Source organism: Toxorhynchites rutilus, chromosome 2, assembly GCF_029784135.1.
Source record: "Toxorhynchites rutilus septentrionalis strain SRP chromosome 2, ASM2978413v1, whole genome shotgun sequence".
Classification (NCBI taxonomy): Eukaryota; Metazoa; Arthropoda; class Insecta; order Diptera; family Culicidae; genus Toxorhynchites; species Toxorhynchites rutilus.
In genome coordinates this window covers 287,000,541-287,288,898 of record NC_073745.1, presented here as the reverse complement: position 1 = coordinate 287,288,898, position 288,358 = coordinate 287,000,541, and the positions used below count along the sequence as shown (strand labels likewise).

General features: G+C 38.2%; 2 protein-coding genes across 5 annotated transcripts; one reads left to right on the top strand and one right to left on the bottom strand.

Moving 5' to 3' along the window:
- Nucleotides 1-100,875: 100,875 nt before the first annotated feature.
- Nucleotides 100,876-258,562, top strand: LOC129764347 (gamma-1-syntrophin). 3 transcript variants are annotated; one of them, XM_055763333.1, is made up of 11 exons: nt 100,876-101,423; nt 132,844-132,873; nt 209,415-209,485; nt 209,564-209,719; nt 220,869-221,027; nt 231,366-231,492; nt 231,937-232,077; nt 243,652-243,836; nt 243,940-244,323; nt 244,398-244,601; nt 244,789-258,562. In XM_055763333.1, the coding sequence occupies exons 3-11, from the start codon at nt 209,420-209,422 to the stop codon at nt 244,897-244,899; spliced, it is 1,533 nt and encodes a 510-aa protein (XP_055619308.1). In that variant the 5' UTR covers nt 100,876-101,423; nt 132,844-132,873; nt 209,415-209,419; the 3' UTR covers nt 244,900-258,562. The 3 variants fall into 3 exon arrangements, with proteins under 3 accessions (XP_055619308.1, XP_055619306.1, XP_055619307.1); XM_055763331.1 differs by lacking the exon at nt 132,844-132,873 and having other exon boundaries at nt 100,880-101,823; XM_055763332.1 differs by lacking the exons at nt 100,876-101,423; nt 132,844-132,873 and adding an exon at nt 177,879-177,897.
- LOC129764346 (mitotic spindle assembly checkpoint protein MAD1) lies at nt 206,307-284,306 on the bottom strand. 2 transcript variants are annotated; one of them, XM_055763330.1, is made up of 6 exons: nt 283,930-284,306; nt 283,694-283,875; nt 282,547-283,636; nt 282,224-282,370; nt 272,494-273,205; nt 206,307-206,331 (listed from the first exon to the last, which is right to left on the bottom strand). In XM_055763330.1, exons 1-6 carry the CDS (start codon nt 284,045-284,047, stop codon nt 206,322-206,324), a joined length of 2,259 nt encoding a protein of 752 aa, XP_055619305.1. In that variant the 5' UTR covers nt 284,048-284,306; the 3' UTR covers nt 206,307-206,321. The 2 variants fall into 2 exon arrangements, with proteins under 2 accessions (XP_055619305.1, XP_055619304.1); XM_055763329.1 differs by lacking the exon at nt 206,307-206,331 and adding an exon at nt 266,420-266,562.
- Between the last annotated feature and the right edge of the window lie 4,052 nt (nt 284,307-288,358).

The following is a 288,358-nucleotide window of genomic DNA, read 5'->3' as shown; positions in this document are numbered from 1 at the left end:
CTAGGAATTTTTCAGTAAAAGGTATATTCGATGAGCTCGATTAGACGATCAATCAATGAACAGTTCTGCGATTGGACTCATGAACTTGCGCTTAGTAAGAAAACGTGAATGCTGATAACAAAAAACAAATTTTGGGCGGGACGAAGTTTGCCGGGTCAGCTAGTCTACTATAAATGGATGAAAAAAAAAGATCTTTTATGCAGAAATCTTCATTCAATTAGCATTCAAGTAGTGTTCGGAATTTGAATCAAGTTTGGACGCATGCTTCAAATTTCGAACACACTGTTTTCAGGCAAATACAGCAATAGTTTACAATTTGAGACACCTTCAAAAAATCAGAGGTGTGATTTTTATCGTTTTTGAATTATGATTTTTCATTAACCTTTGATCCGAAAAATAAATTTTCCCCCTTTTTCCAAAAACATTTTTTTTAAATTCATATCTATTGAACTGCTGGACCGATTAAGATGATCCACATGTTAAATTGAAGCTAATTCTTTGAAAAAATATGAGACTTGCAGAAAAAAAATGGATTTCCTACGTTCTTATCTTCTGTCCAATAAGTTACCGCAACCAAAACATCTCAACTTTGGAGAATCATAACTCATAAACAAAAAAAACAATCAGATCTCTGATTTCTGGATATGTCAAAAAAACATAAAAAATACAGCACCCTTAGTCCCTAAACCATGTAAACTATAAAAAACAAATACAATCAATAATACAAAAAAAAATCCAACTTTTTAATAGAATAATATTTTTTCAAAAAAGACTAGCTTTGGCTTTAATTTGATATACCGATTCGGTGCAGTATTTCAAAAGTTATGATTTAAAAAAAAATAATGTTCGCTGTTCGGATTTTGAGACAAAAGTGTTCGGAATATGAGTCAGTGACAAACATGGTGTTCGGAATATGAGACAAATGTGATTGAACATTTCTGTAGTTTTTCACCGTGAATATGAATTTGAAAATCAATTTCATTGAAGCCAAATGAAAATGAAGGCTCTATTGTATCCAAAAATCAAATTACGTTCCCGAAAAAGTACCATTTTGAGTAATGAGACACTTTTTAATGGCCATCAAAGCTTAAATGTTCGGAATTTGAGACAAAACGGCATATTGAATCATTATATATTTTCAAAAAACAAGGCCGCAGCAATGAACTAGAAGTATGATCAAGAATCAAGCAGCAGGCCAAAACTCAACTATGATTCCACGAAACATAGAACTCATTCGTGGCTGATAGAGACAAAAAATCATATTTATTTTTGTAATATCATAGCGTTCTTACGACTCGTTCTGGATTGCTCTGACTTCTACATACAAGCAAGTCCCATTTGATCGCATTTGGCGGCGCAGATATACACTATGTGATTGCTATGCGATTATTCTTTACGGTTTTTCACAGTTCACGATTCCAGTTAGATGAAACCGTGACGTCTCGTTTATATCGCTGTGCGTTTATATTGTATCTCGTTTATATCACTCTTGAATTTATCACTGAAAATGTTTCGCTTTCATCACGTTAAATAAAAACAAAATTATGATATGAAGAAAATATGAGAAATAATATGTAAAGTTCCATTCGACATTAAATTTGTGGACAAAACATGAGACTTAAGCAGAAAAAATGTTTTTAAGGATTTTGCCGCCTCTAGTGATAAGTTGTATTCACGGAAATTTTTTTTTTTTGCTGTGGAATTTATAGTGTATACCACTGTACAAATGAAGCATACAATTCCGCATAATTCAAGAACTAATCAAGCAGACGGAACTAAATTTGGCATTTGGAGATTTTAGGATGCAATAAATGTTTCTATGGTGGTTAGACACTTCTCCCCCTCTCTAAGGGGGGACTGCAATACAAATGAAACATAAATTTCTGCATTACTCAAGAACTAATCAAGTAAATGAAACGAAATTTGGCATGTGGAGTTTTTATGATGCAATAAATGTTTCTATGGTGGTTCGATACTCCTCCCCCCTTTCTTAGGGTGGGCTGTCATACAAATGAAAAACAAATTTCTGCATAACTCGAAAACTAATCAAGCAAATGGAACCAAATTTGGCATGTGAAGATTTTAGGGGAAACAAAACGTTTCTATTGTGAATAGACACTCCTCCCCCTCTGTAAGGGGAGAAGTGAGGAGGGATCATGTCATCATATTTTCTGTATCAAACATTTTTCCCATGTAACGGAGAAACATGTTATTTGCAAGTGGTTGAAAAATTTTAAACGAGAATTGTGTCTGAAAATAATCTGATATTGTAATGATGAGTTTTAGTAGAAGTACTAGGAATTTTTCAGTAAAAGGTATATTCGATGAGCTCGATTAGACGATCAATCAATGAACAGTTCTGCGATTGGACTCATGAACTTGCGCTTAGTAAGAAAACGTGAATGCTGATAACAAAAAACAAATTTTGGGCGGGACGAAGTTTGCCGGGTCAGCTAGTCTACTATAAATGGATGAAAAAAAAAGATCTTTTATGCAGAAATCTTCATTCAATTAGCATTCAAGTAGTGTTCGGAATTTGAATCAAGTTTGGACGCATGCTTCAAATTTCGAACACACTGTTTTCAGGCAAATACAGCAATAGTTTACAATTTGAGACACCTTCAAAAAATCAGAGGTGTGATTTTTATCGTTTTTGAATTATGATTTTTCATTAACCTTTGATCCGAAAAATAAATTTTCCCCCTTTTTCCAAAAACATTTTTTTTAAATTCATATCTATTGAACTGCTGGACCGATTAAGATGATCCACATGTTAAATTGAAGCTAATTATTTGAAAAAATATGAGACTTGCAGAAAAAAAATGGATTTCCTACGTTCTTATCTTCTGTCCAATAAGTTACCGCAACCAAAACATCTCAACTTTGGAGAATCATAACTCATAAACAAAAAAAAACAATCAGATCTCTGATTTCTGGATATGTCAAAAAAACATAAAAAATACAGCACCCTTAGTCCCTAAACCATGTAAACTATAAAAAACAAATACAATCAATAATACAAAAAAAAATCCAACTTTTTAATAGAATAATATTTTTTCAAAAAAGACTAGCTTTGGCTTTAATTTGATATACCGATTCGGTGCAGTATTTCAAAAGTTATGATTTAAAAAAAAATAATGTTCGCTGTTCGGATTTTGAGACAAAAGTGTTCGGAATATGAGTCAGTGACAAACATGGTGTTCGGAATATGAGACAAATGTGATTGAACATTTCTGTAGTTTTTCACCGTGAATATGAATTTGAAAATCAATTTCATTGAAGCCAAATGAAAATGAAGGCTCTATTGTATCCAAAAATCAAATTACGTTCCCGAAAAAGTACCATTTTGAGTAATGAGACACTTTTTAATGGCCATCAAAGCTTAAATGTTCGGAATTTGAGACAAAACGGCATATTGAATCATTATATATTTTCAAAAAACAAGGCCGCAGCAATGAACTAGAAGTATGATCAAGAATCAAGCAGCAGGCCAAAACTCAACTATGATTCCACGAAACATAGAACTCATTCGTGGCTGATAGAGACAAAAAATCATATTTATTTTTGTAATATCATAGCGTTCTTACGACTCGTTCTGGATTGCTCTGACTTCTACATACAAGCAAGTCCCATTTGATCGCATTTGGCGGCGCAGATATACACTATGTGATTGCTATGCGATTATTCTTTACGGTTTTTCACAGTTCACGATTCCAGTTAGATGAAACCGTGACGTCTCGTTTATATCGCTGTGCGTTTATATTGTATCTCGTTTATATCACTCTTGAATTTATCACTGAAAATGTTTCGCTTTCATCACGTTAAATAAAAACAAAATTATGATATGAAGAAAATATGAGAAATAATATGTAAAGTTCCATTCGACATTAAATTTGTGGACAAAACATGAGACTTAAGCAGAAAAAATGTTTTTAAGGATTTTGCCGCCTCTAGTGATAAGTTGTATTCACGGAAATTTTTTTTTTTTTTGCTGTGGAATTTATAGTGTATACCACGCGCCTCAAAATAATTTCATTGGCTCAGAATCAACAACTATGGGTGATTCTGAGTGACTTTCTCTTTGATAAGGTGAAATTAGATGCACGCCTTATGCCGTTTCATCAGTTTATGGGGGTATTCTAGTGTAGAAACACGAATTTTGGACGTTTTTTCTTACGTTTCCCGATTTTTTAAAAATAGTAAAATTTAAAAATTATCATTTTTCAGAGGTTCATGCGATAGAGAGATGCAAGCAAATTGTATTCATATAAATTCGTTTCAGTAGAACTTGAGATATCGTGTACGCCAGTTTGAAAAAACTTGTTTCGAGAAAAACGCGTTTGAAGTTCATTGTTATGGCCGTACCAGATTAGATACCGTGTCACTCAAATGGCTCTAACTCGGTAAATAATTGGATTTTCGATAAGTCCTTTCTAGTGTATATTCTTGAATCCCTAAACTACAGAAATATGAAGAAAAAAAATTTGATTTTTTCAAATTTCTAGACTAGAATACAGCCTTAAACCGTGGAGGAGGCATTGGTGGAATATTAGGTATAGTAAATTGTTGAAGTTCCGTTTCAGATGGTTATCCAAAACCCTGTTTTTGGCTCTTCTTTAAAATTGATGAAAAAATGAAATGAATTTGTTTTCGTCAAAGCATAAAATTAAATTTGTATAGAATTTATTTGAGTTTTGAAAACTACATGTCGGTTTCCGGTGCGATCATCTTTTATTGAAATATTCATCATCAAAGACGAAGGGTAATTTATCATTCAAATAAAAATATCTTTATATGGATAGGTCTTACATGAACGTTAAAGGAACCAAATTAAAGCTGATTTTATTTTTTTATTTCTTCCCGAATTTTTTGTTCACTACATCTACACACATTAAGATAAAAATATGTTTGTAAAATACACGCATAGTTGTCCCATGTTCCAAAATCAGCAACTGAGAAAAACGCATTCAATGTTTTCTAGCATATTTGTCTACCAGAAGTTTCAAGCATTTCGGTTTAGCAATACACTGGATTTTCTATAAGCAGAGAACTCTTGTGTAGTGAAATGTGAAAAGATCTCCTCATTTGGATCAATCAATCTTTGTTAGGGGTAGTGGGGGCAAATTGATCATGGGAGGCAAAGTGGTCACCCGCTTGTTTGGTAGTATAACTATTGACTATAGATGCTGTGTTGATAGTCTCCTTATGTTTGAAGAATTTAATGACTTTTGAGCCACCCTGTACTTCAGTAGAGCTGTCGCTTGTCAAAATATAAATATAAACAGAAATTACTCTCTCGATAGCCATTAGGCCGTAGTTCTGTGCGCATATATAAGGAATTTCTCGTGAAATATTGTTTATGCATTCTGATATATTGGACAAATCATCAGTTTGAACGACTGTTGACATATTCTAGGAGGGGTGAACAGATATTTTGTTTAATACCAGCGATAAATTGGCATAGAAATTAAGGGGCGAACACGAAAATGTCATGCCAATTTTCTTATAATGTTTAGAATCAAACCAAAATTTTAGAGTATTTTTATACATATATTTACTTCAAAAATCAAAAGAAAAATTAATCGATGGAGCCTTGAGTGTAAAATTGAACGCATTTTCGCTTGATGCCCTCCATCAAAATCTTTACAGTTTCATCCGGTACCAGTTTCTCTGTTTTATGACGTAGGACTACGTCTTTCATTTCTATACCGGGGTGTAAAATCAAAGTTTCGAAAACGAAAGCGTTACGCCGGAAACCGAGATTTTGGGCGTTCATAGCTCCTAAACAACTGAGCGAAATGGTGTCATAAACACTTCATTCGAAAGATAAAATGTCTACGCGTTATATACTTGTTACTTTTTGATCCAAAAACTTGTTTCAATAGTCTTAAAGTTGCTTTCAAAACAGGCATTGCAGGCAAAACATTGAAATCACCAATCGGTATATAAGCGAGCGCCGCTCGGAAACCCACTCAGTTATAATTAAACAGCGATTGGAGCATGTTGTCGTTGTTGTGGTGAAGCTCTTCGTTTATCATGAAAGCGTGGATGAACGGTGTCACCAAGAGCCTGTTTGTGCACCTTAAAGGGTGTGTCACATCAAATTGCATCACGGAAAAAACGCTGTAGAAATTTAATTTTTTAGGAATTATATCTTCAGCTTTCGCTTATAATCAGATAAGAGTGTATAGATCACGTTGGTCATGCTTCACTGTCAATTTTTCGTAAATTTGGAAAAATGTCGTCGAACGAAAAAGAGCGTCGTGAATTAATCCTGCGCACTCATTTCGAGAATCCGGAGTTGTCACATCGGGACATCGGTAAGATGCTGGGAATCGTCCAATCCACGGTCAGCGGAGTACTAAAACGATACTTCGAGAACCTAACCATCAACCGGAAGGTGAAGAACGGCAAAAATGGATGCTCCGTCGGTGAAAATGATCACAAGCGTGATTTAGACGTGATCCGAGAAGTTCGGTCCGTGATGTCGCCAATAAGCTGAATTTGTCAAGTTCATTCGTCCAGCGGAGCAAGCAGCGGGAGGGCCTGCGTACATACAAGGTTCAGAAGGCTCCTAACCGCGACGAAAGGCAAAACATGGTGTGGAAGACGCGAGCCCGGAAGCTGTACACCGAAATGCTGACGAAGCCGCATTGCCTGGTAATGGACGACGAAACCTACGTCAAAGCGGACTTTCGTCAGCGGCCGGGCCTGTTGTTCTTCTCCGCAGAGGACAAATTCTGCGTTCCGGAGGAGATTCGCAAGCAGAAACTATCCAAGTTTGCCAAAAAGTACATGGTGTGGCAAGCGATCTGCTCTTGCGGAAAGCGGAGCGCCCCCTTCGTGATGACCGGCACGGTAAACGGGCAGGTTTACCTTAAGGAGTGCCTACAGAAGCGCTTACTACCACTATTGAAGCAGCACGAGGGCCCGACCATCTTCTGGCCGGATCTCGCTTCGTACCACTATTCAAAGGACGTGTTGGAGTGGTACGGAGCCAACGGGGTCACCTTCGTGCCAAAGGAAATGAACCCGCCCAACGCGCCGAAGCTTCGCCCAATAGAGAAATATTGGGCGATTATGAAGCAGGCCCTCCGGAAGAACCCAAAAGTTGTCAAATCGGAGGCGGACTTCAAGAGAAAATGGATTTCTGTTAAAAAAAAACTACAACCTGACGTTGTACAGAACCTTATGGACGGGGTAAAGAGGAAGGTGCGAGCATACGGGCTTGGGCTCGAAGTATGATTAAAAACAAAATGCCAAAAGTTGTTTAATAGTTTTTATTTTACTGTCTAAAATTTTCAAAAGGATCGGTCTACTGGGCGAATTTCTACAGCGTTTTTTTCCGTGATGCAATTTGATGTGACACACCCTTTAGGCCAGAAGTTTATGAAAAATACATTGATGCGAAAGAGTTTATTCTAATGTTTTCTATCCATATAACACTGCAACCAAATACATTTAGTTCTGTGATTTTTCAATCAAGTGCAATTAGCAGGAAAGCTTCTGAAGATTATTCTTCCCCATCAGTAGGATATTTTCGTATCCAATATTGGATGCATAAAACCTTGTACCTCCAACGTAACGCTCTCGTTTCGAAGTCCCCCAAATATTAATTTATTCATTCATTCAGAATGAATTCAGATTCAACTTCAAACAAATGATCACTAAATCAACGATAGTCCTTCGTCACCATTGCGGTTATACCATAGATATAACTCACTTCCTGTTTTTTTCCATTTTCTTAACATGTCCTTCTCGTCTTTGACTGTGTTCTTGCTCTTCCGAAGTTCCCGCTTCATTTTTGCCCAGTACTGCTCCACCGGGCGCAGCTCCGGACATTTTGGCGGGTTCATGTTCTTTGGAAAAAAAAAAATGGACAGAATTGGCCTCATACCACTCCAGGACACTTTTAGAATAGTAGCATGATGCCAAATCTGGTCTAAATAGCGGAGCTTCGTCGTGCTGCTGCAAGAACGATAAAAGGCGCTTTTCGAGGTACTCAGATTTGTAGATCTCGCCATTTACTGTGCCCTTTTTCACGAAAGGCTCACTCCGCAACAGCAGATGGCCTGCCAAACGAGATATTTGGAGGTGAACCTCGACATTTTCTTCTTCTTAAATTTGTCGTCCACATCGAACTTGCTCTTGCTGGTGAAAAACTCCAACCCCGGAATTTGATTAAAATCGGCTTTTATATACGTATCGTCGTCCATCACACAGCAGCCATATTTTGACAGCATTTTCTCGTAGAGATTCCGTGCCCGAGTTTTAGCCGTCGATTGTTGCCGCTCATCGCGGTTTGGGAAGTTCTGTACCTTGTATGTATGTAGTCCAGCTCTCTTCTTTGCATTCTGGACGTAGCTCTGCGACATGCCGATCTTTTTAGCCAAATCACGGCTTGAGACGTTGGGATTTGCTTTAATCATCCGCTTCACCTTTCCCTCCGTCTTTTTGTTCTCCGGTCCCGGTTTTCTTCCAGCTCCTTTGCCGTGGTCCAACGTCAACCGCTCCTGGATCCGCTTCAACACTCTGGAGACGGTTGAATGGTGAATGTTCAACATTTTTCCCAACTGCCGTTGCGACAGGTCAGGAAAATCCAGGTGTTTGGAAAGAATTTGTTCTCTCGACTCGCGTTGGTTCTCCTCCATTTTCGTTGAATCGAAAAACACGACTTAGAGTTTGACAGCATGTAGACAATACACATCAATGAGAAAGTGTGCACAATTTGGTTGATTTTTACCCAATGGTAAAAAAGTTACGCCCTGTTGAATGTGTCGCAATAATTCCGTGTTCGCCCTTTACTTTGATGTTTTGGGGGCAAAGTGGTCATAGGTGAATAACAACTTACAATGTTCTGTTTACTAAATCTGATATACATCATCACATTCTGCTCTTAAAGAGGTTCCTTTTGAGGCTTTGACCCTGAAAAAATATGCCACTCCAACTAAACCATGCATCATTATGCAGAACGTTATGTGTTTCTTACCACGTTTTTGTATGCATGAGAACATTTAAATTGAGACTCTAGGTGAATAGGCCAAGCTTATTCCATACATGCACCTACTATATAAATATCCCATTTAGCATGATATGTGCGAGTGACCACTTTGCCCCCACAAGGTGACAACTTTACCTCCAAGCAAAAAAAAAAAGTTCGTTTATTCATCTTTTTTTCTAATGATGAAAAGTATACTATATTGAATTTTTGTAGTAAAAGCCGTTTGCTATCTTGAACAACAATGAGTTCAACTATAATATTCTTCTAGAAACGGGAATTGAAGCGGTATGTGGACGCTGGAAATGGGCATATTCCTTAGGGTGACCACTATGTCCCCACTTCCCCTACATGTTTAAAAATTCATGGTGGGACTGTTATACCTAGAATATCAACATGGGACAATTGAACTTGATGTTGTTTTTTGAAATACTGGGATCAAACAATATTTTGTTTGTGTATTTCCGAAAGATTATGCATAAAAACATCAATTTTTGAAAAAGGGAGTGATCTGCAATACTATGCAGAATATAAATCTCGTTGTTATTAGGCATTCGCAAGCAAGGTGTACGTTAGGGTGCCAATGAAAATGGCCATCTCTAATTTCAAAAAGTTACCTCATAAAAAATGTTCACCACCTCGAAAAAACACCCAATGCCGAATTTCAGCTCAATCGGACTTAAGGGAGAGTGGCGCAAAGCGGTCAAAGTTTGAGTTTTTTGAAAGTCGAGAAATCACCCAAGGGGGAGTAAAGGAGATCGAGGTTTTCGAAAAATTTATAGGAGGTTGTGTTCAAGACACGACCGCATTGTTGCGTAGAACTAAGCTGGGGTTCAATTCAAGTCGCTTGTTTATAACTACGGATATTATTTTATAATGCTACGAACATTTTAAAATAACAATTCTACCGGTTTGGTCGCCCTGAAATGTTTTTTTTTTTTATTGTAGAATCATTTGACGATAATTGTTTGATGATTCATTCTTGTGCTCGCAGAACAGTACATGCTCGAAATAAGCGCAGCTGTCATCCTCGATGGAAAAAGTTTTGCTACTGGCAAGCGAAACCAAATCACATACAAAATTCCAGAACGACATTTACTTTCTTGGTGACTTAATAAACGAAATAAACTCTATCTGTTGATCTCCATAACCTCGAAAAAAGTAACACTGCTTCATTATGATCAAGATTAGCGTAAATACAATCCTAGTTGGAAGCAGTTTTGCGACTGACAAGCGAGCCCAAATAAATTAATAACTTAATATAACTTATTGAATAACTTGGTATTCCCAAAAAAAAACATTTGGTGCACAATTCAATGCATTGATGACAGAAACAAACAAGGTTAACTGCTTAGACAAAGGCTGAATATTTGCCTCAGCAGAGATTTATCACTAATACCCTAGCGTAAATATTTTTTCCCCGCTATCTCTCCACCTTGTTTATATTTACCATTACGACTGCATAATTTGCAACAGCAAACAATCGTCAATCACAGCATAAAAAAATTAGGCGGTTGTTGCATCGTTACAGGGCCAATGCACACGGGAGCAGATACAATTGGGGTTTCAGCGTAGCGAAGATGCACTATTTTTACGTATGGCACACAAATATCCATGTATCGATGGCTTGAAGCAACTAAATATACACACACACACTTATCTCCGTTTAGCGCTCTTCTCAACAAAAGCCTTTTCTGCTAATATTGCCAGTCTAGATTAGCTATCATCCTTTTTTGAGAGAGTTTTCCTACCGTAATGCGAAACCAAATCACTAGCAAAATTCCAGAACATTTATTTTCTTGGTGAGCTGACGAAAGCCTAGTTTGATAATTCCCCACATAATTGTATAGCTCAGAACCTTAATGCAATGGTGTCAGTTTAATGCATTGATTGCAATGCTAGAGACATCAGCGAGTGAGTAATTTGGTCGCGTCTACAGCTCAGTCCGTAACGAAGACATGTGATAGCGCAAAACAAGGAAGAACAAGCAATATTCATTGCTTTGAAAACAGAACGATAATAGAAGTTAGCCTTCCTTCCTTGCTTGAGACTTTAAACTTCTTCAGTTCATTCGTCTCTAACTTTCAAAAGGGCCCTTGGAAAACTTCACTTTATCCATCCCTCGCCGTCCAGCTCGCCTGGCAAAGATGTTGTTCAGTCGATTTCCTCACGAAGAATGAAAGTTTGCCTCAGCGAGATCCACAGTTTATACTCTAGGCAAATATTCCCCTTCGTTCTTCTTCTTTTCCTTTGTTCACTGAGTCTTTACATCTTACGATTAGAGACGTCGGTTAATCGTTCGATTAATTCAAATAATCGAATATCTGAAGTTATAATCGATTTATTTTGTATCGAATAATTAGAAATCAAAATATGAATACATCGAATAATTGTCACTGTAATCGTGATTAATAAAAGAAGGAATCTTTCTCAAGGTTAATGCATTTTTAGGCTAAGAATTATATATATTTTTTTTCATCCAACATTTTTTATCCAACCCGATAGACCACGCGACCAGAATGACAACGCGATACGTGATTATTTCAAAAAATAAATATTCGTTCGATTAATTGAATATTGAAAGAAAATTATTCGAATGAATTGAATATTGAAACATGTTCCAACGAATAGTCGATAATCGAAGAAATGAAAAATTTAGACATCACTACTTACGATTTCACCTTGGTTTCTCGTCGATAAATTGCTCGTTATTGACAGCTCTGTTCGGGAAAGCACACAAATGGACAGAACAAATGTATGAGGAAATGGGAATGCTTCCAATTTTCTTCAATTTAAACTATATACAGACTATGGGATTGTAATGTATAGCATATCAAACAAATCTTAGGGAATTTCCGATTCGTTTGATAATTAAATCGCCAAAATCCGTTCACGGCAAAAATAGTTATTAACGTTAACTTTATTTCATAAAAACGTGACCTCTTTTCTGATTTGGCACCCTTAATGAAAGACGCAGTTCTACGTCAAAAAAATAATTTTTATGTCAAATGTCTTGAAACTGCATGAAACTTCGAAATCTAGTGTCATCTCGAAAATGTTTTCTTAACGAAAATCGGCATTCTGGGATTTTAAGACATTTGGCATAATTTTTTTTTTTCGAAAACCCCGATCTCCTTTACTCCTCCCTTGGGTGATTTTTCGATTTTCGAAAAAACTCAAACCTTGCGCCACTCTCCCTTAAGTCTGATTGAGCTGAAATTCGGCATTGGGTGTTTTTTCGAGTTGGTGAACATTGTGTATAGGGTAACTTTTTGAAATTTTAGGGTCGATTTTTTCCCATACATTCATTGGCACCCTAGTGAGTATGCCCTTTCTATCTTCTAAATCAGAATCTTTATTTGCATTTTGCATTACCAAACAAAATGCTCGATATTATGACATCCTGGACCACAATTACATAAATTGTTAGTAGCAAGACCTACACGTTAAAAACGTGAATTGAGCACGAATTAGTTGGGCAACATATAATAAAATAACTGATAAATGCCTATTATCGGTAAATGAAGAATTCATTATACGCATCAACTCACATTATGAGCTAACGCCCGAATTCAGGCAAAAAGATTGCTCGTTGCGTCGGGGAGGAAAGCGAGTGGTTAGTACTATCGAAAGAAAACATACTCATTTTAATCGTCAAATTGTTAACTTTTTACTATATTCACTGTTGATGCTTTAAGTAAAAAAAAATGGTGGATACATTTCCTGTTTAATGATATATAACACAACATATGTCGCAATAACGATTTTGAGTAATATGCGTTTGAAAAATCTTAATGAACCGTTACATTTTTCGTAGAGTGACCCCCCTATATAGAAATCAAAGACACAGTCCTATGTCAATAGAAACACAATTAAATAAAAAGCTTTACAAAAATCAATAACTAATCTCTCTCATAGAAAAAAATGTGAAAAAAGTGTTCGGATCTTGAATCACGACACAGTTGAGAAATTTTCAAATTTTGAGCAAATATAACATGATTTTGTAGAAGTCTGTGATTTAGAACTTACATGAAATGATATTGTTTCATGCAATGCTATAGTAATATTTTTTAGTAGTTGATGAATCCTAGTAAACACTTAAGTGTCCGGATTTCGATTTCGTTACGATACCACAACAAAGATAGCTTAACGTCAGTTTTTGACACTCGTCAAAATTGAGCCTATGAAATATACCACTGCCAAAAACACAGCCCACTTCCAAACGCCAGGCCATATCTGTCACGCAAATTAAAAACTTTTGTCAGAGGCCCTCGTTTTCGCGAGCGAATTGCCACTACTCAACACTCAAGCTATTTCATCATCAAACGAAACCTCTGCTGATGGGAAGTGCTTCCGTGCCCTGTTGATTATCCACTCGAAAATCTCCCCCACCGTCACCTACACCAACCCCATCCTCACGCCGAATGCATTACAATGAGCTTATTACATCGCTAGTGGTGTGAAAGTCACTCTTAACTGTCACCACCAGACTCGGTACTTACCAGAATAAGTTGACAGTATTTGGAAATTATGAATGCCCTTGTAATTTGAAGTTTCCCTTTTGCTACCTGGATGCCATTGTTATCAGCAGATATGCCCCGGCAACATGAATTCTTCGACAACCTCTGCTTTTAGTTTGTAAAGCGAAAAATTATGTTGAAAAGCATTAAACTTTGTTAATATTTCACGATGCAATCCTTAAGCTAATAGATACAAATGCATTCCTTAACCAAACATTAGGAAAAACCGCACCCGGATGCTGTCATTTCGAGTTACTACCAACGATTTTGTGCCTTTGGTAGACATTATTACATTTGTATGCCAGACTGATTTTAATGAAACTTATCCTGACAGCCGCTGTCAGCCGGATTGAATTTAAATGTATATCACAAAAACTTTAAAATAATGTGCTTTCACATTTAATTAAATCTTTTGGTGTATCTCTCGCAGGTACCGCTTTCCCCATGGCGGAAGTGCGCCAGAATACCACCCAAGACCCCTCCTGGCCGGGGCTTCCCGAATCCCACTGAAAGCATATCACGTTAGGTTACCATATACTTCGAACAGGGCGCACATGGCAGACAAGTAACAATAATTGTTTTCACCATAACTTTAACAGGGTGAATATGTGGGCGCTAGGGAAGATCGATCTTTCAACACTAATCACGGTACAGGTTCCTCCGTGAGGGGAGTTTGGGCATCCCTAGCGTCATACACTTGATGGCTGCCAGTTTCAACAGTAACAAAGTGAAGGCTGGCAAAAATTTTACAATATTAAAAGCTTTTAAATTACCACCCCCGCTCTCGTCAGATGCGACGCTGGGGTGAGTCTAAAACATGGAAGAGAGTGTCCTGAGAGGATGATTTCGTACGCTGGTTTGATACTAATGCAAGTTGATGTTAGTTTCTAGGCGCCTCACCGTTCACATTAACTCGGAAATGATTCGTTTCTTTTTTTGGTGTGTTGTCTCCAGTTTCCTGCTTTGATCAAAAGATACATTGGAATGCATTTATCTCTGCTATGAATCGAGTTTTCAAGACGCAATTTATACCAATGGTGTTCGTTTGATCTGTTTGGTTCACCAAAAATAAAATAAAAAAATAAAGTTTTATTGTATGAGTTTTATCGTAAAAAGAAAATATATCCTTGAATGTGTTCATTCACATATTTGAACAATTGTACCTAAATTGGTTGCAGTTCTGATTAAAAACAGAATATAGTACTATTTGTATCAGTCCTAACATAATTACCACTCCTACGCCAAATCTGAGTGACATACATGGAAATGTGCATATACCGATCCCAGTCTGAAGAACTTTTATTGTCGAAAAAACAGAGTTCTGTCATACATCCGATATTATGCTATTTATCTACTAAAATATCTTCTAATTATGATTAACGTTCAATTGCTCTTGGTGAAGCTAACGATAGAATTGACACTATTTTTTTGTAGATCCACGACTAAGAAAAATCTCAATAATAGCGAATGAATAAAAACATAGATTTGTATCATACAGCATGAAGCTGTAAACATTAGAATCACTTTCGCGCCATGGATTCGTCTCGAGTTCGTGTTTTGAAAGACACAGCCAGTAACCAAAAAATACCGGTTTCCTGCGCCCCACAACTGCATGGGACGCGTTCTGTATATTTTTCCCCGTATACCAGCATCCTATTTTTCAACGCTAAAGAAACCCCACGGAGAGAACAACAGCAGGAAAAAATCCCATCCAGCTATTTTCTCCCTTCACTCACGCATATCACTTTCAAATCTGTTCTTTGACGTCGAGGAAAACAAGATGTTCAACATCTTAAGTTTCGTTGTTGTTTCCTCGCCTTTGTGTCCTGTTTGAAATTTGTTCGTCGAAAGCGATAGCGCACCGCCGGATGCCAGATTTCCACAATGTATCTGAGCTGCTTCTCACATTCCATTCGATGTCGGTTAGTAACTATGATGGCTCAGAGTGATAGTGGCAAAGCAGAGTGGGTGTCGGGCGGCGAATATCATACTAACATTCCTTCCCTTCCTGTAACTGTAGGGTCCTTTGACTGTAAGGACGTGGCCGGCGTCGTTATTGACTATTTAAAGTTCGATTCACCGAAACTTGTACAATGCGAATGATTTGCTACTTCCAAGCGTCATTCAGTGTGTTCTTTGTGCAATTTCGCTGGTTCAGGTCATTCACGAAGAGCAACTACGAAGTGTACAGTCTACCCAAGCTCAAGCTCAACGAATAGAAGTTACAAAACGAAAGACCCGGATAATGCTTTGGATGTTCTAGCACTGGGTTTTTGATGGAGAAACCATTACCAATTCTTCCAGAATTACGCACACCGTGCTTTACCGTATGTCAAACGAACCATATTTCCGATTTTTTTAAAGTTTTCATCCATAATTGACGTGGACGGTCCGATTGTGCTCAAACAATGCCTCGACAACTCAAACAAAACATTTCAAAATCAAAACGATTCTCCCCCGAACAAAGTTTATGACACCACGGATTCGTTCACAGATGATTTCAAACATTGAGAATTTTGACGTTTGCTCTCCAGTTCTCAAAATGGCATCCCAGCAAGAGGATCAACACTTGCAAAAATTCCTTGCTAAATGTGAAAATCCAAGCGGTAGTGCGCAAAGCTGGAAAAATAGGTCTTCAAGCATCTTCTGGAACATTAGTTAATACGGCTACGGGAAGGGGAAAGGGGACAGACATCTTCAAAACATTTATTAAATTTCAAAAAGGACGACAAATAATCCGACTCACAGAAATGTCGCAGCGAAAGATGCTGATTGGCGTGACTTATCTTGTTATATTCCAATTGTATTGACTTGAAATGAAAAAAAGAAGTTCAAAATTCTAAAAAAATTTTTACATGTTTGTTCTGAAAATATTATTTTTTCAACGATTTTTTTAAAACAAATAGATTCACGTAGAAAGTAATATAATCGAGAAGATATTTAATGAATCAAAGAACGATTGTCTTGGTTGAATACATTCCGATATTGCCCTAGTTTTTTGAAAGCTAAAATGAAGGTATATCTGTTGCCCCGGCATGAGTGTTGATCAATGAATCGACACCCAGCCATCAAGCTCTCTATGTAGCGGGAATTTAAAAAAACATATTTCTAATATTGATATTTCGATTTGAAGAGGATACAATTTGAATACACCAATACCACTGCGAAGGCAATCGTAGCTATCCACCGTACAATCACCGTGCCAGCGAGCTATTGTCTGTTATCCTTATCATTCCAAATGCTGCTAGTACATACGACGGTTTTTTTTTTCAATACAATGGAAATCTGAAAAGAAACCAAACATTGCGTCGCAAGCCACACTGTGTGTGATTCTACAGCCAGTCAAATCGAATAAATTTAACTCGCTCCGTTCCAAAGTGACCATTCATTTTCTAACCGGAAAGCAAATCACACCAGGAGGAGCGAGAGCATAGCAACAGCACCAATATCGTCGCAGAGTCGGCGGCAGTAAAGGAGTTTTTGCAAGTTTGAGCAATTCCACGCCGAGTTAGCCGAAAGAAAGTTTTGATGCATTTAAACTGTATTTTTTCCCTAATAGTTCATCAATTTCCCAACACACTTTGTGAATCATCACATTTTAATCAGATATCTGGATTTTTAGTTACGATTTTTTGAAACAAAGATCAATGATTTTGAATACCACCTTTTAAAAAATCAGTCGTAATTTAAAGGAATCATATAATAATGAAAATTGTGATAGTTTCCATCATATGGTCGGTGTTAAGTCAGACCGGACCATGAACATTTCTGATTTCGAGAAAAACGAGTTTGAAGTTTGGTGCTATAAGGGGTTTTCATTGGGCGTTCAAAACAATTTCGACATGTTATTCCTTCTGTACGCGTAATTTTCCAAATCTGATAAATGTGAAATGTAGCTTACAAAATGTTTAACGTAATGCAATCAATAACTCGAAATTTTAAATTTTGCGACTTGGTCCGCTCTGACTTAACACCGACCATATATTAGGCTGTCAAAAAAATCCTGCGGTTTTTTTTTTGAATTTTCATTTGTTCATAAAATTAGTTACAATCATCTGTTTTAAGTCGAATATGCGCCGTTTTGTTCGATGACTTGTTCCCAACGAGATGCCAACTTCATAATACCCCTGTTATAGAAGCTCGCTTCCTTATTGGCAAAAAACTCGGATAGTCAATTTTCACAGGCCTCTTTTGTGTCTAACTTCTGACTACCTAGCTCGTTCGCCATGGACAAAAACAGGTGGTAGTCACTTGGTGCATGGTCCGGACTATACGGCGGATGCAAAAGAACCTCTCATCCGAGCTCCCGGAGCTTCTGGCGCGTCACCAAAGAAGTGTGTGGCCTGACGTTGTCCTGTATCCGAACAAGGTACGATGGAATCTATTTTGCAGCAAAGATCTCTGACGAAGAGCTCGTTGACCAGCATGAAGGTCCAATAGTGAGAGTAACTGAGGAGAATCAACTTCTCCATTCAACAGCTTTGATACGTAAACCGCTTGTTGTATTCTGCGCCTACTCTCAAGGGTGTCCAGGTTTAGAAGCTTGCATCGATCCGGGTAGGCAGGAAGATTCAATGGATCGCGCCAAGGTAAATGGCGCAAGGCCAACCGGATGAATCTTCGCTGTACACGCTCTATTCTCAAGCTCCAGAAAACCACATTTGGTGTCCAAACAACGGAGGCAGTTTCGAGAATTGGTCGTACTAGTGCACAATATACTGACCTCAAGCAGTATGGACCAATAAAATCCTTCGCAATCTTCGAGATAAATCCGAGCTGTCGGTTAGCCTTAGCAATCATTGAGGTGTAATGGGCGTTAAACGTCAATTTTGGATCCAGCATGACTCCAAGATCAGTAACTTTATATGGCAACACTTAAACATATCTTGTGTTGTACTTATCGCAATTCAGTTGTAACAGAGCGTGTACATTTTCATCTAGTGATAATTTTGTTGTATATACAGTAGCCATTTCTGGCCTAAGAGTATTCCTATCTTATCAATACATATATCGCCTTTTTTCGGCGTGAGAATACACCTATTGTTCGAATTTTCACAGTTGGACCGACCACAGCGGGACTGTTGATATGAGGCTTCTGTTGTTGTGTTATAAATAGCACAAATTACCGATGCAGCAGACCGTAATGTGAGCGGTAAGGGACTGGAATTACCGTCACAAGATGATTGTTGCGTGGACGTAGTAACTAGAATAAAACACAAAAATGGGTAGTTATGGATCCTGAGCTATGAGCTCACATTGTTGATTTTATGTGTAGTCAAAGGTAAAATAGTCTAAATAGGTAGACAGTGTCAGCTACTGCTGCTGCAGAGGTGAACCCATGACACGAAATTTGTGGCACGGATTTAATGTATGTTGTGACTCGTTCGTGTAAAAACAGGGAAAACCGAAGAACCGGAAATTATTACAATGTTGATGATCACACTCAATTCTTAAATCTATTCGTATATCTAATGTGTATTTACATTTCAACTTATTCTACTGTTTATAGCAAGGGGACCAATTACTCGCACAAGAAGAAAAGGAGGGTATAAGGATATAGGGACAATCACAAACTAAAATCGATAGCTTTAAGGGAAACATATATTTGGGACATGTAATCAAGGTCTAACCGAGCCAATACATCTCTCATCGGCACATTGGGTTGTCTTCCTCGGGCCCGCAGGGAGTTTTCTAAATTCGATCTGTCGACAAGATACACCTCGCACGACCAAACAACGTGCTCGTGATAACCTCGGCCACAAACGCAGAGATTGTTGCTGGCAAGATTGAAACCAAAGAGTAGCGCGTCTAACGAACAGTGATTGCACATGAGTCGGGAGAAGGTGCGAATAAAGTCCCGACTCAAGTCCAAACTTTTGAATTACAGTTTGAGGCGATGCAGGAATGTTTTGTATTAAATGCCGTAACCAAGCTTATTTTAAAATTTATTGTTTTTTTTTTGTGAATAAAATCCCCAAAATAGAATCAAAGAGTTTAACCGCATGATAGTGTGCGCACTGTTCGGTCTTGACGTTTTCTCGGGAATGATTTCAAATTTGCTAAGAGGGGAGAATGGCAACAACTGCTGTTGTTGCGTGCTTGAAGAACAACATCGGAGATTGAGCTTCGTTACATTGACCTTCACAGATACGGTTTTATTCTGTTTTCATTCGTACTTGTGTATTTCTTCATTGGTTTCAAGTAACAATACTGAGAAAAAAATCTGTAATCTGTACCGTACAGAATTAGTACAAAAACAAACATTCAGTACCTTTCCGGATAAATCTGAAAAAGGAGAACGTAATACATCCCCGGTGCAATTTTGATCGCAACTTCAAATCCAAGGTGGAGTTTTATTGAAATGATTTCCCGCGTCGGTTCCCATGCTGTCTGTTGGAGCATTTTTGTGTATTATTATATCACACGCACATATTGTTCTTGTTTTTATGCATTGTCAAAGGTAGATTAACATGGTTGCTATAATATTACCTTTTGGTGGAATAACTTGTGGTTTTGACGTGGTGGATTATGGTGGAACAAATATATAATTACCTTCGGCAGCAGCTTTGAAAAAGACAGCCGTCATAACTGTTGCGGGTAAACCGTGTGCCATCAGCCTGAAATCTAGAAGAGAGTCGGTTTTGATCTACTATATCTATAACATCCATACCTCTCACGCAATCGCAATCACGCAATCGTAGTACATATGATGAAGTCGCTAATTGTGGATAATGGAAATCCAACGTGCCCCACGATTTTATTTTAGTCTTATCAATGCCCTAGACTAATGAAGGAGAGGTGTGATAACTGCTAACTGCTACTTGCCGTATTATTTTTTAGCTTTTAGTACATTATTATGTTTAATCACAATTAAACCGTTTAACTTAAAAATTTTTTTTTACTCATTTTATTTTCTAGTTCTAGTACATTATATGTTTCATAAGAGTATTTATCTACAATAAAACCATTGTACTGTATTATATCAGTCAAAAAAATTCATTTGATGCCGATATTGAGTGGATTGTAGAAAATACATAGAGTGTGTTCTCCAAGTCAAGTTCGTTCGTTTGATACACATATCTCAATCAACCTTTTTTTTTTTGAGATGATATGGAATCAGCTATTTTATAGCGGCGGCCAAATTGGATTTTTCAAAATAAGCAGTTTTAAAATGACAGCAGAGATAGAGGTGTTTTATAAATTCGGTCAGCTCCTATTGATCAAATTTCTATTAATACAGACAACCATACAGACATACAAACATACATACAAACAGTTCAAGCTAAATAAAACCGTTTAATAAAGTAATTTGCTATTTTGCGATTGCGGCCATCTTGGATTTGGTTTTTGCATGATCTACTGTGTCCTTCTATTCAAGCCCTTTCATTTGATACCCATATTAATCAGGCTTTGAGAAAATATGTAGTCCGCCATTTTGTAGTGGCAGCCATCTTGGATTTACATTTTTCATAAATAACCGTATTCTACTAGTCAAGCCTTTTCATTTGATACCCATATTAACGGGTTTTTGACATAATATGTAGTCCGCCGTTTAGTAGTGGCAGCCATCTTGGATTTGCATTTTTCATAAATAACTGTATTCTACTAGTCAAGCTCTTTCTTTTGATACCCATATTAACGGGGTTTTGACAAAATATGTAGTCCGCCATTTTGTAGTGGCAGCCATTTTGAATTTTCATTTTTCATAAATAACTGTGTTCTACTAATCAAGCCCTTTCATTTGATACCCATATTGTTGGAGTTTTGAAAAAATATATATATATATATATGACGCCATTCTGTGGTGGCGGCCATTTTGGATTTCCATTTTTCATAAAAAACTACATATTGACGGGGTTTTGGAAAACCCATATCGATGAGGTTTTGAGAAAATATGTGATCCACCATTTTGTAGCGGCCGCCATCTTGGATTTTCAAGATCATGAAATACACAGTTTTATAATGACTACAGAGATAAAGATGTGTTCCAAATTTCAGATCAATTGGTCAACAGAAAGGGGGTCAATTTTCTATTAATGTGGGTCAGCGCTACAGACAAACATGTTACAAACATACAAACATACAAACAGATTACAGGGCAAGCTAAATAAAACCGTTTAAAACACGCGGTTTATGTGGTTGGATGCTATTACGTCATCGCATCAAAAGTTCTCTGTATGGTATTACTACGCGTGCACAATTGGTCAAATCCAACTTTTTTCGTAATTGGTTCCGTCACGAGAATGTTCAAAAGGCCCATATTTCTGCAATATTCAAGCATCTTCAGGAGCAAGGATGGAAAACAAGGGAGCATGATGTGATTTACGATTAATCGCAAACTGCAGATCGCAATCTGAGCAAACTGCGACTAACTATTAATCCTCACCCATCATAACCAAATGATTTTCTCTTGGTAACTCTGAGTTGACCAAAGCATTGTAGACTGAAACTAGTTCGAATAATTGAGTTACTCTCCTTCCTCGTTTTGTTTTCAACTCCTAACAAGAATTTGCTCTCTTGCTCTGCTTTCATGTAACAATTCTGCTCCGGGATCGGATAGAATTAAGTTCAACTTGTTGAAAAACCTCCCTGATGTGGCGGAACATCGCTTGTTGAATTTATTCAATCGGTTTCTGGAGAATAATATTGTTCCAGATGATTGGAGACAAGTAGGGTAACACGGGGTGAGTTGGACATATGGGGTGATTTGGACCACCCCTTTATCTCAAAAAGTACGGCTCAACTTAGATTTTTTATAATGCCATCTCCTTCTATTGTTGAACCATATGTACCTAGTGTAAAAAAAACTTTGCTAAAATTCGACAGGTGGAAGGAAACGGTAGCATGAACACAACAAGCACTTTGATTGTCAAAAAATGTGAGTTTTCCGATCGTGGTTTTAAGGTTTTTCCCGCTGATTAAACAAACTTTTCGTGTATTATACAGTTAAGTTCTGTTCGTCTACAGAAGAGGAACAATTTGATGCAGCGAAACTGTCAGTTTGATAACAATATATGGAATTAATTGCATTTCAATTTTTGAATGTTGTGTGGGGTGACATGGACACGTTTCTGTGGGGTGAATTGGTCCTATAGGTTTGAGGCTTTTCTTTTGTCTAATTGATTCCAGATGCCACTGAATTACAAAAAGAAGATGGGCAGACAACGTTGGAAGAAGGGAGAGCTTGAAAGAGCAACGCAGGCCATCAAGAACGGATTTTCTTTGACCAAGCATCGAAAGTGTTTGAAAATGCTCGAAAAACAGAGAAAAGATCCATGCAGAATTCGAGATGGTCTCAATCCAATTTTTCTGGTCTGGAATCTGACCAAGACACCTGGTATCGATCCCAGAACACTGTTACTGATTGTAACATTATCCCAAAATACTTTACATAAACATAAGTACGTTTTTTTTCGATGAAACACACACTGGACCAAATCACCCCACAGACGGTCCAGATCACCCCGCATCAAATTTTAATGTCCAAAAATCATCTCTTTTATTTTACGATATATTTGGTAATTTGAAGCTTGATATAATGATTAAACATTTTTGATTGAGAGAAAACAAGTGTAGCTCAGTATACAATGTGACATTTTTTTATTTGGACCGTATTGGTTTGGAAATATTAGGCGATTTGCTTAGGTGGTCCAAATTCCCCCCTTTTCCCCTACGAGTTATTGCTATTCAAAAACCCGGAAAACCCGCGTCCGACTTCAATTCGTACCGCCCAATAGCAATGCTGTCTTGTATACGAAAATTGTTGGAGAAAATTATCTTGTTTCGCCTTGATCGATGGGTTGAAACGAATGGCCTACTCTCAGATACACAATATGGGTTCCGCAGGGGCAAGGGGACGAATGATTGTCTTGCGTTGCTTTCTTCAGAAATTCAAATGGCTTACGCCGAAAAAAAACAAATGGCTTCAGTATTCTTGGACATAAAGGGGGCCTTAGATTCAGTTTCAATAGAGGTCCTGTCAGACAAATTACACTCTCGGGGTCTGCCGCCTCTATTGAATAATATGTTATATAACTTGCTTTGTGAGAAACATTTGAATTTTTCTCACGGGGATTCGACAGTAAGTCGAGTCTCCTACATGGGGCTCCCCCAGGGCTCACATTTAAGCCCCCTTTTGTACAACTTCTATTTAAGCGACATCGACAATTGCCTTACACAAAATTGCAGCCTAAGACAACTTGCAGATGATGGAGTGGTGTCTGTCGTAGCGTCAAACGAATCCGACCTGCAAGGACCCTTACAAGATACTTTGAACAATTTTTCAACCTAGGCCATTGGGCTAGGGATCGAATTCTCCACGGAGAAAACAGAGATGGTGTTTTTTTCTAGGAAGCATAGACCAGCAAAACCAAAGCTTCAACTTTTGGGTAAACCGATCACTCATGCTATGTCATTCAAGTATCTTGGGGTCTGGTTCGACTCCAAATGTACTTGGGGGGCCCATAGTAGGTATCTGAGTAAAACATGTCAACAAAGAATAAACTTTCTCCGTACAATTACCGGCACCTGGTGGGGAGCCCATCCCGAAGATCTTATTATGTTGTATCGAACAACTATTCTCTCAGTGATGGAGTATGGCAGTTTCTGTTTTCAATCAGCTGCCAAAACACACCTCATTAAACTCGAGCAAATTCAGTATCTTTGTCTCCGTATCGCGTTGGGATGTATGCCCTCAACGCATACCATGAGTCTCGAGGTTTTGGCAGGCGTACTCCCACTAAAAGATCGCTTCAATTTATTATTATTAATTTTGAGCAGCTGATCGAGCTAAATTTTCACTCCGGATTCATGAGTTCATACCATGAATTCATCTCCATGCAGGTTGATCCTTCTTCGTATATTCCCAACCGTGTTTGTTTTCCTGACTACATCAATTCCTCTGTGCATTTTGATCTGTCCATGAAGCAGGATATCCATGGAATTCCAGATTATCATCGATCGGGGATCGTTCCTACGATTTTCGAAGCAAAGTATGGGCGTGTCAATTGTGATAATATGTACTTTACTGATGGGTCCTCTATGAATAAGTCCACAGGATTTGGAGTGTTCAACAAATTTTTTAGCACCTCCCACAGTCTTCAGAATCCTTGCTCAGTGTATATTGCTGAATTGGCAGCAATACATTGGGCGCTGGACACCGTCGCCTCACGACCTGTTAAACACTATTACATTGTAACGGATAGTCTTAGCTCTGTCGAAGCTATCCGTTCAGTGAGGCCGGAAAAGCACTCGCCGTACTTCCTTGAGAGAATACGAGAAATTTTGAGTGCTTTATCCAGACGCTGTTATGTCATTACCTTTGTCTGGGTCCCTTCACATTGCTCAATTCCGGGTAATGAGAGGGCTGACTCATTAGCAAAGGTAGGTGCAATTGAAGGCGAAATTTATCAGCGTCAAATCGCCTTCAATGAATTTTATTCTTTAGTTCGTAGAAATACCATCGCTAACTGGCATCGCAAATGGAACGAAGATGAATTGGGCCGGTGGCTCCACTCGATTATCCCTAAGGTTAGCCTCAATCCGTGGTTCAAAAGTCTGGACTTGAGTCGGGACTTTATTCGCACCTTCTCCCGACTCATGTCCAATCACTGTTCGTTAGACGCGCTGCTTTTTCGTTTTAATCTTGCCGACAGCAATCTCTGCGGTTGTGGCCATGGTTACCACGACATCGAACACGTTGTTTGGTCGTGCGAGTTGTATCTTGTCGCCAGATCGAATTTAGAAAACTCCCTTCGGGCTGGAGGAAAGCAGTCCAATGTGCCGGTGAGAGATGTGTTGGCTCGGTTAGACCTTGATTACATGTCCCAAATATATGTTTTCCTTAAAGCTATCGATCTTCGAGGGTGATTGTTCATACATCCTTTTCCCCTCCTTTTTCGTCCTTCGCGAGCTATCGGTTCCCTTCCTACTAACATTAGAATAAGTTAAATTGTAAATACATATTAGATGTAAGGATAGTTTTAAGAATTGAGTGTGAAGTGTCAGTGTGAATGAGAATGTGAATGTGAATGTGAGTGCGAGTGTAAACACACATCTCCTTACATCCCATCCTTTTCCTAATGAAAATGTGTCACCCTTCTAAACTCGAGTCGACCGCGAGTAATTGGTTTCCTATTTCATTAACCATAGAATTAAGGAAACAACATGTTGATATATGCTATTTGAAATATAGTTAAGAGTTTGGCTCCATTAAACTTATGTAACTGAGCCTGTAAAAATAAACGGATTAATAAAAAAAAAAAAAGAATTTGCTCCATGGGAATGAGTGTCTCTATAACGTACGTTTTACGATTCTCGCTCTCTCGTCCGGGCGTTCAATTTTCCATTCCGAGCGCGTTTACTTCGATGAAACTGGGTAAAATAAAAAAAAAATGCGCTACAGCAGATACGACGACTTTAATGTTTAATGTTTCACAGAGGATTTCTCAGATGGTGTTTAAATTAATCTACAAGAGACTACAAACAATAATCCCCCTCATATCACTAATTTTATGAGTTAATGTAAATGCGTTATTGGCCAAGGCTATTACGACATCGAACACGTGGTCTTGCGAGATATATTTTTTCGCCAGCCCAAATATAGACCTCGTTTTTCGGGCCCGAGTAAACTGGTGGCTATAAAAGACCTTGATTACCTTGAATTAATCAAAAAACATAAATTAGCGCAAATATGTGAACATGTGTTTTTTTGTGTAAGCACGTAAATATTTGCTCATAATTTTCTTGGATTGTGGAACTCTACATAATTTGTATGCAGATAGACTATCCACAGTTTGTGGGGGGGAATACTCATACAACTCAAATGGATAATGATTATCTGCTATCACAAAGGTGAGAAATTTTTTGACGTTTTGTTTTACTATTGATTCATTCAAAAAAAAAGCTTTATTTTTCAATGTTTTCTTATCCTGAGATTGGCTCACCATATTGCACTGCTACTAAAACCGTAGGCTAAATTCAAGGATATTTTTTATTCATTTTCGGCGAATAATCAATAGAGTGCCATGTTATGAAACATCAGAATAATAGCAAAAACAATATTACGATCGTAAGGTGTGGGACCTGTCCAACAGGTTTTTTCCAGACCACATTGGAATATATTCCATCTGATCATCTTTAGGAAGGTTAATGACCTTCAAAGGATAAATTTATCTTGGGCACATTGAATTGATGTTCATGACTTCCAGTCGAACGTTTATTCGCTCTGATAATAATTGTGTGGTCCTCACAAAGCATATATTCCAATGCCGTCAGTTCACTGAAATTCTTCGCATACCGTTTGATGATAAGGTAGGATGTTGATAATCATTTGCTGCGATACCTATTGTTCCAACAGTATTCATTCGACAATACCATAACCAGATTCAACCATGCAAATCTGCGGTCAAAGCAGTATGTACACTTGAAAGATGCAACAAGTTTGAAGGGATATAAAAAACATTAGTCATTCGATAAATCTACTGCCACATATGTCGGAAGTCCACGATATATGACTAACATAGGGTAAATGATCTTGGTTTGTCCAGTCGAAAATATGATCATGGTTTGCCCACTTTTTTGAATGCTCTAATTCAACGCTCCTGTGTCAAATAAGGCCTTCGAATGTTTCGAAACATATAAATGAAATTGCCTTTTACATGATTTATAGTAGTTTGATAGTATATTTTACGAAATCACATGTTTTAAAGGATTATAAAATACACCTTCTATTTGTGTTAATGCGCCCCTCATTCGAGCTAACTTTTAATCGATCACCAGATGATTATTTGGTACGTATTCAGACCTTTTCTGGATTACAATACTTATAAATATTGTAAACATCATGCTTGCTCACCATTTGTATCGGATTTACATAGCTAAACCATTAAATTAACGCATTTTGATGAACTCAATTTTGATCATGAGTTGTCCAATTCAATAATGTTGTTTTGTCCACATGATTTCTATGGCAACCGCTTGGCGCGCTGCAGTTTGTTTATGTTTGTTTATGGTGTGCTTCGCGCATAGCAGAAGTATGGTTTTTCTGTGTTGATTGTGTTGAGGTGAACACTTCTAAAATGCCCAAGAAAAGGCAATATTCTGAAGAAAGCCTAAATTATGAATGAATCAATATGATGACAGTAAACTCAAGCAATGATAAATGCAACATCTAATTGTGAATTCGAATGTTTTCATTCAAAAATGGAGATTTCTAAAACCGGACAAACCATGATCTTTTTTTTGGGCAAACCATGATCAGAGGTGGTCAAACCATGATCATAATTCTTCTTTAAGGAAAATCGTTAAAAAACATAAAAATTTGAATAATTTCAACACCTTATGGTAGTATTAGCAACTAGAGACTTGGGGCTTTTCAACAAACCCAAACTCGTATCGATTGTGTGATTTTCATGAAGAAAAATCGATTTGCATTTACTAGTTGCGTAGAAAATTGGACCCCAAATTGGACAAACCAAGATCATTTACCCTACGTCCATACTAATTCATGACATTTATTCGCAGCGAAGAACGTAACCACACAAATTGAATTAATCAAATATGTGATCCGTTTTATCTACAAAATAAAAAGGGTCTGAAATTCAATCGAATTCGAAAGGTGTTTCGTGAAGTCACTAATTGGATTACTATTGGAAAAATTATTTGGAGAAAAATGTGAATGTTCAGAATTATTGGAATCTAAAAAACGATTTTGAGCGGGATGATATTCGCCCAAATCTACTGGTAATAAAATTAATCAATTGCATCCATTACCCGTCTGCTGTTTATCGGGCGAGAGACGACAGCAAAATAAAATCGACACGAGACTGAGTCAGCCACTCACTGCGGTCAGTGCAATAGAGAATTAAAAATCCCTCGATGAGTGTCGTAAGATTTCAGTTGATCGTCTCTTGTTACACTTTCCGATCAAGAACTCATCATCCGCTCTATGGGATGGGATTAATCGTTTGTGGCTTGCACTCACGATAAAACTTGAGTAGTAGAAGTAATGCTTCGAGAGTGCAAGCAGTGGGGATTCCGCTTTCATATTGCTTTTTTGAGATCTTGGTAGCTCACCGTTCCAAGTATTCTCTCTGTGTACATATGAAGAACAAAAGAGCATCGCCTGCTGGGGGTGATTTAAAAACATCCGACTAGAGGGATATACTTATTCATTGATCGTTGAATGTGATTTTTTACCATCCCTGTTCAGGATCCACACTAAACTACCACTTTATCACAGAACCGATTAAGTAGTAGAGAGTAACTCAATCGAACACGTTATTTTCCTTACCAACAAAGAGAAAAGCAGTAATCCTTTTAACGGATAAAAAAAACTGATCAGCATTGATTCAACGTCTTGGTTGAACATATTGGTTGCTGATTGCACGGAAGTTGAGGCTCGTCGGAAAACCTCGTCGAGGTGATGAACAAAAATTGAAATGATATCGAATCACTTCTTTGGATAAACCAAATCAATATGTTTTCACTAAATAAAAATGAATTAAACAGAAGCAAATGGCATTTAATGAAACAAAGTAAAAAATCGCGAAAATCGCTGGCGCACCTTGTAGTTCGAATACTTTTAGACTCATCTTCTTCTGTTTTTCTTAGTTTTTCCAGTCCTTCAGAGACTAAGAATGGTGTGTTTTTGTGTTGGCTTGTTGAGATTGACCGGAAGGAATGATCCCGAACTTCCTTCGTTCCTTGTTGGAGGTCACGGAAACTATTAAGGGTGTGCAAACTAAACCACGGATACTCAAAGTCGACTCACTATCCTCGAGAATTTGAATCCAGCGGACTTTTGTTTGTTACTCTCATCGTGCAGAAACTTGGAAATTTTCGTACAACCGTCCCCTCTAACTACCCTTATTGTAAATATATCCAAATATGGAGTCGGTGAGAGTGAGACGAAGAATTCTCGGTAGATCGCTTTTCCCGAATTAGTCTTATATGAAAATTATCTTATATGAAAGTCAACCAATTATTATTATGTATTCCAAAAAAATAATTCATAAGCAAACCAGACATCGTAACACTGTAAGTAAAATTCATCAATCTGTGTTTAATACTTACGAAGTAGAGGTATTATTTCCAGGCGAAGCGTATGTACTCTCCGCCCAAATTAAACGCCAAACCAGTTGAAGCCTTTTGTATAGTTAGGATTTTGAGTACCGTTTCGGTTACAATATTATAACAAATTTCGATTCAATGGTTGGTCGGCTCTCTTATACTCACACATACCGCTCACCACGAGATCCGTACACCGGAATGAGGCCAGCCGATTTTAATCCTTACGGAATGGTTTCTACTTCGAACATTTTTCGTGGGTTATGTAGTTTTTATGATAATGCTGCTGCTACTTGCGAGCATTTTCTCTTCACACACTGCTACTTGCTGCTACTCTATTCTTTGCTATTAGGTCAACCCAAATTAGCATCCTGTTGTGTTTGCCGTCGAAAGGGCACTGCCCAAAAACAAAAAAAAAAAAAAGAGAACATGTTTAACTTTTTTCGGGATATTTTTATTACGCTCAGCTTTCCATGCTGCAAAATTAAATGAAAGTGGATAATGTTGGGTAAATTCAATAATGTGGTGGTGCTCGTGGATGCTCTCATGGACGTGAAAACAAAACCGTATGCGGGAAGGTAAATAACAGGAATTGTTTTGGTTGCTCACAGTTTGAGCGAATTTTGGCTGCTAAATTTAGCTTTCGTTCTGCCAGCTTTCCGGTTTATTTTAAAGCTGCTTCGAATAATCCCGACCCCAAGGCCCTTGAAACGGTTGAGTATTTAATTTTTGGCTGTAAATAATTAATCGAGAGAGGAAACGGGTTGATTGCTCGAATATTTTATTGCTGTTTGTGTGTTCTGTACCACTGTATCAAACGGATAATAAACGAATATCAAAATATGATATGATCTTTATATAAAAACATTTATTTTATTGAATTTGGAAACTCGTTGAGTCATAAGTATGTTTATTTATTTTATTTTCTATTATTTTTCAAATATTTTTCATCACTATGAACCTCTACTAAAACGAAATATAATTGCGCCAAATGTTTCAGTAAATGATGCAATGGTAACAAAGTCAGCATATGCACTCGATAAAAAAGTCGAAATTTTAATGTGATTTTTGAAATGGTGTAACTTTATGAAAAACAACGTGTGAAGATTATATGCACATCATTTTATAGCTTCAATTATCATGTTTTGGGATATTCTACGAATACATTTTTGTCTAGGTATGTGTAGATGTAGTGGACAACAATATCGGGATGAAATCAAAAATACGATTATATAGGATTCGTTAGTATTCATACATTACTATAAATATCTTTTTATCAAGATTTATAATTATTTATGTTATTGCAACTGACAGTTTCTGATGCTATCACGCATTTCTAATATATTACTAATTATTATATATTTTTTCATAATATTTTTATTCACCCACTTCATGCCAAATCGATATAGTGGCTCTCAGTTTTTGGGGAAAAAGTTTCTAATCGCAGTATATTTTGACGTAGGACTACGTCTAACCGGAAGATATAGGGGGTGAAATGGAAATCTAGGCACTGAACAAGTAGGAAAAAATGCAAGATTTGGAACGCTTATAACTCGAGCATTTCTCAATAGATCGCAAAGGTTTTTGCATCAATTGATAGGAAATATATCTACGCATCTATCATAACGAATAACATTTAATTTTTCTTGAGATAAATAATTGAATAATTGTGAAATATCAAGCATTGTCAAAATGCACTATGTGCCCATTTTTGATTGGTCCATTTTGTGCTCCTCAAATCGTACCGACCAAAACGGGCAACCAGAGCAGCAGCGAAATAGAATGAAGCACGATTGGAAAGGAACAAGAAAAAAATTAACGAAACATTGGTCGCAGTCTCACACATGCGTAATTCTCGAGCCAGCCAGTCAGCTTAAAACATCCCCGCTCCGCTGCCGTAACGATCATTCTCATTCAAGCCGTACACCACATCGGTTCGCATCACACACATCAACAAACCAACACAAGCAGCCATGTCTGGACATGGTAAATGAGGAAAAGTGAAGGGAAAGGCAAAATCCCGCTCGAACCGTGTTGATCTGGAGTTTCCCGCAAGGGTAGCTGGCCGAGCGCGTTAGTACCAGTGCACCAGTCCACCTAGCCGGCGTTATATAGTTTCGGCCGCCGAAGTGATCGAGTTAGCTGGTAAAGCTGCTCGCGACGATAAGAAAACCCGCATTCGGAACAGAACACATTCGGTTCGGTGGACATCAAGACAACAGGCAGTTGCAGCGAGTGGCGAGTGGCAAACGCAATCGCAAAACGGCATCAGGTAGCAGAAGAAAAAAGTTTGTTCTTTATACAAACTGATATAGTGGCAAATCCAGAACAAGGCGGCATCGAGGGCGTTCGAAATAGTTTTTTTTCAAAACCACGAGTACTAAGTTTTCTAAATTGGAACCATTCCATAAAACAACGCGCTTTTCAGGGCCATTAAACCTTCCAAAAAAGAGTTTAGGAAATACAGTTCAATGCTTTCTAAAACAATATCCAAAATAATAATAAAACACAAATTGATTTTTTCATAATTTGTTTGCCAGGATATGATGAGTATGTGAATTTGGCAGTTGTTCTGGGCTTATTGATTTTCACCAATTCTTAAATTGCTTCTAGATTGAAAGTACAGTAATTTACACTTATCTCGACATTTAGCTAATTGGACGGACCTGTAATGCGACTTATTTAGTTGGACATTTTTGTAAACATAGAGTTCGGGGTCCAAATTATGACCCCACATTGAAAGTCGACACTGTACCACTGTCATCACAAATGTTCAATTACAGGTTAAAATTACCTCCAATCCGACACTGAGTGGTGGTAATGTGACGTGCCATTGAAAGTAATTTACTGTACAATATGTCACAAGCTGGATGGGAAGAAATTTTCCAACTGTGAAAACTGTGGCGAGTGGCAAATGCAATCGATAAACAGAAAGGTTTAGCCGAACAAGATGGGGATATCGAGTGATAACAAAACAATAAACTCTTTAGAATGAAGATAATTTTGTGATCCTGAAAAGGACCCTTTTTAGCCTGCATGTTAATCCAACGAGCGAACAAATCGTAATGAATGTATTTTTTTGCCATCGCTCCCTTTTAACGCTCATTCGTTCGTCTCGTTGGACTCCCCCTCTGGCTGAGTCTGCTGATTTGTCCCTATCCCGTGAGTGTGTACCGCTAGAGTATAAAACACGAGGACCCCAAAAAAATATCTTATTTTCTTTCAAACCGCAAACCCGTGTGGTTGTACGGCATCGGCATCGTGGATGTAACAAAGGAGGACAAGTTAAGGGAAAGGCAAAGTCTCACTCGAACCGTGCAGGTCTCTAGTTCCCTGTTGGTCGCAGTCACTGATTGCTCTGCAAGGGTAACTAGGCCGAACGGATTGGTGGCGGAGCACCAGTATACCTAACAGCGATTATAGAGTTTCGGCCGTTGGAGTGCTCGAGTTGGCTTGCAAAGCTGCTCACGACAATCAGAAAACCCGCATCAAGAACAGAGCAGCTTCGGTTCGGCGCTCATCAAGGCAACAATTAGTTTCAGTGAGTGGCAAAGTGTTTCTCCGGCACGTCGCATTACATTTAATTTACTGAACAACATGTCACAAGCTGGATGGGAAGAAATTTTCCAACTGTGAAAGCTGTGGCGAGTGGCAAACGCAATAGCTAAACAGGAAGGTTTAACCGAACAAGATGAGAATATCGAGTGATAACAAAAACACAACACCAAAGGTTCTTTTCAGAACCATCAACATATTCATAAAGAGTAAACAGTAACCTAATCCATTTTTCAGGTAGATAGGTAGGTATTCACGTAGGAGAAGAAAATAAAACAATATATTTAAAATATATATTTAACAAAAGCTGTCCCCTTTGTACAGTCCTACGTCACTCCGGTTATGTCCCCGACATTACCCACCCGTCTTTTTTATCCCATTTATTTATTTAGGGCTCATTAGCAGTCTAGCTGTAACAAAGCCGAGTTTTAATCGTGTACATGTCACATGGTTATCATATATCTAAAATTAGCACATTACACAGTTGCCATTCGCCAGTATTCCTTCTATACCATTACATACGGTACATTCACACAGTAGCCATTTAGGCGTAAGAGTATTCTTTCTGTTCTTCCATTATCCAGTTGGACCACCGGACAGCGGAGACAGTTGATTGATCATTGTTGAGTTATTTATAGAACAGCAGCCCGATGTTTCTTGCAGAGCAGAGCAGTTGTATGGATGAATCGAATTTCGACCGTGGATCGATCTCCATCGCTGATGATTGTTGCGTGGACGTAGTTATTCTGTAACAACACAAAGATGGTCAATGAGGGCCCTGAGTTTTGAACTCACGATCGATCGCTTACTAAGCGAACGCGCAACCAATGTGGCTACGAAGACCCCCTGAGAATACATATTTGATATGGGAAAGTTTATTTTGAAGTAAGTAATTTTGAATTCACACGAAAATCCATTGTGTTCGTTGTTTCACAAAAGTTCCAGAACCAGCGTCTGTCATTTCACGATGACAGACAAAACTTAACGATAGCTGTCAATTTCGAGTTACTCTGTGTGCGGATCGAAGTTAAGCTCAAGTTTGACAGCAGAAGTAAAGACAAGTTAAGGTTGAGTTTCAGTTGACCCGTGTGAGGACGGCCATTAGTTTTGTAAGTCGTGTATTAGATATACATTGTTTGACTTCTGCCTTTATTGACGTAGGATTATGTCTTTCGGGAACATATCGAGGTAAAAGTTGAAAATCGAAAATCGAGCACATCGTGAAAATTGCCAATTTCAAATGCTTATTGCTCAGTCATTTCATGATGGATTGATGAAATTTTCGATTTCACAATCGATTTCGGCACTCCATAACAATTTTTTATATTGAAGAAAATAATATATGTCATGAAACTAACTATCGAACAATTGAAAAATCTCAACCCCTATCGTAATGGAAATACCCACTGCTGATTGATCGAAATTGACGACACATGCGGCGGGTTCCTAACAAAGACTTCAAAACCAAGCTGCTTGGGGGAAATCGGAATTGCAAATATATGCAAGTCGGGGACATTTTTATATTGTAAGTAAGGTGTGTGATACGATTTATTCTAGCAAATAAAATTTAAATTTGGAACTTTAAAATCGGTTGCATCGTGAAATTTGATATCAATATATTTTTATATTGTGAAAAATTTAGCACAAGTGTAAGTGTAAAATTGTATATGGTAGCAGTTGTGTTAAAAATAACTTGAAATAAGAAACGATTCATTTCAATTAGCAAAAATAAAAACCAAGGTTTGTTCCCACTCGAGAACGGGTCATTCGGTTTAAGTTGTTTGTTTTGTTGTGTTCATTTTAACCCAAGGAATGTTCATACGGTGAGAAAAATTGGAAACGTGGAGAAATATTCGAAAAAATGATTTCCCATATGCTCTACATATAGTATTAGGTGTTGTTAGTCCAATTAAAATTCGCATTGGGTTGAATTAACACTCAGAAAGTGAAAATCATAAAAGAAAATTACCTTTTCCATTTCAAATACGAGGGCGGTTCGATAAGTACTTGGCATCGTCGCCCGATGGTGCCAGTATCGCAGAGAGATTACTTATTGTGTAGTACATTCTCGTAAACGACTACTGTCAAAATTTCAGCTGAATCGGACTCGTAGTTTTGTTTTGACCGTGTGTGAAAGCGGACATGTCCACGGATTTTAGAAAAATGGGAAAAAAAATTCCGCCGTCGGCCACGGCCAAATTGGTCCGTATTCTCCAGATTTGGCCACGTGCGACTTTTTTTTGACGAAGGATTACGTCTTTCGGGAACATATTGGGGTACAAATTGAAAATCGAAAATCGAGCACATCGTAAAAATTGTCCAATTTCAAACGCTTATTGCTCAGTCATTTCATGATGGATTGATGAAATTTTTGCGTCAATCGATTTCGGCGCTCCATAACAATTGTTCATATTGAATAAAATAATATATGTGATGAAACTAACTATCGAACAATTGAAACTATGGAAATATCAACTTCTAATTGGTCGAAATTGACGACACATGCGGCGGTTCCCTAACAGAGACATCAAAACCAAGCTGCCTGGGGGAAATCGACATTGCAAATACATGAAAGTAGGGGGAGCTTTTGTTCCCACCGAAATGTGTTCCCTAACAGAGATATCAAAACCAAGGTGCTCATGGGGAATCGGCATTGCAAATATATGCAAGTTAGGAGCATTTTTTTATTACAAGTAGGGTGAGTGATATGATTAACTCTAGCAAATAAAATTTAAACTTGGAAATTTAATGTTGGTTGCTTCGTGAAATTTAATATCAATGACCGATCGTGTCTCGTGAAAAATTTAGCACAAGTGTAATTGTAATATTATATATGGTAACAGTTGTGTTAAAAATGATTGGATATATGAAACGATTTATTTCAATTTTCATAAATAAAAACCAAGGTTTGTTCCGCTCGAGAGCGGGTCATTCGGTTGGGGCTGTCTGTTTTGACGTAGGACTACGTCTAACCGTAAGATATAGGGGGTGGAATGGAAATCTAGGCACTGAACAAGTAGGAAAAAATGCAAGATTTGGAACGCTTATAACTCGAGCATTTCTCAATAGATCGCAAAAGTTTTTGCATCAATTGATAGGAAATATCTCTACGCATCTATCATAACGAATAACATTTCATTTTTCTTGAGATAAATAATTGAATAATTGTGAAATATCAAGCATTGTCAAAATGCACTATGTGCCCATTTTTGATTGGTCCATTTTGTGCTCCTCAAATCGTGCCGACCAAAACGGGCAACCAGAGCAGCAGCGAAATAGAATGAAGCACGATTGGAAAGGAAAAAGAAAAAAATTAACGAAACATTGGTCGCAGTCTCACACATGCCTAATTCTCGAGCCAGCCAGTCAGCTTAAAAATCCCCGCTCCGCTGCCGTAACGATCATTCTCATTCAAACCGTACACCACATCGGTTCGCATCACAACTCATCAACAAACCAACTCAAGCAGCCATTTCTGGACATGGTAAAGGAGGAAAAGTGAAGGGAAAGGCAAAATCCCGCTCGAACCGTGTTGATCTGGAGTTCCCCGCAAGGGTAGCTAGACCGAGCGCGTTAGTACCAGTGCACCAGTCCACCTAGCCGGCGTTATATAGTTTCGGCCGCCGAAGTGATCGAGTTAGCTGGCAAAGCTGCTCGCGACGATAAGAAAACCCGCATTCGGAACAGAACACATTCGGTTCGGTGGACATCAAGACAACAGGCAGTTGCAGCGAGTGGCGAGTGGCAAACGCAATTGCAAAACGGCATCAGGTAGCAGAAGAAAAAAGTTTGTTCTATATACAAACTGCTTTGGTGGCAAATCCAGAACAAGGCGGCATCGAGGGCGTTCGAAATGGTTTTTTTCAAAACCACGAGTACAAAGTTTTCTAAATTGGAACCATTCCATAAAACAACGCGCTTTTCAGGACCATTGAACCTTCCAAAATAGAGTTTAGGAAATACAGTTCAATGCTTTCTAAAACATTATCCAAAATAATAATAAAACACAAATTGATTTTTTCATAATTTGTTTGCCAGAATCTGATGAGTATGTTAATTTGGCAGTTGTTCTGAGCTTATTGATAGTTGGGTACATTCCTGATTATTCAATTTTCACCAATTCTTAAATTGTTTCCAGATTGAAAGTATAGTAATTTACAATTAGTTCGACATTTAGCTAATTGGACGGACATGTAATGCGACTTATTTAGTTGGACATTTTTGTAGACATAGAGATCCAAATTATGACCCCACATTGAAAGTCGACACTGTACCACTGTCATCGCAAATGTTCAATTACAGGTTAAAATCGCCTCCAATGCGACACTGAGTGGTGCTTCGGCACGTCGCATTGAATGTAATTCACTGTACAACATGTCACAAAGCTGGATGGGAAGAAATTTTCCAACTGTGAAAGCTGTGGCGAGTGGCAACAAATCGCTAAACAGGAAGGTTTAGCCGAACAAGATGGGGATATCGAGTGATAACAAAACAATAAACTCTTTAGATTGAAGATAATTTTGTGATCCTGAAAAGGATCCCTTTTATCTTTTCAGCCCTTTTTAGCCTGCATGTGAATTCAACGAGCGAACAAATCGTAACGAATGTATTTTTTTGCCATCGCTCCCTTTTAACGCTCATTCGTTCATCTCGTTGGACTCGCCCCTCTGGCTGAGTCTGCCGATTTGTCCCTATCCCGTGAGTGTGTACCGCTAGAGTATAAAACACGAGGACCCCAAAAAAATATCTTATTTTCTTTCAAACCGTAAACCCGTGTGGTTGTACGGCATCGGCATCGTGGACGTAACAAAGGAGGACAAGTTAAGGGAGAGGCAAAGTCTCACTCGAACCGTGCAGGTCTCCAGTTCCCTGTTGGTCGCATTCACTGATTGTTCCGCAAGGGTAACTAGGCCGAACGGATTGGTGCCGGAGCACCAGTATACCTAACAGCGATTATAGAGTTTCGGCCGTCGGAGTGCTCGAGTTGGCTTGCAAAGCTGCTCACGACAATCAGAAAACCCGCATCAAGAACAGAGCAGCTTCGGTTCGGCGCTCATCAAGGCAACAATTAGTTTCAGTGAGTGGCAAAGTGTTTCTCCGGCACGTCGCATTAAATGTAATTTACTGAACAACATGTCACAAGGTTCTTTTCAGAACCATCAACATATTCATAAAGAGTAAACAGTAAACTAATCCATTTTTCAGGTAGATAGGTAGGTATTCACGTAGGAGAAGAAAATAAAACAATATATTTAAAATATATATTTAACAAAAGCTGTCCCCTTTGTATAGTCCTACGTCACTCCGGTTATGTCCCCGACATTACCCACCCGTCTTTTGATGTGTTCATTTTCACCCAAGAAAAGTTCATGCGGCAAGAAAAAATTGAAAAAGTGAAGAAATATTCGAAAAAGTAATTTCCCATATACTCTACATATAGTATTAGGTGTTGTAAGTCCAATTAAAATTCGCATTGGGTTGAATGAACACTCAGGAAGTAAAAATTATAAAACAAAATTACCCTTTCCTTTTAAAATATGTTTTCTCTATATTAAAGTAACATGTTTGCACTGATGAGAGAAATTGATAATTGTGTTCGGTATTGCTAATTATCTTATATTACATTGTTGAGTTTTTTTTTCCTTATTTCATCCATACATCTAGGGTTACAGAGGGCGGTTTTCATCATATCTCATTCCACTTCGGCATCTTCGATCTGATACGCATCACCCAACGACTCGACTGACCACCATATCATTATCAAAGAGTTTAACGATGTAATTCTTCAAACATATCCAAAATCAACAGATAGCCTAACGGAATCCTACGTCAACTATGCGGTCGTGTCTCGGACACAGCCATCCTGTGACTTTTTGTTTCCAAACTTGAAAAATTCACTCGCCGGGACGAAATTTGAGTTGAATGAGGATGTCATTGCCTTCACGGAGGCCTACTTTGCAGACCTCGAGAAAACGTATTTTCAGATGAATCAAAGAAATTGGAGCATCACTGGTCAAGTGTATCGAGCTAAAAGGAGACTATGTTGAGAAATAAATCGCCACTTTTGACAAAAATTGATAATTGTGTTCGGTATTGATAATTATTATATATTACATTGGTGAGTTTTTTTTCTTTATTTCATCTCTACATAACATAGGAGGCATCTCGTCTAGCGTTACAGAGGGCGGTTTTCATCATATCTCATTTGACATATTTTTCAGCGCCACCAAATCAAAGAGTTTAACGATGTAATTCTTCAAGCATATCCAAAATCAACACATAGCCTAACGGAGGTTTGTGTCTCGGACACAACCCTTCTGTGACTTTTTGATTTTCTATTTTTTTTCATGAAACTCTTCCACACACCGTTTAATTAAGGCTAACCTCGATCATATCTATGTGTCATAGACAATTGGATGCATTCCATTTCCATGTCATTTTATTGACGGAATGGTCATCGGAGTTCCATTACAAATGGCCCCTGGGTAGCAATTTAATTCAACCGAGAATCACTAACCCTTTCCGCCCATTTGGGAAACGTGTGTTGCAATTTAAATAAAGCTTATTTAATTAATTTCAAATTCAAACGAACAAATCTAATTGTACGGCGCATGAATCGTAATTGCTATTTCAAACAGCAGCAGCAATCTTTTCGGCTTGCATTGTTGGATGGGCCTCTCTCTCTGTCGACCAACTGGAAAAATGTATCAGTCTCCAAAAACCCACGGGAATAGGTGAAATCAGTGCTAGAGGATAGACATGGCTCCTTTGGGGGGGACGAACAAATATTCCACAGCTAGAACCGGGATCCTGTTTGGAGTGACATGCATCACGTCCGCACATGATGCTACTTCAGCTGGCTGCGTGTAGGTGCACAATTGCTCCGACAGAGGATGTTAGCATTGCATATGACAATATTTTACTGGTATGCTCTGCACGATCCGGTTCATGCAATAGAAGTTTAATGTGTTTTGCATGTTGTGCCACCGCTGCGCCTTGACATCAGGTACATGTTGATTCTTTGTTTTGCATTGTCATTGTCCGTTTGCGGCGCCGACCATTGCAATGTTTCGAAGGTGGATACAACCTTCTCCAGCAGTTTTACATCCGTTGGGGCTATATTCGGGTGAACAGTAGCAGCAGCAGCAGGTGTTGCGTGCTTATAGTTGTTCGCGGATTGTTTTCACTCCGAGCGAGGATTGAATTGCTCGTTGAACAAATAGCTTTCTTTTTGGAATGTGCAGATATTTTTTTTACTCGTTGCTAAATTAATGAATGGATTAATATTTATAGTTTCTTCTATTAACGACTACCACTGTTACTTCCACGTAATGCGCCGTGAAAATCGTTATTTTTTTTTATCGTTAAATGCTTTTACTCATTCTTTTTCGACGGCCGGATTCTGTTTGACGGTTTGCTTCACATCTCAACCGACCGGAAGTCGTTCTGCACTATATCTTCAGCAGATAATGATGACAGTTATTGAAGTAATAACACAAATGCCAACATATGTAGTTTGATGTAGTGGCTCCAATGGGTAGGCGGACCAAACCTGTTCCACCCACCGCCCATTAGACGCCAGCCAGGACGAGAGAGAGAGAACACGGTAGACTTTTCTATTTTCGGTTTGTTTGTCGATGGGGTGATTTGTTGGGACGCAAAACAACACAATCAAGCGCGCGGTCCGATTCGTACGTCGGATCAAGGGTTCGGTGAAAGCCGGGAAGCACAAGCAGGCATCCTATATCAATCATGGGCACGCTGGCAAACAAAACGGGGATGCCCTTCGTGTGATGTGGGGTGTTCGATTACGGTGGCATCATTTTCTTTTCTCGGATGTTCGAATGTTCCCCCCATAGCCAGGGTGGAGAAAACAAAATGACATTCATTAGGGCTCCAGGACTGATTTTTATGATTATTGGCTCAAGAGATTTACTGCTGTTTATAGATTAGTTTTCTGTTGGAACAGGATTATATGTCTTTCCGATATGCTTTTGTGCAGCTGGGTTGATTTACGAGATAGTGCTGTTTGCATTGGGAATGTATCGGCAGGAAGTCGTAAATGTAATTACGAACGCTTCTTCTTCTTCTGCTGACTGTGGTTCTGAAAAATTCTATTTAAGATAATGGAGAGCATGATGCCGATAATATGCAAAAACTATTCCAACAAAGCGCACATTTTGGTCTAAATCAAAACAACTCATTCACCAGATTCATTCTGTTGCAGTTAGAAGGACAAAAGGTCAAATCTAAAATCAGCGCAAGATAGTTTCACGTATTCTCTAACATACGCATTTAAAACATTTCGATATCCAACGCCGTTTGCGTTGTGACGTGGATCTGAAAAAAAAATCTGGGTAAGAAAAGAGAACACTTCCGTTCGATGAGTTATTACAACTTCGCCGTGCAGACTTCTTAACACTAAACCTACCACGGCGGAATCAAATGACCCCATTCAATTTTTTATCAGAATTGCTATACAATCAACATTATCACATCGTCATTTGTGGCTGGTAAAGCCAGGGTACAGCGCAATCCAGTGCCAATTATTGGCCCTTCAGCTTCCGCCCTGGAACTCCTATCCTTACCTCCCCGAGGTACCGGCTGGGGTATGAGCAACCTTAGGAAAGATCGGGTAACCAACCCCGGTGGGACCTTTGGTCGTACGCAGACAAGGAAGGGGGAAAACGGGCCCCAAAAGTTAAGGTGTGATGCGACCCGTGCCGAGAGCTGAGTGGTGGAAGGGGCGATATAAATGAGAAGCCGTTAACGGAGCCTGTGGGGCACCGGGGCGCACCCCACAGTATGCAGCCCTTACCGTGTTACAGCAGGGCACTGACGCGGAGGACCCCACCTTTCCCTAGCGACTCGTGGGAATCACATGGAGAATAATAAACAAAACCAACCAAAACAAAAAACTGTATCGACGATGAGCGGAGTAGGAGGTAAAACTTACCTCAGCCTTACGGCAGAAAAAACCGATGGAAAGATAACAAGAAACCCCTTCTTGATATCAAAAACGCTATCCAAACTAACGAAAGACATCATAGAAATAAAGTACATAAAAAGAGACACAAGCTTTCTGATTGTTCTAGAGAACAACAGAAACGCGGAAAAGCTACTAATGCTTAAAAGCTTAGTAAACGGAGAAAAGATAAAAGTAGAATACCACAAGAACCTGAACATTTCAAAATGTGTGGTCTACAGCGAAGAAATGATGGAAATGGAAACGAAAGAGATACAAGTTGAGCTAGCAGACCAAGGTGTGCTAAACGTACACAGAATCACTAGGAAAAACGAAAAGAGAGAAACGGTTAACACGCCTCTTCTTATCATTACGATCAATAGATCAGAGCCTCCGGAACATCTGAAATGTGGTCTACTAAGACTTAAAACTAGACACTATTTCCCGAAACCAATGCAATGCTTTAAATGCTACAAATATGGGCATACACAGAAGAAATGCCAAAGAGAAGAAGCAAGGTGCAAAAAATGCTCGAAAGACCATATCAACGCATCTTGTGAAGAACCACCATATTGCATCAATTGCAAAGGGAATCATGGGCCTGGCGACAGAAACTGCCCATTTTACAAACGAGAGAACGATATACTGAAAATTAAAGTATCAAGAAACATACCATATGGGGAAGCAAAAAGAACGTACGTAAACACACAAAGAGAAACAAAAAGTTACGCTGATGTAGCCAAAAGCCAAGTTCAGCAAAGATTGGTGGTAAACAATGAGGTCATAAACGAGAATAACGCTCTTAAGGCCCAGATCCAAGAACTGAAGCAACAGATAGAAGAATTGAAATCAATCATTACAGAGATGCAGAAGAACAACATGATAAACAAAATTGTTCAAAACGAAGCCGATCTGATAAAACCTTCAACCAGCCATAGCGCTCCTAAGAGCATGAGAACGAGCGAACCTAATAACAAAGCGAACAAAAAACAAAAAAAGAGGAAAGAGAAAAGATCCTCTGACTCCTCGCCTCCGTCAAGGAAAAACAAGAAAAGCGGAAACTTTTCCGATTCCGAAATGTCACAAAGTGACACAACGGAGTTATAGTGAAACCTTTAATATTCCATAATGAGCTATCACAAATTCACAAACGAAACACTAATACTACAATGGAACATCTTTGGCTTCCGAGGCAGACTACACGAGCTACAGCTACTAGTAAACGAACACTATCCATCCATCATTGCACTTCAAGAAACAATGATCCCCAACACAAACGTGTGCATAAACGGTAGACTACCAAAACAGTGTAGCATATTCTCCGCTGAGGCATATGCTCTCCATAAGGCAACCCAGGCTGCCAGAGAAGGTTCAATAATATTCACGGACTCGGCAAGCTGTCTGGCTGGGCTAGAAAGCGGAAACTGCGACCACCCATGGCTGAAGCAGGCCAAAGCAACAGCTTGGGAAAAAGATTCCTGCCCATACTGGGATTGAAGGCAACGAGAAAGCGGACTTTTTAGCCAACGAAGGTCGATCCAAGCCACTTGAAGACAGAACCATACCTAAGGAAGATGCCATCAGGTGGATCAAAGAAGCAATAAAGGACGAATGGAACAAAACCTGGTTCCACTGCAGAGAACAGAAACTCAGGAAAATTAAAGGCAGCGTAGAAAAATGGACCGAAGCAGACAACCCTAGGGACCAGAAGTTGCTTACTAGGCTCAGGATAGGCCACACCTGGATGACGCACAGCTCAATCATGAGCCAGAGACACCAAGATGGACCCACGTGCGAAACTTGTGGAACAGCTTTAACAGTAGAACATATCCTTGTGGAGTGTAGAAAGTACGACACTGAAAGACGGAAACATGGACTAGGAGACAACATCCAAATAATTCTGAAAAATAGCAGTGAGAACATAAAAAGAACGTGTGATTTCATAAGAGACTGTAATTTGACTAATATGATCTAAGTTAGGGACTAGAGATAGGCCCACCATATCACGAATACTCAAAAAATGAAAAAGAGTGAACAGAGCAAAAAACGCCCGCTCAAAGTGATGGTGAACAGGAGTATAGGGAATATAGGGAATAATGTAAAAGAGATAAACTTAGGCGAATGACAGAGCAGCTAGTTACTGTAGAACAAATGTTAAAGCCTAATAAACAAGATATACACACACACACATCGTCATTTGTCTTTACCGTTCTCATTAAAACATACATCAGTGTGTTTTTTCATGTTTACTCCTTACCAAATCGCGTTGAATGATATATTTTTGCTATGCATAGTAATAAAAATAACATTTCAAAAGAGGGTCATTTGACTCGCTGACCAGAACCAACGAAAATGCACTAAGAACACCGAATGACGCTTGGGAGTAGCAAATCATTCTCATCGTGCATGTTTCGGTGAATCGAATTTTGAATAGTCAATAATGACGCACAGTGAGTTGAATATATGGGGATGCGGGACAAAAATCAAAACAACCCTTATGGTCATTTTTTCGGATTGGTATAATGGAAAAAAATGTTAGTTATGATGAAATCTGCTATTCGCATTAAAGACTTATGTATTATACGTAATCGCAAAGGTGTCTTAAGCGCCAAATCAATAGTGTATAGTATATTAACAGTGACATAAAATTAAATTGTTCTCTGGAATGCTTCTCCTGTTTAGATAAAAGGCTAATAACACACAATCTTTTATATCACATCCGACGACACAGTGACTTATACGCCACCGTGGTGATTTTTCATTTTTTTTATACATTTCTTTGTCTAAGTTGATAATGCTTCATTTTTAACAATTAAATACATTTTACTCTAGGGCAATGTTTGATTTATATATTCTTACTCTTTGCATAAAAGATTAATGCTTTATACGATTTTGTTTGCATAAAAGACTAACGTTTTGTACATAATCGCAAATGTATCTTAAACGCCAAATTAATAATGTTATAAAGAAATAAAATGCTTTCCGGAATATTTCTCCTGTTTGGATGATACACAAATAATACAATCTATTATTTTTCATTCGATGGCAAAGTGACGCAAACGCCACTGTGGTGATTTTTCAATTTTTAAATGGTTTCTATTCTAAGGTCACATTAACATACATGTATTGTATAGCAGGAGAAACTCTACACTATTTATTATTTATTTATTATTTTGGAATTTTCCTTAAAAGTAATTTTTTTCCTCTATTTTGTAATATTTGTTAGTATATGAATAAGTACACCTCTTTTAATTAATGTGATGAGAAAGCTTATGTCTTATTTCTTTTCTTACATGTTTCGATTATTTTGTAAATTATTCAGTTTCATTAAAAAGTCAAACAGAATCAAATTCAACTGTATCAGCAAAAAAAAAGAAGAAATATCATTGACATCCGTGTGATGATTATTCGCTATAGTTTTTCTCTTCGCTGCTATGGAAGGGTCAGAAGAAAGCAGCATATAGTTCATCAAGTCCTTATTACTGTAAATTATTGATGCTTTCCTTGTATGCTTCAACCTGTTCTTCCTGATCAGCCTGTGTGTAGCTTCTAAAGCCTCTTCCAATAACTGGCCAATAGGCAGATCAAATGCTTCCATAATATCTGAGCTGTGAGCTTGAGCTTGGGTAGACTGTACAATTCGTAGTTGCTCTCCGTGATTGACCTGAACCAACCAAATTGCACAAAGAACACACAGAATGACGCTTGGGACTAGCAAATCATTCTCGTTGTGCAATTTTCGGTGATTCGAGCTTTCAATGATCAATAACGACGCCGGCCACGTCCTTACAGTCACCAGGGGAAGGGTAGGAATGTTAGTATGATATTCGCCGCCCGAAGGCCAGAAGGGTCGCCTCTATAGCGTGGTTCCCTAGCGTTTATCATGGAAGGGATAGTTTGTTAGTGAGAAGGGGTAATAATCAGGATTCACTGTGGTAAGTGATGTGATTCTGCTAACGCAAACTAGAGATCACTTGACGAAACGAAAACTTGAAAACCAAATGCATTTCGTAGCCGTGAAGATATTAAAGGGTGACCTGAAAAGGTCTCTGCAAAAGGATCATAACTCTGGTAAGTGAATTAGTTTTATAAGCGTGGACCCAATTACTCGTTGAAACGAAAACTCGAACATCAAATGCATTTCGTAGCAGCTGAACGGTAACCTGAAAAGTCTCCTCTGTTCAACGGAGCAAAAACTCGAAAATCAAATGCATTTGAAGATTGAATATATTGAAGGGTCACCTGATAAGGTCTTATCAGACTCGGATTGGACTTAATACTTGTGCCTAGTCGCACGTCATGCTCTTCCATAGTAATACACGGAAATCACGGAAGTTTTCCGAATTGGGACTCTAGCATCTTGAACCTAGTCTTGCAATTTATATTTGAACCTCGAAAAGGAAAACTTGATACCTGCGATTTGGATTTGTAATAAAAACTAACAATTTCTCAAGTAATCAGTCGAGCAATTATTAACAAAATCATTGTTCTTGTAGTAAGGGTTAGAATGACATAATTGAAGGAAAAGCAACGTCAATCCTCTATTCAAAAAAAACCGAAAAGGAGATACATACAAGAAGAACTCACTGACATTCAAGGTGAACTACTAATCCCAAGAAAAAACATGGGTGAGCAAAAGAGACAAATGTAAGTTAATTCAAACTTTTCTCTCGACCTTCGTAACATTCTCATGGTCGAAACGCACACTACATTGAATATTCTTGCATGGAAATCTTATGGCCGCTTGTACATACACATCAAAGTCAACGTCTAGCTAGATTTAAAAGAAAAGAAAATCGATGTTACGTTGACGTCAATGCGCTCTTTACCACGAAGACAATATTAGATATATAAAAACCTCTAAAACTATTGGATCTTCTAAAACTCTAGAATGTCGTTTAGATTGAATGCAACTTCGCGCGAAAATGCGGCTGCACAAATCTCACGCAACTGCGAGAAGTAAACAACGACATAGAACTGCACCGGCGTGGCTACACCGTCCACTCCGCCTTGCCGTGACCGAAATCGTCTGCCTCGAACAAACAAAACAGCCTGCCTCCATCCGTCAGCTATCGCACAATCAAAATATGCTCTCCGATCCAATCCTCTCACAAAAACTCGACTGTACGTCAACCGACGAAAAGAATCAAACTACCTTGGTCTTCCGAAGCAAACGAGTCCGTTCTGGGAAGCAAGGCAACCACACCAATACAATCACATGTTTGCTGCCATAATATCTGAGCTGTGTACCAATAACTTATGCACAGTTACAGGCATAAAATACCATCCGTACAGACTAATGTAGAAATCTCTTGCATCCGACAATAGTTTCTGGTATTTGGACATTTCAATTTTTCGCCCCGACGATATTATACGGAGAATTGTAGCGAAATTCGTTATTAGCTCCACACTTACCCCTGTTATTTCCGAGCTGGTTTGTGGATCCGAGAAAAAATTTCTTGCAGTGTTGCCGTCATTGCTTGAACCATACCCCGGTTTCGGCTTGTCGACAACTAGACCCATCCGTGACTTGAACGCCTCTTGACTTTCTCGCTTCCTGCTTTCATACACCCAAACTAGCGTTGGCAGAAAACATGTCATCTTTGGCAGAAAAGATGCCATTTCCTGTGCATGAGAGTCAAATGCGCAAATAATGAGCTATTTTAAAAGCTTAAAAATGGTTTGTATGTATGCGAGCAGACATCTCTTTCTGTTTTCATTTGGGATTGTGCAAAAAAAAAGTCCATACGACGTCGAACGAATGAGGATCGAACCAAAGCCGGCTGGAATATAAAGTTAATTTACACGACCACGCTATCCATATAGCTGCCAGCGCTATTATAAAGGAGCGTCATAATATTCCATCTCATCATAAAATTAAGTTCGAAGATGTTTTCCAAGACGATAAAGAAGAACATGAACGAGAATATATCTTTCTCTGTCAGAGCCGTGTATTTGGCAAACTATACGAAAAGCTTTCATATGCTTTCATTTAAATGTGTATCCTGTTTCGCTCCCTAATATTGGCTCTAACATATATTAGGTTGTCAAAAAAGTCCTGCGGTATTTCCGCGAGGTGTCGTTGTAAGCGCGTAGTTCTAGTTGTATTCATTGTATCGAGTCATACTATAGCTTGTTGGAAAGGTATTTTTGCGCGCTATAATATATCTTGACAGTGTTTTGTTTGGTTAAGTCGTTCGTGAGTTATAGTGTCGCAAATATGGAGCAAAATAAAGAGAAAATCCGACATATTTTACAGTACTACTATGACAAAGGCAAAAATGCATCTCAAGCTGCCAATAAAATTTGTGCAGTTTATGGACCCGATACAGTTTCCATTTCCACCGCACAACGATGGTTTCAACGTTTTCGTTCTGGTGTACTGGTGTCTAAGATGCGCCACGCTCCGGAAGGCCTGTCGTCGAAAATTGCGACAAAATCGCTGAATTTGCCGAGAAAGACCGGCATAGTAAAGGGTGTGTCACATCAAATTGCATCACGGAAAAAACGCTGTAGAAATTTAATTTTTAGGAGCCATTATCTTCAGCTTTCGCTTTAAAGTCAGATAAGAGTGTATAGATCACGTTGGCCATGCTTCACTGTCAATATTTCGTAAATTTGGAAAAATTGTCGTCGAAAAAAAAGAGCGTCGTGAATTAATCCTGTGCACTCATTTCGAGAATCCGGAGTTGTCACATCGGGACATCGGTAAGATGCTGGGAATCGTCCAATCCACGGTCAGCAGAGTACTAAAACGATACTTCGAGAACCTAACCATCGACCGGAAGGTGAAGAACGGCAAAAATGGATGCTCCGTCAGTGAAAAAGATCACAAGCGCGTAGTTAAGCAGTTTAGACGTGATCCGAGAAGTTCGGTCCGGGATGTCGCCAATAAGCTGAATTTATCAAATTCATTCGTCCAGCGGACCAAGCAGCGGGAGGGCCTGCGTACATACAAGGTTCAGAAGGCTCCTAACCGCGACGAAAGGCAAAACATGGTGGGGAAGACGCGGGCCCGGAAGCTGTACACCGATATGCTGACGAAGCCGCATTGCCTGGTAATGGACGACGAAACCTACTTCAAAGCGGACTTTCGTCAGCGGCCGGGCCTGTTGTTCTTCTCCGCAGAGAACAAATTCAGCGTTCTGGAGGAGATTCGCATACAGAAACTATTCAAGTTTGCCAAAAAGTACATGGTGTGGCAAGCGATCTGCTCTTGCGGAAAGCGGAGCGCCCCCTTCGTGATGACCGGCACGGTAAACGGGCAGGTTTACCTTAAGGAGTGCCTACAGCAGCGCTTACTACCACTATTGAAGCAGCACGAGGGTCCGACCATCTTCTGGCCGGATCTCGCTTCGTGCCACTATTCAAAGGACGTGTTGGAGTGGTACGAAGCCAACGGGGTCACCTTCGTGCCAAAGGAAATGAACCCGCCCAACGCGCCGGAGCTTCGCCCAATAGAGAAATATTGGGCGATTATGAAGCAGGTACTCCGGAAGAACCCAAAAGTTGTCAAATCGGAGGTGGACTTCAAGAGAAAATGGATTTCTGTTCAAAAAAAATTACAACCTGACGTTGTACAGAACCTTATGGACGGGGTAAACAGGAAGGTACGAGCATACGGACTTGGGCTCGAAGTATGAATAAAAAGAAAATGCCAAAAGTTGTTTAATAGTTTTTATTTTACTGTCTAAAATTTTCAAAAGGAGCGTTTTTTTCCGTGATGCAATTTGATGTGACACACCCTTTAGCAGCCGTAGCATCGGCCAAGAGCTGGGGATAAGTCATCATCCATTATTAACCATTTGAAGAAGCTTGGATTCACAAAGAAGCTCGATGTATGGGTGCCACACACGTTGACGCAAAAAACATCTTTGACCGTATCGACGCATGTGAATCGCTGCTGAATCGCAACAAAATCGACCCGTTTCTGAAGCAGATGGTGACTGGCGATGAAAAGTGGGTCACTTACGACAACGTGAAGCGCAAACGGTCGTGGTCGAAGCGCGCTGAAGCGGCTCAGACGGTGGCCAAGCCCTCATTAACGGCCAGGAAGGTTCTGCTGTGTGTTTGGTGGGATTGTCAAGGAATAATCTATTATGAGCTGCTTCCCTATGGCCAAACGCTCAATTCGGACCTGTACTGCCAACAACTGGACCGCTTGAAGGTAGCACTCATGAAGAAGAGGCCATCTTTGATAAACAGAGGCCGCATTGTCTTCCATCAGGACAACGTCAGGCCACACACTTCTTTGGTGACGCGCCAGAAGCTCCGGGCGCTCGGATGGGAGGTTCTTTTGCATCCGCCGTATAGTCCGGACCTTGCACCAAGTGACTACCACCTGTTTTTGTCCATGGCGAACGTGTTAGGTAGGTAGTTAGCCACAAAAGAGGGCTGTGAAAATTGGCTATCCGAGTTTTTTGCCAATAAGGAAGCGAGCTTCTATAACAGGGGTATTATGAAGTTGGCATCTCGTTGGGAACAAGTCATCGAACAAAACGGCGCATATTTGACTTAAAACAGATACAATCATCTAATTCTATGAACAAATGAAAATTCAAAAAAAATACCGCAGGACTTTTTTGACAGCCTAATATATTATACAAATGATATACATATATTGGGGAGTAGAACATTTTATGTTATCTTTCAGCTCATTTAATATAATAAATCCAGGGTTGCCAGAACATATGCTAAAAATTAACTTTGGGTGTACTCTTGCTTATGTTCAGCAGTTTTCACTTGCCAGGTTTTGAATGGCAATCTGTTGAAATGAATGATAGTTATTATTTATACACTATTAAACATTCTATAATGCTAACCTGTAACCGATGTGAATTACGCATTCAAAACATTTTATCTTGCAATGCAGTGGTGACAGGCCTAGCTCGTAAGTTTCGGTATTTGGTACTGTCTCAACAGCCTTCGATGTATTCATCTCTTTCGGAAAAGATCCACAAATTAAGCATTTTGCAGAAGCTTTATTTCCGGAAAGCACATTTGCCACCTTTCCATCTATCATAGTAAGATGGAATTCAAAACTTACAACGATCTGAGCGCTATCGTTGTTGATGATGAAAATCTGTAACGCTTTAATTTTCTTCTCCATTTCTGACTGAATGCCAAGAATAGCTTGTGAGTCTTCCTTCGTGAACACAAATTTAAGCGGTCTACAGTACGATGTTGAACTTGGCCGAGGATTCATCCAGATGATAGCGTTATTGTCGGAGTCAATCAGTTTTAAGGAAACCAGTGCAACGACTAACAAACTTTCGTCTGAACTTCCAGCTTCCGTAAACTTTCGCTTGTATGCACTATGCCCTGAACTGCCGTCAAAACCCCATTTACAGACGAGATTGACTGAAGTTGAAGTCATTAGCGAAATTTCTTTGACGATGCTAGCGGAGGTGCAATTCATAAGGTCTTGTAAATCTACTTCAGCAGACGTCTCGGTCGCAGAGATCAATTTAGGAGTTATTTTTGCTTTTTCTTGTTTCAATGCATAAAGACTTGGTAGAAAATTTGAATATATTTCATTCAAAGTACTTCGAAGTACATTGTACTTTCTTTCAGAGAGATCTAATTCAACATATAGAGCCAGTGCTTGTGCCGCTGTCAGTGTTTTCTCCTGATCGATCACTCGAACAGTTTGATACATTGGCAGCGAATGGTGCATTGTTGTTAACAAGATCTTCAACACTTTATGCATTGAAACAAGGAGGTCTTCCTTTACCAATTTGAGGAACAGACTACAAATCGTCTTTAGTTTTACCTTTCTGATATGCCGGAAGCTTAACTGGTTTTGACAACCAGTCAGAATTTTGCTTCACGAATTTTGAATATGATCTGCAGCATTTCGACCATCTCTGGTTAATTTTGTAGCAATAAACTATGCAAAATTTCAAAAGCTCTTCTATAAATTCTTTAGAGAAATCATCCGTATCATAAAAATTCAACAAAAAGGTGAACAAACGATCTTTTCTTTGGGAGGAGTCAACTGGGAGCCATTGTTCGAAAATTTTCTTATTCTTGATTGTAGAAATATCATCTAAAAAACGTAAACTGTGGTCAAAAAAGCAGACTTGAGCAACAAGAATCACTTGCAGAATATCAAGGGCATAATGACTGAAAAGTTGAGGGGTTTTCTGGAACGGAACTCCGCGGAACTTTTTTTGCCGAAGGATTTGAAATTTTAGTATCTTTTTTCTTAAGGAACAAAACTACCTTAACAAAGAAGCGTTTATTTTCACAGTGATTGCGGCATGTCCCAATAATAGTTAAGGAAACGGATTATACTTACGTGTTGCTACCGTCGCCATCATAGAATCATTTATTGCACCCTAAAACCTCCACATGCCAAATTTGGTTTCATTTTCCTGATTAATTCCCAAGTAATGTAGAAATTTGTGTTTAATTCGTATCGCAGCGCCTCCCCCACACCCCCCCCCCCTCTTAGAGAGAGGGAAGGGGTCTCAAACTATCACGAAAACATTCCCCGGCCCCAAAAACCCCTACATACCAATTTAAATGTTGATCGGTTCAGTGGTTTCCGAGTCCATAAGAATCAGCAGACAGACAGAAATCCATTTTCATATATTTAGATTCAGTCAATTTTGGCATTGCAATCAATACGTACTCGTGCACTTTGTTACATGAAAAGTACACAAAATCAATATTTGGCAGTACAATCCTTCCCACGAAAAGTATTTACATGCATATACAAAGCACTAAGTTAACAGACAGTAGATGTTTTTGGGCATCGATTTGAAATACTCTCTAATGACAGGCATATCACGTACGGTTCCAGACGCACTGATGCTCATAGCACAGTTGCTCATGCCAAAACACGTATTTTGAATCATAAATATTGATACTGTCAAGCTGTTTAATTACAGCGAGGCAATGCGCAAACATAACAACTCTGTAGCGCATCACAAAAATTAGTTCCACCAAGGAAGCTGATAATTTCCACCTAATACAGTTACCAAAAAGGGGTGAATGGATTCAGTTCAGGGAAAGATAAACAAACCATCCGGAAATATGGGGTTCTATCTCCTGCGCGAAGCTAATCAGCATTAGTTGTAACCATGTCCATGAGTTGTGGGCGCACGGAACAATGTTTGCAGCATGTAACATTTGATATCGCCGATTGCCATCCGTTTTTTCACCAGTCATTAAGTTTGCTACCGTATTTGTGAAGGATTACTACGAAACAAACGTTATATGTGTTTCAAATTGGGGGATGATGTATTATGAACGGTAAATTGCTAATCTATCGATTGATTCTATTCTTGAAGCCATGTGGGCGAAATACTATTACAATTATTCGTTTTTTTTTTTTTATTTCACCTTCAATTATAAATACAAGTTCGCAAGCGAAAAAAACGCAACTTTTCACTATCTTCAGAGTTGCTCACTTGTATAAAAATAATTTCCTCTATTATCTTTTCAATTTTATCAGAAAGTACAATCTCTTTCAATTTGTCATCATTCCGTTGGCTTCTTTCAAAATTCATTTAACATCGCGATGGTTTTTTCCCTCCCATTCCAACCGTCATCCGATAGCATCAAAAGGTTCCACGGTCTTTTAAATATAGTGCAACTTAGCGCTTCGCAAATTTTTCGCGTCGGGCGGCGCAAAATTTCGCTCCAGCTGGTCGCCGTCTTAAAATCTCTCCCTTTTTCCACTCAACGATAAGTTATGCCAGAGGATCGCTACTTTTCTTGCTCCAACACATCGTTGACTGTCTGGAGAAGGTGGGAAGCTGAGAAAAAAAACTCCTTTTTCACAACCACGTTTAATTTCCCATTAAATATTTCTTCTTTCGCTTGGCCAAAAGCACGGCTATAGTTCAAGATCATAGATTACATTCTTTCTCTTCTCAAAAATAAAAGATCGTTCGCACCATATCTCGAGGACTGTCTTCGATGTACCTTCCTTTCACCGTTGGGAATCACCTCTACCTCAACTCCATTGCCGGGGATGTGTACTTTTACGCGGGCTCTCGTTTTCAACAATTTTCCTGCCAACCAAACTTCCTTTAGTGCGCTTTCCTTTTATCTTATTTCTTTCTTTCTCTCTCCTAGTCGCACGAAGATGCTACCGTCTCCCGCAAATTTCCGTCGGGGGAAGCTTTATCTTCGCTTTTCAACTTGAATTATCACGTAATTGATTTTTGAATAGCGATTCCTGTTTCAGACCGACACTTCCGCTCGGGAGGCTGCCTGCCATCGGATAGAAACCTGTTATTTCATCGAATAGTTCCATCCGCCTGAATGGCGTCGAGGACATTTAACGCTCCGGACAAGGGTACATACCGCGATAAGAGCTAGAGCGTAAATGGTGTGCTTCAAAGCGGGAATGGGAGATTACTGACTGGAGACCGGTGTGCACTGCTTCCGTTTTGGAAATAATATAATTGCAATCACGTTACTCAGGGAGCTAGAATAGTATTTGACGATAGCCATAATCTTAAACAGTGTACAAACCAGAATACATGAAGAAAATGAAGTTCTAATACATCCAAACATGATCGATTCAGCGCCGAATTTGCCGAAAACCCGACCCATTCCTTTTTTTTTTTTTGAAATATTGTCGTACACCGAAGGCTCCCCCGAAAATATAAGTTTTTACTCATAATTTAATTCAAGCCAAATTAACAGGATGGGACAAAACATATAGGTACGAGAACAACGGTATGTGTCGCATCTTAAACCGCATCCGCATTTGCTAGTAAGTCAGCTCTCGTATTGTAGAAAATTGAACAATGTAAAGTGCCCAGACAAGGTAATGATATAATAGCATTTAGATAACCCACTCAAAACTTCCCGTGTTTCAAGGACTAACATGCAATGAAATGAATTAATGATATAATATCATGAATCGTAACTCGATCGGACGCTCAACATTTTTTTTAGAGATTACAAAAAGAAACGATTATTCAATGGGAGTACGCCTGCCACAACATCGAGACACGCGGTGTGTATTGACGGCATACATCGCAACGCAATGCGGAAACAAAGGTACACCCAGGTTTTGACGTAGAACTACGTCTTTCAGTTCTATACTGGGGTGTAAGTTCAAAGTTTCGAAAATGAAAGCGTTACGCCGGAGAACGAGATTTTGAACGTTAATAGCTCCTAAACAACTGAACGAAATGGTATGATAAACACTTCATTCGAAACAAAAAATGTCTACGCATTATATGCTTGTTACTTTTTGATTCAAAAACTTGTTTCAATACCCTTAAAATTGTTTTCAAAACAGGCCATTGAAATCACACCAATCGGTATAAAAGCGAGTGTCGCTCGGAAATCCACTCAGTTATGATTGCGCAACGATTGAGGTACCATCGCTGGAATAAATGGATGTCTCCCTAACACAGACTTGAAAACCATGGAGCCTGGGGAAATCAGCATTGAAAAATAGATACAAACAGCAGGTACTTTTGTACTATTGCAAATCGGAATGTTTCCCTAACACAGACTTCAAAATCATGGAGTCTGGGGAAATCGGCATTGCAAAATAGATACAACCAGCGTGTACTTTAGTACTCGTTTGCGTTTCTGTAAATCGGAATGTTTCCCTAACACATACTTCAAAATCGAGGAGTCTAGGGAAATTGGCATTGCAAAATAGATACAAGCTACACCTAAAATCCACGTAAGAATCGTGATAAGGTGCGGCACTAAGCGCTAAGCTCCGTTACAAGCACTAATTACCGTAATTTGCTCTGAGGGAACATGAGAGAAAAATGTGAGCTGAGGGGAAGATATGATATTGCACTGGTCTTTTTTTACGCGGATACCGCGTGAAGAAAAACCACGTTAATTGGAAAATCCGCCTAAAAAACCGCGTTAATTGAAAAATCCGCGTGAAAAAAAAACCACGTTAATTGAAAAATCCGCGTAAAAAAAACGCGTTAATTGGAAAATCCGCGTAAAAAAAACCTCATAAAAAACCGCACAAAAAAACCGCGTAAAAACACCTGGGTGTACTCTATTCGCTTGAGTTTTATGAGATATATTTTTACTGATTGAAACAGAAACTGCCATACTCCATCACTAAAAAATCAATAAAACAAACAGTGTATGGAAGCCGCGGGTAAGACGGACAGTGTGGGTATGTTGGACAGGTGGTTGATTTGTATAGTTGCATTATGAATTTCAAATTTCTGTTGGTGGGAAGCCCTTCTACATGCTATTCTATAATATTTAAACCATCCTACGATCATGAATACCGTGGAATAGAAAAACAAAAACTGAAAATCGAATATGATTCCGCGTGTGGATGTAACTTTTGCGGCTTTGATATTAAGCATTTTGAGTGGTTTAATTACAAAATTTAATTCGCTGATGGATATATTTCGGTTTGTGAGTTCACAGAGAAGCGATATTAGGTATGTACGGAAAAGTAAATTCATTCGTAAATGGTAAATTTCCATAATCACATCCAATGCATGATGGAAAGTGAAGGGAAGACTATTGAACTCTTTTTTATATTGCTTTCTCTTTTTGTTCTATTTCAGTTACTGGACGCACAAACACTGGGAGAGAGCGAAATTATTCCTCTCGCGAGCGATAAACCTCTACGCTTCGTATATTATGAACCTGTCCACATAACCTGAAGTCCTGATTACTCGTTGTCTTCGTGCATGGTGTGTAGTCGTCCGAAGGATAAAGAGTTAATTTACTGAATTCTCAGCTCCGTTAAGTTGAACAAACATGATGTGATGGGAGCATCATCTTCATTCATCAGCGGCTTCTGGGAGATGCTGATGAACATTGATTCCCATGCGTTAAGTTGTGTTGACTTTCGGACGTATTTTATCAGCTTTGTTTTCGTCCAATCGATGTTGTGGTCAAGGCTAGTGGTGTGTACCGCTACTGCTGAGTCATTTGGTTTGCTGTTATCCACTGCCGTTCTATGATCCCTTATGCGCAGCGTTGCCATTGTTTCAGTTTAAACTGGATTCTTCCAGTTTTTTTTCTCGATCCAGTCAAACAGTTAAATCCTGAAATCTTTCAGTTTTTCGAAATATTAGACTGTCAAAAAAGTCCTGCGGTATTTTTTTTTGAATTTTCATTTGTTCATAGAATTAGTTACAATCATCTGTTTTAAGTCAAATATGCGCCGTTTTGTTCAATGACTTGTTCCCAACGAGATGCCAACTTCATAATACCCCTGTTATAGAAGCTCGCTTCCTTATTGGCAAAAAACTCGGATAGTCAGCATTCACAGGCCTCTTTTGTGGCTAACTTCTGACTACCTAGCTCGTTCGCCATGGACAAAAACAGGTGGTAGTCACTTGGTGCAAGGTCCGGACTATACGGCGGATGCAAAAGAACCTCCCATTCGAGCTCCCGGAGCTTCTGGCGCGTCACCAAAGAAGTGTGTGGCCTGGCGTTGTCCTGATGGAAGACAATGCGGCCTCTGTTTATCAAAGATGGCCTCTTCTTCATGAGTGCTACCTTCAAGCGGTCCAGTTGTTGGCAGTACAGGTCCGAATTGAGCGTTTGGCCATAGGGAAGCAGCTCATAATAGATTATTCCTTGACAATCCCACCAAACACACAGCAGAACCTTCCTGGCCGTTAATGAGGGCTTGGCCACCGTTTGAGCCGCTTCAGCGGGCTTCGACCACGACCGTTTGCGCTTCACGTTGTCGTAAGTGACCCACTTTTCATCGCCAGTCACCATCTGCTTCAAAAACGGGTCGATTTTGTTGCGATTCAGCAGCGATTCACATGCTTCGATACGGTCAAAGATGTTTTTTGCGTCAACGTGTGTGGCACCCATACATCGAGCTTCTTTGTGAATCCAAGCTTCTTCAAATGGTTAATAACGGTTTGATGACTTATCCCCAGCTCTTGGCCGATGCTACTATACCGGTCTTTCTCGGCTAATTCAGCGATTTTGTCGCAATTTTCGACGACCTCAACACCAGAATTAAAACGTTGAAACCATCATTGTGCGGTGGAAATGGAAACTGTATCGGGTCCATAAACTGCACAAATTTTATTGGCAGCTTGAGATGCATTTTTGCCTTTGTCATAGTAGTACTGTAAAATATGTCGGATTTTATCTTTATTTTGCTCCATATTTGCGACACTATAACTCACGAACGACTTAACCAAACAAAACACTGTCAAGAACTATATTATAGCAAAAATACCTTTCCAACAAGCTATAGTATGACTCGATACAATGAATACAACTAGAACTACGCGCTTACAACGACACCTCGCGGAAATACCGCAGGACTTTTTGGACAGCCTAATATTATCCAGTTTTATCCAGTTTTTTCATATGTGTGCTTCATTTTTATTCTTGAATTCACAATGTATAAATATTATCCCTCTCAGGGTTGCCACAATAAAATCTGTGTTTTTAATCTAAAAAAATCCCGGGTATGTTTTCATTCAATTTTTTTTTTCGAACTTTCTTCGTCATTTTTCTACCTCGTCCAGTTCAGTAGCTCCTGTTTCTACAACTTCAACACCGATGTAGATATATTTGGCTTCTTTATACAGGTTGTCGACTCAAACCCCGAAAAAAATCCCTGATTTTCCATCAATTTTTCAGGATTAACCAGCTGTAGACTAGTAACTAAATTTCTACTAGTTATGTAGTTATAGTTATAGTTTCTTAGAATGAATGAATTGTTTGTGATTTTTGATTGCATTTCACGAAACTATTACGATTTTAAAGATTTTAACTATTTTTTTTGCAATCTAAGGGCTTCCTTCTATGCGTTTTCCAAAATATCCTTCGTTTCACCTCGAGAAATTTCACTTCTGCTTCTAGTAGCCGTTCCATTATTTCGTATCATTTGATGCAAAAGCTCTTTTTTTCCGGCTTTCCTTACCTTCTAAAAGAAGTGAATGAAAATTTATCGATAATCTGTTTTTCTCTGATGTAATTTGAATTAATTAGCTCGACATTTTTATTTATGTTATCCCTCCAACGTGAAACACATGTCGCATTGCACAATAGTATAGTATCTACTGATACGTCCAAATTTTGATAGGAGTCAATGACGGAAAGGTCAAGAGAGGATACGATTTTCGTCGTAGGATACATCAACGCTTCACAAGATTTAAAAATAGTGCATTTAACATCCCTTCGGATCCCGGATGAAATTGCAAGATATATTTCTTTGGTACAATTAAACTTTCTAATTAATTCAATAATTAAAATTATAATCGACGGAATTCCCTTTTTCCCTGATTGGTGACGAAATTCCCTGATAAAGGGTATGTCACATCAAATTGCATCACGGAAAAAACGCTGTAGAAATTCGCCCGATAGACCGATCCTTTTGAAAATTTTAGACAGTAAAATAAAAACTATTAAACAACTTTTGGCATTTTCTTTTTATTCATACTTCGAGCCCAAGCCCGTATGCTCGCAGCTTCCTCTTTACCCCGTCCATAAGGTTCTGTACAACGTCAGGTTGTAGTTTTTTTTGAACAGAAATCCATTTTCTCTTGAAGTCCGCCTCCGATTTGATAACTTTTGGGTTCTTCCGGAGGGCCTGCTTCATAATCGCCCAATATTTCTCTATTGGGCGAAGCTCCGGCGCGTTGGGCGGGCTCATTTCCTTTGGCACGAAGGTGACCCCGTTGGCTTCGTACCACTCCAACACGTCCTTTGAATAGTGGCACGAAGCGAGATCCGGCCAGAAGATGGTCGGGCCCTCGTGCTGCTTCAATAGTGGTAGTAAGCGCTGCTGTAGGCACTCCTTAAGGTAAACCTGCCCGTTTACCGTGCCGGTCATCACGAAGAGGGCGCTCCGCTTTCCGCAAGAGCAGATCGCTTGCCACACCATGTACTTTTTGGCAAACTTGGATAGTTTCTGCTTGCGAATCTCCTCCGGAACGCTGAATTTGTCCTCTGCGGAGAAGAACAACAGGCCCGGCAGCTGACGAAAGTCCGCTTTGACGTAGTTTTCGTCGTCCATTACCAGGCAATGCGGCTTCGTCAGCATTTCGGTGTACAGTTTTCGGGCTCGCGTCTTCCCCACCATGTTTTGCCTTTCGTCGCGGTTAGGAGCCTTCTGAACCTTGTATGTACGCAGGTCCTCCCGCTGCTTGGTCCGCTGGACGAATGAACTTGACAAAATCTTTTTCACTGACGGAGCATCCATTTTTGCCGTTCTTCACCTTCCGGTCGATGGTTAGGTTCTCGTAGTATCGTTTTAGTACTCTGCTGACCGTGGATTGGACGATTCCCAGCATCTTACCGATGTCCCGATGTGACAACTCCGGATACTCGAAATGAGTGCACAGGATTAATTCACGACGCTCTTTTTCGTTCGACGACATTTTTCCAAATTTACGACAGTGAAGCATGGCCAACGTGATCTATACACTCTTATCTAATTATAAGCGAAAGCTGAAAATATAATTCCTAAAAATTAAATTTCTAGAGCGTTTTTTCCGTGATGAAATTTGATGTGACACACCCTTTATTTCCTGATTTCAAGAATATTCCAGGTAGTCGCTGTTAGATGCTGTTCAAAATTTCCTAAGATTTGTGTATTATTGTGGGCATATATTGTTCAAGAGAGAAAAATGAATTGTTTTGGTTTCCGAATTAATCTGAGTAAATTCGAGCGTTTCAGTTTGTTTTTTCGACTTAATAATCAATAGCGAAACGTTTAACAAAACACATGTTTGGTCTTCGAGTCGTTCAAATGATTCAAAATCACTATTTGGTTTTGGGCGTAGTTGAACCTGGAGGTTACGTTTAACGACGGATTCCAGCAAAAGCCATCTTGTTGCGAACGAATTCAGTATTTTCAACATGGGATAGATCTGACACGGCCTTGTCTGTGTTAGGGAAACAACTCGAATCTATGGGAAGTTAGAAGCTCTATTTTCAACGCTATTCACTATTTGCCATCAAAGAAATTTGACAAATTTTATTTAAAAAAATATCAAAAATATCCCTCATGAAATGATGTGTTATTTTCACTTCCTATATATTCCCGAGAACGTAATCCAACATCAAAACGTGTCGATAGTACTTTCAAATATTTGAAATCCTTAAAACAAGACTTTTGAAATGAAAATGTATTTTCATGACACTGCGAGCGCACTTGCTTACATTGCTCTTTAAATATAAAAAGATAAAGAGTGTTATTTATTGTAACGCTAACCGATGACGCAGATTTTTTCTATGAATATCAGATGTACTAGATCTTCCAAAACATTCTGAAGTCAAAACCAATTGATCTACCATTGAGTTTATATAAATATCAGATATTATAGGTCCTCCAAATCATTCTAAAGTTCAGAAGATCATAGAGTCAATGTGCTCCATATGAATATAAAAAATAAGGATACCTCATTTCTGATATTGATTCCAAAATTCAAAGGAAAATCTATTACTCAAGCACTGAAATGGATAAAAAATCTTTTTAGATAAATCAAAGCCGACTTTCTTAAAATAACCCGGTTTTACAAGATCCAGTTTTCTTCCAGTTTTTTTAAGAGCAATCTTCCAGTTTTTTGGAAAATATTATTGGCAACCCTGCTTATGCGTACCTTAACTTTTCGACGAGTTTGCCCGATATATACAGCAGGGCAATCTCGGCACGGTATTTCATAAATCCCGGATTGCTCAACGGGAGAAATCTTGTCCTTCAGGTTACATAGCAAATCACGAAGTGTATTTTCGCTTTTATACATTACATATACATACAGGTAAACTTCGATATAACGTACATTTCACTTTTAAAATTGTACGTTGTATCGAATTGTACGTTATATCGAAGCATAATAAAGTACTCACAAACGTAGTCTATAATACATTATTGTGTTGCTGTTTTAGTAAAGTTAACGAATAACTTCAATCAGAAGACGAAGCCAGCCTTTCTCATGATGTTTCCCTTCTTAGTGTTGATTAAAGCTTTATTCATTTAGAATCCGGAATCACAAAATCAGCTGTATTTCGGGATTGATTCTTCTTCTTCTTCTTATATGGCACTAACGTTCCTGGAGGAACTCCGCCGTCTCAACGTAGTATTACTTGCGTCATTTTCATTAGTACTTAGTTGAGATTTCTATGCCAAATAACACGCCATGATTGCATTCTGAGTGGCAAGCTCTAGATACGCGTGACCACAGTACAAGTCAGAGGAAATTTCTTTGAAGAAAAATTTCCCCGACCAGAACGGGAATCGAACCCGAACCCCCGGCATGTTAGGTTTGACGCTAACAACTCGGCCACGGGAGCACATTTCGGGATTGATTGAAGGTACAAAACTTGTTTTAGCATCACAATACATATAATTCATTGTTCTATCAGGAAAAAAAATATTGATTTTTTTTCCTTTACACTTTGGAAATGTGTACGTTATATCGAAGTAAAATGTACGTTATATCGAGTGACGTTATATCGAGGGTACGATATAACGAGGGTACGTTATATCGAAGTTTCCCTGTATGTAGTGCTTGTCTTTTAAGTGTGTTTTTGATCGGATTCGTTATTTTGGGGTAGAATGGCAGAGTAATTCTCTTTATGTCGTCTATCTCCGGATGTAGCATTGTGATGTCTAGTGTGTATTTTTTGCGTTAGTGTTTTCGAAGAATCCTTTCCACAAATTCCTTCCTGTACCCATTTACTGTGGCCGCTTTGTAAATATTTTCTTTTTCTTTCGCAAAGTCTTCTTCTTCCATGGGAACATTAAAAAGTCGATATGCCATGGAATGGAATGCGGCGTGTTTTTGCGCACCAAAATGGTTGGAATCGCTCGTTATAAAACGGTCAGTGGAAGTTGGTTTGCGGTAGATTCCGAATTTCAGGGTGTTGTCTTCAAGTCCAATAAAAGTTATTTTCCATCCACCTCTTTTTCACAAGTAAATGTGATCGAATCGTGACGAGAATTCAGCATGTCGAGCGTTTTGCCTAGATAGCGCTCTTTCACCGATGCGAAAATGTCGTCTACGTATCGTCTCCATGTTCGAGGGAAGAGTTTTTCTTTTTCAATTTCAACCTCAATTGAGGACATTCGCCAGAAGAGGTGAAAATTTACTACCCATGCTTAAACCAAACGTTTGTTTGTAAATTTTTCCCCTGAATGCGAAAAAATTCTGCTTCATACACACTTCGGCAACAAGAAGGTAAGCCTCAATGTGATGATGTGGCGCACGACTTCGTTCCAAGTGTCGGTGTAGGCTTTTTAAAGCTTCTACGACGGGTACGCTAGGGAAAAGGGCTGCAACGTCGAACGATACTAATATTTCCCCGCGTCCTACCTTAAATCCTTCGAGCTGTTTGACAAAATCCACCGAATTTTTAACGCTTTTCCCGTGGGTCAACGGGATATTTCTTCATCCCCTCTACTAACCACCCGGTTATTTTTTCCGTGGGTGTTCTTATTTTTCAGGAGATGGGCCGCATTCCCACAGGGTTTTTGTGGATCTGCGGTAGACAGTACAGTAATGCCACCATGGGTTTGGGTACATGAAATTTTCTTTCGAGCTTGTCCTCTGACAGAGTTTGCTTCCTCGATTATGCCATTGAGGGGATCTTTTGGTTTTCCATTTTTAAATTTGCACTCTTCATATGGACCAGCATCGATCATGTCAAGGACACGTGAATCGTAATTTTTTGACGTAGGACTACGTCTAACCGGAAGATATAGGGGGTGAAATGGAAATCTAGGCACTGAACAAGTAGGAAAAAATGCAAGATTTGGAACGCTTATAACTCGAGCCTTTCTCAATAGATCGCAAAGGTTTTTGCATCAATTGATAGGAAATATATCTACGCATCTATCATAACGAATAACATTTCATTTTTCTTGAGATAAATAATTGAATAATTGTGAAATATCAAGCATTGTCCAAATGCACTATGTGCCCATTTTTGATTGGTCCATTTTGTGCTCCTCAAATCGTACCGACCAAAACGGGCAACCAGAGCAGCAGCGAAATAGAATGAAGCACGATTGGAAAGGAACAAGAAAAAAATTAACGAAACATTGGTCGCAGTCTCACACATGCGTAATTCTCGAGCCAGCCAGTCAGCTTAAAACATCCCCGCTCCGCTGCCGTAACGATCATTCTCATTCAAGCCGTACACCACATCGGTTCGCATCAGAACACATCAACAAACCAACCCAGGCAGCCATGGTAAAGGAGGAAAAGTGAAGGGAAAGGCAAAATCCCGCTCGAACCGTGTTGATCTGGAGTTTTCCGCAAGGGTAGCTTTTTTTTTTTTTTTTTTTTTTTAAAGAGGTGAGGAACGCTCTACCAGCCTTACCTGGGAAGGGTTAACCCAGACGTCGAGTGGGGATCGCACCCACAAAAACCAAGCCCTCTACTCGTTGCCTTATTCCCCCTGGGACCACATCTAGGCGACTACTTCAGGGGGCGGCTGTGCTCATGCACTTCTCGAGTTTTCAACGCTAACTAGCGTTGTCCTTCCCTTTTTCTCAATATTTTTTTCTTTCCATTCGTTATTAATTCCACTGCGCTGATGTCCTCTTCGCAGGCATTTTGAATTTACCCGTCGAGACGTGAACCGATTAGGAATTGCCCTCCAACTTGACGCGCAACCCGTCACAGCCACCCTCGCGGGGTTTCTCACCTGTCGAGACGTGAACCGATTAGGAAGCGCCCTCCAACTTGACGCGCGCCCCGTCACAGTCACCCTCGCAGGATTTCTCTTCCCAACGGAGCGCCGATTAGGCAGTGCCCTCCAACCTGACGCGCACTCCGTCACAGCTACTCTCGTGGGGTATTCACCATTTTGATCGTGGCTTCATCCTTGATGCTCGTTCCTTCGAAATGTTCGCGGTGTTCCTCCATCCAGGCCACGATCAGGAGTTGTCAGGCAGGCCTTTTGCTGTTCTCCGCGGCAGTATCCGTTTACCTGTCGAGACGTGCACCGATGAGGAAGCGCCCTCCAACTTGACGCGCGCCCCGTCACAGTCACCCTCGCAGGATTTCTCTTCCCATCGGAGCGCCGATTAGGTAGTGCCCTCCAACATGACGCGCACTCCATCACAGCAGCTCTCGTGGGGTATACACCAGTTTGAAGACGCCCTCCTTGACACTCACTCCGTCGTAGTTATTAAATCGGCATCCGTTTACCTGTCAAGACGTGCACCGATTAGGAAGCGCCCTCCAACTTGACGCGCGCCCCGTCACAGTCACCCTCGCAGGATTTCTCTTCCCAGCGGAGAGCCGATTAGGTGGTGCCCTCCAACACAACGCGCACCCCGTCACAGCTACTCTCGTGAGGTACCATCTCTTGCAACAGCCGTCGCCGTTGTTCACCTTTCACCGTCGGACGTTGTCAGCACTTTGGTCAGCCCTCCACCTTCGCTGCAGCTCCGACATGATTTGTGTGATTGCACTGCTCACGGCATTCCAGATCATCTCGTCGCGACACATCTCCTCCACAATATTCCCGACATGAAGTGCAGGCAGCCCCTCGCGCCTTTCGGTGAACCTGGGACCGACAAAAACGACGTGCTCCGGTGTTTCCTCCATATCTCCACACTCCGGACAGAGGGGTGAAACTGCGTGCCCGAACCGGTGTAGATATTGCCTGAAACAGCCATGCCCAGACAGAAACTGCGTCAAGTAAAAGTTAACTTCACCGTGTTTCCTGTTCAACCAGGTCGAAAGTACCGGTATCAGCCTGTACGTCCATCTACCATTTTCTGCCGTACCCCATTCATACTGCCATTTGTCCAACGACTCCGCTCTCATCAATTTCCGGATACCTCTGCTTTCCCGTCGCTTGTAGCACTCGCTATCTTCCGCCAGAGTGATGCAGATGGGAATCATTCCGGCGATTACACACACAGCTTCTGTCGAAATGGTCCTATAAGCACTTACGACTCGCATGGCCATGAGTCGGAATGTGCTGTTCAGCTTCCTCCGATTTCGGTGGGTTTCCAGAGCCGCCAACCAGGCAGGGCCACCATACCTCAGTATCGACGAAGATACACTTGCCAAGAGACGCCTCTTGCTGCTGCTTGGGCCAAAGCTATTTGGCATGATCCTCGCCACCACGTTGATGGCCTTTGACGCCTTCCCACATGCATAGTCGACGTGCTGGTTGAAGTTCAGCCGGTCGTCGATCATGACTCCGAGGTACTTCACCGCCCACTTCGAAACGATGGTATGTCCTCCGACCGATACCTCTGCCCGCAGCACTGCCTTACGATTGCTCACTAACAGCACCTCGGTTTTGTGATGTGCCATCTGGAGCTTTACGCTGTCCATCCAACTACCGATCATGTCTACAGCCTCAGTCGCCAACATTTCCACCTCCTGAAGCGTCTCGCCGATTACCGTTGTTACGATGTCGTCCGCGAAGCCCACGATCTCCACACCTCTGGGTAGCTTCAGCCTTAGAACACCGTCGTACATCGTGTTCCAAAGCGTAGGACCTAGGATGGAACCTTGTGGAACTCCCGCCGAGATATTCTTCACTATCTGTCCCCTGTCTGTGTTGTATACCAGGATCCGATTCTGGAAATAACTCCTCAGTATCCTGTACAGGTAGCTAGGGACCTTCAATCTGTGTAGCGCCTCGGCGATGGCCTCCCAGCTGGCACTATTGAAGGCGTTCTTCACGTCAATCAAAATCACCGCGCAGTAACGGTCGCCTCTTCGTTTTTGTTTAAGCGAGACCTGAGCTTTCTCGATAACTGTCCGAATAGCGTCCACTGTCGACTTTCCTTTCCGGAACCCGAACTGCATTTTCGACAATCCGTGGTCATCCTCCGTGCATTTCACCAGTCTGTTGAGAATAACCCTTTCCAAGAGCTTTCCCAAAGTATCCAACAAACAAATAGGCCTATACGACGCTGGATCTCCAGGTGGCTTTCCTGGTTTCGGGAGCAGCACCAACTTTTGTATCTTCCATTCCGCAGGGAAGAGACCGTCATCCAGGCATTTCTGCAGCACCACCCTGAACATGTCGGGGAAAGCAAGGATCGCCGATTTCAGGGCCACATTGGGGATTCCGTCGGGGCCGGGTGCTTTTTTCAACTTTAGACCTTTTGCCACCGCGATGAGTTCTTCGTTGGTGACTTGTGCGTTCTCTGCTTCGTCCTCACCGTACAGTGTGGGTGGCCACGTCGGTGGGTCGTGCTGCGGAAAGAGTCCATTCACAATGACCTCGAGTTTTTCCGGACATAATTCCATGGGAGTCGTTGGGCCCGCAAGGGTAGCTGGCCGAGCGCGTTAGTACCAGTGCACCAGTCCACCTAGCCGGCGTTATATAGTTTCGGCCGCCGAAGTGATCGAGTTAGCTGGTAAAGCTGCTCGCGACGATAAGAAAACCCGCATTCGGAACAGAACACATTCGGTTCGGTGGACATCAAGACAACAGGCAGTTGCAGCGAGTGGCGAGTGGCAAACGCAATCGCAAAACGGCATCAGGTAGCAGAAGAAAAAAGTTTGTTCTTTATACAAACTGCTTTGGTGGCAAATCCAGAACAAGGCGGCATCGAGGGCGTTCGAAATAGTTTTTTTCAAAACCACGAGTACTAAGTTTTCTAAATTGGAACCATTCCATAAAACAAGGCGCTTTTCAGGGCCATTAAACCTTCCAAAAAAGAGTTTAGGAAATACAGTTCAATGCTTTCTAAAACAATATCCAAAATAATAATAAAACACAAATTGATTTTTTCATAATTTGTTTGCCAGGATATGATGAGTATGTGAATTTGGCAGTTGTTCTGGGCTTATTGATTTTCACCAATTCTTAAATTGCTTCTAGATTGAAAGTACAGTAATTTACACTTATCTCGACATTTAGCTAATTGGACGGACCTGTAATGCGACATATTTAGTTGGACATTTTTGTAAACATAGAGTTCGGGGTCCAAATTATGACCCCACATTGAAAGTCGACACTGTACCACTGTCATCACAAATGTTCAATTACAGGTTAAAATTACCTCCAATCCGACACTGAGTGGTGGTAATGTGACGTGCCATTGAAAGTAATTTACTGTACAATATGTCACAAGCTGGATGGGAAGAAATTTTCCAACTGTGAAAGCTGTGGCGAGTGGCAAATGCAATCGATAAACAGAATGGTTTAGCCGAACAAGATGGGGATATCGAGTGATAACAAAACAATAAACTCTTTAGAATGAAGATAATTTTGTGATCCTGAAAAGGACCCTTTTTAGCCTGCATGTTAATCCAACGAGCGAACAAATCGTAATGAATGTATTTTTTTGTCATCGCTCCCTTTTAACGCTCATTCGTTCGTCTCGTTAGACTCCCCCTCTGGCTGAGTCTGCTGATTTGTCCCTATCCCGTGAGTGTGTACCGCTAGAGTATAAAACACGAGGACCCCAAAAAAATATCTTATTTTCTGTCAAACCGCAAACCCGTGTGGTTGTACGGCATCGGCATCGTGGATGTAACAAAGGAGGACAAGTTAAGGGAAAGGCAAAGTCTCACTCGAACCGTGCAGGTCTCTAGTTCCCTGTTGGTCGCAGTCACTGATTGCTCTGCAAGGGTAACTAGGCCGAACGGATTGGTGCCGGAGCACCAGTATACCTAACAGCGATTATAGAGTTGCGGCCGTCGGAGTGCTCGAGTTGGCTTGCAAAGCTGCTCACGACAATCAGAAAACCCGCATCAAGAACAGAGCAGCTTCGGTTCGGCGCTCATCAAGGCAACAATTAGTTTCAGTGAGTGGCAAAGTGTTTCTCCGGCACGTCGCATTACATTCAATTTACTGAACAACATGTCACAAGCTGGATGGGAAGAAATTTTCCAACTGTGAAAGCTGTGGCGAGTGGCAAACGCAATAGCTAAACAGGAAGGTTTAACCGAACAAGATGAGAATATCGAGTGATAACAAAAACACAACACCAAAGGTTCTTTTCAGAACCATCAACATATTCATAAAGATTAAACAGTAACCTAATCCATTTTTCAGGTAGATAGGTAGGTATTCACGTAGGAGAAGAAAATAAAACAATATATTTAAAATATATATTTAACAAAAGCTGTCCCCTTTGTACAGTCCTACGTCACTCCGGTTATGTCCCCGACATTACCCACCCGTCTTTTTTTATCCATAATCACCACAGCATTCCCCTTATCAGCACGAGAATAAATAACATCAAGACTTTTCAGCATTCTAATCGTGCACCAGGTTTCGAAATCGCTCGATTATGTTGTTTTGTTTTTCGGCCGCTCGTAAAACGCACTGCTTCACATTGTAACGAGTTGCCGATTTGTACCCTTGTTGGTCATACTGAATAGCACTTTCGATGTTATTCACTATATCAGAATAATAAAAAAGGCCAGGCTTATAAATGAAGTAAATGAAAATAGTAAGTATATCCTACACCATATACTTCAATTCAACCGACTTCTTACATATATATCTTACTAGCTAACCCGGCAAACTTCGTCCCGCCCATTTACTTGATTAATTCTCGAGTAATGCAGAAATTTGTGTTTTATTTGTATGGCAGCCACCCCTAAGAGAGGGGGGAGGGGTATCTAACCACCATAGAAACATTCATTGCACCCTAAAGTTTCCATATGCCTAATTTGGTTTAATTTGCTTGATTAATTCTCGGGTAACGCAAAAATTTGTGTTTCATTTGTACGGCAGCCCCCTCTAAGAGAGGGGGAAGGAGTATCTTATCACCATAGAAACATTTATTGCATCCTAAAACCTCCACATGCCAAATTTGGTTTCATTTGCTTGATTAATTCTCGAGTAATGCAGAAATTTGTGTTTCATTTGTATGGCAGCCCCCCCTTAGAGAGGGGGGAGGGGTCTCAAAATATCACGAAAACCTTCCCCGGCCCCAAAAACCCCTACATACCAATTTTCATGTCGATCGGTTCAGTAGTTTCCGAGTCTATAAGAATCAGACAGACAGACAGACATCACTCCATTTTTATATATATAGATAGATAGATAGATAGATAGATAGATATATCTTCTCTCAGAAAAATTGAATTCTATAGTTGTGAAACGCAGTGTATTGATCTACGGGAAGTGACGAATACAACAAAATAAAGATGCCCTAAATCAGACCATTCCTTCCTTAGGCTTTCCGCTTACCAACACATTTGGTCATCCATTTTTATTTATATAGATTCGTGTTTATAAATACGTTGACATCTTCAATGAAAAGCTGGTTGAAGATAAAGGTATTAACATTGGTGTTGTTTGTGAAACTTCTGCCGTAGCGCAGTATGAGGAAGTGACCACTGCCTTACCATCATCAGAAGATTGTACTCGAAACAGATGGATCAGAGCCAGTGTATCTCTGGATCTGTCATTGTCCTTCATAGAGGATTCGCCGCTTGGTTTATCGTGCAACAGTGGCGAGGAGAGCGTCCCACTGGATTTAACACCAGTTTTTTTTTTTTTTTTTTATCTGTATTATAGTGATTTTCAACTCATTTGGCTGGTTCGTCACTGTTTACTTCCATTTTTGGAAGAATGTCGGGAGTGAGAATTGAACTCGTGACCTTCAGCGTGAGAGGCATGGATGTTACCACTACGCCAGATCGCCTCCACACTAACACCAGTTAATCGCAGCGACCGTATTCTATCGATCGAATCTGTCCAGTTAATATAACAAACTACCTGTTTCGGAATCGCGACTAGGAGTGTTGAGTTTACGGTTTCTTTAACAATTGAAAGAATCAAACTTAAAAGCAATTGTTCTGCACCATCACAATCCCCCGTCATGTTCCCATCCGTGTCCGCAGGCAGACCCAGAAGACCCTGTCATTCTTTTTCGCCAGTCTTAAGCTGTGTGCCCGTAGTGACGAAGTTATCACCTCATTACACGCTAAGTTATAAACGTGTGAAAGTAGGGAAAAAAAATCCCACACAAAACGGTCATTGCATACCCGGAGCGCACAAAAGCGCTCCAAACTAGCAGCAGATCCATTACAATTGCCAGCGTTTGTCCTATTGGTAGCTTTAATGCAAGACTAGAGTAGAAAAAAGGCACCAGTGAGAACCAGAGTTAAATTTAACGATCGTAATTTATTTTAATAGTTGCAGGCAATTATCAGCAGTTACAGCAGTATCCTTCCTTCCTACAAACGTGATACCATAAATTGGGACGGTGTCTAAATAGTTTAGCCTTTTAACGAAATTGTTGGGAAAATGTACTTACTGTTCGTATCTCAAAGGTGACAAAAAGCAAAAGAGTTCAGCGACAATACTTTTTTTTATTTCTTTATTTTTAAGGATTTCCACATCTATTCCAGTATTCTCTCGCCGCCCTATTATTTAAAGCCGAAAAGGGGATGGAAAATCGGGGCGCCAGTTTTGCCATATTTAACTCCGAATGATTGCGAATAAAAATGGGTAACACTAACCAAACCCAAACCAATAATTACCACGAGCTTGGCTCTCCCTGGGAAACGGCGTTGGCAAGTCGATTAGGCTGGCGAGGCATCCTTTCTCCGAGACCCCACCAACGCGTTTCACTGTTTGAAAAAGGATGATTGAGCAGTTCAATTACAGCTACTCCGCTGCAAATATTAAGCAATCTTGGCAGTGTAGGTGGCATAATGTAAAGCTGAGTCCGTTTAGGGTTTTTCCCATTCTATTCCAGATCATTACGTTTCATTGCTCCTTCCAGACGTTAGCGTTCTCTTCCCATCGCTCCATCGGATGGTGATGATGTTTGTCATGTTGGTGTAAAACCGTGGACAGTCATTGTCCAGGTTTGGGATGTTCCAGCTGACACGGGTGCTTCTGAAGCTCGTTGTTGACCACTCGCAATGAGTTTATCGTTAGGGGGTCGTTGTGGTTTTTTGGTAGCATCCTGTAGATGCCACCTAGTGTTATGATTGTTGGGTGCCGTTTTGCGGTCTCTGCTAAATGGGAAGCGAAAATGTTCATAATATGCTGTGGTAATGCTTATGATTTTGTTGCTGTTGAGTCGCAAAAGGTGAACCTGTTCAATTTAAATGTAACATTTGAAGAATTATTGCGAATGTGAGATCTGCACACATAATAGCAACAAATTGTACACATCGTTATTCTGTCGTTATAAGATTTAGTAGAGGAAAGGATAGTCAGCATTTTACTTTCCCTGGATTAAGCCTGGATTACCGGGAGCGAAACACAGCTTTGCGAAGACTCTCTCTCGTTCGTCTTTCGACTTTGGAATCTGCTCTAGGGCCCAGGAGTGTTTGTTTCTTGATCCTTTATTGCAATGTCCGTGTTTCTGAAATGCTCAAATGTGTGCATAACGGTGATGCGAACAGGACATGTTGTTTGTAAGCCCCTTACTCGGGACAAATGTGTGAACCAAACCATGTAGTGCTTGCGGATGTTTACAAGCACCATAACACAACATTAACAGTTAATTACACAAAAAGATGTATACGAGCAATAGCCATGGCCAATGGAGATTTCATGTTTGGAACTGATTGTACATTTTGCGGTCGGTTGGCACGCTTTGCTCCGTAACATTGTATCGGTTGGTTGAAAGACAACGACCGCTTCGGGTGGATCTAAGATTGCGGTCTTTCAACGCTCCTCTACTTCTGTTTGTGGAGCTTCTGCCGTGAGTGGACTCAGTGGCAAGGGGATGCAAATGTCACATTTCGCTGTACAAATTGATAAATTACCTTTCTGCTTCGGATCAAGCGCATATGTCTTATCCCGCAAATCGCGGCTGCCAGTACACAAGGTAAGAAGGGCTGTATTCGGGGGATATTTAATGTGAATTGTTGACAGATTCCTCCCCACACAAGGACAATTCTCTACGCTGCTTTACCAATCTGGTTGTTCTGGAGCGATGTCCAGCACCAAACAACCGCAGTTGACCTAATTTTCGTCTCGGTTTGGTCTTGCAGCTGATACCGTTACATAGCCACCCCAATATCGCTGGTATTAACTCCCCTTTACAGCCAGAGAGCACTTGCTCCTCGAACGTGCGAAAGCTTGCAAGAAGGCACCCTCCGTTTCTGTACAAAAGAAATAGAAACCAGCAGATTAAGACCATAAATTATACTCACTATCACGCCACTTGCAATGGAGTTCCGCGATGGCGGAGTGTGCATGTGAATGCATGTGCGCATTTAACGTTGAGCACCTTCTTGCCGGTTGTCATGTAGTACAGATCGATCCGAACAATTGCTCGCCGAATGTCGGCTTGGTGGGAACCTACGTTTTGCTCTGTGGAACGGCACTGCATCAGCTGGATACCGATATGTATCTTGTTCTAACCCAGTTCTGGAGTGGGAGATTAAGGAGCAGAACAGCAAATTAGGTGTGAAATAAATCAACCGTGGCAATAGTGACACGCTTTTGGGGGTGTTTTTGCTGGAACCGAAGCTGACTTTGCTCTATTGAGTCTGCAATTTGAGGAAGCGAAAAACGAATAAGTCATGTCAGTACATATTGCGTTTATTTGTGATGTTCAATCATTGCATTTAAAGAGATCATTGTTGTGAGATGAATATAGTATCATACTAACGTTCCAGAGGATGACGGTTTTATTTTTATTCCTTTTTTTTGTACCGGAAAATGAACATTCTCTTTTGAGTTCGAACACAAGTGCAAAAAACGAAATATGGAAAATCAAAGCCGTTAATAGCATTAGTTCTTTCTTGGACGAGACCCACTGAGTTGAGTTATAAACATTAAACTGACCTAGAGTCTAGACTGTTTTTGGCCTATTATTTAGTATTCTCTCTTCTCCAAGTAAAACCAAGCTCATTTTCAGCATAACATGATCTTCCGTTTAAGGGGGAACCCCGGTCTGGAAAATCGAAAAAAAATAATTTTTGTTTTTTGCATTTCGGGAAGTTTATGCCCTCAGAAATGTTGTCCTAAACGGATTTTTCGATATTTGATTTCTTTGGACTTACAGCCTAAAGTATGAAGTCACCTCAAGGGATATAGTATTACTGTACGAACTTTAAAACGCGTTTTTCTCAAAACAATGTTATTTCAACTGGTGGTATCGATATCTCAGATATCTCGATATACGCGTTTGGCTGAAATTTTTTATCAGCATGTAAAAATTAATTATCTAAGGCGTTACATAGCCGTTTTTTGATATCTCATTTTTTCAATTTTTTTTCAAATCGCCATTTAGAGATTTTTCATGAAAAATATCAAATTTTTAACAAAAATGGCCCCCATTTTGGCAATTTTTCGGATTTTCAAAAACCTCTATGTAACGCTTTAGGTATTGTCCTAAAGTTTCAAAATATTCGAAATAATATTGGAATTTGTTCTACAACACCCCGTTGCTTCAGAACCGATACAAAGGTACCGATTTTCAGACAGCATCTACGCATCCAGCTGCCAACAGCGTCTTAATTATTATTCGTGCACTCAAAAAAATGGAAAATACATCGCTACGAGCGTCCTCTTTGGACGACATGAGAGTGATACTGAACATCGATCACACCAGCGCGATGTGCATACTTTTCGGCGCAGTGCTCCGTACAGCGGTAGCACTCCGGCGGAGCACACTGCCGTATTGAAAGGGTCAAACAATAATAAAAATACACGAACACTTCACTTTATTCGTAACATCTGCAAAGAAAATCCACGAAAATTCATTATTTTCCGACCATCCAGACAGGGGTCCCCCCTTAACTGATTTACGAGCATATTCCGATGTCCTATCATACACACACTCTTTTACTCTAGAACATATTTAGGGGAGGTGGGGTCAAATGGACATGTTAAGAAGAACTTCAATTATATCTTTGGAAACTCATGTTTCTCAAAACTTTGATGCAGTTTTTTGCAAATCAATATACTGTTTTTCTACCTAATTGGTCAAGTATTTTACTAAAAAGTGTTTTCCAATGATTTTTACTGAAATTAAAACAGACCGAAAAGTACAACATTTTTTTCGATGCGGGTAAAATGAACATTTAGTTTGGGGAATATGGACAGGTTGGTAATATAGGTTTATCGATCGCTAGAGGAATAATTATATTCAATCAAGGTCGAAACTCATCACGAATGTCCGTTGAATGATGGAAAAAAAATGGAATTAATCCACCTAGAAGTGATATCGTGCTTTTCAGCAGTATAAACGGACAGACCCTCAACTATTTTGTATTTAGTTCCAGTCAGCTTATAAAACAGTCCACATTTGGCGATTTGATTTCCATTCATAGACGCATGCCTTAGGAATATATTAAACAGACTTTTCACAGTCCATCTCACTCCCACCGGCAACTGTCCGTTTTACCCCACCAGTACAATTATTTCAATTTATTTTTTCGTACATACCTAATATCGCTTCTCTGTTAACTCATAAACCGAAATATAACCATCAGCGAATTGAATTTTAATATTAAACCACTCAAAATGCTTAATATCGAAGCAGGATGTAATTTTACATCCACACGCGGAATCATGTATGATTTTCGGTTTTCGATTCCCTTTTCTACTTTTGATCAGTATTTATTGACGTAGGGTGGCTTAAATGTTATAGAATAACACGTAGAAGGTGTTCTCATTAACAGAAATTTGAAATTCAAAATGTAACTATACAAATCAACCACCTGTCCATATTACCCCCACTGTCCGTATTACCCACGGTCCCCCTATATGCTTTCTTCCACCCCGTCACGATTTTCGTTTATTTTTTTGACGTGGGACTACGTCTAACCGGAGTATATGAAGGTGAAATGAAAACCTAAACACAGAAAATGCAGGAACAAATTAAAGATTTTGAATGCTTTTAACTCGGACATTTCCCGATAGATCGGATAGATGTTTGCATCAATTTATAGGAATTATTTCTACGCATCTATCACAATTAATAAAATATTATTTTCCAAGAGATAATCATTTGAATAACTGTAAAATATCAAGCGTTATCTAAACGTCCTAACTGTCTAGTTTTGATTGGCCCGATTTACGGTTTCCCTAACACAGACTTCAAAATCAATGTACCTGTGAGAATCCGCTTTGCTAATATACAGGGTTTTCCATTTCGGGCCTCCGAAAGTATACAGCCCTGCATACTTAGCATATCGTTAGTTGAATGTCTGCCATTTTACAATATGTTTAATTTTATTTTTTGATCAAAAGGAGCTTGTGGAAAAGCAATGTACGGATTGTTTTGTATATTGCTTTTGAGAATTTTCCACGACAATTTCCCTAATGAAATACGCATGCCTTTAACCTAATTCCTTTTAACCTTTAGCCTAATTCTTGGGTGGTCATTTCACTTGGTATTTTTATGGATTTTTTTGAACTTTTAGCATAACTTCGAACATGTTTCAAGAACAAAATTCAGAGGAGTTACCATTTGGAGATAAAGTAAGTCAAATATAGAAACTATAAAATAAACATTGATACTAAAGATGAAACGGATATCCGGCCTATCCGGCCAATATATGCTGTGTGGCTGGATACCGGCTCATGAGAGTCTGATAAGTAGGAACAGGTGGAGTCACTTCCCAGATGTCGGTGATTGGCACTGAAGTGGCGGAAATAGGCCGACAAAAAAACAAAGATAAAAACCAGCATAAATCATAACAAAATAACACATTAGCTAGCTAGCATAGCATAGCAAGACCATTTATCCATAATTAAAAATTAGGTTTGATTGCTGAAATTTCAGATTTTTTTAAAAATTAAATTAATATTTACTCTTAATATGAAAATATGAACAGTACTAAAAATTACCCAGTGGTAATTTTTAAGTATGATGAATAAATAATAAATTTTCGGAAGTTGATGATGACAATCCATCACGCTTTGCTTCGTAAACCAGGCTAACTTCAGAGAACAGGCTTCACTGTAATACTACTTCAAGGTGTCAAACAAACTCTAGTAATCCTTGCCCTCGATTGACTGCTCAGATTTTAATGTTCACCAAATTTAGAATTTTCAAGAACTCCTAAATAGTCTGACTTGATCCTCGGGTCTAAAAAGGTTGCAATTAAGTAATTCTGATCTTCTCCTAAGTAGTTGAATCCTTATCAGAAAAAAACCCTGTTGAAGGATACTTGTAGAAGACTTGAATCTCTATCAAAGGATATCCACGGAAACGGGAAATTTATTCACAGTTCATTAATTTTATGTAAAAACTAGGTGACCCGGCAAACTTCGTCCAAACAGCCCTAAATGGGACAATTCCTTCCTCGAGTTCTGCTCTTATAAACACATCCGGCGATCCTTTTTATGACGTAGGATTACGTCTTTCGGGAACATATTTGGGTACAAATTGAAAATCGAAAATCAAGCACATCGTGAAAGTTTTCCAATTTCAAACGCTTATTGCTCAGTCATTTCATGGTGGATTGATGAAATTTTTGCTTCAATCGATTTCGGTACTCCATAACAATTTTGTCTATTGAAGAAAATATTATATGTCATGAAACTAACTATCGAACAATTGAAAAATCTCAACCACTATCTTAACGGAAATACCCACTTCTAATTGGTCGGAATTGACGACACATGCGGCGGGTCCCAAATAGAGACATTAAAACCAAGCTGCCTGGGGGAAATCGGCAGTGCAAATACATGAACGTAGGGGGAGCTTTTGCTCTATACCAAGCTGGGGGGGGGGGGAAATCGGCATTGCAAATATATGCAAGTCGGATGCATTTTGATATTGCAAGTAAGGTGAGTAATACGATTAATTCTAGCAAATAAAATTTAAATTTAGAGCTTTAATGTTGGTTGCTTCGTGAAAATTCATATCAATGACCGATCGTGTATTGTGAAAAATTAAGCACAAGTGTAAGTGTAAAATTGTATATGGTAGTAAAGGGTGTGTCACATCAAATTGCATCACGGAAAAATCGCTGTAGAAATTTAATTTTTAGGAATTATATCTTCAGCTTTCGCTTTAAAATCAGATAAGAGTGTATAGATCACGTTGGCCATGCTTCACTGTCAATTTTTCGTAAATTTGGAAAAATGTCGTCGAACGAAAAAGAGCGTCGTGAATTAATCCTGCGCACTCATTTCGAGAATCCGGAGTTGTCACATCGGGACATCGGTAAGATGCTGGGAATCGTCCAATCCACGGTCAGCAGAGTACTAAAACGATACTTCGAGAACCTAACCATCGACCGAAAGGTGAAGAACGGCACAAATGGATGCTCCGTCAGTGAAAAAGATCACAAGCGCGTAGTTAAGCAGTTTAGACGTGATCCGAGAATTTCGGTCCGGGATGTCGCCAATAAGCTGAATTTGTCAAGTTCATTCGTCCAGCGGACCAAGCAGCGGGAGGGCCTGCGTACATACAAGGTTCAGAAGGCTCCTAACCGCGACGAAAGGCAAAACATGGTGGGGAAGACGCGAGCCCGGAAGCTGTACACCGAAATGCTGACGAAGCCGCATTGCCTGGTAATGGACGACGAAACCTACGTCAAAGCGGACTTTCGTCATCTGCCGGGCCTGTTGTTCTTCTCCGCAGAGGACAAATTCAGCGTTCCGGAGGAGATTCGCAAGCAGAAACTATCCAAGTTTGCCAAAAAGTACATGGTGTGGCAAGCGATCTGCTCTTGCGGAAAGCGGAGCGCCCCCTTCGTGATGACCGGCACGGTAAACGGGCAGGTTTACCTTAAGGAGTGCCTACAGAAGCGCTTACTACCACTATTGAAGCAGCACGAGGGCCCGACCATCTTCTGGCTGGATCTCGCTTCGTGCCACTATTCAAAGGACGTGTTGGAGTGGTACGAAGCCAACGGGGTCACCTTCGTGCCAAAGGAAATGAACCCGCCCAACGCGCCGGAGCTTCGCCCAATAGAGAAATATTGGGCGATTATGAAGCAGGCCCTCCGGAAGAACCCAAAAGTTGTCAAATCGGAGGCGGACTTCAAGAGAAAATGGATTTCTGTTAAAAAAAAACTACAACCTGACGTTGTACAGAACCTTATGGACGGGGTAAAGAGGAAGGTGCGAGCATACGGGCTTGGGCTCGAAGCATGAATGAAAAGAAAATGCCAAAAGTTGTTTAATAGTTTTTATTTTACTATCTAAAATTTTCAAAAGGATCGGTCTATCGGGCGAATTTCTACAGCGTTTTTTCCGTGATGCAATTTGATGTGACACACCCTTTAGTTGTGTTAAAATGACTTCAAATATGCAACAATTTATTTCAATTTTCATTTTAAACATGTTTTCTCTATATTAAAGTAACATGTTTTTGCTGATGAGAAAAATTTATAATTGTGTTCGGTATTGGTAATTATTTTATATTACATTGGTGATTTTTTTTTCTTTATTTCATCCATACATAACACAGGAGGCATCACGTCTAAGATCACAGAGGGCGGCTTTCATCATATCTCGTTCCACTTCGGTATCTTTTATCTGATACGCACCATCCAACGACTGTTTACCATACTTCTATCATCATCAACACTGGTGGAGTGAACAAACAATACCCAACAAATAAACAAAACGGCCCTTTTCAGAGACACCAAATCATTATCAAAGAGTTTAACGATGTAATTCTTCACATATCCAAAATAAACAGATAGCCTAACGGAATCCTACGTCAACTATGCGGTCGTGTCTCGGACACAACCCTCCTGTGACTTTTTTGGTATAGATAGAAGAAGATAAGAGTGCGTTTCATCACATTAAAATCCATTTCCAGTTTCGAACAAAGATCAATTTTGCTGGCGCAAACATCAAATAGACTAACAGCACTTATCACTATGTAATTGTAGAACATATGAGAATTTAATTTTCCGAATTTTCCCTTTTTCCTTCAGAGTTTTCCGAAAATTTTCAATTGTCATGTTTGGTTGGAATATTGTTGGTTGAAATATGTGTAAATTTTTTATAGGACCCCCTCTCCATTCCAGAGGAAGGAGGGGTGTCATACCATCATAGAAACATTTCTCATACCCAAAAATCCTCACATCCCAAATTGTGCTTGATTAGTTCTCGAGTTATGCAGAAGTTTGTGTTTCGTTTGTATGTCAGCCCCCCTTAGAGAGGGGGAGGAGTGTATTCACCATAGAAACGTTTCGTACCCCGTAAAACCTTCACATGCCAAATTTGGCTCCATTTGCTTGATTAGTTTTCGAGTTATGCAGAAATTAGTGTTTTATTTGTATGAGACGACGAAAATTATCTTAAATGGGCATAAGAAAGGATTATAAATACTGCTGGGTGATAGAAAATTAGTTTTTGTGCATTTTAGAGTAATCATGAACAGTTTTGCATCAATCAAATAATTTTTTTTTGCTTCGATATAACGTAACTCGATATAACGTAACGAGAAAAAAATTAAGTTGCCTTATAACAAGGTATAACTGTAATACCAAAAAATAATATTCTAAACCCATTGAGAAAGAGTTTTCCTCCGCACAGCGGCGTGAAAAACAGGAAAAAGTAACTTGGACAAGGCCATCGCGGACTGGGCTCAAAGCTCACTTCGCATCACCATTCCAAAACCACTGCTAGCATCCCTGCTGTTTGCACTCAACCATAATGTAATTTCTCGTTAAGATAATCTAGCAAGTGGGTTATCTATTTCGGGTTCATCTCTATGAGGAAATTGAAAGTGTATTCAATGCTCCAATTATTTCGCGAACAAAATTCAAAAACTAGATGGGCTGGCTCTGGATCATAAGCGATGAAAAACAATCAGCAAATGTGCATTCGCTGCCAGAAGTGGCCTGAAATTCGCGTTACTGTTTTATTCGATTTTTTTTGTCAACTTAGGCATCATATTTATGGCACACACGAAATGACGAATTTCAATGCAAATGTCATATAAAGCAGGTGACGGAGAGCAGGCAATTAATTACGCCCCACCACTATGGTGATGGTGTCTCCTCCAATCAGGCCTTTCGGTGCCCGGACTGATTTACACCCACAAATCAAAGAGACTCCCGGGTGGAACTGAACCCAAATGATTAATTGACGAATAAAATATCGATGGATTTCGGATGCTCTGCTTTCCTGACATGTATATTTACCATCACTCCGCCGCAGACCAGTAATTCGGTCAGTGTGGAAGCTGTTAATTCGTGAAGGACAAATTTGATACCACTTCAAATCCAATCAATTACGAAGGCATTCACTCAATTCGTGTCATAAAACTGCTCGCAAATAATTCGATCCATTTTCCGACCAACCAATCACAGAGGGGCCAATTGTAATCATGTGTACCATGTGATTATCAACAATTTAGGTTCCATTATTTCGTGTTACTATTGTGGGTAACCCGGTTGATCATAGAGTGCACAATGGGAAGCAAACTGTGTGCATTGAATGGATTTGCGATGAACGCGGAGAATTGATGTTATTGAATTGGAGTTTAAACTTGATTAGAAGAGAACAACTATGAACTGTAAAATGAACTGAAGACTGTGACTGTTAAATTGAAGTGGTGAATGGAACAATGACTACGGGTTGTCATATGGATGTCACTCGGTTGATAAGCTGAACAATTCAAGGTCAGATTGCCTCAGTTCGACATCGATCATTGCCAAGTTAACAAGGTAGCCAATAAGCAGGGTTGCCACATTTAGTTCTGTAAATATTTTTGAACAAATCTGTTTATCTATAGTTTTAGCCAAAAAATCTGTATTGAAAAGTTAAGGTAAACAAATGAAAATAAAGGTTTATTTTCACTTATTTTTCTTATTTTTCTTATTTATGGGTTGTTAAAGTCGTCTCAATACAACAAAATAAATCATAGAAAAGTTTTTCTCCTCTGAATTGTATGATGTTTATACATGGTTTTGTTGAACTTTGCCTTCAAATTTTCCTTCAATTTCATCCTTGACGCTCCTCTTTGAGCCGATACACAGTTCTTCGCTTTCAAAATAGAGTACATAACTGTGGGAGCCAACCGGTTCCCGGACTTTTCTTGGCATTGTGAAGCAAAAATATTCGCTGATGATTGTCATAAAAAAATACATAAATATCTTACAAACGAACTTAGCAATGGATACAAAAATGTCCCATTTCGACATCCTGGGACCAAGTTATATCTGAGACACTCAATTTTTGCCCCATATGATTCGACTTGAGTAGCCTTGAGTAGCCTGAATTGAAGAAATTTGCGCATCAAACCATTAAAGGTTGGTAGCATGACGAAATTTTGAGGGTTTATCAAGGCCGCATTGTTTTACTAGTTCAATATAGAAGTCACAACAAATCGATTCGAAGGTCAACTTCCCAGCTGCATCCAATCCTTTTGACGTAGAACTACGTCTTTCAGAAAGGGTGCCAAATCAGAAAACAGTTCACGTTTTTATGAAATAAAGTTAACGTTTATAACTATTTTTACTGTGAACGAATTCTCATGATTTGCATACCAATGGAATCGGGAATTCTCTAAGATTTGTTTGATTTGCATTACAATTCGCTAATCTCTAAACGGTTTAAATTCATGGAAACTGAAGAACTTCCCTTTTTCCCATACATTTGTTCTGCCGATTTGTGTGCCAACCCTACCCGTATTTCGAATGCTTATAACTCGAACATTTCTTAACAGATCGGAAAGATGTTTGCATCAATTGACAGGAAATATTTCTACGCGTCTATCACAATTAATAAAATGTTATTGTTCATGAGATAAACAATTGAATAACTGTAAAATGTCAAGCGTTATCTAAACGCCCTTACTGCCAAGTTTTGATTGGCCCGATTTACGGTTTCCCCAACACAGACTTCAAAATCGATGTACCTGTGGAAATCCGCCTTGCAAATATACAACGCTTTTTTTTTCACTTAAATTCTTTTTATTTCTTAATTTGGTTTACATTATAATAAAGTACTACATATCAAGTGATCAAGTGATCAAGTTGCAATGTCAAGTTTTGTAATGATTTGTATCATACACATTATTCGATTGTTTCATATTCCTATTGTAAAATCATGCCTAAACTTTTCTAGTTTTTTGTTACCTTTTTTTTTTACCTAAACCTAACTTATAAGATACCCTCCCCAAATTATTTACATTACCCCAACTTACACTACTTATCTAACTGGAAATAAATATATCTACCCAAACCCAAAGCCGTTACCTTGAAAGGTAACGACTGTGAAGTCAGGTAGCATAATCATACAGATTTTGTATTATTCCGTGTGTTGAGAGAGCGCAACTCTGTTCAAATTTCATACAATTGTTATTGATAATTTCATCCAAGGTTTTAATCCCGGCCAGCTGATGTATCTCCGAATTTCGCGTTCTGGGTGGAGAGTTTAGAATCATACGAAGAATTTTGTTTTGTATGCGTTGAAGTTTTAACTTGTGAGTTGGAGCACAGCACTCCCAAATGGGCATCGCATATGCGATAACTGGAAATATTATTTGTTTGTATACTGCAGGTTTATTCGTTAGAGATAATCGAGAGTATCTATTGATCAGGGGATACAATGGCCTGATTAAAATGTTGCATCTTGTGTCTGTTTTGTCAATGTGTGCTCTGAAGGTAAGCTTTCGATCGAAAGTTAGACCCAGATACACTACTTCTGAAGACCATTCAATACTATTGCCATTAAGACTGACTGTCATATTTTGAGGAGGAACAAGCTTTGGAGTGTTCTTGTGGGGTAACAATATAACTTGTGTCTTTGCGGCATTTATGCATATTTTCCAATTATTGAAATATCCAGACAAAGCGTCTAACCCTCTTTGAAGTTTAGATCTTAGTTCTGTGATACTTCTGCCCTTGTAAATGATGGCAGTGTCATCTGCAAATAGTAACAGTTTCCCATCAGATGGGAGTGCGGGAATATCTGAAGTGTAGATATTGAAAAGAATTGGTCCCAAGATGGATCCTTGAGGAACACCTGCATTCACAATGAATTTCTCTGATGAAATATTGTTTATAGAAACATTGAACGCTCTATCAGAAAGATAATTTTTGATAATTTTTATCAAGTATGTAGGAAAACCAAAGTTCTGAAGCTTGTAAATGAGACCATTATGCCAAACATTATCAAATGCTTTTTCAACATCAAGAAGTGCCATGGCAGATGATTTTGAAACTGACTTGTTTCGTCTGATTATGTTGTATACTCTACGAAGCTGGTGAATGGTAGAGTGGCCTTTTCGGAATCCAAACTGCTCATCCAAAAATATATTGTGCTCATCTGCAAAAGCAAGAATGCGCGTTAATATAATTTTTTCGAATACTTTCTAAAATGCTGGGAGAAGGCTAATTGGTCGATAGCTCTTTGAAGAAGAAGGATCTTTTCCAGGTTTTAGTATCGGGATCACTTTTGCCAACTTCCAACTCGAGGGGAAGTAGCTAAGTGATAGACATCTGTTGAAGACAGAAGTCATAATTTCATATAAGTTGTTACTAAGATGTTTCAACTCAATGTTAAATATACTATCGAAGCCGGGGGCCTTCATATTCTTCAACGAGCGTATAACCGAGTTAACCTCTGCAGTCGAGATGATTTCATTCTCTTGAGGTACAGAATGAATATTGTCAATAGCCCTTACAGTATCATTCGCCGAAGCTTCAAATGGACTTGTAATGTTCTGGCCAAGATTGTGTGAACTAGCGAAATGATTGCCAATTGCATTAGCCTTTTCGGCAGGTGTTATCAATCGTTCTGAATTGTCAGGTTGAAGAAGAGGAGGAATAGGATTAGACTTGGTCTTGAGAATTTTAGCGAGCCTCCAAAATGGCTTGGAGTTATTCGGAAGTTTACTGATATCTTTTGCGAATTTTTACGGAGATCAATCATTCTGGTCTGGATAACCTTGGTTAACTGATTATACTGTCGTTTCCTCTCTCGAATACCAGTACGTTGGTACTGTCTTCGATAGAGGTTCAGAAGTCTAATCAAATGTTTAGTAATTGGATCAATTTGAACAGAGTCACTCACCTGAATCGTTTCTGGGATGTGGTTTTGGCGAGCCTCAATAACTGCAGTTTGAATATAGCTGACTGTTGTTTCGATATCTTCGGGAGATTCAAGAGGCTGATCGAGATCAATATTGTTGTCGATAAGCTGCTGGAATTCCACCCAATTCGCACGATGGTAGTCTCGTCTACATTGTGGCCTCCTGACTACGACATTCACTCCCAATTCAACCATCACTGGGAAGTGATCCGAACTCAGCTCGTTAAGGGCAATAGGATCACCGATGTGGCGATCCATGTTGGTAATGAAGAAATCAATTATGGAATGTACTCCAGAACGAGAAATGCGAGTGGGGGTTGCTGGGCTAAGAATCCTGTAGTGCCCACACTGTAGATCATCATTTAGAGTCAGTCCATTTTGATTCCTCCTTTGGTTTCCCCAGGACTGATGTCGAGCATTAATGTCCCCGCCGATGACGTATTTCGACTGCCGTCGTGTTAGCTTGATGATATCGTTTTTAAGAAGCAACGCCGAGCCGTCTCTGATTGACGTCTGTTTGGGATAATAGACCGCAATCACGATAATAGGCCCAATCGATGTTGTGATTTCCGCCCCTAAAGCTTCGATGATGTTAAGTTTGAAGCACGGCAAAAGTCGATATCTGATGGTATTTCTGATGGCTAGGGCAACACCTCCTCCAATAGAACCAGTACGATCCATTCTCAACAGACGATAATTCGGAACTCGAAGGTTAATATTCGGTTTAAGATGCGTCTCGGTAACGATAGCTACGTCGATGCTGTTTGTCACTAAGAAGTCAGTGAATTCGATGACCTTACTCTTGAGAGAGCAGGCATTCCAATTAATTAGCCTGAGAGATGACCGATCCATGGTTATAATAAAAATGTAGCATGACTTGCACTTGTTCCTGTTGGTTGCGACAACTTCTAGTCTGTCGATCTAGTTCAAGAAACAGGGTTGCAAGTTCTTGCATGCTATAAAGATCCTCACTAGAAGAAGAGTGAGGTGAAGATGTTGGTGTAGGTGGTAAACCAATAGCTGCAACCTTACTATATAGCTCGGTTGCTCCTTTTTTGGCTATTCGCTAGAAGAGGCCGTTTGGGGGCGACCTGTAGGAAGTGGAAGAGGAGGAAGAACAGGAGCAAATATACATGCAAGTCGGGGGTATTTTTGTTCCCACCGAGCTGTGTTTTCCTAACACGGACTTCAAAATCAATGTATCTGGGGGAATTCGCTTTGTCAAAACATGCAAGTCGGGAGTATTTTTGATGTTGAGTACTTTTTACGTGGGACTACGTCTAATCGGTATATATGGGTAGAGACGTCGGTTAATCGTTCGATTAATTCAAATAATCGAATATCTGAAGTTATAATCGATTTATTTTGTATCGAATAATTTGAAATCAAAATATGAATACATCGAATAATTGTCACTGTAATCGCGATTAATGAAAAAAAGATACCACAACACGATAGACCACGCGACCAGAATGTCAACGTGATAGGTGATTATTTCAAGAAATAAATATTCGTTCGATTAATCGAATATTGAAAGCCAATTATTCGAATGAATCGAATACTGAAAGATGCCCCAACGATTAATAGATAATCGAATAAATGAAAAATTTAGACTTCACTATATATGGGGGATAAAACGAAAACCTAAACACAGAACATGCAGGAAAAAATAAAAGATTTGGAATGCTTATAACTCGAACATTGCTTACTGGATCGGAAAGATGTTTGCATCAATTATTTTTCACTAGACAAACAATTGAATAACTATAAATTGCTAAGCGTTATCTAAACGCCCTAATTGTCTCGTTCTGATTTACGGTTTCCACAACACAACCATCAAAACCAAGCAGTCTTAGGGAAATCGGCATTGCAAATACATGAAAGTAGGAGGACTTTTGTTCTCACCGGAATGTGTTCCCTAACACAAACTTCAAAACCAAGCAGCGTTGGAGAAATCGGCATTGCAAATACATGAAAGTAGGGGGGCTTTCGTTCCTACCGAAATGTGTTCCCTAACAGCGATTTCAAAATCAAGGTGCCTGGAGGAAATCGGCATTGCCAATTCATGCAAATCGGGGGCTTCTTGTTCCGACTGAAATGTGTTTGCCTAACACAAACTTCCAAAACAAGGTTTCTGGGGAAATGCAAACTGCGAGTACTTTTGTACTCGCTTGTCTTTGTGCAGATTAGAGTATGGCTCCCTAACACGGTCTTCTAAACTTAGGAACCTGGAAAAATCGTGCAGACACTAGAGGCGAATGAACTTTCAAGTTTCAAACAAATTCGTGGTTCGAAAAGTACGTACTCTTGAGAGATGCAAACTTCAGAGGGAAATGTAAAACAAAATAGTCGTTTGATAATTCTTCCGTTCACGTATATTGTCCTAGGCATCAGACTAAACGTAAAAGGACTGTCTTGAAATTTATTTGTAACGAAGAACATAATCTATCACAATGCCTGAATTGATCTTACATGACATTTGTTCCATCTTTTCACTCAAAAAGCAAAAATATTGAATTCAATTGAATTCTGAAATTGTTTCATTCAATCAAGAATGTAATCAATACAAACAAATGATTGCTAAGCTATGGTAGTCCCACGTCAACCTTGCGGTTAAAGCATAGATATAACTTACCCATTTTTTTAAAAAATTTTTGTACTCGCTTGTCGTTGTGCAGACCGGAATATGTTTCCCTAAAATGTACTTTTAAATTGAGAAGCCTGGGAAAATCGTCATTTCAGATACTAGAGGTGAATGAACTTTCGCGGTTCGAGAACTACGTAAACAGGAGATGTGCAATAATTTCAGAGGGAAATGTAAAATACAATGATCGTTTGACAATTCTTCCGTTCATGTATTTCGGTAGTCCTAAGCATAATATCAAACGTAAAAGGACGTTCATCAAATTTATTTGTAACGAAGAACATAATCTATTACAAAAATTATGCAATCCACTTGTTTATCACTTCGAATATTATTTTAGAATGCATCGAAATGTAATTGCGTAGTTCTACGTAGAAAATATGCGGTCGTAACTCTCTATATACAGGTTCAGTATCTGAAATTTGGCGAAAAATCTGTAAAATACAGAATATTCTGTATATGTGGCCAATAACTTTTCCACTTTGTCGATGATCCGGACGATAATCAACGACCGGAGGGTATAGAAATTAAGCGACCCTCATGTTCAAGTGGTGCTCTACTTTGACTCTGAAAGATGCATGCAAATGCTTTTCTTTTTGATCATTTTCCTGATGTAATATACCGGATAACGCAAAATCTTGGTTTTGATTGATCGAATCACCTTTTGTGGATGCGTAATACAGTTTGATAACAGTATAAACGGAAGAAACGAAGTGTCGACAGCTACTCATATTCATAATAACAATTGACCAATCAAAATCTGACGTCATCCTGGAACACTCAACTCAAAATTCAAAAATTCTGATTAGAATTTCAAATTTAGCAAACTCGGATAATCACGACTCCCACTTCTCGATAGTTTAGTGCTTCGGCACACTTTGGCACATGGGTGAGTGCTTACCATAGCCCGGTGGCCTTTTTCGTTGATACTAATAAATTTAGTGAAATTGATTCCTCTAATTATGTATGCATGCAAGTGGAGTGCCCCAGCATCGAGCATCGATTACCACACGTGTCTATCCGCGGGCCCGCGGGATTAAGCGTCGGAAGGTCCACCACGTGGTGTTGGAGCGGCACCAGCGAATTTAATTATCTCGCTTCGAATCACGCGTGGGAACGCGGTAGTAAATTGAATAGCACAATCATCCGCACAGTCCTCTGTTCATTTCGAACACTCACCTGCGATTCCCGGTGGCGTTAGTCTATGTATCGATCCACAGCATCTAAATAAACCTGATGATGTATCAATAATAATATGGATTTAATTTTGCGCGTATATTGCCGCTGAAATGTGTCTGTTCGGAGTTGAAATATTCGCGGTTTCCACTCTGGCGTTAATCGATGGCAAATTATTCGGCTCAGATGAAAAAAAACGTTTTGGAACAAGGTTACACTAATCATTTGCTTATAATGTGCTAATATAGCTGATAATTTAGAATTAATTGCAATGGAATAAGTAAATCTCTAACCATACTGCCATGAGCAATAAATTTTATAAATAGTGTTTTTCATTAGAAAGTTAGAGATTAGAATAGAAATTTTATTTTTATGTCCATTTTTTTTAAATTTGTACCTCATTGTACAAGAATGAGAAATCGATTAATAACGGATGACTCAAGGTTAGTAGGGTGACATATTTATATCAAGAAAAGGAAGGTGTTAGCGTTGAATTCGTGGTGCTGACGAATATTTCACATGAAGTGTGTTTCGATGTTTCATTTTTAGCGCTGCAACTGTGTGCATCTGTTAGACGCGTGTTTGATGCTTGTTGAATGACGTTGCACGGAAAATATCTCTCGCTGAATACTCAGTGCAATGCGTGCATTGATATAAAAAAAAAACAAAATGCAGCATATGACCAATTAGTGTATTGTTCTCACAAAGATAAGAAAGAATTGTTGCTTCCCGAAATGATTTTACAAAACCACGCAAGCCATTAAATGATAAACCAACAAATTTTTAAAAAAATGGTAAGGGGTTGTATCTAGGTCACGACCGCATATTTCCGACGTACTCAATTATATTATGCAATCCCCTTGTTTACCACTTCGAATATTATTTTAGAATGCATCGAAATTTTTCTAATAGATTATATTCTTCGTTACAAATAAATTTGATGAACGTTTTTTTACGCTTAATATGATGCCTAGGACTACCAAAATATGTGAACGGAAGAATTTTCAAATGATCATTGTATTTTACATTTCCCTCTGAAAATATTGAACATCTCATGTCTACGTAGTTCTCAAACAGCGAAAATTCATTCACCTCTAGTATCTGAAATGACGATTTTCCCAGGCTTCTCAGTTTAAAAGTACGTTTTAGGGAAACATATTCCGGTATGCACAACGACAAGCGAGTACAAAAGTACTAAACACCAAAAAATACCCCCGACTAGAGATGGGCAAACCGTTCATGAACTGATCAAAAGAACTAGTTCACCAAAAAGAGTGAACGAACTGCCGTTCTTTTTTGCTGGGCAACAGTTCATATGAACTGTATACCCAGTTCAGAACGAACTGTGTACGGTAAACGATGAACTGATAATACATTTCAGAACGAACTGACCGCTGACTGAACTATGTATACAGTTCAGAACGAATTGCGTATGCAGTTCAGAACGAACTGTGTGCGATGACCGCCAAATGAACTGTGTATGCAGTTCAGAACGAACTGACCGCTGGCTGAACTGTGCATGCAGTTCAGAACGAACTGTGTACGGTAAGCGATGCATAAGAGGAAAGTAAACGAACGAGTGATAGATGAATGGTGCTGCAAGGTAAATAGTTCTTAAATTAGCGAATGGAAACAAACGATAGCCCCATGAAACAACAAAAATAATATGTCGGTATTGTCGCTTTCATAAAAAAAAGCAACATTTCAGGATACGATGGTTTTAAATTGGATTGTTAAATTATTTATCAAATAAAATTTTAATTTCATATTTGGAGTTCAGGGTAAATATTTCAGCAAGTGCTGAAATATTTTGCTATAGCATTTATTGCAATACATCGTAAGCAAAGCAGCACAATGCTAGTTTATGCTGAAAATAATGAATAACGACTCAAACAAAATCAAAATTTAAAATCAAAGTTCGATTTTCTATTGTGCTAAGTTATTTCTAACCAATATCGGACGAATAATGATTAAAACGACATTTTATGAATAAACAGTCTTACATAACACCCCACACTTTTTATACTTGCTTCGACATATCCCTCCACTGTACAAAAGAGTGAGTGAACTGCTCAAAAGAACTAGTTCACTTAAGTGAACGGTTGGTCACTGAACGGTTCATTAAAGTGAACCGTTTTGCCCACCTCTACCCCCGACTTACATGTATTTGCAAAGCGAATTCCCCCAGGCACATTAATTTTTAAGTCCGTATTAGGGAAGCACAGGTCGGTGGGAACAAAAAGACGGGTGGGTAATGTCGTGGACATAACCGGAGAGACGTGGAACCGTCTCACTTCCTTCCTCCACTTTTCATTCGGCGCAAATATCTTAATGCTGAATGGACACCATCGCTGCCGCCGGTAACTGGTGACTGATTGTCGAATTGTTATTGATACTAAAAATTTAAACCACAGAACGAACAATGTATGCATCTATTACTCTCGATGCAATATATTCTATTTCTATTTCCCAGGTACATTGATTTTGTAGTCCGTGTTAGGGAAACACAGCTCGGTGAGAACAAAAATACCCCCTACTTGCAAGTATATTTGCAAAGAGGATTCCCACAGGTACATTGATTTTGAAATCTGCATGCAAATCATGAGAATTCGTCCACAGTGAAAATAGTTATTAACGTTTACTTTATTTCATAAAAACGTGACCTGTTTTCTGATTTGGCACCCTTCCTGAAAGACGTAGTTCTACGTCAAAAAAGATTGCGTAGTCCTACGTCCTAAGCGGTCGTGTCTCGGATACAACCCCACGATTTTTTTTTTCTTAAAAAATCAACATTCGAAATTCACATGTCTGATTAAAATATGATGTGAAGTGTATTTAGATTGTACATCTGTATTTATCATTGTACATAGAAGAAAGGTCAATCATTCTGGATACAACTTTTTAAAAAAACAGACATAATTGAAATTATGGCTTTGTGTAGCTGCCACCATATCTACAAAATTTCAAAAAAATCATTGATCTAACGTGTTGTAATAAGAAAACCAAGGAACGTTTGACATCAGTTTCTGAACCGCAGTCAGTGCTGAAAAGCGCAAGTAGGAACAGATTTTTCCTATGCTTTACCCTGGGGGTGAGTAGCTGAAACATACCGTAAGCTCATTTTCGTCACTGACTTGCAGTGAACTTTCGTGCCGCTGTAAACAAAATTTGTTATAACGAGGTACAGGGTGGACTCGATTATATACAGTCTCCGATTTTGTTGCACTGTATATACCGTTCTGAATTATATTTCGGGCGCTTAAGGCATTTGACGCAGAAAACATATCTAAACTGCATGCAAAGGTATTATTTGCTGAATTTTTTAAAGAAATTAGTTCAATATGTTTTTAAGCTTTCTACTACGGTACCTATTGATTGAAAACATAAAAAAATATCGAATAAAACTGATTTTCAATTGAAACGAATAAGTATCAAACTTCGAATAGTATTTATAAAAAAATCAAATTTCGGACAGAGTGAACTCGAATTTCGGACACTCTATTTGCAAAAGGTTTCTTGTGGTTTAAGCTCAATTTATTTTTACATATACAATTACTAATGCAACAAAATGATTAAATATGCAAAAAAAACAACGGCTTGACTTGTTTAAAGGTGTACAACCAACCTTCAACCTTATTAATGTTTCTTTGTAGCTTCATGGTTTAAAATACCGTAAGGGTTATATTGCTTCAATGATAATCATATATCTAAATTCAAGTTATTTGTTGTTCAAAATGATGAAATAATTCAAGGTTATTCTCAGAGCATGAGTCATGATTCTTAATTTTCGTTACATAGTTTCATCTATTTTGTCATTATCCTTTTGTACCAATTTAACTTTTTATTTTTTTATTTTGCAGCTGTTTTTTGTCATTTTTTTTTCAAGTTCACATCCAGTTGCACATTGTCCACTAATTATTCAGCTTCCCTCATATCCATCTCTTGTTTTGTAGTTGAAAAAACGGGTTGGTAATGTCGGGGACATAACCGGAGTGACGTAGGACTATACAAAGGGGACAGCTTTTGCTAAATATATTTTTTTAAATATATTGTTTTATTTTCTTCTCCTACGTGAATGGATTAGTATACTGTTTACTCTTTATGAACATGTTGGGGGTTCTGAAAAGAACCTTTTGTGTTGTATTTTTGCTTTTTTTTACAAACTTTCTCAATTTTTTCTCACTATCTCATAGTTGATTCTTGATTTTTTTCTGAAGGCTTTGTACTTATTAAATGTTCAACGCCGGGCATCTTTTGGCGTATGCACATATCGTACAATCAAAATAATGGCTGTGATAGGGAATGCATGGTTGGTCATCAGCTCATTCACTATCATATATTTCACTATTGAGCACATTACCGTACCTTAAACTGCGGTTTCGAAGACGAATGAATTGTAAGATATGTATCTCCGCAAACAAAGTAAATAGAAATGAAAAAGAACTGAGGTTTTGGAGACGAACTCTACGATCTGTCGAGAATTAAACGAGCTATAAGCGTTCTGAAAAACCAACAGTAAATTAACACAGGATTAAAGTCCTTTAAAATAAGAACAGAGCAGCAGGAAATACATAGCTCATCATGTTGCTCCTTACTTATGTGTCTATACAATGCAGATGTAACGTCAGTCAATTTTCAACATCAGTTATCAGCCAAAGAAAGCAGTTCTTGCTACCGAGAAAATTCGTTAATGCCATCCTGCATACAATGTGTTGTAATTTGAAGCCACTTTTAATTCGGAAACCATGCATGGGTTTTGAAAACTGAATGATCAATTTAAAAGACCCCAAACCAATAAGTTCAAGAACAAGCATAAACAAAATAAATCAGTTTATATGTCACTTTAGGCAACAATCTATATATGTCACTTTAGAATGCATTGGTATTGTGAAAACTTTTAATAACTCTTCTTTGAAAGGTTTAATGGCCCTGAAAAGCGCCGTGTTTTACGGTGGTTGGTTTTGCCACCAAAGCAGTCTGTATATACAAACTTTTTCCTTCTTCTACCTGCTGCCGTTTTGCGATTGCGTTTGCCACTCGCTGAAACTAGTTGTTGTCACCGAACCGAATGTTTTCTGTTCTGTAGGCGGGTTTTCTTATTGTCGTGAGCAGCTTTGCAAGCCAACTCGAGCACTATGGCGGCCGAAATTCTATACCCGCTATTAGGTATACTGGTGCGATGTGATGTGAAACGATACCATACAACCACACTGATTTACGGTTTGAAAGAGAATGAGATATTTTTCAGCGGATCCGCGCATTTTGTACTTTAGCGGTACACGGTCACAGGATAGAGACAAATCGGCGGACTCAGCCAAAGGGGCGAGTTCAACGAGACGAACGAAAGAGCGTTAAAAGGCAGCGATGGCAAAAAAATACTTTCAAAAACTATGTAATTAGCGCTTTGTAAAACATGCATTCGGCAAAACATAAACCTCATACAAATATGTAAATACCAAAGATGAAAAGTGAAAAATCATTATATCACTTGCTATGTAAATAATAGGAAAGCCTAAGTGTACTGTTAAATAAATATGAATTTAATGCAAAAAAAAATACATTCATTACGATTTGTTCGCTCGTTGGATTCACATGCAGGCTAAAAAGGGTCCTTTTCAGGATCACAAAATTATCTTTAATCTGAAGAGTTTATTGTTTTGTTATCACTCGATATCCCCATCTTGTTCGGCTAAACCTTCCTGTTCAGCGATTGCGTTTGCCACTCGCCACAGCTTTCACAGTTGGAAAATTTCTTCCCATCCAGCTTGTGACATGTTGTACAGTAAATTACATTCAATGCGACGTACCGAAGCGCCACTCAGTATCGCATTGGAGGCGATTTTAACCTGTAATTGAACATTTGCGATGACAGTGGTACAGTGTCGACTTTCAATGTGGGGTCATAATTTGGATCTCTATGTTTACAAAAATTTCCAACTAAATAAGTCGCATTACATGTCAGTCCAATTAGCTAAATGTCGAACTAATTGTAAATTACTGTACTTTCAATCTGGAAACAATTTAAGAATTGGTGAAAATTGAATAATCGGGAAAGTCCCCAACCATCAATAAGCTCAGAACAACTGCCAAATTCTCATACTCATCATATCCTGGAAAACGGGATTATGAAAAAATCAATTTGTGTTTTATTATTATTTTGGATATTGTTTTAGAAAGCATTGAACTGTATTTCCTAAACTATTTTTTGGAAGGTTTAATGGCACTGATAAGCGCCGTGTTTTATGGAATGGTTCCAATTTAGAAAACTTAGTACTCGTGGTTTTGAAAAAAACCATTTCGAACGCCCTCGATGCCGCCTTGTTCTGGATTTGCCACCAAAGCAGTTTGTATAAAGAACAAACTTTTTTCTTCTGCTACCTGATGCCGTTTTGCGATTGCGTTTGCCACTCGCCACTCGCTGCAACTGCCTGTTGTTGTCTTGGTGTCCACCGAACCGATTGTGGTCTGTTCTGAATGCGGGTTTTCTTATCGTCGCGAGCAGCTTTGCCAGCCAACTCGATCACTTCGGCAGCCGAAACTCTATAACGGCGGCTAGGTGGACTGGTGCACTGGTAATAACGCGCTCGGCCTAGCTACCCTTGCGGAGCAATTGGCGAATACACCTACGGGAAAATGCAGTCCAACACGGTTCGAGCGGGATTTTCCCTTTCCCTTCACTTTTCCTCCTTTGCCGTGTCCAGACATGGCTGCTTGTGTTAGTTTGTTGATGTGATGTGATGCGAAACGATGTGGTGTACGGTTTGGATGAGAATGATCGTCTGGCTCGCTCGAGAATTACGCATGTGTGAGACTGCAACCAATGTTTCGTTCATTTTTTTCTTTTTCCTTTCCAATCGTGCTTCATTGTATTTCGCTGCTGCTCTGGTTGCCCGTTTTGGTCGGTACGATTTGAGGAGCACAAAATGGACCAATCAAAAATGGGCACATAGTGCATTTGGACAATGCTTGATATTTCACAATTATTCAATTGTTTATCTTAAGAAGAATGAAATGTTATTCGTTATGATAGATGCGTAGATATATTTCCTATCAATTGATGCAAACACCTTTACGATCTATTTGAAATGCTCGAGTTCCCACATCTTGCATTTTTTCCTACTTGTTCAGTGCCTAGATTTTCATTTCACCCCCTATATCTTCCGGTTAGACGTAGTCCTACGTCAAAAAAAAAATTATTTGGGTCCGTTTTGTCTGGTTGTTAGGTATTGTTTGTTCACTCCACCAGTATCCATAACAGAGTAATAATGATAGAAGGATGGTGATTAGTCATTAGATGGTGCGTATCACGTACCAAAGCCGCCCTCTGTGGTCCTGGACGAGATGGCTCCTGTGTTATGTACGGATGAAATAAAGAAAAAACATGATTCTCATATAAAATGATAGTGAGAAAAAGAAGAAAAAAAGAGTAATATCAATGTAATATAAGATAATTATCATTATCGAACACAAGTTTTCTCACCAGAAAAAAAAGTCACAGGAAGGTTGTGTCCAAGACACGACCGCATAGTTGACGTAGGATTTCATTAGGCTATCTCTTGCATGCTGATTTTGGATATGTTTGAAGAATTACATCGTTAAACTCTTTGATAATGATTTGGTGGTCCTGCGTTAGAAAAAAAAATTCACCTATGTAACATACAGAGTTGCATTTTTTCATCAATGTCACTGACAACTGACGAGCCGCGTTAGTCACTTCCTACTGGCAAAAATCTTGGTCAAATGGTGACTGCGGAGTACGATGCAACACTATGCCTGTTACTGAGCTTCGACAATACGTTTTGACCGACCAAGTAGGCGGTAAAATTGTCAGCAACGAATTGATGATCGTCGCAGATTGCACTTTATCTTCATCGAGCAAAGATTCGATTTTCGTTCCGGTTGTTGTTTCTTATATTAATTGAAATAAATACTATGTTGAACAAGCGATAACGTGTGATTTAGGCAACGGAATATATAATCGACCGAAGCATGAAAAATCTCTACATGCTGGAATAATGAAGAAATTTATCTCTTCGTTCGTCTTCGTATTTGAAAGTCCGTTTAGTTTTAGTCCTCGAAGTTTTAACATTTTATATAAGAATGGTATTCAGGTAGCCCAACGTAACCAAATGCACCCTCGTAAACGTGTAAACTTCCATTACATCAAGTGACATGGTATTTCCCGTCTTGACGATCATAGGGCACTGACTTGCAACATGCTTTGTTCGTCAACACACACTGACAAACTATTTTGCATTGAAGAGTGAGGACTTTGTTTTGTCGGTTTATATTTTGTTGCACGTCGTTTGGTGGTAATGTTGCAAAGGTCGTCATAGTAGCCCAAATACATGCAGTGCCAATGACAAATTGCTGCTCTGGTAACATAAGACAATTACCATTATCGAACACAATCATCAATTTTTCTCACCAGAAAAAACATGTTACATTATTATAGAGAAAACATATTCGAAATGAAAAGGTAATTTTCATTTATATTTTTTTTTCTCCATGTTTATCTAACCCATTTCCATTTACGCTTTAAGCCCAACGGAACACGATATGAAATTCAATTGAACTACCAGCACCGAATATTTCTTCACTTTCCAATTTTTATAGTCGCATAAACTTTCCTTGAGTGAAAAAAAATCGCCCCCAATATGTTCCCGTAAACGTAATAAGGTGATTGTTTCAATAATCTAGAGCAGGGGTATTCAAATGGTGCTCCGCGTAGTTATAGCAACTGCTCCCACTTGAAAATCCACCTTAAAGAAAACCATTCTTCAATTTAATCTCACTGGGCTTATAGTGATTTATCTTGTTTACTCTGGGTCGAATGTCGTGTCACTACGACTCACAACCGAAATAGAGTTGTTTCCAGTTGGGTAATGTCAATGCAAATAGGATTTATTTTATTGTTTAAAAAATGCAGGTGCTCCGTCTAATAATTTTGCTATAAAAAGTGCTCTGTCATAAAAAAAACAAAAAAGACGGGTGGGTAATGTCGGGGACATAACCGGAGTGACGTAGGACTATACAAAGGGGACAGCTTTTGTTAAATATATATTTTAAATATATTGTTTCATTTTCATCTCCTACGTGAATATCTATCTATCTACCAGAAAAATGGATTAGTTCACTGTTTACTCTTTATGAATATGTTGATGGTTCTGAAAAGAACCTTTGGTGTTGTGTTTTTGTTATCACTCGATATTCCCATCTTGTTCGGTTAAACCTTCCTGTTTAGCTATTGCGTTTGCCACTCGCCACAGCTTTCACAGTTGGAAATTTTCTTCCCATCCAGCTTGTGACATGTTGTTCAGTAAATTACATTTAATGCGACGTGCCGGAGAAACACTTTGCCACTCACTGAAACTAATTGTTGCCTTGATGAGGGCCGAACCGAAGCTGCTCTGTTCTTGATGCGGGTTTTCTGATTGTCGTGAGCAGCTTTGCAAGCCAACTCGAGCACTCCGACGGCCGAAACTCTATAATCGCTGTTAGGTATACTGGTGCTCCGGCACCAATCCGTTCGGCCTAGTTACCCTTGCGGAGCAATCAGTGAATGCGACCAACAGGGAACTGGAGACCTGCACGGTTCGAGTGAGACTTTGCCTTTCCCTTAACTTGTCCTCCTTTGTTACGTTCACGATGCTGATGCCGTACAACCACACGGGTTTACGGTTTGAAAGAAAATAAGATATTTTTTTTGGGGTCCGCGTGTTTTATACTCTAGCGGTACACACTCACAGGATAGAGACAAATCGGCAGACTCAGCCAAAGGGGCGAGTCCAACGAGACGAACGAATGAGCGTTAAAAGGGAGCGATGGCAAAAAATACATTCATTACGATTTGTTCGCTCGTTGGATTTACATGCAGGCTAAAAAAAGGGTCCTTTTCAGGATCACAAAATTATCTTCAATGTAAAGAGTTTATTGTTTTGTTATCACTCGATATTCCCATCTTGTTCGGCTAAACCTTCCTGTTTAACGATTTGTTGCCACTCGTCACAGCTTTCACAGTTGGAAAATTTCTTCCCATCCAGCTTTGTGACATGTTGTACAGTAAATTAAATTCAATGCGACGTGCCGAAGCGTCACTCAGTGTCGCATTGGAGGTGATTTTAACCTGTAATTGAACATTTGCGATGACAGTGGTACAGTGTCGACTTTCAATGTGGGGTCATAATTTGGATCTCTATGTTTACAAAAATGTCCAACTAAATAAGTCGCATTACATGTCCGTCCAATTAGCTAAATGTCGAACTAATTGTAAATTACTGTACTTTCAATCTGGAAACAATTTAAGAATTGGTGAAAATTGAATAATCGGGAAAGTCCCCAACTATCAATAAGCTCAGAACAACTGCCAAATTCACATACTCATCAGATCCTGGCAAACAAATTATGAAAAAATCAATTTATGTTTTATTATTATTTTGGATAATGTTTTAAAAAGCATTGAACTGTATTTCCTAAACTCTTTTTTGGAAGGTTTAATGGCCCTGAAAAGCGCCTTGTTTTATGGAATGGTTCCAATTTAGAAAACTTAGTACTCGTGGTTTTGAAAAAAAACCATTTCGAACGCCCTCGATGCCACCTTGTTCTGGATTTGCCACCAAAGCAGTTTGTATAAAGAACAAACATTTTTCTTCTGCTACCTGATGCCGTTTTGCGATTGCGTTTGCCACTCGCCACTCGCTGCAACTGCCTGTTGTCTTGATTTCCACCGAACCGAATATGTTCTGTTCCGAATGCGGGTTTTCTTATCGTCGCGAGCAGCTTTGCCAGCTAACTCGATCACTTCGGCGGCCGAAACTATATAACGCCGGCTAGGTGGACTAGTGCACTGGTACTAACGCGCTCGGCCTAGCTACCCTTGCGGGGAACTCCAGATCAACACGGTTCGAGCGGGATTTTGCCTTTCCCTTCACTTTTCCTCCTTTACCATGTCCAGACATGGCTGCTTGGGTTGGTTTGTTGATGTGTTGTGATGCGAACCGATGTGGTGTACGGTTTGGATGAGAATGATCGTTACGGCAGCGGAGCGGGGATTTTTAAGCTGACTGGCTGGCTCGAGAATTACGCATGTGTGAGACTGCGACCAATGTTTCGTTCATTTTTTTCTTTTTCCTTTCCAATCGTGCTTCATTCTATTTCGCTGCTGCTCTGGTTGCCCGTTTTGGTCGGTACGGTTTGAGGAGCACAAAATGGACCAATCAAAGATGGGCACATAGTGCATTTGGACAATACTTGATATTTCACAATTATTCAATTATTTATCTCAAGAAAAATGAAATGTTATTCGTTATGATAGATGCGTAGATATATTTCCTATCAATTGATGCAAAAACCTTTGCGATCTATTGAGAAATGCTCGAATTATAAGCGTTCCAAATCTTGCATTTTTTCCTACTTGTTCAGTGCCTAGATTTCCATTTCACCCCCTATATCTTCCGGTTAGACGTAGTCCTACGTCAAAATCAGGAAACCCCTGATCTAAAGAGTAGCCATCTTACCCCGGGTGGCCGTCTCCTCCCGTCCTCCCCAACCAAGTTTCAATAAAATCGAAGAGATCACATCAAAAACTGCTGTTTTTCGGATTATTTGGTGTGGGATTGCTCTATTTGAATGAAAACGATTCATTCAAAGCGCCTAAACGACTACATTATCATGTGTCAGACTGACTTTATACCAGTCAACACACTCAGTTGTGCAAACTCCAATTGATATGTCAGCTGCCCTCTGCCAGCAACTGAAATACTCTCACGCTGTTGGGGGTGGCAAATTCTTCGCTCACTCTCTCCCTCTTCCGCTCACGAAACATACTTTTTCCTCTCTGTTTTGATTCGAATGCCAAGGCGAACGAATGCGACCCCACACTGAAAACATGGTCCATTAAACGCAGAGAGCGGGACGCAAGGATGACTGAAGCACGCGAAGAGTACTCCCAACACGCGACTCCAAAATACAAGTAGCCAAACCAGCTGTCAGAATGGCCTCAAAGAAGAAACATCAAAACATTAGCTGTTGCTGTTTCCAGAGCCCGTTGCTCATTGAGAGAAAATATGCTCAGTTTAGCTGCTGCCAGGCGCTTCACGGGATTCGTTGTGACTTTTATGTGTGCGGTTGGTTTGTGGCGACTGCACATCGCTCTCTATGCTCATTGGTTTTGCGTGCGTTTTGCTGAACGGGTCGCTGGAACGCCTTGAAACAGCGTGCAGCAGTTCATTCCTAGCCTGGTATCTGCTGATGTTTATAAAGTTTTTTTTTCTCACCCAGTGTTTCCCAACATTCACACGGGCAGAAGAAGAACTCTCTGAAAATCTACTCCCAATAATCGTGCGGACCCACTGACACAATCTGGTCGATTTTAGCGTACGTAAAGTGGTTGCAATCCTCCGCGAAAAGAAAATCGGAGATAAACAGGCGGAATTGGGAAATTGTGTTAAGTGGTTTACTGAGAAAAATCGATTCGTTGTGTTCTTGCGATTTTCAGCTGGCGAGTGTTTCGATTTGTGGTCAGTGCGGGGAAAATTGGGTTTCGCCCCGTTATACGTCGCGGAGAAAAAAGTGTGTACATGAAATAATGTCGATCCGATTGGGAGGCTGCCAGGGCAAAAGTGAAGAAAAGTGATTGGGTGGGTGAAAATCGTGAGGGTGAAAAACGCCTACCAGGGTGCGGTGAGTGTGTTTGTGTGTGTGTGTGTTTGTATATGCGTAGTTTTGCTTGAAATCGAATTAACTACGCGAGAAGCATATCAAAAGTGGGAGTAGTAAGTGATCAGCGACTTTAGCGATAAATGGATGCAATTTTTTGTAGCTTACCTTGGAAGTTTACCACTTAAGACACACATACGACAGGCGAGAGTAGCTGTAGGAAACCAGTCGTTGAATTGCTAATAGTTTGAACATAGGGTACACAGAGAGTGCGGTGCGGCAAATACACGACGAGGTAATAATAATAATAAACTCGACAAAACGGAAGGTTGACTGCATTCAACCAGCCAACAATCTACCCCAACTACAGCGCTTTATTCTGGCTCAGAGGGAGACAGACTTTTAGCAGCTGTGCACTCTCAAGGTAAGCCGTACTTCTTCACTCGCAACCAGCCATCGTGACTTTCCTATCTCGCGCTGTTCTGAAGGTGTATCACATGTTGTTACCCGGGCTCAGCCGCCCTCCTTCTCATCCGAACTGCATCGATGAGTGTCGTACAATAATGAGCTATCACGGCAAGACGGCAAGCTTCCTTTTTCGAGGAAACTGGGTCAATCTGGCACTGTGGGATTCGCAATCGAGAAAAGTTTAGATCATTGATCAACTGCGAATGTTTTCAATCTGTAAAGTTATATGCGGTCTCAAAAGCTTCACCAACATCATTGAATCGACATCTTTCCGTTTCTTTTGGTATTTCATTGTATTTTGATTGATTTAGAAGCTTTAATCATAGAGATTATTATGTATTTTACTCGAAATATTGTCCGTCTTCAGCTACGACTTTTCTCATTATTCAGACAGCATATGGATTTAGCGTTGAAAAAATCCTCGTCATTAGAGACTATCCAATAAATTGTTTTTGGATCCTTTATAAGAAGTTCAAAACTAAGTCAGATTCAGCGCTTGGAATGATAAAAATTATAGGAGTTTGTGTCCAAGACACGACCACTTTGTTTTTCTTGTTTCCTTGTTGATATTGTCCATTAGAAAAAATATTCCCGACACTGTAACTGTTAAAAATTACCATAAGCCACCGTTTAATTTACAGTTCACTGTTTACAATTTTTCCACAAGTGAAATTCTTTCACAAATGTGTATATATATGACCATTATATTTAGCGAATAACTATACGAAAGTCAAACATTTATATTTTGCTTTTGAACGTATGAATCTAACGACGAATGTATCGACGAATAGTTAATATATGGATCCATTCAATCCAGTTACAAAAGGGACTGAAATCAATTCAGAATAGACCGGTAATGATCGTATGCATTATATTTAATAAATATTCCACGCCACTAACATTAATTTATACATTTCATTCAACAGTATTCTAGAATATGAAGAAAGGCACTTGCCCAAAAAAGTAACTATACTCGCGTCGGTGTGTTAGACCGAAAGTGTTAAGAAAGTGACACACGTCCCCTTTGTAGCAACACATCCGATACGCTAAACGATGACGAACGACGCATAACGAAGCTAGAGAGAATCGCAAAGTCGTAGTGTTGATATTTTCTGAGAAATGAACGAATTATTGTTTTCTCGGTCTGACAGACCAATGCGCGAGTATAGGATTGTTAATAACATCCGATATTATTTCACACACACGATTAGCTTAACTTTCACGATTAGTTTAACTTGGCGCAGATAGTTTTACTACTGTTATGCGAAACCAAATGACACACAAAATTCCTGAACAATTATTTTCTTAGTAAGCTGATGATAGCCTAGTTTAATGATTCCCCACACATTTGTGTAGTTCAGAACCTTAATGAAATTTTCATTTCATTTCGATGTAATGATTGCAATGCCAGAGACATCTGCGAGTAAGTAATTTGGTCGCGTCCACAGCTCAATCGGAAACGAAGACATGTGATGACACAAAACAAGGGAGAACAAGCGATGTTCATTGCTTCGTATCTAGAACGATACTGAAAGTTTTCCTAAATCAAAACCAATCTTTGTTTTAAAGAGGCTTTAAACTTTTCAGTCCTTTCGCTTCTTTTGAGACACACGAAAAAATTTGAAACACACGCAATAATATTTGTCTTGCATGAAACGTGCCGTGCCGGTTACGCTACGTGCCTGATAGTATAATATTATCTTAAGTCTGCCTCAGCGAGATCTAATATTTATGCTCCAGGCAAATATTCCCTTCGTTCTTATTCTTCTTCTTTTCTTTGTTCACGGAGACTTTAAATCATTCCCTTTCATTAATCACCGATGAGTTGCTCGTTATTGACGGCATGGGTAGGGAAGCTCACAAATGAGCAGAACAAATGTATGGGAAAATGGAAATGCTTCTAGTTTTCATCAATTTTAACCGTTTTCACATCAGGGAATGGTAATATATGGCATAAAAAAACAAATCTTAGGGAATACCTGAACCGTTTGGCATGTAAATCGTCAAAATTCGTTCGCGGTCGATTAACGTCAAGTTTATTTCATAAAAAATTAGTGGGTTATATCTATGATATTACCGCAAGGTTGACGTGGGACTATCTTAGCTTAGTAATCATTTGTTTGTATTGATTAAATTTTTGATTGAATGGAACAATTTCTGAATTCAATTGGATTCAATATATTTGCGTTGTGAGAAAAAATTTGAACAAATGCAATGTATTTAGTGTCTGCACGATCTTTACAGGTACCTAAGTTTAGAAGACCGTGTTAGGGTAACGCGTTCTAGTCTGCACAAAGGTATGCGAGTACAAAAGTACTCGCAGTTTGCATGTATTTTCAGTGCAGATTTTCCCAGACACCTTGGTTTAGAAGTCTTTATAGGTAATCCGATTTCAGTCGGAACGACCTTCTTCTGAATTTGCAATCCCAATTTTCCTAGACACCTTGGTTTTGAAGCCTGTGTTGAGGAAACATATTTTAGTCGGAACAAAAATGCCCTCGACTTGCATGTATTTGCAATGCCAATTTCCCCTCGCTCCATGGATTAGAAATCTGTGTTAGGGAAACACATTTCAGTCGGAACAAAAATGCCCCCAATTGCATGAATTCGCAATGCAAATTTTCCCAAGCTCCTTGGATTTGAAGTCTGTGTTAAGGAAACACATTTCAGTTGGAACAAAAATACCCCCGACTTGCATGTATTTGCAATGCCAACTTCCCCACGCTCCTTGGATTTGAAGTCTGTGTTTTCGGTGGGAACATAAGCTCCCCCTACTTTCATCTATTTGCATTTCCGATTTCCCCAAGGCTGCTTGGTTTTGAAGGCTGTGTTGGGGAAACCGTAAAGCGGGCCAATCAAAACTTTTTTTTTTCTGTATTATAGTGACTTTCAACTCATTTGGCTGGTTCGTCACTTCTACTTCCATTTTTGGAAGAATGTCGGGAGTGAGAATTGAACTCGTGACCTTTAGCGTGAGAGGCATGGATGTTACCACTACGCCAGATCGCCTCCACGCCAATCAAAACGAGGCAGTAAGGGCGTTTAGATAACGCTTAACATTTTACAGTTATTCAGTTATTTACCTAATGGAAAATAACACTTTATTGATTGCGATAGATGCGTAAAAATATTCCCTATCAATTGATGCAAACATCTTTCCGATTCAGTAGAAAATGTTCGAGTTATAAGCATTCGAAATCTTGCATTTTTTACTGCATGTTCAGTGTTTATGTTTTTATTTTACCCCTCATATATTCCGGTTAGACGTAGTCCCACGTCAAAACGTGACTTGTTTTCTGATTTGGCACCCTTCATGAAAGATGTAGTTCTACGTCAAAAGGAGACAAAAAGCTCTCTGTAACATCACTGAGTGATCGTTTTCAAAAAAGTTTTTTTTTCGATTCTCTGAAGTGATTCTTGAACATTGTACGGAGCAAAACCGTTGTGCATTAGGAGAGACTACAAACTGCTTGCTAGTTGGAGCGAGGCTGAGTATTAGAAATCGTGAATTGTTTATTTATACCCAATCAGTTATAAACGGGCGGGGCTAATATGCAATATCTACTCTCTCCACAGTGTCCGTACGATCGAACGCTGCATTTGAATTTCGAGCGAGCGATTTACGCACGCCTTATTCGCAATCTTATATATAAAAATCTCGTGTCACGATGTTCGTGGTCGAACTCCTCTGAAACGGCTCGAACGATTTTCATGAAATTATGCACAGAAAACTGGTAGTCATGAGAATAGGACGTAAACTATATATGATACCGCTAGGGTACCGATTACCATATGTTTAATATGCAGAAAATTTAATATGCTGAAAAAAAAATATTTTTATTTCTATTTTTTTCTTAAATTTGACATAAAACTAAATATAACCTCACAGGTTATCCCTCATCTCCTATTTTTATTCGCGATTTTAGTATTTTGGTATAAATAATATTCAAATAATCGACCCGTAGTTTGTTTTTCAAAGAGAGCGAATTTATTTACGTTGTTAAATAACAGATGGCGCTAAGTTCACTTCATTGAACGCATTCATCCTCACATGCGCCAATAACCTTATTTCAGCTAAAGCTATGCATATTGCCAGCGAGCTGGAAAACTTTTTGAATAAACATAATGAATTATTGAAATTCTTCTTATCATACATGCTCGGTTTGCAAGGTTACAATCACGTTATTTTCATCAATTCTAATATAACACCGACTGGAGAACACATATGTATACATTCAATGCATATGTCGTTGAATACATTGCTGGAGTCATGGTAGGCGACTGCTCAGTGACGCGAGAAACTGTGATTCGAAGAAAAAACAACAATCTGGAGTTCATCGTTGACACCCACCGTTCAAACGACACTCTCCATCTTCTTCATCAATGGTACTAATGTTTCTAATGCTCCTAACGTTTACCATCTCAACGTAGATTGAATTGCGAACGATGCAAGGTGATGAGCGAACGACTGCGATTCTAAACATTCAGAAGCGGTGTGAGGAAACATACACTCACTTGCCAGACGCTATCATTAGCAACGCCGACGCAGCCTTTGATATTGCCAGGTCTAAACACATGCATTGTCATGATATTACAAAACGTGTGTTCATACAAAAAAAATAGGTGGGTTATATCTATGATATAACCGCAAGGTTGACGTGGGACTACCATTGAGCATTTGTATTGTATCGATAAAATTATCAATTGGATGAAACAATTTTCGAATTCAATTGAATTCAACATATTTGCTTTGTAAGTAAAAAGATTGAACAGTTGCCATGTAAGATCAATTCATGCATTGTGTTCTTCGTTACAAGTAAATTTGATGACCGTCCTTTTACGTTTGGTATGATGCCTAGGACTACCAAAATACGTGAACGGAAGAATTGTCAAACGATCATTGTATTTTACATTTCCTTCTGAAATTTTTGCATCTCTCATGTTTACGTAATTGTCGAACCGCGAAACTTCATTCACCTCTAGTATCTGAAATGACGATTTAGAAGTACGTTTTATAGAAACATATTTCGGTCTGCACAAAGACAAGCGAACACAAAAGTACTCGCAGCTTGCATACATTCGCAAACGGATTCCCCCAGGCATATTGATTTTGAAGTCTGTGTTGGGGGAACACAGCACGGAGGGAACAAAAATACCCCCTACTTGCATATATATTTGCAAAGCGGGTTCCCAGAGGGACATTGATTTTAAAGTCTGTGTTGGGGTAACGCTTTAGATAACGCTTAACATTTTACAGTTATTCAACATTTTATTAATTGTGATAGACGCGTAGAAATACTTCCTATCAATTGATGCAAACATCTTTCCGATCTATCAAGAAATGTTCGAGTTATAACCATTCGAAATCTTTCATTTTTTCCTGCATGTTATGTGTTTAGGTTTCCACCCCCATATACTCCGGTTAGACGTAGTCCCACGTCAAAAAATGAATGAAATGTAGAATGAGATTCATTACAACGTTACATGTATTCGGTTCCACACCTTGCTGAATTTATTCGGCTGGATGGCAAAATTACAAAAAATAGGATTACCTCATATGCACATTTCTAATTTGTATAATTGAAAAATACGCCCTGAGGAAATCGATAGTGTAATTTATTCAAAAATTCCAGTCATTGAGCTTCGTGTTCCACTTCTGTGAAGTGTAAATTGTTACGAATTTTCGATTGAAATAATACATTCTCTGCAGGTATCTTGAACGAGAATAGTCTCTGATAATTATTTTATATTCTGAATGATATTTTGGTTGAAATGCAAGAATATCAATAGATAAATAGTTAAGTTAGGGTCAGGACTATGTCTACAAAGTATTGAAACAACATCGAATAAAAATTTTCATTCAAATTTCAACAACTTCCAGGCGTCCAGGTCAGTTCAGGTGATTGTACGATATTGTTACCACAAACATAGTTCATGACCGTGCGGTAATCTAAAACTTTTATAGCCTTGCATGGCAGATGGAAAATGTACAATGCATTTTCTTAAAGATTTCACCAACGACATGACCGCAACCTTAGGTGGATGTCCAATATATCAACGACTAAAAACTGATAGAGACGGATTGATAAAAATTAATAACGCAGACATTGACATGGAAAATCGATTGGCAGTGCACTATTCGCCTCAGCTGAGCAAAACATTCAATGCTTATATTAATGTTGATATGTCATACACAAGAGTAACGAACGTTTCACGTATATGTAGATTGTTAAAACGTTTGAACACACTTACAATACATTAGTTATTTTTTATTTAACAACCAACATATTCACTAGAAATAATTTTTATGGCAAAACAACGTTTGCCGGGTCAGCTAGTGATATATAAAAATTATACCTCACAATTCCACTCGTTACTCGAATAGATAAACCAGGTAGGTAAGCACAGAAATGCACATAACAAATGTATGGGTAAAAGGGCATGCTTCATATTTTTCGTTTGTTTAAACAATTTATGGATTAAGGATGTGTAATGTTTGTCGATTGGTATGCAAACCATTAACTTCCGTGGGCAGCAGAAACAGTTATTAACGTTGAAACTATTTCATGAAAACGTAACATGTTTTCTGAAGGATGTAATTTTGACAGGGGCTACTTGATTCAGGTGAAATACAGGAGGCTAAATTTATCAAAACTGTTGGAAGTCTTTATGATACTGAGTTGGAGTACATTGAAAAATGGAAGACTAGTCTAGGAGAAACATAACAGTATTATAGTCAAGTCCATTCCGGAATTTCAGAGATTCAAAGTGGCATTAGTAGAGGAACTGGTACAAAATCGGTACCCCATTTTGTTTTTCTGGACTTAGCTCTTGGTCAATGCTCGGAATTTCTTCATATTACGTCAGCTTATGAAGGGATCTATTGCGGACATTTCCCCGCAAACCTATTTCAAAAATCTTGATTTGGCTCGAAGCTTTGAGCATAGTAGTGAAACAACTCAAATTCGAGTACCCGAGATGCCTGGGTATAAATTTGGCACCTAATTTTTTTTTTTTCAAATTAAAAGAATCGTCCTGAAATCACTGAAAAATGTATTTTTTGACATTTTCATACAAAATTGATAGTGAAGTACACTATCTTTCGTAAATTAATTCAACTTTGACGAAAAAGCATGCAATTTTACAAAACGATTTTTTCAAGAAAAATAAGCAAATTTCATCTAGGTCTATTTCTAACTAATAAAGTAAAACGAATCAAAAGCCTTTACGCAAGCGTGGTAATCAGTCTCGCAATCGGTGCAGGCGAAATGGGCCCATGGAATCATCGATACTATGTATACATTGGGGTGTCAAATTACCCACATACCGAATTTTCACTTTGGAATGAAATCTACGAAATTTGTGATTAAAATCTCGATACACTTACTCAAATTCGTTGAAGAACATCAATTTCTTGATCCAAATCAGCTTTAATATTTAAAATCGGTTCACTATTCGATTTTTAATCATTTTTCAAAAGACGCACATGAAAAATTTCGAGATTTCAAAATCAACAAAACTTGATTTTTTTTTAAAAACACAGATATTTTGGGTTTTTGGCATCTGACGTTTGTTACTACATTATAGAACACTTTTTTTTTATTCACCACCAGAGTGAGCTCATTACCGCCGGAGATCCGGGTGGGTACCAAATTACCCACGGGGTACCGAATTTGTACCAGTTGCTCTAAAAAACATCTTGTTCATATAGATTGCAGGAATTATAAATAATTAGATAACATAGTTGGAACATATTATAATTAATGAGATAAAAAGGTGCATATAATCGTCGTCTATTTTCGGAAAAGGAAAATAAATTTCTGAAATTTGAGGAATTCGTGAAGCTGATTTTATTTTGTGGTTGGCTGGTGGTAGCGCATCAGTTAAAACAATTTTCTATGCTGATCAATATTTGGACAGTTTTCATGTAGAATTTGAAATATGGAAGCTAGAGAAAAAAAAACTGTTGCCGAATGCAGAGAAATCGGTACATTTTTTTACAAAGTTTTGAGTTCCATTCTCTGCATTCTGGGCATGAGATTATTAAACTGGGCATGAGATTATTAAACTATTAAAAAATTTTCTTCGCGTCTCTCAGCGACAACTTCGGGATTCGATTGAAAAATGCCATAAAATCCAGAAATCAAGCCACACATAAAACAAACTACAGATATCTGGATTCTTCTAGAATGTGATAGAGGATCATAATTGACATTCCACGCATATGTTCGAGTTTGAACAATGACTTAGTTATTGAATTTATCTTTTGTTACAAGCTCTGCTTCCCCTCAGCTGGCTCTACTTCGAAAAGTACGCTATATACATTTTCGTGGTACATTTTCGAAGTAAAAAACTTTGAAGTTAGTTGTTTTTGAATTGTTATTACTAAGTTTACCCCAAAAATGCATAATAAGTATGATTCCATCCATCAACTAAATTTATGCTTATCGTTCGTTGACACCTATCTTCTATATTTCCTAATTTCGCTGCAATATAATTTTGAACAATTCCTGGTGAGCCATCAACTAAAATCTCCAAAAATCATAATTTTTACTCCGCTATACTTATAATAGCAAACTTTCTCAATGTTCATTATTAAAAAGAATTTATGATTAAAAAATCTTCATGCAATGTTAGCCACCTTCTATGGGAGTGTCAACATACAATGAACGCTAAAATTAGAAATAACATAGAACAGAACTTAAGAGACATACTTAGAACTTTAAATATGGAATAACAAAAAAATAAGAACTAAACGAACATCGGAGACGAATCAATCGAAAGATATAATGTCTACGGTTGCAAAGAAATGAACAAGAAGAAGAAACAATTCGGAGGTCTCCGTAGCCACAACGGTTGCGTGTCTGCTTGTTAAACAAACGATCGTGGACTCAATCCCAGGACTCTCCATTGACTGATCTTCTTATAAGCCTTTTTCAAGGCTAGAGGTGAATGAACTATGTAGTTAAAAGCTTCTGTAATAGAACAAATCAATCAATCAAACAATTTGTTTTTTCCCTTACCCCCATATGTCCCTAACTAGTGTCTGGTATACATTCGATTAATTGATTAATCGATTAATGACAATAAAAAACTATAATTATTCGGAAAATTCGATTAATCTATTCTTAATTCATAATAAAAATCCATGTGGCCATTGCAGTTTGTTTTTGACGCAGGACTACGTCTAACATTAAGGGTGCCAGATCAGAAAATAGGCCACGTTTGTATGAAATAAAGTTAACGTTAATAACTATTTACGCTGCGAACGGATTCTAACGCTTTGCATACCAATCGAATTGGAAATTTTCAAAGACAATTCCATAATCTGTATATGGTTGAAATTGATGAAAATTGGCATCTGGCATTTGCAAAAAATATCCGAAATGATAAACCAACAAATTAAAAAAAAAAAATTGCGTAGTCCTACGTCCTACGCGGTCGTGTCTCGGATACAACCCCTCGAATTTTCGATATCAATTGTTTTGATTACATAGAGTTTACCATGTCGTGTAATCTCTACCATTTCAAGAAAATTCATACGGGTTTCAAAAACTTGCAAAGGGAAGTTTTTCGTGGAAATCAGCGTTTTTAAGAAGATCCCGTTTGAAAATTTGAGATGACCATTTTAATTGGTACTCTATCACTCACTGATGAGCCTATCGTCTTTCATTTCTCTGCAAACTGATGCAAACTGAAAAAATCTCTCTTCACGCTCAATTAAGAGAATTCACCACTTCACCTCTGAACAATTTTGTTTCGTTTCACGTTCATTTGTTTCATTCTTCACACTGAAGCGAAGTTATCAAATCGTCAATTGGAAATGAAAGTGTATTATATTCGAATCAAAATTTCGTTCGAGTTTGAACTATATTCACTGAAATTGAAGAAAATGACGATGTGAGAGTATGCCAGCATGTGAAATCAGTTACCGCCGCTGGTTGTGGTTCTAATATGCCCTCATTTTTTGAAAGACAGAACGACATTGAGGAGAAAATATTCACAATCGAAAATGATTCTGACTGAAGAGAAAGGAAGAAGTGAAGAATTCATTTTCATCCTTCAGTTTCGAATTTCAAGCCCTGATGCCAATACCACGTCCATCCGATGACAAAACGTGGATTGATACTTCAAACCATTAAAGCTGGTACAACAGACTTCAAAATAGAATATCTAAACAGAATGTAATCGAAAGAATAACTCAATCATCGTAATACTTTCAAAGTATCAAAACGTCCTATACCTATTGTCAGCGTAATTACAAGAAATACATCCATATCCCCACTACACCAGTACTTTACGTACAACTTGCAATTTTGAACAGCACTCGGAAATCTTTTCTCGATAGTAATGAATGCAATTACATCAGCGGCGCGTGTTTCAACCTCTGTGACCCGTTAACACTTTTTGTTCGCAAACTCGCAAAAATTGGGGATTACCGACGTGAAAAAAAAAATATTACGAGACGCTGAGTAAGGGATTCAATATTCACGCTTCATCTTAAATATTTCCGCGATAATGACCGAGTGCTATTTTGTGGCAAGGGTGGAATTTGTTTCTAAATATAGAACTCAGTCGCGTTTTGATCAAGAGTCTTGGTTGGTTTTAGCCGTTCATGAATGCACCCACTTTCGACAGCAATCTTTAATCCGCAACTAATTCATTACGCTTGCTGTCTTTCTGTGAATCATCATTACTTATTTGTAAACACCTACGCATCAGTATGCAGATAACCTTTGACGTTATTATAAATAAAACATGGAAATAGAAATATCACCCAACCACATCTGATAGCGCCACCTCCACACATTATGTAAGGTACTCTCTCATCTGTGTTTGCTGACCTTCAGCCGCTCTGAGTCGCTATAATTAGGTTGCATTGACAACGAAGCACTTTTGCTCTGTTATGTGTCGTGTTACCTATGTCCGCTTTTTTATACATATTTGCCATCAGGCCATCCAACTGTTCCCACCATCCGGCGAATGCGATACTAGCCCATGTTGTATGCTACCATGTATGCATGCATCTAGAGCGAACAGCGCAGCCCTCGCGAACAGCAACAACGGTATGCTATCGTTCGTAAACCTGTCGCTTTCGTTCAAAGGCTTGATGCAGTGACGATGAACGTGTTTTTTTTCTGCCATCAGGACTTCCATTTTCGAGGCTGTATGCAGAGATAGAGAAAGTCATTGGACGTGCGAGAGCAAGAGTTTAGCACTTCTAGTCAGCAGCACCATCGGCGTCTGGGTTATCACTTTATTCGTTACGTCCGTTCAAGGGTACTGAACGCTGAAATCGTTAGTTAGCAGCCGAGCCTGAATGGGTGATCGAGTTTGTGGAAGTGGAAGTGGAAGCTGCTGCTTGTACAGGTCAGATAGCATTGAACGAGTTTTAGACCTAGATCTGCGATTATTGATTCAAATTGTGTCAAGTTTTGTATCTTGTGTGGAATGGTGTGACATTATTTATATATTCTGTTTCATATGACATTAGTGATAGGAGACGGCACTCAAAAATCAATGTGGATTTACGCCGTGACAAATATATTTTGTCACAAACCAAACTCTCAATATTTTTAAGGAAGAAGTAAGAAGAGAAATTCAGTTTCAGTATTTAAGTATAGTTAATGTCGGGAGGAAATGAAAGTCATCCATCCTTGGTAATAAAATCAGTCAAATTTTCCTGGCACCATTGCTGTACCGCCTTTGAAGGAGCACCCTTTTGTTGAAAACAATAATGTACATCACCGAATAACTCTTTTGAGCGAGCAAATACGTTTTACTTAAAAACTGTGTCGAGCTAATAAACTGGATTGTTTTTCAAACCTTTATCAATGAAAATAGGAGGAATTTTATCTCTTTTACATATCGCTTCTCAAACCATGACTGATGTTTTATTTTGATACCGTGACTTGTTATGCTTAAGTGCAGGGAACATCAATACTTACACTCCATAAACGATCGTTTAGGTGATTAAAAGACTGCTTCAAAACAAATAAGTTTCCATCCTAAAAAAATATTTCATCATCTGTGCCAACCGAGCAACTCTCGCGATCTTCGATAGCTTCCGAAACACCATGATCCAAACGTTTTTGACGTAGAACTACGTCTTTCATTAAGGGTGCCAAACCAGAAAACAGATCACGTTTTTATGAAATAAGGTTAACGTTAATAACTATTTCTGTTTACATACCAAACGTATCGGAAATTCCCCAAGATTTATTTGATATGCTATACATTACAATTCCCTGGTGCGTAAATGGTTAAAACTCATGGAAACTATAAGCGTTTCTATTTTCCCAGGCATTTGTTCTGTTGATTTATGAGCTTTTCTACCCGGGCCGTCAATAACGAGCAACTTACCGGCGAGCAACGAAGGGGAAATCGTAAGATTTAAAGTCTCCGTGAACAAAGTATAAGAAGAAAAACGAAGGGGAATATTTGCCTAGAGTATAAACAGTGGATCTCGCTGAGGCAAGCTTTCAGTATCGTTCTAGATACGAAGCAATGACCATCGATTGTTATTTCTTGTTTTGCGCCATGTCTTCGTTTCGAATGGAGCTGTGGACGCGATCAATTTACTCGCTGATGTCTCTGGCATTGCAATCATTGCATCAAACTGACACCATTGCGTTAATGTTTTGAGCTACATAATTGTGTGGAGAATCATCAAGCTATATTGTATATTTAGTTGCTTGAAGCCATCGATAATCCGTACGTTAAAATAGTGCAACTTCACTACGCTGAAACTCCATTTGTATCTGCTCCCGTTTGCATTGACCCCGTCACGATGCAACAATCGCCAATTTTTTTTGATTTTTGATGAATGCCGTAATGATAGATATAAACAAGGAAGGGAGATAGCGGGAGGGAAATATTTGCGTTAGGGTATTAGTAATGAATCTCTGCTGAGGCAAATATTCATTATTTTTCCAAGCAGTTAACGTTGTTTGTTTTCCGTCATCATAAACCTTCGTTGGTGCCTTTGACATTGCATCAATACTGACGCTATGGTGAAGCAGGCGTTAAGGTTATGCGCCAAAAAATTATTTAGGGGATACCAAGCATCTTGAATGTCGTGCTGGAATGTTATAAGCTATTTGGGTTCACGTGCCAGTCGCAAAACTGCTTTCAACTATGATTGCATTTCCGTTATTCTTGATTATAATGAAGATATGCTACTTTTTTCGAGGTTGTTGAGATTAACAGAAAGAGTTTATTTCGTTTATTTAGTCACTAAGAAAGTAAATGTCGTTCTGGAATTTTGTATGTGATTTGGCTTTGCCTGCCAGTAGCAAAACTTTCAACACTAGGGATGACAACTGCGCTTATCTTGAGCATGAGAATTTAATGCAACTTTTTTTTGAGGTCAGTGATATTAACAGAAGCGGTTATTTTGAGAATAGCGCAAAATGATGAGAAATGTTTTTATTTCTAGTAGCTTCTAGCAACCTATGTATGCCTCTGCATGCATGCTATGGCGAACGATTGTTTGGTTTGACTGTAGCCGAGTTTATGTCAAGTTATGTCGAGTTATGTCAATGTCGAAAAAGGCCACCGGAATAGCGTTCGAGGTAAATTTTCAATGCATTGACATGAAACAAATTGCGACACACGATCAGCTAGTATATTGTTCTGCGAGGGCAAGAATGGATCATCAATCAATTATCGTCAACTGATTCTACAATAAAAAAAAATTAAAGGCGATCCAACCATTCTACTAAACAGTTATTTCTAAAATTTCACAGCATTTTGAAATAATATCCAAAATTATAAACAAGCGTCTTATATAAAATAACAGCGTAGTTCTACGTCACCAATGCGGTCGTATCTTGGACACAACCTTCTATATTTTTTTGTATGCTTTGAGTCAGTGGCGTCGAGTTGCGAAGGCAAACGTTAGGATCGTTAGTGCCCTTGAAGAAGAACACGAAAATAGTCGCATCAACGGTGTGTGTCAACGATGAATTCCACATTATTGGTGTTTCTTCGAATCACAATTTCTCGCGTCATTGTGCAGTCGCCTAACACGACTCCAGCAATGCTTGCGCATTGAATCTACACACATGCTCTCCAGCTAGTGTTTCATCAGAATTGATGACCATAGCGTGATTGTCACTTTGTAATCCGTCCAAATGTGATTTGAAGAATTTCAATAATTCGTTGTGCTCATTCAACATGGCTTCCAGCTCGCCAGCGACGCACCTGGCTTTTCGTCTAAAGCTTGCATGGATGAAAGTTCGATTAAGCAGACGTATTGCCATCTGTGATTGACCAACGTAAATAAATGTGTTCTGTTTCCTTGAAATTTGTTAAAATTCATGAAATGTCATGAAAAATAAATAAAAATATATGAATAAATGAGATGGTCAATTTCACAAGGAAAAATTTGTTCTATCAACAACTTTCTTATGTTTTATTTGAAAAAAATTTAAAAAAAACTAATTTTGTTTAAAATGAAGATAGCGATTTTGTGTATTCGACAAATCAAAATATGGACTTTTGTCGAAAACGTCACCTTTTATATCTTATAGTTTCTGGAATGTATGGCATTTTGTATGGAGTTCAAATTAATTAAAAATAAATTAAAAATGAACAAATTAGAAAAAAATCAAAATGAAACATTTGTTCTTCATTTTGAACGAAAATTTTATGAATAGTCCATACAAATACCAATAAGTCACCCATACCTCGGAAGAAGGACACGGTTGCAGGTAAAGAGTTTTGCTAACAACTTTCCTAGGTTTTCTTTGAAAAATTTCTATTAATTTTCTACTCGTAACATTTTTGCGTGTATATTATCACGATTAACGTGTTCTGCAAATTTATTTCTATTTGTAAAACATGTCAAGAACATGTCAAACGAGAGAATTCACACACAAAAATGTTGCGAGTAGAACTTTTTTCTCAGGAGTTTCCATACAGACATGAGATACCGTAAAACCTGTTTTTGTTCGGTTTTTTTTGTGCGATTTTTTTTATGCGGTTTTCTGTTCTTGTGTGTTTTTTTTGTGCGATTTTTTGTGCGGTATATGAAAAGAAGCATATTTGACGAAGTTATCGTCCATTTATTTTTTTCGATGGTTTATATGCATTTCAGTGCGAAGAAAGGCATATTTGCGTTTCAATTATCCACTTTTGAAATCATTCCCCTCCTCCCATCAAATGTTCTAAGTTTTTGCATGACATGATTTCTAACAACAACATGTTTCGACATGCAACTAAAAGCACAAATAGCCACGCGCAACCGAAAAGGCAAACTGTCCCATCGCAAAGTAGGGAAACATAAGGAAATTGAACGGCGAACGGTGTGGATTTGAGTTATTTGCTTGGGGGAAACTTTTTTATGCGGTCCCTATCTACCGCACAAAAAAGATTTGTCTGTATGTATATTTAACAAAAAAATAAAAGATAGAAAGTTGACGAAGTTCATATTTTATTTAGATCTACAACTTTGTCCAGTACACTATATCGTTATCTTGACTATGAACAAAATTCATATATTTTTTATTATTGAGAATTAAAAAAATATTGAGAAGAATGAATTTCAATTTCTTAAAATTTTTTTTCGTGATTTCAGATTTTAATTCATCTCAAGCGGGAAATACAAACAAATTATGAAAAATCAATTTACTTAGTACTTTAGTATTTTAAAATGCATCGAGCTGTTGCATTGAACTGTATTGAAATAACTATTTAGTGAAAGGTTCGGTGGCCCTGAAAAGCTCGAATGGATTCATTCCTGTTCTTGATTGAGCTTGAGCTTCAGCTTGGGTAGACTGTACACTTCATGATTGCTCTCCATAATTGACCCGAACCAGCGAAATTACATAAAGAACACACTGAATAACGCTTGGGAGTAGCAGATCATTCTCATTGTGTAATTTTCGGAGATTCGAGCTTTAAATAGTCAATGACGACGCCGGCCTCGTCCTTGTAGTCACCAGGGAAGGGAATAATGTTAGTATGATATTCGCGGCCAGACAAATTTTCTCTATAGTGTGGTTCCCTTGCGTTTATTAATAGCGAAGGGGTGACTTGTTGTCCATTGGTCGGCTGGAAAATCAAAACTCGTTGGCTGTTGCTACTGCTATCCGCTGCTGCTGATGATATTGGTGGATATGCTGGAACGGTGGCCTTAGATCCCCCACAGACACAATTTTTTTTGTCGGCTTCTTAGTCAGTACGGAGAAGTATGCATATGCACACATTACACCGATTTAATTGGGTCGGTGTTTGCACTAGCCCAACCCGACCAAGCTATCGGCCGATAGAAAGTCTGAAGTCTGTGGAGACTCTTGATTTATGATAATGAACAATCTTTCGGAAAGCAACTGCGAAATTTATTCGATTTGACTTGCGGTAGAACCACAAATGGGTGTGGCTTACGATGCAATATTTCGATTGTATTCAAATTGTATTCCGCTGCTGGCTGCTCCTTTTGGTCGGTATCATTTGATGAACACAATATGGACCAAACGTGGGAGTTAACACGTTTGAATAATGCTTGACAATTTATAATCATTCTATTGTTTATCTGAAAGAAGATATAATTATCACTATTTTGATAGAAGCGTCAGAATATATCCAATCAATTGATGCAAACATCTTTGCGATCTATAAGGAAATGGTCGTGTTAAAAGACATTCCGCATTCGGAATCTTTCAACATTTCCCATATGTTCAGTGTTTAGATTTTCATTTTACTCCACAGAAAGTCCTACATCAAAAATACTTATCAATGCAATCGCACTCGAGAGACGACTCTCACTCACCAGATGATTTGATACGACTACTCGAGAGGTGATTGTCAAGTAGAAGAAAAACCTCAAAAGACCCACAAAATAACTCAAAATCAAGACGGAAACATTTTCGCTTTTTTGTTGGCGAATGCTATATTCAAAATCGAACAGCAAAATGAAAAACGAGAACGAATCAACCGTTGAAATCCAGCACGACGCTTTTTCTGGGAAATGAACGGCAAGAATCACCGAAAGATGAGCTTTCCTTCACCCTAACATACCAGTTCTTTTTCTTCTGAAATCGACGCCACCAATCGCCAGCGTGCGATTTGAAGTTCTACGATTATTTTCGTGTTTTTTGACAATGCGGTCGTGTCTTGGACACCGCTCCCTGCAAATTTTCCATCTTTTCTGGTTGCTTTCTTGAAGATTCATTTGCTTGGGCTTCTAACTTTGCAGATTGTTTACGGCAGAACACGATTATACCACACAATTCAAATTCATTTAATTCGTTAGAATTTGGCTGAGAGCCGCTATTGAGATCTGTATAGCGTATATCAAAGCATCAACCATAGTGTATATATTCTCCCCATTAACATTTCAAATATTTGGTAACTGCCAGCACGTAATCTTACTATAGATATTGACACAATTATTACAACACATCTAAGAAACAAATAAACAATCATAGTTTTCGAAGGTTTATTTGGTTTCCGCATCCGCGCCAGAATGTCAGTTTGGGAAAATCAATAAGAAAATATGAAACATTCAATTCATATTTATTTATATCCGCTCCCGCTCCCCCTCAACCCCCCCCCCCCCCCCCCCCGGCGCAGCTGACATAGCATTTTCATTTTGCATCCAAACGGTCCTTTGTTTCACACGGGTCGATTCCTCAGATCAAAAGTACATAAGAGGAAAACAGTGCCATCCATTGTTTGCTATGCTCTACAGACATCCGATGGTTGATGAATTATTCACCGCGGGCAACAGTTCCTCCCGAACTCGAATGCACGTGTTGTCGTCGGGGGGTTCTACTTGGAGAAATCATTGCTTGCTTACCACACGAGGTACATGGTACTCACTCGAGTGACATCTACCCGTCCGTCGTTCCTCCAATGGTGGTAGCAATATGGAATGGGGATTTTCTCTGCAGCGGACACTGCCGGAAAACAACTATCCGCTGGAATGTGTTTTTTCATATCTATTTTCGACGTGCCTCATCAGCTTTCATAAGATGAAGTTCTACTCATGAGGGGTTTTGGGCGGAGAAAGAACAGCGAGCTGTTTTTTTAGGATGAACGTGATGATAAATCCGTACCGTTTCATACAGCTTTAAGTTAGTACGAGAGGTAGCAAAAACAGCGAATGGCCACATTTTTTTCTCTTTAAACTTGCCGAACTTCATTCATGAGCCAATTAATGAATTCTAAGGAGCGGGAAAGTAAAGAAAAATCAATCATAATTTATGCTTTTCTTCAAGGCAATTCTCAGTGACTCTAGCGTATGAGATGGAGAAGAAATAAAAAAAAAACTAGAAAAAAATACAATAACCGAGAAATGAGAAATAGGTTAGGGAGAGTCGCTTATGTTCAAAATCTCATGTGGTACTTGATGGAAAAAATAATCCGTTGAAGCATTTAGGGACCAGCATCGTTAGATAGGCGTATATTCAGTTTCGAAAGGCATTATTTCCCTGGTGAAACTTGATCTTGTTGAATCAAATGCTGTGAAATTGGTTCATCGGAATTATTCTCTTTTTTATGTTTCTACCCGATGATTATCAGCGTGGTTGAAATAACACACTGGAATACGGATGACAAAATCATTGGGTAAACCTTACCAAACAAGCCATTGGGTAAACCTGGCGTAAAATCATTTTACATTGCATGGTAGTCAATGTGCTTCCGATGCGGAGCGTTTCAAATAAACTATATAAATTTAGGCACAACACGTGACGTCATGAGACACTATCCTGACAACAGTTCTAGACTGCACGTCGTTGATTAGAAGGTTTTTATTCATCAACCTTGTTCTCCGAACCTGATACCAGATGATTACCATCTGTTCTGGTTTTTGGCAAATGTGTTCAGAAGTGTGCACCCGTGGCCGAGTGGTTAGCGTCTCACATTATCATGCCGGGTGTTTGGGTTCGATTCCCGTTCTGGCCGGAGGATTTTTCGTCAAAGAAATTTCCTCCGACTTGCACTGTGGTCACGCGTATTCTAGAGCTTGCCCCTCGGAATACATTCAAGGCGTGTTATTTGGCTTAAGAAATCTCAACTAAGTATTAATGAATGACGCTAGTTAATGCATATGTTGAGACGGCAAAAGTTCTACAGGGAACGTTAACGCCATTCAAGAAGAAGAAGAAGTTCAGAAGAAATTCACTCCAGAAGAAGCTTGGAGAAATCGATTGTGGATTTCTTTTCCCCAACCTAGTATACACGACAATGATCACTAGCCCGAGAATATCTGAAAAACGGCATATTAAGCATTTTTCATTTTTTGCATAAAAAGTGTACCGTTTAAAATCCGCACATACTCAAATTGCTCTTACTTTTGATCCGTTGGGTAAAATTAATTTAAATTTAGCATAGACATAGTTTGGTATGTATTGTTTTCACTCTGTGAGTTGTTTCCTCAGGTGTGCAAAAGCTTTCGAAATGGCGACGAATGAACACTGTGTGTGCGAAAAAGTTTTGCACGAGTACTTCGAGAACAAGGATCTGTTGCATCGTGCCATTGGAAAAAAAAGGAAATCGTGAATTCCTCGGTGTCTGGATTAAAATAAAATCGTTTGAAGAACGTCTAGCTGTTGATCGGAAACGAAAATCCGGAAAAAAAGGCGTCAGGTCAACGGGAACGATCACAAACGCGTGGTCCGGGTATTTGAAGGGGCATTTATGAACTGGCACATTCTAAAACAATCTAAAATGCCTAAAATGTATAAGGAATGAAGAAAGCATGGGTTAATATGCGAAAAAAACTATCGAATCTGAAGCCGATATTGCTGAAATCATGGTAGGCGACTGCACAGCGATGCGAGAAATTGTGATTCGAAGGAGGAACAATAATCTAGGGTTCATCGTTGACACACACACGTTCGCCCTCTCAGCGTAGTATAATTTGCGTCATTTTTTCTTAGTACTCGGTTGAGGTTCCTATGCCAAGAATCATGTCTCGAGTATATTCTGTGTAACAAGCTCTACAATATGTGTGACCACAGTGCAAGTCAGAAGAATTTTCTTTGACGAAGAGTCCCTCATCCGCTTTTAAGAGACAACACTGATATTGCATAAACTTTAAACAACGAGATCCCGCCACAGGTACTTCATTTTTCGTTATTACTTTTTTTATCCCATCTGTTTATTTTTGTTACTAGGCTCATCTAGCAATTCAGCTGTAACAGAGCCGAATTTATCGTGTACATTTTTCTCATGTTGAATATTACACGGTAGCCATTTAGGCGTTAGAGTATTCCTATTCTATCGATACACAACAAATTTTTCGCATTTTTCGGCGTAAGAATATTCCTATTGTTCGAATGTTCACAGTTGGACACAGCGGGACTTTTGATATGAGGCTTCCATTGTTGTGTTTATGAATAGCACCAATTACCGATGCAGCAGATCGATCGTATGTGAAGTGAGAGGCTGGGATCACCACCACATGATGATTAATGCATGGACGTAGTAGCTAGAATAACACACAAAGATGGTCAGTTGAGGGCCCTGAGTTATAAGCTCATGATTGTTCGCTTAGTAGCGGGCACGTACGCAAAGGTAGTGAGCGAACGACTGTGATTCCTACGACACAATAAACAGGAACGGTGCGAGGAAGAATACAATCACTTGCGTGACGCTATCATGAGCAACACCAACACAGCCTTTGCTATTGCCAGGTCAAAATGCATACATTGCCATGGCATTACATCGTACGTGTCATGATACAATGTGTTCAATAAAAAAGCGAGAATTACCTCATACGCACTTTTTTTTTGTTTAGTTAGTCGTCAAAAAACGGCCTGCAAAAACCGTGTAATTTCCCAGGGAATTCCTGATCCGTAACAGAGTAACACATTCTCCGCAAGCGGGAAAATTCTGAGCGAAAATTGTCTCAGATAATGATTTTATTTATGGCGTTTCACTCAAGGAGATTAATTGAAAAATACTTAAGTTAAGGTCTTCTGAGTATTTGAATAAAATCGAGTAATAATTTTCATTCAAATTCTTACAATTCAAAATTGCTTTTGGTTCTGATAATCTGATAGAGAGTAAATTCCTTCTCAAAAACGGATGAATCATTTTGACGTTTTTTGTATCAAGCCAAGGTTAGATTATAGGGGGGGTCTCCGTAGCCACATTGGTTGCGCGTTCGCTTAATAAGCGATCGATCGTGAGTTCAAAACTCAGGGCCCTCATTGACCACCTTTGTGTTGATACAGAATAACTACGTCCACGCAACCATCATCAGCGATGGAGATCGATCCACGGTCGAAATAAGATCGATTCATCCATACAACTGCTCTGCTCTGCAAGACACATCGGGCTGCTGTTCTATAAAATAACTCAACAATGATCAATCAACTGTCTCCGCTGTCCGGTCTAACTGGATAATGGAAGAACAGAACGAAAACTCTTACGCCTATATGGCAACTGTGTAAATGTGTACCATATGCAATGGTATAGAAGGGAATACTCTAACGCCGAAAACATCGCAACTGTGTAATGTGCTAATTATAGATATGATAAACATGTGACATGTACACGATTAAAATTCGGCTCTGTTACAGCTAAAATGCTAATGAGCCTAAAATAAACAAAAGGGATAAAAAAAAGGTTAGATTATTATTTAGATTAGATAAAATTGGGTTTTATGGCGCGATTTAATTGTAGTCGAACGGATTACTGGTAATGTTACAATCGTGAGGTAGTGCCATATTCAGCTCAGCAAAACATTCAATGCTCATAGGGTAAATTATCCTGGTTTATCCAATTTAGGGTGTTTTTACGCAACTAGTAAATGCAAATCGATTTTTCTTCATGAAAATCACATATAATCAATATGGGTTTGGGTTTGTTGAAAAGCTCCAAGTCTCTAGTTGCTACCATAAGGCGTTTTTTTTCCCAAAATATATATTTTATTAAGGCACATGTGGCGTTAGCCTGACGGGGCCGGGAGTCCAATATTTCTCCACCCCCCCCCCTCTCTAAGGGGGGCTGCCATACAAATGGAACACAAATTCCTGAATTACTCGAGAATTATTCAAGCAAATGAAACCAAATTGGGCATATTAAGGTATAAGGGTGCAATGAATGTTTCTATGGTGGTTAGGCTCCTCCACCCTCCTCTCTAAGGGGAGCTGCCATACAAACGAAACACCAACTTCTGCATAACTCGAGAACTAATCAAGCACAATTTGGGATGTGAGAGTTTTTGGGTATGAGAAATGTTTCTATGATAGTATGACACCCCTCCAAACATGACAATTGAAAATTTTCGGAAAACTCTAAAGGAAAAAGGGAAAATTCGAAAAATTAAATTCCCATATGTTCTACGATTACATAGTGACAAGTGTTGTTAGTCCATTTGATGTTTGCGCTAGCGAAATTGATCTTTGTTCGAAACTAGAAATGAATTTTATGTGATGAAACGCACTCCTACATCTTCTTCTATCTATACCAAAAAAAGAATCGCCGGAAGTGTTGATAAGAGCAGAACTCGAGGAAGGAATTGTCCGATTTAGGGCTGTCTTTATTCTATCATATTTTGTGTATGAAACAATTATTCCATGTAACGGAGAAACATGTTATTTGCAAGTGGTTGAAAAATCTTGAACGAGAATTGTGTCTGAAAATATTTTTTTTTATCCCATTTATTTATTTAAGGCTCATTAGCATTTTAGCTGTAACAGAGCCGAATTTTAATCGTGTACATGTCACATGGTTATCATATCTATAATTAGCACATTACACAGTTGCCATTCGCCAGTATTCCTTCTATACATTACATATGGTACATTCACACAGTAGCCATTTAGGCGTAAGAGTATTCTTTCTGTTCTTCCATTATCCAGTTGGGCCACCGGACAGCGGTTTGATTGATCATTGTTGAGTTATTTATAGAACAGTAGCCCGATGTTTCTGGCAGAGCAGAGCAGTTGTATGGATGAATCGATCTTATTTCGACCGTGGATCGATCTCCATCGCTGATGATTGTTGCGTGGACGTAGCTATTCTGTAACAACACAAAGATGGTCAATGAGGGCCCTGATTTTGAGCTCACGATCGATCGCTTACTAAGCGAACGCGCAACCAATGTGGCTACGGCCTTGTCTGAAAATAATCTGATATTATAATGACGAGTTTTGTTAGAAATACTAGGAATTTTATAGTAAAAGGTAAATTCAACGGGGTCGATTTAAAGATCAATCAATGAACAGTTCTGCGATTGGACCCGTGAACTTGCTCATAGTAAGAAAACGTGAATGTTTGAAGGAATTGATAACAAAAAACAAATTTTGGGCGGGACGAAGTTTGCCGGGTCAGCTAGTATACTATAAAACTACTGTAAATCATGGAAAAGACTATTTTATTTATATGTTTTGAAACATTCGAATACCTGATTTGACAAAGGTGTGCTGAATTAGAGCGTTCAAAACAGTGGACAAATCATGTTCATACTTTCGACTGGACAAACCAAAATCATTTACCTTATTAAAATCGAGTTCCGCAGTTCGGTGAAGAGCAATCAATAAATTTCCAAGTTCGTGCATGAATTATGCGATATAGCTGCTACCAAATTTGCCTGTTTATCATCTTCAATGAAGTTCCCTGGTGTATCTTTGGTTTCCCGATTCATGAGAGGAATCCTGCATCTACAAAATTTTATGAAATGAAACATGTATGTTACGTTATTGAAACACATTGAATTATGAAAAGAATAGTTTGTTATTTTTAGTTTTGACGGCGTCTTGGCGCTCCATTTCTAGGGATGTGAAATACAAGTATTGACACAATAGACACGAACGTTGCATGTTTGTTTATCGAATAACAATGCACACAGTTATTTCCGGTAGCATTGATGTCTATGCACACACACACTTCGTTCAAATCGTTTCATTCGTTCTATTTGATCGATCACATTCGATCAGTTTTATAGATCGTTCAAAAATTCAAACACACTGACAATGCATTAGTATTTTTTTATTGACCAATCAACATATTCACTAGAAACTATTTATATGGCAGAATAACGTTTTCCGAGTCAGCTAGTATGCTGATAATACTCGCAATGAAAGCTCAAAACTGTAACCCAACAGGTATATCTACCAAATACAGTACTTCATATTTACATCGTACGGTGCTTTAATCACACCTTATTCCATAAATTCCAAAGGATTGTAAATAATATTTAATGAGCTCTCAATTTATTATTCACACGACGTACAGGTTTTCTAGTTTAAGTCAAAATTTGGACCGCAACCCGAAACGTATGCTCTTTTGTGAGTATGGTTCTACGGCTATGTTTTCCCGACCGTCTCTGACGTGAACGTACAAAAAGGACTTGGGAAGGGGGCAGAGAAGGTTCCTGCGCAAGCAAATAATGAGCCACATCAAATATACATATCCTAATTAAACATAAAATACATCGAATCGAGAGCATACATAAAACCAGTCATGGTCCATAATTAACAGGCGTTGAGTAGGCCTCAGATGGGGCGTTGTTTTGTAGGCGGTGAATATTTTAACACTCGCCGCTTTAATACTCCCGTTTAAAGTTTGTACCTGTACCCGTGATTGTTCTAGTTCTCGAAGGCATGTAATTGCATCAATTGATGAATTTTTCCGGAATGTACTCTCTAAAGAGGGGCAGTTTAAAACATTTCAATTCGGTTACCTGAGCGAGAAGCACAAATTCCAGCCGTAATCCAATTCCGCGCCGTTGCGCACACATTCGTTCCGTGGGTTGGCTTATCTATGTACACGGTGGATCTACCTCTTACTCTCTCAACATAACTCTTCACCGAAGCACTTTTCATAATTCATTCGCTGTGAAGGTTTCGTGTACATAACAATAACAACACCGAGAAAATAAAGTGCGGGAAAAAGTCCTCCTCCAAACTTCTGCCAGTGTGAGAAACCGGTGAAAAACAAGAATATTATGCAAACTAATATTTGCACTCCGGCGGCAGCTAGGCTTTTGCGACTTGGTGTGCGAGTGGGAAGTAATTACTGCAAAGAATCTCCACGAAGGTAATTAACCAGCGGTGGGGGGACCTCCTGTCGAAAGCTGGAACGATCATTTTTATGGAAAGCAACCAAGATTCGGCGCGGAGCGCTTCTGTTCTGACGAATGTTTTGTCTTGTTTGATTAACGAGTTGACTTGTGCATGCAAAATCATTTAAATCGAAGTGGTCAGCTCTTTGGGATTGCGAAATGAAAAATTGTGGGATATATTTTATGAAATGATCGATTTCCATTGGCGTTGAGAAAGGGGTTGAAAATAATAATGACAACAAATGTATAGTCCCTACTTTACATACCAACTCAATCAATTCGTGGTACAAATCTCGTTTCAGAATTTAAATGCACAGAATGAAGTTTTTTTTGTCAGAACAGCAATATTTACCCCATCCATAGTCGATTTGTAAAATGAAACATGTTTCGGCAAAGGGAGACTGAAAAAGCTCAACATGTTTTCTTGGATAAATCATCATTCTTCCAAATGGTAATTGAACTCATTCCAAAGATGATTTGAGTTAAATGTGTTTTTTCGAGCTGATTATCAATTTCAATTTATTGAAAATTAATACCGTCATTTAGCTTTGCATCTATAAACCTCATCACTGATATGAACTTATCAACGAAAACTTCCTCATTGAAATTGGATTAATTTCATTGATTCATTGATTCAATTGTACACTATGATTCACGATCATCAAACATATCAAATTTATTTTCAACAATTTAGTAAACAAAATCATTTTATGCTTTCCAAACTGAGTCCAGCATAAAAATAAAGGGCCTACTGAAATTATTTAATGGAATACGGGTTGATCAATAGCATCGTGCTGGATGACTGATGAATCCTGAATGAGGCATCTTGATTGATAAACGGTGGAATAAAATCCGTTGTAACATGAGCGAAGCATACAGTGATAGGCATAAAAAACTAGAGATGAAACGGATATCCGGTAACTATCCGGTATCCGGCCTATCCGGCCAATATTTGTTATCCGACCTGACACCGGATAGTGACTTACTATTCGGTCGGATACCGGATATTAGGAAAAAATTAATAATAATCAAAAATAACTAGATGAATCATATTTTTTTTCAAAATTAAATTAATATTAACTCATAACGTTCATTCATAAACACTATCGTAACTAGCGTAATCGCCCGTATACGGTTTGCTTCGTACACTAGTCCAGTTTCAGAGAACAGTCTTTCTTCGTAAACTCTACTGTAAGGAGATGAAAGATAACCTCTAACAAACCTTACCAATTGGGGTACTGCTTAGAGTTTAATGACTACCAAACGTGATTGTGATTCATTCGAAATGTTTCCGCATAATAGTCGATTTCGTTAGCAATGGGATTTTGAATTCCTTTTCGCGACGATGACTATCATATTCATTTGGCACTTCGATGAAACTGTTTCAAAAGGTTTCGTGAGCTTCGTGTATGAGGTTTAGTTCAGTTTCGTCTCTTTTTCTTCGTTTAATTTTATTTGTGTCGAAGTAAGTGTACCATCTCTCAGATTATCAACTCTGAAGACAGTTCCTAGGTTTTTAAATCTTGAATAAAAATAATTAATTGTTGTTCTTTGCTTATTTGAATTTGTAGTTCTTACTCTAACTGACTAGTATTAAAATTATTTCAATATATCCTCAAACATCTCATCATTGTAGTAAAAAATCCATGACAGAAAAAAATGTGTACAATATTCCTTGTAGAAAACTTGATACTCTATTAATGGATGTTCATTTTATACGGAACTTTTATCAGCTTCATACCAACATGCAGTTTCTCCCAGTTTCACCTTCGCACATGAAGAGTCGAATATCCGGTCGCCGGATATCCGGCTATCCGGCCTCGAAGCTTGCCGGATATCCGGTATCCGGTATTCGGCAAAACTACTATCCGTTTCATCACTAAAAAAAACAACCTTGGATGTTTAGAAACTTTTTATTTTATCAAAGACTACTATTGTAATTTTATAGAATTGTTTGTTAACTAATTACTCTTTCAAGTAATTAACAAGTGCTATATTATTTTACGTTTTAATTACATCCTTACATGATTTATTTAATGTGTGCAAATATGCGTTGACAAAAATAAAAATTGTAAAAAATTGTGTTTGTGCACAATAACATGGACTGCTCTCCGGCTTATTCCGAAATACTATGTAGTCTTTCGCTGTGAAATCTGCTGCAAATTATCCTGAACAACAAAATTCCGGACTTGCATTCTGATTTCCTTCCACCCATTTTGATTTTGTCGAAAACTCTTTGTGTAGACAACAACAATCATTTTTTATGTGCCAACGTAAATAACACTTTGTTTATATCGCACACACAGAATCACTGAAAGATTTGTATATAATATCACACAGCCCTAGCTGTCATAACATGTGGAAACGAGGGACTACTTAACACTCCTATACTCGCGCATTGGTCTGTCAGACCGAGAAAACAATAAATAAAAATTAAATCAACACTACGACTTTGCGAGCCTCTCTAGCTTCGTTATTCGTCGTTCGTCATCGTTTAGCGTATCGCATGTGTTGGTACAAAGGGGACGTGTGTCACTTTTTTAACACTTTCGGTCTGACACACCGACGCGAGTATAGGCGTAACTTTTTTGTACAAGTGCCTTTTTTCATATTCTAGAATATTGTTGAATGAAATGTATAAATTAATGTTAGTTGCATGGAATATTTATTGAATATAATGCATAAGATCATCACCGGACTATTCTTATTTGATTTCAGTGCCTTTTGCAACTGGATTGAACGGATCCATATATTAGCTATTCGTCGTTAGAGTCATACGTTCAAAAGCAAAATATAAATGTCTGACTTTCGTATAGTTATTCGCTAAATATAATGGTCATACATATACACACTTGTGAAAGAATTTCACTTGTGGAAGAATAGTAAACAGTAAACTATAAACTAATCGGTAGCTTATGGTAATTATTAACAGTTACATTTTCGGGGATTTTTTTTTATAATGGACAATATCGACAAGAAAACAAGAAAAAGAAAAGGAAGTTCCTTTTATATCATCTTTTTATGTCCCATCTAAAAAAAGGCATTAATTTTTAGTTTACCAAGAAAACAGAGACAAAGAATGTTAGAAATATGCAAACTTTATATTCCAGAACCTTGATCATCTAGTAATTATGTAGAAGGTCGTTATACATTCTTCTCTTCGATAAAAGACTCGAAAAACATGCAACAACTGCATTAAATGTAAAAAATATATTTGTTTCGAGCATGCAGTTATGCTATGTTCTTATTCTTACTCCAATGAAACCACAATCGATTAATACGTTTTTATGTTATTTTATTGCTCTTTATACTTCCATGAATTATATTCAGTTTCCTACTTTTAATTGTTAACAGTGAAAAATTCGAATTTCGTTATTTGTATTGGAGCATAAAACATTACTCTATATTGAGGAGGCTGAATTAGATGACTATTAAAACATAACAGATACGACAAAAACATATTTTTTGGAGTTTTTTCGTTCAATCATACCCTCTTCTTCAAAAAAATGTCAATAAAGCCTGAAAAATACACAATGGCAACATTACAGAGATGTTCAATTTTCGGTCTGTGACACCGTGCGCGAGTATACGTGTTATGATTTTGCACGCGAGTATAGGAGGGTTAAAGGGTTTGAATGATTTTCATATTATTATTTGGGGTGGGCTTCTATTTTTGTCATCGCATATTTACACACTTTAAAGAAATCATGTAAGGAAGTGAATGAAATCTAATAAAAATACAAAACTTGTTAATTACTTGAAAGAGTAACAGTTAACCCTTTGCGATCGTTTGTCTGCTCTGAGCCACCACAGCAAGAAATCATACTAAATACTTTCTTCAACGAAGTAATAGTTTACATTTTTTCTGAACGAATTTTGATGTCTAGTAAACTTTCCCACGAATGTACACGGAGTTTCTATGAATAATAGGTAACGGTTCTCGGTATGAACGAAATATTATTAGCGTGGAAAAATAAGAGGATATCTTTTTGAAGGGAAATTGATTCCGACCGCAAAGGTTTAATATACAATTTTATGAAATTAGTAATTTATGATGAAGTAGTCCAGAAATTGAGAAAAGTTTTTAAATATGCAAGATTGGCTTATTCATGGCTATCACAGTGAACACGAGAGTGTTATATTCGTTCAGGTTGTCACATAAAAATTGAGACTTTTGTTTCTGTTGATTTTGCTCCTTTGCTAGCGCCCCTGTTGCTGACTTTGGATTTGCTTACTCCGCTTCTATTCGGGTTCTTTTTTTTGGTTAACCCACCTACACTCGCGCATACAGTCTCACAGACCTAGAATCAATTATTTTGTTTGAGGAGGCTAGTTTCAATGACTATCAAAACTGAATGAAATTGAAAAAAAAATATTTTCTGGAGTTTTTTCATTCAACTATATTTTTTCTTTAAATACCAAGAACGCCTAAAAATCTATGTATATAAAAATTGATTTCTGTCTGTCTGTCTGTCTGTTTGATTCTTATGGACTCGGAAACTACTGAACCGATCATCATGAAAATTGGTATGCAAGGGTTTTTGGAGCAGGGGAAGGGGGTTCATGATAGTTTGAGACCCCTCCCCCCTCTCAAAGGGGGGGGGGGGGTCTGCCATACAAATGAAACATAAATTTCTACATTACTCGAGAATTAAGCACGCAAATGCAACCAAATTAGGCATCTGAAGGTTTTAGGGTGCAATAAATGAATCTGTGGTAGTTAGATACTCCTCCCCCTCTCTTAGAGGGGGCTGTCATACAAATGAAACACAAATTTCTACATTAATCGAGAATTAATAAACCAAACGAAACCAAATTAGGCATGTGAAGGTTTTAGGGTGCAATAAATGTTTTTACTATGGTTAGATACTCCTCCCCCCTCTCTTAGGGAGGGGGGCTGCCATACAAATGAAACACAAATTTCTACATTACTCGAGAATTTATCAAGCAAATGCAACCAAATTGGGCATCTGGAGGGTTTAAGGTTCAATAAATGATTCTATAGTGGTTAGACACTCCTCCCCCTTCTCTAAGGGAGGAGGGCATTTCTAAGGTAGTTCCAGACTCCTCCCTTCTCTCTTAAGGTGGGCTGTCATACAAATGAAAAACAAATTTCTGCATAACTCGAAAACTAATGAAGGAAATGGAGCCAAATTTGGTATGTGTAGATTTTAGAGGACACGAAACATTTCTATGGTGAATAGACACTCATCCCCCTCTCTAAGGGGAGAAGAGTGAAGGGGTCTGTTTTATTCTATCATATTTTCCGATCAAACATTTATTTAATGTAACGGAGAAACATGTTATTTGCAAGTGGTTGAAAAATCTTGAACGAGAATTGTGTCTGAAAATAATCTGATATTATAATGATGAGTATTGGTAGATGTACTATGAATTTGTTAGTAAAAGGAAAATTCAACGAGGTCGAATAGAAGATCAATCAATGAACAGTTCTGCGATTGGACTCATGAACTTGCGCTTAGTAAGAAAACGTGAATGTTTGAAGGTATTAATAACAAAAAACAAATTTTGGGCGGGACGAAGTTTGCCGGGTCAGCTAGTCCATAATTGAAATATTACAGACACACGCACAGTCTGTGACAACGTGCGCGAGAATAGAAGTGCGCGAGTATACAAGTGCGCGAGTTTCACATATTGTGTAGGGTTCAAAAAAAAATTAAATTTCAATAGTTTGCGAGATCATTTGAGAACGATGACATAAAATGAGATTTACATGCGATTATAACAGAAAAACTATCTGTATCCGTTCTCGAGATATAGCCAATTTCCTATAATGAAAATAATGATTATGAAATTTCTATACGATATAGGAACCTTCATAGTATTCAACAACAGCATGCATTTTCTATTATGGTTTCTATAATGGTGCCATCATTGATATTAATTATGATCAAAATTTAGTAATTCCTATTTTCTTTTTCACCATTCCAGGTAAACCCAGGTTACGATTTGAATTTCGAGGTATTCAAACATGTATAGATAGATCGATTCGGTGACTAGCAAACCAAGATTTTTTGATAGTCAAAGAGTAAGTAAATTTCATAAAACTATTCTTCGTAAAAAGCTTTTTAACTTTGAGAAATATTGGCTGATGATGGCTACATTTTGTTATACGGACCTTTTATTTTTCAAAAATCATAAAACAGCATAAAGTATAAAAAGTACTTGTGAACTTCAAATCTGGTCGGGTAATGATTTAAGAGACGCAAAGAAAGAAGTGATTGTTCCAAAATCAGGTCCACGATTTCAACATATTGTATTTTATTCAAATGAGACAATTGTCCACTCCAAGCAATGTCTGGTAATAAAGTAATCTTACTAAGCTTCTGCAGGCTATTGTCACTTCCGTGAAGCCACTGAAATTATCTTTAAATGTGTTTATGATTTATTTACCAACTGAACCGAACAGACCGTTCTGACCAGAGATGCCAACCTTCCTGATTTTTCAGGAATTCCCAAATTTTTTGGTACGTCCCCTGACAAACACTCAACTTTGCCTGATTTTTCTTAAATGAGTCTGATTCATTCTGATTATGTACTTTCTAATTTATTATAATGAAAATTATTCGTAATAAATATACAAAGTTTTCCTGGTTGGAAATGAGAATTTCCATAGTACATAAAAAGCTCTCCAATCCGCACTTGTTCAATCTTGTTCTGTTTATTATCTATATGTTTCGAATCGATTCGCTTTTTCTAAAATATCCTGTTGACATTAATTAAAGCTTGAAATTGGCCGGGAAGAAAGATACTCTATCAGATTAGAACGCTCAAAAGGAACTTCAAATCGTTATATTTTAAATGAAAATAATTACTTGTTGTTCTTTGAATACTTAAAACTCGTAGTCCTAATTCTTACTTTGCAACTTTGTCTATACATTTCCCGATATTCCACAAAAACTCATTACCATTAGCATAATCTTTTGAAATTTATCTCGAAGTTGAATTTATTCATTATTCTCGAAGCACCACTCCCAAAACTACTGCTCGCAACAAACTAAAGGAACTTCCAGAATTACTCAATGTGACAGTCGTCGTGTTCCATCAGAGCAACGTCAAATGTCGTGTCACTTTGAGAACACCACAAATTATTTTGGAGTCTGGCTGGAATGTGCTATTCCACCAGCTAAACTAACCGGATATTGCACCATCAGAGTATCACAGGTTAAGGTCCCTGCGAAATTCTCTCAAGCACACGAGTTTCGACACTATGAATAGCATATAACATATATTATTTTATATCTTTTATTTTTATAAAACAGTTTTCGACGAGAAAGCAAATATATTCTGGGAGGATAACATTTTTAAGCTGTGTGAAAGATGGCGAAAGATCGTGGAACAAAACTGTGCATATAAACCTGAATAGATGTATGTTTGCCTTTGGAAATCATGTGTTTGTGTTTCCAAAAATGGGTTCGAATTTTCCGGACAACACAACATGAGCTATCCTGAGTTCTCCTGATCTTGATTTTCACTCTCCCCGATTTTTGAAAATAATAGTTGGTAACCCTGGTTCTGACAACACTCCTGCGATGAACCAACTTCATACGAAATCCCACAATTTATTCCGATCTCTATGGATTGATATTGCCTCATTTTTCTCCCGACAAGCGCCAATCTCTAAGCGCGACGTATCCACAATTCATCCGGTCTGGAAATCCTTGTCCAAAAGGAAACAAAAAAAAATATATATATCTCCGCATCCCATCTACCCCTTACAAACGCCGAGCAGGAACAGTGTTTGCGAACAGCGGAAAGGAAGAAACGTGAATGCACAGCCAGATCATCAGATATGCTGGTATTATAATTAAATCTTTAAAATTCTTTACCCGACTTGATTTTATCCTCTGTCCTTGCTTCGAATTGCCTTGTCGTAATGTTTGTTTTTTTTTGTGGTTCCTTTCGGATGCCTGACATGAGTTAATGCTAATCAGGCGGCAAACGGAGGACCAACCGATCCGTGTCTGATTGGAATAGTGGCCGAAGGCAAGCGCTCTTTTATCATGCGGAGAATATTGATAGCCATCAGTCAGAGGATGGTTAGAATATTGAGCAGTGAAATATGGGCGCAATTTGAGGGAGCATTTTTCACCTCCTGCAACTACTGTAAAAACAGCTCGGAAATCGGTGCTTTCAAATGAAGTGGAGGAGACTCAATCCGTAAAAATGAGTTTTATAGAGCATTGCTCGGAATATTTTTGAAGAATTCATTATTTTGCAGTTTTGATGAACAACTTCCCAGGAAAAAAAAAAACGCAGCTGATCATATTTGCCTCAGGCAGCACAATCAATCGCGGAAGCATAAAATTGGACCTTAATGAACAAGCTTCTTCTGTTCTGCGGAAAGAAACTCCTAATTACTATACAGGAAGAAGCGGCTGCTGCTGATTTTTTTCCAGGATACATCCCCTTTCTTGGGGAAGGAAATGACATTAGATTTGATTATTGCTTGAGATGTCATACACTTCGTTATTTTATCGTTTGCTGTGAACCGATATTACGAAGGAATTTCACGCAAAATCGGCCAAAATACTATGTTTCAAACTTTTTTTATTCAAAACTCTAGGTTTTTTTCACTTTTTTTCCGCTTTGAACTGAAGAATGCCATACATGTGTACAAGACTGATTTAATAAACAAGGAGATTTTAAATTTTTAGTTCGACTTACTTTCAAAACTTGTTGAATAGAACATAATAATACATACACAAGCAAATCTAGGCATTCGTTTAGGAACAACAACTTTTTTGTAATTTGTTTGTAAACTCGTTTCCTTTAATTTTTATTTTTATGATTTTTCGGAATTTCTCGGAATTAAAAAAAAATTAAATTAGTTTTTGGAATGAATATTCCTCTAATGCTAAATCATTAAACATATATTAGAATTCTTGAAATTGAAGTAAAGTTATATTGTAATTATGAGTGAGTTTTGTAACAGTATTTCATACTGTGTATTAAACTTCTAATAACTTTCTCGTCGACCACATATATATTTTTTTTGCAGATAGTGTTAGCGTTGAACTCGTGGTGTTAACCACACGTACGATTAATTTAATCTTGTGGAAACGAGTTTATGATTCTGCGAATGTTAGTCGAGCACAAGTTAGTCAGCCCTATTCTGTATTCCGACGGATTTCCATTTCGTTCGAGTTATAATTTCGCATTCCCTATTTCGAACGTTTTGTCCATTTAATGTACGGAGAGAAACGAATCGAACTAAATGCAAAAACAACTCGAACGGAATACAAAATGCAATTTTTCAAGTCGTTCGAAATATTTCGAATCGTTCGGAATACAGAATCGGGGTGAGTACCATAAAAGGCCTATGCTTTTTGTTGGATTGAAAATATACCCAGAAGAGGTGCACTCTAAGAATTTCCGAAAGTAACTGATACACTTTTAGACTCTCCGAGAGTAACTGATTAACGCGAGAGTAACTGATTAACGCGAGAGTTAACTGATTAACGTAAGCGGAATCTGGAGAGCAGGACAACAAAAGGCTGGCAATGCCTGTTGGTGGATTGGATGGAGGAACACTGCGAGGGTCGTCTAGACGGAGCGAGCGCCTAGGAGGGCGTCATCAGATCGGTGTGTACCCCACGAGAGCTGCTGTGACGGAGTGCGCGTTATGTTGGAGGGCACTGCCTAATCGGCGCTCCGTTGGGAAGAGAAATCCTGCGAGGGTGGCTGTGACGGGGCGCGCGTCAAGTTGGAGGGCAATTCCTAATCGGTACACGTCTCGACGGGTAAAAGGAATCCTTTGCAACGGATGTACGCGGCGGAGTACAACGGATTCGTAAATGAGATATACAGAGAAAAAGGGAAGGATCAACGCTAGTTAGCGTTGAAAACTCGTGAAGTGCATGAGCACAGCCGCCCCCTGAAGTAGTCGCCTAGCTGTGGTCCCGGGGGGAATGAGGCTACGAGTAGAGGGCTTGGTTTTTGTGGGTGCGATCCCCACTCGACGTCTGGGTTATCCCTTCCCAGATAAGGCTGGAAGAGCGTTCGAGTTGTTTTTGCATACACACGTGAGTATATATTTTTTTTGCTATCTTCCTTCTCTTTCTCTACTAACGATGCATATAAGCCTATTTACCACGCGCGATGCAATATGTTTTCTATTTTCATTATATACACATTATACACATATACTGTTGCTTTCTATCGAAGCCTGATTCTAGAAATTTCCTTCGCGCTGCGTGTTGGAGAATTGCATCACGTTCTATTAAGATTGCATCATGCATTATGTATTGTAGTATATAGCTCTTCTGGAAAACTCTTGACAATAAACATGCTCTCTGTAGAATTCTCTTTAATGGTAATGTTTCTCGAAACCGTAACCGTAACAGAAGGCATTGAGTATTTGTTACAGTGTCAGAAGTTTCATAATTTCTATTGAAGTTTTAAAAATCATAATCTCAACTAATTTGTGACACGGAACTAAAGAATTGCGTTTTTGACTATGTACAAAGCTTAAAAAATCGCAAGACGTAATGGGAGCAGATCGACGATTCTGTAATGTTTTGAAGCTTTTGTTTTCATTTATTTCACGATTTAACGAAATCACTAACTAAATTGAATTTTGTATTTCGTTCAAAATCATAAAAAGGCATCACTTTATATTACATTTACCCATCCCAATAATCCGAGAATCAACTAAAATACGGTTGAATGCAGATTGGACGACAAAAGTCGTTGGCGTTCGCAACTAGTTGTATTTACAACACTTACCCGACTCGATCGTTTGATTCTTGGAAATAGAAGTTTCAAATTCAACAGAAATAATGATTCGACTCACTCAACTTTTGGTCAGCAATAGCGGTTTTACTACCAACGCGTCACCGCGTTCGTTCGCACAGTCATCAAGTTCTGGCTGTAAACAACTTTCTGACTCACAAAACAACTCTTGTTAGGCAAGACTGATCAAACGAGGTAATTATATATTTACACCTTCAGGTAAATCGATGAATATATCTTGTCAATGGTTTTAAATGCCATTCCGCATAATTGAAACCTACACTTAAGAAGTGTTTTTTTTAAATTGTTATTCATAATCAAAATCAAAAAGCTTTTTTATTCATAAGTTTTATGATTAATCGGAGGAAATTAGGATGCGCTCATCGACTCCAATGGTCAAAATGGAGGTGGAAACAACTATGGTATGACTACAATGATTACGGCCATCGTAACAACTAATCGATCCGTTTCGTAGCTTTTTCTGAACGTAAGATTTTAATCTCCCGAAACAAAAGCCTAATTTCCTGTTCAACGTGAAACCATCCGTTTGTGGCAGGAAGAAGACAGCGAAGCGCTGAGGGGAGGAGAAACCAAACTGGTGGCTTCCAAATTACTACCCATTGTCTATCTCCGTCAGTAATCCGGAAAATGAGCCATCATTTGGGAACTCGAAAGGATAGCTGGAAACGGGCAATTGTACTTGCGTAAAATATTTATGATCTAGAGGGCACCCTCACGCTTTCCGTTTGTAAAGATATGCGTCACAATGTTTTCGGGTCTAATTTGGTTAACTGTCGCTATCATGAAACGAAACGCATGATGCGTGGAGGGAACGATCATTCACCTGCGTAAATAGATACTTTTCATTGATAATATTCAATATTCAATAAAAAAAATATATACTATTTTTGTTGAAGCAAATGTCACTTATATTCGTCGTTCAATTTATACAAACAATTCAAGCAAAACCAAAAAACAAACTGAACGAAATTCATATTGAGCCAGGCAATCTTATAATTCATTCCCGTCGTAAAATCCAAATTGTGCACCCGTCGTAGCACACGTAGCACATGAGCATGTTTTATCTTCGCGACACGCATTACACAATAGCATTTTGCATGCTAGTAAAAAGACGAAAGGCGCAGCATAATGGCCACGTATATGCATAAGCTGAATATTCTCGTCGTAGGCTGTCGTAGCATATTAACATCGTCACGATTCGTTCCGTTTCGGGCGCACGGAAGCGAGAACGGTCCGGGTTTTCCCCATGTCCTGGAGCACACCGAACGGATGACTCACGGATTGCTTCCGCGAGGGGTGGTGTTTATCGGTATACAGTGCGGCTTGAAAATTTCTGGAAACCCGACATTTTCAAACAAATCAGAGATGTATGAAGAAACATCGATTTTCAACACAATTTGAAGTTTGAAGATGTTGCACCCATTTGATAAAATCTACTCAACTATAACTGAGATAGCATCATAAATTTGGATGATAGAGAGCTTCTGACTTGAAGTTTTAATAATTCAGAAGGCTATATATTTCATATTACTTCTCCCGAATAACAACTATCCCTTCCTTGAAATTCGCTAACGAACGACGCTCTAGAGGCGACCTTTCGGGCGGCGATTATTATACTAACATTCCTTCCCTTCCCCTGGTGACTACAAGGACGTGGCCGGCGTCGTTATTGAATATTTAAAGGTCGAATCACCGATACTTGCACAATGAGAATGATTTAGTGCTCCCAAGTGTCATTCAGTGTGTTCTTTGTGCACTTTCGCCTAATCAGGTCAATCACGGAGAGCAACTACGAAGTGTACAGTCTACCCCAGCTCAAGGTCAGAAGGCTATATATTAAACATTTTTTTAACCCATAATCTGTTGTCAAGTTGCATTGTACAGTATTTTTTTATTTTATTAGGTTTTATTTTATTTTAAACTAGCTGACCCGGCAAACTTCGTCGCGCCCAAAATTAGTTTTTTGTTATCAATATCTAATATCTTCAAGCATTCACGTTTTCTTACTATGAGCAAGTTCATGGGTCCAATCGCAGAACTGTTCATTGATTCATCTTCTAATCGACCTCGTTGAAATTTGTATGGCAGCTTCTTAGCCTCTTAGAGAGGGGGGGTCGAGAGTCTAACCACCATAGAAACATTTATTGCACCCTTAAACCTCCATATGCCAAATTTGTTTTCATTTGCTTATTTAATTCTCGAGTAATACAGAAACTTGTGTTTCATTTGTATGGCAGCCCCCCCCCCTTAGTGAGGGGGGTGGAGAGTCTAACCACCATAGAAACATTTATTGCACCCTTAAACCTCCATATGCCAAATTTATTTTCATTTGCTTATTTAATTCTCGAGTAATACAGAAACTTGTGTTTCATTTGTATGGTACACTCCCCTCCCCCTCAGAGAGGGGAGTGGGGAGTCTAACCACCATAGAAACATTTATAGCACCCTAAAACCTTCACATGCCAAATTTGGTTTCATTTGCTTGATTAATTCTCTAGTAATGCTGAAATTTGTGTTTAATTTGTATGGCAGCCCCGCCCCCCCTTAGAGAGGGGAGAAGGGTCTCAAACTATCACGAAAACCTTCCTCGGCCCCAAAAACCCCTACATACCAGTTTTCATGTTGATCGGTTCAGTAGTTTCCGAGTCCATAAGAATCAGACAGACAGACAGACATCCATTTATATATATATATATATATATATATATATATATATATATATATATATATATATATATATAGATTTTTTATATGTCCACCTTTTGTGCAACTACAAACTGACTGGAAATAATCCACAAGCTGCCACTCCGCTGACATTCAGAACCCTCAATAACGAATGCCTCATGTAGTGGTGAGACACACTTTTTCATATGAAACCAATGCGAAGCCAGTCTTAGCTAAGCGTAATGTATCGTCACATTCAAGAAAAAAAAAACAGAATGACGTGCGAGCACAAAAAATACTACGTTTGCTACGACCAAACGTCAGTTGCTACTTTGCTGCCGTGCGGTTCGATCGTGCCAGTGGCGTAGTGTATAAGGGGCAAGAGTTACGCTTCAGATTTCATGGAGTGTCGTGAAGTTCACAATTTTCGACAACGCTCTAACCTTGTCAGGATCAAATGGAGGCGTTCAGATTTTGTTTTTGAAAGCAAAACAAAAAAATCCATATCCAAGGTTTGACAATTCTTCGAGCTTATGATGAGAATCCACAGCGAAGGACAATTTTTAGAACTGTTGGATATGTTCACTCGTTTTTCGCAGTTCAAAATCACAGCTGAGATGTGCTTCAGAGTCACAGTAGTGTTATGGTAAAAAAGTTGTAGCAAACTCGTGAAGTAGATCTAGCGCAGAACTATTTGCAAACCAAAGAGTTTTCTCTGAATAGTCTTGTGAGCAGACTCAATGCACTAGTAGTTTTTTTTTTGCTGATGAAAGGAATATGAATCGTTTTCATTGGGAATTGCAAGAGCGTTACAATCATCAAAGAATTAGTCGAAATTTATAAAGGAATTCAGCAAGACGCTGAAAATTCGAGATGACCATTTTCATTGGCACTCTACTGCGCATACTATTTATATGATTCACTGTGAAAACAATTGATAATACATTTCAAGTAATGTGACAATTTTCGTATTGTTTCCATACAAACACTAATGTATTAACCGAAAGTATTGAAAATAAAGATAATCAATCGAGACTTTTTCCTCTGTGGTCCATTCGGTTACTTTGTGTCAGGGTCACAAAAAGCCAACACACTGATCGCCGAGATAATGTTCGAAGAGTGCTTCCAGTGTTTAATTAGCATAAACAGAAATAATAACCACATAACCACAATTGTTGAACATAGAGTTTTTACTTAAATACGGACTCAGGGGGCCATTAATTATAAGTGATAGTTTTGATAATATTCTAAGAGGTCTCAATTGTTGGTAGACAATTTTTGGAAAAGAATGTAAGGGGTTGTATCTAGAACACTACCGAATTTTAAACGTAGAACTATGGAATTATATTTATTCAATCTGCTTGTTTATCACTTCGGATATTATTTTAAAACTAGCTGACCCGGCAAACTTCGTCCCGCCCACAATTGCTTTTCTGATTCAAATGATTTCGAACACTCACGTTCCCCGAACATTATTTTTCCGTGTACGATCTATATTCGCGGATAATTTTTTGACATATGCACCTGACGCAAACTGAGACACATCAATCCAGATACTGACTGTTCAAATTCGTTGCTCCGTTCTTGAGTTAAATCGTGAGGAACGGAGACCAAATCATTCTTATTTATACAGCCATTCCATACCAAACCGATAAAGTGGTTCTCAGATTTTCGTCAAAAGTGGAAGTTTTGTTCATTATCGCAAATTATGAGACCAGTATTTTTTTTATTTTTTTGTTAGGGTGACCATTTTTATTTTAGGGTGCTCCAAAAAAACCACTTTTTTCGCATTTTTGCCAAAAATGCCTTTTTTCAAAAATTCATAACTTTTGAGGTACTAAACCGATTCAAATGATCGACATATCAAATTAAAGCCAATCACCTGGTCTTTTTTGAAAAAAATACTATACCTGCAGAAAATATTTGAATTCTGCTCTCATTATCATTGAATGTATTTGATTTTTATTGTTTTTTATAGTTTCGGGACTAAAGGCGCTATAGTTTTTTTATATTTTTTCTGGAAAACTAATGATTTTTCACATAACATATCTCGAAACCAGGGAGAGGTTTGTTTTCGTTTTTGAGTTATGATTTTTCAAAATTATCAAATAATCATTTTCCCCTTTTTTCCAAAAAGGACTTTTTTCAAAAATTTATTACTTTTGAACTACTGGGCCGATTCAGATGATCGACATATCAAATTAAAGCATACTAGATAGTTTTTTTTTTGGAAAAATTACACATTTGCCAATTAATTGGATTATAGTCACATACATCCAGTCTAGTCGCATAAAAATGTTGAACGAAAACTGAAAACATGTTAAATTTGAAAAATCATAACTTAGAAACGGAAAATAACACCTATTCGGATATATTATGTGAAAAAATCTCAGCTTTCAGGAAAAAATATAAAAAAAAATATGGTGCCCTTGGTCCCGAAACGATGTAAGCTAAAAAACAAATATCAACAATAATTACGAATCCATTTTTATTCAGAGTGTAATATTTTTTCAAACAAGACTAACTCATTGGCTTTAATTTGATATGTCGATCATCTGAATCGGTTTAGTAGTTCAAAAGTTATAAATTTTTGAAAAAAGTCATTTTTGGCAAAAATGCGAAAAAATGGTTTTTTGGGCCACCCTAAAATGGAAATGGTCACCCTAACAAAAAAATTAAAAAATACGGGTGCCATAATTTTAGATAAAGAACAAAACTACCACTTTTGACGAAAATCTGAGAACCACTATATCGGTTTGGCATGGAATGGCTGTATATAGATGCATTGAAATTGTAGAAATGAAATATTTAGTCATTTTTTCTACTTCAGGCGTAAAAATTTTCATTTGAAATTTGAACAATTTAAAACTGCCTTCGGGCTTGGTAAACTGATAGAGAATAATATGCCCCCCTAAATCGATATCGTCTAATCCCCTTTGAAGTCTAGATCCTAGTTCTGTGATACTTCTACCCTTGTAAATGATGGCAGTATCATCTGCAAATAATAACAGTTTCCCATTAGATGGGAGTGCGAGAATATCTGAAGTGTAGATATTGAAAAGAATTGCTCCCAAGATGGATCCCTGAGGAACACATGCATTCCCAATGAATTTCTTTGATGAAATATTGTTTATAAAAACATTGAACGCTTTATCAGAAAAATATTTTTTTATAATTTTTATCAAGTACTTGCTGTACCCTGCCACGCTTGCTGTGGCACATTGTAGTTGCATGGTTGAGTTTAATTTTTCATTTTTTTATGTTGTAACAACAATCCTAGATGTGTTTCGTTGTTTTGTATATTGTATCATAGTTTGAGCTCAGTCGGTTCCGTACGTATAGATGTACCGTTCTGAATCATATTTCGGACGCTTAAGGCATATGATGCAGAAAACTGATCTAAACTTTATGCACAGGAGTTATTTGGTTGATATTTTTAATAGATTAGTTCAATATGCTTTTGAGCTTTCTACTTTGGTACCTATTTGATTGAAAAAAATTAAAAATCATCGAATAAAATGCTTTTCAAATGAAGCGAATAAGAATCAAACTTCGGACACTAAATCAAATTTCATAGATTGAATTCAAATTTCGGATACTTTATTTTGTAATTTTTGGACGAAAATTACATTACACTTGATTATATTTTATAGTCAACTGCGAAACACTTACCAAGCAACCACAGTAAACTGTTAACGATGATGAGAACTGATGAAACACGGGAGAAATTTAAATATTTATGAACGGGTAAATTCTACGTGCTCACACTAAGGAAACGTCAAACACAAACGATAATGAGTAGTGTTGTAAGATTTCTGCCGATTATGTTATAATTTAAATGTAGTTCTCATGTGAAATGATAGTGAAATCAAGGGATTACTCTATGGAAGCAATTGTGATATTAATTTGATAGTTATATCATCAGTGCATTAAGCATTTAAAGATATTAGAACAAAGTGTCCGAAATATGATTCATAACGGTAATAAAACCAAAGTTCTGAAGCTTGTAAATGAGACCATTATGCTAAACATTATTAAATGCTTTTCCAACATCAAGAAGTGTCATGGCAGATGATTTTGAAATTGACTTGTTTCGTCCGATTATGTTGTATACTCTACGAAGCTGGTGAATGGTAGAGTGACCTTTTCGGAATCCAAACTGCTCATCCAAAAATATATTGTTCTCATCTGCAAAAGCAAGAATGCGCGTTAAAAATATGCGAATTTATAATATATTATAATTTTTTCGAATACCTTCGAAAATGCTGGGAGGAGGCTAATTGGTCGATAACTTTATGAAGAAGAAGGATCTTTTCCGGGTGTTAGTATCGGGATCACGGGTAAGTAGCTACGTGAAGACAGAAGTCATAATTTCATATAAGCTGTTACTGAGACTTTTCAACCCAATGTTAAATATACTATCGAGGCCTTCATATTCTTCAACTAGCGTATAAATGAGATAACCTCTTCAGTCGAGATGATTTCATTCTCTCAAGATGCAAAATAGATATTGTCAATAACCCTTACAGTATCATTCACCGAAGCTTCAAATGGACTTGTAATGCTCTGGCCAAGATTGTGTGAACTAGCGAAATGGTTGCCAATTGCATTAGCCTTTTCGGCAGGTGTTATCAATCGTTCTGAACTATCGGATTGAATAGTATTAGACGTGGTCATGAGAATGGCATCGTTTCACATCACATCGCATCAACGGATTGGTGCCGGAGCACCAGTATACCTAATAGCGGTTATAGAATTTCGGCCGCCGGAGTGCTCGAGTTGGCTTGCAAAGCTGCTCACTACAATAAGAAAACCCGCCTACAGAACAGAGCACATTCGGTTCGGAGGCAACAACTAGTTTCAGCGAGTGGCAAACGCAATCGCAAAACGGCAGCAGGTAGATGAAGGAAAAAGTTTGTTTATACAGACTGCTTTGGTGGCAAAACCAGCCACCGTAAAACACGGCGCTTTTCAGGGCCATTAAACCATTCAAAGAAGAGTTATTAAAAGTTATTCACAATACCAATGCATTCTAAAGTGACATAATATGACATATAATATAAACTGATTTATTTTGTTTATGCTTGTTCTTGAACTTATTGATGGTTGGGGTCTTTTAAATTGATCATTCAGTTTTCACAAACCCATGCTTGGTTTCCGAATTAAAAGTGGCTTCAAATTACAACACATTGTATGCAGGATGGCATTAACGAATTTTCTCGGTAGAAAGAACTGCTTTCTTTGGTTGATAACTGATGTTGAAAATTGACTGACGTTACATCTGCATTGTATAGAAAATTAACTAAGGATCAACATGATGAGCTATGTTTTTCCTGCTGCTCTGTTCTTATTTTAAAGGACTTTAATCCGAAGGCCATCCGTCCATGTATTTACTGTTGGTTTTTCAGAACGCTTCTAGCTCGTTTATTTCTCGACAGATCGTAGAGTTCGTCTCCAAAACCTCAGTTCTTTTTCATTTTTATTTACTCTGTTTGCGGAGACTACAAATCTTACAATTCATTCGTCTCCGAAACCACAGTTTAAGGTACGATAATATGCTCAATAGTGAAATATATGATAGTGAATGAGCTGATAACCACCTATGCATTTCCTATCACAGCCATCATTTTGATTGTACGATATGTGCATACGCCGAAAGATGTCCGGCGTTGAACATTTAATAAGTACAAAGCCTTCAGAAAAAAAACAAGAATCAAGTTTGTAAAAAAAACGCAAAAACACAACACCAAAGGTTCTTTTCAGAACCCCCAACATGTTCATGAACAGTAAACAGTAAACTAATCCATTTTTCAGGTAGATAGGTAGGTATTCACGTAGGAGAAGAAAATAAAAATATATATTCGAAATATATATTTAGCAAAAGCTGTCCCCTTTGTATAGTCCTACGTCACTCCGGTTATGTCCCTGACATTACCCACCCGTCTTTTTTTTCGTTACGGAGAACAATCATTCTGGCCTGGATAACTTTGGTTAACTGATTATAATGATTATACCTCTCTCGAATACCAGTACATTGGTATTGCCTTCGATAGAGATTCCGAAGTCTAATCAAATGTTTAGTAATGGAATCAATTTGTACAGAGTCACTCACCTGAATCGTTTCTGGGATGTGGTTTTGGCGAGCCTCAATAACTGCAGTTTGAATAGAGCTGGCTGTTGTTTCGATATCTTCGGGAGATTCAAGAGGCTGATCAAGATCACTGTTGTTGTCGATAAGCTGCTGGAATTCCACCCAATTCGCACGATTATAGTCTCGGTGTGGTTTCAAATCGCGGTTGGCTTATTTATACCAAATAAGTTGAAAACGGGCAGAAACGACATAGTTTTTGACGGTACGGGAAGGAAAGTACACAAATCGGCAGAAGAAATGTATGGGAAAATGGCAATGCTTCCAGTTTTCTTTAATTTAAACTGTTTTGGGATTAGGGAGTTGTAATGTATAGCATATCAAATAAGAGGTTTTATTAGAGAACTTCCGATTCGATTGGTAAGCGAATCATCAGAATTCGTTGGCTTTGAAAATAGTTATTAACTTTAACTTTATTTCATAAAAACGTGATCTGTTTTCTGAATTGGCACCCTTCCTGAAAGACATAGTTCTACGTCAACAATAGATTGTAGATTGAACAATTATTATGATTAAAAAATAAAAATTGGAAAAAAAGATGATTTTGGATTTGAATCGTCCGATTGTAATTTGTCGTAAAATTAGCGATTGGCCTATCACTTGACCTTGCTTTCTAGTCACGTACAATATGTAGATTTGATTGAGGTGAACTTCAAGTGTATTCCTTTCTTGCGTCATCAAAAATATGAGACAACCCGTTTTAAACATGAATAGAATATTGGGAATGAAAAATATCATTCAATGAGCTAATGCAATGATTTATGTTCAGATTGATATAGCGAATGAAGATGAAATCAGTTATATACTGTTGATCATCAATCAAAGGGATTGTTCTTAGTCTTAGAATATACAAGCCTTGGGTTGCCATCAATCAGTAAAACCACATAGAAGACTAACACAAAAAATGAACACAACAGCCAACACAAGTAAATCCCCCTGCATAGCGTATGTAGCACTCAATGCAGCAAAGTGTGATAGAAACTCAAATGAAAACACACCCAGTTTCCGACCCAATATAGGGATACAATACCACATAACGTGATATTATTCCACATTTCATTCAGTATGTTTACAAATGTCTCAAAACTAGCAATATTTAAAATCAACCGTTCGCGGATGATTCGAACCACACTGTAAACAATGCCATCAAGCGGTTAGAACTGTGTGCCACTCGACGGAAACATTAATCGGTTATTATGTTGAGCACAAAATGTGGGAGCAGCGCCATAACGCGGCTACGTGATGCCAATGCTGCTTCTCCCTCCCTAGTCCCCCCACCCCTCCTTTGTCCACCAGTTTCTGTTGGTGCTTCGAACTCTTTCACGTGGTGCATTTACTACACCCAATCGAATCATACGCTCATTCCCTATGTTATTATTACTTTGACTGCGAGGCAAAACACGCGAGCGCAGACCAATGCAATGCCGCCCGAGAGACATGCTGTCTGGAGGAACCGGATTCGCAGGCATTGAATAGCCTGTACCAACGATGTTCGAAAAGACATGGCGGTATGTGTGTGTCCCAAGCGCTGGTTGTTTGTAGCAAATAAGTGACAACATGAGAGATGATGGGGTTGGGATAATGGTGCCCGCATTTCTATGTCGCACTAATATCGGTGACAAATAGAGCGGAAAAAATATTAACAATCATAATAACGCGAAGCAGAACAACTTGTTTTTATGCTTAATTCGAAAAAAAAACTACCTGAATTAAACCGGGTTTATACGGTGCGAGTAAACATACGAGCCTAGTCAGTTACTGCAGTACAGCTACTCACACCGTGTGAACGCATCATGCCAGTTAGTGTCATGTGTTACCCGGCGTGCGAGTTACTTCAAAGTTTTTTTGTTTTTTTGACGTAGGATTACGTCTTTCGGGAACATATTGGGGTACAAATTGAAAAACGAATATCGATCGCATCGTGAAAAATGTCCAATTTCAAACGCTTATTGCTCAGTCATTTCATGACGGATTGATGAGATTTTTACATCAAAACATTGTGACACTCTATAACTCTATAAATTTTTCACCTTGAATAAAATAATATATATCATGTAATTAACTATCGAACAATTGAAAAATCTCAACCCCTATCCAAACGGTACTGATTGGTCGAAATTGACGTCATTTCTTTTTCGCCTGCTTCGCTTCTTTCGTTCCCCGATAAGTCAAATATTTGCATGGCGAGCGAGTGGGGGGCGCCTATTTCTCACATACCAACTGATATAAAAGGACGGTAGCATTTTTGGATTTCTCATTCTTGTTCAACGCTCAGATCGGCAAACATCTGGGCTTCTAGTGTGCAGTGCTCTACAGATCAACCATCACCATACGGTGCGGCAAAGGAGAGGAAGCCATCGGCAACCAACGATGGATGCAGTGCGACAAAGGGAGCAAAGAAGTGGAAGCAGCGGAGAGCATCGAATTAAATCTAGTGTGCATTGCTGGTGCGCTCCTCTTCACATCAACAATTGGATGCGGCAAAGGAGGCAGAGGAGCAAAGTGCATTGCATCGCATCGTATCACACCCGCTATCCGTCGTTTAGCTCGTCGTGGAGGTGCCAATCAAACCCTCGCAAATCGACGCACAGAAGCCGATGGCACCAAAGTCAAGGAAAGCATCAGCGAATCCGTAAAAGCTACCGCTCCCAAAACTAAACTGCTACATCCGACTGAAACGCAGCAGATTCCGTACAACCCATTAAACCATTCCAGACCTTCTCAGGACTATCAATTTGTTTTGAAACAAAAGAGTTTATTTTACTGTTTTCCACTTACCACAAAAACTATATAAAACCGATCAAAAATACTGTTTTTGACGTAGGATTACGTCTTTCGGGATCATATTGGGGTACAAATTGAAAATCGAAAATCGAGCACATCGTGAAAATTGTCCATTTTTAAACGCTTATTGCTCAGTCATTTCACGATGGATAGATGAAATTTTTGCGTCAATCGATTTCGGCACTCCATAACAATTTTTTATATTGAAGAAAATAATATATGTCATGAAACTAGTTATCGAATAATTGAAAAATCTCAACCCCTACCCTAACGGAAATAACCACTTCTAATTGGACGAAATTGACTACACATGCGGGGGTTCCCTAACAGAGACATCAAAACCAAGCTGCCCGAGGGAAATCGGCATTGCAAATATATGTAAGTCGGAGGCATTTTTATATTGTACGTAGGGTGAGTGGAACGATAAATTCTAGCAAATAAAATTTAAATTTGAAACTTTAATGTTGGTTGCTTCGTAAAATTTCATATCAATGACCGATCGTGTATTATGAAACATTTAGCACAAGTGTAAGTGTAAAATTGTATATGTTGTATATGTGTATATGTTAAAAATGACTTTATATATGAAACGATTTATTTCAATTTTCATTAATAAAAACCAAGGTGTTTTCCCGCTTGAAAACGGACTGTTCGTTTTTGACGTAGGACTACGTCTAACCGGAAGATATAGGGGGTGAAATGGAAATCTAGGCACTGAACAAGTAGGAAAAAATGCAAGATTTGGAACGCTTATAACTCGAGCATTTCTCAATAGATCGCAAAGGTTTTTGCATCAATTGATAGGAAATATATCTACGCATCTATCATAACGAATAACATTTCATTTTTCTTGAGATAAATAATTGAATAATTGTGAAATATCAAGCATTGTCAAAATGCACTATGTGCCCATTTTTGATTGGTCCATTTTGTGCTCCTCAAATCGTACCGACCAAAACGGGCAACCAGAGCAGCAGCGAAATAGAATGAAGCACGATTGGAAAGGAAAAAGAAAAAAATGAACGAAACATTGGTCGCCGTCTCACACATGCGTAATTCTCGAGCCAGCCAGTCAGCTTAAAAATCCCCGCTCCGCTGCCGTAACGATCATTCTCATTCAAACCGTACACCACATCGGTTCGCATCACAACACATCAACAAACCAACCCAAGCAGCCATGTCTGGACATGGTAATGGAGGAAAAGTGAAGGGAAAGGCAAAATCCCGCTCGAACCGTGTTGATCTGGAGTTCCTCGCAAGGGTAGCCAGGCCGAGCGCGTTAGTACCAGTGCACCAGTCCACCTAGCCGGCGTTATATAGTTTCGGCCGCCGAAGTGATTGAGTTAGCTGGTAAAGCTGCTCGCAACGATAAGAAAACCCACATTCGGAACAGAACACATTCGGTTCGGTGGACATCAAGACAACAGGCAGTTGCAGCGAGTGGCGAGTGGCAAACGCAATCGCAAAACGGCATCAGGTAGCAGAAGAAAAAAGTTTGTTCTTTATACAAACTGCTTTGGTGGCAAATCCAGAACAAGGCGGCATCGAGGGCGTTCGAAATGGTTTTTTTCAAAACCACGAGTACTAAGTTTTCTAAATTGGAACCATTCCATAAAACAAGGCGCTTTTCAGGGCCATTAAACCTCCCAAAAAAGAGTTTAGGAAATACAGTTCAATGCTTTCTAAAACATTATCCAAAATAATAATAAAACACAAATTGATTTTTTCATAATTTGTTTGCCAGGATCTGATGAGTATGTGAATTTGGCAGTTGTTCTGAGCTTATTGATAGTTGGGGACTTTCCTGATTATTCAATTTTCACCAATTCTTAAATTGTTTCCAGATTAAAAGTACAGTAATTTACAATTAGTTCGACATTTAGCTAATTGGACGGACATGTAATGCGACTTATTTAGTTGGACATTTTTGTAAACATAGAGATCCAAATTATGACCCCACATTGAAAGTCGACACTGTACCACTGTCATCGCAAATGTTCAATTAGAGGTTAAAATTACCTCCAATCCGACACTGAGTGGTGGTAATGCGACGTGCCATTGAATGTAATTTACTGTACAATATGTCACAAGCTGGATGGGAAGAAATTTTCCAACTGTGAAAGCTGTGGCTGTGAACAAGATGGGGATATCGAGTGATAACAAAACAATAAACTCTTTAGATTGAAGATAATTTTGTGATCCTGAAAAGGACCCTTTTTAGCCTGCATGTGAATCCAACGAGCGAACAAATCGTAATGAATGTATTTTTTTGCCATCGCTCCCTTTTAACGCTCATTCGTTCGTCTCGTTGGACTCGCCCCTCTGGCTGAGTCTGCCGATTTGTCTCTATCCTGTGAGTGTGTACCGCTAGAGTATAAAACACGCGGACCCCAAAAAATATCTTATTTTCTTTCAAACCGTAAACCCGTCTGGTTGTACGGCATCGGCATCGTGGACGTAACAAAGGAGGACAAGTTAAGGGAAAGGCAAAGTCTCACTCGAACCGTGCAGGTTTCCAGTTCCTTGTTGGTCGCATTCACTGATTGCTCCGCAAGGGTAACTAGGCCAAACGGATTGGCGCCGGAGCACCAGTATACCTAACAGCGATTATAGAGTTTCGGCCGTCGGAGTGCTCGAGTTGGCTTGCAAAACTGCTCACGACAATCAGAAAACCCGCATCAAGAACAGAGCAGCTTCGGTTCGGCCCTCATCAAGGCAACAATTAGTTTCAGTGAGTGGGAAAGTGTTTCTCAGGCACGTCGCATTAAGTGTAATTTACTGAACAACATGTCACAAGCTGGATGGGAAGAAATTTTCCAACTGTGAAAGCTGTGGCGAGTGGCAAACGCAATAGCTAAAGAGGAAGGTTTAACCGAACAAGATGAGAATATCGAGTGATAACAAAAACACAACACCAAAGGTTCTTTTCAGAACCATCAACATATTCATAAAGAGAAAACAGTAAACTAATCCATTTTTCAGGTAGATAGGTAGGTATTCACGTAGGAGAAGAAAATAAAACAATATATTTAAAATACGTATTTAACAAAAGCTGTCTCCTTTGTATAGTCCTACGTCACTCCGGTTATGTCCCCGACATTACCCACCCGTCTTTTTTTTTCTTTATTTCGTCCATACATAATACATGAGGCATCTCGTCTAAGGTCACAGAGTGCGGTTTTCATCATATCTCATTCCACTTCAGCATCTTTGATCTGATACGCACCACCTAACGACTGTTTACGATACTTCTGTCATCATCACTTGGTAAACACTAGTGGAGTGAATAAACAATACCCAACAACCAAACAAAGTTGCCCTTTTCAGGGCCACCAAATTACTATCAAAGAGTTTAACAATGTAATTCTTCGAAATTCCAAAATCAACATATAGCCTAACGGAATCCTATGCGGTCGTGTCTCGGACACAACCCTCCTGTGACTTTTTTATTTTACTCGCACTCGCATCCTTCAAAATGTCAAAAACAGCATTTAGCGTTTGAATCAGGGATGCCAAATGTAAAGAAATGTCTTCATTTTGAAGATATTTAAAATATGCGAAGATATTAAGAGACTTGAAAGTTTTTGGAAAACAAATAGCGTGCAAGGTGTAGCATACATTCTTTTTGAAATAGTTTTCTTGAAAACAAGAACAAAAGCCATCCATGAGTGTAGACATCATAAGATATCTCAATATGCCGTACGAGGATATTTGAGAAATTTACATGGCATCCTTAATCGAAGATAGAATACAGTAGAACCTCGATTATCCGCGAGCGGTTGATCCACGGTGCGGATTATCCGCGAAAGTGAGTTCCCTAGTAATTCTATAAACCTTCCCGAAATTTGTCAGTGAGTGGTAGAGTCTTGCTTATTTGTTTTGATCATGGCTTTCACATTATCTGATCACTGACCTACACGACCTTACAGATTGATAGTTCAATAATTTCTGTATTGATGAAACATAGTTTTCATGCAACAATATTTTTTTGCGTGTTTGTACCTCGTTTTCAGTCCAATATTGCGTTATCCGCGATTTTCGCTATACGCGATGACCTGGCTCGACTATTTCGCGGATAATCGGCGTTCTACTGTATTTATATAAAATGGCGACAACCGTGATTGTGAAGAATATAATGAATATAAGGAGCATTTTTGATTTCTCTATCAAATAAGTATGTTCGAAGGCAATTTTAAACTGTTGAAATTTGAATGAAAATTTCATACTTCATGTTATTTGACTACTTAAAGCACGTAGCCTTAACCCTCGCTTATCAATTTTGACGTAGAACTACATCTTTCATTAAGGGTGCCAAATCAGAAAACAGGTCACGTTTTTATGAAATAGAGTTAACGTTAAAAACTTTTTTGCCGCAAACGGATTTTGATGATTTACATACCAAACAAATTGGAAATTCCCTGAGATTTGTTTTTTATGCCACATATTACAATCCCCTCGTGTTTAAACGGTTGAAATAAATGAAAACTAGAAACATTTCCATTTTACCATACATTTGTTCTGCTCATTTGGGAGTGTCCCTACCCATGCCGTCAATACAAGCAACTTAACGGCGATCAACGAAGGGGAATGATTTAGTCACCACGAACAAAGAAAAGAAGAAGAATAAGAACGAAGGGGAATATTTGCTAGGAGCATAAATATTGGATCTCGCTGAGGCAAACTTTCAGTATACGATACGAGGCAATGAACATAGCTTTTTCTTCCTTGTTTTGTGTCATCACATGTTTCGGATTGAGCTGTGGACGAGATAAAATTACTTACTCACTGGTGTCTCTGGCATTGCAATCATTACATCAAACTGATGCCATTCCATCAGGGTTCTTAACTACACAATTGTGTGGGGAATCATCAAACTAGGCTATCATCGGCTCATCAAGAAAATAATTGTTCAGGAATTTTGTGTGACATTTGGTTTCGCATGACAGTGCCAAAACTATCTCCACCAAGAAAGACAGCTAAGTTAATCGAGATCGGAAATATTAATAGATATAATTTCTGTTGAGAAGAGCGCGATGCGGAGATAAGTGTGTGTGCGTATAAAATAATTTCCGAAATTACTAACAAGCGAATAGAACAAAAGAACAGCGTAGTTCTACGTCAACAAATTGGTCGTGTCTTGGACACAACCTCCTTTAATTTTTTCTATATACTTTTTTATATTTCCACTAAACTCAGCACTATAATATAAAATGTGTATTTCGCGATAAAATATTGTAATAATAAATACAACTGAAAACCTTAGACAAAACCTGCCAATAGAGAAGTAGATTTCGGATCAATTGTCTGTCAAATTCGGGCCTGATTGCTGTTCCTGATTATTTGATGGACATTTGAAAAATCATCTGGCATCCCTGGTAAACCCATGCTGTTGTATCTAGATACATGGCAGCAACTCACACTGTGTGAACAGACAAGGCGAGTCAATCGATTGTCATGCGAGTTCACCGGCTCAGTAGCTGCTCTCTGTCAAGTCAGCAACTAGCAACGTATAAATGGGCCTCTATTGAGCAATCAAGAAGGTTCAGATGCCAAATTGAAAAACAAAACATGAAGTTTGTTAACTGATTACTGTTGTGATAGTACATTTGACAAACCCATGTCATGTGGTGGATGTTTGTTTCATGTCGAAGGGATTATTCTCAATCGCTAGAGGATCGAAAATAATCCCTCTGATTGATAATCAGCAATTTGTTGTCGTACTCAGCTTTATGTCAACGACAATTTGAAAAATAAATCATAGCTTTAGTTCAATCAATATTTTTTCATTGCAATTTTGTTTGTATCAGATGATAGTTGTTTGCTCAACATTCAATTAGATCAGTTCGCCAGCTCTTGACAGAGTAATAAAGCACAGTCCTGCAGCCCGTGTTTCTAATTAACACGTAAGCCCCTCGATCTTTTCGTTATGAAAACTCAGGGCACTGGGAGTGACAGTTCCAATATACAAAATAGTTTGTTTTCGGATGTTTCCGGAGTTCCAATATAAAAAAATAGTTTTCAGATGTTTCAAGATATGTGACTATTTTTTAGTCGAATTTCTGACTATTTCCTTTTTATACAATAAATATCGTTGGGAACGGGGACCGGAACTGATATTATGCAAATGTTCTTAATGCAGGCTGGAGGGAAAGCGTAGTAAAAACAATTCGGGGAGTTCTTCTACCTTTTTTTTTTCTTTTTTTATCATTAATACATCGTGCTTCGCCTCGTTGGACATGGAAACAAGTGACATGATAAACAATATCGATCGCATATTGTTAAACATTCCCCGCACCCATGTTTAATCGATTGATAAAAATCTAAACAACACACCGGTTGATACGATATGATACCTGCCTGAAGGTCACTAACAAACGATTCGTTTACACCAGTTCCAGTTCCGCTGCCTATCCACATCGGGCAAAACACGTTCCAATCTGCATAGCTGCACAGCAGTTGCAGCGATTATTGACAGCAAAGAGACACACTCGAAAGTCATTAGTATTCCAAGGACAGGTTGATTGTTTTCCGAGCACCAATGCGCTCCTTCTGCGCGGGCTGGTTTTATCGACGAAACCAACCCCCGTCAGGTTAACGACAACAAGTTTGGTCCCATCCACTTACCAGGGCTGGGTGCGCAGGAAATATGCTATTCTCGGGTTGGATGCCTTTCTGTTGTGCCCGTAAACTCCCACGCGTGCTTCGGATGGATTATGCAGCAAATCGGAGTCAAGGGACTCAACATGGAGCAGAAGTACATACCTCTTTTTTCCACACAGTGTAGAAATTCACACAAAATTGCACTGAAAGTAGCTTGGAAATAAGTGATCCAAATCAAAATAATAATACAAATTGAAAACTTTCGAATTTTTTTCAAGAATTGATCAGGCTGTGTATTATCCAACTATAATATTTGAACAATCAATTCTCTCAAAATGTGAACACGTCATGACCAGTCAAAAGTACATTGAGGTACTTAAGGGGTTATTTTAGTTTGAGAAAAAAGGAAAGCTCAAAATTTTGTGTCATCATAGTTCTGAAATTTAGATTCATGAAGGCTTGGCTGACCTTTCCGAAATTACCACTATTTTTTAATTTCTCAATTCGAAATTTCAAACGCGTACCAACCAAAATTTCGAACTGATTTATTTTGATATATTTTTTAAAAATTAGAATCGTCATAATCATCAAAGTGCTAAACACAATTTATTTTTTAAACGGCCGCCATTTTTTCTAAAAACATTTTTTGACTTTCCCGAGGTTCATATTATAGTGAACCCTTTAGTAACTAAAAATTTATGAGTTTTTTTGTTTCAAGTAACCAGAAGAACTGAAATCGTGAACGCAAGGGCACTGCTTATTTCTTGGACTCCAAAAAGCCAAATTGGAGCTTTCACAAGAGCAGGAGTTTTTTTTTTCATTGCCAATCGAACAATTTATTGAAAATACCCTAAGTTTCATTTGACGTTTGACATGTTAGTCTAGTTAGCAAGTGCAATTCGATATCTGGGTTGCTATTCCAGCCCAGATAGCGAACGAGTACTGTAATAGATAAAACTATCAGAACCACCACGATTGTAGATCGCTTTGGTGATCTACTGCTTTTTTGTCCTACGCACAGACTTTCACAGTCCGTTTCGCTGCACATTTTCCGTATTTGTGTGTCGGCCAGCTGCTCTTCGTACGAACCACATCAGCAGGAAATATGTGCGCTACACATACAACATCCCGTCACCGTGAAGTCAACGTAAAGGAATGAAATGTCAAATATTCTGCCATGGAAATCGTATGATAGCATTCACATACACAATCACCGACAACTTTGACATCGGCAAAATAAGTCCAAGAGAATAGTTGACGGGACGGTGACGGTGACGCTGTATGTGTAGCTCACTTAAGAGGTGGAGTAGATGGTAGAGTGTGAGAGATAGCATGCGCTGCCATAGCTACTTTTTACATCGTGACGTCAATATTTGTGTTTATATTGATTTGTCTTCCATATCCATGTAAAAACAGTAGGTTGTTATCAATTAAGAACAGATTTTTTTTATATTCCCTCTCAATATGAGTGAAATGTGCTATTGTGCAAACGATGTGATATTTTTATGTGTCTTTTTCCCTCTCTCACCTTCATAGAAACAAACGAAATTTCAATTATTTTTGCGATAATATGAGGACATTTCCAAGGCTCACAGTGTCGGTGTATGTAATTTGAGAAAATAGTTTACAGTTAAACAACATTTCATTGAAAATTCGGCTATTTCTCAAATGATGGAAATCAGTCACAATATGTCACAGATGTCATCTGTTGAAAACAATCGGTTACAAGATTTAATTTGCTATTTGGTTTATGACATCATGAAACTGTGTGTTATTGAAGCATTCTTTTGTTTCCTCCATATATATTCTATATTGAATGCAAATAATAACGACACCATATTCTGTTTACCAATCCAAATATACTCAGCCTACTGCTCCACCTCATATATATCTCATTGGTACGAACCATTACAGAGTATGGTGAAACTGCCGCAAAATCTGTCTGTAAGGTTATGGTTATCAAAAGAGGAAGTCAATAAAGAAAATTGATCGAATGAGAGATGTCCTTTTCGAAAGTTACGCGTGAATTATTCAAGTATATATCCTCTCCATTTTTTAATCACGGATACAAAAAATGTCCATTGTGGCAAGTTCGAGAATATGCGTGTAAGAAAATACATGTGTGTTACTCAAAAACGAATACACCCACAAAAAATACAAAGTTCAGTCTTTGTAGCTATTGTTTATTGTAACACAAATATATCATCTTTCTATTTTAGAAGCCGTTAGAATTTTACTCATGGGAATTTTTTTTTTCGATCCATACGATTGATCTATATATTACTATGTCATTTGACGGTATTCAACCTTGAATTCTTGAATACACACCCACCTATGAATAATCACTATGAATTACATTACTGTCTACCTCAAATGAAATAATCGCAACTCTAGCAATAGATTTTTATAATCTTCTCTTGATCCCAATTTCACTCAGGAAGTTTTACAATGTGAACAAGAGGTGGTAATCACTTGGTGCCAGGTCCGAACTAAACGGTAGATGCATTGAAACATCCCAATCAAGCTCCGGGAGTTGTGTAGCCTTTCAAAAAAAAATTTAAAATTTAAAAAAAATACTGTTTGGCCCCATTAACATTAACACCATTCACAATTTCAGTGGTCTGGCTTGCATTTTCGCCTTTATAAAATAAAAAAGGTGTAAGATGTACCGACTTTTCTCTTTATCGACTTCCATTGCACAATGGTCCAGAAGATGCATTTAAGTGGAAGTTAGCATTTAGAGCTTGACAGTTATTCTCTAGACAAAAACTGTCTTAGATAAAGTTGTTACTCATGATGGAGCGCTCGTTTTTATGTTGTCAAAAATAGAGTAACCAAAATTGTCGATGAAATATAAAATCTAACTTTCTTATCTTTATAGATAGAGGTAAACATAGTTCGACAATGTTGTAGCTCCGATTATTTGAGACATCTTTGTAGGGCGAAGTTTTTCTCTATCTCTTAAAATAATCGATATAGCGCCTTTTTTCTAAGTTACTTTAGGGTCACCATGAAAAAAAAACTGTTTTTCGCTCTAACTTTTATATTTCAAATTTTACATGCAAACTGTCTTCGAAAGATTTTTAGAGCTTACTAACGCAAAAATTTTTCGATGCAGAACTTGTCAATATCTCAACTTTACTCAAAGTTATTGATATGTCTTCCCAAAAACATGCTCTTTTCATTAATTTGTCATTCTTTCCGGGGCAAACATAAAAAATGTTTGTTGACGGAATTTGAAAGAACAGATTTCACTGGATATAATATGTAATTTTCAAAACTATATTTTTTTTTTGTTTGAGTAAACTTAAATTGAAATCATGAGTTTTTGGATGAAAACCCATCAATAACTTTGAACACGGTTAAGATATTGACATGTTCTGCATCGCAAAATGTTGGTATTAATAAGCTCTAACAGTCGTACGAATACAATTTTGATGTAGAATTTTAAATATAAAAGTTACAGTAAAAAAAACCGTTTTTTCATAGTTACCCCAATGCAACTCGGATAGAAGGCGCTAAAAACAACTTTGTGGGAGATATTTATTGTTTAAACAAAAACTGTCTTAGACAAAGTTGTTACATATGGTAGAGCGCTCATTTTTATGTTATCGAAAATAGGATGACCAAAATTGTCGATGAAATGAAAAATCTAACTTTCATATCTTTATAGATAGAGATAAATATAGTTCAACAATGTTGTAGCCCCAGTTATTTTAAATAACTTTGTAGAACAAAACTTTTTTCTATCTTTTAAAATAATCGATTTAACGCTTTTTTTCTAAGTTGCATTAGGCTGACCATGAAAAAACGTGTTTTTTTCTGCTTTAACTTTTATATTTCAAATTCTACATCAAAACTGTCTTCGAGTTAGAGCTTATCGATACAAACATTTTGCGATGCAGAACTTGTCTATATCTTAATCCTACTCAAAGTTATTGATAGTTTTTTACCCAAAAACTCATGATTTCAATTTTAATTTACTCAAACAATAAAAATAACATAGTTTTTAAAATCACACATCATGTCGAGTGGAATATGCTATTTCTAATGCCACCAATAAACTTTGTTTATGTTTGCCCCAGAAAGAATGACAAACAAATGAAAAGAGCATGATTTTTTGGGAAGAAATATGAACAACTTTGAGTAAAGTTGAGATATTGACAAGTTCTGCATTGAAAAATTTTTGTATTAATAAGCTCTAAAAGTCTTTCGAAGACAGTTTGCATGTAAAATTTGAAATATAAAAGTTAGAGCAAAAAACAGTTTTTTTCATGGTGACCCTAACGTAACTTAGAAAAAAGGCGCTATATCGGTTATTTCAAGAGATAGAGAAAAACTTTGTTCTACAAAGATGTCTCAAATAATTCGAGCTACAACATTGTCGAACTATGTTTACTTCTATCTATAAAGATAAGAGGGTTGAATTTTTGATTTCATCGACAATTTTAGTCACCCCATTTTTGACAACATAAAAGCGAGCGCTCTATCATGAGTAACAACTTTGTCTAAGACAGTTTTTGTCTAGAGAATAACTGTCGAGCTCTAAATGCTAATTGAAACAACTGAATTGAACAAACAAAAAACAGCAAAAGATTTTTTTAGTGTGAAATGTCACCTATACAACGAGCCTAATTATGAAATTGTATGGTCGATATTACTACGAGATATTGATCACTAAAGCCAGCTATCCAGAAAATAATGGATTACATTTTCTCCAGCTTGTGTATTTTACCTACATCATTTTATTATTGTATCTGCCATTGTCAATACCCAATCAAACAAAACATTCTATAGCAATATAATGAATTTAGAAAACTGTAGTGTTTGCTAGTAATGCACATTCTTTAACTTAGAATGGGAGACTTTACAATGAAAATTGGCTACTGAATTATTGAATTTCATGAGTAGGTTCGTCTGCAATTCCAAAAGTTTGAATTCAATCAATCGGAGATAGAAGAACAATATAACACAACGAGATTCAATGACATTTCTTGTAAATCGATCACTCGAATACCATTTATGCGGATAGAATCTTTATACGAGTGTTAAAAATCCCGAATTAGGAAGGAAGAAAAAACTTAAAAAAGGTTTACAACTTATGTCAACTTACAACATGTTATGTTACCTTACAACAAATATGAGATCAGTTGACACAACGTGAAAGAGAAACTCATTTGTCAAAGCAAGAAAAATAATCTGAAATTATAACTTTCTGATATTTGTATTGAGCAAATCCGATTTAAATATTAGGTTGGGGAAACAGTTATCCATTATTTTTGGGTGGCATTCAAAACTATTTTTAATATACTTCGGATTGTCCGATTTTTTTGTAAAATTTGTTGCCATACTTTTAGAAGCTTCATTATGTCTCTATTATAGAGGTCTTGGTTCTTATTGGCGAGAAACTAGCAATATATTTTAACAACCTTCTCTTGATCCCGATTTCTTATCACTCTGAAAATTTTGAAACGCCAGAAAAAGGTGGTAATCGCTTGATGCCAGGTCCGGACTATATGGTGGTTGCATTAAAACATCCCAATCAATATCTCGGAATTGTGTGGCCTTGCGTTGCCCTGATGGAACACAATACCTCTTCTGTTGGCCAATTCTGAACATTTCATGTCAATCGCTCAAATGGTCCATTTGTTGACAATAGAGATTATAGTTTAGTGAATTGCACTAAAAAAAATTTAAAAAATTAAAAAATAAGATAAATTACACGTATTTCACAGTATCGGCACCATAAACACCGTTCACAATTTCAGCGACCTGTCTTGCGTGTTCGCATTTATAAAAGAAAAAGTGTAAAATGTACCGAATTTTCTCGCACACCCTGTAAGTCACAACTAAATGGAACAAACAAAAAACAGTAAAGGAATGCTTTTTAGTGAGAAATGCCACCTTTACGACGAGGCTAAACTTAGAATTGTATGATTAACATTATGCGAGATATTGATCACTAAAGCCAGCCAACGAGAAAAAAAATCGATAACTTTTTCCCCATCCTAATAGAATAGCCTGATTCTGATCCATTTTGCCCTAAGCAACAAAGTAATTTCGAATACAAATTAATCGCTGAAATCAAACAAAATATCTCTTTACCATTCATTAAATATATGGACAGTCGTCAAAAACTGATAATTTATCGAAGATATCAGGTCAAATAATTTAAATTTCACGGGAAATTCCTTAAATAAGATTTGTGAAAAATTATACCCGAATGGCTATTGTGAGGAAATTATTTATTATTTCTTATTTTTTTTATTCATACTTATTTTTATTTTGTTTTATTTATTATTTCTTACATTTGACAGTTTCATCCATAACAAGGTGTCCTAAATAGCTTCAGCTGTTCTAAGAATAGGGTAATCAAGAAGTATCAATAGGTTTTTAGTTAAATTATTGAAGTTTGAGCACTGGTTCATTTTACCAACTCTGTTCATTTTAACCGCATTTCCCCTACTTTCTTCTGTATGGGAAATTATTATCTCTTGCACCTTTCCGAACTCTTCCCGTTTGACCGGCCAGACGGCTCGATCATGAGCACGACATTTCAAGTATTCCCGGAAAACGAATGAACAAATAATAAAAAACAATAACAAATGACCAGCTGATCAAACTTTTCTGACATTCATCGGTAAATTAATGAAAAAAGCGCATTAAGATTGGGCGTGTCTACATTGTTTTTTTTTCTGTATTCTGTAAAAAAAAGATGAATGGTCATGAATTATGTATGAATTCAATATAAATCATCAACCGACCCATAACATTGAGATGGTTGTGCTTGTTATAAAAGCAATTGATCATCGGATGAAGAGTATAGGTATGACGTTTTCATCTTAACAGCCGATATTCGATTCATTCACAGCAAAATCAGTCTATTTATGGTATGCATGCATACTTTAGCGAAAAACAGATTACAATAAATAGGAAACATGATGTTTTGAATACATATTACTTACTGAAAACTGAAGGCTGCGTTTTTACAGCTGTAAAACTTGGAATCGTTATTGCCCGAAACATAAAATTTCAATATAAAATTAACGATAGCTTTAAAAACCATAGCGTAATGTTCAACTGTATCCAAGTTGTAGACCAAAGAAAAATCCATTTCCCCCAGTGTCAGCTATCGTTTGGCAGCAGCATATACACCTCTACTGGGAGAGGTTAGAACCGCTGCGCGCTTGAGGACAGGCAACACATCCATTGATGACCGATATTGAATATAAATTAAAAGCGGTTTCAATCGTGATAACAACGCAACCCCAAAGTCTTCATTGTATGGTTGTTCGTCGTAGCCAAGCATATGGTTAAATAATGTGCGGTTTGCCATTCCATATATGCGGGGGACCCTGGCCGTCGTGTGGTGTATATGCTTGAGACATTGGTCACAGCTAGAGGCTTGGTCATGGGAATGACAATTCTCGTTTCAAATGTCGTTTTGCTGTCATTAGCAGTGCCTTATTTGCATGGCATGAATGCAACAGATAACGGCAAATTGATGGTTTATTCGCGCCTGCCACATCGAACATACACTTCAATAATATGGATTTATTTCCATTGACGCGGTTTTGAAACAATAGTTCCGTCAATGATTTATTCAACATGTTGTTGATTTGCATACGCCGCTACGATGCAATGGCGTAGGAAGTGATGTTCAAATCACGATTCGGTGCAATTGTGTTGGCCAAAGAATCGTTTCAAGCGAATCACCGGGGCTTGTGAGCAACAGCAATTCTTTTGTGTTGTTTAATTAAATAATTTTGTGGGTTGGAGAACAAACGCTCTCTCCCACCATTGATGGGTTAGATCCCCTAGATCAAGGGCACGAGTACAGTCGAGACGATCATCCGCGCCGGCGGTCAGCAGTGCAGGAGATGATTCGTGGCTCATTATTTGCATATCATTTTCGATGCCTTTGTGGCTATGATGCTCGCGAAGAAAACAAAATAACGGACCGCTGTAAGAAACCAAATTCCACGGAGTTATATTCAGGGCGGGATTCACTTTAGAGCTGCAAATCAGATTTCTGAATTCCAATTTGGGAAAGGGGTGCCCTGTTGTAGCACGAATGGCTGCGCTAAGTGCCCTCGACTCGAAACACAATTTCTCTTCCCACGGAATTATGCATGAAATTGAAGAGCACCTAAAGGGATAGAAACATCAGAACAAACTGTTTTATGCAGTAATTTCCCCTTCTAGGTACCTAAGCATAACGAGGTACAAAAGGCGGGAACCGCAAACAACTCATGGTTCTCGTGGTACGATATTACACTATTGCCGGATTGCCCCAGCGGCGTGTGTTTCATTAATTATCGCGATAAATCAATAGTTTCTCGTTATCGGGCTCATGCCGTCAATTTAGGTTATCGATTTCCATAGAAAGCAACGCAAGATAATCGAGGTGGAAATCGAGCTTACGCGATCAAATTGAGGTCGAGTAGCTATGGGTGTTTCCAGAGCGTGTTTCTTTTTGTACTTCTGTTTCCCACCCGAACATGGCGTCCGATTTGATAAGAAATAATTGCTACACTCATTGTGCTAGCTCTAGCAAAAGATTAAATAAACAGCTTTACACAGTATGCTTTAGAGAAAGGTGAAATTGGTCGGAAAATTTGCTCTGAATAAAAAAGCGTGCGTGGTCAGACATGAAGAACTGATTTTACATCGTGACAAAAATATTTTGTCACAAACCAAACTCTTAATATGTTTAAGGATGAAGTTTCTAGTTTTCAGTATTTTATGGAGATATATATATATATATATATATATATATATATGATTTTTTTGGTTGGTATTAAGGAATTACACCACCTCTTACTTACCGTACAAGTCCAAATCGTCTGACAAAGTAATCACACGTTGCGCGCACATATTCGTCGACATATCATCCTATATTTTGGAGATAACATTCTTAAATTGAAATAAGCTTCGTATTTTATAGTCATTAAGCTTTGAAAGCTTGTACGACCAAACAAAATAATCCAGTGGGTTAAGGTCGGGGGAAGATATAAACCAACCATCCTTGACAATAAAATCAATAAAATGTGGCAATCAAATCTCTAGTGACATGACTGATGATTTACTTTGATACCGCGACACGTTCTGATTAAGGGCAGATTCATCCTCAATACTCCATAAACGATCATTTTGGCGATTGGAAGACCGCTCCAAAGCAAATTACTTTTCATCCGAAAAACATATTTTTAAACCGCGCGCCAACCGAGGAACTCTCGCGATCTTTTTTTCCCCTGTTGGGTGCGAACCAATTTTATAATCCTGATCGGAAATTTATAATCCTGATCGGCGACGCAGACCAAATTTTCTTGGGCTCTAGAATAGCTTTATCAAGGTGTTGAAGTCTGCGGCTAGTTAGAGCTCCGCAGTTACAGAGCAAATGTTCCGAGGTTTCGCATTAGGCAATACAAAAGCGGCAAATATCATCTTGTGCTAAACCTATGTTCTTAAGATGTTATTTACTCGGGCAGTGTCCTGTTACAAGACCAGTCAATGTGCGTAAGTCTTTCTTTCTTAGCAGCTGTTGAGTAATTTTAATACTCGGCGTAATAATTTTTTTCGCCTGTTTAAGTTTTGCAACCATCCAATTGGCTGTCACTTCCCGGTCTTCCCATTTTTCAGCTCGCTTTTCAACACACAGTCGGAGAGTCCACAGAACGGTTCTGGACCAGTGAATGGTGAGTTTGAGCCGTTCCTGGCAAGTTCATCTTCTCGCTCGTTGCCCTCTATACCGCAATGGCCTGGAATCCAGTACAATTGTACCGAACTTATCTGACTTAATTGCCGTAAAAGAGAAATGCATTCCGCACTCGCGATCTTCGATACCTCTTTTGTTTTGCACCTAGACCTAGCTTCCTAGGTCAGTACATATCTATCTATGATAAGGTAAACAAATCATCTGTTGATTCCGAGGTGTTTGAGGCGTCTAAAGATGTCTCCTGGTTTAAAACCTTCAGAACATTCAGCGATAACAATTTATACATATACTATAAACAAAATGCACATGGAAGCAACACTGTCATTCTGTACTATTATGATAACCATTTTATTTGACATACAGATGGCAGCATTCGTATCATATTAAGAGGTTATTGGCAATCCTACAAAATTGTGACCGAACTTTTTTGTCACGGTGTATAATAGCTACTTACAAGGAACGATTTAAAGGTTCTGCACAAGTACATTAAACACCATTTGAAACATTTGAATTTCCGGAGGGTTATCGAAGGAGTTTGGATTCAGAATCAAGCGAAAAAATAAAGCCTTTTACTGAAATCACAATTTCATAAATTGCAGATTTATGAAATCTTCATTTCATAAATGTGCAACATATTAAAATAAGTACGTATTTACCACGAAAAAAAGGGTTGGTGTCCAGGAGACAACCACATTATTGACGTAGGACTTTTTAATTATTTTTGCTCAATTCACTTGTTTATCACTTGGATCATGGTTTATCCTTGATTGTCTTTAGTCCTCGCGAGAACAATACACAAGCTGGTATATATCGCAATATCACCATTATTTACCTTTGACAACGCATAAAATGAACGATGCGTACAATGCGTTCAATCACACTCAAACAGTTTATAGCAGTTTATAGCACGTGAAGACACGTGATCAAGCAGATGAGAAAGAGGTTTGATTATTTATTCGACCCTCAAGGCTGCTGCAATGTCATATTCTGAGTCTTTTTCTCTAAAAGCAATTTTGTGCGCGAGTACAGGAATAACCCTCCTCACTTCTCGACAAATGTAGAGCGATTTTTTCTGATAATAATAACGATATAACAAAGCTTCTAAATTAGCTTGACAATGGCACGATGCACGCAATCTGGAGTTCTAAATATTTGTTTTAACAGGGTGGGGCAGCTCATAACTTTTAACCCTTTATAAAACCGTGAAAACAAGGCAACGAATCGACTCCAACTTCAGAGTACATAATCCTTACATGAGAAATAACACAAAAACCTTTAAAAAATTGGTGACGATATAATTACCAAGGCCCGTTAACCCCGAAATCACTGTTTCTGCTGCCTTGTAAATTCCCTTCATTGCCCAAAAAGGTTATGCATTCTTTGGTTTTCCATTCTTTGTTTTTTGAGAGGCTTTAAACTTGTAGTTCATTCGCCTCCAAAACAAGGTTATGCAAAACTCAAAACAATATTTCTAGTTCAGCGATACCGATTATTTCAGCGATTTATGATATTGCATAAAAAAAACTGTTTGTTTTCATATAGCATTTCAAAGAAAAAAATTAAATTTAAATTTTTCATCAAATACACCATTTATTCTATTGAAAAAACTTGAAATGACAGTAACAGTAGCTTCTAAATAGTACGTTTACAGTGAAAAACTTTTCAACTTGTTGCATTTTCAACGAATTCAAACAGAATTTTTAGGGGGTCTTCGTAGACACTTGGTTACGCGTTCGCTTACCAAGCGATCGATCGTGAGTTCAAACTCAGGGCCCCCAATTAACCATCTTTGTGTTGTTATAGAATAACTACGTCCACGCAACCATCATCAGCGATGGAAATCGATCCACGGTGGAACAAAGATCGATTCATCCATACAACTGCTCTGCTCGGCAAGAAACATCTGGCTGCTGTTCTATAAAATAACCCAACAATGATCAATATCAACTGTCTCCGCTGTCCGGTCTGCTGAACAATGGAAGAACAGAAAGAATACCCTTACGCCTAAATGGCTACTACTGTGTAATTTACCATAATGTAATGGAACAGAAAACTTAACGCCTAAATGGCTACTACTAACTACTGTGTAATTTACAATTTAAAGAAACATAAACATACGTACATGTACACGATTAAAACCCGGCTCTGTTACAGCTAAAATGCTATGAGCCTAATAAATAAATAAATGGGATAAAAAAAACAGAATTTTCTGCCGAATAAAACACACTTAGAATTCGAATTTCGATGAAACTTTTATTTCAAATTAAAGTTTGGTTTATGCCATTACGTGTGAAATACAACATCATTCAAATGTCCACCTAGGGCTTCCTCGCACACCTTGATCCGGAACAGGTAATTTTCGATGACTTTTCGGCACATATGGGGCGGTATCTCGGTCATAACTTCACGAATGTTGTCTTTCAAATGTTCAAGAGTTTGCGGAGAGTTGGCATAGACACGGTCTTTCGCATAACCCCACAAAAAAAAGTCTAGCGGGTTCAAATCGCATGATCTGGACGGCCAATTGGCATCACTAAAACGCGAAATTATGCGTCCCTCAAATTTCGTTCGCAATATAGCCATGTTCGGTCGTGTTGTGTGGCAAGTGGCGCCGTCCTGCTGAAACCACATGTCATCCGTATCCATATCTTCAATTTGTGGCAAAAAAAAATCGGTTAACATGCGACCATAGCGCTCACCATTCACAGTTACCGTCTCGCCGACCTCTTTTTCAAAGAAATACGGCCCGATGACTCCACCAGACCATAATGCGCCCCAAACAGTGACTTTTGGCGGATGCAATGGCCTCTCAACAATCACGTGTGGATTTTCTGAGCCCCATATACGGAAATTTTGGGTGTTCACATAGCCACCGAACTCGAAATGTGCCTAATCGCTGAAGAAAATTTGATGCGAAAATTCAGCATTTTGCTGCTGTTGTTCGTTCACCCAATCGACGTATGCCCGACGCATTCCATGGTCACCACGCTCTAATTTTTGTACCAGTTGAAATTTATATGTATGTAGGTGCAAGTCCAAATGCAAAATTCGCCACAATGATGTGTTTGACAAGCCCAATTGCTGACCACGCCGTGGAATCGAAACATTCGGGTCATCCTCCACACTGGCAGCAACAGCAGCAATATTTTCGGCCGAACGCACATTACGATGATGCACAGGTTTCACAATATCCGCTACGGATCCAGTTTGTTCGAATTTACGCACTACATTAGGGATTGTGTGCTCTGTAGTCCGTCCATGACGACCAAAATCCGACGGTAATGTTCGAAAAACATTTGCCGGTTTTTCATCATTTTTATAGTATAATTTAACAAAATTAACACGTTGTGCGATGCTAAAACGATCCATATTGTAAAATGGCAGACATTCAACTAACGATATGACGCTTTGGTTGACAGCTATGTCAAACGGTTGTCGGCGCAGGGCTGTATACTTTCGGAAGCCCAAAATGGAAAACCCTGTATAATATGTACCTCCAAAAATTTATATTTGTTTTCACTGGTACGTTTGATCAATTTCTCCCCGGTGATCAATTTGTCCCCGGATGACGTCACCACATAAATGCAAAGCATGAAAAGTTTCTGAAAAGTTTACAAACCTACATCAAAGAGATATGAAAAGTATATAACATATAAAAACAATAGATTAATTAGAAATTAATTTTTAAAAAATGTATAAAAACCATTCTCAGCATAGTGATAATGCATGAATGACTTATTAATGCTTATTCTACGCACAAATAAGTTGCAAAGATATTTTAATAACTTTGCGTTACGTTGACTAATTTGGCGTTAAGTTGACTTACCTTGCATTGATCTACATTGCGTAAATTTGCACTAAAGTTCGTTAGGTTGGGTTGCTTCATTTTACGATGCGTTGCCATACGATGCGAATGCATTGTGCTGAGTTGCATTGCGCTTAAGTTGCATTATTGCATCGGTATCGATGTGTCTCTTATCTCGTGTAGTACGTCTAGGAACGTTTGAATATCAAGGAGCGACCCCTGTCTGGAAGATCGAAAAATAATAAATTTTCGTAATTGTTTTTCGGATGTCAGTAATAAAGTTAAGTGTTCGGGTATTTTGGTTAATTTTTTTTTATCCCATTAATTTATTTATTAGGCTCATTAGCATTTTTTAGCTGTAACAGAGCCGGGTTTTAATCGTGTACATGTACATATGTTTATGTTTCTATAAACTGTAAATTACACAGTAGTTAGTAGTAGCCATTTAGGCGTTAAGTTTTCTGTTCCATTACATTATGGTAAATTACACAGTAGTAGCCATTTCGGCGTAAGGGTATTCTTTCTGTTCGTCCATTGTTCAGCAGACCGGACAGCGGAGACAGTTGATATTGATCATTGTTGGGTTATTTATAGAACAGCAGCCAGATGTTTCTTGCAGAGCAGAGCAGTTGTATGGATGAATCGATCTAATTTCGACCGTGGATCGATCTCCATCGCTGATGATGTTTGCGTGGACTTAGTTATTCTATAACAACACAAAGATGGTCAATTGAGGGTCCTGAGTTTGAACTCACGACCGATCGCTTAGTAAGCGAACGCGTAACCAAGTGGGTACGAAGACCCCCTATTTTGGTTAATGTTTGAGATATATTCAAAGATGTATTTGCCATTTTTCGAGCGCACGAATAATGATTATGTGCTGTTGACAGCTGGATGCGTAGAAGCTGTCTGAAAATCAGTACCTTGCTGGTGGTATCGGTTCTGAAGCGACGAGGTGTCGCAGAACGAATTCCAATGAATATTTTGAAATTTTAGAACAATATCTAAAGCGTTACATAGGGATTTTTGGAAATTCGAAAAAAATTCCAAAATAGCGACTATTTTTTTTAAATAAGTTATTTTTCATGAAAAATCGCTGATAAGTAGTTGTTAAAAAATCGAAAAAATGAGATATCTAAAAACGGCTATGTAATACTTTAGATAATTCATTTTAGAAAAAAAGATCAGCCAAATCGATCGAGCAGATCTTAAGATATCGATACCACCAGCTGAAAACATGGTTTCGAGAAAAACGCGTCGAAAAATTCGTACAGCAATACTATATCCCTTGGGGTAACCGCATATTTTTGGCTGCAACTTTTCAACGAAATTAAATATCGAAACTTTTCTGAGGACCTTCCAGACCGGGGTCCCCCCATAAGTGCGTTCGCAAAGCTGAGTTTTGTCACTGTAGTAGGCAATGCGATATCGCCTACTCGTCATAGCCTCCATTAAGTCGCACTCTTCTCCAACCTTCTTTTTTCCATGGATCTCAGACCTCTTTTATGTTTGTATCAACAGCTTTTTCAGCCGTCGAAAATCGCTATCACGCAATTTGTTTCTTATGTGTATGAATAAGAAAAATTTGAATGAGATCATCTTCGTATTTATTTTATATTGTTAGCTTATTACCCTTTTGAAGGTTTGACATTTTTGTTCAATCATGCGAATTCTGAGAACACTGATCTTCATTACAAATATCAATACACGCATATATTACAAATATTACGGATACAAATGGACCCAGAGTTGACCAAAATTGCCTTCAACGATCCGTCTTCTGGAAGACATCCTAAACTTCTTGATCTTATATTTTCTTTTATCCCTCAACACATTTTCATTTCAAATATTCATATCACATTGTAACGAAAAAACGACTGTAACAGTGAGTTCATTTGTCAAGAATGGCTTGACAAATGGTGCCGTAAAGTTGTCAACAAATCTCACGTGAACACCAATTTTCCAACAAATTGGCTTACCTACACACACACACAGGTTGGTTTTAGCAGCCATCGTCAGCAATCATTCCAAGCTCTCGTGACGAGCTCATCATTATTCACTGCCACATGGCCACATCTTGCGCGCGACTTATGCAAAGGCCCATTCTGACAAGTTGTTTTTCATTCACGCGCTAATGGAACATCTTTATTACAGTCGTCTGCACTGAAGCTTACCCAAGCGGTTCTATTGCGGGCACAAAAGAAAAACAACAACAGCAACAAAAAAGCTTTCCACGCTTGTGTTTTTGTGGTGTAAGGATGCGAGCTCTAGAGTGTCTGTGCGACGAAACCTGGAAATGATCTCATTTTTCATCCCATCCCCAAATTGTTCGATAGCACAAGAAAATCTACTCTGCAGAATATTCACGCTAGCTTACTCACTTTATAAAATGTATACTCCCGGGGCGAAGAAAAAGAACTCTATTACACACCGTTCGTAGCTAGGTATCCTTCGAACTGCACCTCAATGGATGATGCTGCTATTCATCCAGCATTCGGATGCTGTTCGTACGCTCCTGTGCAGGCGTAATATTAGAGAATTCAAAAGCATACTGAAACATGGAATAACCTACTTTTCCACCATTCACTAGTTGAGGAAACCGATACAGATCAATGTTATGCAGCTATTCCAATCAGGTCGTGCATTACACTCACCGGAATCAGTCCATTTTCCAGGGGTTACGAGCACCGAAGTACCGATGTGTGGCGTATCGGCATATTTTTTTTTTGCAACTCGCTATGGCTCAAGCTGTTGTTATTTCCAGCAAAGCTTAGCTGAAACGAGGTGGAAACATGATTTAAATGTGATGCCCCCACATCGTTCGCAGCGGAATATGCGAACTACCGGATCCGGAAATTGTTACTTCCAGATCAAGACTTAAAAATCAATTAAGTTTGCATCGGAAAATAGATATCGTCTAATCAATCTGACTGAAAAACTTTAAGCCAAACAAAATTTTATATAATCAAAACTGAAGAGAGACATCCGCGAATAGTTCTCAGTGAGCGTGAAAAATCTATTTATTTCACCTTGAACATGTATTGTACCTATTGTTGCTGATAATATTGGAGCTGCTGCTAGGCTACCTCTCCTTCTGATGTAATTTGATTTCGGTTAGAAAACGAATGATCATTTCGCAACGAAGCAATGAAATTTATTCGAATCTGACTGGCTAAAGAATCACACTGGGGTGAGGCTTACGAAATATTCGCATCTCTTCTGGCTTCCATTGTATTGAGCAAACACGATGTATGTACCAGCAGTATTAAGAATGAACCGTTGTTTCACAGCCCGCTGCTTTGGATAGAATGATATGCACGGTGAATAGTTACATTTGTTTTTGCAATAGTATTGATGTATTCAAATTGTATTCCTCCTGTTACTCTAGTTACCCTTTTTGATATGTACAATTTGATGAACACAGATTGCGCCAATCAAAATGCGTTAACGCGTTGAGATAATGCTTGATATTTCACAATTATTCAATTGTTTATCTCAAAAAACAATTTTATTTATAGTTTTATGCGTATAAATATTTGTCATAGATTGATGCAAACAGCTTTGTGATCTATTAAGAAGTGTCGAGTGATAAGCGGTCCAAATCATTCCTGCATGTTAGGTGTAGTGTAGTGTAGTTAAGTGTATTCATTTCCGCTCATATCTTCTATATATCAAAATTGGGTATTTTCCGAGTAAGTAATACATTCGGGTAAATGTGGCTTCCAGGTAAATGGAAATCAGATAAATGTTTTTCGAACAAATTTTACCTCATAAGACAAAATTTTCTTATGTGCCTGGACGTGCTTGCAAGAAAGGCGCAAAAACGATTTTTTACAATCAGTAGCAAAAATAATACCATCATTTCAACAGATGGATACTGAGAGCATAAAAATGTATATCCACATATTCTAATAGCGTTGACTTTATACTCAATATGTCTACACTCAACGTTAAACAATCTACACTTGAATTTTTGTTTTATATGTTTGTCGAGGTCAGGCACTCATATTGCTGTCGTCGGAGATATTTAAAATAAAACTTACAGGAGGTTTATTTTTCTTTCATTTCAACTGAAAGCATATATAAGCCCCATGACATGAACACACACAACCAGGAGGCCAAACAGTCCACACATCCTCGGCACAAGTCCCACTTCCATGAAGAGCTGCTGTATCGAACGTTTCCATAATCCCGGAGGCGTGTGTGCCGAAACTTTTCCATGCCGCTGATGCTGACAGCTGCTTTGCGTAGGTTTGTTCTGCACAGCCTCTATAGATTATTGCTGCTTGCTGGAATGTAAAATTCGCTGAGAATCTGCTCAGATCCCCGAACGGGAAGGTTTCCCACACGTGTACCTGCTTCGTGTCCAGAACGAAATTGTTGATGGGATGGGCAAAAAAGATAAACATGCATATTACAATATACACCTTCCGAGAACAGTCATATGTGAGCTACTGATGCTGAGGTTTAAAGTTTCAAGCCGGCCTCTCAAGAGATATTTTCACATGTTTAGTGTAGACTCCGAAGTCGATGAATAAAAATCCGATAGTGGTATGTACGTTGCGAACTGAGTATCCACCAATAGTAACACTACTATTAACAGTAGCTATTTGACAGATCAATCGTGAAGTTCAAATGTGAAATTCAGAAAAATTATTCTTCCGAATGCTTTTTAAAAACTTATAGAGATTTGACTTCGAACACTGCATGCTATAGTATACAGATAGACGACCAGAGCCGAAATGTCGCTCAAAATACTGCTTTCCTTTCCATACATAAAACCCGTGCTCCACTTAAAGTAATGTGAATCACAGTACCAAACAGCACATAGCGGAAAACAGCCGATGAACTTCATCAGGTGAGCAGTGGTGGCGGCGCACAGTGCGTTGAATATATGGGGATGCGGGACAAAAATCAAAACAACACTTATAGTCATGTTTTCGGATAGGTATAATGGAAAAAATGTTAGTTATGATGAAATCTACTATTTGCATTAGAGACTTATGTATTATACGTAATCGCAAAAGTGTCTTAAGCGCCAAATTAATAGTGTAAAGTATATTAATAGTGACATAAAATTGAATTGTTCTCTGGAATGCTTCTCCTGCTTAGATAAAAGGATCATAACACACAATCTTTTATATCTCATCCGACGACACAGTGACCTAAATGCCACCGTGGTGATTTTTCATTTTTTATACATTTTTTCGTCTAAGTGCTAATGCTTCATTTTTAACAATTAAATACATTTTACTCTAGGGCAATGTTTGATTTATATATTCATACTCTTTGCATAAAAGATTAATGCTTTATACGATTTTGTTTGCATAAAAGACTAACGTTTTGTACATAATCGCGAAAGTATCTTAAACGCCAAATTAATAATGTTATGAAGAAATAAAATGCTTTCCGGAATATTTCTCCTGTTTGGATAATACACAAATAATATAATCTTATATTTTTCATCCGATGGCAAAGTTAAGCAAACGCCACTGTGGTGATTTTTCAATTTTTAAATGTTTTTCTATTCTAGGGTCACATTTAATTTTTATATTCCATACGTGTATTGTATAGCAGGAGAAACTCTACACTATTTAATATTTTGGAATTTTCCTTAAAGGTAAATTTTTCTTTCACTATTTTGTAATATTTGTTAGTTTGTGAATAAGTACACCTCTTTTAATTAATGTGATGAGAAAGCTTATGTCTTATTTCTTTTGTTACATATTTCGATTTTGTAAATTATTCAGTTTCATTAAAAAGACAAACAGAATCAAATTCAACTGTATCAGCAAAAAAAGAACATCCGTGTGATGATTATTCGCTATAGTTTTTCTCTTCCCTGCTATGGAAGGGTCAGAAGAAGCAGCATATAGTTCAACAAGTCTTTATTACTGTAAATTCTTGATGCTTTCCTTGTATGCTTCAACCTGTTCTCCTTGATCAGCCTGTGTGTAGCTACTAAAGCCTCTTCCGATAACTAGCCAATAGGCAGATCAAATGCTTCCGTAATATCTGATCTGTGTACCAACAACTTATGCACAGTTACAGCCATAAAATACCATCCGTACAGGCTTATGTAGAGATCTCTTGCATCCGACAATAGTTTCTGGTATTTGGACATTTCAATTTTTCGCCCCGACGATATTATACGGAGAATTGTAGCGAAATTCGTTTTCAGCTACACACTTACCCCTGTTATTTCCGAGCTGGTTTGTGAATCCGAGAAAAATTTTCGTGCAGTGTTGCCGTCATTGCTTGAACCATACCCCGGTTTCGGCTTGTCGACAACTAGACCCATCCTTCACTTGAACGCCTCTTGAATTTCTCGCTTCCTGCTTTCATACACCCAAACTAGTGTTGGCAGGAAACATGTCATCTTTGGCAGAAAAGATGCCATTTCCTGTGTTTTCTAAGACGATAAAGAAGAACATGAACGAGAATATATCTTTCTCTGTCAGAGCCGTGTATTTGGCAAACTATACTGGGGAGTAGAACATTTTATGTTATCTTTCAGCACATTTAATGTAATAAATCGGGTTGCCAGAACATATGCTAAAAATTAACTTTGGGTGTACTCTTGCTTATGTTCAGCAGTTTTCACTTGCCAGGTTTTGAATGGCAATCTGTTGAAATGAATGATAGTTTTTATTTATACACTATTAAACATTCTATAATGCTAACCTGTAACCGATGTGAATTACGCGCTCAAAACATTTTATCTTGCAATGCAGTGGTGACAGGCCTAGCTCGTAAGTTTCGGTATTTGGTACTGTCTCAACAGCCTTCGATGTATTCATCTTTTTCGGAAAAGATCCACAAATTAATCATTTTGCAGAGCTTTATTTCCGGAAAGCACATTTGCCACCTTTCCATCTATCATAGTAAGATGGAATTCAAAACTTACAACGATCTGAGCGCTATCGTTGTTGATGATGAAAATCTGTAACGCTTAAATTTCTTCTCCATTTCTGACTGAATGCCAAGAATAGCTTGTGAGTCTTCCTTCGTGAACACAAATTTAAGCGGTCTACAGTACAATGTTGAACTTGGCCGAGGATTCATCCAGATGATAGCGTTATTGTCGGAGTCAATCAGTTTTAAGGAAACCAGTGCAACGACTAACAAACTTTCGTCTGAACTTCCAGCTTCCGTAAACTTTCGCTTGTATGCACTATGCCCTGAACTGCCGTAAAAACCCCATTTACAGACGAGATTGACTGAAGTTGAAGTCATTAGCGAAATTTCTTTGACGATGCTAGCGGAGGTGCAAGGTCTTGTAAATCTACTTCAGATATGATCTGCAGCATTTCGACCATCTCTGGTTAATTTTGTAGCAATAAACTTTGCAAAATTTCAAAAGCTCTTCTTTAAATTCTTTAGAGAAATCATCCGTATTAAAAAACTCAACAAAAAGGTGAACAAACGATATTTTCTTTGGGAGGGGTCAACTGGGAGCCATTGTTCGAAAATTTGCTTATTCTTGATTGTAGAAATATCATATAAAAAACGTAAACTGTGGTCAGAAGAGCAGACTTGAGCAACAAGAATCACTTGCAGAATATCAAGGGTATAATGACTGAAAAGTTGAGGGGTGTTTTGGAGCGGAACTCCGCGGAACTTTTATTTCCGAAGGATTTGAAATTTTAGTATCTTTTTTTCTTAAGGAACAAAACTACCTTAACAAAGAAGCGTTTATTTTCACAGTGATTGCGGCATGTCCCAATATAAGTTAAGGAAACGGATTATACTTACGTGTTGCTACCGTCGTCACTTTAAAAGATATCGAACGTAAACGAAAACTCAATGTAAAACTGTGATGAATCACTGAAAATTAATTTGCCACGTGCTTAGAAGAAACTTTTTGACTGCACATGCTTGTTCTGACAAATTGGGTGGGCTAACAAGGCTACTGAGATCGTTTCAGCATGCCTGAACCATGTATAAAACACACCGCCTACTTAGTTTGGATGAATATAAAAGTGATTTTTTTGACTTTTGTCTATAGGACGCCGCACTGTGCGGCGTTTTAATGTCGTGCTTATATCTGGCGCATCTTGTAATCACAACCGGAAGGTTTGAAAAATTATTAGACATCATGTACGAAATAGTACGAAAAACATCACATGAGCTTACATTTGATTGATGGCCAAACCCACCATTTTGCATACAAATCACAATTTACATCATGGCGGCTTAGTATTGTCGAAAACAGATACAAAAAAAACACTCATCAATTATTATCGCTGCATCAGACCGTTTATTGCTCAGGAGAAATAATCCAGCTGCCTGCCGCGCTGAAGATAAATTTTTCAAGAAACTTTTCACACGGTCCTCAGAATCTAAATCTCTTGCTAATGTTTCAGCCGGTGTTAGCCTACAGTTTACCACCGATCTGTCTGTACAGATATGCTGTAGATTTCGGGACGATGGAAGATTTCGCGTTTTTTGCTAATTTATTTCTCTTCTCTTATACTTTCAGGTAAAGTTGAAGTTTGCCAGGACTAAAGCGTGAGTACGATCTGAATGAATAAATTATTCTCCCGGAAAATCTGATACCTCAGACAACAGATTTTGTATCGGCATTTTCCGAGATACCAACAAATTCTATCCCCTTGAGTGTTTTGATCCCAAATTTTCACCACATTATAAATACGCTCCCAAAGGAGAAGTATCGGAAGGGAATAATGTTTACCCAGTAGAGCGGGGAAATCCATGTCATCGATCAACCATGTTCGCTAACACACGCAGAATTATATTTACCTAATTCGCTTCTGACAGACGCAAAATGTGGCGTTAATTGAAGTCATCTCTCTCCGGTAACATCAGCTCCCAGGAGCAAGTATAGCTTGACTTACGATCCTGACTGCTCACCCAACAATGTCGTGTTGTGAATGGGGCAGGTTATTTACTTTCGCATGGTTTTGTTCGCGAAGCTCGTTAGAGGTGACATAGCATTAAAACGACAGCACGACTTGGTGGCTGTATTTTTTCTTTCTCCTTGGGGATAGCAGGACAATTTAGAGCGTTGATGTGAGCGGCTTTTGTTTGGATTTGTCAACTGAAAAAATCCTTTCCTTCGGGGGGAAGAAAAACTGTAAGCTAACCGTTTGCATGTGGGAGATCTGAGGCCTTCTGGACATATTCAAGGAAATTGAGACACAACAGCCAAGAAATGGCATTTTATTGTTATTTCGTTCGTTCTCGCTAGCATTTCTTTCAGAAGGCACATCAGAGGAAGCCTCAGCAGAAAAACCGGGGAATAAACGAGCGAACATAGCTTTTCCATTTCCGCAGAAAATAATCCGATGTGGAAAGCCTACCTTGCGGTTTTTGCCGAGTGAACGAACGAAAAAACACGGATGCTCACCAAAAAGGTTACGTCCATCATTTCGTGTGTCATCAGAAGTAGAAACGAGATACGCTCGGGTGGACACTTGAAAATGATATCAAAAACTCGGCACAAAACAACAAAAAGGACGAAATAATTAAGGAGAGCGGCTTCCCTTGTGTGTCGTATGGTTCCATTTTGAGGCCTAATGGACATCCCCTTTGTCATCGTTCATAGCATTAAAATGTGGGGGGATAACGAGTCTGTTTAGGCTATGTAAATGCGCCTTTGTACACATGTCACAATTTTGATGCGCGTGGTGACCTGCGAGTTCCATAGCCATCGCAATTAACCTGTACCAATGGGCAAACGAGAGGAAACTGTTATACATGAACAATATTTCCGTATCCACTGTCTAAAGCTAAGAGCATTAGTGAACGTTGTCTAGTTTAGTCGAACAAGAATACTACATGAAATGACAAGTTCCTTTTTAATTCTTCAATATTTTCTTCATCTAGAGCAGCGATACTAAAAAATTTTTTCATATGGGTCACAAACCCATGTTAATCATGGTGTCGCGGTCCGCAAAAAAAAAAAAAGAAGGGAAGGGGAAGGTTTTCGTCATAGTTTGAGACCCCTCCCCCCTCTCTAAGGGGGGGGGGGGGGTGGCTGCCATACAAATAAAACACAAATTTCTACATTACTCGGGAATTAATCGAGAAAATGAAACGAAATTTGGGGGGGGGGTTTGGGCTGCCATACAAATGAAACACTAATTTCTGAATTACTCTAGACTAATCAAGCAAACGAAACCAAATTTGGCCTGTAGAGGTTTTAGGATGCAATAAATGTTTCTATGGTTATTAGACACTCCTCTCGCTCTCTAAGGGTGGGCTGCCGTACAAATGAAACACTACATTACTCGAGAATTAATCGAGAAAATGAAACGAAATTGGGCATGTGGAGGTTTTATGGGGCAACGAATGTTTCTATGGTGGTTGGACACTCCTTCCCCCTCTCTAAGAAATGATACAATTACATAGTGACAAGCTTTGTTAGTCCATTTGATGTTTGCGCTAACGAAATATCTTTATCTTCTTCTATCTATACCAATAAAAAAAATGGATTGACGAATGTGTTAGTAAGAGCAAAACTCGAGGAAGGAATTGTCCGATTTAGGGCTGTTTTTATTCTATCATATTTTCTGTATAAAACATTTATTCCATGTAACGGAGAAACATGTTATTTGCAAGTGGTTGTAAAATCTTGAAATGGAATTGTGTCTGAAAATAATTTGACATTATAATGATGACTTTTGGTAGAAGTACTAGGAAATTCATAGTAAAAGGTAAATTCAACGGGGTCGATTAGAAGATCAATCAATGAACAGTTCTGCGATTGGACCCATGAACTTGCGCTTAGTAAAAAACGTGAATGTTTGAAGGTATTGATAACAAAAACCAAATTTTGGGCGGGACGAAGTTTGCCGGGTCAGCTAGTTTCACCAATAAACCCAAACACACTTCTGAATTAACTGGAGCTTGCTGCAGCCAAAAATTATTATAATATAGAGTTTTACAATGCATCGGTATTTCCAAATCACCTCTTTAGTCCAAAGTTTTAGTGGCCCTGAAAAGGACCGATGGGTTTGCGTTGTTTTGAAGACTTGTTCTCGCGAGAGCACACAGTGCGATCCCAGTCAATTACAGGTCGGACTCAATTATATACAGACTCGAATATATGTGATTCGATTATATACAATTTTGGACTCGATTATATAAAGTTTGAAAAAAAAAATTTTTTCTTCATTTTAAATATGATCTATTTCAAGCTAAAATATAACCTTTCAACTTTGAAGTGAAATTCAAGTGGCTGTTATGAGTACATTGGTGAAAAATAGTGATTTCTGAAAATTTTACTAGAATTTTCACCAGGAATTGTTTGCATCGATATTGCAGCGAAATTAAGGATAGAAGTTGGGTGTCAAAGAACAAATTGTAGACCGATTATATAGCTTCAATTTAATTGATAGAAACAATCAAGTTTAATATGGATTTTTAAGAAAAAAATATAATAACACATTAAAAATTACTAATATTTGAATTCTCACTTCCAAAATTTTATTTAAATCCACTAATTTAGAAGTTCCTCTAAATTTTTTCATCTTTCAAATGAGAGCAACATAATCGTCTTCCGTAGCGTACTTTTTAATATAGAGCCAGTTTAAGGCAACGGAGTCCTGAACAGAAAAAAAGTTCTATAACTCTGTCATTGTTGAAAATTCGAATATATGCGTAGAAGGATTTTTTCCATAAATTTGATCGTCTATCACCTCCTGAGAGATTCAGGATTTTTTTTCATGTGAGAAAGGTGTTTTCTGACTTTGAGGGGATAAATCATAAATTAAACTTCTCTTTTATATTAAAAAACGAAACATATATGCATAAAAAACGAATAGAAAAAAAATTTTTTTACTCGATTATGTACAGGATTCGATTATATACAGTGAAAAGAAATCCGAGACTGTATATAATTGAGTCCGCGCTGTATATATTTATCTCTCAAACCCGTTATCTATTTGATAACGCATAAAACCACCAATTCGTACAATCTCCACGGTATGAAAACCGTCTACGTACGTCCTATTTCATATTTCTCTTCTGCTTTGATTCTGCTCTACACTATGCTTGCTTCTTGCATATTCTGTAGATACATTATGTGGCGAAATAGTACAGTACAGATTGCATATGATGTGCTGAAAAAATACAGAGGCACTTTTCACGGGCACGGGTATGCAAATCGACGCGGTGCCCCCACAGCACAAAATTACACCATACTGTGATAACAGCATGGAGAAAAACTGCTGTCTGATAACTGACGAGCGAGACGACTTGAATTCTGATAATGATGATGATGATGATGTTTTGAACTATTCAGGCTCTGAAATTCATCAGTTCATTCGCATCTAGCTTTCAAAGAGACCAATTTGAAAAACTAAACTAAACACCTAGCCTTGAAAAACATCATTTCGCTGTCGTCTGGTCGCTAGCTAGATGACTAGATGTATTGTGAATATTGTAATTCAAAATCACGAATGGCTTGTTTACACTCAATAAATAGAATACGGGGGAGCTTAGATTGCAATACTAAAGACGTCGTCTTACTTCAAAAAATAGGTAATAATTTCATATTCATATTTTCAATTTTATTCACTTACGTCAACAGAATTAATGATAAACTAATGATCGTATTGAATGTAGAGCAATTCCACGCCAAATTAACCGGTTCCTGATCCGACCCTCTCCTTTTTTTTTTGAAGCCTTGAACATATGCTGTCAACTACCCAAAATCACAATTTTCATGTATGAAGAAACATTTAACTTTTTTATTCAAAAAATCGTTACTCGCAATCAAGATTAAAATATTATGTATAGCAAAGTTATTCGTAAAGATTTGGAAAAAGGACATTCAAAATATTCCATTAGGAAACTTATTCAAAAATTTAATTTAATGTTAATAGATTTAGATAAATAGAAAATGACAAATGAAAATTTAAAATTTTTCATCAAATACACTATTTATTTTATTGGAAAATATGCATGATCTTACACAGTAGAACCTAAATACATCGTTTCCAGTGAAATACTTATCAATTAGTTGCATTTTTCACGAATTTAAACAGATTTTTCTGCCGGTGCTCATAAATCGCGGTTTTTCTACATAAAATAGACTCCCAAATATAAATCGTATATTTTTAACAGCCCTAAAATTTTTTGAATATTTCCAGATACCTTCAGAAGACTTTGGCTCAGCATAATATTGAAATAATATTCTAAGTGCGGCGAAAGAAAATTTATTGTGGATGCAATATAGTTGTCACAGCCTTATAAAGTGTTGATAAAAATATTACAGATGAATCAATTTTATTTCGAACCTGCCATGTGCGTAATTAAAAACCATGAGATTGTCTTATCAAAATATTGAATCTAATCAAAATAGATATCGATATGGGGTCCCTATGGCCCGGGAAAGATGTCTTCCCTTAATTCAATCTAGTTAATTTATGAGATGCAAAAACAATCATCGAAATTGGTTAGAGTCTCAACGTACAACATGATAGTCGAGGATTAGAAAATAAAACGAGTATTGATAATGTAACTATTTACAGATGCCCTGAATCGCATGAAGTCTAATCGCATTATTTAACGAAGACTGAGAACACGTTAACTTTGAAACAACATAACTCAAAAATGAACAAAAATGCTTCAATTTAATATGTCGATCATCTTAATCGGTTCAGTAGTTTCAAAACTATAAATTTTTGAACAAAGTTATTTTCGGGAAAAAAGGGAAGAAATTGTTTTTCGGACCACTCTAAAATGAAAATGGGCAATATAAAAAAAAAGTATTTTGCGACAAGAAACAAAACTACTAGTTTTAACGAAAATCTGAGCATGAGAATGGTTTGGCATGGAATGGCTGATTTAGTTTGACATATGAATCGATAGTATGACATGTACACTATGGTGCCAATGAAAATGGTCATCTCGAATTTCAAAAAGTAACACCATGAAAATGCTCACCATCTCGAAAAAAAAACACCCTATGCAAAATATCAGCTCGTTCAGGGAGAGTAGCGCAAAGCGGTCAAAGTTTCTTTTTTTTGAAAATCGAACAATTACCCAAGGGGGAAGTAAAGGAAATCGGGGTTTTCGAAAAAAAAATTGATGCCAAGTGTATTAAAATTGTATGAAATTTCAAGATCAAGATCATCTTGAATTAAAAAAAAATGTCAAAAATCGACACTCTGGGACTTTTTCGGAATGCCAATTCCGTTCGGAAATTGCTACGAAATATTGATTTACACGATAATCTACCCTATGCAGAACACTAGTTCATTCGGACGTCATTTACTAGTGTCGCACGTTAAAATTGGAGTTTTTTTATAACCCAAAAAATCACCGGAAATCGGGGTTGAAATGAAATTTCATGACATTTGGCACAATTTTTTTTTCGGAAACCCCGATTTCTTTTCTCCTTTGGGTGATTTTCGATTTGCAAAAAAAAACTCAAACTTTGGCCGCTTTGCGCCACTCTCCCTTAATTCCGATTGAGCTGATATTTTGCATAGGGTGTTATTCCGGATGGTGAACATTTTTAAGAGGTAACCTTTTGAAATTCGAGATGATCATTTCCATTGGCACCCTAAGGCACACGGTTTAACACGGCTCTATTACAGCTAGAAACTCTACTTAGTCTAAATCAAATAAACGAAAGGGAGAAAAAAATAACATTTCTTGCGAAATCGTATTTGCATACTCAACAGTGAAATTTCTTGTGCCAAAGTTTGTTGATAATATTTTTCCAAACTCATATCATTAAGTTTACCTCTTCCAGTGGAAACAAAAATAAGCGTACCATGCGTGGGACGCAACACTGCAACTTTCATTCGAGACACAATTCTGTGGAATTGTGGGCTCGTAGTACTTCCCACGCTCCAACTTCGTGCCATTTTCACTTTTTGCCAGCGAAATTGAATTTGAAACATGTAAAATAAATTCACTTCTAACCGAATGTATGTGTGTGTATGTGTGCAGTATATTTGCATTTGTTGTTTTCATTTCGTATTTCCTCCTGGAGCTGCTGCATCCGACTGTGCATCGAAAGTGCAGCATCACACCCTTGGAATCGGGCCCTGTTTTCACTGCTGCCGACGAGAGCATCTCGTTGACTAGCTGAAGAGCATATCATATGTTTGCCATCAGTATGGGAAGCAAAACAGAAAAAAATTATGTGTATGTTTATGCGATTGAGAGACCGCCCGCTCGCAACAAAAACGAGGGACGGGAACGAACGGTGCGTTATGTTGGTTGATGTCGGCACGCTGCATGCGGTGAGTTGAACGAGATACCCGACATCCATATGGAATAGGCTTTTTCGTGCCACATATTTCATCACTTGGACAAACATACCTCATCTCGGATGTAACACTCACCGATGCCTGAATATGTACTCGAATGTTCATACCAGCGTTATTTTCTGTTTTGGTCTACCATTAATCCGATTCGATGTGAAAATAAAACCAAGGGAATGTCCTCATGATGAGTGGTAGACCAAATTACGGCGATGCCATAATGTGTTTTGTCATTTGTGAAAGGAAAGGCTCGATAAGTGTTTGATTAATTAATGTTAACATTTCATTACGTTCATAATCATTTGCGATTAACATTGTCATGTCATCCTAGGGTAATTTGATGTTTATTCTAAAATTAGACCGTCCTTCCCGCATCTAACCAAATAAGATGTCCAAAACCCAAATCTCTTCCAACCGTATCAACACCTCTTGTGTCGGCTGCAAACAAACGAACGGAAAGTGCTTATTGGGGCCAAAGTAATTTCCCCTGCTGCCCAAACAAGTATCATTAATTAAGGTAAGAAAAAATGAACAAGCGAAGAGTTTTACAGCTTCCGAATCGAAAACCACAAACCTTTGCAGGAAGCCTGAAGCTCTCAATGAGCCGGTCCACTTATGCCGCCTATAATCAGAAACAGCGGCAACACGATCGACAGATGCGGCACACCGTTGGCTTCAACAACAAGCTACCGGACTAGAAGGTATATTTTTCACCATCCAGCATCATCATATCGTTATCTTTCTCATCATCGATAGCGGCGACTGTCATCATCCGACATCAGCATACCCATAAACTCGCGGGCTCTCGGGTGGAAATCATTTGATGTTGGGTTGCCTCTTCTGTGCTCTTTCATCTGTGCTTTGGCAGTGCGGTACGAATCATATCTCACCTTTGCGATATGCTTCCATCAATATGGTAACAAAGATTATGATTAAGGAGAGAACATCGGATGGTGTGAATGCGGGAAATACACCCGTATACCTCGTTGGTTGGCCACTTGGGGATAACAGTTCCAATGCTGGACGCTTAGGGAAAGAAATAGAGCTGGTAGTGGATGAATATAATTTTTTGTTTGGGAGAGATACGATACGGAGTGTTTTGTTATGGTACTACAAATGTGTGTTTTTTTCATCAGTGATTTTCTTACGAAGCACTGGCACGGAATTCGTTCTCCAGTTTTTGCAAATTCCCAACGCCATTGCAGCTTCTAAACGAGTCCAATCTACTTTCATGTTTTGGATTTAAAATTGCAATAGCTTTGAGGGTGGAAGCTTTCAAATAGAGTCTCTCCCTTATCTGCTTGACCAGCTCCATGGAAAACTTTGACAAATATACATGAAATGTATCTACCTTTCGCCATCTGATTTTCAATAGTTTCTTCTGCTGTCATCACAACATAAATATTCCTGCCGCCTTTGCTGCTGAATTGGAAAAGTATTTTCAAAGGGCCACATTTTCGGTGTTGTTTTTAACCTTTTCGCAACGAGCATCGCCTCTACAGGGTGTTCAATAAGTTCGAATACAATACACCATGTGCATTCTGTGTATTGGCATTGGTGTCAGCTTTAGCCTCTATATATGGTCGGGGTTCTGCCAAAACGAACCAAGCGCCTACAGCATTATTTTGAGATATTTCAATTTGAAATTTGGGCTCCCATTAATCGATAGATTGTTATGTTCTGCATCCAATGCACATTGGTCCAGGAGAAGTATTAAGTGGAAATAAGCATTTAGAGCTCGACAGTTATTCTCTAGACAAAAACTGTCTTAGACAAAATTGTTACTCATAATAGAGCGCTTGTTTTTATGTTGTCAGAAATAGGGTGACCAAAATTGTCGATTAAATATAAAATCTAACTTTCTTATCTTTATAGATAGAGGTAAACATAGTTCGACAATGTTGTAGCTCCGATTATTTGAGACATCTTTGTAGGGCGAAGTTTTTCTCTATCTCTTAAAATAATCGATATAGCGCCTTTTTTCTAAGTTACGTTAGGGTCACAAGAAAAAAACTGTTTCTTTGCTCTAACTTTTATATTTCAAATTTTACATGCCAACTGTCTCTGAAAGACTTTTAGAGCATATTAATACAAACATTTTACGTTAGGGTTATCATGAAAAAAAAAAATTTTTTTCGCTCTAACTTTTATATTTTAAATTCTACATTGAAACTGTCTTCGAAAGACTTCTAGAGCTTACTAAGACAAACATTTTTCGATGCAGAACTTGTCAATATCTCAACTTTACTCAAAGTTATTGATGTTTCTTCCCAAAAAACACGCTCTTTTAATTTGTTTGTCTTTCTATCTGGGGCAAGCATAAAAAATGTTTGTTGACGGAATTTGAAAGAACAGATTTCACTCTATGTAATATGTGATTTTCAAAACTATGTATTTTTTTTGTATTTGAGTATTTTAAAATTGAAATCATGAGTTTTTGGTTGAAAACCCATCAATAACTTTGAGCAGGATTAAGATATAGACACATTCTGCATCGCAAAATATTGGTATTGATTAGGTCTAAAATCGTACGAAAACCATTTTTATTTAGAATTTTAAATATGAAAGTTAGAGTAAGAAAACCGGTTTTTATAGTTACCCTAATGCAACTCAGGTAGAAAGCGCTAACAAATAAACAACTGTGTGGGAGATATTTATTGTTTGGACAAAAACTGTCTTAGACAAAGTTGGTACATATGATAGAGCGCTCATTTTTATGTTATCAAAAATAGGGTGACCAAAATTGTCGATGAAATAAAAAATCTAACTTTCTTATCTTTATAGATAAAGATACACATAGTTTAACAATGTTGTAGCCCCAGTTATTTTAAACAACTTTGTAGAACAAAGCTTTGCTGTATCTTTTAAAATAATTGATTTAGTGCTTTTTTATAAATTGCATTAGAGTGACCATGAAAAAACGTGTTTTTTCTGCTTTAACTTTTATATTTAAAATTCTACATCAAAACTGTCTTCGTACGACTTTTAGAGCTTATCGATACCTACATTTTGCGATACAGAACTTGTCTATATCTTAATCCTACTCAAAGTTATTGATGGTTTTTTACCCAAAAACTCATGATTTCAATTTTAATTTACTCAAACAAGAAAAATAACATAGTTTTGAAAATCACGCATCATATAGAGTGAAATATGCTCATTCAAATGCCGCCAATAAACTTTGTTTACGTTTGCCCCAGAAAGAATGACAAACAATTAAAGAGAGCGTATTTTTTGGAAATAAATATCAATAGCTTTGAGTGAAGTTGAGATATCGACAAGTTCTGCATCGAAAAATGTTTGTCTTAGTAAGCTCTAGAAGTCTTTCGAAGACAGTTTCAATGTAGAATTTAAAATATAAAAGTTAGAGCGAAAGAAAATTTTTTTTTTTCATGATAACCCTAACGTAACATAGAAAAAAGGCGCTATATCAATCATTTTAAGAGATAGAGATAAACTTCGTTCTACAAAGATGTCTCAAATAACTGGGACTACAACATTGTCGTACTATATTTGCCTCTATCTCTAAAGATAAGAAAGTTATATTTTTTATTTCATCGACAATTTTGGTCACCCTATTTCTGATAACATAAAACTGAGCGCTCTTTTATAGGTAACAACTTTGTCTAAGACAGTTTTTGTCTAGAGAATAACCGTCGAGCTCTAAATGCTTATTATCCTCTGGTTGATCGTATTAGTTCTAAGTGTAGATTGTTGGTAGCAATCCGACAACTTCGACAATGCCTTATTATTCCTCATTAATTGTCGGTCAGTTCACCATGAACTGCAGTATGGTAGTAGAATACTTAGCTCAGTAAAATAAAATATCCTAGCCCATTCTTGCTGGTAGTATCGTGCTGAACACTAATAAATGTAGTAACGTAGTACAATAAATTTAAGTTGTTTGTGAATCTAAATGTGTGTTCAGAGTTTATGTCTGTGAAATAGTATCCAGTGTACTTGTTCCGATATACCGTGGTAGCATTCAAATGCTGCGATTATGGTTCAGTAAACCCTGGTCCTGACTGCTACCATTCCTACACGCATTCAACGAAATCTGTAATCTAAAACACAACGTAGGGTGTGCGACAACATCCTCTTAAATGCATCTCCTGGACCATTGTGCAATTGTGTAAGTAACTCAATTTTGAAAAAAAATGGCGCTTGCTTCGTTTTGACAGAACCCCGACCGATGCGCACGGTGTTGATTTGTTGTCATTTGTTGTTTCTTTACCGCGCACGATGAAGGAGTACCGCGACGTCGTAGTAAAGTTGTTTGCAAGAGATGAGTCACCCGACGACATATTCCGGCGGTTGAAATCCCACGGGGTGAAGCGGAATTTCGTCTATATCACCATCCGTCGGTACCGGGAGACGGGCTCGGCCCAGTACCGTGCGAGATCCGGGCGGCCGCGTTCGGCGAGGACCACATTGAAGGAGCTGGTTCGTCGAAAAATGAACCGCTCGATCCACTCGAGACCCCACCTGACCTGGATGTGTCGATCGGGACTGCTCACACCATCATGACAAAGGACCTTGGATACAAGCCGTACAAGAACTACAACTGATACTTTCACGGCACGCAGTTTCTTTGTTTTCTGATAAGAAACGCCGACGTTGGCCAACATCCCCCCGTCCCACATAAACATCCCGTGGTTCCAAAGCGCCGCGTCGATGATGGCTTGGGGGGCCGTATCCAGACGTGGGAAGCTTCCACTGGTGTTTATCGAGAAAAACATGAAAATAAACGCCACGTACTATAAGACCGAAGTTCTGGAGAAGTTTGTGGCTCAGCACTCCGGCACTCTACGGTAAGGATCATTACGTCTTTCAACAGGACGTCGCACCGGCCCACAGGACGAATATCGTCCAAGCGTGGTGTCGGAAGAAACTGATTTTCTCGATAAGACTTTGTGCACTCCCAGCTCCCCGGATCTTAATCACCTGGACTTTTATGAATGATCGTACATGCTGGCTAAGCAGAGCGAACATAAAGTAAGCAGCATGGACCAATTTAAAAAGCTCATTTCCAAGATCCGGAACGAGATGCCGATGGTTCAGGTGCGTGCTGTGTGCGATTCTTTTGAGAAACGTTTCAATAACTTACACTATAAGCTTCAATTTAACCGACTTTCTACATATCTCGGGAAACTCAGAAAAAATGAGTGGTTCTATAGTTGTGAAACGCAGTGTATATCGAACACAGTTGCAAACACTCGATGATTAATCAATATCAACATCAGCATATATTCTGGGTACAATACTAAGGCAACAAGAGCAGTTTTGCAACTCCGTACGAACAACGTAAAAATCGTTGTATTGTTGCTATTTTGTGCCATTCACTTGTTCTTATTCGCCAATTAATTTACCCGTAATAACACCATCTTGCCTGTTCCGGTCAAAAGTGAACAAGAAACTAATATTTCATGGGTCAGCTGTCATTAATTGTACTCAGCTTTATTCTCTATACCAATGGAAACATATTACCTTACCTAGAAACTTGTAGCGGTGGTTCTGTTGGCTCCGTCGTATCCATTGAATCTACACGAAATATTTACCAAATTCTTCCACAGCATAACTCTTTGTGGAAACCCATTCACCCGTCTGTGTCTGCCACATTTCATCCCTCTCTTTTCCGCAATCCGCAGTTTCCTATCTCGACGGTAAAATAAATGATTTTCGGTGTTTGCCAATTCGCCTCTTCCGCCTCTTTTCCCAGAGTGAACCCGAATTGAGCAATTTGTGTTGGAATTACGTCCAATAGTTACGGAACTGTAAAGACTCACCTTAAGCGGTTCCGAGATCCCGAATCGTAAAAGCTTTCACTGCTTCGGGAGGGGGTTTGCCGGAGCTGCCAAAACCCAATTGCAATTAAATGGCGCGCCCCCCACCATGCGGAAAAAAAGGACGGTTTGGGGATGGATTTCCACTTTGTTATTAGTGGCACCTAAAATAGATACATTAGCGACACGTCCCAGCATCTGCCTAATGTGCTAACGCAGCTGTGATTAGAGAATAGGGAAATGCTTTCAGTACTTAATGGGTGATAGTAATGTGGGTCACATCCGGAGCCGACCCATATTTCCTTCGGGGACATAAACTCGATATAGATTGAAAGAGGCTGTGTAGTGAAATTTGATGTATTGGAAAAGGGCTCTTCATTATTCTAATTTGAAGATCCTGATTTACAAATAAAAGAAAACAAATAACAAATAAAAAAAAGATCCAAAGGTTTGACCAAATTTGCACAAAAAAGGAAAAATAATTGTCAAAATATAGCAATGAATTCAACAGGAAAATTTATTACATGGTCACCGATCGAGCGAACCAAAAAAAAATGAAATCCCAGACAGCACGTGTATAGACATAGTGCCTCTCACAGTTTTTCGTGGGTTCCATGAACAATGGTATATCCGGAAAACCCGTTGGCGCCGTTGGAAACGTGGCACATTAAATGGCTCCGATTGCGATTTCGTGTTCGTGCTCTCATTAGCGTGATTTATCACGAATTTCGCCGATAGCTCCCTGCATGCATAAAAGAGCAGTTTTTGGGAAATTCCCCCGTGTGAGGGCGGTATGCTGCGATACCGTGTTGCGGAAGTGGAGGCTCGTGAGGAGCGGATTGCGTGTGAAACGTTATAGCAACACATTGGCGTGAAGTTATTGGTGTGTTCAATGCGCTGGGTTTGTCTTGTATTGTTGCCATGTGATGTGGTGGTCCGATGTGTCCGAGGCTGATAATGATGATGTTGGCGCTAGTAAGAGAATGGTATGTACTGGCATGCTACTAGGCAATCAAATGTTCGCGAATTGGACGCCACGATAACAACTCATACGTATATGAGAACGAACTTTTAGCTCGGTTATCTTTATGCTTTAATCAAAAAGTATGGTTATGGTATGTAAACGAAATTCGTCTGTAGTACGAGCCAATAGTTTGTTTTGAATTATCAAGAACGTAATTGAACCAGTAGTCCGGAGTTATCCAACACAATTCAGTGAGAATGAACATATTTTGATTCTATTAACATACAACTTACATAGCTTCAAGGCTCGGGTTTTATTCTTCAATGCGTTTGTACAGACACATACACAATGGGGGTTATTCTGAGAGTCAAATCGGTATAAGTGAGATTTTTCCTTTCGAAGTTATATGACAATTCTCACCCAATTCTAAGAGTCGGGCGACTCGAAGTTACAATGACAAATGAACAGAGTTCATTGCACCTGGCATTTTATTATTTACATCGCTTTTCAGAATACTGACACGTGCGCGAATTGACTGTCACGTCCTAAAGCGACTCTTGGAATAAAACCTAATGGGTTTTATTCCGAGAGTCGCTTTAGTCGCTTATGTCGTGTTTTTTCCCAATCTTCTAGCAGAAACTTTACTGTAATATTCAGTTCGAAGCAACTATGATAAATTCAACCATACTAGTAACAGGAATGGGACTGTAGGATAATGCAAATAGCTTAACATTTGGACCGTCCCCCTAAAAAACCAATTTTAATTTAAACGTCCTTCAGGATTTCCCCTATTTGTTGTATAAGGACCATATCATTGAGTATCTAATTATCTACTACTAAAAATGTGTAACTGTTGATTGTATAACTTTTTTTGCGTTTTTTCATTAATTTTTGAAATGATAAAAAATTGCTATTTATTTCGCTGGCGGGGTAAGAAGGACCACCCGTGGGGTAAAACGGATGATGACGTGGTAAGAAGGAGCGATGCTATTTTCAAACAGTTTAGTCTAGTAAAAATAACAGGAACAGTGTTGTCTAAGGTACTAAAAGTGTAGGGTTGTTCATAAACTACACACAAACTTCTGAAAAGGCCATCAATATTCCACGTGCAGAGTTTTGCAATTATTCATGAAAAATTTGCCAAATTATCGAAATCTATAAAGACGATTATTCGACGACTTCCTCATGTACGTTCGGGGCATTTGTGTGTAAAGAGATGAGCAATAAAATGATATATTATTTGATACTAGCTGATCCGGCAAACTTCGTCCCGCCCAACATTTGTTTTTTGTTATCAATACCTTCAAACATTCACGTTTTCTTACTATGGTCCAATCGCAGAACAGTTCATTGGTCGATCTTCTAATCGACCCCGTAGAATTTACCTTTTACTATAAAATTCCTAGTATTTCTAACGAAACTCATAATTATAATATCAGATTATTTTCGGACAGATTTCTCGTTCAAGATTTTTCAACCACTTGCAAATAACATATTTCTCCGTTACATAGAATAAATATTTATACAGAAAATATGATAGAATAAAGACAGCCCTAAATCGGACAATTTCTTCCTCGAGTTGCTCTTATCAACACATTCGACGATACTCTTTTATTGGAATAGATAGAAGAAGATATAGAAGTGCGTTTCATCACACTGAAATCTATTTCCAGTTTCGAACAAAGATCAATTTCGCTAGCGCAAACATCAAATGGACTAATAGCACTTGTCACTATGTAATTGTAGAACATGGGGGAATTTAATTTTCCGAATTTTTCCATTTTTCCATCACATTTTTCCGAAAATTTTCAATTGTCATGTTTGGTTGGAATATTTTAGGTTGAAATATGTGTAATATTTTCATGGTGCAACGTACCGAGCGATCCAAGGCACTTTTTTTAGGAAATAAAAACAACTTTTTACTCCAAGCTGTGAGTTCAGACTGATCTTTATTTTATCCAATTCGCTTAACGAAACATTCTTAATCTAAATTCCTACCGACTGCACTCTACATTGTTTATTCTTACCTACTCTCTGTTTATCTCTCTACCGCTCTATCTCTGATTTATGGAATTTTCCATGTGTATGGAAAATTCCGATATTCTTATCCGAAAATCATGTATGAATCCACTCTAAGTTCTAGTTGGAACAGATATCTTATTAATCTTATTAAGGGGCGCTACAATGGGACCCCCTCTCCATTTCTGAGGAAAGAGGGGTGTCATACCATCATAGAAACATTTACCATACCCACAAACCCTAACATCCCAAATTGTGCTTGATTAGTTCTCGAGTTATGCAGAAGTTTGTGTTTGTGTGCCACCTGTAATTTGTGTTTCATTTGTATAGCAGATACCCTCCCCCCTTCCCCCTCACAGAGGTAGGAGGAGTGTTGAACCACTTTAGAAATGTTTCTTGTCCCCTAAAACCTCCACATGCCAAATTTGGGTCAGTTTGCTTGATTTGTTCTGGAATTATGCAGAAATGTATGTTTCATTTGAATGGCAGTACCCCCCACCCCCTTATCAGAGAGAGGGGAGGAGTGTCTATTCACCATGGAACCATGGAAACGTTTCGTGTCCCCTAAAACATTCGCATGACAAATTTGGCTTCATTTGCTTGATTAGTTTTTGGATTATGCAGAAATTTGTCTTTCATTTGTATGGCAGTTCCCCCTTAGAGGGGGGGGGGGGTTGGATTGTCTAACAACCGTAAGAACATTTATTGCACCCTAAAACCTCCACATGCCAAATTTGGTTTCATTTGCTTGATTAATTCTCGAGCTATGCAGAAATTTGTGTTTCATTTTCATGGCAGCTCCACCTAAGAGAAGGGGGAGGTGTATCTAACCACCATAGAATCATTTATTGCACCCTAAAACCTCCATATGCCTAATTTGGTTTCATTTGCTTGATTATTTCTCGAGTAATGCAAAAATTTGTGTTTCATTTCTATTGCGGATCACCTCGCCGGGCGGTCTTATCCCGTCTTTCCCTACAGTTACACAACTTGCGAATTTGTTGCCGTTCCAATTTTCATGCTGCAAGTGATGTTTGGAGAAAAAAAAGTTTCAAAAACCAGTTTTTATCCCTTCAAAGTTATAGAACATAATTCCCAGCATTTCCGACAAGCGTCGGATAGTTATGGTGCGAACCGAAAACATTGAAGCTTGCTTTCTGTACCATTAATTTCAAAGCATACTAAATTAGCGAGTACATTCTTGTGTTTTTAAAGAAAAATGCTTTGATTATCATATAATTCTTTCTATTTGAACCGAACAATGTCGAAAAAAATTATGATTTTTAGATTAAGTCGAAGTACACTTTGACGTAGGACTACGACTTTCAGTAAGAATACCGAATCAGAAAACTTGGGACGTCTTTTTGATACAGTTTTAACGATAACAACCATTCATCGGAAATATGCTATATTATGATTACTTAGCTTGAGCTTGGGTAGACTGTACGTTTCGTTTTTGCTCTCCGTGATTGACCTGAACCAGTGAAATTGCACAAAGAACACACCAAATGACGCTTGGGAGTAGTAAATCATTATCATTTTGCAAGTTTCGGTGAATCGAGCTTTAAATAGCTAATAAGGACGCCGGCCATGTCCTTACAGTCACCAGAGGAAGGAATGTTAGTATAGGGGAAGTAATGCACCCACACTAACACAATTCCGTGCACCTGAAATCCCACGACCGTACACGACTCGTGGGGCCACATTCTCACACAGCCGCAGCTGACACATTCACTCCCTCTCACAACACTGAGAGACTCTCTGTAAGCAAAGTTTTCGAATCGGTTATCAAAATTCCGAACAAAACTATAACAAAAACACTAAATCACGTTTTAAGAACTTCACTCAAGCCAAACAATGGCTTTAATCGACAAACTATTCCCAATAGCGAATAGAGCGGCAACACGGTAAAATATGCTAAACGAAAAAAACCAAATGAGGAGCAAGGAAACAAATCCGCACTCAACGACTGTTCGCTTCCCATCACTATACATTATGATTCCTTAGTACATAAATGGTTTGAATTGACGAAACCGAATCCGCGTAAATCGTTCGTTCGAATTGCAAATACAGTATTCGTTCTACGGACTGCGTTAAAAAAGGAAACATCGCTATTCAAGCTCCACCTGTTTGTAACTCATTTTTAAATGAAGAATTTGTGTTTTTTAATACACAGTCTCACTCTAGGTAACCCGAAAGACCGTTAGCCGACCAACAACTGCCCGAAAGATATTCACCCGAATGCACCGTCTACCTGAATGCAACATTTACCCGAATGTGCTACTTACAGCTATATTTAATCATAGGTTATTTTAAATTGAATTCTGATAAGCATTATTGAAATGATCACATTTATACATTAACTGGTATCCAAAAATTTGTATACTCTGTGGGTAGAGCAAAAACGGGAGAGAACGTTTATTTATGTTTATTTCTAAATGATCTCTTAGCTTTAACACTCCTATACTCGCGCATTGGTCTGTCAGACCGAAAAACAATAATTCGTTCATTTCTCAGAAAATATCAACACTACGACTTTGCGATTCTCTCTAGCTTCGTTATTCGTCGTTCTTCATCGTTTAGCGTATCGCATGTGTTGGTCCAAAGAGGACGTGTGCCACTATTTTAACACTTTCCGTCTGACACACCGACGCGAGTATAGGAGTAACCTTTTGGACAAGTGCTTTTTTCATATTTTAGAATATTGTTGAATGAAATGTATAAATTAATGTTAGTGGCGTGGAACATTTATTGAATATAATGCATAAGATCATTACCGGGCTATTCTTATTTGATTTCAGTCCCTTTTGTAACTGGATAAATATTAACTATTCGTCGTTATATTCATACGTTCAAAAACAAAATATAAATATTTGACTTTCGTATAGTTATTCGCTAAATATAATAGTCATACATATACACACTTGTGGAAGAATTGTAAAAAGTAAACTATAAACTAATCGGTGACTTATGGTAATTTTTAATAGTTACAGTTTCGGGGGTATTTTTTATAATGAATAATATCGATAAGAAAACAAGAAAAAGAAAAGGAAGTTCCTAGAAATCCTTTTATATCATCTTTTTATACCCCATCTAAAAAAAAGGCATTAACTCTTATTCTACCAAGAATACAGAGACAAAGAGTATTAGAAATATGCAAATTTTATTCCAGAACCTTTATCATCTGGTGATTATCTAGAGGTCGTTATACATTCTTCTATTCGATAAAAGACCCGAAAAACACGCAACAACTGCATGAAGTGTAAAACAAATGTTTGTTTCGAGCATGCAGTTACGCTATGTTCTGATTCTTACTCCAATGAAACCACAATCGATGAATACGTTTCTATGTTATTTTATAGCTTTTTATACTTCCATGAATTATATTCAGTTGCGTACTTTTAATTAATAACAGTGAAAAATCCGAATTTCGTTATTTGTGTTGGAATATCAAAAATTACTCTGTTTTGAGGAGGCTGAATTATATGACTATTAAGACATAATTAAGACGATGAAAACATTTTTTTGGAGTTTTTTCATTTAATCATACCCTCTTCTTCAAATAAATGCCAATAAAACCTGAAAAATACACTATGGCAACATTACAGAGAAGTTCAATTTTCGGTCTGTGACACCGTGCGCGAGTATACGTGTTATGATTTTGCACGCGAGTACAGGAGGGTTAAAGAGCAATATGGAAGGGAAAAATCGCATATGGAATGTGCCTACACTAATCTTAAAAAATAAATCAGCTAAGTCTCCCGCATCATTTTCAAGCTTCCTCAATACAATGTTTCATTTAACTGTGTGTTTTTGTTGATTAAATTGATCAAATATCATTTATCGATCGAGAAATCAATAATTCGTTCATTTAGTTATTCGCTAAATACAATGGTCACAAATATACATACATGTGAAAGAATTGCATTTGTGGAAGAATTGTAAACTGTAAACTATAAACTAATTGGTGGCTTATGGTATTTTCTCAAGGTACATTTTCAAGGATATTTTTTCTGTAATATATGGGCCCTATAAAAAAACAGACACACAGAGACAAAGAGTATTATAAATATTCCATTCGCCTGGTAACTTTCTAGAAGGTCGTTATACAATCTTCCCGAAAACACTCTACAGCTTCATGAAATGTAAAAAATATGTTTGTCTCGAGCATGCAATCTCAGTATGTTCTGATTCTTACATCAATGAAAACTCAATCGATTAATACGTTTTTATATTATTCATAACTCTTCATACTTTCATGAATTATATTTAGTTGCTTACTTTCAATTAATAACAGGAAAAAATTTCGTTATTTGTGTTGGAGTATCAAAAATTACTCTATTTTTTTTCCAATACATATATTTTTATCAAGGCTCATATGGCGTTAGCCTGACGGGGCCGGAGTTCAATATTTTGACAATTTTTCTTATTATCAATGTTAGTAATATTTAACCGATTACTCGCGGTCGGCTCGATGTTAGTATTACAAGTGTTCTCGTAATTGGGATGTTGCTGTCTCCAATGCTCTGTACGTGTACCCGACACGGGATACTTCCTATTGGGATGCAGCTGACCATTAATCAGCAACGCCCCCTAGAATTACTCTATTTTGAAGAGGCTGTAATATTATTTAATATTATAAATGTAAAACTATTAAAAGTGAATGAAGAAGAGAAAACCATATTTTCTGAAGTTTGTCCATTGAGTTATGCCCTCTTCTTCAAATAAGTACCAATGAAGCCTAAAAAATACGCAATAACAATATTACAGAGAAGTCCTACATTCGGTCTGTGACAATGTGCGCGAGTATACGAGTTATGACGCGAGTACAGGAGGGCTAAAGTCACAGTTATGTTTCATACAAAGTGCGAGATCAAAATCACCTCGAAGTTTAGATTTTGTTCTCAACTTCAAATCCAGGTTGTGAGGTTTAGATTTTGTTCTCAACTTCAAATCCAAGTTGTGAGGTTCGATGAGGATGTGAGGATGAAAAGTTCGTTATGCCGTCTGATGAAGAGTACTTTTGTATTTTTGCGTCACACGCACACATTGTTGTTTTTATGAGTTGCCAAAAGCGGGTTTTTGTGGCACGAACGGTACTTACACGAATTGCTCATATCAAAGCAACCGTTTAAGGAACCTTCCAGGCGAATATAACTCCCCGTAAGCACTGTTATTTGAATTAAGATTTCATTGAACCCGAAAAAATCGTAAAGATCGATCTTTTTTCTTCGATTTTTTTTCAATCTCAGAGTTTTTTTTTGTTTTCAGTGTACATCGATTTTAATCTCGCCACTGACAAGTTTTATAAACAGAATGTCAATTTTTGGATTGCTTTCGAGAATTTCAAATTAGTGATAGTGAATAGGATTGGCCGATTTTGGATCGATATTTAGAAGATCAATCTTTTCCCCTCCGATTTCCGATTTTTCGGATCGATTCTTCCAGCCCCGAAAAAACGCGAAAATTGATCTTTTCTTTGCTATCCTTCCGGTCTTGTTGGTTGTAGAAAAAAAAATGTTTTTTTTCAGTGAACTTTGATTCTCACCAAAAAACACTTGACAAATTTCATAAACATTGGATGTCTTTCAAGGTTGTCAAATTAATGGTCGTAAACTTAGGAGAAGAAGTTTTTTATGTTTGGTCATTTCAGAACAAGTAGTCACAAGTTATATTTACACCATCAGTGAAACAGTGAAAATTGTGACGAGATGGGATGGTGATATGAGGCGCAACTGAAGGGTTCTTTTCTAGAACTGGGACTACTGCCAAGATTTCGACTAAATGCCAGGCGAGTGATATGCGTGTATTCAACGAGATTATTGTCAGCGGATTCCTAGACGTAGGGGAAAAGGGTGGAATTTGGACCCTCTAAGCAAATCGCCTAATATTCCCAAACCAATATGGTCTAAATAAAAAATGTCACATTGTATATTAAGCTACACTTGTTTTCTCTCAATAAATAATGTTTAATCATTATATAAAGCCTTAATCTACCAAATATATCATAAAATAAAAAAGATGATTTTTGGACATTAAAATTTGATGCGGGGTGATTTGGACCGTCTGTGGGGTGATTTGGTCCAGTGTGTTTCATCGAAAAAAAACATACTTATGTTTATGTAAAGTATTTTGAGATAACGTTACAATGAGTAACAATGTTTTGGGATCGATACCAGGTGTCTTGGCCAGATTCCGGACCAGAAAAGTTGGATTTAGACCATCTCGAATTCTTCGTGAATCTATTCACTGTTGGTCGAACATTTTCAAACACTTTTGATGCTTGGTCAAAGAAAATCCGTTCTCGATGACCTGCGTTGCTCTTTCAAGTTCCTCCTTCTTCCAACGTTGTCTGTCCATCCTCTTGTTGTAACTCAGCGGCATCTGGAATCAATTAGACCAAAGAAAAGCCTCAAACCTGTAGGACCAATTCACCCTACAGAAACGTGTCCATGTCACCCCACACAACATGCAAAAATTAAAATGCAGTTAATTTCATTTATTGTTATCAAACTTACAGTTTCGCTACATCAAATTGTTCTTCTTCTGTAGGCGGACAGAACTGTACTGCACAATACACGAAAAGTTTGTTTAATTAGCGGGAAAAACCTTGAACCCACTATCGGAAAACTCACATTTTTTGACGATCAAAGTGCTTGCTGTGTTTATGCTACCATTTCCCTCTACTTGTGAAGTTTTACCAAAGCTTTTTTTAGTTTAGGTACATACGGTTCAACAATAGAAGGAAATGCCATTATAAAAAATCCAAGTTAAGCCGTAATTTTTTTAGATAAAGGGGTGGTCCAAATCACCCTATATGACCAAATCACCCCGTGTTACCCTAGATCAGGTGATTCTGGTTGAAAATGCTTAGAAAAGAGAACGAGCTTATTTTAATTCAAAGCCTCTAAGGCCAGGCGCAAGTTGAGACGCGTATAGCGCGAGTAACTTGCCGCGATATAGCGCCTGTTTTTGTGGCTGATGAAAACAGATAGAACGGCGCAAATTGGCCAGCTGACGCGAGATTGTGGAGCGCTCGTGAGACACGACTCGCGTGACGCTGTGGCTGAACCACAGTTTCTCGTGCTGATCGTACCGGTCGGGTGATTGTGTTAGTAAATAAATATATCGAGCAAAACTGTGTGAATCAGAATATGCGCTCCACCACGCTACGTTTGTGGCACGTATGAGTCGTGTTGGTGGTCTCGTGTTAGTTTACGAGCACTATACGCTTCTCAATTTGCGCCTTGCCTAAGGGGGGCCCTTGTCTGAAAGGTCGATACACACCATACCATCATTTTCTTTTATGCTTTGCTGTGCTTCTGAGAATGCATTGAGAAGCAAACGACTTGGCGCATATCAACTAAGCGACAACTGACGGTGAACCGTCATCGACATCGATAGCACAATTTATTGCATCACGTACCGTAAACCGGGGTGACTATGATCACTTTTCTGAATATTTCTTGAATATTTTAAGTATGTTCTGGAGACTAAAACTTCTGATAATTTTAAAATGAGTACTGGCATGTATTGAGCAAGATCCAATCAATACCTCAAGTATTTAGTAACAATGTTGCTGTTATTTTAAATATTCCAAATTTTTTACATCAATTTTAGATCCGGGGTGACTTTGATCACTTTATTGTTTTGATGAATTTAGAGTGAAACTTGATCGTTTTGACCAATTTAAACAGCCTAAAGCGTCTTTAATGAGATTATAAGTAAGATAAGCAACATAGGGGCCATACACATTCCACGTGGACAGTTTAGGGACCATCCAAAAACTACAATGACTCCACGTTCCATACAAATTTTTGGATTTTTTTATATGGACAAAAGTTTACTAGGCGGAGTCTGAAATAGTCAAAATTGAGTCTTCGTAGTTTATGGATAGCCCCTTAGGGGCCATCCACATTCCACGTGTACAGGTTTTTGACTATTTTTGACCGCCCTCTCCTTCCCGAACCTTTCCTCCTTCAGTAACAATACCAGTTCATCAGAAAACGAGCTGTTAGTCTGTTCCTTTCCTGCAGCGTTTGGGATTTATCGCAGGACTGAAAATCTATTCAGCGGATGTATGCCACATGGCCTGAATCCGGAGTTCATGTTGTTTGCACTGTTCGCTTCGATTTTGTTCAGAGCTTGTTTGAGCAATCGAGGGAAAACGTGCCTCGGGACACAACCTTTGTTGTCCTTCTTCCAAGCTTCCAGTGTTTTTTTCCAAGCCCTTTTCAATGGTCGAAAGTAAGCGACATCTAGTGGCTGACAAAGGTGGGTAGCGTTGGGAGGCAGGAAAAAAAACTTTATGTTGTTGTCCTGGCAAGCCTTGATCACGGTATATGATAGATGAGATGCCACATTGTCGCCGATGATGACTCTGGCTTTGTCATTCTTCAAGCTCCGAAAGTAAGGCACAGTAACAGAGAAGAAGCAATCTTCGAAGACGACACCGTCAAACTATCCTGAAAAAACTAGGGATAGGTTATACCTATGATATAACCACAAGGTTGACGTAGGACTGCCTGGACTGGCTTAGTAATCATTTGGGTTTTTTTCAACTAGCAATAATCGCACCTCGGATGTTTATGATTGGGTACCATATCGCCAATGCGTAAAGGTATCATTTGTGTGTATTGATTAAATTAGTGAATGAATGAAACAATTTACGAATTCAATTGCAAACAAATCCCTATTTAGGTCAATTGCTGCTGATTTCCCCAGGCTCCATGGTTTTGAAGTCTGTGTTAGGGAAACATCCATTCATTCCAGCGATCATACCTCAATCGTTGCGCGATAGTAACTGAGTGAATTTCCGAACGGCGCTCGCTTATATATTGATTGGTGTGATTTCAATAGCCTGTTTTTAAAACAAATTTTAAGTTTAAATTTTAAATTAAATATAACGCGTTGACATTTTATCTTTCGAATGAAGTGTTTATCATACCATTTTGTTCAGTTGTTTATAAGGTATTAACGCTCAAACTCTCGATGCTCCTGCGTAACGCTTTCGTTTTCGAAACTTTGAACTTACACCCCAGTATAGAAATAAAAGACGTACTCCTACGTCAAAAAAACAAAGTTTTCAAAATCTAGGAATTGAAAATCTGCTACGTAAACTACGTAAGCTGGTAATACCTTCCCGTTGGCGGATCCAGCGGACATGACCGAGTACGACGTCTTTGAATGGTCTAGCACGTTTTCGACGTGCTTTTGTCCCCTTCTAACTACAATCTTTTTCGATTCTGGGTCGTCGGTGAAGTTGGTCTCATCGTAGTTGACGATATTTTCCGCCGGCACATCGCGGAGCGTCTCCTCCAGGTTGTCAAAATAAGATGTGAGGATTTCATGGCTCACTTTCACTCTGGAACGCTTGATATTTTGGGACCAGCGAGACGCCAGCGATGATTTGTTCCGTTTGAGAAACAAAGACAACCAGTCTTCCCCCGGAATGTTGTCAACGAATCTGGTCGTGATTTTGTTGTGATCAAGGTAGCCCTTGACCAGCTTCTGGATTGATGCTGGAGTTAAGGGATAACCCCATTCTCCGGCAATCCTGATGGTTTCACACAACTCTGCTTCCTGGGAACTGGTCAAGACAGTTGGTCCTCCGGGTGGGTTCAAGTGCAAGCTGTGGAGTTTGTTGTACAACGTTCCATACGGGATGTTGAAGAGCTGGGATGCCTTGTGTTCTCTCACTGCAGCGACAGCTTCCGCCACAGTTTCGGATGTGTACTGCGAATACGTCCTTCCGCCTACCTTTTTATGGTAATTTCGAGGCATCTTGACCACAAAACGAACGATAAAAGTTATTTTTTAATCCACTCACGAAAATCTTCCCAAAACGTAAACAATGAAAATGGCTCGCTGACAGTTGGGAACATAGTTCATCGGCTTGCTCAACAGTCCAAAGTTGCATAGTAGGTTACGTCGTAGGTTGTCGTGAAAATGAAACCAAATAATTCGTTGGTAAGCTTATTCGGACTAAAAATTTCTATTGAGGAAAAAATGTTGAAAATAGTAATGAAAATAATTTGAGTGATATTTATTCATCTTCAGAACTAATATGAGAACCATTTTCAAAAACTTTACATACCGCAGCTTGTTGTTTTGTATCTGTTCGAGTCGTTTGTTTGGACGCAATAAAAATCGCTGAAAATCTACTTTATTTTAAATTAATCTTTTAGCATGAAAAACACTCAGTATTTAACGGGAAATGCATCTATGGTAGTAAAGCTGCCATATTAGAACACGTCCAGTACAAATTATGACAAATTCCAAGTACTACGAGTGCTCTTTCTTACGTAATCAAAAAAGGAATGAAGTGATCAAAGTCACCCCGGTTTACGGTATTGATTTTTTTTCGCTCGGGTATCTCGCTTGATTGATTTTTCTTCAAAGTTTATTCGCCTCTAGACTAGAGAATGATTGATTGATTGTTTTTTTTTATTAAAGAAAAAAAAGAAGGAAAAAGCCTATTATACCATTAATCAATACGGGGTCTGAGATTGAACCCACGGTCATGCGCTCAATAAGCGGAAGCGCAACCCTTATGGATGCGGAAAACCACTGAGGTCATTTCGGAATCCAAAATGAGGGCTCCTAGTTTATGAAACAGAAATCAGTCAGGAATAGTCTTCTGACGCTTTGCACGCACTATTTCGTCGTCACTACTTCCTTCGCTTTCAGATTTACTATTACGCCGTCCGGTGAACGTTTTTATAATGAAAAAAAAACACATGTGCGTCTAAGAAAAAAACTTTTTGGAATAAACAGGGTCCTATCCGAGTTGCGCAATTATTATTCTCATTCTCAGAATAAAAAAAAACTTGCAACATGCTTCTTCTTTTAGCTTTTTATCTACCAAGCGCAAAGAACAATGAAAACGAATCACGTGAAAAGTCGGAATTGCCAAATGTGATAGAGTTTATTTCGATTATTTTCGATCACAAAAGTGACATATGTTCTTGGTATGATATATTCACAGAATCTTCGCAATCGATTGAATAAAATATTCCATATTCTGCAATAAAATTGTAGTTATTCATCGTCATCGAATAACAATACAGCAGCAAGTACGTTCGGTTGAATTACATTTTTCATTATCATTGGCAACACTGTACTACTGGCTGAAAATTTATTTTTATAATTTTTTTAATCAGCAGTCGGTTGATTTCATTCGGATTCAACAGAAAAGTCGTCTTGAATCGAACCCGTATTCATTATCATCGTTGCCCGCTTATTTCTCTAGCGCACCGACAGTTGAATTTGGGCCCCGCAAGAAACATGACCGAATCGCGCTGGGCGACGAAAGTGTTTAAGAGGTTATGCTAGTATCCTATCGAGTTTCGATTGAGCAGTCATCAAGTACAGTCGCATTCGTCGTGGCTCCACGTTCTTGTATAATGTGAAACAAAATGGGCGCTTTCGCTCTCATGTGCTTTTGGGGAGAAGATGTTTAGTGTTTTGTCGAGAAGAGTGAATTATAAGCTGCAGTTACGCAAAATTTTTGGTCGGATGTTCTAACGGTAAAAACACCGCGTCCGCATTCGTTCATTCACTCTCCTTTTTTAATGCCCTGCAATGTGTGCGTGTATGATGATTGTGCTGTTCTAATGGAACGCAACACTTACACGAAAGTGATTGCGTCTGATATGGTGTAGTGCTATTATCACCGAAGAATGGATCCCCGATGTACTGCCTACAAAAATCATGCAAGACATCACAAACAATCCAGCTATGTTTCCTCACTGTTTTTCTATTCTTTTGACGTAGGATTACGTCTTTCGGGAACATATTGGGGTACAAATTGGAAATCGAAAATCGAGCACATCGTGAAAATTGTCCAATTTCAAACGCTTATTGCTCAGTCATTTCGTGATGGATTGATGAAATTTTTGCGTTAATCGATTTCGGCACTCCAGAACAATTTTTTATATTGAAGAAAATAATATATGCCATGAAACTAACTATCGAACAATTGAAAAATCTCAACCCCTATCCTAACGGAAATATCCACTTTTAATTGGTCGAAATTGACGACACAAGCGGCGGTTCCCTAACAGAGACATCAAAACCAAGCTCTGACTGGGGGAAAGCTCCCCCTACTTTCATGCATTGCAAATACATGAAAGTAGGGGGAGCTTTTGTTCCTACTCTAATGTGTTCCCTAACAGAGACATCAAAACCAAGGTGCTCGAGGGAAATCGGTATTGCAAATATATGCAAGTGGGGGGCATTTTTATATTGAAAGTAGGGTGAGTGATACGATTAATTCTAGCAAATAAAATTTAAATTTGGAACTTTAATGTTAGTTGCTTTGTGAAATTTCATATCAATGACCGATCGTGTATTGTGAAAAATCTAGCACAAGTGTAATTATAAGATTGTATGTGGTAGCAGTTGTGTTAAAAATGCCTTGATATATGAAACGATTTATTTAAATTTTCATGAATAAAAACCAAGGTGTGTTGCCGCTCGAGAATGGGTCGTTCGGTTTAAGCTGTCTGTTTTGTTGTGTTCATTTTCACCCAAGGAAAGTTAATGTGGCGAGAAAAAATTGAAAAAGTGAAGAAATATTCAAAAAAGTTACCTTTTCCATTTCAAATATGTTTTCTCTATATTAAAGTAACATGTTTTTACTGATGAGAAAAAATTTATAATTGTGTTTGGTATTGGTAATTATCTTATATTACATTGGTGAGTTTTTTTTCTTTATTTCATCCATACATAACACAGGAGGCATCTCGTCACGTCGCACGTCGGGTCACAGAGGGCGGTTTTCATCATATCTTATTCTACTTCGGCATCTTCTATCTGATACGCACCACCCAACGACTGTTTACCATACTTCCGTCATCATCACTCGGTAAACACTGGTCGAGTGAACAAAAAACATCCAACAACCAAACGAAATTGTCCTTTTCAGGTGGCCCTGAAATTATTATCAAAGAGTTTAACGATGTAATTCTTCAAACATATCCAAAATCAATAGATAGCCTAACGGAATCCTACGTCAACTATGCGGTCGTGTCTCGGACACAACCCTCCTGTGACTATTTCATACATATATACATTTCATTCGGCTGACTTCTTGCTATCGTATCAGGTGATGTACGCGAACGTACATTTACGGACACGTTCACTAACACCAATGCGACATCATTTGTGCATCGATATAAGTTCACAGTGGGCCAGACGCTGATTGCGGCAAAATGTCAGCTGGCGATTAGTTTATTTGTTTCTTCTGTTTTATATATTTATTTAGCAAGCAAAAAAAGGAGTTCTTCTCAGGTTTCCCACTAATAAATACTAGAATATTAACCCTTTGCGGTCGTCTGTCTGCTCATACTAAATACTTTATTCAACGATGTAATAGTTTACATGTTTTCTAAACGAGTGTTAATGCCTAGTGAACTTTTTCACGAATTTATAAGTAGTTTCTATGAATAATAGGTAACGTTACTCGGTATGAGCAAAATATTATTAGCGTGGAATTATAAGAGAATATCTTCCAAGGGAAATTATTCCGACCGCAAAGGGTTAATATAATATATTATATAAAATGTATCAATTTTACAGGTCCTTCTCAGGATACCTAAAGATAATCTCTGCCGCGTGTTGTAACGCATCAGATTTAAGGGTTTTTGTTTCGTTGAGTAGTCAATAGCTCGCATTTACATTATCACATCACTTACCGCAGTTAATCCTGATTCTTTTTAACCATTCCCACTAACAACTATCTCTTCCATGATAAACGCTAGGGAACCACGCTATAGAGGCGACCTTCTGGCCTTCGGGTGGCGAATATCATACTAACATTCCTTCCCTTCCTCTGGTGACTGTAAAGACGTGGCCGGCGTCGTTATTGACCATTTAAAGCTCGAATCACCGAAAATTGCACAACGAGAATGATTTGCTAGTCCCAAGCGTAATTCTGTGTATTCTTTGTGCAATTTGGTTGGTGCAGGTCAATCACGGAGAGCAACTACGAATTGTACAGTCCACCCAAGCTCAAGCTCAAGCTCAAGAGGGTATGCTAGTATCCTATCCCATTTACATGTTTTGTTTATTTACCGAGTTAAATCGATTTTGGCAACACGGTATCTAAACCCAGGAAAGCTGAGTTGTGGGGTTGTAACGCTAATAATACAACCAATAGCGCCATCTCAAGTTTTACTGAACCGATTTATTGCCGAATATTTTATATGAATACTTCTTCATACATCTCTTTATCGCATAAACCAACCGAAATTTTAATTTCTAAATTTAACTATTTTTAGAACATTGTAATCATCATAAGAACTAAAAATTTGTTCTTTTTTCGAAAGGTCACCATTTTTGTAAAATAGTATTTTTGATTTATCTATTAACTATAACTTACCAATAATTCTCATCATAATTATTCAGACGGATATCAGATCGGTTATCACAATTATTCAGACAAAAATTGAAATAAAAAGCTAAACCTGGATACATATGAAGTATTTTTCTATTGCATGTATGTTGTATCCGATAGTATACCACGCACTCAATTCTATGATAGATGACGAATGTTTAATGACATGTCATAAAAATAACATCTTCATAAATATAATTCTGTGCACCCTGATAGTAAGAAATAGTGCAAAAATGGCTATGTCGTCACCATGATGACACAATGATTCCAACTTTGTGTCTGGCAGCTATACGTATTGCTTCGCCATGTGGTCTCTGCAGAACAGCCCATCCCATCTGCCAATAAATATAAATTATGTTTTCCTTCGAACCTCACCTAGCCCCGGTGAAATAAAGGAACCATATAAGAGCATGTTTTCTATATCACCAAATGAAATACGCTTTCTCGTCCCAGTTCCAGTCTCAAAACAAAACAGATTGCCGGCAGTAGAAAACATGAAACATAAGTAGCGATCGATACAATCTTGCCAGGAAAATGGCTCTAAAGCGGAGAACGACATGAGTAAAGCCGTTGAGAGATGTGTTATTTATCTCAACCGTAATAGCGCATTCGAGTGTTGTCGAACATTGTCAGCTTTTCAGTGCTTTCATTCAATTGACATGTCTTGTCTAGAGCTCAAGTCGTTCATTTGCCACCAGGGTTCGATATGATTCTAGAATGCAAGCTGCTTCACACTCGGCAAAACATGTGCAACATCGTAAATTTTTATTTATTTTTATAAGACAGTAACTTTGTGGTAAATACACCTGAAGGTGAATATATTGTATCATAGTGAATTTAAAAAAAAATGCTATAAAAAACATGTTATTGGTTTTTTTATTCAAAAAATTGTACAAAACATGAAACGATTTTTGTTTGCGAATTTATTCAAATTTCCTAATCTGACTATTAATCTTCTATTCCAATCATAGATTCATAGATTTCCTTTGCTATAAGCCTGACTGAAACGTGCGAGGGAACGAATGAAAGCTGAACAACTGGGCTAATTGGATTCGATATTGGTTTGGATAATTTTTTTCAACTGTTGAATTCTTTCGAAATACCATGAATCCACGTATTCTAAAAAATAGAATTACTGCATACGGTACTTACTTAAAAAGCAAGATTCATTCTTTTTTCAAACAATCAAACATGTTTAATTTTCTAATACATAAAAAAATGAGTTGTGTCATATCCACACACCTAATATCTATTGCGTTGTGGGTAACTGAAAACTCTAATTTTCACTTTATATCTATTAGATCTATTATCGTTTTCCAGCTTACAATCCAGATTCCTTTAAACGATTTCAGTTATACCAATGAAGGAAAATTTATCTTCAAGCTCCAAATAATTTTCAATTGCAATAGAACGATAAAATGGTTTCCGTTCTACAATTGTTTCGCGTTTCGGCTGTTATAATCGCCAAATTGATGGTGATACTTTTCGAAACACCGGAAGAAACAGTCATTATGATATTGTAATTGTTCGCCATTTCCTCACCATCTATATTTTACAAACACCATTTCACTAGTAATATATCTAATTTTTGTCCTTCATTCTCCGCACTCGTTTCACAGAAAATATGAAGATTAACGCTACCACCAAGATGGCGACCCCGATTGAAGAGAAAGTTGATCAGAATCTAAAGGTGAGTGAACAATTAATTAAACCCGAGAGGAGCGCTCGGTCCGATCCCTACCAATAAATGATTGATGTGTGTTTACAGACACGCACCGGTATGGTTATGATAAGCGATGGCAAAAGTAAACCTGAACTGGCCCGGTTGCACCTATCGATGGAGATGATCACCATCCAGAAGCAGGACACATCGACGCCAGCGCCCACACCAACCAGCGTTAGTCATCCGCCAGTGGAATCAAAGGTAAGCTTTCGGGATTGCGCCATTAATTGCTGTTGAAAAAAAAACATTTGCACAGCAAAGTCTCCATTTTTCATGTCAAAATTGAAGTCAGAAAGAATGAGTCAACCGTACTATCAGCCAGGTACCGCAAAATAGAAACATCCGCAATTATTTTTGCAAAATATGTTCTCAGGAACACACACTTCACCGCGAAATGTTCCATTCAATTAGCACATTGTCGTAGGTCGAGTCTTCTCATATAGTCGCGCATTTCGCACGCATAATTTATCAGTCTCATGAGTTGTTGCTTCATTCCACGCGTTTCTAGGAGGAGGAGTACGAGGAAGGTACAGAGGGATACATGATGATAATCTTTACGTACTCATTTGACGATTTCATGCGTAGGAAGCCATTCGTCTAGAACGGCGAGAAGTAGAACTAATTGAGCAAAAGGTGTCTCATGTCTCGCGTTTTCTCACTTCCTTCTCTGTCGAGCGAATTTGTTTTAATACCAACATGAGAATAAGGTACAAGAGATTAATGGTATCAGTATTATAATAAACACGCCCGTATTCGCATGTGCCATTGACTTGATTGCAAGCTGTAGCTTGATGATTGAATTTATCAAACAAAGTTACCGCCAGACAAATTATGATGACCCATTGATGTGTTTATTTTCGATTCTGCCGTTATCAACTGTTGTTACCAATATTTGCCTGATGAGTTATTATTTTTGCACGGTGATTTGGCAAATGTCTCAATTTTCCTATCAAAACACTCGCGAATAACGCACCGAGAGAATCACTCCCATTTTCCCATACACACGTTCTTTGCATAACTGGGCTGTTTATAACGAACAACTAATGTAGCGTTGAGGCACAATTTTTATATACCACTGCGTAAATAATGCAATTTAAGCTCCGCCTGCTTGCTATTAATTAAAATAAGTTATTCGCAATTGCCATTTACATTCACATTTACCAGTCATCTGTCTAGCGCCGCTGACTTGACAGTGAACAGCTATTGACTCGGCAAACTCGTTTGACAATCGACTGATTCGCCTAGTCCGTTCACACGGTGTAAGATGCTGACGTGGAACTAGAATCTACTGCAAGGGTTTGCCAGGGATGCCAGGTAATTTTTCAAATGTTCATCAAATAATCAGAAACAGCAAGCAGTTTGACATATAATTGATGTGGAATCGACTCCTCTATTGGCAGGTCACCAAAAACCTGTAAACAAAAGAAATATTATGTCTACGCAATTTTCATTGACAGCAGCTTGGCATACCGGAAGTTAGTGGATTTTCAGGTGGAATAATCATGCTTTAAAAATAAAAATATTTTAATTGAGAATGAACTTTTTCGTATGGAACACGTATTCTATATTATAGAGCCATACATATTTGCAAGTGATGAAAGAATTTTAAACGAAAATTGTGTCTGATAATGATTTTATATTATAACTAGCTGTACTCATTGTATATTTCATTAACGTAACTGACATGTTTGATCTCTTAAAAGTTAAACGTCAACTGAAAAAAGTAATATAAGTTTGTCGTAGAGTAGAAAAAAATGAAATATAGAAAATTTATATTTATTGCTGTCTCCTTGTTAGAAAATACGTGCATGTGATTTTCAACATGGCTTAGTTTATAACAGCTTGGTCTCATTCATAAATTGGAAAACAGCGATACGCCAGCTAACTTTAATGGAGCTGATTAATCGGCTTGTTTGGAATCGCGTTGTTTTATCGTTGTCATTCAATCGAGGAGTATTCACATCGGTAATCTAAGTTTGAAACACAGCCATATTGCTTCCTTTATTCATGGATGTTTTTATTACTCTTCACCGATTTGTAGAACTCAATATTCATATATGCATATGAGTGATCGTATTTTACAATTCGATCGAAATCGACCTTCACACTCTTAAATTTGTTCGCCTTGTCGCGAAACAATGGTCAAAATAAGTCATCCGTATTTGTGGTTCAATTTACTCTCTATCTGATCGGCATAATTCCGGAAATAATACTAAATTGTTGAAATTTGAATGAAAATTATTATTCGATTTCGTTTGGATGCTAAATTTGTTTTGAATGTGTGAATGCTAACATTTGCTCAACTCGATTGGACTTGAGCTTGAACAGAATGCAAAATTGCGCTTTTTCCATTCAAAAGAATACAACCAACAATATGTGGGGACGAATATGATCGAACTTCATTTTGTGTTTGAACACACGCGCAATGTCATGACAATGCATTGCGCTTTGGCCTGGCTATAACTAAAGCTGTGTCGGCGTTGCTCATGATAGTGTCTCGCAAGTGAATGTATTATTCCTCGCACCGCTTTTGTTGATTGTGTAGTAAGAATTGCAGTCGTTCAATCTCTACCTTCGCGTATATGTCGACCATAAATTGTTGGTACAGCTTACGATATCTTGAATTGGCGTTTCTTGACCATGTCAAATCACCATATCATAAACATAAAAATCCTTCGAGCGCGCCCTCTGTTTGTTTCGTCGCATGTTCATAAATATTAAATCAAAATGAGAAATGATGTTCATAATGAATTCAGTATCTGTGACGGGGTCTCGTTGGTCTAATGTTTATGCAAGAGATTTTTCGTTAAAGAAACCCTTCTGACTTGCACTTTAGTCACGCGTATTCTTGAGCTTGCCACTTCAGAATACATTCAAGGCGTATTGTTCGTCATAAAAATCTCAACTATTTACTAATAAAAATGACGCAAGTAGTACTACGTTGAAAAGGCAAACCTTGGGAACGTTAGTGCCATTGAAGAAGAACATAGCGAGGGTCGTATGAACGGTGTGTGTCAACGATGAATTCCAGATTACTGTTTTTTCTTCGCATTAAATTTCTCGTGTCACCGTGCTATCATGATTCCAGCAGCGCTTGTGCTTTGGATCTACACACGTGCTCTCCAGCTGATGTTTTATCAGGGTTGATGGCAATAGCGTGATTGTCATTTTGTAATCCGAGCAAATGTGATTTGAAGAATTTCGATAACTCATTGTGCTCATTCAAAAAGGCTTCCAGCTCGTCGGAGATGCTCCCTGCTTTAAATGAATTGATGTTACTTATGTATTTGTAGATGGATGTTCAATGAAGCAGGCGTTACACCATCAGTCATTGAACAACTTAAATGAATTCGTTCTGTTGAAAAAACGAACAACGGTTAAATTATTAGAATATTTTTGACACAAAAATAATAAAATCGCAATTAAAAATAGGGAATTGGGATCAAAATTTAAGGTTATATGTATGGTATGAAGTCAAATTTTTGAAAAAAAATATCCAGATCTTTTTTTCTGCATAAAGCCACCCTATTCGGTATTAAATGTATGGTTATCGGTATCCTACCGGTATCATATATAGTTTACAACCTATTCTCATACCTACCAAGTATTTTGAGTATAATTCCATCAAAATCGGTCGAGCCGTTTCGGAGGAGTTCGGTAACAAACACCGTGACACGAGATTTTTGTATATATATATCTATATACATATATATATATATATATATATATATATATATATATATATATATATATATATATATATATATATATATATATATATATATATATATATATATATATATATATATATATATATATATATATATATATATATATATATATATATATATATATATTATAAATCACTTCGAAACACAATTTCAGTTCATGATTTTGTCAAACACGTGGAAAAAAGATGTTTCCTTCACATAGAACACATATTCATTATTAAATAGTCGATTTTCATTAGAAGCTCAATTTCAGAAACGCACTCAGGTCATATATAACATCTTTTTTTTCCAATTTTCTATTTTTTTATGCCGTAACAACACTCCTTGAAGTAGATTGTATATTGTGTACAACTTTGAGCCTAATTGGTTCCGTACTTTTCGAGTTTTTGACGCGTACACAAACGAACAGAACATTTTTATATATGAGGGGCTTAGAATGAAATGGGTGTAAGTGATTTGATCGATTTCTCTACATCGACTCTCTCTTTTGGTCATAACTTAGCTGCAAATACATTCCCAGCTGTATTTAAAAATGTGGAAGGTTAGGTCAGAACCTCATCTATCGGATTGTATAGCACACTTAAATTGGAACGTTTTTGCAGTTGAGTTATTAACTAAATAAAAAGTTGATGAAGAGAAATCGATCAAGTCACTTACACCCCTTGCATTCTGAGCCCCTCATATATAGAGATAGATGAGGGAAACCGATAAATTTTAAATCACTTCGAAACACAATTTCAGTTCATGATTTTGTCAAACACGTGGAAAAAAGATGTTTCCATCACATAGAACACATATTCATTACTGAACAGCCGATTTTCATTAGAAGCTCAATTTCAGAAACGCACTCTACTCATATATAAAATCATTTTTCTTCCAATTTTCCAATTTTTTATGCCGTAACAACGCTCCTTGAAGTGGATTGTATATTGTGTACAACTTTAAGCCTGACGTTCAGGAAATATATGATGATAATTATGATAAAATATTATACGTGTATTAGTTTTTATAATGATTTTCAAAAGTGTGGTAATATCGTCGTATATTTTTAAATATCTCAAAAATAGAGACATGTCTCTACTTCTGGCGTTCCTGATGCGAACGCCAAATGCTGTTTTTGGAGGATGCAAGTGCGAGTAAAATCAAAAAACATTGTGGTAACTCGTACGCCGGATCTCGCATGACACTAACTGGCATGATGTGTTCACTAGGGCGGCAGCGAAAAGGGTCATGTCATATATCAAAAACCAACCCTGTACATTTTGTTTTGCCCCAAAAAAAATATCTGTGCAAAGTTTCAGCTCGATCGGACATGATTTAGGGGTGCCTCAAAACGCTCAAAGTTTTGATTTTTTTATCCTCGAAAGGAAATTTGAAAATCAATTTTTTTTTTCGATGCCAAATGACTTAAAAATACATAAAACGACGAAATCTGGTGTTATCTCGAAAAAAAATGTTGCCCGAAAATCGACCTTTTGGGACAAAGTGGCCAAAAAATAAAAACCTTCAGTGCTTTGAGGCACCCCTAAATCATGTCCGATTGAGCTCAAAATTTTGCACAGGTCATTTTTTGGACCAATAAATAAAATGTACATGGTCGGTTCTTTAAATTCGATAATTATTTTTTCCCATACCTTCATTCCTCTCAGGTTAAGTCCCAAAAGGTCGATTTTTGGCTAAAATTTTTTTAAGTCATTTGGCATCGAAAAAAAAATTCTATTTCACAAATTTCCTCTATTGTGCAATTCCAAATGAAATCGTCCAAAAAATGCAGATTTTAAAAATATGTATTTTTGATTCGAATGAAAGTGTGTATTCCGTTTGGGTTAGAGGAATAATGAGTTTTCCACAACAATTGGGAATTTTTTGACTCAAGCGTTACCTTTGAAAAGGGCGTATCGATTTGAGTAAGAGAAATCTTTGATAATTTATATCTCAAAAACTATGAGTCGTACCGAAATAGTGTCTTAGAAAGAGTTATAGAGTATTGATGGTAGAATATGAAAAAAATGTACACTGAGAAAAAAATTAGTTTTTTTTATTTACAAAATAAAAATTGAATTTGCAATATCCAAAATACATATTTTTTAATTTTTTTTAAAAAATTTTCATACAAAATAGAAGTCAAGCAGAAAATTTTAAAAAAATGGGCCCAAGATGGCAAGACTATTTTTGACGAACTTTGTGGAACATCGAATTTTTAGGAATTTTCGAAACTTCGAATTTTTGTATGTTAACAATCATTTTTAGCGACAAATTATGAATCCTGATGTGATTTAAAACAAAAAAGGTTATTATTAATCTCCTTCTAAATGTAGCCATTCACGAAATATTAAAAAAAATATTTCCCATACATCCATTGCCACCATAGTGTTCACACGGTGTGAATAGCTGCACTGCTGTAACTGACTAGGCTGACTCGTATGTTCACTCGCACCGTATAAACTAGACTTTAGTTTTCATAACTGCCTTTTGTCAAGAACAGACGCAAATGGATTTCAAAAGTGTGAAGACTCTATAACTTAACACTAGTACTACTACTACTACTTCTTTCTATTACTCACTCTCGCTCCAACTAGCAAGCAGTCAATAGTTGCCATACAAATGAAACATAAATTTCAAGCAAATGAAACCAAATTTGGCATGTGAAGGTTTTAGGGTGCAATAAATGTTTCTATAGTAGTTATACTCTCCACCCCCTTCTCTGAAACTCAAATTTCTGCTTTACTCGGAAATTAAGCAAGCAAATGGAACCAAACTTGGCATGTGGAGGTTTAAGGGTGCAATAAATGATTCTATGGTGGTTATATACTCCTCCCCACTCTCTAAAAGGGAGCTGCCATACAAAAGAAAGACAAATTTCTGCATAATCCGAAAACAGATCAAGCAAATGGAGCCAAATTTGTCATGCGAATGTTTTAGGGAACACGAAACGTTTCCATGGTAAATAAGCACTCCTTTCCTCTCTCTGAGGGGGGGGGACTGCCATACAAATGAAACATACATTTCTACATAATTCAAGAACTAATCAAACAAACTGAACCATATTTGGCATGTGGAGATTTTAGGGGACACGAAACATATCTAAAGTGGTTCAACACTCCTCCTACATTTCTGAAGGGAGGGGAATGTTTCTATGATGGTATGACACCCCTCCCTCCTCTGGAATGGAGAGGGGGTCCCATAAAAATATTACACATATTTCAACCAAAAATATTCCAACCAAACATGTCAAATGAAAATTTTCGGAAAACTCTGAAGGAGAAAGGAAAAATTAGCAAAATTAAATTCCCATATGTTCTAAAATTACATAGTGATAAGTGCTGTTAGTCCATTTGATATTTGCGCTAGCGAAATGGATCTTTGTTCGAAACTGGAAATGGATTTTAATGTGCACTCCAGTATTTTTTTTCTATCTAGGGTAAATGATCTTGGTTTGTCCAATTTGGGGTGTTTTTACGCAACTAGTAAATGCAAATCGATTTTTCTTCATGAAAATCACACATAATCGATACGAGTTTGGGTTTGTTGAAAAGCCCCAAGTCTCTAGTTGCTAATACTACCATAAGGTGTTGAAATTATTCAAATTTTTATGTTTTTTGACGATTTTCCTTAAAGAAGAATTATGATCATGGTTTGCCCAAAAAAATGATCATGGTTTGTCCGGTTTTAGAAATCTCCATTTTTGAATGAAAACATTCGAATTCACAATTAGATGTTGCATTTATCATTGCTTGAGTTTACTGTCATCATATTGATTCATTCATAATTTAGAATTCAGAATATTGCCTTTTCTTAGGCATTTTAGAAGTGTTCACCTCAACACAATCAGCACAGAAAAACCATACTTCTGCTATGCGCGAAGCACACCATAAACAAACATAAACAAACTGCAGTGCGCCATGCGGTTGCCATAGAAATCATGTGGACAAAAAAACATTATTGAATTGGACAACTCATGATCAGAATTGAGTTCATCAATATGCGTTAATTTAATGGTTTAGCTATGTAAATCCGATACAAATGGTGAGCAAGCATGATGTTTACAATATTTATAAGTATTGTAATCCAGAAAAGGTCTGAATACGTGCCAAATAATCATCTGGTGATCGATTAAAAGTTAGCTCGAATGAGGGGCGCATTAACACAAATAGAAGGTGTATTTTATAATCTTTTAAAACATGTGATTTCGTAAAAATATACTATCAAACTACTATAAATCATGTAAAAGGCAATTTCATTTATATGTTTCGAAACATTCGAAGGCCTTATTTGACACAGGACCGCTGAATTAGAGCATTCAAAAAAGTGGGCAAACCATGATCATATTTTCGACTGGACAAACCAAGATCATTTACCCTATACCAAAAAAAAAGATCGCCGGATGTATTGATAAGAGCAGAACTCGAAGGAATTGTCCGATTTAGGGCTGTCTTTATTCTATCATATTTTCTGTATAAAACATTTATTCAATGTAACGGGGAAACATGTTATTTGCAAGTGGTTGAAAAATCTTGAATGAGAATTGTGTCTGAAAATAACCTGATATATAATGAGTTTTGTTAGAAATACTAGGAATTTTATAATAAAAGGTAAATTCAACGGGGTCGATTAGAAGATTAATCAATAAACAGTTCTGCGATTGGACCCATGAACTTACTCGAAGTAAGAAAACGTGAATATTTGAAGGTATTGATAACAAAAAACAAATGTTGGGCGGGTCGAAGTTCGCCGGATCAGCTAGTAATGAATAATTTTGAATATTCTCAAAATTCTCTGTAGTGCATTAAACTTGTCAGAATCCGAATAGGGATAAAACCAGCCGGGGGCTATGATTGATGCTAGGATCGTTAGCAAAATCTCAAGCAGAACTTTCAGTGGGATACCCAATTCATGTGAAAACAAAGGGAAAATGTCAGTGGGATACTCGATATGTTGGCTCCTGTCAGTTCAATAGAGGTTCTTGTAACCCGCGACGCCGGGGAAGCGCACGAGTTCGTCGCTACCGGAGGGTTTACGCAGGTAAGCGGTTGGCTTAAGCGCCACTCCCGCGAGGGAGACCAACCGCCGTGTTTTCGCTTTGCCCGGCGATGAGACACCCAACACCTAAGGGCGGGTTTGTCCTTTCCTTCCAAACACCGGTTTGTTCCGCGACTTTCACCTGCGCTACAGTCGGACTCGCGACACCGTTTGTCCGCGTTCCGCAATTCCAACAACAGAAAATCCTTCGACCGGTCCAATTAATACCGATTATGCCGAAAAGTTCTCCTCACTGGACCAACTTAATTATGTCCGCTCCACCCACCTTGAAGAAACCAGTTTCAGAGACGTGAGCGGGGGTTGCAAAGCTTCACAAGAAGAGGAGTCCCAACCCTGGACTCGTGACCAACTGAAAAATTAATCGGTTTGTCGGGCTTTTAGGATACACCGCCAGCCAGTAAATGTAGAGTCTTTTAAGATCTACTCTATCTCAACAACATTTATTTATTTACATAAATTAACTCATTTAAACATTACACAACTAACTCCGGTCACGAAACTCATTCATAAACATGAACCCAGAAAACGTTTAATGCATCATAAATTTAACTCTAAACATTACATTTTATTTGCTACGTATTACTATGGGTTTCGAACCCTCGAACCATAGCACTCAAAAGATTAAGAATGGTGCGTTTACTATCATGACTATTCGCTCATATCGGTTTTGGGGGTTCTATACCGATGGGCATTGGTCTACCATCGGCGTAGTGCTTCGCGGTGTGGCATTGTTGTGTGGTTTTTATTGTTAGTGGTGTGGCTTTCTATTCTTATCCTACATGCGCATGTTATTACGGATGAAGAAGGTTCTACTCACGACCTAGGATTTACGCTGAGTTGTTCTGCTTTATCGCCGTTCCCAGCGATGAATGGCGATACTGATGCGACGACTGCACATTGTATTGGCTCCGTGATGAAGTTTCCTCTTGCGCGAGTGCTATGCATCAGCGTACTCCGCGCGGTCACAGGATGTGCTGGCAATGTCCAAGCCTCAATTGTGGGGTCAGAGAGCGGTCCTTCCTACACCAGGGAAATACGTACACCACACACAAGCCACAACTTAGATTAAAGCCACAATCACAATTATGCCACGTGCCACAAGCTTACCTCGAATTTTAGTCGGTAGGGGTACAACACCTTTTCTCTCACTTTTCGACTATTTTCTACACCACTAGCTACCTTACAGGTACATAGAAAAACACAAAAAAAAAAAAGGTAGAATCAAATTAAACGCTCTAACTGTGCGATGCACCTTTTTCACCGACTATTACCTTTTTGTAATTTATTCGCGGTTCGACAAATAACTAACCGCTCCAGCCTCTTCCACGTTTGAAGTAGGAATGGCGAGCATATCGGTGAATCCTCAGATCAGCGGAATACTAATTGGTACCGGAACTACGTAATAGTTAACGATGTTAACTATTCAGTAATTATACCGAAGTTCCTCTGTGTTTTTATTGGTCCGGCATTCAAACATTCGCGGGCGATACCCTTTAACCTCCCGAGCACAGTTCAAGTCGAGGTGCTCGCCGGGTTTCGAAGTTCAAGAATAAGAAAAACCCGCCGAAAGACTCTGCTGTTTGGAGGAAATATCCAAACGAAAATAATAGCAAAAAAAAAGAAAGCATGAGTCTTTCGGGGTGTTGGTATGTGGGTGTCTTGGCTAAAACAGCCGCCCAGTCACATTCAGTACCCATTATGGCTAGTCGCTCAAATACCAAAAGAGGAGAGGCGCTCGCTCAGCCATTCATCCAAACAAATACAGAAGGAGAAGCTCAGATTAACACAACCGAGTTTGTGTTGAATCTGAACTTCAAAACTAAGAAACGAGGGGCTTCCAAATACTCAAATCGGTACCGTGCTATATTCTCTAGAGACGTCACCCGGGAGAGTAAAACGAATATCTTCCATTCCCTCGTTTTCACCAACAGGCGACTTGCTTACTTTCGCCATGGTTAATAGCACATGGTTCGCTCTGACTGCATACTATGGGAAGTTTTCGTTGATCATACAAAAAAAAAGATCTGTTATTCCTGCTGTACGCGTGATTCTCCAAATCTGATAAATGTGGTAAGTTGCTCTCAATATACTTAACATAATGCAATCGACTTTTTTAATCCTGCGTTTTAATCCACTCTGGCTTAACACCGACTAGTTCTTCCAAAATAAACGGTATCCAATCCAAACTAGGTGTCCACTTTATAACCACCATATGCACATGAACTGAATTGCACTCCATCTCCTTCTCCTCTCATATGAGGAACGCTGTATTCCCAGCAACATCCAAGCACCGAAAAATTACAATGCTTTTTCTCATTGACGAAATCATTTCGCATCGTTAAAGAAAATTTTGATACAACCTGAATTTACATGTACTGAAATGTGGTTGTTTCGGAAGAAAACGCCGTATTATGCAAACGATGCCTATGTCGATTCACAAATCGTATGTGTATTACTCTCAAGAAACATTTGTCGCAAACACAATATGTAGTACTATACTGTAACAAAAATAAATTTAATTCATATTTTCTTCAAGAAACGAATGAATGTGTGTGTGTTCTTCCCCATGATTTTTTCAGGAACGAATGGTACAAATCACCCGCCAGAAGGTCGGCGGTCTAGGATTAAGTATAAAAGGCGGAGCCGAGCACAAACTCCCGATACTGATATCGCGAATCTACAAGGACCAAGCTGCCGATGCAACAGGCCAACTGTTTGTAGGGGATGCCATCATCAAGGTAAGACCATTTTCCTCCACTAAATTATGCGGGAGCCTTTTCCCCCCCTGCGGGCAATTTCTCAGCCGCGATAAAGTTGCCGTACGTATCTCCGATGTCTCGTGGCTGTTGATGATCTCTCTGTTTCGGAATTCCGCATTTTTTTTCACCTCGCCAAATTTCACTTCCTCCATCATCCATTCCCCAGAAGAGTCACAAACCGAGCTACGAGCGCTACAATCAAGTAGCAACATTAAGGCAATACAATTTTACCTGTATAAAACAAACAGGGGTGAATAGCGGAAGAAATCAACAACGGGTCCTTCAAGGATGCCTACCCCGCAGAACTCGGTTTCACGTATCTGATCTGATTCAAGGAATAGTAGAATGGAATGGCGTGTTGAGAGAACACGAGTCTCTGTTAACAGAGTGTTATCTTTGGGAAATTTCTTCCGCCACTTACTTTCCTAAAGTAATGCTAGATGCAGTGTTTTTTGTGAAATTCAGGTTGGCGTTCTTTAGTTGCCCGGGCATTTAAAAGTAGCTGAATTAAAGTGCAGAATCGGTGTTATTCGATTTGAACCGATTATAATTTTATATGATAGAACAAAATATTTAGTTGGTATTCAAGTTGTTTCAGTTTAGTTTACTGACGCACACATGTTGCATCGATCGCATTACGGCGCCAAAGGATTATCTCACATATTCAGCCCAACATACTATTCACCTATATCTGGTATCCACCAGAGCCAGTTGGCTTGCATTCACTTTCATAAAGTCTATTCGTATGTTAGCTGGCAGAGGATATATGTATGTCATGATGTTCACTAACTTAATTAAAACCATGCATATACAGCATAACAAGGCGCTCATTCCGTACTGGGAGGTGCAAAACATAACGTGAAAAATATGAAAATATTCTTCCTTAACATTGAAATACACCTACTTCTGATGCACTGAATTATTCAGTTAACATCTCTCAAATACATAAATGATTCTACCATGTACTAGAAACCTATCATAAACACACGAATTTGCGAATTCATTGACTGAAAAAAATCCATCCAAGTAAATGTTCAGCAAATTACAGAACAAAAGAACCAAAACCAATAAAAATGGCTTCAATCTGTATTTGAGCAACGATCTTGTTACTTTCTCGGAAAACTAGTACCTTTGGTCCACTTTGCCATCGGATTTTGGTATGGTATTTCTTCGCATTCTCCCACTGGTCATAGGCATGTCTTTCGAGTCTCTATCAGCTATTGAATGATATCGTTGTTTTGTGATATGTTTGCTCTCGAACATTATCCCTTGTGCGTTTCAATCTAACCAAAACATCAAATTATTCTCGGCACATCCAGAAAATAAATCTCGCCACAATCTCACATCCCCAGGCCACAGATTGAAGAAGAAAAAAAAGCTTCTGCAACCCAGCAACCTTTCCGGTTAAATTTAACAAATTCCGGATGCGAGCAACGGGCTTTTCTCCAACATATTTATTACTAAAATGGTCGAAAGTGCCAGTGGACTTGAGCTGGCTTAGTTCGGCTGTGCAAATCGCAGTATTTCTACGCTCGGAACATTTAAATTGCAAAATAATAAAAAAAAACAAACGCTATGAATTTGTACTTTTTATATGTATTTCGTACCTTCTCAAGACATAGACATATTCAATGATTATTGTTTGATAACATCCAAATATGTGAAGCACCAGGTGTGCAGTTGAAATTGTCCGGTTGATGTGTGAAATGTTGCTAGCATCGTTCTATGCATTTCTTCGATTTTACAAATATGTAATTTTTGAAGTAGGACTACGTCTAACAGGAAAATTTTATTGTAAAATTAAAATCTAAACAATGAACATGTTTGAAATAATGAAAGATTTTGAACGTTTATAACTCGACCATTTCTTAACAGTACGCAAAGATGTTGGAATCAATTGATTGGAAATATTTCCACGCATTTATCACAATAAAACATTATTGTTGACGTAGGACTACGTCTACGTCGAAACAAAAAAGCTTTATTGTAAATGAATACAGAATTTGTCTGAGAAATGATTCTACCCTGCTTCGAATGAAAATATTTTGAGGCTCTCCTGAAAATTGTGTGTTTACATCTACGAAAAAAACGGACAATTTCAAATAGATAATTACGTCTCTACTTTTCACATTAAAATTACATAAGAGTAAGAGTTTTGAGATAATTTTTTTTCTAAAATATCAAATTGAAGTAATCTTTTTAAAATTTAACTTACTTTATACTCTTATTTTATGAAGAAAAGATACTAATATTTGTACTCTTTTCAAGAACTAAAGCCCCTACTAACATATTGAGTAACCGCTATACGTACAAAAATTCGAAAAAATATATATCTTTCTGTAGTTGTACCAGGCTGTACTATTCACATACCACCAAACGAAAATTAATGAGCACACTACGGAAAGTAGGTATATGACCGAGTTTTGGAAAACCACAAGAAAATCGAAATTTAAATCTCGACAAATTGAAATCATCAGACAAAGCGTGTATTTATGTCGTCAATATAAATCAAATATTAACATATTGAGCCCCGAAATGATTTTGTTGTGCTTTTCATTCAACCCGAATCAATGGCGTTGTCACTTCATCAGTGCCAGGCCCAACTCCCAAAGATAGTTATTGGGTTAAAATAAAATAGTCAGAAATTAGACTAGAAAGTAGTTACATTTTGTAACACATCCGAAAGCAAACCGTATATTTATTTTGTTTTCTTATTTTGGAACTGTCAGTCCCAGTGATCAACGCTCTTCATACCGTACACATGCATTCAATGCTATTTGTAATCTAGATTGAGCGTACATTCGAAAAAGAGAAAATCACAAGCAATGAAATGGGGAAATATAAGACTTTTGAAAAGCTTGAGTTTAGTGTCTGCACTGAGGAAGGAAGTAGTAGTATACAATGTTCGAAGACCAGCGTACACTTTCCCACATTGTTTGAATATAAATTTCTCAAAACAGAAGTTGGATTGAATAGTAACTCTAAGGCTGACACCATCTTCAACAAACTCTATTGTTGAGTTGTCAAACTGTAACGACGGTTTTAGCATGATGTTTGTTTGAGAGTTGCTTACGAACAAGGCATTGGTTTTATTGGAATTCAACACAAGCTTATTCATGTTCGACCATGCACGTGTTCTAGCTAAATCTTCATTGATTTTCTATGAAATTATTGTTTCCGTATCATCCAGACAGTCAAAGTAGATTTGAACATCGTCCGCAAAGATATGAATTTTACAGTATTTCAATACTTGAGGAAGAGATATAGTATTGAAATACTGTATAGAGAGAACAATATTGGTCCTAGAATTGAGCCCTGAGATACTCCATAATATATAGGAAGGAATCTAGAATAAACCCCATTACAAAAAACTGTCTGGGTTCGGCCTGTCAAATATGACTGAATTAGTGAAGTTGCATGGTTTGAAAAATTAAAGTTTTGAGCCAATTTTTTGCAAAGCATTTCGTGGGAAATTGTGAAAAATCCAGAAGTAGTAGAACAACTGGTCGACCCTTATCTAAGACCAACCCGATGTCATCAAATACCTTAAGCATAGCAGTTTTTGTACTATGTTTAGGCCGATATCCGGATTGAATTGCACTTAACAGATTTTTGCTATTTTTCTACTTTTTGTAAGCCAGATCACGATCAATAATGGATCTACAGATGCGATCATTAAACCAGGGGTTTTTAGTTTGATTCGGTGTGAATGTTCGAATGGGTACAACATTATCATGCAAGTGTTTTATGTTTGAGTTGAAAAAATTAAGCAATACATTAGGATCATTTAATCGATAAAAACTCAACCGATCAAAAGATTGGAATGCTTGGAAAATACCGTTTACATCCATAGAATTATAGTCTCGATATTAAACTTGTCTTGGACTTAATCAAATAAATCAAAATCAAGTGATGCGAAAATTAAATCGTGGTTTGAGAAAACAGAAACGTCGATTTGATTGAAGCGAAGTAATCGAGACTTACAGTTAGCCAGCATAAGATCCAATTGGGATGCGCCATTTTTATGGAAAAATGTTGGTTTGCAACCTAAACTCAACATTTTGTAGATGTATAGTATCGATTTGAGTCTCGATGTCTTGGCCGAATTGTGGTCAAGAAGATTCGTGTTGAAATCACCCACTAAGAGTACATTTTCGAATTTTGTTCCATAGTTAGACAAAACTTATCAATTGTGTCAACACAATCTATTTCTGGTGGATTATAGAATGCAGAGAGAAAAAAATTCTCATTGCCTAACGTTATCTCAACTGCTACAAACTCAGAACACGGCAAACCAGATTGATATGAAGAAACATCTATAATTTTGTACCTCAGTTCATCTTTCATATAAATCATGATTCCGCCACCTAGACGTTCTTTTCTATCTTGCCTGATCATGTTATAACCATCGATTCTCAAAATGCAATCATCAATGCGTTCATTGAGCCAGGTCTCGTTGACACAAACAATATCGACTGAAGCAAGTTGAAGTATTTGTCTCAATTCATCTATCTTACAAAGCTTACGTGCACAAAGACTCTGACTGTTGACACTACACACAGATAATTTTCCACGATGAAGAGCACACTTCATAACAGTCCCCGGCAAACACACATTCGTAGAGGCATTGGCATTAAATCAACTAGCCATTAGGATAGGAGAAATCTGTTGCAATCAAGAAGATATGAATAAAGAGCACATGTATGGGAATGGGTTTTTTTATTAAATCGTTTATTTTTACAGACTCAGTTACATAAGTTTAAAGGAGCCAAACTCCTATCTGTATAATTACAAGTATATATAAACATTTTTCATTAATTTTAATGTCAATGAAGTAGAGAACCGATTACTCGCAGTTTGCTCGAGTTTAGAAGGGTGACATTTTTTCAGGAAAAGGATGGGATATAAGGATATGTTGACAATGTTCACACTCGCATTCGCACTCACATTCATCATACTCAATTCTTAAGTCTATCTTATATCTAATATGTATTTACATTTCACCTTATTCTATTGTTAGTAAGAAGGGATTTGATTTCTCGTGAAGGAAAAGGAAAAGGAGAATATAAGGATATAAAGACAATCACACACGAAGATCGATAGCTTTTAGAAAGACATATATTTGGGACATGTAATCAAGGTTTGTGCACCCGTGGCCGAGTGGTTAGCGTCATAACTAACATGCCGGGTGTTCGGGTTCGATTCCCGTTCTGGTCGGGGGAATTTTTCGTCAAAGAAATTTCCTCCGACTTGCACTGTGATCACGCGTATTCTAGAGCTTGCCACTCAGAATGCATTCAAGGCGTGTTATTTGGCATAGAAATCTCAACTAAGTACTAATAAAAATGACGCAAGTAATACTACGTTGAGACGGCGAAGTTCCTCTAGGAACGTTAGTGCAATTGAAGAATCAAGGTCTAACCGAACCAACACATCTCTTACCGGCACATTGGGCTGCCTTCCTCTAGCCCGAAGAGAGTTTTCTAAATTCGATCTGGCAACAAGATACTTCTCGCACGACCAAACAACGTGTTCGATGTCGTGGTAACCTTGGCCACAAGCACAGATATTGCCATCGGCAAGATTAAAACGAAAGAGTAGCGCGTCTAACGAACAGTGATTGGACATGAGTCGAGAGAAGGTGCGAATAAAGTCCCAACTCAAGTCCAGACTTTTGAACCATGGTTTGAGGCTAACCTTAGGGATAATCGAGTGAAGCCACCGACCCAATTCATCTTCGTTCCACTTACGTTGCCAGTTAGCGATGGTATTTTTACGGACTAAAGAATAAAATTCATTGAAGGCGATTTGGCGCTGATAAATATCGCCTTCAATTGCACCTACCTTTGCCAATGAGTCAGCCCTCTCATTACCCGGAATTGAGCAATGTGAAGGGACCCAGACAAAGGTAATGATATAACAGCGTCTGGTTAAAGCACTCAAAATTTCTCGTATTCTCTCAAGGAAGTACGGCGAGTGCTTTTCCGGCCTCACTGAACGGATAGCTTCGACAGAGCTAAGACTATCCGTTACAATGTAATAGTGTTCAACAGGTCGTGAGGCGACGGTGTCCAGCGCCCAATGTATTCCTGCCAATTCAGCAATATACACTGAGCGAGGATTCTGAAGACTGTGGGAGGTGCTAAATATTTCGTTGAACACTCCACAACCTGTGGACTCATTCATAGAGGACCCATCAGTAAAGTACATATTATCACAATTGATACGCCCATACTTTACATTGAAGATCGTAGGAACGATCCCCGATCGATGATAATCTGGAATTCCATGGATTTTCTCCTTCATGAACAGATCAAAATGTACAGAGGAATTGATGTAGCCAGGAAAACAAACACGGTTGGGAGTATACGAAGAAGGATCAACCTGCATGGAGATGAATTCATGATATGAGCTGAATCCAGAATGAAAATATAGCTCGATAAGCTGCTCGAAATTTCCGATTTCCGAACCGAAGGGATAATAAATTGAAGCGATCTTTTAGTGGGAGTACGCCTGCCAAAACCTCGAGACTCATGGTATGCGTTGAGGGCATACATCCCAACGCAATACGGAGACAAAGATACTGAATTCGCTCGAGTTGAATGAGGTGTGTTTTGGCAGCTGATTGAAAACAGAAAACAGTAAGTTATATAACATGTTATTCAATAGAGGGGGTAAACCCCGAGAGTGTAATTTGTCTGACAATACCTCTATTGAAACAGAATCAAAGGCCCCCTTTATGTCCAAGAATACTGAAGCCATTTGTTTTTTTTTTCGGCGTAAGCCATTTGAATTTCTGAAGAAAGCAACGCAAGACAATCATTCGTCCCCTTGCCCATGCGGAACCCATATTGTGTATCTGAGAGGAGGCCATTCTATTCAACCCATCGGTCAAGGCAAAATAAGATCATTTTCTCCAACAATTTCCGTATACAAGACAGCATTGCTATTGGGCGGTACGAATTGAAGTCGGACGCGGGTTTTCCGGGTTTTTGAATAGCTATAACTCGTACTTGTCTCCAATCATCTGGAACAATATTATGTTCCAGAAACCGATTGAATAAATTCAACAAGCGATGTTTTGCCACATCAGGGAGGTTTTTCAACAAGTTGAACTTAATTCTATCCGTTCCTGGAGCCGAATTGTTACAAGAAAGGAGAGCAAGACAGAATTCTACCATCGAAAACTCGGAATCAAGATCGCTATCTTGTGGTATATCTCGAACAATTATTTGCACAGGAGCGGAATCGGGACAAACCTTCCGTGCAAAATTAAAAATCCATCGATGTGAATATTCTTCGCTTTCGTGCGATGAAGAGCGATTTCTCATGTTTCGAGCCACTTTCCATGATTTTTTCATGGAAGCACGTTTTTTCCCTTTGATTAAGTTTTGAAATTGATTTTCAAGGTCCAAATACGTTTGAAAATTCTCAATGATTCCACGTTTCCGAAAAGCTTTAAATGCGTTCGATTTATCCTGATAAAGCTTGGAACATTGGTTATCCCACCATGGATTGGGAGGCCTTTGACGAATAGTGGAGCCTGGGATGGGTTTCGTTTGAGGGCGAACCGCGCTGTCATATATCAAACGAGAAATGAAGTTATACTCCTCCAAAGGAGACAAACCATCTCTGGAATTGATGGCTAGAGCAATTGCGTCCGCATATTTTTTCCAGTCAATGAGTCTTGTGAGGTCATATGCCATGTTCATAGATTCAGAAGAATTCGACCCAATGGTGATGAAAATTTTGATTAGCAAGTGGAAATAAGAGATTTAAACGTTATCATTATCGACATTTCATTCATATTCAGTTCATTCATTACAATAATTTTCGCGACGCGAACTCGAATTCGTATTACAAATCATTATAACATCACTGTTAGATACGAGCAACAAATATTGCTGCGATATCCAGCATCGATCTCAGCAGCATGGGATGTTATTATCAGTATATCCCAGAGAACGACTCCAAGCGACGAAGTAGTTCATCAGATTCTCCCCTGAACTGAAAGGAACTCCACTGACGACGAGGTCATTAGCACGCATACTTCCGTCGACTGCCGCAAGATACTCAGTTTTGCTATCTCCGATGGAACTAGCGAGTTGAATGGTGATTCTGTTGCTCTCCTCCCGAATTTGCTCGATATCATTCGTGATGTCCGAGTTTGAAGAGAGTCCTCTAACCGTCTGATTGCATCCACTGTTTTCCTCTGGTACTTTGCAAATTGAGATTTTATCATATTCGCTAGCTGCGCAACGCTCATATCGGCATCAATAGTCAAGCCGGAACCCTTCGTAGTTGAGTTACTACGGAGACGACGAAGAGCTTCATCCGTCATTCTGATGATAATTTACCACTGAACAAACTGCGAACTGCTTGAATACGATCTCTTTGTCTTTTCTGTGTGAAGTGCAATCCAGAGAAATAGCGAATAAATACCCACTTCACATTGTTGTGCCAAATCGGTCTCAACAAGTGGTGTCGACAACGGTGCCGATATCGTGCCATTTTGCAATAATTTACTACCCTTCATATTCGACAACCAATTACGTGCCAAACCTGTGCCAATCTGGCACCGCGTCGACCGATTGGAAAACTGCTCGAACCTTATTATGGCGGTATTTGTTTTGAAGAAAGTTTAAAGTTTTCAAGGAATAAAAAAAATTAAATTGCGTTGTTTACAAACATTTATTTTTCATATAATGCTTTCAAACTTAATACAATGGCACTAAAATTCAAAGCAAACATTTGCAACGTTCATGTTGTCAGCAGCAAATCCCTGACAGGTGCAAATTTTCTTCGGAACATCATCCACTCTCAGCTCAATTGTTTTCGTCGCATCTTGTGCTCTACAGCGACAGCAGGAGAATTCATCATCGACAATTGGGATTTCAGTGGATGGCTGGTTGCAGTTACTGCATAATGTTTCCTCATTGACACAGATCATGTTTTTTTTTTCGATCGTCCGTATCGATTGCAACGGAATATTGCTGTGCCATTGAGCGTTTAAGTGTTTCTGAAAAATATGAGATAGAGGTAAAATGTTCTGTAGATCGAAAGCAATGTCGAATAGCAATGCTGTCTTGAAACAAAGTATTTCTGTTACCTGTCCATACTTCGTTTGGAAGTTTTCTCTATGTTGTTTTACTGCTCCGAGAAGTATTCCTTTTGAGAATAGAATCCCTAAAACCAACTGATATTGGCGACTGTTTCTTTAACACTTTCATGTTTCGTGTTTTGACAGTTCAACGAGAAAGAGAAAAGCTATCGCTGCAGTGATGCCTTCTCGCTCAGTATAAATAATCGTATACAATTCGCGTTGACGGCGGAATGGTGTCGACATCTGGATACGACATTAGTTTGTATGAGGCCAACTATTCTCTATCAGATGAGTCGGCACTAAGGCAACTTTTAATTGCTAAAATTTGTATGAACTTTTCTTGGCGTTATTTACCTACCAGAAGTACGTTGTTCTGACCCTAATTTGAACTATTTTCTATGAGTTTTAAGATATTCTCACCAAAACTTGCCATTATAGTATAAAATTATCTTTAGAAACGTGTTTTGTATGATATGTTTTCACTACTTGCAAGCGAAAGTGATTTTCATTTACATAGAGTACTAATTTGATTTGGGACAAACAATTTTCATTCATAATTTTTATTTTAGAAGCGTGTTCATTTCTTCTGCAAACTCATATTGTCATGCCTACTACCCCATTTCGTAATATGAAGCTCAATGCCGTCAACGCGGATTATAGTTGAAAGTTTAGACAGTGCTGCCTGTGGGGAGGCAAGGCGGGGTTCGGTTCCAGCACTTTTGTAGCACTTTCCGTCGCTCGGTCCACTTTGTACCTATAACCGCTCGAAAATATAGGAAACTGGGTATTCACGAATTTTGGCAAACACTAACTTGGCAAAACAGCACTCTGCAAACGCAAAGGCACGTACTGAGTTCACAGTCCACGGGAGATATTCATTTGTTTTCGGGCAATTCAAGAGATATTAGCGATTCGCGTCGGCACAATCAAGATAACACTCTCGACATGATGTTTCTTTTACTTTGCACGGTTTGGGTAACAAGACATTTTAATTTCGTATAAAGCTCTTCAATTTATTCAATTAATTGCCAAGAATCAACAATTCACATGAATACCAGACAGAAAAAAAAATGAAAGAATTGTCAATAAAGGTTCAAAAACTAAAGACATGGCCAACACATGGCAATAACATACTGTTTCAAAAAATTAAATGTATCATAGTTGAGTTCAATACACGAACTTTAATATAGATCAATTCTATAACTCCCTTCCAGGTCAACGGTGAGTACATCACAGCGTGTCCGCACGACGATGCAGTAAACATACTCCGCAACGCTGGTGACATCGTCGTTCTCACCGTAAAGCACTACAGAGCAGCAACACCATTCCTGCAGAAACAATGTAAGTATCGGCACAAAATCGCAACACCTAAACAATACTGCCCCCGCACAGGATACATGAAAAACTCGTTCAGAAAGAAAAGTAACTGTCAAGCACAACAACATCCATTGGAGATTCCGAAATCACGCATCGATGGTCATTTCGGTAGTTCTCGTTGCACACTGGAATGGCTCCCGAGCCGGATGGCCGGAATTCTCATTCAACTGGATTTGTTTCACGACACGTTTCCATTTTTCATGACATTCCTCCAACCCATAATAGCATAGCGGGGGATGCCAAACTTTGCCGGCAAATCCTTGCAAACCACGAAACTAGCAGCAGCTCCTTCGTACGAGTAATTCCATCCGTTGTTTTTTGTTTTATCCCCAATCGCCAACGCCATTCTCATCGTCATAAACGGGATCCCGCCTTGCAATGGGCCCCCCACCTTCCCCCACAAATCAGTGAGCAGAGAAACGCCCGAATCGGACAACGATGCAACGTGTGCAGAGCTGAAAGCGGACGAGGTGTGGAAATCGGCAAACAACAGCAGACCCGTTTCCATCAGCTCCGAGCCGGAAAATCGATGGATTGATTTAGTGTCGGGTGAGTGGAAAAATGTTTCATTCCTGTGAGGTTCTTTTTCTTCCTTCCTTTCTCTCTCTCTCGGTTTTCAAACTCCGCAGTTCGAGCTGATAAAGTGTACAGCATCTGCTTCTGGGTTAATTTAAACGACGGTCGATCTCTGTATCGATGGATGGGTGGGATTTTCACAATTGAAGAATGGTTTCTAGGAACGAGGAGGGAACGTACGTGCCGAAATGGAAAACATAGGCTAGGTCACATACTCACGATCTGGGGGTTCTGCTTGATTGTCTTCACAGATTTAATATAGCTTGTCGTGAACAATCAGAGATCAGTAGATTGAGGACGTATTTCGCTTCTCATTTGGATTAAAAGAAGGTCTACCGTGTGATTAAGATCTTCTATACTCCAAGTCAGTTACAGCAACAACTTTGGCCATTAGAAAGCTCGAACTAGACCTTGGATTGGGGAATCTGCAAACATACCCGTTAAACGGAAGGTTAATGAAACAATCCCTCGTTTTAGATTAAATCTGAATAGATATGAGATGATCGATCCAAATTATGATGCTATCAAGAGAAAACTGAAAGTTATAAGTCTAATTGGGTTAAAGGAATCGATTCTCGTCTGTGTACGATGGATATAATAAAATATGGTGCGCTATAGTTTTTCACGAAAACAGTTAAGAAAATACTCAGAAATAAAAGGAAGAATACCCCAAATTTTAACATTTAACATACGGTCAGCAACACCAATTTTTTTTTGCTTGGTAAAAACGGAACGCGATAAAGTGAATAAAAGGCAGAAGTTCATCGACATCATCGACTACTCGAGACGATTTTGATGCGTATGAAAAACAACACTCATGACAGCCGAAAAAAAATTAAGGAAAATATGTCTAGGACACATCCGCATTGTGCACGTAGTACTACGAAATAATTCTTTCCAATCCTCTTATTTATCACATAGAATATACTTTTAGAATGCATTCAAATTTTAGAGATTTCATATCAACTCTTTAGTAGAATGTGTTGACAGCTCTGAAAACGACTCAATAGTTTGTACAATGTTGTAGAAGTACCCGAAGATGGTTAATTCATAAAACTTGTGCCTCGTCGATACATTAGTTACTCATAGTTGACGGCACGGGTAGGTAAGCACATAAATTCACAGAACAAATGTTTGGAAAAATATGGGAGTGCTTTCAATTTTCGGCAACTTAAACCTTCTACGGACTAGTAAATTGCAGCATATACAGCATATCAAACAATATATCTAAGAGAACTTCCGACTTCCGATATGCATATCATAAAAAACCGTTCGCAGCAAAAAAATTGTATTAGCGTTAAAACGTTTTATAAAATCGTTACATGTTTTCTGAATTGGCATCTTCAAAGTAAGCACAAAGAAACTGACGCAATACGAGAAAGACAATGTCACAAACACAGCCCCTAATTACGAAAATAAAAAAAAGAATGCCCTAAAATATATTGTATTCGAAGTAATTGGAAAGCAAAGTCAATCCACAGAATGATTTAGACTCGAACTCCATCTTTCTCAAATTTTTTTTTTATACTTCTTTGGAAAGGAAATGTTACAAAAGATCTTTGAATCGTCAAAGAAAAAAAGATTCCACAAATTCCTATTATGTTCTTCTCCTGAGGTTGCTGAAGATTTACTACTTTTCATGTGTGCCATTTGAGATGGTGCTATGTCCAGTGTTGCCACACGTACAGATTTATCTGAAAACGTACAATTAAATCCGCTTAAAATCCTATACCCTTCGGCCACCCGTTGCCTTTCGTTAGTGGCGGTGGTGAAAGGATGCAGTTCACGATTTTCAGAGTTAATTTCGTTTTTCTTCATTAAGTATTAATTTGACAAAAATCTAGGATTTTACGATGGGAATATGCAAGATCGGGACAACGAATTCCGTACCCTAAAGATAAAATTACTCCGTAAGGAAATCACAATTTCAGAAAACGAGCATGTGCAGGATTGGTGGACAAAAAATGGATGACTAAAAAAACAGTTGGCTCGCATTTTTGACGCTTCGATTTCTCGTTTAAAACGTTCTCACTATGCCTCACTCCTCAGAACAAAAATAAGCTTCAAAATCGGCTCGGTACTGATGCGATGAACGCTATTTTGAGATCAAAAGATTTTATTAAACATCGTGGTGACAACTCGAAAATTTTCATAAATGATAGTATGCAATCTAGATTCATAAAAACTATGTATACAGCTATTCCATGCCAAATCGATATAGTGGTTCTCAGATTTTTGCCAAAAATTGTAATTTTGTTCATTATGGGAAACATTAAGCCCGTGTTTTTTATTTTTTTATTAGGGTGCCCATTTCCATTTTAGTATGGCCCGAAAAATCTTTTTTTTCCAATTTTTCCCAAAAATGACTTTTTTCAAGAATTCATAACTTTTGAACCTGAATTCATGAAAAAATCAAAAACAATCAATAATTACGAAAACAAAATCCAACTTTTTTGCAAGTGTAATGTTTTTCTAGAAAATATCAACTAATTGTCTTCAACTTTATATGTCGACTAGCTGACCCGGCTAACGTTGTTCTGCCATATAAATTATTTCTAGTGATTTTTTTGGGTGTTAAATGAAACATATATAATGTATGGTGAACGTGTTTGAATGTTTCAACGATCTATTGAATTAATCGAATGTGATCAACAAAACAGAACGAATAAAAATATTTGTACGAAAATATGTATAATTTTTCTTGATACAATGTATTTCATTAATGTAACTGATATGTTTGATCTCTTAACAGTAAAACGCAAGGTGAAGAAAGCAATACAGTTTTGTCGAAAAGTGTATGAATGATATGAAGATATATCAATTTCGTTCGATTGTTGTCTCGGTGGGAAATACGCGCTTGCCGTTTTCAAGATGAATGGTTAGATTTATAGCTGTTCATGAAATGGATACGTCAGACAGCTTCAATGGAACTGAGCTGTACCTGCCTATTTTATAGCGTAACTTGCGTCGTTTTCATTCAATAGAGTATTCACATCGGTACTATGAATTTGAAATACAGACATATTTCATCCATATTCACGGACTTGCAAATGTATTTAATGTTTCACATCGAATGGCAGAACTCAACTATTAATATGATCATTGAGTGTTTTGCTCAGCTGAGACGAATATGGCACTGCCCAACGATTGCTACATTCAATGTCTGCATTGATAATTTCTGTGGATTGTCAGCCATTGGCAGAATTTCTTCGTTTGTATATTGGACATTAGGGTATGCTTAGGATCGTGTCGTTGGTGCAATCTTAAGGTAAACGCCTTGGTTACATTAGGTTACATCCGCCATGCAAGGCGTTAAAAGTTTCAGATCCACGCATAAACCATGTTTGTGGTAACAATATCGAACAGTCATCCACATCCCAGAATCCGATTGATTTGAAACTCGACTGCATGATTCGATCGAAATCATCTTTGCGTTCTTAAATTCGTTCCTGTCAAATTCAATCGTTCTATGTGAATGTGGCAACCTTTCCTTGTCGCAAAACAAACGTCAAAATGATTCATCCGTATTTGTGGAGCAATTTACTCTCTATCAGATTCGTATCCGGAAATAAATTCAAATTGATTTTAACAATGATCAATTAAAAATGATTACTCGATGTCGTTTGAATACATAGAAGACACAGTCCTGACCTTAATTTACCTTTTTTATGAATTTCCTTGCATTTCCACCAAAACTTTACCTATAATATAAAGTTATCACTAGACATGATTTTCGTTCATGATTTTCCCTATTTGCAGAGAATGCATTACCTTTTTACATAGAACACATTTGATATGTAGAGCTAATTTTTCATTTGAAATTTTCGTTTTAAAAGTGTGTTCATTCCACCCGAAAATCAACCATTTTTGATTCACATAAATGGAACACGGAGCTCAATGTCGGCTATGTCGAATTGTATGGCAAGGTTGGCACATTCGCGCGATTGGTTTTGAGTCGAACGGATTACAGAATCCAAAATTGCAATCCCTTCGGGTAATTTTGACTCGATCGGATTTCAGAATACGGGTTAGTAGTTGATCAGCAGACTGATCTGGAATTTCTAAGGAAATTACATTATCGATATCCTCAGGGCCTATTGATTTTGTCGACTAACCAAACTAAAAATGTGTGTATGAGGTAATCCTCGTGTCTTCCATTCAACCGAATATATCAGCAATATGTGGGACCGAACCTAACATGTCTTATTTTTTTGTTTGAACACACGCTCTTTACCTTCGCGCATATGTCGATCATAAATTATTGGGACAGCTCACGACATCGTAGAATGGCGTTGTCCTGATCGTATAGAATCAGCATATAATGAAATTTAAAATGAAAAATGATGTTCATAATGAATGAATTGCCTTAAGCGAGGTTTCGTTGTTTAATGTGTGTGCAATATCCGTCTTGTCCCTTCAGAATCGCTGGGTGATTTTTCGTCTAAGAGACCCTTCTGACTTGCATTATAGTCATACATGTCCCATAGCTAGTCACTTAGAATACATTCAAGGCGTATTGGTTGGCATAGAAATCTCAATAAAGTACTAATAAAAATGATGCAAGTCATACTACGATGATAAGGCGAACGTTGGGAACGTTAGTGCTATTGAAGAAGAACATAGAGAGAGTCGTTAAGAGGTGGTTTAACGATGAATTTCAGATTATTGTTTTTTCTTCGAATCACAAGTTCTCGCGTCAATGTGCAGTCGCGATCCATCATTCTAGCAACGCTTGCACATTGATTTTACACACGTGCACGTGCAGGTGTTTTATCAGGATTGATGACAATAGCATGATTGTCATTTTGTAAACAGAGCAAGTGTGATTTGAAGTATTTCAATAATTCGTTGTGCTCATTCAAACATACTTACAGCTCACCAGCCGTATGCCTGGCTTCTGATGAAGGGAGGTTACTTGCGAATGTGTAGATGATAGTTCGATGTAACGGGCGTAGCGCCATCGGTCATTTAACAACATAAATAAATTCGTTCTATTTGAAAAACGAAGGACTGTTAGGTTATTTGAATATTTTTTATACAAATATACTAAAATCACTATGAAAAATAGGGTATGGTTTAAGATTTGTGGTTATATCAATTGTTCAAAGCCAAATTTAAGAAAAAAATATTCATATTTTTTTTTTGCATATGGCCACACTAATCGGTATTAAATATATAGTAATCGGTATCCTAGCGGTATCGAATATAGTTTACAACCTTTTCTCATGCCAACCAAGTTTTTTTGTGCATAATTTCATCAAAATCGGTTGAGCCGTTTCGGAGGAGTTGACCACGAACATCGTGAAGCATGTGATTAATGAAGCTTCAAAGATAATAATGGCTTTTCGAGCAGAATGAACACGTTTCAAACAGGAATTACGAATGAAAATGAACTTCTCCATATCAAATTAGTGATGTGCTCCCGTGGCCGAGTTGTTAGCGTCATACCTAACATGCCGGTGTTTTCGGGTTCGATTCCCATTCTGGTCGGCAGCATTTTTCGTCAAAGAAATTGTGGTCACGCGTCTTGTGTGGAAGCTGTGGTCACGCGTCTTCGAGAGCTCGCCACTCAGATTGCATTAAAGACGAGTTATTTGGCATAGAAATTTTAATTAGGTGCATACTAATAAAAATGAAGCAAGTAATACTACGGCGAATTTTCTCTAGGAACGTTAGTGCTATTTAAGAAAAAGCAGAAGTATCAAATTATAGTTCAATATGAATGTGAAATATTGTTTTGTTCATGTGGTAAAATAAAATTTACAATAATTGGTATTTTTTTTTTTAATATAATAATGAGTTTTAGTGGGAAATTTATTTCGTATCCAGATGTCGGCACCTTACCGTTGTCAATAATTCGGTACGGTGCCGAATAAGACCCAAGAAGTTAAGCCATTAACCCATTCCATCCCAGGCCAAGCGTATGAAATTTCATACGTAAACTTCATACTCCTTTTTGAAAATCTATCAACTTTTAAAACTCAATATATCACTACAAGAAAAACCCCACATAAATCATCTAACAGTTTCTGTCATTTTATCTGGGTTTTGAATGTAAACACTAAGAGATTTGTTTATTTGATTCTGAACGTACAAAAATTCAACAACATGTCGTTGTTGTCCTCGAAACTATTTCAAAGGGCAATTTTGTGTTTCCAACCACGTTCGAGCCATAATTAGATGAATCATAAAGAATCACCTCATTTGGTCCAACTTTGGGTACCTTGAGTCACAATGGGTTAAGTGAAGAAGTCAGGAAGTTAGCCCCTCTTTCGATTAATTTAAATTCGGAAAATGATCATTGCGCCAGTTCTTAGTAACTTTTGGCCGATGTGAGGTTGCAGAATCGTGTTGGTAGCAGTATGATTAGTTCTTGTTACGTTGTTTGGCCAGGGGAAGTGCTTGGGTCTTCAAAGCATTGTCAATAAAGAACCTTGATTCGATTTTAACATTGTGTTCAATAAACAAGAGAGATAATATCCATTTTTTTAAAAAACATCCAAATACCATCCCTGCTAGTGAGATCGAACCACTCTCCTTGAACCGTTTTACGGCGCGAAGGGCAAATCTTCTGTTCAATCCGAGCGTTTTCAGCCTTTTGAAGATATCCCTCGGCAAATCAATTATCAGAAACAATTTTATAACCAGTTACCTTTTCGCGTCTTCGACTTCTCTAACCCAAAAACGAATGAATTTTAAATACAAACTTACACATCGTGCTGAAATTTGAAATCACGTCAACACAATTCTTTTCAAGTGTATATTAAGTTTTCCTATTTTGAGCAAGACAGTTTTGAAAATCAGTAACAGGTACTCTGAATCACCCCGTATATATTTGATGAAAAATTTCATAACGTCTGCGTTAGGGTGGCAATGGATGTATGAAAAAATTTCATCATCGAATTTCAAAAACCGACCATGTACTTTTTGTTTATTGGCCCAAAAAAATGAACTGTGTGAAATTTCAGCTCAATCGGACATGATTTAGTTTTGAATTTTTGGCCAGTTAGGCCACTTAGTTCCAAAAAGTCGATTTTCGGCCAAAAAATTTTTTTTCGAGATAACACCAGATCTTGACGTTTTATGCATTTTTAAGTCATTTGGCATCGAAAATAAAATTCGATTTTCAAAATTTCCTTTACTCCCCCCTTGGAAGATTTTCGAGGAACAAAAAATCAAAACTTTGAGAGCTTTGAGGCCAGAAGCGTCTCGTCCGCCTGTTCAAACAGTTCAAAAGACTGATAGGCAATCTCAGAAAAAAGTGTATTAATTCACATTTGTAACATGGATGATAAATTATCGAAGGTTATTTTTTTGTTATCTCCATACTATCCCGAATATCCTTAGTTTATTTTTTATTGGAACTCAAACCCACCGTGAAGAATGTAATCTGATAGTTATACTTGACTACAGCACCCAACACAACCTTAACGCTACGAAATAAACAGTGATGACTACCGGGTTCAAACCTTTCATCTGAACCCGCCGTCATCCAAACACAGGGTAAACACGGTCAACTACGTATGAAACGATCACTACTACTGATGCGCCACCTTGCGTAAAAATGAGGATGCAGATTCAATGTTTTCTGCTGAACATAACCGATGAAAACGATGGAAAACACACACCACCACTCTTCAGCGTTTGTTCGTGGTTGTCATCGTTTTCCTTTCTGTTTCTCTTTCTACTTCTGACGTCATTGAAATTTGAGAGAGACCACGAGACCGCGAGAGTACACAGCACCAAACACCCCGAGCGAGCGTGATGCAAATAAATAAACGAACAAATTCATTCATTATTTCTGTGGATGTTCTGGTGTTCTTTCGTTGATGTGTGGATTTCATTCAAGCATTTTTATCGATTTTGTTCATTCGAAAACTTGAACCTGGTGCATATAGTACTTGTTTGCATGCTTACGTTTCAAAACCTCCGCTGCGTTGGCTGGACATGCGGATGGAATAGCTGCATACTTTGGTCTTAATGCTGACAAAATTGTGGCCCAGAGCTATGATGGCGCTACTGTAATGTCTGTAATGTGGTGTACAAACATTGATAAAACAACGGTTATTCACTGAATATATTCACTGTCGCGCACACGTATTGAACTTGGTTTTGCTTCACTCGTGCACAAACAACAAGAAAACGTCAAGGATTTCCAATACGATCTCATTTCTTGCGGCATTTTTCTCGTAGTCTCGTAGGCTGTTGTGGTGAGGCTAACTTCGTTCACCATTAAAGCGCTGATGAATGGTGTCACCAAGATCCTGTTTGTGCACCTTAGGCCAGAAGGGAATCCATCAGGAGGAGAGTGATGCCACTGAAAAGGCGACCAAGAAAGTACCAGCATCGAAAATTGGTTCCGCTTGAGGCATCGGAGCAGCTGCCACACACACACACACACATACACGCGCGCAACTCTTTTCGTTTGCTAGTTATCCAGAAGTATCCGCAAAGAAGTGATCGTTGCTGAAAAATAATCTGCCAGTTCCCCTTGATATTGAAAATTACATTCAAGCGAAAGAGTTTATTTTAATGCTTTCTATTCATATAATACTGTGACCAAATACAGTTTGTTTTGTGAAGAAGGCGACCAAGAGAGTAACAGCATCGAAAATTGGTTCCGCTTGAGACATCGGAGCAGCTGCCACATACACACATACACCCGCGCAACTCTTTTCGCTTGCTGGTTATCGAGAAGAATCCGAAAAGAAGTGATCTTTGCTGAAAAATAATCTGCCAGTTCCCCTTGGAATTAAAAATTACATTCAAGCGAAAGAGTTTGGGTCTGATTCTCGAATATACTTCACGGTGGAAACGAAATAAACGGCACGCCACTGAACTACGTTTTACGAGTTAGTGAACTGTCGAAGATAATAATGAGTTTTCAGGCAAAATGAGCACTTTTCAAATAAAAATCATTAATGAAAATTAACTTCTTCGAATCAAACTGGTGTTATTCTTCCCCATCAGTAGAATATTTTCGTATCCAATATTATATGCATAAACCTTGTGCCTCCAACGTAACGCTCTCGTTTTCCTCCAAAGTCCCCCATATATTCATTTATTTATTCATTCAGAATTGATTCAGATGCAACTAAAAACAAATGATGACCAAATCAACGATAGTCCTACGTCACCCTTGCGGTTATACCACAGATATAACCCACGTTCTGTTTTTTTATCAAATTTTGCTAGACGTAGTAGAATGTGTGCGTAACGTCACGGCTTGCCTTGCTTCTATAGAGGAGCTCAAAGCAGATCATCATTTCGACAAAGACGCAATTGATGTATCTGGCGAAACTTTGGATGACATTAACGTCATCAATTATAGACAATAATTATAGACAAAATTATTGACAAAATGACGAAACGGTTTAAAGAACTAGATGAATACAAATTCGTCGCTTTGTTGAATCACGAAAAATTTGCCGACTTCGATGTCGCAATCCCTACTGGGAATTTGAAAATGCTTATTTCATAACACTCGAAACACGATGAAGTGAAGCTTTGTAAGAAGCTAACGGTTCTTTTTAAATTATAGTCATAATTCCGATTATCGCTGGACAAAACCTGCATCTAACCTTCTCCGAGACGGCTGGCCAGAATGATACTGACATTGTCTAATATAACGGCATCCATTGAAAGAACTTTTTTGTTGTTCGACTGATCAAGAATTATTTGCGGTAGAGACCAGAAATGGTTATTCGGAATTATGATGTTGACTGTGGAAAAAGATTTCCTTTATGAGATAATGCAGATGCCTTTATTTCATGAGGAAATAATTGAGAAGTTTGCGCTCGTAGTTGACCGTAGGATTTTTTGTTATACAGGCAAACCTGTTTTTGTGCGGGGGATAGGGACCGAACAAAAAATCATGTTCGCTACACAATTTGAAAACAAACTTTTTGCTATGCGGTGGACAGCAAAATCCTAATGATTCCATTCGTGATCAACATTCGATTTCCTTTCTTCACTTTCATAAGCGGCCTACTCACTTGCGTAGATCGTAAAATCAACTCTTTGCTCCTTTTAATTAGCTCCCACTGACACCTTAAAACAAACAAAACAAAACATGAGGATAGGAATTAACTGACACAGTCCCCATGTAGAGCGATACATATCAATACATCTTACAACTATGTTAGTAATATGTAACCGATTACTCGCGGTTTGCTCGAGGTTAGTATTACAAGTGTTTTCGTAATTGAGGGGCTTAGAATGAAAGGGGTGTAAGTGATTTGATCGATTTCTCTACATCGACTCTCTCTTTTGGTCATTCCCAGCTGTATTTGACAATGTGGAAGATAGATCAGAACCTCATTTATCGGATTCTATAGCAAACGTTTTTGCAGTTGAGTTATGAACTAAATAAAATTTTGATGAAGAGAAATCGATCAAGTCACTTACACCCCTTGCATTCTAAGCCCATCATATATGATTTTGCTGTCTCCAATGCTCAATACATATCAAAGATAGAAAAAAAATGACCGATTACTTCTTTTTTTTCATGTACCGCACAAAAAAGTCGCACCAAAAATCGCACAAAAATAATTCGCAAGAAAAAAACGCACAAAAACAGTTTTTACTGTATAGATAAATGTTGAGAAATAAAAATGTTAAAATCTATCATCGCAATACTGTTGTTTTAATGTTGAAAATGAAATTGAACAGGTTGCTCAGTTGGTCACGCGTCGCCTCTGTTTGAGGCACCTCTAAATCATGTCCGATTGAGCTGAAATTTTGCACAGTTAATTTTTTTCGGCCAACAAACAAAATGTATTTGGCTCTTTTTTTGAAATTCGATGATGAATTTTTTTCCATACCTTCATTGCCTCTCAGTCCCAAAAGGTCGATTTTCAGCCAAAAATTTTTTTAGAGATGACACCAGATCTCGACGTATTATGCATTTTTGAGTCATTTGGCGTCAAAAACAAAAATTTCTATTTTCCAAATTTCCTGTACTCCCCCCTTGGAAGATTCTCGAGGATAAAAAAAATCAAAACTTTAAGCGCTTTGAGGCACCCCTAAATCATGTCCGATTGAGCTGAAACTTTGCACAGGTCATTTTTTTAGGCTAATAAATAAAATGTACATGGTCGATTTAAATTTTTAAATTTGACATGACCATTTTCGCTGCCACCCTAGTTTGCGTACATCAAAACTATCGGTAGATTCAGAACATACTAAACATTGTTAACAAACAGTATAAACCTTAATGGCCCAACATGCAATCCTGTGTAAAAAACCGGATGTCACATATATTACTGATGACAAGTTTCTATGAAACTTGACTCTTTAACCTGTCTGAAATCAGTATATGATTCATCATGATTTCCCTTATCCTAATAGATAATTAATATAAACTGTGACAAAATTGAACAAATTTGTGGCCGCTGACCTTTTTTTGAAAACCGAGTGGCTAGCCAAGCACATTTTTTTACTTTTTCCCTCCGCTTAAAAATCCAATCAGCTAATATTTCGTCGCACGGCACGCAACTGCTAACACTATTCTGATCGTTTCATCCTCGATTTCCATCCCCTCAACAGTTCCCCTCATGATGGCCTACGTCACCCGCTACATCTACGGCACCGATAAGCTGCGGCCAAACGCGTTCGAAGTGCGAGGCCTCAATGGAACGACGACCGGAATAATTCATTGTGACGACCTGGCCATACTGAGCCAGTGGCTCAAATACATCGCCGATAACATTGTGGGACTAACGAGCCTGCAGGTGTGCATTGTCACCGCTCCGATGGATGCGAAACCGATACTGGAATTACTTTTTTTTCTCTCTCTCTCGCCCTGTTTTTTTTTTGTCCTCCCGCTCCCTACAGATGAAACTGTACAATCGCAATTTCCCGGTGGGCGAACGGATCGAGTACATGGGCTGGGTGAACGAAGGGGTCATCAACAATCACATTTCGTGGCAAAGCTACAAACCGCGTTTTCTGGTGCTGAAAGGCACCGAGGTGATGCTGTTCGATTCACCCCCACTGAATGTGGCCGGGCTACAAAAAGCTTCCGTGGCGTACAAAGTTTACCAGACCATGTTCCGGGTGGTGAAGGAGTCGGAGACGGTGGATTCGCGGCAGCACTGCTTCCTGCTGCAGAGTTCGGGCCACGAGCCGCGGTACCTGAGCGTCGAGACGCGACAGGAGCTGCTGCGAATCGAGAACAGTTGGAATGCCGCCATTGTCACTAGTGTAATTAAATTAGGGGTAAGTGCCGCAACGAATGTGAATGTTTTTTTTTTGTGGGACCAAATTGATTGTTATCACGTTTGTTCTTCCAGCGGAAAACATTTGCGGTATCTCACCACGGTAAGACTGGAGGCCTAACCTTGGATTGGCAGACAGGTTTTTCGCTAACCGAAGGTGCCGACGCCAGCGTGATTTGGCAGTACAAATTTTCCCAACTGCGTGGCTCAAGCGATGATGGTAAATCCAAACTGAAACTTCACTTCCAGGACCATGAGACACGCTCCATCGAAACCAAGGTATGTATGATATTTGATTCTAAAATCCCATAACAAATCAAAAATGTAGTTTAATTGATTTCCATTCGTCGTTTCTTGCTGATTGTTAATTTTGGCGAAATTTTTTCTTCGATTCCCAATTGCCGTTGTTCGTTAACTTTGGTTAACTTTTTTTATTCTTCTTCTTCTTTTTCTTCATTTCTTTTAGGAACTCGAATGTCAAGTTCTGCAAAGTTTACTCTTTTGTATGCATGCGTTTCTAACGGCTAAAGTTGCTTCGGTAGATCCTACCTTTTTGAGTTCGATTCAGCAGGCTTGAATTTACGCTGAAGCTGTCGCTGCTGTTGCTGCTAGTCAATTAGCAGGTGAAGATGATCGTGATGACGATGACGATGATACAGGAAGCATACTACGAGTGACTATTATAGAATCGTAAGCAATTATTCATCTCGTCGATGTTGGCTGACGACAAACAATCAAAAAAAAAACCCCAGAGAGCAAACTTAGCAGTTGTGTAGTTCAATTTAGGTTTCAAAACTTCCAGAGAGTCAGCGAAATTCCCTAGAAAATATACACACTAGTAACGATACTACGTAACGAAGCAGTGTTTTCCAGCGTTTGATGCATTTAGGCGACTAAAATTGACTGATTTTCACAAGTACTTGTCTTAGTTATAACGAAACCAGGTAGTAGAGTTAATTGTTTTAAAGAATAATAACACGTACCTAACTTATTGAGCGCATCGGGAGGCCCTGGGAGGCTTCCGGATCTCTTGTGTTATAGAAAGGTGCTAATGAACGAGGAAGAAGCAAGGAGGCGCGAAGAGGGTGCAAAGAGCTACCAAATCTGTTCTACTATATACATCAACATCCATGTTAAAACGGCTAAATCGAAATTTTATGATATGGTGCCCACAGACTTCAGCAAGTAGCAAGCAATGGGGAGTGTAATTGAAAACCAAATAAATTTGAATAAACCGAAGGATTCTCACGCGAGTGGGAAAGCTCACACGGGAAGGGGGTTTGAGATAAAGCAAACTTGTAGCATTAATTAGGCGGCGAGTCGTGCTAACCAAAGCAGTCATAGTTATAAGCAGGGGGCAAACGTTGAATTTGGTTATAAGTTAAAAACTCACACTAAGAAAGGATAAAGATTTTAGGTACCGTGGGCGGAGGGAAAGGAGGGAAAGGTACGAGGTCAATGCCTGGGAATGATTGATTGGAGCGAAACTTGTTCATATCGCGGCATAGTCTACAAGAGTATAATATTAAATCGATCTTGTTTCGTATCATGTTTTAGTTTTTAATTTCAGTTTTATATTCATATATGTTCCGTGAAAAAGAATTGATTTTTCTAGAATACATCAACCGCAAGAAAAACATACATAATAAAAAATCAGAAGAGTCCGAATCCCATCTGTCTTGAGCATACGGCCAATTATTAAAATTCGTAATGAATCAAATGTGTTTTCAAAAAAAATGTGAAACAGCCAGTTTATACGTCAATGGAAACTGTTGTTCATCGTGTTCTCTCTTTCTCCAAAACCACCAGAAAGCTCACCTCCCAATTATACCACTCTCGACGGAACAATTAGCGAACAATACGCAAATTCGAAGACCTCAATGATTTTATTAAGTTAAAGCAACTTCATGACAAGTTATTGAGTGGAGATGAGAAATAAAACAATCTCAAGACTGAGATAACATATTTCGTCGACATTCATAAAACAGAACTTATTGCCCAATGGAATGTTTCTGACGTAGAACTACGTCTTTCAGGAAGAGTGCCAAATTAGAAAACAGATCACGTTTTTATGAAATAAAGTTAACGATAATAACTATTTTCACTGTGAACGAATTCTCATGATTTGCATACTAATCGAATCGGAAATTCTATAAGATTTGTTTGACATGCTATACATTACAATTCACTAATCTCTAAACGGTTGAAATTCATGAAAACTGGAAGATTTTCCCTTTTCCCATACATTTGTTCTGCCGATTTGTGTGCTAACCCTACCGGTATTTCGAATGCTTATAACTCGAAGGAAGGAAGGTATTGAATTAGAGAGACTTTAAACTCTGAGAGTTCATTCGTCTCTTATTATAACTCGAGCTTCTCGAGTTTCTTAATAGATCGGAAAGATGTTCGCATCAATTGATAGGAAATATTTCTACGCGTCTATCACAATTAATATGTTTTTTTTTTCATGAGATGAACAATTGAATAACTGTAAAATGTCAAGCGTTATCTAAACATCCTAACTGCCAAGTTTTGATTGGCCCGATTTACGGTTTCCCCAATACAGACTTCAAAATCGATGAATCTGTGGAAATCCGCTTTGCAAATATACCTGCAAGTCGAGGGTATTTTTGTTCCCACCGAGCTGTGTTTCCCTAACACGGAGTTCGAAATTAATGTGCCTGGGGGAAATCCGCTTTGCAAATAATGCAAGTCGAGGGTATTTTTTGGTGTTGAGTACTTTTATACTCGCTTGTCGTTGTGCAGTTTCCCTAAAACGTACTTTTAAACTGAGAAGCCTGGGAAAATCGTCATTTCAGATACTAGAAGTGAATAAACTTTCGCGGATGCTATAAATTCAGAGGGAAATGTAAAATACAATGATCGCTTGACAATTCTTCCGTTCACATATTTTGGTATCCAGAATTTTAGAATATAGATATACACTACATTTATTTAAATACAACGTATATTTCATGGAAGTATGCTTTCAAATCCCCGTAGGAAAGCCTTACTGTTGCATGTTGTGGGGCTCGATCCTCGAGTGGAATATGGGAGCATAAGTGTTTATAGCTTGAGATCGATATCTGAGTGGGAATGGGAAAATTCTGGTACGGGTTGGCAGCGCTGTTCAATTGTAAATGTAATATATTAATTTATTATATATCTAATAATTAAAATTATAGTCTGGTAGCGATATCCATATCATTCTCCATCAGTTTACCAGGCCAGGCCTACCAGTTTAAAATTGTTTGAATTTCAAATGAAAATTTTTACTACTGAAAAAGTAACAATAAAAAAAACTAAAAAGTTATTTTAAAAAAAATCGATGCATTCTAAAATAATATTTAAAGTGGTAAACAAGTGGATTGCATTATATAATTGCGTAGTTCTACGTCGGAAATGTGGTCGTGTCCTAAATACAACCCCTTACTTTTTTTTTATCCAAAATATATATTTTTATCAAGGTTCATATGGCGTTAGCCTGTTGGTACAATCCTCAGCTCTTGGTGAATGAGCTGGGCTGGGCTGCACAACCTTCGGCCCTTGTATCTGTAAAGAATATGTGTATATTACCGCTACTAAGTAAAAGTTTATCGATCGGATAGGAGGAATAAGGAAAAGCGATACAACGAAGGAAGCATCATTAAACGTTGACATCGGCGTTTCTGAGGAACAGGTATAAATGGAGATCAGGATCACGGCTACTTAAGATATCCCGGACGGAGATATCCGATTGTCTACCTTGTGCTCTCAGTGCTCTAGAGAGCTGAGAGCGACAATCACAAAGATTGTTTGCTGCGAGTCCAATGCGATAAACATGCGCGTTTAGGTTGTAGTGATTGGACATAAGCCGAGATATCAGGCGAATGAAATTACGACCTACATTCAATCCCTTGAACCATGCATTCGTCGAGACCTTAGGAATAATCGTGTGTAACCAACCACCGAACTCATCTTCACTCCACATGCGCTGTCAACTTACGAGTGTGTGCTAACGAGGAATGTGGAAAAATTCATTATAAGCAATTTGTCTTTTGTGTGCCTTCTAAAGCGCCTACCTTAGCTAGCGAATCCTCATTCTCATTCCCCGGAATCGAGCAATGAGAGAGAACCCAGGCTAAGGTAATCTTGAATAATTTTTCGACCAAAACACTCAATAGATATCTTATTTTTGTTAGGAAATCAGATGAGCGTTCATCAACATTGCGCGGATTGCCTCTTTTGAGCTGAGACTATCTGAAAAAATAAAATAATGGTCGATGGGCAGTGTTTCAATGATCCCTAGAGCATAGTATATCGCACCCATTTCAGCGACATACACGGAACAAGCGCCTTTGAGTTTGAAAGAGGCACTGGAATTTTCATTGAAGATGCCGAAACTAGTGGACCCGTTTATGAGTGAACCGTCAATAAAGAACATCTTATAAGATCTAACTTCCTCCTATTTTGCCGAAAATATCGACGGAATAACAACGGAGCGCAGATGATAAAAAACGCGACAGATAAAAAAAATAGGCGGGTTATATCTATGATATAACCGCAAGGTTGACGTGGGACTACTTTAGCTTAACAATTATTTGTTTGTATTGATTAAATTTTTGATTGAATGAAACAATTTCAGAATTCAATTGAATTCAATATCTTTGCTTTGTGCGTAAAAAGATTATATAATGCCATGTGAGGTCAATTCATGCATTGTGATTTATTATGTGTTTCGTTGCAAGTAAATTTAGTGACAGTCCTTTTACGTTTGGTATGATTACATCTTGGTTTTGAAGTCTGTAATAGACAAACACATTTCAGTCGGAAGAAAAATGCTCCCGACTTACATGCATTTTCAATGCCAATTTCTCCACGCTCCTTGGATTTCAAGTCTGTGTTAGGGAAACAAATTTCAGTCGGAAGAAAAATACACCCGACCTGCATGAATTAGCAAGGCCAATTTCCCCCAGACACCTTGGTTCTGAAGTCTGTGTTGGGGAAACACATTTCAGCCGGAACAAAAATGCCCCCGACTTGCATGTATTTGCAATGCCAATTTCTCCACGCTCCTTGGATTTCAAGTCTGTGTTAGGGAAACAAATTTCAGTCGGAGGAAAAATACACCCGACCTGCATGAATTATCAATGCCAATTTTCCCCAGACACCTTGGTTCTGAAGTTTGTGATGGGAAAACACATTTCAGCCGGAAATTATCCCTTACTTGCATGTATATTTGTTAAGCGGATTCCCACAGCTACATTGATTTTGAAGTCTGTGTTCGGGAATCCGTAAATCGGGCCAATCAAAACTAGGCAGTTAGAGCGTTTAGATAGAGCTTGACATTTCACAGTTAATCAATTGTTTATCTAATGAAACATAACATTTTATTAATTGCGATAGAAGCGTAGAAATATTCCGTATCAATTAATGCAAACATCTTTTCGATTCAGTAAGAAATGTTCGAGTTATAAGCATTTGGAATCTTTCAATTTTTCCTGCATGTTCTGTGTTTAGGTTTTCATTTTACCCCCCATATACTCCGGTTAGACGTAGTCCCACGTCAAAAATGACAGAGGAATTGCAAAAGTATGGGAAGCAAACTTGGTTGGAGATGCCTGGTGAAGGGTGCACGTCGTTGTAATATTCTGCTTTATTTACACTTCAATAACACTACTTCAACACTTCCTGTTAGAGCTGTCTCCAATCCACGACTGTTCTCTTTTCTCCCTTGTTCTATTTTCCTGTCAATGCACAGTTCAATACCACATCCTCCCCTGATTTAATCTGAAACTTCTTCGAAATTAAAAAACTTGTTTATTCCACGAACCGTAATCTCATAAACGTTGTCATTATCAAGAACCATTTTCTCACAAGAGTCTTGACGAGCGATTGATAGATTCGTATTCAGTTTCTGATTCGGAACTAGTATAACGACTACAGCAAATCCTGGGCACCTCTTCCGGACATTATAGGAATTTTCTTCCAAATTCATTTCCTTCCTGCAATTACTGAGACTGTCAACTGTCGGAGAAAATCTTAATTTCAATCCCTTCAGGTGAGTGAGGTAAGAACAGCAACATACTGTGTGTTTCATAAATAGATCTTTCTTTGGGAATCACCCAGCGTATCTATTTTAACGGAGAAACGTCTTACCTCGTGCTCGTTGATGATGAAAGGGAAGTCCAGGGCCAATGATTACTAAGCAAAGGTTTATGCGGTGTCGATGTCTTTCACGCCGCTGTCATGACGTCACAGCTAAGCGTTCACCCTACGTGTCATATGTTTGAGAGAACACATAGTTAAATCGGTCGTTCTATCATTGTGTATCACACACATACTAGCCTACGTCAAGCTTGCGAATAAACGTTCAACCAAGACGTTGGTCGCATAAACAGACGTAATGCGTTTTTCAATTGAATTAAAACAACAAAAGCTCATTAAACCCCTTCGGCCCATTTTTGACAGTTAATATTTATTGAATGGACAGATTATATTATATAAATTGTACACCGTCATGATTATTCAACTAAAAACGACAAAACAAGATTTCCCAAATCGTGAGTTTTGGTGATTACGTCAGTTTACGTTTAGTTTACCAACTAATAATGTTATTAGGGGATGTGCACATACGTACCACGTGGACAGAAAACCCACGATATTAGACGGGGTTGTCCCCTCCCCCTTCGTGGACAGGCGTGGACATTATCTATACCCCTCCCTCTGTTGTCCAAGTGGACATTTCTCCAATGCAGAATAAAAATTTTTTTTTTTTTCGTCGATGCAACAAATTATCCTTGTGCAGAATTTATTGGAGTTTTAAAAACTGCCTTTCGATTTGCGGTGCGAAGGTTGTTTATTCAATTATTAATCATTAAAGACGAAGGAGTAATTTTTCATTCAAACTGAAATATTAGGCTGTCAAAAAAGTCCTGCGGTATTTTTTTTTTGAATTTTCATTTGTTCATAGAATTAGTTACAATCATCTGTTTTAATTCAAATATGCGCCGTTTTGTTCGATGACTTGTTCCCAACGAGATGTCAACTTCATAATACCCCTGTTATAGAAGCTCGCTTCCTTATTGGCAAAAAACTCGGATAGCCAATTTTCACAGGCCTCTTTTGTGGCTAACTTCTGACTACCTAGCTCGTTCGCCATGGACAAAAACTTGGTGCAAGGTCCGGACTATACGGCGGATGCAAAAGAACCCCCCATCCGAGCTTCCGGAGCTTCTGACGCGTCACCAAAGAAGTGTGTGGCCTGGCGTTCTCCTGATGGAAGACAATGCGGCCTCTGTTTATCAAAGATGGCCTCTTCTTCATGAGTGCTACCTTCAAGCGGTCCAGTTGTTGGCAGTACAGGTCCGAATTGAGCGCTTGGCCATAGGGAAGTAGCTCATAATAGATTATTCCTTGAGAATCCCACCAAACACACAGCAGAACCTTCCTGGCCGTTAATGAGGGCTTGGCCACCGTCTGAGCCGCTTCAGCGGGCTTCGACCACGACCGTTTGTGCTTCTCGTTGTCGTAAGTGACCCACTTTTCATCGCCAGTCACCTTCCGCTTCAGAAACGGGTCGATTTTGTTGCGATTCAGCAGCGATTCACATGCGTTGATACGGTCAAAGATGTTTTTTTGCGTCAACGTGTGTGGCACCCATACATCGAACTTCTTTGTGAATCCAAGCTTCTTCAAATGGTTAATAACGGTTTGATGACTTATCCCCAGCTCTTGGCCGATGCTACGGCTGCTACTATGCCGGTCTTTCTCGGCTAATTCAGCGATTTTGTCGCAATTTTCGACGACAGGCCTTCCGGAGCGTGGCGCATCTTAGACGACCTCTACACCAGAACGAAAACGTTGAAACCATCGTTGTGCGGTGGAAATGGAAACTGTATCGGGTCCATAAACTACACAAATTTTATTGGCAGCTTGAGATGTATTTTTGCCTTTGTCATAGTAGTACTGTAAAATATGTCGGATTTTCTCTTTAGTTTGCTCCATATTTGCGACACTATAACTCAGGAACGACTTAACCAAACAAAACACTGTCAAGGACTATATTATAGTATGACTCGATACAATGAATACAACTAGAACTACGCGCTTACAACGACACCTCGCGGAAATACCGCAGGACTTTTTTGACAGCCTAATATTTATGTGTGGAAAGGTCCCATAGGAACGTTCTTGGAACCCACTGAAAGCTGCTTGATAAGGTCAATTGAATTTGCTGTTGAGTTGGTTGGCAAAAAATTGTGTTAGTCCGGAATATTCTTGAAAAAACAAAGAAAAATCTTTTTTTTTTGTTTCTTACTAAAACAAAGAACGAACGAAGAGCGCTTTACAGGGAAAAACTTTTTTTAACAAGCAAGTATAATAATGATTTTATCTATTTACCCTCAATCAACAGTACGAAGGTAAACATCATGAAAAAGGTTGGCTTCACCTTCTAGTTGGATTTTTTTATCATTACATACTAACTGTACCCAAACAGCATCACAATGAAGTAATATGAGCTATGTTTCTGAGTTCTTTATTATGCCCCGATACAACGTACAATTTTGAAAGTAAAATGTACGTTATATCGAAGTTTCCCTGTAATTCGAGAGTTATGAAAAAGTCATTTTTTGAAAAAAAAAAAAAAAAGTGAAAAGTTTATTTTTCGGACCACCCTAAAATGGGAATGGTCACCCTAATACGGGCCTAATGTTTTGCGATAAAGAACAAAATTACCGCTTTTCACGAAAATATGACAATCACATGACATGAGCAATAAGGGATAGAATCTAGATTGTTTCAATTTGTACTCCCAGTATGTTCCCGGATTCATTCTTGGCTTCAAAATGTGAACGCTTCTTTCGCGTCGGAATCCGTAAATTGCAAGAAAGATGGGAAAAAGAAGTGGTTAGCGATGGCCAATACTTTGAATTATGTATTAATGTATTTCATTATTTAAATAAACTTGTTTTACATAAAAAAAAATGGGTGGGTTATATCTATGATATAACTGCAAGGTTGACGTGGGACTACTTTAGATTAGCAATCATTTCAGTGAGTAGAAGATATGAGGGCATATCCTTCAATGCAATCTTGAATAACCGAGCCAAAGCGTTATGTTCGTACCCGTTCTTGAAATCCGTGTTAGGAAAACACTTTTCGGAGTGCAAAAAAACATGCGGGTTCAGAAGTACCTCCGGCTTGCATGAATCAACAACTTCAACTTCTACTTTTTATACTATAGAGGATTAATCCTGGAAGTTCATTCGCCTCTAGTGTCTGCACGATTTTCCCAGGTTCCTAAGTTTTGAAGACCGTGTTAAGGAAACATATTCTAGTTTGCACAAAGGCAAGCGAGTACAAAAGTACTCGCAGTTTGCTTTTATTTGCAAAGCCGATTTCCCCAGACATCTTGGTTTTGAAGTTTGTGTTAGGCAAACACATTTCAGTCGGAACAAAAATACCCCCGACTTGTATGAATTTGCAAGGCCAATTTCCTCAGACACCTTGGTTCTGAAGTCTGTGTAGGGGTAACACATTTCAGTCGAAACAAAAACACCCCCGATCTGTATGTATTTGTAATGCCAATTTCCTTACGCTCCATGGATTTGAAGTCTGTGTTAGGGAAACACATTTCAGTCGGAACAAAAATACCCCCGACTTTCATGTATTTGCAATGCTTATTTCTTCAATGCTGCTTGGTTTTGATTGCTGTGTTAGGGAAACCGAAAATCGGGCCAATCAAAACGAGGTAGTTAGGGCGTTTAGGTAACGCTTAACATTTTACAGTTTTTTAATTGTTAATCTAATGAAAAATAACATTTTATTAATTGCGATAGAAGCGTAGAAATATTTCCTATCAATTGATGCACAATTTTTTCCGATCCAGGAAGAAATGTTCGAGTTATAAGCATTCGGAATCTTTCATTTTTCCCAGCATGTTCTGTGTTTAGGTTTTCATTTTACCCCCCATATACTCCGGTTAGACGTAGTCCCACGTCAAAAAACGGAAGAAATGAAATGAACCGTAGTGGTATTACTACCAAATGTTGTTTTGAAATATTGATTATCAAATACGAAAAAATTGTTGTTTATCCACTCATAGATATCTCTCTAGTAGAAGATCTTATTGGAACGTTCTACGAAGTAAACGAAAATTGAACGATTAGGCTAACTGAATTTGATATTGTTTCGGCTGCAACAATATTGACTTAACCAACAAAAGCAAAAAATGTTACTAGGAGATTTCGAAATAAGTAACTTATTGTTATAAAATTATGTATATTTCATATCTGAATTTTAATAAATTTGGAAGTTAGTATCGTTCGAAGCAATCCCTCAAACATCCTGCGCCTGAAGTAATCAATTCACATCGATACACCACGAGTCCGGTACGACGTTGTAGGTTAACCCTTTATAAGGCCGTGGCAACTGTATTGCCACCAACGAAAAAAGTTTTTTTCGCTGCACTTGGAATACTATTTCAATATTTTACTAAACCAAAAACATCTAAAGGTATCTGGCAATACTTCAATGTTGTTGGGGTGTTTTGCGATTTTGATATGGGAGTCGTTTTTTGGTAACAAAACCACGACTTTGGAGCGCCGGTAGAAAATTATGTTTAAATTCGTCGCCTTATAGAGGGATAACGGGACTATATTGCCATCAATTTTTTAACTGTTTCAATAGTTAAAAAAAATTCAAAGGTTTCATTCCCCATGTCAGGATTTCGTTCTTTGAAGTTGTTATAAAGGGTTAAAGGGTCAAATGGCACTGAGAAAAATTGAAATAATCAAATTTATTCTGAATTTTGACGAATGATCAGATAAAAATGCAATAGTTCTCGCATCACTCTAATTGTAATCAAAATGATTACACAAAATTAAATGCATTAACAGTAAGTGAATTGTGTTCAAAATAGACATGTCCTTTCATCTGGCATCCTTGGTTCTCAGAACAATCTGAGATAACAATAATTGCAAATATCCCGCCTCGATATACGCACATCTCTGACAATTGTGTATCGGTGGAATGTTTACGCCTACAAGTATACCTGCTTCCAGTCACACAGGAAACACAAAAGACAACACTTAGAAAAATCCTCGGTCGAAAACTACCAAATACATTTGGTAATGCAAAATTAGTAGAATGTACAAATTTTTTGTACATATTGTCAACAAACCCGCACCCCTACCAGAGATTAGTATATTTTACTCGATAACATTAGTAAGCTTGGATATTGTCATATCTGAAAACTGGCGAGAAAAGCGCGTATTAACCATTTTCATTGTTCCCATAAGGCAATACGAAGGTATAATAAGGATATGATTCTGATACGTGCATTTTCGGCGAGAAAATGTAGCCGATATTGGGCTTCCGAATCATGGTTCTGCTTGACATATGTGTTTATTAGTACGGTCGAAAATGATTATAGATTGGTAGTATTTACCAAAAAATTCGTTATATTTACTAATTATTTCTCTCAGTGAAATCGTAAGAAATTCACGTTGTCAAGTTCACTACTGCTTCTCTCGTGTAGAAGGGGTGCCAGATGATTTTTTTTTTGCAAATGAGTGTTTAAGCAACTGCATAGTTATATTTACAATATTTACAGTTTTCGCTACCTTTAAGTTTCTTGAGAAATCTTACTTTAAAGATTTTGAGACGTGACGCTTTGTGGAGCTTTTTTTCGAGCAGGGCGTGTTGTCACGTTACGAAATGCATGTGCACTTTTGAAGATAGTTTTGGAGATAGGACTATTTCTTCACACATCACATTTCAGATTATTTTATTTCGATACTCTAAATTGCCTTAATTACTAAAGCTTTTTGGCTATATACAACTAGGTTTGGCACTTCTAAAAATATTGGGTTGTCCGAAAAGTAATTGCCGATTTTTTCAATACGAATAAAATACAACTTTTTGTACATAGAATGAACGCATAAAAATGAGATGTATGTCATTTCAAAGTCTTAACTCCCAAGTTTTGGAATATTTTACGAACAAATTTTTATCTTGGTGTGTGTAGATGTAGTGGACAAACATATCGGAAAAATAAAAAATAGATTTCTTGCTGTTTTTTCAAAGATTTTGTGGAGTAACATAATGTTTTGCAAACTAATTTAATAGCAAATCCAATGCACCTACTCAACTAGCTTTCATTTGATTCCTATAACGTTTCCGTTAGACCTTTGATTACTTAATGATTATTAATTGTTCAATAAATAATTTACATTTAAATTATTAATAAACATTTTTGGAAATCGATGCAAAAAAATTGAATAAATTTTTTTTCTCGTCAATATTGTCCTTGTTACCCTTATTCCTGTTCAGAATTTATTGGAGCACAAAATTTACTCGGCACCGTTGATGTTGACATTGAGCGGAAGAGGAACATAATTCTTCAGATGCTTTCGACAGTATTTGCCACATCTTTTTTTTGACAAATAAATGGTTGATAAGACAGGTTCAACAGACTCAAAACGCAAATGAAAAAGTTTCTATCTCAATATATCAATCATTCCCACGTTTGGCCAACAGTCCAATCAGTTCACGTGATACATCTTTGTTCACGGTTTTGTGTTTTTTGCTCTTAACTCGATCAGCCAGTCAGTCGAATAATCCCACCTAAAAGATACGTCTTGAACAAGACAAAGTAGCTAGATCATTAACCAAAAACACACACAGAAACATTAATGGCGTCTAAACTAAACGGAAATTTGAATGGGCACAAGCATATTTTTAACAACTAGTAGCAGGAAAAACAATATAATCCGATAGCAATTGCGCTAGGGTAGTGCAAATAGTAGGGGAAATATTTTGAGACTATTTTGAATCGAGCTGGTGAATTGCTTTCGCAAGCCTTTTGGTTGGAATTGCGTTTGAGAATGGATTTAGCAATTACGGGAATCCCAATTCTATCCGCAGAGGAAAACGATCTCTTCCACTAATCTTTTCAACGATTTCTTTTCTAGATTTAATAGGAAGCATTCTTCGGTTCACTGACGAGGATAGGTTATTCCAAACACGTTAGTAGTAGTTATGATCAACATGAATCACTTCCGGAAGACCAAATAGACATACACGAGAGATAAAAAAAAGCTCATTACCAGTTTCGGCCCAAATCTAGGAGAAATATACATTTACTGGATCAGCTATTGATTTTAACATTGTTCAAGTTTGAAACTTATTAGAAGTTTAATTCGTATTAAGCATAAGTTCCGCAATTAAGGCTACCGCAGCTGTGCTAGAATTTGGAAACGGACTAAAATCTTGTATTCTAAGCAAAGAAATTTTATTTATATTACTAGCAGGTAATACGCTTGCATTCAAACGAAACTCGTTCACAGAGAAGGTATGAATATTTATCACAAAGTATCTATATTTACACATTAACACTCGCACGCACCGCAGCGGTACATAAGTGTCGAAACTTACAATGTTTATATTTTAGTACCCTTATATGCACCACACCGTCTTGTAGTAATTCCTTATTCACGCACACAGTCATAGTAAATCAGTGCGAAGTTTTTAATTGCATGGAATCAATTTTATAGGGTATCGAAAAAAATCAAAGCAGGAATATTCAAATTCGCAGATTAAAATTTAAGCTCAATGTTTCTTCTCATCCACGAAAAGAGAGAAAGCAGAACAAATAAATCAAAATTTATCTAAAAATTATATAACAGGGAATTGCTCCCTGCAGTAAAGAACGATCAAATGCATCAAATTGAAACATAAATTGTAACAAAAAACGATTTAGTTCCAGTACAAAACTCAATGAAAATTGCCTTTTAAAAATCGGAAATAAAGATCATCTTATATTTCAAACATCATTCTCTCGTAATCTTAGAATCGATTAAATTAGCAGGTTCCTGTTGGATTCGACATGGATTTCGTTTAGCAGGAATTAAAATACACCGAAAGGATCCATTCAACATTCGAAAACGTGTGAGGAGAGATGAATAACGTATACAATGCGGTTTAAAATAGTGACCCAACTGTGTCAATTCGACAAACCGACAAGAAAGTTTAAATTCTGTACTATTTTCCCCTTCAAAATGAGTGATAGCAAAAAGCGAAATACGAGGAAACAAAAACTTTAAACCAAATATAAGACAAACACTTCACTGTCTAATAATTATAGGATTTAGACTAGCTAAAATGTTTTAAAAGGTAAACTCATATAAGGAATTCTCAAATTACTTGCGGTTAAGCACTTGTGGCGATGATGAAATGAAACTATAAGTATCGAATAAATAAGGATTTACATCTGATAACGTGTCTTTCAATTATTCCCATATTCGTATTGTGATTCGTGCATGTATAGGTGATGTGAAGAAACGCAAATGTTCTACGCTTTGAGCTTAAATGGGTGAAACTACCCAATATCGGTGAAATTTCTTAATACTGCATTATAGCTCTTACGATTGACAAAACGTTTTTCAGAATCGATTAAGGTAAGCTGACTCCTACCTGGCTTAACCAGTTCATGTTGCGACTCAAAACCAGAATGCAGTCCGCTTGATCTGCTACATGTACTAAATTCAAGCAACGATGTGTTCTTCTTCTTCTTTTTCTTATATGGCACTAATGTTCCTAGAGGAACTCCGCCGTCTCAACGTAGTATTACTTGCGTCATTTTCATTAGTACTTAGTTGAGATTTCTATGCCAAATAACACGCCTTGAATGCATTCTGAGTGGCAAGCTCTAGAATACGCCTGACCACAGTGCAAGTCAGAGGAAATTTCTTTGAAGAAAAATTTCCCCGACCAGAACGGGAATCGAACCCGAACCCCCGGCATGTTAAGTTTGACGCTAACCACTCGGCCACGGGAGCAACGATGTGTACCCATGCTAAAACTATCCGCGCCATTTTTTATCAGTTCGATGACAGATTTTGTTAAGGTGATGACTGACTACAATCTCCCATACCCGAGATGACAGTTTGACGAAGACTTGAACGAATACACGCCTATCAATGCATCTTCAGAACAAATATCGTCGAATCACTGTTTCTTTTCTGACTAACATAGATTAAACAGTACAAGCTGCCAAGCTAGAACGATGATAAAAGCAATTCGTTCGGTATATGTACCAGGTTCCAGGGTCGCTCCAAGGAAGCTGTCGTAAGTTCGGTACATGCTTGACTACACTTCGCGTTGAATGCTCATCGGACTGGAAACCTTATCAGCTCGTCGACTCAAACACCAGCTAACTTTTGTATTCGACATTATATAAGGAAATATTGATTGTTCTGAACTGCTGCAACTGATAAATTTTAATGCCCCTACGAAAACTCTTCGGAAATTTCCCGCCATAAAGTTCTGAGATGATGGAATTTTCAAACTGCTTAGAAGATACAAAACGGTGTTCATATAATTGAATAAATCCATCGGTCTCATTTTGATTATTGGGGTTGAGTGCAGAGGCGCGAATTTCGGACGTTTTTTCGAGCTCCTTTTAAAGTTTTATCATTTGTTTATTTATCTTTTAGCAAGATCAAGAGCAAGAGCTCAACGGAAAAAAATATTCAAAATAACATTAGGTTCAAGCTGGTGAAGTTAGAGGGTTGAAAAAAATTCGAGCCCTCTGGTTATCTTAAACAAAAAAAACGAATCAGTAATGATGCCACTACCTCAGACAAATCAAGGAATTTTTTTGACAAAATGACTTAAGGTGGAGGTGGAACGAAGCCATTGTAGTAGTATAGGTAAAACCACGTGTTCTTCATGGGTAATAGTGAACAAATGCAAATATAAATATATATATAGAAGGTGTATTTGCATTTGAAGTAAAATTCTGATTATACGCGAGCGTAACATGAGCAAATTTATAACACATTGGTGCGAATTGGGGCTCTTTTGCTATTAACAAGTTCTTCTGCACAGTAATTCGTTGTTGATAATTCCTTAATATTTTCCTTCGTTGATCGTATTGTTTTCACATATTCACGTTGGAGAGCCTTAACCCTTCTCTTCGTTGGCCGAGGCTTTTTGATTGAATGTAATATTTTTCCGTTTGCTATTTTTGAAAGCATAGGCAGCCGTGGCAATGTTCCGAGCTCTGCAATACAATTTTCTTAACCAATGTTAAAGTTGCTAAAACTTACATTATAGACCCATTAAACGTAAAAATAATAATTGTATTGATATCAACACAATTTTATTTTATTGATTTTCATGAGATGAAACGCTATGACTCAGAAATAACATTTTATTGAGTGGTTTTTATAGCCGTTTAATTATAGCCGATAACGATGCTTTCACCAACACAAACAAAACCATTGTGGAAAATTGAAATATGAAAATTTAACTTTCAGATCACGTAAATAAAAGTAAAATTCTGATTATACGCGAGTGTAACATGAGCAAATCTATAACACATGGGAATTGGGGCTCTTTTGTTATTAACAATTTTTTCCGCATAGTAACTCGATGTTGATAATTCCTTAATAAATGAGTGCACTGATCGAAAGATCTTATAAGTTAACCTTTGTTTGGGTCCCCTCTCATTGCTCAATTCCTGGCAATGAGAAGGCGGACACTCTCGCAAAGGTGGGTGCCCAGGAAGGCGAATTGTTTGATAGACAGATTTCATACGATGAATTTTTCCAATTACTGCGTCAGAGTTCCCTCTTGAGTTGGCAAACCGATTGGGACACTGGAAGTCTTGGGCGGTGGTTATATTCAATTATTCCAAAGGTTTCTTCGAGAGTGTGGTTCAAAGGTTTGGACGTAAGTCGTGACTTCATTCGTGTAATGAGTAGACTTATGTCCAACCACTACTCGCTAGATGTGCATCTCCACAGAATAAACCTTGTTCAAAGCAACGTCTGTCGGTGTGGAAACGGTTACGATGACATCGATCACGCAGTTTGGCAATGTACGGATAATTACGCAGCCAGAGAGTACCTTTTGAATGCCCTTGAGGTCCAAGGAAGACAACCCTATGTTCCTGTTAGAGACGTGTTGGGAACTCGCGACATCTGCTATATGCAGTTGATCTATATGTTTGTGAAACGGTCTAGTATAAGTATTTAATGCTTTTGTGTTTTTCTTTTTCGTTATTAGTTTGTTTGTCTTGTCCCCCCATCTCACCGTCGCCCAGCCTCGACAGATAGTCGAACACCAGATGCTATCACTGGTCATTATACACAATGCTACAGTGCGTGCGGCAACTCTCGGTTGAGACAACGATACTTCATATCCATATCCCCAACCTGACCCGTCCCATAAAAATGTTGCCCTTTGAACCTCGAGTAAACCGCGAGTATTCGGTCGAATCCTACTAAACATAGAAATTAGTTGAAACTTTGTATAAACCAACCTTGAATTAGCGGCTCCGCAAAGCTTATGCGATTGAGCCTTACAAATAAATGAACTGGATAAAAAAAAAATCCTTAATATTTTCCTTCGTTGATCGTATTGTTTTCACATATTCTCGTTGGCGAGCCTTAACCCTTCTCTTCGTTGGCCGAGGCATTTTGATTGAATGTAATATTTTTCCGTTTACTGTTTTTGAACGCATAGGCAGCCGTGCCAGTGTTCCGAGATCTGCAATACTATTTTCTTACTCAATGTTAAAGTTCCTAAAACTTACATTATAAATAATAATTGTATTGATATCAACACAATTTCATTCTATTGATTTTCATGACGTTTCATAGCGTTTCATGACCCAGGAATAACATTATATTGAGTGGTTCGATGATGTTGTCTGACATCAGTGTCGAAAAAAATAACGATGCTTTCACCAATACAAACAAAACCATTGCCGAAAATTGAAATATGAAAAGTTAACTTTCAGAGCACTAGCTCGAGTTTTCCGACGTTTTTCACTATACAGTGCGACAGCAGATGAAAATCTAATATCTTGTGAGTAATCGATTAGAGTTTGGTTGATATTACTTGATGGGAAGTGTGCGAAAACGATCATTTCCTTCACATTGTTTTGCAAAATTATAGATTTTCGGGCGATGGGTGAGGGAGGGAGATGAAAGAAATGAGCGCCATTGTGGCAGCCATTTGCAGATAGCTTCCACCTTCTCCTTAAAGAAAGAAATTTGCTTTTTTGCACATTTTTATTGACACTTCATTGTATAAAAATTTATTCACATGTAGAGAAAGGGTGGTCACCTCAAGTAAGCGTTGATTTTTTTCGTGAATTTCACAAAAAATATATAGCTATCTCACCACAAATTGATAGTTTACCTATCCGGCAAAACGATCCAACACTCTATGTTTTTCAAATACCTGGGTGTATATTTTGATTCTAAATGTACCTGGGGGAGACACATTGCGTATTTGAAACAGAAATGCCAGCAAAGAATCAATTTTCTCCAAACAATAACCGGAACATGGTGGGGTGCCCATCCAGGAGACCTCATTCAGTTGTACAAAACAACGATATTGTCAGTGTTAGAATATGGCAGTTTTTGCTTCCGATCAGCTGCCAGGATTCATATTCTCAAGCTGGAGAGGATACAATATCGTTGCTTGCGTATAGCCATGGGGTGTTTGCATTCGACACATACGATGAGTCTCGAAGTTTTGGCAGGAGTACCCCCGCTTACTCTTCGGTTCACAGAATTATCCTACAGATTTCTCATCCGTTGCAAGATCATGAATCCATTGGTGATTGATAACTTCGAAAATCTACTCCAGCTGACTCCTCAGTCAAGTTTTATGTCTTTATACCATGAGTACCTTACCCACGACGTGCACCCTTCACCAGGCATCTCCAACCAAGTTTGCTTCCCATACTTTTGCAATTCCTCTGTCATTTTTGATCTGTCCATGCGACAAAAAATCCATGGAATACCAGATCACCTGCGCTCCAATGTTATTCCGTCGATATTTTCGGAAAAATATGGGAAAGTTGGATCTGATAAAATGTTCTTTACTGACGGTTCATACATAAACGGGTCCACTGGCTTCGGCATCTTCAATGAAAATTCCAGTGCCTCTTTCAAACTCAAATATCCTTGTTCCGTGTATGTCGCAGAAATGGGTGCGATATACTATGCTCTAGGGATCATTGAAACACTGCCCATCGACCATTATTTTATTTTTTCAGACAGTCTCAGCTCAATAGAGGCAATCCGCTCAATGAAAGTTGATAAATGCTCATCTTATTTCCTAACAAGAATAAGACAACTATTGAGTGTTTTGGTCGAAAAATTATTCAAGATTACCTTAGCATGGGTTCCCTCTCATTGCTCGATTCCGGGGAATGAGAAAGCGGACTCGCTAGCTAAGGTGGGCGCTTCAGAAGGCACACTTTTTGAAAGGCAAATTGCTTATAACGAATTTTTTCACATTCCTCGTCAGGACACACTCGTTAGTTGGCAGCGCATGTGGAGTGAAGATGAGTTCGGTCGTTGGTTACACACGATTATCCCTAAGGTCTCGACGAGTGCATGGTTCAAGGGATTGAATGTAGGTCGTGATTTCATTCGCGTGATATCTCGGCTTATGTCCAATCACTACAACCTAAACGCGCATCTCTATCGCATTGGGCTCGCAGCAAACAATCTTTGTGATTGTGGCGATGGCTACCACGACATCGAGCATGTTGTCTGGTCGTGTATCCGGTTCCATGCTGCTCGCTCTCAGCTCTCTAGAGCACTGAGAGCAAACGGCAGACAATCGGATATCCCCGTCCGGGATATCTTAGGTAGCCGGGATCCTGATCTTCTGCTTCATCTATACCTGTTCCTCAGAAACGCCGATGTCAACGTTTAATGATGTTTCCTTCGTTGTGTCCCCGTTTCATAACCCTCCTACCCGATCGATAAACTTTTACTTAGTCGCGGCAATACATACACACACTCTTTACAGATGCACGGGCCAAAGGTTGTGCAGTCCACTGATCATTCAACAAGAGCCAAAGGTTGTACCGCTCATGACAACTCTACACGAACTGATGATTGCGCCGGCTAGTGACCATTCTATCCTGGATTCCTCGAGTCGAGAAAGACGCACCACGCTAGATATGGGGTACAGACTAGGGAGCGTTGCTGATTAATGGTCAGCTGCATCCCAATAGGAAGTAGCCCGTGTCGGGCACACGTATAGAGCATCGAAGACTGCAACATATCAATTATGAGAACACTTGTAATACTAACCTCGAGCCAACCGCGAGTAATCGGTTACATATTACTAACATAGTTGTAAGACAAAAATTGTCAAAATATTGGACTCCCGGCCCCGTCAGGCTAACGCCACATGTGCCTTAATAAAAAATATATTTTGGAAAAAAAAAAAACAAATTGATAGTTTATGTCTCTTTCTATAATAAAATTTGTTTTTGAGGCAGAAATTTTGCAAAATGAATGAGTCCGGCATTTTTGAAAAAATAAGATCGAGACAGGAAAGACGTGGAAAACCTGGGGTGGAAAAGATGTACTCGATAAGTTTTGGAGATCTTCAAATAGGCCTTAAAAATAAACATGTGATTGTATTGGTGTGGTTGCCTTGCTTCCCAGAACGGACTCGTTTGCTTCGGAAGACCAAGGTAGTTTGATTCTTTTCGTCGATTGACGTACAGTCGAGTTTTTGTGAGAGGATTGGATCGGAGAGCATATTTTGATTGTGCGATAGCTGACGGATGGAGGCAGGCTGTTTTGTTTGTTCGAGGCAGACGATTTCGGTCACGGCAAGGCGGAGCGGACGGTGTAGCCACGCCGGTGCAGTTCTATGTCGTTGTTTACTTCTCGCAGTTGCGTGAGATTTGTGCAGCCGCATTTTCGCGCGAAGTTGCATTCAATCAAAACGACATTCTAGAGTTTTAGAAGATCCAATAGTTTTAGAGGTTTTTATATATCTAATATTGTCTTCGTGGTAAAGAGTGCATTGACGTCAACGTAACATCGATTTTCTTTTCTTTTAAATCTAGCTAGACGTTGACTTTGATGTGTATGTACAAGCGGCCATAAGATTTCCATGCAAGAATATTCAATGTAGTGTGCGTTTCGACCATGAGAATGTTACGGAGGTCGAGAGAAAAGTTTGAATTAACTTACATTTGTCTCTTTTGCTCACCCATGTTTTTTTTTGGGATTAGTAGTTCACCTTGAATGTCAGTGAGTTCTTCTAGTACGTATCTCCTTTTCGGTTTTTTTTTTTGAATAGAGGATTGACGTTGCTTTTCCTTCAATTATGTCATTCTAACCCTTACTACAAGAACAATGATTTCGTTAATAATTGCTCGACTGATTACTTAAGAAATTGTTAGTTTTTATTACAAATCCAAATCGCAGGTATCAAGTTTTCCTTTTCGAGGTTCAAATATAAATTGCAAGACTAGGTTCAAGATGCTAGAGTCCCAATTCGGAAAACTTCCGTGATTTCCGTGTATTACAATGGAAGAGCATGACGTGCGACTAGGCACAAGTATTAAGTCCGATCCGAGTCTGATAAGACCTTATCAGGTGACCCTTCAATATATTCAATCTTCAAATGCATTTGATTTTCGAGTTTTTGCTCCGTTGAACAGAGGAGACTTTTCAGGTTACCGTTCAGCTGCTACGAAATGCATTTGATGTTCGAGTTTTCGTTTCAACGAGTAATTGGGTTCATGCTTACAAAATTAATTCACTTACCAGAGTTATGATCCTTTTGCAGAGACCTTTTCAGGTCACCCTTTAATATCTTCACGGCTACGGAATGCATTTGGTTTTCAAGTTTTCGTTTCGTCAAGTGATCTCTAGTTTGCGTTAGCATAATCACATCACTTACCACAGTGAATCCTGATTATTACCCCTTCCCACTAACAAACTATCCCTTCCATGATAAACGCTAGGGAACCACGCTATAGAGGCGACCCTTCTGGCCTTCGGGCGGCGAATATCATACTAACATTCCCTTCCCCTGGTGACTGTAAGGACGTGGCCGGCGTCGTTATTGATCATTGAAAGCTCGAATCACCGAAAATTGCACAACGAGAATGATTTGCTAGTCCCAAGCGTCATTCTGTGTGTTCTTTGTGCAATTTGGTTGGTTCAGGTCAATCACGGAGAGCAACTACGAATTGTACAGTCTACCCAAGCTCAAGCTCTTCAAATAGGCCTTAAAAATGATCGAACAAAAAAGGCTAGACTAAAATCATCTGAAAAGGCTTGTAATTTTTCTCATTTTTTCATGTCTAAAATAACTTCCGGCACTCGGAATCACAAATTCAAATGACGTTTTAAAAACCACTCTGCTGATTCATCCATGATATGTGGTTGCACTTGCGAACGTAGTTGGTGGATATCTGTTAAAAAAAGAAGGAGGAGATAATCAAATTATTTTAAAAACAGAATATTTGGTAAAAGTAGTTTTGAGAAAAACGCGTTTGAAGTTTTGTGACAAGGCCGTACTAGATTAGATACTGGATCACAAAAATGCCTATAACTCGATAAATAATACGATGATCGAAAAGTCCTTTCTTCTTGAATGTCTTGGACATTAAGGGTTTGCGGAGCTCATAGTAAACGCGATTGACTATGCGTTTTTGAATTTCACGGCTGTTGTTGTTGTCAGTTGTTATCAACGAGCCAAGGTAGACAAATTCCTCGACCCCTTCGAGCTCATCGCCGTCGATCACAACACTACTACCAAGAAGAATTCTGTTACGATCAACCCTTCCTGCTAGCGTGTATTTGGTCTTAGACGCATCGATCCCAAGCCAAATCAGCCATATTTCGTATTTTAGTCTGGTACACAAGTCCGTTACCGTCGCATGTGTTCTTCCGATTATGTCCACGTCATCGACGAAGCAGGTGAACTGTCTGAATTTGTTGAAAACCATGCCCCGCATGTTGAAGTCTCAAAGCATTCCGACAGATCGTTTGAGATCCGCACACTGCAACGCACACCGTTCTTTGTTGCCTTAATAAGCCTTGTTAGCTTTAAGGGGACGCCATGATTCTCCATAGCTGTCGTCGGTCGATTGTATCATATGCGGGTTTGAAGTCGAAAAACCGAGCATGAATCCGGCCTGATAACTGCCCACAAAATTGTTTACTATTGGCGATACACGACGAAAAAGAATCTGAGACAGAAATTTGTAGACACCATTCAAGATCGTGATTGCACGATAGTTCCCACAATTCAGCTTGTCACCTCTTTCTTATAGATGCGGCAGTTTACCCCATATTGCCACTTCTCCGGTAGCTATTACATGTTCCAGATCCTGACTATCAACCAGTGTACATACTCTACAAGCAGTGTTGTCACATTTTCATCTGTATCCGAAGGGATAAAAATCTCAAAACCTGTACCATTGAAAACTTCATTGTAGAGAAAAACTTGTTCAATTAGCTTGAAAAAAAAACTTATTCGTTTGCTACAAAATATTGTATTCACTTCCTAACATTATATCTACATTTACTCACTACAAATACTACATTAATTATAAATGTACATTGCCATATGAAAGCCACGAATCACTCGCGTGCTTGGTGATGCTTAACATAGTCTTTCTAAATTTGGATTGCTTACTATCATTCAATAAAATTTTCGAGCTAACGCCTCGATGTTTAACAAAATTTTTTGATCTTGCAACTGCGTTCATCGTGTCGTTGCTGAACCGTTATCAAAATTTATTCCTGTTTTGATGCGCTTTTTTACGCGGATTTTCCAATTAACGCGGTTTTTTTACGAGGTACGTATCCCCCGCTTGAAAAAAATACCTGGGTATATTCAGGAAAAAAATCGCTTTGCGGTGACCGAGGACTAAGACCCCTCTATTCGGTGTGGCGAATGACGTGAGATAGCAAAGTTTCTCGCTTTATTGTGGAAGCTACCTTATTTTTCAGCTACTATTTGATATTTGATATAGTCGATAACATATGAGGGCACGACTTCAAATCTCACCTAGTGACAAACTATAGTCGCGCCATTCGCCTTCGGTAACACCGTGACTTAATCCGTCTCACTTCAATCGCCGCGCGGAATATAGCGGATAGCGTGAACGTTAGAAACAAGCAGCGCAGAAAATGCGAGCGAACCGTCATTTCTTAGCATCCAATTTTTGTCCACTAATCCTACACATGTTCGTTCTTCTTAAACTGTGATTTCCTTCCGGAGCAATTTTACTTTTAGGGTATTAAATTCGTTCTCCAGATCATGTAAATTCATATCGTGGAACCCTGGAAACGCTTCTAATACTATGCTGGAAGAGAATGCAGGACAACAGAAGCCTGCATGAAACACAAATCCGTTGTACACATCAAGCACATCAAACAGATACGTTTTGTTTTGTTTTCATTCATACCAAGAGATACGTCTATAGTGATTTCAATTAATAACAATAAGAAAAAACAGGAAGTGGGATATATCAATGGTATAACCGCAAGGGTGGAGAAGGACTATCGTTGATTTAGTGATCATTTGTTTTTACTTGCATCTGAATCAATTCTGAATGAATGAATAAAATAATATTTGGGGGACTTCGAAAACGAGAGCGTTACCTTGGAGGCACAATATTCAGCATAAGAAGCAATCACACAAAAATTGTATAATACATAATACATTGCTTGTATTGTGATATGATTTGTATTCCATTTCAATATACAAAATATCTGTTGCATCAAATCAGTCTACATAATTATTGCGTTCGCTCATCCTTTCTCACGACACCCATTTCTCCTCTGAGAAATTGTTGAGTAAAGATCGTTTGCCAGTGCGCATAGAGCGGGAATTCCTTCTTAAGATTCATTGCACCTCAAATAAATTGCCGAAAGTCGTTTCGGCAATTTATTTGAGGTGCAATGTTTTACTTTGATCGCACTTGGTTGAAAAATCACAAAACCAAACGTATTTTGTCGCGGTATTATATGGAAAGAAAACATTAAAATAAACTCTTTCGCTTGAATGTAATTTCCAATTCCAAGGGGAACTGGCAGATTATTTTTCAGCAACGATAAAATCTTTCCAGATTATTCTTGATACTCGAAGCCCGCTAGTGGTTAATGCTAATTCGATAACCACCTGTTAACTGCACTTGATTGAAAAATCACAGAACCAAATGTATTTGGTCGCAGTATTATATGGATAGAAAATATGAAAATAAACTCTTTCGCTTGAATGTATTTTTCAATTCCAAGGGAAACTGGCAGATTATTTTTCAGCAGCGATGACATTTTTCCGGAATCTTCTCGATGCTGGATGACAACCAAACGAAAGGAGTTCCGCGCGTGTATTTGTGTGTGTGGCGTCTGCTCCGATGTCTCAAGCGGAACCGTTTTTCGATGCTAATACTGTCTTGGTCGCCTTCTCTTCTCCTCCTGATAGATCGGCTTTTCTGCGCTCCCTCACAGTTCGAAACAAACTGAATGCGTTCCAAGTCAGGTCAGGTAACAAATCACTCTATCCCTCGCCGTCCAGCTCGTCCAGCAACGATGTTGTCCAGTCGGTGTCCTCACGAAAAATGAATGCGTTCCACCACCAGAATATCGCTTAAATATGCTTTTTGTCCGTGAATGAATCGAGGGAAGGTGTGGTTTACGATGGCAATTTGGAAGGCAAACTAGAGGCGAATGAACTCTATGAGTTTGAAAATTTCAGCGACTGAGCAATAGTCGATTGAAAATTATATGATTTTCGCGATGCGAAACATTTTCCGTTGCGCGCGCATCCAGTATTGGATAAGAAAATATCCTACTGTTGGGGAAGAATAATCTTCAGAAGCTTTCCTGCTAATTGCACTTGATTGAAAAATCACAAAACCAAATGTATTTGGTCGCGGTGTTATATGGATAAACAACATAAAAATAAACTCTTTCGCTTGAATTTATTTTTCAATTCCAAGGGGAACTGGCAGATTATTTTTCAGCAACGATGACATCTTTCCTTCCTACTAACATTAGAATAAGTTAAATTGTGAATACATATTAGATGTAAGGATAGTTTTAAGAATTGAGTGTGAAGTGTGAGTGTGAATGAGAATGTGAATGTAAATACGAGTGTGAGTGTGAACATTGCTACAATATCCTTACATCCCATCCTTTTCCCAATCAAAGTGTGTCACCCTTCTAAACTCGAGTCGACCGTGAGTAATCGGTTTCCTATTTCATTAACCATAGAATTAAGGAAACATGTTAATATTTTATAGTAAAAATATATTTAAGAGCGTGGCTCCTTTAAACCTATGTAACTGAGCCTGTAAAAATAAACGGATTAATAAAAAAAAACATCTTTCCGGAATCTTCTCGATGCTGGATGACAACCAAACGAAGAAAGTCTCGCGCGTGTATGTGTGCGTGTGTGTGGCGGCTGCTCCGATGTCTCAAGCGGGACTGTTTTTCAATGCTGATATTCTCTTGATCGCCTTTTCAATGGCATCACTCTCCAAGCTCTTGGTGACACCGTTCATCGGCACTTTCATGATGAACGAAGTTAGCTTCACCACAACAGCAACAACATGCTCTTATCACTGTTCAATTATAACTGAGTGGAGCTCGATTGATGATTTCAACCGCCTGTTTTGAAAGCAATTTTAGGGATATTGAAACAAGTTTTTGGATCAAAAAGTAACAAGTATATAACGCGTAGACATTTTATCTTTCGAATGAAGTGTTTATCATACCATCTCGTTCAGTTGTTTAGGAGCTATTAACGCTTAATTAACGCAGAGTGTTCCAGCATTAATCGAGGGGAGCAGCATTCAGTTCGTCTACCTCCGTAACGTAGCTTCAACACACTGCGAGTATGTTACAACAACATTCGACTCCTGCAGTCGTCGTAGGTGATGAGCGATGTTGTCTTATGTTATTGACGATTGCCAGTTTAGAATGCAATTTGACCATCATCAGGCAGTGGTATGAATCAATGTTAGCGCCACGATAGGTTCTGACGCCGATGACATCCGAGAAGTGCCGATCGTCGATCAAAACGGTGTCAATTTGTGTTTTCGTTTGCTAAGGTGATCTCCCGATGTAACGGTATTGGAGGTTGCACTTGAAGGCGGTTCTACGTATGGCACATTTCTTGGATGCAGCTGAGTCGATAATTCTCAAGCCGTTCTCGTTGGTTTGCGGATGGGCGCTGAACCTACCAGTTACCGGTCTGAACTCCTCCTCTTGGTCGACCTCAGCATTCAGATCACCGATAACGATTTTGAGCTCGAGTTTTGGGCAGCGATCGTATTCACGATCTAGCCGTGCGTAGAATTCTTCATTATCGTCATCGGTGCTAGCTAAATGGAGACTGTGGAAGTAAATGATGCTTATATTGAAGTGGCCTCGCATCCTCCATTTGCAATTTTTTTCGTTGATTGGCCACCAACCAATCATCCGTTTTTGCATCTCCATCATCACGATGAAAGCTGTACCCAGCTCGTGTTTGTTGCCGCAGCTCTGGGCAAGTGGCTAAGAACCACGAATGGGCTCTATTTTATGCCTGCAGGTACACGAAGATGTAATATAAAGTTAAAAAGTATTTCTGGTAGAAAATATTGAAAAGTATCAAAAGTGTCAATGTAGCGCCTGTCGAAAGTGGCCCTATGGAACGATACCGAATGGTTTCGACATTTCCAAGATGGACATTCCGTGTTTACATTTCTCCCAAGACGAATTTTCTTTCGATATGGAGTTCGATTTCATTATATATTTGACATCTATTTGACATCAACATCAACGATCGATAGTCAATAATCTCATATCTGGCCCAAAACCTCTGAAGAAATCCATTCCCGTTTCCTTATTTTGGTTACGGATTTTAAGCGTTACGTAATTTGTGCACCACACATATACTCACAGAGCATTCCGCGCTCATTCTTTGATCCAGTCAAATATTTATTTTCACTAAAAATGTACCGTTTTAACAACAATGTAGCTTCCGAGGAATACTTACGTACAATTTTGCTTCTACTAATCTTCGCCGACTGTAACGGTTCTTACAATCATGTCCGAATTATCTTTAATCATATAAGAAATCAATGTTGAACCAATCTTTGATATATTTTAGGAATATCATAGCTTGTTCGTCACTTTTCAATGTCGTCCAAACAAATGGCATTTTCTCAATACTAAGAAACAGAGTCCAACTCATTAATATTATAATGTATTACAATCGTTGTATTGACGATTGAACGCTAATGGCTACAATGTTCACAATTTTTGACATCTTTTCTACTTCTCTTGTCTTTGTCTTAGTTATCCCATACGACTATAATATCTCTATCAGAGTGCGGAAAACTTACACGCTATCCGAATACTGCTGCACCATCAATGTTGTTCGATTGAATAAATCCAACGTCAGGTTACTGAGAAACGCTGGTAGAGATCCATGCGTTCCCAAGTGTTGCGTGACCATATCGGAAATCGAAGCACTGTACTCTGTCTCGAGCATATTCAAAACCGAACCGGTCTCATTTAGGCGGAAGTTCAAATACTCCTCCTCGCTTTCAGCATACATGCTGGAGATCCGATAGTTCGTGTTTCCAACTCTATCCACTCTGTAACCAAACAGCATATAGCATACCTCCCGGAACTCATTGCTCGCCGATTTGTAGACATCCTTGATGTGCTGGTTTTTCGCCTCCAACGATTGAATTTGTGCCTTCAGTGTGTTCGCCTCCATCACATTCATCGTCATATTGCTTTCGTTCAGCCGCATTGTGAGCTCTTCGTTGCCCTCTTCCAGCTTACGGTTACGCAGTCTTAGCCGTTCAATCTCCGCCTGCAGCTTCTCGATTTCGTTCTTGTGCGCCTCATACGCCTCGTTGGCGGGACTGTCAGTGAGTTGCACAACCTTAACCCGATCCCGATTGTTTACTGCCCGCAAAGTATAGTTCTCCAGCTCCAGCTCGAGGTCGTACTTTCTCTTTTTGAGCTTCTCATTCTCCAACTGGAGCGAGTCAATTTCGCGACGTAGTTTCTCGTACTGCTCACTGGTCAGGGCAGAGTCCATACCTAGTGGGAGAGGAAACAGGATAAGTGTCGAGTTTGTCAATATCGGTGCAGACAACATTCATCGTCACAGCAAGCAAAACTACAGTAACGACGAGTAACAATATCTTCATCGTCGCCTAGACTTCCTCATGCGATGCAAAGAAAATGTGAGAGCATCGCAGCCGACGTAGAAAAAAATGTTTTCTTCCAACCAACATGCAGTCACGATATGGTCTCGTGAAAATTGGCTGTTTTTCGACCGATTTGGCATGAACTTGCTCCATTTATAATCTTTTCATTGTGCGCACTGCAAGTTGTTTGGCCATAGCAACATTTTTGTCGTAGGATTACAATTACGATTACATATTGGGGTACACATTGAAAATCGAAATCGAGCACATCGTGAAAATTGTCCAATTTTATACGCTAAATGAACAAAAGAATATATGTCATTAAACTAATTATCGAACAATGAAAATTCTCAACCCCTATCCTAGCGAAAATACCCACTTCTGATTGGTCGAAATTATCGACACATGCGGCAGGCCCCTAACAGAGACATCAAAACCAAGCTGCCTGGGGGAAATCGGCATTGCAAATACATAAAAGTAGGGGGAGCTTTTGTTCATACCGAAATGTATTCCCTAACAGAGATATCAAAACTAAGGTGCCCGGGGGAAATCGGGATTACAAATATATGCAAGTCGGGGGCATTTTTATATTGCAAGTAAGGTGATTGATACGATTAATTCCACCAAATAAAATTTAAATTTGGAACTTTAATGTTGGTTGATTCGTGAAATTTCATATCAATGACCGATCGTGAATTGTGAAAAATTTGCACAAGTGTAAGTGTAAAATTGTATATGGTAGCAGTTGTGTTAAAAATGACTTCATATATGAAACGATTTATTTAAATTTTCATCAATAAAAAAACCAAGGTGTGTTCCCGCTCGAGAACAGGTCGTTTGGTTCAAGCTGTCTGTTTTGTTGTGTTCATTTTCACCCAAGGAAAGTTTATACGGCAAGAAAAATTGGAAAAAAAGAAGAAATGTTAGAAAATTTGATTTGATTTCCCATATGCTCGACATATAGTATTAGTTGTTAGTCCAATTAAAATTCGCATTGGGTTGAATGAACACTCAGAAAGTAAAAATTATAAAACAAAATTATCTTTTCCATTTCAAATGTTTTTGACGTAGGACTACGTCTTACATTAAGGGTGCCAAATCAGGAAACAGGTCACGTTTTTGTGAAATAAAGTTAACGTTAATAACTATTTTTACTGCGAACGGTTTGCATACCAATGCACTATGGTCCAGGAGGTGCATTTAAGTGGAAATTAGCATCTAGAGCTCGACAGTGATTCTCTAGACAAAAACTGTCTTCGACAAAGTTGTTACATATAATAGAGCGCTCATTTTTATGTTATCAAAAATAGGGTGACTTTAACTTCTCAAATTTCAGGCACTTTCTGGCACTCAAAACACAGATATCTTGGCATTTTTCTCGTAATAAATGTATAACGTCTTCTATATTTCGTCCACCGAAAAAAAAAATCAACAATGTGTCTTCTCTGAACCTCCATGTTGAGTGGCTATTAGACAGAACCGAAGTGATGCTGCTTTAAAGTCTACGCTTACTATATGCATTTAAAAATTGCAACTTGTTCATTTGTATGCAAAAACTCATAATTTCAAATTTAATTTACTCAAATACAAAAAATAACACTCTTTTGAAAGTTTCACCTTATGTAGAGTCAAATGTGCTCTTTAAAATGCCATCAATAATTTTTTTTTATGTTTGCCCCAAAAAGAACGACAAGCAAATGAAAAGGTCGTGTTTTCGGGGAAAAAACATCAATAACTTTGAGTAGAATTAAGATACATACAAGTTATGCACCGTAAAATGCGTGGATTGGAAAGCTCTAAAAGTCATTCGAAGACAGTTTTGATGTAGAATTTTACATATAAATGTTAGAGCAAAAAAACCTTTTTTTTCATGGTAACCCTAACTCAACCTAGAGAAAAAGCGCTATATCGGTTATTTGAAGAGATAGAAAGAAATATTGTTCCACAAAGTTACTTAAAATAACCAGGGCTACAATATTGTCGAACTATGTTTACATCTATCTATAAAGATAAGAAAGTTAGATTTTTCATTTCATCGACAATTTTGGTCACCCTATTTTTGAACATAAAAATGAGCGCTCTATTCTATGTAACAACTTTGTCGAAGACAGTTTTTGTCTAGAGAATCACTGTCGAGCTCTAGATGCTAATTTTCACTTAAATGCACCTCCTGGACCATAGTGCAATGGGATCGGAAATTTTCTAAGATTTGTTTTATATGCTATACATTACAATCCCATAGTCTGTATATGGTTTAAATTGATGAAAATTGGAAGCATTCCCATTTTCCAACACATTTGTTCTATCCATTTGTGTGCTTTCCCGAACAGAGCTGTCAACAACGGGCAACTTATGCAGTCGCTAGAATAGGAACAACGAAGGGGGATAGCGAAAAGAGAATATTTGCGAAGTAAACTCCACCCTTGCATAGCAAGTAAGCTGTCGCTAGCGTATAAGTATTGCATCTCCTGTTAGGAAAATTCTCAAAATCTTTCTGTGTCCGAAACAACACAGGTCGCTTTTTCTGCTCGTTTTGTGTTTTATGTTTCTCCTCGAGCTGTGAACGCTAGCGTAAATTTCACTTGAAGTCTGGCATTGCAATTAACACAACCATCCGAGCCATGGCAAAGCAGGCGAAAAAAGAGAAGAGTGCAAATGATTATAGGTCGCTTCTAGCCATCAGTATTTGGCTTTGTGTATGTTGCTTGTTTTCGTTGCGCGAAACTTAGAACTTTCCTGTACATGTGAATAGCAAACCTTCTATACTTTTAGTTGCCATTCGTATTTGCTCTCGTGCGCATCGGCTCTGTTCTGATGCAACAAGTTCCTAGCTTTGTTGCCGGTTTTGACCGAGAGTCGAGAAACGATTCTTCATAAACGGTTTGTTTTCGCAAAGGCAAGAAAAAATTGTTGCTTCTCGAAATGATTCTACAAAACCACGCAAACCATTAGACCTTTTCAGGGTCCTCGGAACTTTTCACTAAAGAGTTATTTATTAAACTTCGACGTATTCGCAAATAATATCCGAAATGATAAACCAACAAATTAAAAAAAAAAGATTGCGTAGTCCTACGTCCTGAGCGGTCGTGTCTCGGATGCAACCCCTCAATTTTTTCTCTATATTAAAGTAACATATTTTTACTGATGAGAAAAATTGATAATTGTGCTCGGTATTGGTAATTATCTTATATTACATTCGTGAGTTTTTTTTTTCATTTCATCCATACATAACACAGGGGGCATCTCGTCTAGGATCACAGAGGGCGATTTTCATCACATCTCATTTCACTTCGGTATGTTTTATCTGATACGCATCTTCCAATGACTGTTTACCATCCTTCTGTTATCACCACTCGGTAAACACTGGTGGAGTGAACAAACAATACCCATCAACCAAACAAAACGGCCCTTTTCATGGGCACCAAATCCTTATCAAAAAGTTTAACGATGTAATTCTTCAAACATATCCAAAATCAACGGATAGCCTAACGAAATCTTACGTCAACTATGCGATCGTGTCTCGGACACAACCCTCTTGTGACTTTTTTATTGCTGAGCTTAGAAAAGAAAGGACATGAGGTGTCATGGCAGTGAGCAAACACCTTATAAGAGCCATAATTCTACTTATAGGTTTTGTCAAGTACATAGATTATAGCATATTCCTGGCAATGGGTGCAAAGGTGGGTGCCCAGGAAGGCGAATTGTTTGATAGACAGATTTCATACGATGATTTTTTCCAATTACTGCGTCAGAGCTCCTTCTTGAGTTGGCAAACCGATTGGGACACTGGATGTCTTGGGCGGTGGTTATATTCAATTATTCCAAAGGTTTCATCGAGAGCGTGGTTCAAAGGTTTGGACGTAAGTCGTGACTTCATTCGTGTAATGAGTAGAACTATGTCTAACCACTACTCGCTAGATGTGCATTTCCACAGAATAAATCTTATTCAAAGCAATGTCTGTCTGTGTGGAAACGGCTACGATGACATCGATCACGCAGTTTGGCAATGTACGGATAATTACGCTATGTTCCTGTTAGAGACGTGTTGGGAACTCGCGACATCTGTTATATGCAGTTGATCTATATGTTTGTGAAACGTACTAGACCGTTTATGCTTTTAATGCTTTTGTGTTTTATTTTTTCATTATAAGTTTGTTTGTCTTGTCCCCTCATCTCACTGTCGCCCACCCTCGACAGCTAGTCGAACACCATATTCTATCCGTGGTCATTATGCACAATGCTACAATGCGTGCGGCAACCCTCGGTTGAGACAACGATACCTCATGTCCATATCCCTAACCTGACCAGTCCCATAAAAATTGTTACCCCTCTAACCTCAAGTAAACCGCGAGTAATCAGTCGAATCCTATTAAACATAGATTTAAGCTGAAATTTTGTATAAACAAAATATTGAATTAGCGGCTCCGCAAAGGTTATGCGATTAAGCCTTACAAATAAATGAATTAGAAAAAAATAGATTATAGCATAGATTATAGTCCCTTAACTCTTAAAAAAATATTCTGAAAATCGTTGTTTTTTGTAAAAGAAGTCCTTATTTGATGGCTGATGGTTGATGGTTATTTTCAATATCGAAATTTTCTTTTGAAAGAGTATGATAAAACCATTAAAATGATTTGTATAAATGTATTGTTAAGAGTAGTTTGTTTTGAATTTCAATCTGAGAGTCCAAAAAGAAGAGTAATTTTCAACTTCGGTATTTTTACGGCTAAACTTGAAAAGGTAGTGTGATGTTTTTAAGAATCTTCTAACAAAATGAGTATTCATTTAATAAAATCGGATGAAAATGTTTGAAATTATGCAGACTTTTGAAAAATGACAAAGAAAATACAATTCGAACAATTTCCTTCAAAAACTGACAAATCTGGCTGAAAATGTGTTTGTATTCTTCCAAGAGATGCTACTAACTTAACAAAACCCCGATACTCGCCAGTAGTGCAATCTCTCTGACATATCTGGTATCATCGGACTTATCGAAACTGATACAACTGATAGAGGCACTACTATGAGAAAATGTTTTTGTATAGAATATACTAATTTCGATTTAATTACACGAATTCAAATAAATACAGGATTCGTTCGCTAACTGGTTCTGGTATAACTGATCTTTTTTTTAACTGGGCGAACGTTAACTGGTCCTTGGACCAGTTAAAAAGCAGAATTTCGTAAACTGTCGACGCCATATTAAAATGGAAGATTTTCTGTGAGGGACATTCAAATGTAATTTGAAATTTTATGAAAATTGACATTATTTTCACATGACAAAAACATTGATTAAATTACAGAAAAATAATTTCCTCAAGTTATATTCCATACCTGTTGTCGCACTCAATGCGAAACATCCATTGGAAACCTTTTGTTTATCCAATTTCACGATCAACGCGAATTAAACAAATCATTGAAGTTCCCCTCGATTTTATTTGACGTTTTACATGCTGGACCAGTTAAACACGAATGTCGATAACTGGTCTTCCCTTTTCGCCCAGTTAATGAATGTTTACTGTATTACGGTTATTCACGGCGTCATATATCCAGAAATCAACGATACAAAGGAGGTTTCAACAGAGCGGTTTCTATGGGATTACATCTGACATTCCTCACTCGCGTAAAAAGAAAACCAAATATATTTCGACTTTTTATACTTTTGCGTTCCGGACGTTACTTCTTTCGGTACAAATTGTTCTATAATGGTAATGCTATGAATCATGAACGAATAGGAAAATAATGAGAGAACACAACACAATGAACAATGAACACAATGAGAGAACACAACAAATTAAATTTTCTTCTTAAGATTCAGATATATCAACAAATGCGGTTTTGCAATCATACATAATCGGGATCATCTTCTCGAAGATATCATTGTTGAGTTTGATCAACAATGTATCCTGCAAAGCTTCTTATGACAATCCTGTACGCAAATCTGAAAGAAATAGTGTCAGTGCGCTAAATGCCCGCTCAACCGACACTTAACTCGATGAATTTGATAATCGTCCATTTCATCGTTCATTTTTTCGGGAATTATTTTCACATATTGGCTTTTCAACAGATATAGACGATTGAAGTTCATTAGTCTACCGGGTCAGCTATTTGTTGACACATTGCGGACCGCTCACGAGTTTTCTCGTGTTTCGCGTTCCGTCTGTTACGGATCGATCACGAAATAACCCGTATTTTCTACACTTGAAGGTTAAATCCTCGGTTTGCCAAAAATCTATCAAGACCTACCGATGGCTGGCCTTCTTCTCCTCCACATCGAAGGAAACGATCTCACTAGAACGCTTCATCCGAACAAATGAAGCGTTCTAGTTTGCCCCAAAACGTGTGATCCTTTATGTGTTAATAAGCTTACAATTTTGTCAAATCGTGTTTTGACAACTAAAATTACCTCAAACGATCTGTCCTGTGCCGATGGAAAGTTAAAGCGCGGATCGAGGAAAACTGCTGCCCCGAAAAGTTTGTTTGCCTGACGCTTTTCAGTGCCAAGGTTAGTCTTGCGCTCAATGGGTTATTTTTTAAAAACCTGCGACAGATCGAATAGCTTGTAACCATCGCATGTAAAAGTCACTGAGCGTGGCATAATTCAACTGGAGATAATTGATTAGTTTATATACCGGAGAAAACATTTGTATAAAGTCTGGTTTAGATTAAAGTAACCCTGTCGGCAGCCACGCAACATCGTTCGAACCGGGAAGCGAACCCACACGAGAACATACTCAAGCCCAAAGCATATAAGTGAGCAGTCTGCCGACGTGTATTAGAGGTCAGGGGTCTGGTCAGCAGCAACGGGTGGAGTAGTTACAAAAAGTATATAAATCTGTAAAAGTTATAGAAATATAGATCAGTTTCCAACAGTCTATCCGCGATTGTACTCATTTCCGACAGCAAAGCATTGATTTTACCGAGAGCACGTTGTCTTTAGAGTGAACGGTTCAAAAAATCAAAAATCAAAAAAGATTTTATTGTAATTTGGATCACTCAATTTAACACTAGGTTTACGCGTCATTTTGACGCATTTCGAATTTTATGAGGAAAATTACAAAAATCGGCTGAATCTATATTTCATCTCCACATATTCTACTTTCATGCATTCATCGAGGTAAATATATATTGATGTCTATTTTTTTTTTCTTCCTTCAAATTGACGCGTGTTCGTAAAGATGGTAAATAAGATGCGGCCGCAAACCTAGTGTTAAAGAGACTTGACAATTTTCAACGTCCTTAATAAACCTCCAGTCGTGCTCTCTGATCACTATAGTAAAATAAACAGTGTTAAGACAGTAGTCAACTTTAGTATTGTTAATCTTACCGATTCCATTGTATTTCTGAAACAATTCTTGTTACTTAATAATCGCTTCGATTATTATTTGAAGCATTTTGAACCGCCTCCCCATTTTTTAGGAGACCGCAGTGGATCTTTGGGGCTTGCTTGTGTTAAAAAAATAAGCAGTTCTTAGTTTTCCGTGTTTCTTTGACAAAGTCAGTAGCCCTGAGAATATTTTGATTGTATTTCTTCACGACATCTAAAACAACAAGCTGAAGTGTGTGACTTGCGTGTGAAACTACAGAAACTTCTTGAATTTTGGGAGCGATTTCACGGCTGCTAGCATGTTAGTTCCATTATCCGCTGTGACAGACAAGATTTAGTCAACTGCATAATATCAATAATTTTGTCCTTGAATTTTTGAGAGCCTGGTTCATCTTAAATAATTTTTCAGAGTATTCTGTAAGAAGATAGGTTACTCAACGAGGCTCAAAAGTGAACAGCAACAGAAGTTTTCGACGTTTCATGTAATTTGAAGACATTTCTTCTTCTTCTTTTTGGCTTTAAGAGGGTTTTAACTTTTCAGTTCATTCGCCTCTAGACATTGAAGACATTTGGCATCAACAATTTTTTTTTTCAAAATCTCGATTTCATGTACAAACCCGCTATTCCGTATTAAATATGTGTTCAATATGGTAGAAATATATTTAACAAGTGTTCGAAGAAATAGTCAACTGAAATTGTGTTTCAAAATGATATGAAATTTATCTATTTCTCTTATCTATGTACAGAAAAATGTTCTGTTCGTTTGTGTATGGTTAAAAAATTCGGAAAGTTCGGAATCGATTGAGCTCAAAGCTGGACGAAATATACAATCCACTTTAAGTATTGTTGTTACGACATAACAAATTGACAAAATCACCCCTCCATGTATCCATGTGCCACAGCAAAGATTGGCAGGGTACAGCTAGTTTTATATAGATTGATTGACGGGAGGAGCATTGGCATTTTTTATGGACCGAATTCGCGCACTTTTGATATTGAATCCAATAATAGCTGACAACTTTCTAGTACGTTTTTTCTCCGATCTTGTGAGAAAAAACGGATTTGAATCAGTGAAATTAATGAATTTGTTTGAATTTCTGAACAAAGTACCGTGATTCTGCACACTATTTGATTTGTGTGAGTAATCTTCGTGTGCGAACAGAATTCAGAAAAAATGAACGATGCAAAAAATCAAATTTCCACTAAAACTCTTCATTATAATATAAAAACATTATCAAACACAAGTCATTTATATTGGCACAAAACATAAAAAATACATCTTCAAATATACCTTAGCCAATCACCAAAATGTCTCAAGACTCAAAATTAACTTCAACATCTGGGAAAAATATCACGAAAAAATCCAATATTTTTCGACCTTCCAGAGTAGGGTCCCACCATAAAGAGTGCCAAGTTAAAAATGTTAAAATAGAACACAAAGAGTGCTATCGGGCTCCCCGCAGTCAAACGATTAAAAGTGTGTTCATTCTACCCGAAACACCATCGTTGTCACTGTCGCTTCCCAGGCTCGGACAACGAAGTGTGACAGGAATGACAGGAATTGTAATTTGAATTACTCACATATATCGGGCATCGCTTTCGCTGCCTGAAGCTCACTTTCCATTTTGGTGTTCAGTTCGCGATATCCGTTCAACTGCTTTTCCAGCATATCCATCCTCATACGCATCTGCGTCTCCTGGTTGTTCATGTTCCCGGTAGATTGATTGACTTTAAAATGAAGGTATTTTTGTGTGAGTCATTGCGGGAAAATTTATCAGTTTTCTAATCTACGAATATCATTACCAGGTGTATAAGTACGGGATTCTTCCGAATTAAACTTTTTTTTTCAAAAACAAACATGTATATATGGAACATGTACACAAACAAAACCAAAATCAACTTACTCGTCAAATCCTTCTCATAGCTGTCCAGTAACTGTTTCCAGCAGTCCCTTTCCCCCACCACCAGATTGAGCTTCTTCTGCACTCGATGCAGTATCGACTGATGATGTTTGAGCGATCGCTTATGATCATCGAGCTGTTTCTGCAGTTGTTCATTCATAGCCTTGGTTTCATCGATTATGGACTGAATCTGATCTTTTTCGTTCTTCACCGACGACTTCTCACTGGTCAGGAACAGATCTTTCTGCAATATCTGTGAAATGAGCGAACGAACGACGACGGGAGAGCATACGGAGTTTTTAGGACAAAAGTCAATAGCCAGCTTACGCCAATCGGCCAGTTCCTTCTCCAACTCTTTGATTTGAACACTGAGAGCGATTCCGTCGATTTCATTCTTCTCGAAATTTTCCAGACGCGTTTTTAAACTAGCGACCTCTTCCTCGAGAAGCATTTTGTTTCCAATAATCGAGTGAAGATTTTTTGATTCTTCTTTCAGCCGAGAAGTTTCTTTCTCTAATTCTGCGTAATTTGCCAGCCGGGATGTGGACAGTTTGGATAGATTCTTCCAATCCTCATGGCTTCCAATTTCGTATTCGAGTGCCTTGATTTTTGATTCGGCCTCCGAAAGTCTATCCTTAACTTCTTCCAACTCTTTCTTAGTGGCATCGTATGAGTTAGCCTTGTCTTGTAGGGTCTCATTCAGTTCCTTGTAATTCTCCAGCTCTTCCTGAGCCATTGAGAGCTGATCTTCTATTTCTATTATTTGACTGTTCAAATCGCTCGCTTCCGATTGAAGTTGACCGGTTTCGTAGTTATACTTTTGCTCCAATTCTTTGAGGGAACGTTTCAATTCGTAGGTTTGATCATCCGAGGACTGCTTTAAAATGTTCAATTCATTTCTGGTTTTAACCAACTCTTCTTTTGCTGCTTGTTCTCGTTTACGTACGACCGACAGATGCTTCTCCAAATCTGTAACTTTTTTCACATTATGGTTTAATTCTTTTTCGAGGGTAGATATTTTATGTTGATTTTTAAGATTCAGCGTAGCCTTCTCCGTGTTCTGATGTTCGATCTCTTTCTTAAGCATGGTAATCTACAATAAGTGCATGTAGAAAACAAAAGAAAATTGCAATAAACCACACAAACATACCCTAGACCGAGCCTCGATTAGGTCCGCCTTCATCCTTCGTGATTCCCAGGGACTCATGGGCGTCAAAATCGAACCCTGAGTTGTATTAATCGATTCATGACTTATGTTGTCGTCCTCTATGGGACCCCGGTTTCCATCCCGCGAGATATCGTTCACATCATATAGCTTACGCTTCTTCCGATCTACAGAACAGAAACGTAAACAATTCCGCCTAACCTCAAATTCCGAATACTTACTCAGCTCAAACGAAGCATTCAGGAGATCAAAACTGAGGCGCTTCGAAATAATTGATGAAGTCATACTGTCGTCCACTGTATCCATTTGACCGCCGCTCTCATTCCGACTGATTTCCATAATCCACTAGACGATTACTTCTCTATTCGTCGATGTTGTTTTTAAAAGACAAAAATGCGACACTGCAGCTCTAATGATTGAGAAATTATCCAACTCTTCGACGTTTAACTCGCTAGATTCCGATTGCCAATGAAATAACAATTGCAAGAATGTTTAGTATAATATTAAAGTGCTTGCCGGCTTCAAGCAAAATCTTAAAAGCCAACCATCACAAAATGTAAGCGTAGTAAATTTTGCTTGACGTTTACTTTCTACCGTCTCCAATGTTCATGTTGAGCAGGGATGCCAGGTTTATAGACATGTCTTCATTTTGAAGACATTTGACTTACTGTGAAGACATTTGGTTTTGTGAAGACATTTTAAAGACATTATTAAATATGTGAAGACATTTAAGTATGATTGCGTACGTAAATTTTCGCGAGATATTACATCCATGAAATTCTGACTTTGCCGAAAATATCGTCAAAAGAAGTAAGGCTTTTGTTTCAGTGTCATTCGCTCGGTTTTGACGTAGGATTACGTCTTTCGGGAACATAATGGGGTACAAATTGAAAATCGAAAGTCGAGCACATCGTGAAAATTGTCCAATTTCAAACGCTTATTGCTCAGTCATTTAATGATGGATTGTTGAAATTTTTGCGTCAATCGATTTCGGTACTCCATAACAATTTTTTATATTGAAGAAAATAATATATGTTATGTAACTAACTATCGAACAATCGAAAAATCTCAACCCTTATCCTAACGGAAATATCCACTTCTGATTGGTCGAAATTGCCTACACATGCGGCGGGTCCCTAACAGAGACATCAAAACCAAGCTGCCTGGGGGAATTGGCATTGCAAATACATGAAAGTAGGGGGGGGGCTTTTGTTCCTACCGACATGTGTTCCCTAACAGAGACATCAAAATCAAGCTACCTGGGGGAAATCCACATTGCAAATACATGAAAGTAGGCGGAACTTTTGTTCCTACCGAGATGTGTTCCCTAACAGAAACATCAAAACCAAGCTGCCTGGATGAAATCGACATTGCAAATACATAAAGTAGGGGGAGCTTTTGTTCCTACCGAAATGTGTTCCCTAACAGAGACATCAAAACCAAGCTGCCTGGGAAAAATCGGCATTGCAAATACATGAAAGTAGGGGGTGCTTTTGTTCCCTTCTTCTTCTTCCTCTTCTTCTTCAATGGCGCTAAAGTTCCTAGAGGAACTTCGCCGTCTCAACGTAGTATTACTTGCGTCATTTTTAATAGTACTTAGTTGAGATTTCTATGCCAAATAACACGCCTTGAATGCATTCTGAGTGGCAAGCTCTAGAATACGCGTGATTACAGTGCAAGTCGGAGAAAATTTCTTTGACGAAAAATTCCCCGACCAGAACGGGAATCGAACCCGAACACCCGGCATGTTAGTTATGACGCTAACCACTCGGCCACGGGAGCACTTTTATGCTTTTGTTCCCACCGAAATGTATTCACTCAGAGAGACATCAAAACCATACTGCCTGTGGGAAATCGACATTGTAAATACATGAAAGTAGGGGTAGCTTTTGTTTCTACCGAAATGTGTTCCCTAACAGAGACATCAAAAACAAGCTGCCTAGGGAAAATCGACATTGCAAATACATGAAAGTAGGAGGAGTTTTTGTTCCTTCCTGAATGTATTCCCTAACAGAGACATCAAAACCAAGGTGCCCAGGGGAAATCGGCTTTGCAAATGTATGCAAGTTGGGAGCATTTCATAAATAAAAACCAAGGTGTGTTCTCGCTCGAGAACGAGTCGTTTGGTTTAAGCTGTCTGTTTTGTTGTGTTTATTTTCACCCAAGGAAAGTTTATACGGCTAGAAAATTTTGAAAAGTGAAAAAATATTAGAAAAAGTGATTTCCCATATGCTCTACATATAGTATTAGGTGCTGTTAGTCCAATTAAAATTCGCATTGGGTTGAAAAAACACTCAGAAAGTGAAAGTTATAGAAGAAAATTACCTTTCCCATTTCAAATATGTTTTCTCTATATTGAAGTAACATGTTTTTACTGATGAGAAAAATTTATAATTTAAAATTTATAAATTTATAATACCAATACCGAGTAACTATTTTATATTCCATTAGTGAGTTTTTTTCATATATCATCCATACATAACACAGGAGGCATCTCGTCTAGGATCACAGAGGGCGGTTTTCATCATATCTCGTTCCACTTCGGTATCTTTTATCTGATACGCATCATCCAACGACTGTTTACCATCTTTCTGTCATCACTACTCGGTAAACACTGGTGGAGTGAACTGACGATATCCAACAATCAAACAAAATTGCTCTTTTCAGGGCCATCAAATCATTATCAAAGAGTTTAACGATGTATTTCTTCAAACATATCCAAAATCAACATATAGCCTAACGGAATCCTACGTCAACTATGCGGTCGTGTCTCGGACACAACCCTCCTGTAACTTTTTTATCAGTGTCAGTTGTTTACTTTTGTTCTGAGATTTTTGTCTCGGGATCATTCGCTTGCCTTTTTCAAACTTTTCCAAGCAGAAAATCCACAAGCATGTTGAATCAATTCAACAACAAAACGACTTTCATTTGAAATTCTAAAGAACTTCCAGCGGTCTGAATACATATTGTCTCTAGAAGACATTAGTTCATTTGCGCTCGAGATTTCGTATGGTTGTGACATTGTATATTCATTATTTTGGACCTATACTATACAACAGATTAACCTAGGCCTTTCAAACAACCATTTCCCAAATCGAAGGTTTTCCGGTTACATAACGCTTCAATAATTAGTTTTAGAGATATGGTTTGAGTTACAACCAAAACTTCACAGCTGAAATAAACAAACCGAGTTATCATTGTTCCGTTTTTGTGAATGCCAATTATCATTTCTAAACTCATAAACTAAATTTGCAGTAGCGCAATATATTCTTTGTTCACATTTGTTGAAATAAACTTCAAAACCTTACGGTAAGTTTAATTAAATGCGCTGTATAACAATACCAATTATAATAAACATTTAATAAGCTATCGAATTTGTTCAAAAGTAGGTTATCACTTTTAGTTTCCTTCGATATGATTGTGAAGACATTTGAAGACATTTTTTCGTACCATGTGAAGATATTTGAAAAAAATTCCTGACATCCCTGATGTTGAGATCAAGGCGCCTCTATATATACCAGGTGAAACAATCATATGAAATGCACTTTCAGCCAAGATGGTGGAGTTAACAGGTGGCTCGTAATTTACACTATTTAGAAAAGACGTATGAGGAATGGCAAGACGAAAAGTTTGGATTTGTTTATATTATTACTTACGTTGGTATGGTTACATTGATTTCGTCGAAGGTTTTTGAAGCAGTATAATAAATAAACAGTTGTCGTTGAAAATAGTAACCTAGTAACCTTTATGCATATGCTTCCGCCAGTTGGCTCGGCTAAAGTGATAAGATTTATTCAAGGAATGCTTTGATCGTAGTACCGCCACTGGCGCATAATTTGCAGCTTTGTTTTTTGTGCTGGTTCATAACGGCAATCAACCGTGCCGGCGAAACTGTAGTCAATGTTTAGTGTTGTTTGGATACCTATGTAAATAAGTTCAAACTTACGGGATACGTACGAACGGCAATTCTGACATTACGTTTTATCTTCTACTTCACTTTCCTTGCTTTCAGCCATATCGGAATTGCTGTCGGTATTGTTTACAAACAGCATCAGCACGCTGTCGGCGGCTCTCTACAAACTGCTACGACGCTCATTCGAACGATGCCTACTACGTTCGGCTTTCGCGAATTTATGTGAAAAAGAAGGGATGATTTTGTAGAATTTCATTCTCATTCCCACTACAATCGCATGCAAAATGGAAATGCAAAAATGGCGTATCCTAGCAATAACAAAATAAACAACCCCCGCTCCACAATCCGTAATCCCCTTCTTATTGAAGTGATGATGTTGCTTCACCTGTTATACATTGATATAAGCGCCGTGGTTGAGATCAAGGCGCTTGTATAAACGTATAACAGGTGAAGCAACATCCTCACTTCAATTAGAAGGGGATTACGGTTTGTGGAGCGGGGGTTGTTTGTTTTGTTATTGCTAAGATACGCCATTTTTGCATTTTCACATGTGAGAGTAGTGGATGAACTGTATGAGAATGAAATTCTACAAAATCATCCCTTCTTTTTCACATAAATTCGCGAAAGTCGAACATAATAGGCCGCCGGCAGCTGTTTGTAAACAATACCGACAGTAATTCCAATATGGCTGAAAGCGCATTTCATATGATTGTTTCACCTGGTATATATAGAGGCGC

What these genes read in the sequence shown, in the direction of transcription:
- LOC129764346 (XM_055763329.1), bottom strand. Translation starts at nt 284,047, where the DNA reads ATGGAAATCAGTCGGAATGAGAGCGGCGGTCAAATGGATACAGTGGAC. An exon ending in CTATGAGAAGGATTTGACGA is followed by an intron (nt 282,371 to 282,546) that starts GTAAGTTGATTT and finishes TTCATTTTAAAG; the next exon opens with TCAATCAATCTACCGGGAAC. An exon ending in GAAAGCGATGCCCGATATAT is followed by an intron (nt 273,206 to 282,223) that starts GTGAGTAATTCA and finishes CTCTCCCACTAG; the next exon opens with GTATGGACTCTGCCCTGACC.
- LOC129764347 (XM_055763333.1), top strand. Translation starts at nt 209,420, where the DNA reads ATGAAGATTAACGCTACCACCAAGATGGCGACCCCGATTGAAGAGAAA. An exon ending in ATCCGCCAGTGGAATCAAAG is followed by an intron (nt 209,720 to 220,868) that starts GTAAGCTTTCGG and finishes TGATTTTTTCAG; the next exon opens with GAACGAATGGTACAAATCAC. An exon ending in CTAGTGTAATTAAATTAGGG is followed by an intron (nt 244,324 to 244,397) that starts GTAAGTGCCGCA and finishes TTGTTCTTCCAG; the next exon opens with CGGAAAACATTTGCGGTATC.